A 285,272-nucleotide genomic window follows, 5' to 3' on the forward strand; every position below is an offset into this window, starting at 1 on the left:
GTCGTTGTTCATTCATTCATTCGAGAGTATTTACCGAGCGCTTCCCAGGTGCAGAGCACCGGACTAAGCGCTTGGAATGGACAAGTCGGCAACGGATAGAGACCGTCCCTGCCCGATGACGGGCTTACGGTCTGATCGGGTCATCGGGTCGTCCCACCTGAGGCCCCCGGTCTTCATCCCCATTTGACAGATGAGGGATCTGAGGCCCAGAGAAGTGACTTAGAGGGTGATCAGGTCGTCCCACGTGGGGCTCACGGTTAATCCCCATTTTACGGATGAGGGAACTGAGGTGCAGGGAAGTGAAGGGTCTCGTCCACAGTCACACAGCTCAGGAGGGGCAGAGCCAGGGTTTGAACTCGTGACCTCTGACTCCCAAGCCCGGGCTCTTTCCACTGAGCCACTATACAGGATAATGAGGTTGTCTCACGTGAGGCTCACAGTCTTCATCCCCATTTGACAGATGAGGGAACCGAGGCCCAGAGAAGTGAAGCGACTTGCTCCCGGTAATAATAATAATAATAATAATAACGTTGGTATCTGTTAAGCGCTTACTATGTGCGGAGCACCGTCCTAAGCGCTGGGGGAGATCCAGGGTCATCGGGTCGTCCCACGTGAGGCTCCCGGTCTTCATCCCCATTTGACAGACGAGGGAACCGAGGCACGGAGAATCGACTTAGGGGGTGATCAGGTTGTCCCACGTGGGGCTCACGGTTAATCCCCATTTTACGGATGACGGAACTGAGGCCCAGAGAAGCGAAGCCACCTGCCCACAGTAATAATAATAACGTTGATATTTGTTAAGCGCTTAGTACATGCAGAGCACTGTTCTAAGAGCTGGGGGGGGATTCAAGATGATCAGGTTTTCCCTCGTCGGGGCTCTCAGTCTTCATTAAAATGGGGATTAAGATTGTGAGCCCCACGTGGGACAACCTGATTCCCCCATGTCTACCTCAGCGCTTAGAACAGTGCTCGGCACAGAGTAAGCGCTTACCAAATACAAATACTAACAAATACAAATACCATCCCCATTTGACAGACGAGGGAACTGGGGCACGGAGAAGTGAAGCGACTTGCCCAAGGTCACACAGCTGACAAGTGGCAGAGGCGGCATTAGAACCCATGACCTCTGACTCCCAAACACGTGCTCTTTCCACTGAGCCACGCTGCTTCCCTATGGGGGCGTGGTCAAGGAGGGAGGGGACGGGGTCATGGGTGGGTGGACGGGGCCACGTGGAGATAAGAAGAAGAAGAATATTGGTATTTGTTAAGCGCTTAGTATGTGCCGAGCACTGTTCTAAGCGCTGGGGGAGATACAGGGTCATCGAGTTGTCCCCCGTGAGGCTCACAGTCTTCATCCCCATTTGACAGATGAGGGAACTGAGGCCCAGAGAAGTGTAGTGACTTAGAGGGCGATCAGGTTGTCCCACGTGAGGCTCACAGTTAATCCCCATTTTCCAGATGAGGGACCTGAGGCCCAGAGAAGGGAAGTGACTCGCCTACAGTCACACAGCTGCCGAGTGGCAGAGCCGGGATTCGAACCCATGACCTCTGGCTCCCCAGCCCGGGCTCTTTCCACTGAGCCACAAGTTATCATTCTCCACAGTCCCCCCCCCCCCCCTTAAGGACAGGGACGGTGTCCAACCCGGGTATCCTGCTTCTACCCCCCGAAATCAGTTTACTGCCTGGCACGTAGTAAGCGCTTAACAGATACCATTCAAATGATGAATAAATACCGTCGATGGACCGATCGATGGATGGACTGGAGTCCCCGGGGTCCTGCTCGATTGGACGCCGGCTTTTCTGTTCATCGTTTCTTCCAGAAGTAGCTTTGGATAGAGTTGGATTCGAAGTTGACACTTCCACGAGAGGATCTCTTGGAATGAAAGAACTGGTCACTTTCCAGCGTGGCTCGGTGGGAAGAGTCCGGGCTCGGGAGTCAGAGGTCACGAGTTCGAATCCCCCCCTCCGCCACTTGTCAGCTGTGTGATTGGGGGCAAGTCACTTCACATCTCTGGGCCTCAGTTCCCTCGTCTGTAAAATGGGGATTGAGACTGTGAGCCTCACGTGGGACAATCTGATTCCCCTGTATCTAGCCCAGCGCTTAGAACAGTGCTCAGCACAGAACAAGCGCTTAACCAATACCAACATTATTTCTTCCTCAATTACTCCAGTCCAGGACGGGACGAATGAAAGCATAAAGAACAGTTTCCTCTCCTTGCCCCTTGGGGTCAGTGTTAGAATACGGTAAAATTTCTTGGTAGTGACACCGGTTCTACTCAAAGAAATAGGGCTTCTTTAAATCTCTGTGTGTGTGTGTGTGTGTGTGTGTGTGTGTGTGCAGAAAAAAATCGAATCGACAGGAATCATAACTAATCGTTATTAGCCGTGTCCTCCCTTTCATTCCTTTTATGGGGAAATTGGGGAGCTGAGGTGGAATTTCGTGTTTCTCCAGAAATTAAAGGCATTCGCTTCCCCTCCTATTTTACCTTGCTGAGGGCCTTCTACAACCCGAACTGCACGCTTCGCTCGTCTGTCAGTCAATCAATCAATCAATCAATCATTCAATCAGTGGTATTTATGGAGCCCTGACTAAGTCCTGGGGAGAGCATAATATAGCGGAGTTGGTGGACAGGTTCCCTGCCCATAACCGGTTTGCAGTTTAGAGGAGGAGTGGGGCATTAACATAAATAATTTATAGTAGGTAATTTAAAGACGTGTACGTAAGAGCTGTGGGATTGAGGTTGGGGTGAATATCCAATTCATTCAATAGCATTTATTGAGCGCTTACTAGGCGCAGAGCACTGTACTAAGCGCTCGGAATGTACGATTCACCACGGAGAAAATCCCTGCCCAGTGACGGGCTCACAGTTGTCCGAAGGTCACAGATTCAAGGGCAGAGATGATGCAGAGATGATGCAGAAGGGGAAAAGGGGGCTTAATCAGGGAAGGCCTCTTGGAGGAGGTGTTGTCTTACGCCGTCGCGTCCTGGCCGACCCATAGCGACGCCGTAGACGCATCTCTCCCAGCACACCCCGCTTCCCTCTGCCATGGTGGATCCACAGAGTTTTCTTGGTCTAAATCTGGAAGCGATTGACCATCGCCTCTTTCCGCGTAGTCAACTCGAGTCTCCGCCCTCGATTCTCTCCCGGGCCGCCGCTGCCCGGCACGGGGGAGTTTTGACTTGTCGCCGATGAAATGCCACTGGCGAGCCACTGGCCAAGCTGGGAATGGACTGGACGGGACTCTCCCTCCTGTAGCCATAACAGTGTTGGTATTAAGCACTTCCTATGTGCAGAGCACTGTTCTAAGCGCTGGGGTAGATACAGGGTAACCAGGTTGTCCCACGTGAGACTCACCGTTAATCTCCATTTTACAGAAGAGGTAAATGAGGCACAGAGAAGTGAAGTGACTCGCCTACAGTCACACAGCTGACAAGTGGCAGAGCCGGGAGTCGAACCCATGACCGCGGGCTCCCAAGCCCGGGCTCTTTCCCCTGAGCCACGCTGCTTCTCTCGATGATGTTGGTGTTTGGTAAGCGCTTACTATGTGCCGAGCACTGTTCTAAGCGCTGGGGGAGATACAGGGTCACCAGGTTGTCTCACGTGAGGCTCACAGTTAATCCCCATTTTCCAGATGAGGTAAATGAGGCACAGAGAAGTGAAGTGACTCGCCCACAGTCACACAGCTGACGAGCGGCAGAGCCGGGAGTCGAACCCATGACCTCTGGCTCCGAAGCCCGGGCTCTTTCCACTGAGCCACGCTGCTGCCATGACTGGGTAGAGGACTGGAAACTCTCCAGGTGCCACCTTGAGAGGGTCTGAAGAGGAGAGACGCCCTTAATAATAATAATAATAATGTTGGTATTTGTTAAGCGCTCACTATGTGCCGAGCACCGTTCTAAGCGCTGGGGTAGACACGGGGGAATCGGGTTGTCCCACGTGGGGCTCCCGGTCTTAATCCCCATTTTACAGATGAGGTGACTGAGGCACCGAGAAGTGAAGTGACTCGCCCAAAGTCACACGGCCGACAAGTGGCCGAGCCGGGAGTCGAACTCACGACCTCTGACTCCGAAGCCCAGGCTCTTTTCCACTGAGCCACGCCTTAATAATTCTTTGAAGGTGGGGAGAGTGGTGGTCGGACATATAAGGAAAGAGAGGGAGGTCCAGCCTACGGGGAGACCGTGGGAAAGGTGTCGCAGTGAGACAGAAAAGATCGGGGCACAGTGAGTAAGCTGGAGGAGGAGCGGAGTGCGAGGGCTGGGCCCAAGTCGGAGATCGGTGAGGTGAGGTGGGCTGGAAGAGTTGACTGACTGCTTTAAAATTGGTGGTAATGATAATACTAATAATGTCGGTATTTGTTAAGCGCTTACTATGTGCGGAGCACCGTTCTAAGCGCCGGGGGAGGTACAGGGTCATCGGGGCGTCCCACCTGAGGCTCACGGTTAATCCCCATTTGACAGATGAGGCAGCTGAGGCACAGAGAAGTGAAGTGACCCGCCCACAGTCACCCAGCTGACAGGTGGCAGAGCTGGGATTTGAACTGATGACCGCTGACTGCCAAGCCCGGGCTCTTTCCACTAAGCCACGCTGCTTCTCTGATAAGGAGCGTCTGTTTGAGGTGGAGGCGGATGAGGCGGATGCAAGTAAACTGGAGGTTCTTGAGGAGTAGGGAGACGGGGACTGAACGTTTCTTTAGAAAAATGAGCCATATAACGGAAAAAAGAGTGGGGAGAGACGTGAGGCCGGGAGGGCAGCAATGAGGCTGATGTAGTCAGGGAAGCAGCGGGGCTCAGCGGAAAGAGCCCGGGCTTCGGAGTCAGAGGTCACGGGTTCCACTCCCGGCTCTGCCACTTGTCAGCTGTGTGACCGTGGGCGAGTCGCTTCACTTCTCTGGGCCTCGGTTCCCTCATCTGGAAAATGGGGATTAACCGTGAGCCTCACGTGGGACGACCCCATTACCCTGTATCTCCCCCAGGGCTTAGAACCGTGCTCTGCACATAGTAAGCGCTTAACAAACACCAACGTTATTAGTATTATTAGTCCTCTGCTCTTCCTCCCCTCCCCATCGCCCCTACTCCCTCCTTCTGCTCTATCCCCTTCCTCTCCCCACAGCACTTGTCTAAATTTGTATACGTTACTTATTACTCTATTAATTTTATTGATGCTGTGTATAGATCTATGATTCTATTTCTCTGTGTTGACGGTGATGCCGAATTGTTCATTCCAAGCGCTTAGTACAGTGCTCTGCACATAGTAAGCGCTCGATAAATACTATTGAATGAATGAATGAATGAATGAATGATAGCGATGTCTGACTACTTGTTCTGTTTTGTGTCTCCCCCTTCTAGACTGTGAGCCCGTTGTTGGGCGGGGATGGTCTCTCTCTGCAGCCGAATTGAACATTCCAAGTGCTTAGTACAGTGCTCTGTACACAGTAAGCGCTCAATAAATAAGATCGAATGAATGAATGGGGATTGAAAAAGTGCTTGGATCAGCAGGGTAGCGGGTTGGATGGAGAGGAAAGGATGGATTTTAGCAATGTTAGTACCGATCTGCTCCCTGTACCTCGATCTCATAGCCCAACAGTGCTTGGCACATAGTGAGTGCTTAAGAGATACCATTCTTAATATTAATATTAAATAGTCTGTGAGCCCCATGAGAGGCAAGGACCGTGTCTAATTCCCACCTGTGTATTCCCTCCTAGCGCTTAGTCTTGATGATGTTGTCTTGTTTTGTTCCGTTTTGCTTCACCGTCTCCCCTGTTTAGACTGGAAGCCCGTCATTGGGCGGAGATCGTCTCCCTTGCCAAACTGTCCATTCCAAGCGCTTAGTCCGGTGCTCTGCACCTAGTAAGCGCTCGATAAATACTATTGGGTGAGTGACTCCCAGTCCGTAAGCTCTTGGGGGCAGGGAATGTGTCCGTTAATTGTTCTACTGTACTCTCCCAAGCGCTTAGTAAAGTGCTTTGCATACAGTACGTGCCCAATATATACAACGAATATATTGTCTATGTCCTGTCCCGGAACCCCCTCCTCCTTCAAATACAACAGACCACCACTCTCCCCACCTCCAAAACCCTCCTCAAATCACAGCTCCTCGAGGGGCCTTCCCTGATGAAGCCCCCTCTTCATCTTCCTCTTTCCTATATAATAATAATAATGGTCTTCGTTAAGTGCTTACCAGATGCCAGACACTGTACTAAGCACGGGGACATGGGGGGGGCGGGGGAGAAGAAGAGATACTAAGCGTATCGGGCTTAGTCCCACATGGGCTCACAGTCTCAATTTCCATTCTACAGATGAGGCAACTGAGGCCCAGAGAAGTGAAGTGACTTGCCAGGGTCACACAGGAGACAGGTGGTGGAACGGGGATGAGAACCCGTGACCTTCTGACTCCCAGGCCCGGGCTCTACCCACTGCGCCATGCTGCTTCTCTATCTGCTTCTCTATTTGCCCTCTCCTTTCTGTGCCAGTTATGCACAGAAAGAGTCTGTACCCCTTGATATTGATATTCACCCCAACCCCACAGCACTTATGTCCACATCCTTAAACTCTGCCATCTCCCCTATGTGTAATTTATTTTAACGTCTGCCTCCGTGCCTAGGCCGTAAGCCCCTCGCGGGCAGAAATCGCTGTCTACCGTCTCTATCGTGCCGTACTCTCCCAAGCACGTACAGTGCTCCGCACGCAGAGGTAAGTGCTCGCCTGCCATTTTCTCCTGGTACCTCGCCAGTAGCCGCTTCTCCTTCACCATCCCGACTGGCACCGCCCCTGTCCGGAATGTAAGCTCGCTGTGGGCAGGGAACGTGTCCACCAACTCTGTACTACTGCACTCTCCCAAGCACGTAATAATCATGATAATAATAATGATGTTGGTATTTGTTAAGCGCTTACTACGTGCCGAGCACTGTTCTAAGCGCTGGGGGAGATACAGGGTAATGAGGTTGTCCCACATGAAGCTCACAGTCTCAATTCCCATTTTACAGATGAGATAACTGAGGCACCGAGAAGCGAAGTGACTTGCCCGAGGTCACACAGCTGACAAGCGGCGGAGCCGGGATTAGAACCCCTGACCTCTGACTCCTGAGCCCGTGCTCTTTCCCCTGAGCCTCGCTGCTTCTCTTGAGCAATCGCTTAACAAATACTACAGTTATTTTGCTCATTATTATTGTTAAGAACAATATTTGTATATATTATTTATTACCCTATTTTATTAATGATGTGTATAGATCTATGATTCTATTTATCTATTTTGATGGTATTGATGCCTGACTCCTTGTTTTGTTTGGCTGGCTGTCTCCCCCTTTTAGACCGTGAGCCCGTTGTGGGGCAGGGACGGTCTCTATCTGTCGCCGAATTGTCCATTCCAAGCGCTTTGTACAGTGCTCTGCACACAGTAAGCGCTCGATAAATGCGACTGAATGGATGAATGAACGAATGGGCCTCAGATAACCCATCTGTCAAATGGGGATTGAGACTGCGAGCCTCATGTGGGACAGGGACTGTGTCCAACCCGATTTATTTGTATCCACCCCGGAACTTAGTACAGCGCTCGGCACATAGTAAGGGCTTAACAAATACTACAGTTATTTGGATCGTTTTTATTATGAATAACAACAGGTGCTCAGTACCAACGAGTGATTGATATTCGGTGGGAGACATCAAAAATGAGAAGCCAAAGCCTGAGGATCATAGAATCAGGTTCAAGTTTCATGTTCCAGGGAGCGTGCAAGCAGTCACTTACGCTGGTGACACCGGGGGCATTTTTTGCTGCAACTTCTGAGAGAATCAGAATGTAATACAGTGGGAAAAACTGGTCATTCGTTCGTTCGGTCGTATTAATCGAGCGCTTACTGTGTGCAGAGCACTGTACTGAGCGCTCGGGAGAGGACAATACAACAATGCGTGGCTTAGTGGTCGTGGGTTCTAATCCCGCCTCTTCCACTTGTCAACTGTGTGATCTTGGGCAAGTGGCTTCACTTCTCTGGGCCTCAGTGACCTCATCTGGAAAATGGCGATTAAGACTGTGAGCCCCACGTGGGGCAACCTGATTACCCTGTATCTCCCCCAGCGCTTAGCACGGTGCTTGGCACATAATAAGTGCTTAACAAATACCACAATTATTATTATTATTATTATTATTAACAGTGTGCACTGTTAAAAAGTATTATTATCACTTGTGATAAAGTGATAATATCATTATTATTATCATTTGTGCCCTGGGGCTGGGTTCTCTTTAATCTGCGACAGCTCCTAAAACTTTCCCAGACCACAAGGGGGGCCTGATTTCAGCAGCCTCATCTACCTTCTGACCCACTTTCGGGAAGTTTTCCTTGATTTTAAGAAACCTAATGACAGGATGTATTTGTACGGCGAGTACTTTTGTACTTTTCCCTCTAGACCGTAAGCTGGCCCCTCTAGGCTGTAAACTCGTCATGGGCAGGGAATGTGTCTGCTAATTCTGCTTCAGTGTCCTCTCCCAAGCGCTTGGTACAGTGCTCTGCACATCGTAAGCGCTCAATAAATACCCTTGATTGATTTTGGATAAAAAAGAGCTTTTGGACCAGCTATCTTCTAGAGCCAGAGAGTAACAATAATAGTGATAACAACAAAAAGAGCGTTTACTAGCTCACTGTGGGCAGGGAATGTGGCTACCAACTCTGTGATATTCTACTCTCCCAAGTGCTTAGTGCAATGCTCTGCACACAATAAGTGCTCAATAAATATGACTGATTGGTTGATTCAGGCTGATTTTTAAACAAAAACCCATCCCTTCACTTAGTTTTTTCTCGCTTTGGTGTTTACTTTCCTCCTGAGCCTGTTAATACGTATTCCCCACTGGGTTTCTACTGGAAGCTTTTCACTTCCCCTTCTTTTTTCACAGTATATATTAAGCACTTACCGTGTGCCCAGCACTGGGGTAGATTCAAGTGAATCAGTTTGGACACGGTCCCTGTCCCTCATGGGGCTCACAGTCTAAAAAGGAGTAAGTAACAGTGCTTGGCACATAGTAAGCGTTTAACAGATACCTTCATCAGCGAATATATGGTCCCCATTTTACAGATGAGGTCACCGAGGCACCGAGAAGTGAAGTGACTTGCCCAAGATCACACAGCCGACAAGTGGCAGAACCCAGGTCCTCTGACTCCCAGGCCCGTAGGCTTTCCACTAGGCCGTGCCGTTTCCCCTTCCGAAATGGAATTCTCATTTCCTTGAGTTCTATCAGGAACAAAGCCCCAGGGAAAAAAGAGTTCTCAGGCTTGTCTAATTCGTGACGATTATGTCAGTGATGGTGAATTTTACCCATTTGGGTCAGAGGCGTTATAGGATCGGCACATAAATGGCACCAAAATTATTATAAGGATTCCAAATGGGCAGATGGGCACCGATTGCTAATTAGTCAATTATCTAAGATCATGTACACTGGGAGGTGGAAATCAAGAGTCGGAAAGCACGTTACAGGTGACCCAGTTTATTCCTCTATACATTGCCCAAGGATTCTCCTCATAAAAAATGAAAATGTTAGCCCTAACAGTTGTCAGTGTTTCAAGAAATAGGGCTTCCGCTCTGGTGCTAAGGAGACGATACTTTCAATTAGGGTATTTCATGTCGCCTTTTTCATCGGCTCATTAATACGGGTTCTGAAACTTCTACCTCTCCGCCGTCCGTTTTCGGTTCATATGGCGGGATCAATATCAAGCCCCGTTATAGCCAATTTTGCACACTAGAGTTCCAGGGATTCTAACAGATCCATTTCTCAGATGGCCCATCCTCCCTGTTACTGCCACCTTGCTTTAATGTTATAATTCTGTTGAAGCAAACCATCAAATTGGAATTGCCAAATGATATTTCTGAAGGCTCTACTGCTCAGAAAACATATGCAAAAAGCTGATCGTTCAATATCCCAATCAAACCGGTCGATGATCGTTTAGGATCACCCTTCCCCTTTTCGGGGTGGCTTGGTACCCATTTGCTTTTCTTCACTGCCTAAATATTAATCAGAAGAGGCATTTTTCGAGTGCCTAGAAGAGTTTTCCAAGTTTGCGGAACTGGGATAAAAATCTTTTTCAAAGCATACTGGACGCCTGACATGGAAATACTGCACTCTTCGGGTGGAGACATCTTTCTTTGGAAAAACTACAAAGTGCTCCTCGACAGTAGTCGCATTAAACACCATCCGCTGTCCTATGTCCTCAACTATTTCAGTCGCTCAGTACAGTGCTCTGCACGCCGTAAGCACTCCATAAATATGACTGGTTATGTCCTGGTTTTCCAGAGAACAAGTCTCAGAGATCATATTTCTTCTGAATTGGTTTCTTTGCTGCCTAGTTCTCCGGTATTAGCTCCGTGACACAATGATACATTAATATTTTCACGGGTGAAGTTTGATGTCACCTGGCAATTTCAATTAATTCCTCATAATGCTTTGCGTTTGACCGAGCCAGTCGTTCACTGGAACTGAGCATCCAAGTGTTGGTATCAAGTGTCTGGGAGAGTATAAGAGTCAGACACCCTTCTCCTGTCCTCAAGGAGCTTAAATTTAAAAGGAGAGAGGCAGGCAAAAGTGATTAACAGATAGAGACGCGGCGTGGCTCAGTGAAAAGAGCCCGGGCTTGGGAGTCAGAGGTCATGGGTTCTAATCCCGGCTCTGCCCCTTGTCAGCCGTGTGACTTTGTGTCGCTTCATTTCTCTGGGCCTCAGTTATCTCAACTGTAAAATGGGGATGAAGACGGTGAGCCCCACAGGGGACAACCTGATGACCTTGTATCTTCCCCCGCGCTAAGAACAGTGCTTGGCACATAGTAAACGCCTAACAAATGCCGACATTATTATTCTCTGGGCCTCAGTTCCCTCATCTGTTAAATGGGGATTAGGACTGTGAGCCCCACGTGAGACAAACTCATAACCTTGTATCTACCCCAGCGCTTAGCACAGTCCCTGGCTAAGTAAGTGCTTAACAAATATCATTATTATTATTAGAGCGAAAGCCAGGGGAAGCGCCAGGATCTAGCACAAACACCTAAGGATGCGTGGCCTAGTGGAAGGAGCCCGAGGCTGGGAATCAGAGGACCTGGGACCTAATCCCGGTTCCGCCAATCGTCTGCTGGGTGAGCTTGGGCAAGTCTCTTAACTTTTCTGTGCCTCAATTACCTCATTTGTAAAACAGGGATTGAGACTGTGAGTCCCGATTTGGGAAATGGACTGTGTCCAAACTGATTAGCTTATATTCATTCATTCATTCATTCATTCGTATTTATTGAGCGCTTACTATGTGCAGAGCACTGTACTAAGCGCTTGGAATGAACAAGTCGGCAACAGATAGAGACAGTCGCTGCCGTCCGACGGGCTCGCAGTCTAATCGGGGATTTGCGCTTACTAGGTGCCGAGCACTGTTCTAAGCGCTGGGGGAGATACAGGGTGATCAGGTTGTCCCGTGTGGGGCTCACACACTTTTAATCCCCATTTTACAGATGAGGGAACTGAGGCACAGAGAAGTGAAGTGACTCGCCCACAGTCACCCAGCTGACGAGTGGCAGAGCCGGGAGTCGAACTCGTGACCTCTGACTCCGAAGCCCAGGCTCTTTCCACTGAGCCACGCTGTGCTTCAATCTGTATCTACCCCAGCTTCATTCATTCATTCATTCATTCATTCGTTCATTCAATTGTATTTTTTGAGCGCTTTCTGTGTGCAAAGCACTGGACTAGGCGCTTGGGAGAATACTATATAACAACAGACACGTTCCAGCCCACAGTGAGCTCACAGTCCAGAGGGGGAGGCAGACATCAATATAAATAAATAGATACGTAAGTACGTTCCGGCGATATACAGATCTATACATAACGTGCTGTGGGGATGGGAGGGAGGAGGAATGAAGGAGCAAGGAAGAGCGGCGCGGAAGGGAGTGGGAGAAGAAGCGTACCCAGCTCTGAGAACAGTAGAGTTAAAACATATAAATAAAACTATATATACATGAATGCTGCGACATCAAAATTTACAAGTGCGAAAGCTTCACGTTGTGCGGATGTCACGAGGGTGTTGTGAATTAACTGGGGAACTTTTCCCGGATGAAGTGAGATTATTAAAAGGGCGCCGACCATGAGGAAATCGAGGGTGTGGCCGATGTGGGGAGGAGGGAGTTCTAGGTTAATAATAATAATAAGGTTGGTATCTGTTAAGCGCTTACTATGTGCCGAGCACTGTTCTAAGCGCTGGGGTTGACACAGGGGAATCAGATTGTCCCACGTGGGGCTCACGGTCTTAATCCCCATTTTCCAGATGAGGTAAGTGAGGCACCGAGAAGTTAAGTGACTCGCCCAAAGTCACCCAGCTGACAAGTGGCCGAGCCGGGATTCGAACCCATGACCTCTGACTCCAAAGCCCGTGCTCTTTCCACTGAGCCACGCTGCTTCTAGGTTGGGGGGAATGGAGTGAATGGGGGAGAGGGGAAGCTGCAGCTAAAAGATGGTAGCATTAATAATTCATTCAGTAGTACTTACTGAGCGTTGACTATGTGCAGAGCACTGTACTAAGCGCTTGGAATGGACAATTCGGCAACAGATAGAGACAATCCCTGCCCAGGGACGGGCTTCCCGTCTAATGATATTTATCGGGCGCCCAGGGGGTACAACGGAGGGTAATAATAATAGTAATAATAATGTTGGTATCTGTGAAGCGCTTACTATGTGCAGAGCACTGTTCTAAGCACTGGGGGAGATACAGGGTAATGGGGTCGTCCCACGTGAGGCTCACAGTCAATCCCCATGTTACAGATGAGGTAAGTGAGGCACAGAGAAGTGAAGTGACTTGCCCACAGCCACACAGCTGACAAGTGGCAGAGCCGGGAGTCGAACCCAGGGTACCGAGTGTTCGGGAGAGTACTCTCACTAAGCGCTCACTCAATCCAATTGGTTGATAAAGAGGCCCAATTCCTGTCCACGAGGAGCTTCCGCTCTAGTGAGGGAGCCATTGGAGGTTGCTGAGGAGTGGTGCGGGCCACGCGCTGTTGCAAGAAGATGATCCGTGCAGCAGGATGGATAGTACGGTGCTCTGCACATAGTAAGCGCTCAATCAATACTATTGAATGAATGTGGACTGAAGGAGAGAGAGGGTGGAGTTAGGGAGACCGGTGAGGAGGCTGATCGGGTAGTCTAACCAAGATCTATCGAGAGCGCGGACGAAGATCGTGGCTGTTTCGGTGACGAGGAAGGGGCGGATCTGGGAAGTGTTATGGCGGAAAAAAGATTTTCCAAATTTTCCAAATTGGATTTACACCTACGTATGCTATATATGCTACCTACATATGCTGTGGAGAAGCGGCGTGGCTCAGTGGAAAGAGCAGGGGCTGGGGAGTCAGAGGTCATGGGTTCTAATCCCGGCTCCGCCACTTGTCAGCTGGGTGACTTTGGGCTAATCGCTTCACTTCTCGGTGCCTCAGTTCCCTCCTCTGTAAAACGGGGATTAAGGCGGTGAGCCCCACGTGGGACCACCCGATTCCCTTGTATCCCCTCCCAGCGCTTAGAACAGTGCTTGTCACATAGTAAGCGCTTAACAACACCATTATCATTATGACATTTCCTCTCGCGTACTGGCCGTTCACTTCAGAGGGAGACTTGGTTGCAGGTGAGGGCGAAGCCAACTCTCCCGGCTCCTTTAAACGGGCATCGTGCGGGTTAGATTTTCTGGGCTATCCGGGTGCTGATTACCCAGTCTGCTACCTAAGAGCACGGTCCCAATCAGCGGAGTGGGAAAAGGCACTCCACATCCTCAATCGTACCCCCCCGAAAGGAAGCCACAACATTTGGGAAACACAGAGTTCCTTGTTAAGTGTGATCTGAGCTTTAACCAGTTGCAGCTGTTTGCAGTTCCAGAAAAAAGAATTACAGATGGGAATCCAAGCTGTGGAAAAAAGAAAATAGTAAGTTTACATGGGAGTACTAGGAAGCGAAAGAGTAGATGGGGGGAAGATGATCATCAGCTCTAACGTGCAGGGGATAAAGTCTGTTTAGCTTGGCTCAGCTCCTTTCAATGACACCTCTTTTAAACCCCAGGGCAGGGAGAGAGGGGCTGAGGAAATTCAATAGTATTTCATTCAAGAGTATTTACTGAGCGCTTACTATGTGCAGAGCACTGTACTAAGCGCTCGGAATGGACAGTTCGGCCACAGACGGAGACGATCCCTGCCCACTGACGGGCTTACGGTCAAGTCGGGGGAATACCGGGGGAGGGTTCAGGGAACTCCATAGTAGTAATTTTCAATTAAGGTGAGTCATAGGAAAAGATCTGAGGGAAAAATCCGTTTTCTTAGATTCCAGGCAGCATCTGGCCCGTGGCTTTACCCAAACAACCCAAAAGGCCGCGAGAGGAGGAAGAGACGGTCCTTTGGGAATCCAGATGGCCTACTTTATACGAGACCCGACCCCCGTTCAGTGATGCCTGAGGGAATTATTTCCAGATATCCAAACTCGCAGAGGTAGGATGTGGATGTCTAACCCAGATTTTCCAATTCAGGCCCGCCTGCCCCCCCGCAACCTGAGTTTTCTGCAGTTTCGGGCCACGGACGGGGGCCGAGCCTCAGTCCGCGGGGGCTCCGCGGGCCCAGAGTACGTTACGGCCCATCTCCCTCCGTCGGCAAACCCGGCGAGGGCCCCCCCGAGAACCTCCCCGCGCCCCTCGACGCCCTCCCTGGGCCGAAAGGTTGGCGAGAGCCGCGGGTAGCAGCGACGGACACGGCCTCCGTTCCCCGAAGATGGAGAGAACGCACCTACGGCGTTTGCCAACGCTTTCCCTTTCCCCTTTGCCCTTTTCCTCTCCAGTTCCAAAGCACTTCCCCGCCTCTCCACCGAGGTTCAGGGCACAGCCGTTCCAGGGAGGCGTGGGCATGACCTCGGGCGGGGGGGGGGGGGGTAGAGGTGTCCATCTCCTGGATTCTATTTATCTTGCGGATCCCGTCTTGTTTTGTTTTGTTCTGTTTTGCTTTTCCATCCGTCTCCCCCATTCAGACTGGGAACCCGTCATCGGGCGGGGATCGTCTCTCTCTCTGTTGCCGATTTGTCCGTTCGAAGCGCTTAGTCCAGTGCTCTGCACATAGTAAGAGCTCAATCAATACGATTGAATGAATGAATGAAAGAGGAGGTTTGGTCAGTTCAGGGGGGTGAGAGGAGGTTTGCTGGCAGGAAAAGGAAAAGGGAAGGAAGGAAACCCCCTCTTGACTCCGCTGCCATCCGGTCTTCTAAGGGCAGTCTGGGTGGAAAAGGGCCCGTAAGGGGTGGCTCGGGGGCTTTTTTTAGCCGAAGGAGAGGGCAAGGGCGGTTGGACCGAGGGAACGGGGTGCCGGGCGTCCGTTGGGCACGCTCTCCGGGCCTGTAATCCCTTCAAGGGGGCACCTCCCAAGCCCCGAGGGCCTAGGGCTGCCGTGGAAAAGCGGAAGGGGACGCCCCGGTGAGGCTAGCGAGCCCCCATCTCCGACAGCCCGTTGTCGGGCAGGGATCGTCTCTGTTGCCGAGTTGTCCATTCCAAGCCCTCAGTACAGTGCTCTAGAGGTACGCCGTAAGCGCTCGATAAATACCATCGAATGAGATCTCGGATCTCCCATCCTCCTGTCTCTCCCCACTCCGGTTTATACGTGAGGTATATGCTGCCCGGATGATCTTTCTACAGAAATGCCGTGGGCACGTCACTCGCCTCCTCAAAAACCTCCAGCGGTTGCCTATCGATCTTTGCGCAAAGCAGACACTCCTCCCTCTTGGCTTCCAGGCCGTCCATCCCCCGGCCCCCTCCTACCTCTCCTCCCTTCTCTCCTTCTCCAGCCCAGCCCGCACGCTCCGCTCCTCCGCCGCCCGCCTCCTCGCCGTCCCCCGTCCTCGCCCGTCCGGCCGTCGACCCCCGGCCCTCGTCCTCCCGCTGTCCCGGAACGCCCTCCCTCCTCACCTCCGCCCAACTCATTCTCTTCCCCGCTTCAAAGCCCTACTGAGAGCTCACCTCCTCCAGGAGGCCTTCCCACACTGCGCCCTCCCTCTCCCTCCACCCCTCCCCCTTCCCCTCCCCACAACACTTGTGCATATTTGTTTACATTATTCATCACTCTATTTATTCACAGGGAGAAGCAGCGTGGCTCAGTGGAAAGGGCCCGGGCTTGGGAGTCAGAGGTCATGGGTTCGAATGTGGCCTCTGCCGCTCGTCAGCCGTGTGACTCTGGGCAAGTCACTTCACTCCCCTGGGCCTCGGTTCCCTCATCTGTCAAATGGGGGATGAAGGCCGGAAGGCCCACGGGGGACAACCCGATCGCTCTGTATCCTCCCCAGCGCTTAGAACGGTGCTTTAAGCGCAGTAAGCGCTTAGCAAATTCCGTCATTATTATCATTATTAGTAATGACGTGCGTATATCTGTGATTATATCTGTGATTCTATTTATCTTGATGGGATTGACGCCTGACTACTTGTTCCGTTGTGTCTCCCTCATTTAGACGGTGAGCCCGTGGTTGGGCAGGGATGGGATCTCTCTGTTGCCCAACTGTCCATTCCAAGGGCTCAGCCCAGTGCTCTGCACAGAGTCAGCGCTCCATAATACGATTGAATGAATGACTGAATGATTGACTGAATGACTGAATGAGGTCCCCTCAGAGGGCAGGGAGGGAGGAGGGAGGAGGGAAGGAAGGAGGAGGGAAGGGGGAAGGAGGGAGGAGGGAGGGGGGAAGGAGGGAAGGAGGGAGGAGGAAGGAGGGAAGAGGGAGGAGGGAGGGGGGAAGGAGGGAGGGGGTGGGGGGAGGAGGGGGGGAAGGAGGGAGGAGGGAGGGGGAAAGGAGGGAGGAGGGAGAGGGGAAGGACGGAGGAGGGAGAGGGGAGGAGGGAGGGGGGAGGGGCAAGGAGGGAGGGGGGGGGAGGGAGGGAGGGGGGAAGGGGGGGAAAGGAGGGAGGAGCGCCCGCCCTCACACCTAAGGGAATAAGCGGGGGAGCGCGCGCGTCACTTCCGGTGGGCGGCCGGGCTGCTGGGGATTGGACCGCTGTCCGGACGGGCCGGCCAATCCGCAGAGCCCGGGGCAGTTGGCGCGCGCGCGTGTGTGTGTGTGTGTGTGTGTGTGTGTGTGTGTGTGGGAAGGGCGGGGCGGGGTCTCGCTCGCGCGCGCCGTCTTTTCTCTCCCCTCGCACTGGAGCGCGCTTGCGCTCGCGCCGGGGAGGCGGGAGGGGGCGGGGGGCGTCGGCCCCTCGCCGGCGACCCCCACGCGCCCCGCCCCGCCCTCTTCCCTCGTGCCCCGCCCCCTCCCCTCCCCCGCGGGAGTCCGGAGAGACGGAGACAGACGGAGGAGACGGAGGCGGGCGGGGGCGCGCGCGCGCGCACAGAGAGGAGCCTGAGGCGGGCGGGGGCGCGCACGCAGAGCGCGAGAGGGGGACGCCTGAGGCGGGCGGAGGCGCGCGCGCAGAGAGGCGCCGGACGCGGGAACGCGCACGCAGAGAGCGCGAGAGGGGCGTGTCTGGGGCGGGCGGGGGCGCGCCCGCACAGAGAGGCGTCCGAGGCGGGGGCGCGCACGCAGGGGGAGAGAGGGGACAGGCGGGCGGGGCCGCGCACGCAGGGAGAAAAGTGGAGCCGCCTGAGGCGGGGGGGGGGGTCGCGCCCGCACAGAGCGGCGCCTGAGGCGGGCGCGCGCACGCCGAGAGAAAGAGCAGCAGCCTGAGGCGGGCGGGAGCGCGCACGCAGGGGGAGAGCGGGAGGCGGGCGGGGCCGCGCACGCCGAGAGCGGCGCCTGAGGCGGGGGCGCGCACGCCGAGAGAGAGAGAGAGAGAGCGAGCGAGGGGCGCGGCCGAGGCGGGCGTGACGGAGGGCTAGAGTGGCGCGCCCCTCCTCCTCCTCCTCCTCCTCCTCCGGGTCATGTGACCCTTCTTCCCTCCCTCCGTCCCTCCCTCCGTCCCTCCCCCCATTCCCTCCGTCCCTCCGTCCCTCCGTCCGTCCGTCCGTCCCGCTGGTCCGAGGAGCCGGCGGGTCCCGGCGGGGCGGGGGCGGGCGGCATGGCGGACCGGGGCCGCCTCAGTTTCCCCGCTGGGGCCGGCGCCCTCAACACGCCGGTGCCCATGAACCTGTTCGCCACCTGGGAGATCGACGGCTCCAGCCCCAACTGCGTGCCCAGGTGAGGACCGTCCCGCCCGCCCTGCCGGCGCCCATCCACCCATCCATCGATCCATCGATCCATCGATCGCCCGCTCGGCCATCGGGGGGGGGGGGTGGGGGAGGGGGGGAAGAACTCCGGGGGCGGCGCCTTCGGGCTCCCGACGGTTTGTGGGGCGCAGCGCCTGGCGCAGAGTGAGCGCTTAAGTCAGTGGCGGTGATGGGGGGCGGAGGGGCTGGGCCGGCCCTTGGAGTCAGGGACCCTGCGAGGCTTTCAGGGTTGCAAAAAGAATAATAATGAGGAGAATGATGTTGCTTTTAAAAGCTTACTCCGTGCAGAGCGCTGCTCTAGACGCTGAGGTTGGTGGAAGGTGAGGAGGGAGCCCCCCCCCCCCCCCGGGGGCTCCCAGGCTTCATCCCCGTTTTACAGATGAGATCAGCGAGGCCCGGACTATTCATTCATTCATTCATTCGACAGTATTGATCGAGCGCCCACCAGGTGCAGAGCACTGGACTGAGCGCCTGGAACGAACGAGTCGGAAGCCACTCGCCCAAAGTCACCCAGCTGACGGGTGGCGGGATTCGAACCCGCGACCTCTGACTCGCCGGCCCGGGGTTCTCGCCCCGAGCCGCGTCGAGGTCGAAAGGTCGTCCGGGGAGGGGTGGGGGTTGGGAGGACGAGCCGGGGGGCCCTGGCAGGATGGATGGGGTAACGGGGTCCTAACAATAATAATAATGTTGGGATTTAAGCGCTCACTATGTGTCGAGCGCTGGGGGAGATACAGGGGCAGCGGGTTGTGCCACCTGGGGCTCACGGTCGTCTTCGTCCCCATTTTCCAGATGGGGTCACCGAGGCCCAGTGAAGTGACTTGCCCGCGGGAACCCAGCCGACAAGGGGCAGAGCCGGGATTCGAACCCACGGCCGCCGACTCCCACGCCCGGGCTCTCGCCGCCCGGTCCCTTGGTGCCCTGGCAGGGCTGCGAGCGGGGGCATCCTCTGCCTCCCTGGCAGGGCTGGGGAATAGGATCCTCTGCCACCCTGGGCAGGGCTGAGTAATGGGGGCATCCTCCGGTGCCCGGGCCGGGCCGGGGAGGGGCATCCTCCGGTGCCCTGGGCGGGGCTGGGTGTGGGGGGGGGAGTCCTCCACTGCCCTGGGCAAGAATAGTGGGTCCGACCCTCTGCTGCCCCGGGGAGGACCGGGGAGGGTGCGGGGGGGGGGAATCCTCTGGTGCCTTGGCCGGGCTGGGTAGTTTGGGGGGAAATTCTCTGGTGCCCTGGCAGCGCCGGGGAATGGGGAGATCCTCTGGTGCCCTGGCGGGGCTGGGGAGTGAGGGGATCCTCTGCCTCCCTGGCAGGGCTGGGGAATAGGGTCCTCTGGTGCCCTGGCAGGACGGGGGAGTGGGATCCTCTGCCGCCCTGGCGGGACTGGGGAATAGGGTCCTCTGGTGCCCTGGCAGGGCTGAGGAGTGGGATCCTCTGCCGCCCTGGTGGGACTGGGGAATAGGATCCTCTGGTGCCCTGGCAGAGCTGAGGAGTGGGATCCTCTGCCACCCTGGCGGGACTGGGGAATAGGATCCTCTGGTGCCCTGGCAGGGCTGGGGAGTGAGGGGATCCTCTGCTGCTCTGGCAGAGCCGGGGAGGGGCATCCTCCGGTGCCCTGGGCGGGGCTGGGTGTGTGGGGGGGGAATCCTTCACTGCCCTGGGCAAGAATAGGGGGTCCGACCCTCTGCTGCCCCGGGGAGGACCGGGGAGGGTGCGGGGGGGGATCCTCTGGTGCCTTGGCAGGGCTGGGCAGCTGGGGGGGAAATTCTCTGGTGCCCTGGCAGCGCCGGGGTGTGGGGGATCCTCTGGTGCCCCGGGCAAGATTGGGGAGGCCCACCCTCCGGTGCCCTGGGCGGGACTAGGGAGTGAGGGGAAAGGGGATGCCCTGCTGCCCTGGCGGGGCCGGGGAGTGGGGGAATGCTCCGGTGTCCTGGCAGGGTTGGCAAGTTGGGAATGCTCCGGTGCCCTGGCGGGGCTGGCGAGCGGCATCCTCCGGTGGCCCGGGCAGGGCTGGGTTGCCCTCCCCTCTGCTGCAGTTGCCCACCCGACGGTGGCGGCGAGGCTTGTCCGTGCCCCACGGTGGCCCCGGGGGGTTGTAGGGAGGAGCAGAGTGCTCCGCACACAGTAAGCGCTCAGTAAATCCGAACGAACGAAGGAGAATCGAGGTCCCTTTTTCGGAACGAAGGGACCACCGAGCCCAGCCCCTTCCCTTGGAGACGGAGGAACCGGGGCTTGGGAAAGCATCAGATTGAAGGCGTCCGGGGCCGCCCGTAATTATAAGGACGAGTTGCCGTTGGAAAGGTTAGGAAACAGACCCGGTAAAGGTAAATCACCTGTCGTGTCGCGCGCTTCTCCGGACGGGTCCCGGGAGGGCAGAAGGGGAAGTTTTTCTTTCGCCTCCCGCGACCCAGTCGAAGTAGATCTTCTCCCCCTCCCCCGACTTCCACGTCTGTTTTTAGATAAATATTTATATACGTATTTTAACCACTTCCACGTTCAGAGATTCTTCCGTTGTAACATACCACTCGGCCGTCGTACTACACCTCTGTCTTCTCGGCGGCTCCCGACAGACGTTACTTGAGAAAGGTCTCTCCAAGGCCTTTTCTTTTTTTTAAAAAAAAAATGGTATTTGTTAAGCACCTACTGTGTGCCGGGCGCTGTACGGAGCGCTGGGGTCGATTCAGGTTAATCAGTTGGATCCGGTCGCCGTCCCACGTAATCTCAATCCCCGTTGAGGCCCGGGGAAGTGAAGTGACCGGCCCAAGGTCAGCCAGCTGACAAGCGGGATTAGAACCCGGGTCCTTCGGACGCCTAGGCCCCCGGGCTCTCTCCCTCCGGCCGCGCTGCGACTGACGATCAGCTGTCGGGCACCCCGGGATCGGGTGTCCGTCTCCGGAGGGATTTGGAAGGGTCTTTGTCGAGGGTCTTCGGCGTATAAACCCCCGCCCACCCCTCCCCTCCAGCTGGCTACGACCACCGTGTGGCTGGCCGCCGTCACCCCTTGCTTGAACGCAACTGCATTCCTTGAGGGGATTTTCGAAATGCCCGTAGGACCCTGCAAAATCCCTCTTAGGTACAAAATACTATGACTGCCGATCGACGCATCCTTGAGGGGATTTTCGAAATACCCGTAGGACCCTGCAAAATCCGTCTTAGGTACAAAATATCATGACTGCCGATCGACGGCACAGACGTAAACGGGGATCCACTGATCACAACACCCGAGATTGAGACTTACTGTGATTTGATTTATCGAGGGCTCGTAGGGCAGCCTGATATCAAGTAAAAGAGACTCCGTGGGTCTTTGGAAAATGCTGGAAACGATGCCTGTCACGCCGGCAGCAGAGCTATCGATCTGTGCAGGTTTGGAATTGGAGATTTTTTTTAGGACAGCGTACTGTTCTTTAATCCACGTGTCCTGACTTTGGTTTCTGTGCACTACAGATATCATCCTTTCAGATATGTAGATGAAAGTATAAATCGTAAAAGTGTGCCATTTAGGAAAGTCGAATATCTTTAGAGTATCCTTTATGCATTTTTTAAAATGGCATTTAAGCGCTTCCTGTGTGCCGGGCGGTGCTGGGGTAGTTCATTCATTCGGTGGTATTTATCGAGGGCCTACTATGTGCAGAGCACTGGACTAAGCGCTCGGAAAGTACAGTTCGGCAACAGATAGAGACCGTCCCCGCCCAGTGACGGGCGCACAGTCTAAACGGGGGAAGGTAATCAGGTTGGACACAGTCCCTGTCCTGCATGGGGTTCGCAGTCTTGATCCCCATTTTACAGATGAGCTAACTGAGGCACAGAGAAGTCGCGCCTTGCCCAAGTTTGCCCAGCAGACAAAGTGGCGGAGCTGGGACCAGAACCCAGGTCCTTCTGACTCCCAGTCCCGGGCTCTTTCCACTAGGCCATGTTGGATTTCCTTTGGATTTTGCATGCGGGGCCTATAGTTCTGTCGGAAAGATTTTTTCCGGGTTTTTCCCTTACTGTTTTGTTGTAGGTGCCTCTAAATAATAACAACAGTAATGTTGGTATCTGTTAAGCGCTTACTATGAGCGCTTAGAACGGTGTTCGGCACACAGTAAGCGCTTAATAAATACCATCGTTATTATGTCTGTAGAGGTTCCCGAAGCCAGGGCAGTCTGACCAACCTCCACAGCGCTCAGTGAGAAGGCGTTACAAGCCAGGAGAGCTCCACCACTCTGAAGGCTTCACCTCTCCCCACATGCCTAGCTCTTGAGTCTCCTCTTCCTCTCACCTCTTTCCTCCTCCTCCTTTCATCTCTCTCCTCCTGTCTCTCTCTTCCTCCTCTCATCTCTCTCCTCCTCCTCCTCCTCTCGTCTCTCTCCTCCTCCTCCTCTCGTCTCTCTCCTCCTCCTCCTCTCGTCTCTCTCCTCCTCCTCCTCCTCTCGTCTCTCTCCTCCTCCTCCTCTCATCTCTCTCCTCCTTTCATTTTTCCCTCCACTTGTCTCTCTCTTCCTCCTTTTCCTGCCTCTCCCCTCCTCTTCCTCTTGCCTCTCTCCTCCTCTCGTCCTCCCTCTCCTCCTGCTCCTCCCGCCTCTCACCTCCTCTCACTTCTTGCCTCCCCTTCCTCCTCCTCTCGCCTCTCTTCTCCTCCCACCTCTCGCTTCCTCTCCCTTCTCTCCTCCCTTTCCTCCTCCCGTTTCTCTCCTCCCTTTCCTCCTCTTCTCGCCTCCCCGTGCCGCCTCCTCCTCTTGCCTCCTCCTCCTGTCGCCTCCCCTTCTTCCTCCTCTCGCCTCTCTCCTCCCCCCCCTCCTCTGTACTGAGCGCTTAGGTAGCTACAGCTGCTTAAGCAGCAGCGTGGCTCAGTGGAAAGAGCCCGGGCTTGGGAGTCAGAGCTCACGGGTTCTAATCCCGGCTCCGCCGCTTGTCAGCTGTGGGACTTTGAGCAAGACACGTCACTTCTTTGGGCCTCAGTTCCCTCATCTGTAAAATGGGGATTAAGACTGGGAGCCCCATGCGGGACAGGGACTGGGTCCAACCCGACTGGCATATATCTACCCCGGAGCGTCCAACGGTGCTCGGCCCGTAGTAAACGCCTAACGGATACCATTGACGTCTGTCTCCCCACCTCTAGACTGGAAGCTCATTGCGGGCAGAGGATGTCCGTTGGTGTATTGTACTCTCCCAAACGCTTAGTACAGTGCTCTGCGCAGAGTAAGCCCTCGATAATTATGAATGAACAAATGAATTCTCAATGGCCGAGCCAGGGTTAGAATTCGGATCCGCTGGCTGCCAGGCTCATGCTTTAATCCTCTGGGCCCCGCTGCTTCCAGTCGCTACCCAGTGCCCGCCACCTCCGAAAGCGAAGTTCCTGGCCGTTGGCGTCGAGGCTGGCCACCGGCTCTCACCCTTTTACCGATCGGCTCTCTTCTGCTGCTGCACTGCAGCTTGCCCTTCCCTCATTCACACCGAGAAGCAGCGTGGCCCAGTGGATAGAGCCCAGGCCAGGGAGTCAGAAGGTCACGGGTTCTAATCCCCACTCCTCCGCTTATCTGCTGTGGGACCGGGCACTTCACTTCTCAGGGCCTCAGTTACCTCATCCGTAAAATGGGGCTTAAGCCCGTGCGCCCTACGTGGGACAGGGACCACGTCCAACCCAATCGTCACGCATTTATCCCGGCGTTTAGGACCGGGCCTGGCACGGAGTAAGCCCTCAACAAATGCGCTGAAGATTATTGTCAATCACTGTGCCCGAGCTAACCTCCTTGCAGTCCCTCCCTCTTGGCTCACCTGTCTTCAACCTTTTGTGCGCATCCTTTCCCCTTTCCGGAATTCCCGCCCTTCAGATCCGCGAAGCCTCACCCTTTCCCTTCAAAACCACCCCGAAACCTCCTGGAGGAAATATCCCCCAACAGATCTACACCACCCTCAATTGTCACCCCAACGGCCACTCTTGGATAAACATAAATCTAGAGCTATCGTTATAAATCAGTGTCGTTTTATTGAGCCTTTACTGTGGGCAGAGCCCTGGTGCTAAGCCCTGCAGAGAAAAGACTAGAGTAAGTAAACATGATCCCTGCCCTCAAAGAGGGCACTATCCTCCCTATATCACAAGCCCGTAACTTTGGCCTCGTCCTCCACTTGAGCCCCTTATCCTGTCCCACCTCTGCCTCCTCGCTGACCCCCCCAGCCCCCTGTCTCCCGCCCCCCCAGTCCGTACTTCACGCCGCTTTCTAGCTCACTTTTCTAAAAAAGATTTCCGCCGATGTCTTTCCGCTCCTCCAGAACCTCCAGTGGTTGCCCATCCTCCTCCACATCAAACAGAAACTCCTTACCCTGCGCTTTAAAGCACTCAATCAACTTGCCCCCTCCTAATTCACCTTGCTGATTTCCTACTGCAGCCCAACGTACACATTCCGTTCCTCCAATGCCAGCTCGCTTACGGTGCCCCAGTCTTCTCTGTCTCGTCGCTGACCTCTCTTTTCCGTCGTCCTCCTGGCCTGGAACTCCCTCCCACTCCATGTATAATAATGTCGGTATTTGTTAAGCGCTTACTATGTGCCGAGCGCCGTTCTGAGCGCTGGGGGAGATACGGGGTCGTCGGGTCGTCCCACGCGAGGCTTCCAGTGAATCCCCGTTTTACAGATGAGGTCACTGAGGCCCAGAGAAGTGAAGTGACTTGCCCACAGTCACACAGCTGACGAGTGGCAGGGGCGGGATTCGAACCCACGACCTCTGACTCCCAAGCCCGGGGTCTTGCCACTGAGCCCACACCGGACCACCACTCTCCCCGCCTTCCAAGGTTTTATTAAGGTGACATCTCCTACAAGAGGTCTTCCCTGATTAATCCCTCTCTCCCCCGGCCCTCCCTCTCCCCTCTGCGTCACCTGCGCACTTGGATCTGAACTCTTTGGGCATTTGGTATTCACCCCACCCTCAGCCCCACAGCACCCATGCACATCTCTGTAAATTATTCATTTATATTAATCTCTATCTGCCCTTCTAGACTGTAAGCTCGTTGTGGGCGGGGAATGTGTCTACCAACTCTGTTGAATTAGTGATATCAATGATGATTATGGTATTTGTTAAGCGCTTACTATGTGCCAGGCACTGTTCTAAGCACCGGGCAGGATACGTAGGCTAATCGGGGTGGACGCGGTCCCTGTCCCAAGTTGGGCTCACAGTCACAATCCCCATTTTAGAGATGAGGTAACTGAGGCACAGAGAAGCGAAGTGACTTGTCCAAGGTCGCACAGCAGACAGGTGGCTCTCCCAAACGCTGAGTATGATGCCGTGTACGCAGTCAACACTCAATGAATGCAGCCGATAGGCGCCTACCCTGGCTCACATAATCCATTTTTTCTATATCTTGCTGTTGCTCTTTTATTTATGTATATTTGTGTCTACCTCCCTTTCTAGACTGTGAGTTAGTTGCGAGTAGGGAATGTGTCTGTTGGGGGTTGCGTCGTACTCTCCCGAGCACTTAGTACAGTGCTTCGCACACAGTGCTCAATGAATACGATGGAATGAGTGAATGCTCGGTGTATTTACTTTTCCTCCTGCTTCCACTGTAAGTGCGCAATTTATGCTCGCTTGTCAGTCGTTCAGTCGGTGGTATTTATTGAGCACTTTCAGGGTGCAGAGAACTGGACTAAAAGCTTTGAAGAGTTCAGTATAGCAGGATTGGTAATAACAATTGTGGGGTTTAAGCGCTCACCGTGGGCCGGGGCTCTGTACTAAGCACTAGAGTGGATACACGCAAATTGGGTTGGACACCGTCCCTGGAAGGGGCTCACAGGCTTAATCCCCATTTTACGGATGAGGGAACTGAGGCCCCAAGAAGTGAAGTTACTCGCCCAAGGCCGCAGAGAAGACGAGTGGTGGAGCTGGCGTTAGAACCCCTGACCTTCTGACTCCCAGGCCCGGGCTCTATCCGCTGTGCCATGGGCGACCGTGTTTCCTGCCACAAGAAGAAGCTGATCGCTTAGACGGGGCGACGAGACTTTAATATAAATAAGTTGCACGGTGCAGTGAGGCCGAGGGTGGGGTGAATATTAAGTTCCCAAAGGGGAGCGGGTGTCTCCTCTATCTACTGTAAATTCCTTCAGGGCAAGGGCCCTGTTTATTATTGTACTGTCTTCATGACCTGGTGTAGTTCTCTGCCCACAGATGATGATAATTGTGGTCCGTAAACACTACTGCAAAATGAGTGAATCTGTAGATTGTTTTCAAGTTTCTATACTAAATCAACAATCTCGGTGAGGGGGTGTTTCTTAGCTTTTCTATCTTTGTAGGTGTCTGTTTTTTTGGTGTTTTATTTTTTTTTTTAATTTCCCCAAACAGAAGCTAGCAAATTGGCCACCATCCAGGTGCTATCTAAACATTCCTTTGCTCACGCATTAAAGCCGTTCTGTGTTTTGTTTTTCCCCAGGGCACCAGTGTTTCATTCGTTCAGTTGTATTAAGCGCTTACCGTGTGCAGAGCACTGCACTAAGCGCTTGGGAAAGTACAGTACAACAATAAGAAGCGACATTCTCCGTCTGCAGTGGGCGCAGAGTCTAGAGGGACTGTTTAATAAAATAAAACCAAATATTAGTTAGCTGTGGCCAGGTAAATCCACAGATGACCAAAAATTGATCTTAGAAATGTAACAGCACAAACCTAGTAAGACAGTTGTGGGCAGGGATGGTCTCTTTATATTGCTGCATTGTACTCTCCAAGCGCTTAGTAGAGTGCTCTGCACACAGTAAACACTCACTAAATATAATTGAATGAATGAATTATGGTAGCGTGGCCCAGTGGAAAGAACCCGGGCTTGGAAGTCAGAGGTCAGGGGTTCGAATCCCGGCTCTGCCCCTTGTCAGCAGTGTGACTGTGGACAAGTCGCTTCACTTCTCTGAGTTTCCTCATCTGTAAAATGGGGATTAAAACTGTGAGTCCCACGTGGGACAATCTGATCACCCTGTATCTACCCCAGTGCTTAGAACGGTGCTCTGCACATAGTAAGCGCTTAACAAATACCAACATTGTTATTATTATTATTAGTATCCTGATTTTTTTTGCCTTTTAAATAGGCCTGTGAATGACCGAAAGAAGGCGGATGCTTCTAAATGTGTGTTTCTGGGAAGTCACCTGTAAAATCTACGTAGTACGGGCTGATGTAGACTCTGCCAAACAGGCACTTGTGCAGTAGAATCATGACGTTTGAATAGTATGAACTTCTGAAACTCCATTTCAGTCAGTTTTCCCAAAAAACACGCTTTCACTGTGAGCTACCGGGAAAGTAGGGCATGCTGAAAACATTTAGCACAGCATAACAAGGGACAACTCTTTGTGTGTCCCGTGCGACTGCAGATTCCACATTGGCCGATTCACCCACAAAGGCAGTCGTAGGTGAACTTTATCACTTCAAGTACAGAGGACAACCCGACATGGGGGGGGGGTTTGAGTTTGTTTTTTTTTTTAATGGTATTTGTTAAGCGCTTACTATATGTCAGGCACTGTACTGAGTGCTGGGGTAGATACAAGCTAGTCAGGATGGATCTGTCCACGATGAGGCTCACGGTCTTAATCCCCATTTTACGGATGAGGTAACGGAGGACAAGAGGAGTGAAGGGACTTGCTCAAGGTCAACCAGCAGGCGAGGGGCAGAGCCGGGATTAGAACCCAGGTCCTTCCGACTCCCAGGCCCGCGCTCTATCCACTAGGCTTTTTCGTTCAGGCAGCACGTGTCCCTCTGGATAGTACACAACGTGTCAGAAAAAAGTGGTGCGCGTCAGGTTTAATCAAGGCACGTGCATTAGATCGTGAGTTCTCTTCTCGAGGGATTCACCAAGAACAGAAGCCCCAGGTTACAGAAGGTCTGACTACTGTCTAACCATTTGTGAAATCATTAGAGAAGAAAGATAATTATCAGAATAAACTAGGACGGAGACAAGTCAGCCACTTGAAAAGTTGGCTTCCTTGGACGTAGAGGCGGCCAATTTTGTCAGGGTATCTTAAATCCTTTCTAGATGATCTGATCTCATCTCAGTTTGGCTAACCACAGTTCACTCAGATAACGGCTTTGCGCTGTAATGGTAGAGTGGGGTTAAATTTGTAATCCTGCTAGGTAATCGGCGACACCACACCGTGATAAAGTGAGTTTTTGCTCCCTTTTTTTTTGGTGAAATTCGACATTTAAAATTTCCAGTCCAGTAATATCGTCAGTGTGAACTGAGACTACGCACATGGGAATAAACAGAAATCCTAAGACGTTTGGATGGATTTACCCTGGAAAGGTGGAGCGTTGTCGGGGGAACTTCTCTGGGCCTCAATTCCCTCATCTGTAAAATGGGGATTAAGACCGTGAGCCCCATGTGGGGCGTGGGCCGTGTCCATTCTGCAGCGTAGTTCAGTGGAAAGAGCCCGGGTTTGGGAGTCAGAGGTCACGGGTTCGAATGCCGGCTCTGCCACTTGTCAGCCGTGTGACTGTGGGCGAGTCGCTTCACTTCTCTGTGCCTCAGTTCCCTCATCTGTAAAATGGGAATTAAGACCGTGAGCCCCATGTGGGACAACCTGATGACCCTGTATCTCCCCCAGAACAGTGCTCTGCACACAGTAAGCGCTTAACAAATACCAACATTATTATTATTATTAGCCTGTATCTACCCCAGCGCTTAGTGCCGTGCCTGGCATACAGTAGGCACATAACAAATATCGTGAATACAGTGAAAAAGGGAATGCCTTCTGGAGGAGATGAGTGTTTAGGAGGGGTTTGAAGGTGGGGAGAGCTGTGGTCTGGCAGATCGGAAGCTGGAAGGGAATTCCGATTAGGAAGTGGGAAGCAAGAATGAGAAGAAAGAAGATTATTCATTCATTCATTCAATAGTATTTATTGAGCGCTTACTATAATAATGTTGGTATTTGTTAAGCGCTTACTATGTGCAGAGCACTCTTCTAAGCGCTGGGGTAGACCCAGGGGAATCAGACTGTCCCACGTGGGGCCCACAGTCTTAATCCCCATTTTACAGATGAGGGAACTGAGGCACCGAGAAGTGAAGTGACTCGCCCACAGTCACCCGGCTGACAAGTGGCAGAGCCGGGATTCGAACCCATGACCTCTGACTCCAAAGCCCGTGCTCTTTCCTCCACCGAGCCACGCTGCTTACTATGTGCAGAGCACTGTACTAAGCGCTTGGAATGTACAAATCGGCAACAGATAGAGACGGTCCCTGCCCACTGACGGGCTTACGGTCTAATCGGGGGAGGCAGACAAGAACAGTAGCAATAAATAGAATCAAGGGGATGAACGTCTCATTAAAACAATAGCAAATAAATAGAATAGATTAGACTGTGAGCCCGTCAGTGGGCAGGGACTGTCTCTATCTGTTACCGAGTTGTCCATTCCAAGCGCTTAGTACAGTGCTCTGCACATAGTAAGCGCTCAGTAAATACAGTTGAATGAATGAATGAATGAATGAGGGCTCAGGGAGCGATTTGGGAGGAAGATTGTGAGCTGGGGTGTAGAGGAGGGAGAGCCCTAACGGAATGCTTTGAAGCCATTTGTCAGGAGCATCTGCTTGCTGCGGAGAGGAATGGGTAACCGGTGGAGGTTTTTAAAGAGTGGAGAGACATTTGCTAAATTTCGTTTTCGAAATATGATCCAGGCAGCAGAGGGAAGTTTGGAATGGAGAGGGGAGACGCTGGAGCCCGGGTGATCTGTGGGGAGGAGGAGGAGGAAGAGGACCAGTCAGGGTCTTTAGTCCTCTACACTGTAAGTCGTTCTGGGCGGGGAACGCATCTCGCAACTCTCTTGCAATAATAAGTCATAATTATGGCGTCTGTTAAGCGCTTACTACGTACCGAGCACTGTTCTAAGCGCTGGGGTGGATACAAGGGTGGGTACAGTCTTCATCCCCATTTTACAGATGAAGTCACCGAAGCACGGAGAAGTTAAGCGACTTGCCCAAGGTCACACAGCAGACAGGCGGCAGAGCCGGGATTAGAACCGGTGTCCTCCGACTCCCAAGCCCGGGCTCTTTCCACCGAGCCATGCTGCTTCTCCACTTGTACTCTCCCAAGGGTTTAGTACAGTGCTCTGCCCAAAATAAGCGCTCAGATGCCACCGACTGACTTAACGAGAGCCCACTGTTTGCAAGCGCAGAGAACGGATGCGCAAGATGCTTTCCCCGCCCGTCAGTGCTCACCCTCTAATGGAGGGGGAAAAAGACACAAAAAATATTTCTGAACAGTGAAGTCGGAATAAATTCTGTGTCTCACCTCTGTCCCCTTGCTCAAGCTGTCCCCCCTGAACTGTAATTCCCTCCCCCGTCGGATCTGTCGGACCAGAGTCCGCCTCATCCTCAGACCGTGGGTTCAGTGGACAATAGCACGGCTTAGTGGATAGAATCCGGGTCCGGCAGCCAGAAGGACCTGGGTTCTGATCCCGGCCCCCCCACTTGTCCGCTGTGTGATCTAGGGCAGGTCAGTTAATTTCTCTGGGCCTCAAGTTACCTCATCTGTAAAATGGGGGTTGAGACTGCCCCAGGCGGGACAGGGATTGTGTCCAACCTGATTGGCTAGTATCTACCCTGGTGCTTATTCATTCATTCAATAGTATTTATTGAGCGCTTACTATGTGCAGAGCACCGTACTGAGCGCTTGGAATGGACAAATGGGCAACAGATAGAGACGGTCCCTGCCCTCTGACGGGCTTACGGTCTGATCGGGGGGACTGACGGACGGACGAGAACAGTGGCAATAATACTTCTAATACTGCTTGACATGTAGTAAGCGCTGGAGAGAAAAGAAAGGCTCCACCTGAGGAATTAAACTGTAAGCCCGTCAGTGGGCGGGGATGGTCTCTATCTGTTGCCCAGTTGTCCATTCCAAGCGCTCAGTTCAGTGCCGTGCACATAGTAAGCGCTCACTAAATGCTATTGAATGAATGATTGCTGTGAAGAAGTCTGTCCCCGTCTTATCTAGCAGACCAGCACTCTCCCTGACTTCAACTTCCAGGAGGCCTGCCCCGATTCATCTTTTATCTCCCCGCTCTATTTCCCCAACTGTGACTTTAGCACTTGGATTTCCCCTGAGCAACTCCACATAGCTTTACATTTTATCGCTTCCTCCTACCGGTATCTTTTTTTTTCTTTTAGCGTCTGTGTCCCCTGTGAGGTGAAAAAATCCGCCAGGTCTCGTGTACTAAATCGGTGGTGTGCCCCCAAGTCCTTAGAACTGTGGTCTGTACCCATTTGGCTCTCCCGTGCTGTGAATTAACAACGACGGGAAGGCAGGCTTTTAACTAAAGATCATCTACACTACAAAGCCTCAGTTAAATTCAAAATACGAGACTTAGGTGGAGGCAGATGGAGACAGTCAGTACAGAATCAAAGGAATGCTAAGCCCTTTATTTAGCAAAAACACCCCCCCAGTAATAGTAACAGTAATACTGTTGGTATTTGTTAAGCGCTTCCTATGTGCAGAACACTGTTCTAAGCGCTGGGGGAGATACAGGGTCATCGGGTCGTCCCACGTGGGGCTCACGGTCTTCATCTCCATTTTCCAGATGAGGTCACTGAGGCCCAGAGAAGTGAAGTGACTCGCTCACAGTCACACAGCTGACGAGTGGCAGAGCCGGGATTAGAACCCACGACCTCTGGCTCCCAAGCCCGGCCTCCTTCCACTGAGCCGCGCTGCTTCTCATCAATCAATCGATATGGGGTATTTACTGAGCACTTCCTGAGTGCAGAGCACCGTATTAAGCACTTGCGAGAGTACAACACTGAAGAGTTCCCAGCCCACGTGGAGCTTAAAGTCTAGGAGACAGGCATTAAACTAAATTATGAATATGTACTTAAGTGCTGTGGGGCTTAGGGTGGGGTGAGTATGAGAAGCAGCACGGCACCTTGGTTCGAGCCCGGGCCTGGGAGTCAGAAGGTCCTGGGTTCTAGTCCCGGCTCCACCACCTGTCTGCTGTGTGGCCTTCGGCAAGTCACTTCACTTCTCTGGGCCTCGGTTCCCTCCTCTGTAAAATGGGGATTGAGACCGTGAGCCCCAAACGGGACAGGGGGACCGTCTAATCCGATTTGCTTGTATCCATCCCAGTGCTCAGAACAGCGCCTGGCACATAGGTACGTACTTAACAAATGCCACGATTATTATTATTATTAATTCTTATTGTATGATCATTATGCCACATCACTTATTCTTAATAAATTATTAATAAATAGATGAATAAATATAAATCAAATATTTCGAATAAATTAAAATTAGGGAATCAGCGTGGCTCGGTTTAAAGAGCCCGGGCTTGGGAGTCAGAGGTCATGGGTTCAAATCCTGGCTCAGCAGGGAGATCTTCCTTTCGTTCATTCATTCAGTAGTATTTATTGAGCGCTTCCTATGTGCAGAGCACTGTACTAAGTGTTTGGAATGGACAATTCGTCAACGGATCGAGACAGCCCTGCCCTTTGATGGGCTCACGGTCTAATCGGGGGAGACGGCCGGACAAAAACAAGACAACTTAATCGCAATAAATAGAATCAAGGGGATGGACACCTCATTAACAAAATAAATAGGGTAATAAAAATCTATACAAATGAGCCCGGTGCTGAGGGGAGGGGAAGAGAGAGGGGGAGGAGCAGAGGGAAAGGGGGGATGATACTGATCATCACTGATGATGATAATAATGTTGGTATTTCTTAAGCGCTTTCTGTGCGCCCAGCACTATTGTAAGCGCTGGGGTAGATACAGGGTCATCAGGTTGTCTCCTTCATCCCCGTTTTACAGATGAGGGAACCGAGGCCCAGAGAAGTGAAGGGACTTGCCCAGAGTCACCCAGCTGAGACGGGAGGGAGGCGGGATCAGAACTGATGCGGCAGGTTCTCGAAGCGAGAGGGGATACGTGCTTGGATCAGCGTCGCGGCAGTTCGGATGGAGAGGGAAGGGAGGATCTTCGCCAATTTTGGGGAGGTGACACTGGTAGGATTTGGCGATAGATTGGCTGTGCGGGTCAGATGAGTGAAGACAGTGCCCAGGTTAGGGGCTTGTAAGACAGGGAGGATGAGGCTGTTTTCTACTGTGATGAGGAAGGTGGGGAGAGGATATGAGGAAGATACCCACCACACTTTAATCGGTTTTTCTCTTATTAGAAGTAATAATAATTGTGGGAATAAAGGGCCTACTGTGTGCCAAGCAGTGTACTAAGGGTTGGGATAGATACAACATAGGCAGATTGGCCACAGCCGCTTTCCCAGCGGGGCTCCCAGGCAAAGTGAGAGAGACCACAGATATTTAATCCTCTTTTCACGGGCGAAGGAACCGTGAGGCCCAGTGAAATGACTTGCCCAAGGTTGCACGGGAAGTTTCACAGACACCACAGTCGTTATTATTGTTCTCATTATTAAGTGGCAGAGCAGCATTAGAACCCAAGTCCTCTGACCGCCAGGCCCTTGATCCTTCCCCCCTCACCCCGGCCCATATCGCTGATTATCCTGTAAAACCATTTATCCACACTTGGCTCCCTCCCCTTTAATCCGAGTTAGGTTTTACTCTTCAAAATATTAGTTTAAGAAGTAGGATTAATAGAAAATACCAAATATAAACACTACGGTACACTGACTCTTTTATGGTAATTGTATGTAAATCAGAGCTCTGCAGATAGTCTTCGTCGGAGAAAGCCCATCAGATTCTTGGACAAAAATTCTTACTCTTGGAAAAAAATTCTTCCGGGATCCTTGCTCCCTACTGATTCGGACTTCTCTAAGTGCCTAAATGACACCGTCGACTCCCGTTCTCTACTGGCCGGAATCGGAAGAAGACTGGCCGTGGCTTCAGAAACGAAACAGAGGAAAAAACCGTAAAGGATTTTCACGCTTACCCGCTTTTCTCGACCGGCTGTGGGAAAGTGCGGGGAATTAGATTGTCCTCCGTAGCACCGGCCCGGGCGGCTTGGAGCACTCGCAGATCACGGTCTTTAAAACTGGGGCATTGATCCATCAGTCGGTGGCATTCGAGCACTTAGTCTGTGCGGCGCGCCGTATTAGACGCTTTGGGAGAGTCCAGTACGGTTGGTGGACGCGATCCTGGCCCTCAGGGAGCTTAATATCCAGTGGGGCAGGTGGACGTTAAAATAAATTATAGATCGGGGAAACGTCAGGGTATATGGGGGTGTTCTTCAGTGCTGTGGGGTGGGGTGAGAATCTAAGTGCTCAAGGGGTACAGATTCAGGTGCCTAGGTGGCCCTGCAGCACTTATTCGATCATTTATTGAGCGCTTACTGTGTACTCAGTAAATACTGTACTGGCCGCTCGCTCGGAAGAGTACGGTATAACAGTGAGCGGACTATTCCAAGCACTTAGTTCAGTGCTCTGCCCTTAGTAAGCGCTCAGTAAATACTATCGAATGAATTCCCTGCCCACAGCGAGCTTACGTAGATCTCTGTGATTTATTTATATCAATATCCGTCTCCCCCTCTAGACTTTATTGAGCGCTTCCTATGTGCAGAGCACTGTACCGAGTGCTTGGAATGCACAGTTCGGCAGCAGACGGAGGCAATCCCCGCCCAATAACGGGCTCACAGTCTAAACGGGGGAGACGAAACAGAACGAAACAAGTAGTCGCTGCCGACATAATAATAATATGTGCTATTTAAGCGCCCACCAAGTACCGGGCACCGAATCAAGCTCTCGGATGGATACAAGGAAATCGGGTCACGTGGCTTCTCTGTGCCTCAGTTTCCTCATCTGCGAAATGGGGATTAAGACCGCCAGCCCCGTGTGGGCCGTGGGCCGTGTCCAACCGGATTGTCGCGCACCTTAGTACGGTGCCTGGCGCCTTAGTGAGCGCTTAACAAATATCATAAAAAGGTAAAATTTAATTCAGAGACTAAATTGCAAAGACTTCCCGGACCCTGGCAAGTAGCCCCTCATACGACGGAGGCTGTCGGAGTTAGAGGGACCGTGGTGTAGACAGTTGGGAAAGTAGCACGAGTCAGAGCAGGGGAGAAATAGGGATGGAGAATCATAATGATGATGATGATGATGATGATGAGGGTATTTGTTAAGCACCCACCTTGTGCTACCCACTGTACTAAGCTCTGGGGAGGCGGATACCAGAAAACGGAGTTGGACACAGTCCCTGTCCCACGGGGCACTCGTAATCTCAATCCCCATTTCACAGATGAGGCAACCGAGGCACAGAGAAGTCAAGCGCCCGGCCCGAGGTCACACAGCAGACGAGCGGCAGAGCTGGGCTTAGAACCCAAATATCCCAGCCTGCACGTTCTCCTCATTCATTCGGTACCATTTACTGAGCGCTTACCATGTGCAGAGCACTGTACTGAGCGCTTGGAACGGACAGTTCGGCAACAGATTCTTCTCCTTGGTCGCAAACGGATCGGTGGGTTTTGGAGAGGTCGTGGAGAAGAGTCGCGGCAAGCGGTGGTGGTAGAATAATGGTGATATTGGTTAAGCGCTTACTGTGTGCAAAGCACCGTTCTAAGCGCTGGGCGATACAAGGCGATCAGGTTGTCCCACGTGGGGCTCACGGTCTTCATCTTGGAGAAGCAGCGTGGCTCAGCGGAAAGAGCACGGGCTTTGGAGTCAGGGCTCATGAGTTCGAATCCCAGCTCTGCCACTTGTCGGCCGTGTGACTGTGGGCGAGTCACTTCACTTCTCTGTGCCTCAGTTCCCTCATCTGTAAAATGGGGATGAAGACCGTGAGCCCCACGTGGGACGACCTGATTCCCCTATGTCTACCCCAGCGCTTAGAACAGGGCTCGGCACATAGTAAGCGCTTAACAAATACCAACATTATTATTATTATTATTATTATTCATCCCCGTTTTCCAGACGAGGGAACTGAGGCACAGAGAAGGGAAGGGAATAAGTGCCCGGAGAAAGGCCGGGATGGGGGAGGCAGCGGGATTTGTCCGAGTGGCCGAGGGGAAGCGGGGGGGAGGCCCTTACCCCCTTTAACTTTCCTAGGGCAGGGAACGCGGCCACCAGCTCGGCTCTGTTGTAGTCTCCCAGGCGCTTAGTACGGTGCCTGGCACACAGTAAGCGCTCCCAAAATATGATCTATTGATGGATCGAGGCCAGCCCTTGCTACCGGTCCTTGGGAACGTGTGAGGATGCTGTTAGCTCTGGATCTCTGACGTTTGGATTTGGGATATCGGCCCCACCCTCAGCCCCGTAGCACTTACGCGTCCATCTGTGAATCATCCATTATCCAGCATATTAATGTCCGTCTCCCCCTCTCGACTGAAAGCTCTTTGTAGTCAGGAAGAGTGTCTACTACTCTGTTGTGTTGGACTCTCCCAAGGGCATAGTACAGTGCTCTGGTGGTATTCGTTAAGCACTTACTATGTGCAGAGCACTGTTCTGAGCGCCGGGGGGATACAGGGTGATCAGAACGTCCCACGTGGGGCTCACAGTTTTAATCCCCATTTTACAGATGAGGTCACCGAGGCCCAGAGAAGTTAAGTGACTCGCCCACGGTCACCCAGCTGACGAGTGGCAGAGCCGGGAGTCGAACCCGTGACCTCTGACTCCGAAGCCCAGGCTCTTTCCGCCGAGCCACGCTGCTTCTCTCTTGTAACCCCTCCGGCGCTGAGAACAGTGCTTCGCACGTAGTAATAATAATAATGTTGGTATCTGTTAAGCGCTTACTATGTGCAGAGCACCGTTCTAAGCGCTGGGGTAGACACGGGGGGATCGGGTTGTCCCACGTGAGGCAGGGACGCTTAACAGAGCGCTTAACAGATACCAACGTTACTGTTATTATTGTCACTTGACTCCTCTCTGCCTCTTACCTCATCTGTAAAATGGGGATTAAAACTGTGAGCCCTATGTGGGTCGGGGACCGTGGCCAACCCGATTAGCCTTAACTCACCCCAGCGCTTAGTAGAGTGTAAGCACGTAGCACGTGCTTAACAGATACCGCAATTATCCTCGTTATTACTGTGTACAGACCCCTGTACTAAGTGCTTGGGGGAGTACGGTAGGACAGAGTTGGTAGACGCGTTCCCCGTCTGCAAGAATCTTACACTCTAAAGACAAGCAGCGTGGCTCAGTGGAACGAGCCCGGGCTTGGGAGGCAGAGTTCACGGGTTCGAATCCCGGCTCCGCCCCTTGTCAGCTGTGTGACTGTGGGCGAGTCCCTTCACTTCTCTGGGCCTCAGTTCCCTCATCTGTAAACTGGGGATGAAGACTGTGAGCCTCACGTGGGACGACCCGATTATCCTGTATCTCCCCCAGCGCTTCGAACGGTGCCCTGCGCATAGTAAGCGCTTAACAGATACCAACGTTATTATTAAAGGGGGAGACAGCCCTTAATTTAGGCCGTTGAATTCCGGATATGGACAGAAATGCCGTGGGGCTGAGGGTGGGGTGAATAAAGGGTGCACAGCTAAGTGAATACTTCTGAAAAACTACAGGAGGGATGTCGGGAAGATTTATGCAACGATTTCCCACTGTGGATATTAAAAATAAAAACCTCATATCGGCTACCACACAGTCACTCAACAGTCTCGGGGTTACTTTGGGAGTTTCAGTCTAGAGTTATGTCTTTGATTATCTTACTGTGGCACAGAATCCGGATTTTTATTTTCCCCAAAGAGAAAACGCTATTTAAAAACGCCTTAATAATGTTTACTCGCTCTGACTCGCTCTGATTCTGTTTAGTGCGTTCTTGGTCAATAACACAACGATTTCTTATATTTCAACACTTCCACAGCGGGCACTGGGAAATTGCGGGCTATTTTTATACATCTCCAAAATTTTGGTCCCAGTGAAGTGATCTACGATATTTCCCACTATTCTCAAGTGAACCTGGGACTTGATGCAGGCTGATGAAGGTGTGAGATGTATCGATTCTCGTCTCTCCTGAACTTGTGGCCGGGGGCCAAGGAGATTCCTAGTCACGTGTGTTTCTCCTTCTGCTCCCTTCCCTCTTCCTTCTTTCTAATTCCCGAAATGTGTAAAATAATGAAGTTCCTTGGCTACTTTTTAAAATTTTCAGGGTGTATCGTTCTTTGTGGAGCACCGTGAGGTCTCGGATGGAAGTTTTATAGGAATACCGTGTAGTTACTGTCAGTCGGTGGTATTTATTGAGCACTTACTATGTGCAGCGCACTGTTCTAAGCACTTGGGAGAGTACGGGGCAAGAGAATTAGCAGATACGTTCCCTGCCCACAGTGAGTTTACGGTTTCGACCAAGATAGACCCCAATTTTCTTCCCTGGATTCTGGACAGCACTTCTAGCGTGGCTTAGTGGCAAAAGCCCGGGCTTGGGAGTCAGAGGTCGTGGGTTCTAATCCCGGCTCCACCACTTGTCTGCTCTGTGACCTTGGGCAAATCACTTCTCTGGGCCTCAGTGATCTCATCTGTAAAAATGGGAATTAAAAAAATGTGAGCCCCACGTGAGACAATCTGATTACCCTCTAACTACCCCAGCTCGTAGAACAGTGCTCAGCAAATAGTAAGCGCTTAACAAATACCGTGATGATGATGATTATTATTATTATTACTTCCACTACCTTAATCTTAGAATGGAGGTCTCTTAATGTAGGATACTGGTGAGACTGTCCCGTTCTCCTATGATTTCTTTAGAAAAACCGTCAGACACCTGGGTTCGCCAGGGAAGCAGAAGGGGTCTAACGGAAGGAACGCAGGCTTGGAAATCAGAAGACCTGGGCTCTAATCCTGGCTTCTCCTCTTGCCTGCTGTGTGGCCTCGGGCAAGTCACTTAATGTCTCTGTACCTCAGTTTCCTCCCCATCAGTCAATCAGTGGCATTTCTCGAGTGCTTACTGTGTGCAGAGCACCGCACTAAGCACTTGAGAGAATATGACAGTTAGCAGACACGTTCCCTGCCCATAATGAGCTTACAGTCTAGAGGGGGAGACGGACATTAATATGAATAAATAATTTATAATTTGTAGCCTATAATTTAAAGATAGAGAACCCAGAGGTCGTGGGTTCTAATCCCGGCTCCGCCACCTGTCAGCTGTGTGACTCTGGGCAAGTCGCTGAACTTCTCTGTGCCTCCGTTACCTCATCCGTAAAATGGGGATTAAGACTGTGAGCCCCTCGTGGGACAACCTGATCACCTTGTATCCCCCCCCCCCAGCGCTTAGAGCAGTGCTGTGCACTTAGTAAGCGCTTAACAGATGCCATCATCATTGTAAGTGCTGAAGTCTCCCACTCTGGGCCGGGACTGTCTCCGTTTGTTGCTGAATTGTACTTTTCAAGCGCTTAGTACAGTGCTCTGCACACCGTAAGCGCTCAGTAAGTACGATTCATTGAATGAGTGAATGCTGTGGGGTTGGGAGTGGGGAGAGTATAAAATGGGGATTCAATTCAGAACCCGTTCTCCATCCCTACTTAGACAGTGGGCCCGAAAGTGGGAAAGGGACCGGGTCCAACCTGATGAACTCGAATCTAACCCAGCGTTTAGAACGGCCCTTGACACGTAGGAAGCGCTTGGCTAATACCGTAATTATCAGGATTATTCGTTGCCGGAGTTGGTAGACATAATCCCTGCTCACTAGCAGCTTAGAGTCTAGAGCGGGGGACGGATATTAGTATCGATAAATGAGGGATTTGTAAGTAAGTGCTGTGGGGCTGAGGGTGGGATGATTTAGGGTTCAAGTCCCCAATTTGGGGGACTGAGCTTTGCAAGAGCTTCCCGTTTGAGTGATAATGGTGCCGACCGAGTTCTACTGACTTCTGTACATCTGGCCGAGGAAAGCCTAACATAAGCAAGCGTGACCGGTATTTGCTTTCTTTTTTATGACACGAGTTGAGCTCCGTCGACTCAAGTTTTCATGTAGTTCTAGCCGATAAAAAATGGCGTCAACTGTATAATTTGGCATTCCCAACAGTTGGAACGGTAGGTAGCGATGACGCGTGATGAGATTTTTTGCCCCAGCATCTGATGGGCTGTGACTAATTAGAGTCTATTTCCCAGCTCAGTTTAATGTCAATTTAGGGACAAGGGCCCCTGCCAAAGTTGGATACTTGTATTCAAGTTGTCAGCATGCAAAAGACTTGAAAATAGGCACCCAACAATGAGTTTGATCAACACAAATGTAGCTTATATTAGGGTGTCTTCCTATTTGCTCCTTTTAGTAGTCACGTTATAGAGAAGATACAAACTTGTGAATATTAACGGAGAAGTTAAGTGACTTGCCCACAGTCACACAGCTGACAAGTGGCGGAGCCGGGATTCGAAGAGAAACAGGGTGATCCAGTGGAAAGGAGCTGGGCCTGGAAGGTGGAGGATTTAGGTTCTAAATTCCGGTTCTGCCACTTGTCTGCTGGGTGACCTTGGGCGAGTCACTTAATTTCCCAGTGCCTCAGTTACCTCATCTGTAAAAATTTAGGCTGTAAGCTCTTTGTGGGCGGGGCACGTGTCTGTTATCGTTATAGTGCACCCTCCCAAGTGCTTAGTAGAATGCTCTGCACCCAGTAAGCGCTCAATAAATACGATTGAATGAACAGAGCAGGGATGAAGACCGTGAGCTCTGGGTGACCCAGGGACCGTGTCTATCTTGCATCTACCCCAGCGTTCAGTTCAGTGTCTGGCCCATAGTAAGTGCTTAACAAATACCATCATAAAAAAAGATGGCTTTTTTATTTTTAATTTGTTTCCAGTCGACAGGGAGGCACGTTGACCTTTCGATACGAGCCTGCATTGAACCAGAACTCACTTTGTGTGCGAGGCGTTGAACGGTTGATTCTTTTCTGTATTTCTAAGGGAAAAGGTTCCCGCCTACTGAGCGTTGTTTCCGTGTGTCCGTGTTGTGCGTAGGAGCCGTCCACCGGGAAAGATCAGGAGGGGCGCAAGCAAGAGGCAGCACAGCCCGTCCGATGATTTTGCTTCAGCTGACCCCTTCCTAATCCCCGCCGCCTCTGATGCCTACAGTAGCCTGTCATATTTCGGGCTGGTGGTGGCCAAATTGCTGATAGCTCATATTTTCCCTGCAAAAATGTCCCTCGTTGGGATCTTGGTATGTTTGCCCACAGTCAAAAAATGTTGAGTAGGTTGATTTTTATTTTTTTTTTTTGAAATATGTTTCCAGAAAATCTCTACCCGCTTCCTGAAGCTCTTTGTGTATTCGCTATTCTTGTCACGGCTCCTCCACCTCATTCTTTCGCCGAAGGCTTTAGGAGGCATAATTGAAATCTTGCAAGGGGGAAGAAAATATGTACAGTGGAATATCGTTCTAATACGGTTGCTATGTTATATCACTGCTTGTTTTGGATGAACTTTCAAAATTTTGCCAAGAGGAATACGTAGGAAGAGTTCGAAAATTCAACTGGGAATCTTTTTTTCTTTCATTCTAGGTGTAAGTGGAGAAGGCTGCTATTGGGAAAATTATGTCAAATACCCATTTCACCCCTTTCCAGAGCTCAGCTTAAGAATTCTGACAAAAAAGGGGAACAGATGCAGTCTTTTATCTATTAAATCCTTTCTCAGAGTTTGGCGATTTGTTCTGGGTCAATCAAATTACTCCTTTGCTCCTGCCCTTATTGGTAGATCTTTTCCCTTATTTGACACGTCACTCATCGACAGGATGGTGACTCTCTCATCTCCTTCTGGACTGTTCCCCTCTAGCCGAGATTGTTCTTTGTATTTTTAACCGTCTATTTTTAAGACCTTTAAAGTTTCATTCAAATTAATCTCGAGGCTCAAGTCTCTAGTCTTCACATTCACGTATCGGGAAATTTTGCGGAAGGAAGCGTATTTTGTCGGTCTCATCAGTTTAGCCCGAGAGCTCGTTTTTCCGGGAGTTAAAGATTTTAGGTGCCAGATTTCTCAGTTTACACACCCAGCTCCTTAAAAATAAGAGCAAGTACTACAGAATTTGAGGAAAAGTGTCGGTGATCTTTCTTGAGTTCTTACCATCGTAAATGTGCCATTTTGGAGTTCACCTAGGCCCCCGAGATTGGGGCAGGTAAGTGCTCGGAGGAATCGTATCTCCCGCGTATCCATCCTTATAATAATAATAATAATAATGTTGGTATTTGTTAAGCGCTTACTATGTGCCGAGCACCGTTCTAAGCGCTGGGGTAGACATAGGGGACTCAGGTTGTCCCACGTGGGGCTCACAGTCTTAATCCCCATTTTACAGATGAGGGAACTGAGGCACGGAGAAGTTAAGTGACTTGCCCACAGTCACACAGCCGACAAGTGGCAGAGCTGGGATTCGAACTCATGAGCCCTGACTCCAAAGCCCGTGCTCTTTCCACTGAGCCACGCTGCTTATTATAGTTAGGGATGGTCCGTTTAATCGTTACGGTATCTGTTAAGCGCTTACGATATGTTAAGCAATGTCGTCAGCGCTAGGGTCGATACAAGTCAGTCACGTTGGACACCCTCCCTGTCCCTTATGGGGCTCGCAGTCTGAATAGGAGGGAGTAGGATTTAATCGCCATTTTGCCATTAGGGAAACCGAGCCACGGAGAAGTGAGGTGCCTTGACCACGGTCACACAGCAAGCATTCGGCAGAGCCGGGATCGGAACCCAGGCCCGTGCTCTCTCCACTTCTTCCTGGTCCGTGCAGCCTCGCTCTTTCTTCCACTTAGGAAAGTTACTCCTCTTTTTTTCCCCAATGGTCTTTAAATGCTTTTTATGTGCCAGGCACTTTTCTAAGTGCTGGGGTAGATACAAATTGATCAGATTGGGCACGGTCCCCGTCTCACGTGGGGCTCCCAGTCAAAGGAAGCTCTTCCTCCTTCCATGACCCTCCGCCCCCCCCCCCCCATGCCAGTCAGTCCCTCCTGCCTCTTTCTCCGCTCTCTTGCCCCCTGATGACCTCTCCCACTAGGGGGGTGATAAAATTGAAACCACTGAGGCCCGAGCTACTCAATCTTGCTTACACCTCCCCCATCTACTCTCTTATGACCCCTAATTGTTTTTCAAGACCTCTCCCCACCGCTTTCAAAATCTCCCCCCCCCCCCCCCCGCGTCTCTGGCACCTTCTAAAAACCTTTGCAGCGGACCCTCTTCCCTCTCCACCCACCGTTTTTTGACTGCTCGTCCTACGGTGGCTTCTTGCCCCGTGCCTTCAAACGTAAATCGGTCGATCGGTGGTATTTATTGAGGGCTGACTGTGTGCAGAGCACTAGAGCACAGGCCTGGGAGTCAGAGGGTCCTAGGTTCTAGTCCCGGCTCTGCCGCTTGCCTGCTCTGTGACCGTGGACAAGTCATTTTAACTTCTCTCTGCCTCACCTACCTTATCTGTGAAATGGGGATTAAGACCGTGAGCCTCATGTGGGACATGGACTGTGTCCCGCCTGATAGCTTGTCCTAACCGCAGCGCTTAGACCAGTGCCTGCCGCCTAGTAAGCGCTAAACAGATACCACAGTTATTATTAGTGTTCCACGTGCTTGGGAAAGTACAATATAATAAGAGACGGTAGACTCGATCCCTGCCCACAAAGAGTTTTCAGTCCCCATGTCAGACCCCGTGCCCCCCCATGCTGAAATTCATTTCGGCCGTATTTATTGAGCGCTCCCTGTGTGGAGAGCGCTGGACTAAGCGCTTGGAAAGTCCAGTTCGGCAACAGATGGAGACCATCCCTACCCAGCGACGGGCTCACGGTCGAGAAGGGGGAGACAGACGAGGAAACAAAACGTGTAGACGGGCACCGGGACCGTCAAAATAGATAAATAGAAATGCATAGGCAAGTGAAGTGACTTGCCCAAGGCACCCAGCAGACAAGTGGCGGAACAGGGATCAGAACCCGGGTCCTCCTGCCTCGCAGGCCCCGGGCTCTTTCCATTAGGCCACGCAGATCATCTGTCAGCAGGATCAGATGTCGTACCGCCCGGCAGACCGCCTGCAAATTCTTGTGGGCAGCTGCATTCTTGCACACCCCACTCACTCACTGCCGGGAGCGGGACTGGCCTTTGTCTTCATTTTACTCCTTCTCCAGACCCTCGGCTTTCGGATTCTGCTCCCTTAAATAAAAAAATAACCTTTTGGGTATCTTCTTCTCTCTTTCACACCGGGAGCAGTTACAGGATCATCAGATTGCACACAGTTTCTGTCCCACGTGGACCTCCCAGCCCAAGTTGGTTCATTCAGTCGTATTTATCGAGCGCCCACCGTGTGCACAACACTGTTCTGAGCACTTGGGTTAGTACGATATAACAATAAACAGAAACATTCCCAGCCCACAATGAGCGTACAGTCTAGAGGGGGAGACGGACATTACCGTTGTGGGCGGGGTATGTCACTGTTTATTGTATTGTATTTTCCCAAGTGCTCTGCGCACGGTAAGCGCTTAATAAATACAATCGAATGAATAAATATAAATTACAGCTATGTAATTTATATGTAAGTGCTGTGGCTGAGGACTCCATACTGCCATTTCAGCACTTTTTGGTCACCTAAGCGTGAGGTTCATGTTTTCTCTCTCTCCCTCCCTCTCTTTCCGTCTCTCTTTTTCTCTTTCCGTCTCTCTTTTTCTCTTTCCGTCTCTCTCTTTCCCTCTCCCCCAGGAAGCCGAAGCAGCGTGGCTCAGTGGGAAGAGCCTGGGCTTGTGAGTCAGAGGTCGTGGGTTCTAATCCCGGCTCTGCCGCTTGCCAGCTGCGTGACTTTGGGCAAGTCACTTGACTGCTCTGTGCCTCAGTTACCTCATCTGTAAAATGGGGATTAAAACTGTGAGCCCCACGTGGGACAACCTGATCACCTTGTATCCCCCAGCGCTTAGAACAGTGCTCTGCCCATAGTAAGCGCTTAACAAATGCCACCCTTTATTTTCATTTCACTTGTGTCCGTATCTTTGAGCTCTGTCACTTCCTCCTGTCTGTAACTTCTTTTAGCGTCCGCCTCCCCAGCTAGATTGTAAACTCTTTGAGGGGAGGGATCAGGTCTCCTACGACTGTTGAACTCTCCTCTGAGCTTGGGGCTCTGCACAGAGCGAGCTCTCAGGGAATACTCTCGACTGATTGGATGGCACCCCATCTCCGTGTTCCTTCATTCGTGGTTCACTGTCGGGCTTAGAAAATGTTGCGGAATATAGCACTTGAGCGTAATAAGCCCTTGACAATTGCCACGATTTTGATCGTAAACAGGAGGAGGATACCCTGTCCTGCCCGTCTCTCTCTGGAGACACGCGTGCAGATTAATGGAGCATTTCACGCTTCAACAACCCCAACTCTTGTTGGATGTATTAGTTGCAAACAACCCCCTGCCAAGTTCCACCGGCACCGCGGGCTAAAGAGCCGCGTGACCTCGAGCGAGTCGCTTCACCTGTCGGAGCCCCAGTTCCCTCATCGATAAATTGGGGATTAAGACCGTGAGCTCCGTGTGGGACGTGGACTGGGTCCGACCTGACTAGCTTGGATCTGCCCCAGCGCTTAGTACGGTCCCTGGTAAATTTTAAGTGCTTAAAAACACCAAAAAAAAAAAAAAAAAGGGCCGGAGCACACACCTTCTCCAATTTGCTCTTTGACAGTCCCCGTAAACCTCTTCGTAGTCATTTTCCATCTCTGAAGCAAAAAGGATTTGGCTCTGTAATTGAAACTGGTACCTCAGCGTACACGCTTTTGTTGATGGCCGGGGTGATTTTTTATCTTTTGGGGGCTTCTGGTGGTTTCTGTTCTCCTTCCAGCTTCATGTTCTTCAGCTTCGGCCAGAAGAGAGAACTCGAACCAACGGCTCAGTTCCTACTCCGCTGTTTGTCTGCTGTGTGTGACCTTGGGGCAAGTCTCTTCACTTCTCCATGCCTCAGTTCCCTCATCCGTAAAATGGGGATTAAGACGGTGAACCCCATGTAGGACAGGGACTGCGTCCAACCGGATTAGCTTGTATCTACTCCAGGGTTTAGCACGGTGCCCGGCACGTCGTAAGCACGAGACAAATACCATTTAAGCACAAAGGAACAAACCAAAAGCACAGACTGTGCGTATTGCTCCCAGAGGCAAAGAGGTGGACAAGGCGGGATGATGATAGTAGTAATAATAATAGTGGTATTTGTTAAGCGCTTACTGTGTGCCAAGCACTGTTCTGAGCACTGGGATAGATCCGAGGTAATCCGGTTGTCCCACGTGGGGCTCACAGACCTAATCCTCATTTTCCAGATGAGGGAACTGAGGCCCAGAGAAGTGAAGTGACTTGCCCAAACTCACACAGCTGATAAGTGGCAGAGTCGGGATTAGAACCCGCGACCTCTGACTCCCAAGCTCGGGTTCTTTCCGTTAAACTAAGCTGCTTCTCGTAGGTTTGGGCTGGGACGGATGATCAGTCTCCATCCACTTGAGAGGTGAGTTCCCTTAGGTCCGGGTGGGCCGCTGAGCGACCAGCTGGGACTGCAAGCTCGTTGTGGGCAGGAAATGTCTGTTTATTGTTATATTGTGCTCTCCCAAGCGCTTAGTACAGCGCTCTGCACACAGTAAGCCCTCAGTAAATGTGATCGAATGACTGACTGCTTGTTCACGGCCAACTCTTCCTTCGCAGTGAAATTAGGCTGCCTTCGTGGCTCAGTGGAAAGAGCCCAGGCTTGGGAGTCGGAGGCCATGGGTTCTAATCCCGGCTCCGCCACTTGTCAGCTGTGTGACCTTGGGCAAGTCACTTCACTTCTCTGTGCCTCAGTTACCTCATCTGTAAAATGGGGATGAAGACTGGGAGCCCCACGTGGGACAACCTGATAATCTTGTGTCTACCCCAGCACCTAGGACAGTGCTTGGCACACAGTAAGTGCTAAATAAATACCGCTGTTATTATTATTATTGTTCCCATCTCAGGGCTCTGCTCATTTTGGCCATCCGAGGATTTAGAAAAGCTACCGATTCTCCATCCAAATGTTAACTTCTCAGGCTCGAGGTGAACCTCATTCCCAGTCAGGAGCCTTATCTCGAGATGGGAATTAGTGCTTTATTCATTCAGTTGTATTTATTAAGAGCTTAATGTGTGCAGAGCACTGTACCGGGCGCTTGGGAAAGTACAGTACAACCATAAACAGTGACATTCCCTGTCCACAACGAGTTCACAGTCTAGATGTGGGGAGACGGGCATCGATGCAAATAAATAAAATGACGGATTATATACGTAATCGTGATAATGATGATGTTGGTATTTGTTAAGCGCTTACGATGCGCAGAGCACCGTTCTGAGCCTTGGGTGTGGGGCTGGAGGGGCAGGGAAGGAGGCAAGTCAGGGCGACGTAGAAGGGAGTGCGAGATGAGAAAAAGCGGGGCTTAGTCTGGGAAGGCCTTTGGGAGGAGGTGGGCCTTCAGCAAGGCTTTGAAGCGGGGGAGAGATTAGAGGAGGGAGGGCGTTCCGGGGCGGGGGCGAGACGTGGACCAGGGGTCTGCGGCGAGACAGGGGAGATGGAGGCCCACTGAGAAGGTCGGCACCAGAGGAGCCAAGTACGAAGAATGGGTCGTAGAAGGAGAGAAGCCAGGTGAGGTAGGAGGGGGCAAGGGGATGGACTCCTTTAAAGCCAATGGTGAGGAGATCTGGTTTGATACGGAGGTGGAGAGGCAGCCCCTGGAGATTTTTGAGGAGCGGGGGTGACGTGTCCTGAACGTTTATGCCGATCCGTCGAGGGGAAACGGGAAGGCTCCTTGGGCTCTTCTGTACCGCACCCTCCCCAGCACTCAGTTCAGCGCCCGGGACACAGTAAGCGCCCGATTGCCGTCGATCGATTGCGATTTCTCTTTCCACTCAGACTCCGGCCTGACGGGATGACGGAGTCTGCCCGCCCGACGCCAAAACGAAAGCACTGTGTGGGTTTGTTTTTCACTATTTAATAGTTTCTGAATAGAGAAAGTATCAGCATTCGGCTTCTGCGAGGCGAAGTTCCCGATGTTCAAGCTCTCCTGTCTCCGCCTCCTTCCCACGTGCTCCTCGGCGCGGGTTTCTGGCTCTGGGGTCGAAAGAGACCGACGTGGGTAGAGAGTGCCCAGAACTGCCAGTTAAAGAGAGCTCATAAATGTACGGTGTCTTCAGCGTCGGGAGTCGGGAGAGAGGTTGGACACCGGGTCCGTTAGTCATCCTTGAACTACCGGCTCCTGTAAAGGAAATCGGGAGTCGGGGTGAAATGGTCTTTTACTTCAGCCTGGCCTGTGTGTGTTCGGGAAGAAATGCTGGGTTGCGGACGTAAGCTCCTTAAGCTACAACAAAATGTGCTTAAGCCCTGGGTCTTAATGAAAAAGGTTGTTTAGGAAAGCCGATCAGCAGCTGACCTGAGAATGGACTTGCTTTACACCAGATATTTTTGTCTATTAAAAGCACGGTTCCCGTTCAACACTGAGGAACAGCGTGGCCTAGTAGAAAGAGCCCTAGGAATGGGAATTGGAAGATCTGGTTCTCGTCCTAGCGCAGCCACGTGTCTGTTGTGTGACCTTGGGCAAGTCACTTCATAATAGTAATAATAATGTTGGTATTTGTTAGGCGCTGACTGTGTGCAGAGCACTGTTCTAAGCGCAGGGGTGGGTACAGGGTCATCACGTTGTCCCCATGAGGCTCACAGTTAATCCCCGTTTTACGGGTGAGGTAACGGAGGCCCGGAGAAGTGAAGTGACTCGCCCACAGTCACCCAGCTGACAAGTGGCAGAGCCGGCATTCGAACCCGTGACCTCTGACTCCCAAGCCTGGGCTTTTTCCGCTGAGCCACGGTGCTTCTCTGGGCCTCAGTTTCCTCATCTATTAAATGGGGATTAAGACTGGGAGCCCTATGCGGGGCGGGGACTGTGTCCCACTTTTTATCGCCCCCGGCACCCAGTACAGCGCCTGGCGCATAGTGAGCGCTTGACAAATGCCAGTTGTTATTATTATCCGGGTTCTCGTCTTGGCTCCGCCACATACCCGTGGTGTGACCTTGGACGCGTCACTGAACTTCTCTGGGCCTCAGTTGCTTCATTTGTAACTGAACCCCACATGGGACGTGGACGGTCTACGGTTAGCCTTTATCTTTCCCAGCGCTCGGTTCAGTGTCTGGCACACAGTAAGCCCCTAACAAATGCCACTGAAAGACAAAACACACCGAAATTTTCAGGAAACATTACCGTAAGCGGGTGGCTGATAACGGCGCCTTTTTATTTCTGATTTTGAAAAGGAATTTCAAAAAGTACTTGAAGCGTGAGGTTGGAAATAAAATCCACTGTTTTACAACCGTCTTTCCCAGCTGGCGATTCCAGGTGCAGTTTACGTAAAATTCAGAGTCAGATGGCGCGGTGACAAACGGTCCCCCGTGGCTGATCTGTGATCCGTGGAAGCCCGGGGGTCCGTCCTGGAGTTGATTCCGGTTAAGAGGGGGCTGGTTACGGAACTGAAGAGATTAGCAGGGTGGCCCCAGCTAGAGTCACAGTCAGTCAGTCGTATTTATTGAGCGCTTCCCGGGTGCGGGGCACTGTACTAGGCGCCGTGCGGAGCGCGGTGACAGACGCGTCCCCCGCCCGTGAGCTTACGGTCTAGAGGACGACTTTCCAGTCTCTAGGGGCTCCTCCCTCACTCCACACCTTCAAGGAAGCCCCGCCCCAGTCGTTCCCCGGCGGTTTATCCTGTTGTTCGGGGCCGCTGATACCCAGGAGCCACCTCGTCGTCATTTTTCCATCGGTGGCGGTTGCCACGACGCCACTCATTCTTTCTGGTCCCGGCCGATTCTCTCCCCGGGGAAGACCGCAGGCCCCAAACAGGTAGCCGGGCACACGGAGAAAATGTTCCTAATGGTTTTCAAGTACCCTGGCCCCCCTCGGGGCCGAAGCCACCGCGGCACGGCTTCGTAACCCAGGAGGCGGCTGCTGTGGCAGCCGCCGTGGTCTGTTTTTTAATGGCGTTTAAGCGCTTACTGTGTGCCAGGCGTCATACTGGGCACCGGGGTAGGTGCAGGATGATCGGTTGGGACACACAGGGCTTACGGTTCTCGTCCCCCTTTGACAGCTGAGGTAACCGAGGTCCAGAAAAGTCGTGACTTGCCTAAGGTCGCAAGGAGGACAGGCGGTGGAGCCGGGACCGGGGCCCTTTCCACCGGGCCGAGCCGCCTCCCTGGTCGGTCTCAGGTGCGCATCTGAGGCGGTACTTGGCGTCGTCCGTGTTGAGTTGGACACCGGGGAGGTGGGAGACCAGTGGACGAGGCCACGTGGAGAAAGGGCACGGGCCCGGGACTCACTGGGTTCTAATCTCGGCTCTGCCACTCGTCTACCGTCTGACCCCGGGCGGGCCTCTTGATTTCTCCGGGCCTGTTACCTCACCTGTAAAATGGGGATTCGGACTGTGAGCCCGATGTGGGACGGGGACTCTGTCCAGTCGGATTAGCTTATGTCTACACCGGTGCTCAGTACTGTGCCCGACGTAAGAAGTGCTTAACAGATGCCCTGAAAAGACAAAAACAAAACATGAGGTTAATACTTGAGCCCGTAAGAAATGCTCCTTTGGCTCAGATCAGTGGTCTGTTTGGGCAAGAAGAGGGGGAAGAGAAGGCGGGAGAAGGAGAAAGAAAGGAGGAGAAAGACTTTACTCATCTGTAAAATGGGGATTAAGACTGTGAGCCCCACGTGGGACGACCTGATTCCCCTCTGTCTACCCCAGCGCTTAGAACAGTGCTCTGCACATAGTAAGCGCTTAACAAATGCCAACTATTGCTATGGGAGGAGTCAGGTGGGAGCGGGAGAGAGCCAGCCAGGCGGGGCGAGCGGCAGCCGAAGAGGAGATGAGGGAAAGACACCGGGGAGGGACAAACGAGAATCCCACGAACGGTTCGCCGGTCTCAGCTCGGACGTATTTCCCGAGCCGCGTCTTTGCGTGGGGATTGCCGACGGGAGGAAGATGGTCGTTCCTCCACTTTGAAATTCTCATTGATCATGCAGAGAGGGCGGCCTAACCGTAGATCGTGTCACAGTGGTCTATTGAGCTGGGGAAGAGCGGGCTTATTGTGAATCTGTTTGGAAGCGATTTCATTGGCACAAGGAACGCACCACGTCAGGCACTTGTCTCCTGTTTTGCTTATTTTTTGCGCGACAGCTTGGAATGATCTCATATATACATAGATATATATAATATATGCTCTCAGGCGTATCTATCATATAGAGATATTCGCTTCACAGAGAAGCAGCGTGGCTCAGGGGAAAGAGCACGGGCTTAGGAGTCAGAGGTCACGGGTTCGACCCCCGGCCCCACCGCCTGTCAGCTGTGTGACTGTGGGCGAGTCACTTCACTTCTCGGCGCCTCAGTGACCTCATCTGGAAAATGGGGATCAAGACCGTGAGCCTCACGTGGGACGACCTGATTACCCTCTCTCTCCCCCCCAGCGCTCAGAACAGTGCTCGGCACATAGTAAGCGCTTAACAGAGGCCGAGAGTATGATGTGCATTTACTTTCGATTTCCCCCTCTCCCTTCTTACTTCCCTTCCGATTTTACCTCTCTTAAGTAGACGCTTTTCCCGGTTCAGCTCAATTTGCCTTTCCCAGGAAAATCAAGTCTTAAAGAAGTTTCCAGCCTGTTTGGCCCTGAGTATTCATTTGGACCTGTGCTTCCACAGGAGCAGTGAAATGAGAGAATACTCGAGTAAAATTCAGATCAGTTTTGAGGAAAAAGCGTTTGGTGAGAAGAACTCTTTGATGGTAGTGATGCCCGTCTACTTGTTGTGTTTCGTGTCCGTCTCCCCCTTCTAGACCGCGAGCCCGTCGTCGGGCGGGGGTCGTCTCTATCTGTTGCCGAATTGGGCTTTCCAAGCGCTCAGTACGGTGCTCTGCACACAGTAAGCGCTCAATAAGTACGAATAAAGGGATGCGTGAACTCCTTAAACGACCCCCGAGGCCCCGTAATATTGACGTTGGGCCGATTTATTTGTTGTAGCGTCTGTCTCCCCTGTGGCCTGAAAGTTCCTCGTGGGCGGGGAACGGGTTTGCCGACTCTTTCGCACTGTCCTCGCTCAAGCGTTTAGTACGGTGCTCTGGAGGCGATAGGCGCTCGGTCAATACCGTCGATTGGGTGATAGCCTCCACCTCGCAGTGCCTCTGGATTAATGTGGGGTGTTGGGGGAGAGCACGGAGGTAGACTGACCCAAGACTCTCAAAGTAATCTGCCTGGGTTTTAATTTTTATTCCTAATGGGATTTGTTAGGCGCTTACTACACGCCAGGCACCGTATTACGCTCCGGGGCAGATACCCGACGGTCAGGTCGGACACGGTCCACGTCCCGCACGGGGCTCACGGTCTTCACCCCCATTTTACGGACGAGGGAACCGAAGCCCGGGGGCGTGTCCCGCCCAGGGTCACACAGCAGGCGGGCGGCGGGGGTCGGGATCAGAACCCAGGTCCCCCCGACTCCCAGGCCCGCGCTCTGCCCACTAGCCCGCGCTGCCTCTCCGGGCCGTGCGACGCGATCTTCCGACGTGATCCGCCCGAGTCGGAGTACCGCCGGCGAGTGTTGGTGTAGGCGTGTGCGCGCCGAGGCCCCCCGCTGCCCCAGGGAGACCGTGGCCAAGGAGTTGCTAGGGGAGCCGCGGTCGCTGCTCAGGGAATGAAAGGTTTGGACCCAGCCGTCAAGGAGGGGTGGCTGCTTGGCACGCTTCTAGGGATTACGGGGAAAGGAAAAACCCAGCGGGCGAGTTTGCGGAGCCTCACTCGCCGGACGGGTAGGCCGGAGCGGAGCGGCGGCCGGCGCGGACGTCGGTCCGCCGCTGCGGGAACGCCGGCCGCCGACCCGGATCTGCCGCCGCCTGGGAGGGGGTGGGTCTCCTCCGCACCGAAGGAGCCCAGGGGCGGGGACGTGGCCGACGAATGGGGTCGGTCGGCGGGGCGGGACGGACGGCCCGTTTGGACTTCGGAGCTTTCGTCGCGTTGGCTTCGGAGTAGAAACTTCGAGTTGTTCCCCGGCTCCCTCCAGAGCGGGGCGGGAGGGCCCGTCCTCTGATTTGCAGTCAGGGCGGTGAGCTGAGGAAACTTAGCGGTCCCTGTGGGTTGGCCAGGCTTTGCTTCCCAACTCCCCTCTGTCGGAGGTCCATTTCGGGGGCTGGGGGAGGACCCCGACCCCACCCCCCCCCCCACCCCCCAGCCGATGAACCCAGGCAGCCGTTGGCGGGAGCGGGGGCCCGCAAGTGCTCAAGTGAAATCCCGGCTTCCTCTCCTCTCCTTCGGTCCCCAGCGCGGAGCATTTGTTCAGGTTTTATCTTAGCGCGAGTTTGGCAGCGGAGCGCCGGAGGGAAAGCGGATTCCAGAAATGGCGGAAGGTCGCCATCCGCTCGGACACCGAGTCGTTTCGGAAGGAAGAAAGCATTAGATGTGGAGGAAGAAATACCTCAGCCCCACACGGGATCACCCCCACCCCCGGGAGGCGAGCCCAACCTGCCGGGGCCCGCGCTCGTGATGGAAATGCTTGGCCGTCGATTAAAATCGGGAACCGGAGGAGACCCTCCCGCCTGTCGGCCGCCGACGGTCTCGGGGGCAGATGTCATTCTGCCGCTGGTTTGCGTGAACGGATATCTGTGAAGAATCAACGGTGCGTAGGAGACGACGCAGACAGAGTCGGGCGAGTTTCCCGACGGTCCCCGACGGCTCCTCGAGCGGAATGAGATGAGGGAGTGGAGGTCGGCGGGGAGGGCGGCGAGGCGTCACGGGGTACCCCGTCCCCTCTTCGGAAAGCTTTGTGCCGCTCCCCGTTAGAGCGAGGGATTCATTTGAAACTTTTCCCCCAGGTACGCCGCATTCATTCAGTCATTCAATCATGCATTCGTTCAGTCGTATTTATCGAGCGCTTACTTAGGGCCGAGCGCTAGGGAGAGTACAGGTAGATTCCCAACGGCGCATTCCAACTCCCGCCGCGGTTTTGTGAGGTGCCGTCCTTCCTCCCGACCTCCTGCGTGTCCGTCGAGGCTGAGAGGTGGGCGGACGGGCAGACGCCGAGGTCAGTTAGAGCTACGAGGAGAAGCGCAGCGCGGCTCGGTGGAAGGAGCCCGGGCTCGGGAGTCGGAGGTCAGGGGTTCGAATCCCGGCTCGGCCACTCGTCAGCCGTGTGACCTTGGGCAAGTCGCTTCACTTCTCTGGGCCTCAGTTACTTCATCTGTAAAATGGGGATGACGACTGTGAGCCTGATTGTCCCGGATCTCCCCCAGCGCTTAGAACGGTGCTCTGCACATAGTAAGCGCTTAACAAATACCAGCATTATTATCGTTATTAATAAGAGGTGAAGCCTAAAGATGTGCACCTCGGTGCCAGAGAGGAGGGGGCATGTACTCAAACGCCGAAGGGCTGGTGTCTGTCTCCCCTCCCCGGGCTGTAAGCTCGTCGTGGGCGGGGAAAGTGTCTGCTGATCGTTGTGTCGTACTCTCCCAAGCACTTAGTACAGAGCTCTGCACTCAATAAATACGAGCGAACGAACGAATGGAAAGGATGGCGGTCGGGGAGGAGAGGGGCGGAGATGATGCGATTTCAGGAGGGCCCCGAAGATAGAGAAGCGGCGTGGCTCGGTGGAAAGAGCCCGGGCTCGGGAGTCAGAGGTCGTGGGTTCCAAATCCCGGCTCTGCCCCTCGTCAGCTGTGCGACTGTGGACGAGTCACTTCGCTTCTCTGGGCCTCAGTTCCCTCATCTGGAAAAGGGGGATGAAGACCGTGAGCCCTACGTGGGACGACCCGATGACCCTGTATCCTCCCCGGCGCTTAGAAGGGTGCCCTGCACATAGTAAGCGCTTAAACAGATACCAACATTTTTATCGTCATTTCCAGGATCTTCCCCTTCTGGCCCATTCAAACGGCCACCAAGCCGGTCCAGGCGCTCGTAATATCCCGGCTTGACTACCGGTTCGACCTCCTCGGGGATCTCCCTGCCTCCAGTCCTTATTTGCTTCTGCCGCCGTGATCGTCTTTTCTCGGATGTCTTCCTACACTCGTCTCCTAAAGGACCTCCGGTGGTTTATCCATTCTTCTCCGTAACAAGCACAACCTCCTGACATTTAAGACGCTAACTCAGCTCTCTCACTTACCCGTGCTCTACTCCCCCTACCCTGCGTCTCGCACCCTTCCTTCCTCGGAAGGTTGTATTTATCGCGCGCTTACTGCGTGCAGAGCACTGTATTAAGTGCTTGGGAGAGGACAGTTTCTCCCCCCTTTCCCTCTGCTCCTCCCCCTCTCCCGTCCCATCCCCTCAGCACCGTACTCGTCCGCTCGACTGTATATATCTTCATTACCCTATTTATTTTGTTAATGAGATGCGCATCGCCCTGATTCTATTTATCTGCTATTGTTTTAATGAGACGTTCTTCCCCTCGATTCTATTTATCGCCATCGTTCTCGTCTGTCCGTCTCCCCCCCGACTAGACCGTGAGCCCGTCAAAGGGCAGGGACTGTCTCTATCTGTTAGCGATTTGTCCATTCCAAGCGCTCAGTGCAGTGCTCTGCACGTAGTAAGCGCTCAATAGATACTATTGAATGAATGAATGAATGACAGCAGAACGGTTGGTCGACACGTTCCCACCGCTGACCTTCTGCCCCCGCCCGGAACTCCCTCCCTTCCGTATCCGGCAGCCCACCGTCCTCCCCATTTCCAAACCTAGTGGAAAGAGCACGGGTGTGGGAGGCGGAGGACCCGGGTTCCGGTTCAGGTTCTGCCCCTCGTCTGCTGTGTGGCCTTGAGCGAGTCACTTCCCTGGACCTCAGATACCTCGTCTGCAAAATGGGGATTCGATGACTCTTCTATTTAGACCGTGAGCCCGTGTGGGACCTGCTTATCTTGAATCTACCACGGCGCTTACAGTGCTTGGCATGTAGCGAGTGCTTAAGAAATACCACTGTCATCGTTATTTTTACTTCTCCTGGACACCTTCCCTGGTAAATTTCTAATCTCCCCTGCTTGTGTCCTCTCCAACACTTCTGTACCTTCCCTGAGCCCTCCTTCCCTCTTCTCCCTCTCCTTTCTGTCACCTCGACTTCATCCTTTTATTCGTCCCCCGTCCCCCCCCCCCCGCCCCCCAGCACTTACGTACGTATCTGTCGTCTTATTTCTTTATATCAGTGTATTCGATAGTATTTAATGAGCGATTACCATGTGCAGAGCACCGGACTAAGCGCTTGGAACGGACAGTTCGGGAACAGATAGAGACGATCCCTGCCCATTGACGGGCTCGCAGTCTAATCGGAATTCATGGGCAGGGAACGTTTCTGTTTTTATTGTTATTTTGTGCTCTCCCGAGTGCTTAGTACAGTGCTCTGTACACAGTAAGCACACAATCAGGGAAGCAGCGTGGCTCAGTGGAGAGAGCCCGGGCTTGGGAGTCAGAGGTCGTGGGTTCGAATGCCGGCTCCGCCACTTGTCAGCTGTGGGACTTTGGACAAGTCGCTTAACTTCCCTGTGCCTCAGTCACCTCATCTGTAAAAGGGGGATTAAAACCGTGAGCCCCACGTGGGACAACCTGATCGCCTTGCATCCCCCAGCGCTTAGAACAGTGCTCTGCACATAGTAAGCGCTTAACCAAGGCCACCATCATCATTATTATTATTATTAATAAGTACTCAGTAAATACGATCGACTGAGCAAGCAAGTACTCACAACCTCCCGTAGCACTTTTGTCGGCAGTTTATGCACATCGATGTGCGTATCCTTTTCCGTCTTCCTCCCGTTAGAATTTATTTTAGTGTCGGTTTCCCCCACTACGTCTGAGAAGCCGCGTGGCCCGAGGGAAGGAGTACGGGCTTGAGAGTCAGAGGCCCCGGGTTCTAATCCGAGCTCCTCCGCCCACCTCCTGTGTGACCTCGGGCGAGTTACTGCACTGCTTGGTGCCTGTTTTCTCATCCTGCAAAATGGGGATTGAGTGCCTGTATTCATTCAATTGTATTTGAGTGCTTACTGTGTGTCGAACACTGTATTAAATGCTTGGAAAGCACTCAATTTGCACTAAACGAGTGCACCTAATACAGCGCCTGGCACTTAGTAAGCGCTTAGCAAATACCGGGGGAAAAAAAAGCGTGTTGACTATCAGTCGGCTTGGCCTTTCTCACAATGTCTATAGCTAAACTGGCATTTTCTGTCACCTCATCCCCATCCCGTCTCCCCGGCGCTTTTCCTCCTTCCCCTCCTCACGCGGCCGAAAACGGCCGGTACGCCTACGGCCCTTGGTCGGACGGAAGCTTTTGGCCACCCGGGTTCTCGTTTGACGTCGAGGACCCTTCAGCTCCTCCTTCGGCTTCTTCCCTTTCGTCATCCAGCCACCCCTACCCCCAGCTCCAAGCGCTTACGTACATATCCCTAGTTTTATTTGCGTACGTTAGTGTCAGTAAGCGCCCGAGAAGTACGACCCACCGACTGAGCCGTCGAGTACTCACAGCCTCCTCTAGCACCTTCGGTGTCTGGTGGGGTAGGAACTGAGTTTGAGGGAAATTCCTTGCTTGAACTTCCTCCTCTTCTGCGTCACCAGCATCCCGCTGCCGCCAGACTCGTCCCTCTCCGTCCACAGGGTTGCCGGGAAGTTCCCCCCGGCTGGCGCCGCCCGTCCTCTCGGGGATGATCGGAGATCAGCCGCCCTGCCGGGCGGTGGGGCCGCGGCTCCTTCTCGCTTTCCTTCCGGGCTTCTGCCCGCTTCCTGACTCGACTACCGTGGCGCCGTTTTTTCCGGGTGGATTTTGTAGAGTCATTTGAAGGAAGCCCACGCTCCCGGTGGCGATGGAAAAAGACCAGTACCTTCGTTGCGGGCAGGGAACGCGTCAACCTACCCTGGGGCGTATCGACGGGTCGTGTCTATTGAGCGCTTACTGGGGAGAATACAGTTCAGCCGAGTTCTCTCCCAAGCGCTTGGTGATCAATTGAGGGTATTCAGTGAGCGCTTGCTGTGTGCAGAGCGCCCTGTAGTAAGCACTTGGGAGAGTACGGTACGGGAGAGTTGGTGGACATGCTCCCTGCCCCCGGTGAGCGTACGGTCTAAAGCGGAAGCAAATCGAGCGCTTCCTAGCCAGTGGTCGGGAGCTTCTGCTCGATGAGGAGAGGGCGACTGTCGGAGATTTCTGAGGCCCGGAGGGCCAGGGACCGAGTAATGTTTTAGAAAAACGATCCCGACAGCGGAAGGAAGCGTGGGCTTGAAAGGGGAGAGGCCGGAGATAGGGAGGTCGAGGAGGAGGCAGGCGTCAAGCTGGGATAGACGGCAAGTGCCCGGTGACCGTTTTGATGCGGGGGGGGGCCGGATTTTAGAAACGGTGTCGGGGAAGAACCGATGGGATTCGAAGACAGCGAGACTCTGGAGGTTGAAAGAGAGGAAGGAGTCTTTGAAAGTGAGTGCCCTTTCTCCAGGCTTGAGGAGACACCGATGGGCGAGTTAAGTACAGTCCTCCGCACCCAGTGAGCGCTCACTAGATAACATTGATTAATTCTAGGTTGCCGTACGACCCCACCTAGGGTGCCTTAATACTTGTGCAACTCCGAGGAGATTGTTATTCGTCTTTTTTTTTCCTTTGGTTTTAAGCACTTACTACGCGTTAAGCGCCGGGGAGTGAATCGGGCCGGATGCAGGACTGTCTGCCATGGACCTGACGGTCAAGTAGGAGGGACAACAGGTATTGAATTCCCACGTTACAGTTGAGGAAATTGAGGCCCAGAGATACAAAGTGACTTGGCTAAGTTCACACAGCAGGCAGGCGGCAAAGGCGGAAGTAGAACCCGGATCTTCTAGCTGCCGGGCCCTCGCTTTATCTCTGAGGCCCTGCTGCTTCTCCATTGATGGTTTGTAGCCTGGGAATTTGGGGGACCAGAACGGTGACTGTGGAGGGTAGGAGAAGGGGGGCTTGATCCTGGTTCAATCAGCATTGCTCTGGCATCCCTGAAACATCCAATAATAATAATAATAATAATCGTGGTATTCAGGTGCTTACTATGCGTCGGGCACTGTACCGGGTTAATCGGGGTGGACCCAGTCCCCGTCCCACGTGGGGCTCGCCGTCTCAATCCCCATTTGACAGATGAGGGAACCGAGGCCCAGTGAAGTGACTCGCCCAAGGTCACAGAGTGGGTAAGTGGCGGAACTGGGATTGGAACCCAGGTCCTTCGGAGTCCCAGGCCCCTGCCCCATCCATTAGCCCGTGCTGCTTCTCATCTGAGGAGAAGGGAATTCCCCACGGAGCCTCAGGTGAATTCAGCCCCTGCCAAGATGGGGCTCTCTCTCCCTGGCCGTGCCAAGCAGCACAAATCCACGAGCGGAATGTGCGTCGAGGGCTCGGTCTTCGAGAGGCAGCACGGCCTAGTTGGATGAAGCAGGGGTCCGGCAGTTCTACTCATTTATTTTCACGTCTGTGTCTTCGTTTAGACCGTGAGCTCGTTATGAGCAGGGAGTCTCCTAACCCTGTTGTAGCGTACTCTCCCTAGCCCTTGATACGGTGCTCTGCACATAGGAAGCGCTCAATAGATACATCCCTTTGAGTGATTGATCGAGCCAGAGGACCTGGGCTAAAATCCCAGCTCTGTCACCTGGCTGCTCTGTGACTTCGGGCAAGTCATTTAACTTCTCTGTGTTAACCTATCTGTAAAATGGGGATAAAGACCGAGCACTCTGTGTGGGATATGGACTGGGTCCAACCCGATTAGCTCGTACCCGCCCCAGTGCTTAGTACGGTGCTGGGGCATAGTAACCACTTAGTGATCGCCATAAAAAAAACCAAAAGCCCACCACGACTCTTTTTCTCTCCTGCTCCGCTTTACCTTCCTCACTTGAAACTCTTATCTCCTTCGGTTGTGATTTGAAACAGTCGAAACGCCGAGGGCTTTCTCAAAGCACCCAGGAGGGCGTAATCTCCTGCCCTGGGAAAGAGGAAGAGAAAATACATGAGGTACACTCGGGATTTTTTTTTTTTAATGTCATCTGTTAAGCACCTACAGTGTGCTAGGTCCTGTACTGAGCACCGGGTAGATACCGACTAATCAAGTTAGACGCAGTCCATGTCCCACGTGAGGCTCACAGTCTTAATCCCCATTTTCCAGATGAGATAACTGAAGCGCAGAGAAGGGAAGTGACTTGCTCAAGATCACGCAGCAGACAAGGGGAAGAGCCGGGATTAAAACGCAGGTTCTTCCGACTCCCAGACCCTTGCTCGCCCTACTGGGCCGTGTCCCTTCTCGACTGATGATGATAATGTTGGTATCTGTTAAGCGCTTACTATGTGCAGAGCACCGTTCTAAGCGCTGGGGTAGATACAGGGTAATCCGGCTGTCCCACGTGAGACTCACGGTCTTCATCCCCATTTTACAGATGAGGGAACTGAGGCCCAGAGAAGCGAAGCGACTCGCCCACAGTCACGCAGCTGACAAGCGGCAGAGCCGGGATCCGAACCCGTGACCTCTGGCCCCCAAGCCGGTGCTCTTTCCGCTGAGCCGCGCTGCTTCTCTGATGAGCGAGGAATACGACTGACTGGTTGAGGAGGCGGGTCAGCCCGTCCCGGCCTGGCGGCGGTGAGGCCATCCAGAGGGCCGCTGGCCAGAGGCATCTAGCCCTCTGGTCTCTAGCGGAAGCGGTCAGCTGTGTTGATTGAGCGCTCACTGTGTGCAGGGCACTGTACCGAATGCTTGGGAGAGTACAGTGGAACAATATGAGAGACGCATTCCCTGCCCACAACGAGCCTACAGTCTAGAGGGGATTGGGGCGGGCCTGGAAGAAGCAGCGTGGCCTAGGAGAAGCAGCCCGGCGCTGGGCGTCGAGAAGCTTCGCCGTTCGCCGGCTCTCTGATCTTCGGCCAGTCCAACTTCTCCGTTTCCTCATCTGTAAAGTGGGGATGCAAGAACACGGATGGGACGACTAAGGCGCAGAGAAGCGAGGTGACTTACCCTAGGTCGCCGAGAGGACGGGCGGCAGAGCCGGGATTAAAACCCAGGTCCTTCCGACTCCCGGGTCCGTGCTCTATCCGCGAGGCCACGCTGATTGTCCGCAGCAGAAGGAAGGGATCGTAGACAACTATTTCAAGGGGGTCAGAGTAATAAGCCCCTCTCGGGATGGCTCCCGGAGAGTTTCCGGGCCTCTGCCGGTCTCGGCTACGGGAGGGAGGGTCAAGCGGAGGCCCGTCCGTCCCATCCCTAGCTTGGCCCCGTGGCTAGCGATGCCCTCCCTCCTCACCTCCGCCAAACTAACTCTCTTCCCCTCTTTAAAGCCCTACCGAGAGCTCGCCTCCTCCGGGAGGCCCTCCCACACTGAGCCTCCCCTCTTCCCTCCGCTCCCTCTCTGCTCCCCCTTCACCTCCCCTCAGCTAAGCCCCCTTTCCCTCTGCTCCTCCCCCTCTCCCTTCCCCTCAGCGCTGGGCTCATATTTTTATGACCCTATTTATTTTGTTAATGAGGTGTCCATCCCCTTGATTCTGTTTACTGCGATTAGGTTGTCTTGTTTTTGTCCGTCTCCCCCGACCAGACCGTGAGCCCGTCACTGGGCAGGGACGGTCTCCATCTGTTGCCGGAGTGCCCATTCCAAGCGCGTAGTACGGTGCCGCGCACACAGTAAGCGCTCAATAAATACTCTTGAATGGACGAATGACTAACCAGTGGCAGGCCATCTGCTACAAGTCGAAACACCCCCGTGCCGGGCAGCGGCGGCCCGGGAGAGAGTCGAGGGCGGAGACCCGAGTTGACTGCGCGGAAGGAGACGATGGTCAACCGCTTCCGGATTTTTACCGAGAAGACCCTCTGGAGCCACCACGAGAAGGATTGCAGATGGAGAGCGGGCCTCTCTGGGAGAGATGCGTCCTCGGTGTCGCTTCGGGTCGGACACGACTCGACGGCATAAGACGAGACAGAGAAGACACTCCCTTCCTGGGCCGGTTTTGAAAGGACCGAGGAAAACTGAGGCAGAATATAATAATAATATTTTGGTGATTACTGGCATCCAGTAAGCATGCACCTGTGCAAAAATAATTTAGCTGGGACCGTCAGAGAATCGAGCTGAAGAGAGCCAAAGCTTCTGCACGTTGTCGAGTCTCAAGAAAGGAAACTTTGCTCCTAGTGCATTGGGTAATACTAATACTGTTGGTATCTGCTAAGCGCTCACTATGTGCCGAGCGCTGTTCTAAGCGCTGGGGTAGACACAGGGGAATCAGGTGGTCCCACGTGGGGCTCACGGTCTTAATCCCCATTTTACAGCTGAGGTGACTGAGGCGGCGAGAAGCGACTTGCCCAAAGTCACACGGCTGACAGGTGGCCGAGCCGGGATTCGAACCCGTGACCTCCGACTCCCGAGCCCGTGCTCTTTCCACTGAGCCGCGGTAGATCCCCCTACCTTTGGGGAACTGCTGCGGTATAGTATCAGAACCTTTACCTCTGTGGAAACGGAAGCCATTTCTTTTCACTCTCCCGCTCTCTCTGTCTGCCTCCTTCCTTCCTCCGCCTGCAGCCAAAAAAGGCTCCCAACTTCCCACGCGATTTGTAAGTTCAAAAAACAGATCCACCGCACGTGTTTTTTTATTTATTCCCCCCGCAGTCTGTCCTTCCCTACAACAATAAACCAGTAGAATAATGTGTAACGGCATTCTTTTCCAGAAGCCTGGCACAGACTGCTGCGTGCCTTGGGCCTGAGGGTGTTTTTCCAGCAATGTGAGAAGTTGTATTCTCCTTTCATTTAGTTCACAGGGTTTCACATTCATAAGGACCCCGTCTGAGCGACCCGGAGAAAATCGGTCGATGATTATACGGTTATCGTTATTTTTGGGAACGGGTTTATGTTGGACTCCCCCGAGTGAAGCTTCACTGATGTCAGGGCGAGAGTTCACCTGTTTGGATTTGTTCATTTCAGTATTCAGAGTGGAAGTTGGGAGGATCTGGGAGTTCGTCAGATGATTCAGGTGGAGAATAGTAATAATTGTAATCGTCGTATGTGTTAAAGCGCTTATTGTGTGTCGGGCACTGTATTAGGCGCTGGGATAGATACGAGATAATGGGGTCGGACCCAGTCCCCGTCCCACACGGGGCTCGCGGTCTGAAGCCCCGTTTTATAGATGACGAAACTGAGGCGCAGAGAAATGACGGGACTTGCCCGAGGTCACCCAGCAGGCATGTGGCGGAGCCAGAATTAGAACCCGGGTCCTCTGACGCCCAGGCCCAGGCTCTGGCCACCGGGTCCCGTGCGTGCGCGTGGCATTTCGGTAGTGCTTCTTTCTCTTCCTTGCCTCGGCCGTAGTCCTGGTGCGGGGTACCTTTCGGCAGATGGTCTCTTTTATGTTTCTGCCACTTGGTAACAGGATGTCGTACGGTGAAATGCCGGAGATCGGCAAAGGCGAGGCCAGTGGTGGCGGGGATTTGGGAACTCGTAACAGAGATTTCCCTTTTATGGGTCCCTTTGAACCGCCTTCCTCCCGACCCATCGATTTCCGTTCAATCAATGGTTACTGAAGTCGTTCGGGAAGGTGCCATCCGTCCGGTGGGAGAACTAGGTGAATCTTGAAATTTAGAAGAGCTAAGATGATTCTGACCACATCAGAGTCCTCGCAGGTTCCCCGTCGCTCTTCACTCTCTCCCTTCTTGCAGTTTGCCAATGTAAAACAAAGCAATTGCATTGTTCCTTTTGAGAAACCGAACTTGGGTTCCGTGTATAAAAGAGGTATGATTTTTGTGCTTCTTTTTCACTACCTGAACCTCCTGGGAAAATGAATATTGACTCGGCACATTAATCGACAATCTACTGACCTTTTTTTTTTTTTTTGGTTTCCGAAATCGATCGTGACGGTGTTACATATCTCGACTGTGGGAATGTTACGGCCATTATCCTCTAAGAGCAAAGTGCCTGGTGAGGGTCCAGCGCGTTTCGTCACAGCCCGGTCCCGTCTTCGATTCAGTTGCGTGGGACGGAAGAAATAAGCTCAGGTTCAGGTTTCTATTCGTAGCTGTCGTTTGGTTTCTCGTGACGTCGTCCTTCCACAAGAAGGAAGAAGATACTGCTGCTTGTGTTTTGGTTTTTCTGTTTTCTCCTCGTGGAGTCGGGGGGGGGGGGGGGGCCGGAGGCTCCGCTAACTTCCGGATTCAAAGTGAGGTCACATAGTTAAAATGTTTTTCTAAGTCAGAATTGTGTTAGAAATCTGGAAGCACTTTGTCTCCCAGCATTTTTTCACCTTGTAGTAAAAAAAAAAACCTTTGGAGTAGCCCAAATTTATCTTAATAACAATGTATTTTACAAGATGCTCATGAAAGTGAATAAATTCCACGATAATAATAATAATAATAATGGTATTTGTTAAGCGCTTACTATGTGCCCAGCACTGTTCTAAGCACTGGCGGGGGAGGGGGAGAATCCAAGATGATCAGGTTGTCCCCTGTGGGGCTCCCAGTCTTAATCCCCATTTTCCAGACGAGGTAACTGAGGCCCAGAGGAGTGGAGTGACTTGCCCAGAGGCACACAGCCGACAGGCGGCGGAGCCGGGATTAGACCCCACGCCCTCTGACTCCCAAGCCCGGGCTCTTTCATATCCGTTGCCATTTCTTCCACCCCAGGTTTGTCCTCGGTTTGACTTCCGTTGAAGTTGGGAAGGAATGGCTGTGTGACTTGGGCGGGTACTTATTCCTTCAGTAGTATTTATTGAGCGCTTACTACGTGCAGAGCACTGGACTAAGCGCTTGGAATGGACAGTTCGGCAACGGATAGGGACGACCGCTGCCCGGTGACGGGCTCACAGTCTAAAGGGGGGAGACTCCAAGTACGCCGCCCCAGTCTAGGGGAGAAATGGTGGCCTGGGGTCTCACACCCTCCTTAATTTCTACCCCTGGCTAGAGCTCTAGCCAGAAGCAGCAGAGAAGCAGCGTGGCTCGGCGGAAAAGAGCCCGGGCTTCGGAGTCAGAGGTCATGGGTTCGAACCCCGGCTCTGCCGCTCGTCAGCTGTGTGACTTCGGGCGAGCCACTTCACTTCTCGGCGCCTCAGTTCCCTCATCTGTAAAAATGGGGATTAAGACCGTGAGCCCCACGCGGGACAACCCGATTCCCCCGTGTCTACCCCGGCGCTCGGAACAGTGCTCGGCACAGAGTAGGCGCTTAACGGATACCGGCATTGTTATTATCATTATTATTAGCTCTAGAGCCCCCGTCCCCGTTGGGAGCTGAGGGCTGATGGAAGTTTCTCGGTTGTAGACTGTAAACTCGTATAAGTGACTGCAATATGTAATCATCGTAACTGGGATATCTGTTAAGTGCCTACTATGTTCTAAGCACTGGGGGAGATATAATCACGTTGGACACAGTCCCTGTCCCACACGGGACTCACGGTCTTCGTGGCTCAGTGGAAAGAGCCGGGGCTCGGGAGTCAGAGGTCACGGGTTCCGGCTCGGCCGCTTGTCAGCTGTGGGACTTCGGGCAAGTCACCTTCTCTGTGCCTCGGTTCCCTCATCTGTAAAATGGGGAGGAAAACCGTGAGCCCCAGGTGGGACAACCTGATCGCCTTGTATCCCCCCAGCGCTTAGAACAGTGCTTTGCGCATAGTAAGCGCTTAACAGATACCACCATTATTATCCCCATTTTCCAGATGAGGGAACTGAGGCCCAGAGGAGCGAAGCGACTTGCCCAAGGCGATGCAGCAAGCACGTGGCGGAGCTGGGGTTAGAACCCACATCCTCCGACTCCCGGGCCCGCGCTCTTTCCACTAGACCAAACGTTAAGAAGGCCTGGCACCGAGCAGTTGCTCGGTCGATTCTCATTTATTTCTCTGAATGTCTGTCTCCCACTCCAGACCGTAAGCTCTCTGCGGGCAGGGGGGTCGTCTGCGTATCATTCCGTTCTCTCCCAGTCGCTCGGTACAGCGCTCTGCGCCCAGTAAGTGCTCAACAAATGTGACTGAATGAACGAGTCTGGGCGAGGGGGAGGAGGACGGGGACCGTGTCTAATTCCCATCTGGGCGTTTTTCCCAGCCCGTAGCTCAGTGCTCCCTGCAGGCACAGTAAGGGCCGGGAGGAGGAGGAGTACAGAACAATCTGGAACGGCCCACCGGGAAAAGAATTAGCGGCAGTGCCCCGATCTGGCTTGATGCTATTTTTTTTTTCCTTGCGGCTTCACCGTGACCAGGGCCGCCGATCCGAAGACCGTCGCCTCCCCAGAGGCCTTTCTGGTGCCGCCGTAGCCTCCTGTTCATCGGCGTCTGTTGAGCGCTTACTATGTGCGGAGCGCTGGACTAAGCTCTTGGAATGTACAGTTCGGCGACAGAGACAATCCCCGCCCAACGACGGGCTCTCGGTCTAAATGGGGAAGACGGACAGCAGAGCAAAACAGAAACAAGACATAATAATAATAATAATAGTGATAATGTTGGTATTTGTTAAGCGCTTACTATGTGCAGAGCACCGTTCTGAGCGCCGGGGGAGATCCGGGGTCATCGGGTCGTCCCACGTGAGGCCCGCGGTTAATCCCCGTTGTACAGATGAGGTCACTGAGGCCCAGAGAAGCGAAGTGACTCGCCCGCCGTCGCGCAGCTGCCGAGCGGCAGAGCCGGGAGTCGAACCCGTGACCTCCGAGTCCGAAGCCCGGGCTCTTTCCGCTGAGCCACGCTGCTTCCCCTAATCATCGAGATAAATAGAATCGGGGGGGGGGGGCGTACGCCTCATTAACAAAATAAACAGGGTAATAAATGATATATACAAATGAGCACAGTGCTGAGGGGAGGGGAAGGGAGGAGAGCAGGAGGGAGGGAGGGGAGGGGAGGAGGAGCGGAGGGAAAGGGGGGGATCTTGGATCCCCGGGGCAAGAGAAGGAGCGCGGCCCCGTGGATCGAGCACGGGCCTGGGGTCAGAAGGCCTGGATCCTGATTCCAGCTCCACCATTTGTCCTTCGGGTGATCTTGGCCGAGTCTCTTCACTTTGCCGGGCCTCGGTTCCCTCGTCTGTAAAATGGGAATTGAGATCTTGAGCCCCAAGCGGGACCTGAACTGTTTCCAAAGCGACGGGCTTGTGTAATAATAAAAATGGCATTTAAGTGCTTATGTGCCAAGCACTGCTCTAAGCGCTGGGGAGGGGATATAAGGTCATCAGCTCCCGCACGGGCTCACGGTCTCCATCCCCATTTGACAGATGAGGTCACCGAGGCACAGAGAAGTGAAGGGACTCGCCCAGAGTCACACGGCCGACAAGCGGCGGAGCCGGGATTGGAACCCACGACCTCTGACTCCCGAGCCCGGGCTCTTTCCGCTGAGCCACGCCGCTTCTCAAGGCGGCCGGCGGGTGTCTGTCCCTAGGAAGAGGGGAATGCAGAGAGTAAGCAGGCGGGAGCCCTAGAAGTACTAATTATCGCATTGTTTCAAACGCTTCCTACGTGCCAGGCACTGTACGAAGCGGCGGGATCGACAACAATCCAAGTAGATGGCAAGTAGGGTTCCCGTCCCACGTGGGGCTTAGAGCCTAAGTGGGGAGGGAGAGCCGCCCACAACCTGCCTCTGGCCTGGAACGCCCTCCCTCTTTATATAATAATAATAATATTCGTATCTGTTAAGCGCTTGCTACGTGCAGAGCACCGTTCTAAGCGCCGGGGGAGACGCGGGGGGATCAGGTCGTCCCACGTGAGGCTCGCGGTTAATCCCCATTTTCCACATGAGGGAACCGAGGCACAGAGAAGTGAAGCGACTCGCCCACGGCCACACACGGCCGACGAGCGGCAGAGCCGGGAGTCGAACCCGTGACCCCGACTCCGGAGCCCGGGCTCTCTCCGCTGAGCCACGCTGCCTCCTTCCCTATCCTACGGACTAGGATGTCCTATCCTATCCTATTTATATCCTACGGACGATCGCTCTGCCCAACTTCGAAGCCTTATCGAAGGCCCGTCTCCTCCAAGAGGCCTTCCCTGACTGCACCTTCCTTTCCTCTTCTCCCACACCCTTCTGCGTCGCCCTGACTTGCTTTGTTCATCCCCCCCCCCCCCCCCCGGCCCCGGCCCCGGCCCCACAGCATTTATGAACGTATCTGTGATTTTATTTATCTGTATTACTGCCCGTGTCCCCCTCTAGACCGTACGCTCGTCGCGGTCAGGGAATATAGCCGTTATATTGTTGTTTTGCACTCTCCGAGTGCTTCGTGCGGTGTTCGGCACCCGGCAGGTACTCAGTAAATCCAGTTGACCGACTGGTAGCGAATCCCCATTTTACAGGTGAGGAAACCTGGGCCCAGAGAAGTGAACCGGGTTGCCCGAGGTCCCTCGGCGGAGCCGGGATTAGAATCCGGCTCCTCTGACCCCCCCCCCCAGGCCCGACCTGTGTCCCCTAGACCCGCCGGGCACCACTGTCTTTTCAAATCAGGTGCTTCGGACAGTGCTCTGCACCCAGTAGGTACTCGATAAATGGGGATTCCCTACAATTGACGGACTGGTAGCGAATCCCCATTTTACAGGTGAGGAAACGTGGACCCAGAGAAGTGAACCGGGTTGCCCGAGGTCCCTCGGCGGAGCCGGGATTAGAATCCGGCTCCTCTGACCCCCCCCCCCAGGCCCGAGCTGTGTCCCCTAGACCCGCCGGGCACCACTGTCTTCTCAAAGCTAAACTGAGCATTCAGGCGTGCCCAGCGTTAGGGAAATACCCAAAGATTTTACAGCACGGCAAACTTACTTAAGTCCCACCAGGGCATATGCGCGAGATCATCCGGCTACGGAGAGAGAGAGAGGAGTAGCCTGTGGGGTTGGGGTCAGAATCGAGCCTGTAAATTGGTTATGGGCAGGGAATGCGGCCACTAATTCCCTGGTACCGTTCTCTCCCAAGTGCTTAGGACGGTGCTCCGTTCACAGTAAGCGCTCCGTTCATTCGGTCGTATTTACTGAGCGCTTATACTGTGTGCGGAGCACTCTACTAAGCGCTTGGAAAGTGCAGTTCGGCAGCAGATGGAGACAATCCCTGCCCCACCGTGGGCTCGCGGTCTAGAAGGGGGGAGACGGACCGCGAAGCAAGGGAACGGGCGTCGATACGGATACGTAGAGTTACAGAGAGATACGCGTCATCAAGAAAATAAATAGAATAATAAGTATGTCCACGTATGCACAGGTCCCGTGGGCTGGGGGGGAGGGTGGAGCGGAGGGAGGGAGTCGGGGCGACGGGGAGGGGAGGAGGAGCGGAGGAGAAGGGGGGCTCGGTCTGGGAAGGCCTCCTGGAGGAGGTGGGCCCTCAGCAGGGCTCTGAAGGGGGGAAGCGTGCTAGTTTGACGGATTTGAGGAGGGAGGGCGTTCCAGGCCAGAGGTCGACGGCGGGACGGGAGGGAACGAGGCCCATTGGGCGGCAGCGAGGGGCGGAGTGTGCGGGCTGGGCTGGAGGAGAGAAGTGGGGCGGGAGGGGGCAGTAAATACCATCGATCGATTGATTGAGAACGTGTGATCGGAGGGCGGAATGCAGGTTTGCTCAGGCTGGAGAGGTGGAACGGGGGAGAGGCCAAGCTCCAGCTGCGAGGTCCGTCGACTGGGGAGAGGGACCTCGAGTTTAGCTCTTTCCCGGCGTCGGGTCCGGTGCTTTGCACACCGTAAGTGCTTTTAAAAATATTATTATTAATAGTAATCATCGTACTTGTTAGGCGCTTATTATGCGCCGAGCACCGGGGGCGATCCAAGTTAATCGGGTTGGCACAGTCCCTGTCCCACAAGGGGCTCGCCGTCTTCATCCCCATTTTACAGATGAGGGAACTGTGGCCCAGAGAAGGGAAGCGACCTGTCCGGGGTCACACGGCGGACTCGTCGCGGAGCCGGGATCGGAACCCAGGTCCTCCTGACTCCCGGGCCCGGGCTTTATCCGCTGCGTAGGGCATTCTCCCTTCAAGTAGAGAAACGGCACGGCCTAGCGGAGAGAGCGTGGGCCCGGGATTCAGACGGACCTGTGTTCCGACCCCGGCCCTGCCGTTTGTCTGCCGCGTGACTTTTAAGCAAGTCATTTCATTTCTCTGGGCCTCAGTTCCCTCGTCTGTAAAATGGGGATTAAGAGCCTGAGCCCCATGTGCGACATGGACGGTGCCCAACCCGATTAAGCTTGTGTCTCCCTCAGAGCTTCGTGTGGTGCCTTTCAGTCAGTCGTATTTATTGAGCGCTTACTATGGGCAGGGCACTGTACCGAGCGCTTGGAATGGACAGTTTGGCAACAGATAGAGACGATCCCTGCCCAATGATGGGCTCGCGGTCTAATCGACTGTGACAGGTAATAAACAGATTCCATAAAAAAAAAAATTGCGCGCTCTACCTATTCCCATACCCATTCCCTCTCACTTTCGGAGTAAACCTGGCACCCCCTTCTTCCCTGTAAAATTGCCATCTTCTTACGCGTACCCGCCCTCTAAACCGTAAGCTGCTTGCGGACGGGTCCACCGACCCGACCGGATTGTAATAATAATGATGATGTCGGTATTTGTTAAGCGCTCACTGTGTGCCGAGCGCCGTTCTAAGCGTTGGGGGAGATCCAGGGTCATCGGGTCGCCCCACGTGAGGCTCACAGTTAATCCCCATTGGACAGATGAGGTCACTGAGGTCCGGAGACGTGAAGTGACTCGCCCACGGTCACCCAGCTGACAAGTGGCGGAGCCGGGATTCGAACCCGTGACCTCTGACTCCCAGGCCCGCGCTCTTTCCGCTGAGCCACGCTGCTTCTCTTGCTGTGAGGGTCGTACCCTCGCAGGCACCTAGTACAGTGCTCCGCGTGCAGTGAGCACTCAGTAAGTGCCGTTGATCGATCCACTGCGATCTGGCTGTACCTTCATTCCTTCCCAGCTCTACCTCCTCCTTGCCCTGGGAAACTCCTCTCCTTGCTGCCGTATTTGACCGCGGGCCTTCGAAGTCAAGTTTTTTGCAGCCGGATCCTCTAAAGCCGATGTCAGCGAATGCCTTTCCGCCCGAAACGACGCAAGCGCGTATGAATATTTACTTGACACGCGCCTAAGGCCCTTAGACGAACTTCATTTTGATTCCCCGTTTTGAACCTTCCGACGGATGTATCTTCCCTTCTGAGGTTTCGTACCGTCCGTGCTTGGCCACGTGCGGCGGGGGTGGAAAGTTGGGCCGAACGCTCGTTTTCGTCGACGCGAGGGAGAGAGGTCCCCATGGCGATTCGGGAATGGTCGGAAATCTGCTTGCACGCGGATACCTCGAAGGCAGATTTAAAAGATGGAAATTTCTCGTCGCTTAAGCGTCCCTCGGTTTACTGTCTGAGGGAATTTTTATGTCCAGAGGTTAAAATGCTGCAGTCAGAAGTAAGGGGGAAAATGGCATTTGCACACGGCGGATAAAATTACATAGAATCCGACTCACGCACGATCTGTTTCCATAACTCCAGTTTCACACCCACGCTGTCGTCGTGAAGGAAACGATCGGACTCTGCCATAGGGTGAGACGGTCTTGGAGGACGATTTCGGTGTTTTCCTTGTCGGTTGCTGGTTATTTCAGTTTCCCGAATTTTCGAATCGACCGCCTTGTCTGTCTTTGATTTCTAGTCACCCTGCGCCGGAACAGATGTGCCCCGAGGTTGTGTCGGGGCTCGGAGGCCAGAGGGTTAACGGTCGAGTAAAGCCGGGTAGAGCCCTAACGGGAACGGGAGGAGAACCGACCGAGCCGACGATGAAGGAGATTTTTTACATCGCGGCCGTTTCCCTCGAACGTTCCTTCGTCCTTTCTGCCCAGTCATGAACAGGGCCCGTTGTCGATTGTGTGACGTGTCTCTTTGTACCAGTAGATAGCAGATGGATCCTGACGTGAAGTTTTTTTCTGAAAAAAGACTATTGTCTTCCTGAACTGTAAAAAGGCCTTCTAGAGCAGCGCCGCGATTACACCGGTCGTGGCCGGAGCCTCTAAACGATGCATCTTTAGGAGAGTCTCCTCCTCGTTGTCCTATTCCGGACGTTTTTACAAAACACAGTGGTTGGTTCGGATACCTTTTCCTTCCCTGAGCGTGGCACGATAGCGCTTTGGGCGACCGACCGAAGAGCTCCTTTGTCCTTCTCGCTGTCAGTAGAGATAATAGCCTAGTTTGTGTCCTTCCGTCTCTGTTCGTCTCTCGACCGAGCACGTTCTGTGGATTTTAGCAGAAGCGACGTCCTTCGGGTTTTGAACGGCGCACAACAACTTCCTCCTCCCCCATCGCCTCCTCGCTCAGCGATCGATGGGATTTATCGAGCGCCCGACGCTGTGCGGGGCGCCTTGCTGAGCGCTGGGGAGACTACACCGTAGTCGATCGGTAGACGTGGTCCCTGCCCAGGAAGCGTTCACCGCTTCGGGGCCTTGAATGCGGTCCCCGGAATAATAGCTGTAATCGTGGTATTTCTTGATGATGACGTTGGCATCTAAGCGCTTGCTACGTGCCAGGCGCCGTTCTAAACGCTGGGGTTGATGCAGAATAATGTTGGGATTTCTTAAGGGCTTACTATGTGCCGAGCACCGTTCTAAGCGCCGGGGGAGATACGGGTCGTCATCAGGTTGTCCCACGTGAGGCTCACAGTCTTCCCATTTTCCAGATGAGGTCACTGGGGCCCAGAGAAGCGAAGCGACCCGCCCACGGTCGCGCAGCTGACAAGCGGCGGAGCCGGGATTAGAACCCACGACCTCTGACTCCCAAGCCCGGGCTCTTGCCCTTGGGCCACGCGATGCTGGGTGGGCAACCACTGGGGGTTGTCGAGTGGGGAAACAGGATCTGAACGTTTTACGCGGAGTCACGTCCTCCCGTCCTCGGCGCTCGGTTCATTCAGTCCGTCGCTGCCCGTGTCCGCAGTTTCTCTAGATTCGTGTCTGCCTCCCGCCCTAGACCGACCGTAAACTCACCGTGGACGGGGAACGTGTCAATCGTATCGTGTCGTACTCTCCCGAGCGCTTAGCACAGTGCCCTGCACACGGTAATAATAATAATAATAATAATGTTGGCATTTGTTAAGCGCTTACTATGTGCAGAGCACTGCTCTAAGCGCTGGGGGAGATCCAGCGTCATCGGGTTGTCCCACGTGAGGCTCCCAGTTAATCCCCATTTTTCAGATGCGGGAACTGGGGCCCGGAGAAGAGAAGTGACCCGCCCACGGTCCCACAGCTGCCAAGTGGCAGAGCCGGGATTCGGACCCGTGACCTCGGACTCCCAAGCCCGGGCTCCTTCCACTGAGCCACCCTGAGAAGCAGTGTGGTCCAGGGGATAGAGCCCGGGCCTGGGAGTCAGAAGGACCTGGATTCTAATTCGGGCTCCACTCTCGGCCTCGGCGAGTCACTTCTCGGTGCCTCAGTCCCCTCATCCGTAAAATGGGGATTAAGACCGTGAGCCCAGTGTGGGACGGGGACTCGGTCCAACCCGATTACCTTGTATCTACCCCGGCAGGTAGTAGAGTGGCTGGCGCATAGTGTGTGATAAGAGGGAACGTTTGCTCCTAAAAGTGCCGGTGTGGTTCGAGTCCCGGCTCTGCCACTCGTCAGCTGCGTGACTGTGGGCGAGTCGCTTCGCTTCTCTGGGCCTCAGTGACCTCATCTGCAAAATGGGGATGAAGACCGTGAGTCTCCCGTGGGACAACCCGATGACCCTGTGTCTACCCCAGCGCTTAGAACGGTGCTCTGCACCTAGTAAGCGCTTCACAGATACCATTATTGTTATTATTTAAATGGAAAGAGCCCGGGCCTGGGAGTCAGAAGGCCATGGGTTCTGATCCCGGCCCCGCCACTTGTCTGCTGCGTGACCTTGGCCCAGTCCCCTCGTTTTCTGGGCCTCGGTCCCCTCATCTGCAAAATGGGGACTGAGGCTGTCAGCTCCACGTTCGTTCATTCGTGCATTCGATAGTCTCTCTTGAGCACTCACTATGATAGTAATGTTGGTATCTGTTAAGCGCTTACTCTGTGCAGAGCACCGTTCTAAGCGCTGGCGGAGACACGAGGCCATCGGGTCGTCCCACGTGAGGCTCCCGGCCTTCGTCCCCATTTTACAGATGAGGGAACCGAGACACAGAGAAGTGAAGGGACTTGCCTACAGTCACGCAGACAGGCGGCGGGGCCGGGATGGGAACCCGTGACCTCCGACTCCCGAGCCCGGGCTCTTTCCACTGCTCCTCCGTGTGCGGGGCACTGGACTAAGCGCTTGGAATGTACAATTCGGCAACGGATAGAGACCATCCCCGCCCGGTGACGGGCTCGCGGTCTCGAGACGGGCGCCGGGTCCGACCTGATCTGCTTGGATCCACCCCCCTCGGTGCCTGGCACAGAGTAATTGCTGAACGGTTTCCACAGTTAGCGTCGTCGTCACCCTCCCGAGCACTTAGCGCAGCCCCCTGCCCGCAGCGAGCGCTCAGTAAATACCGGCGATCGATCGATCGGGAGCAGGATCCCCATCGCGAGTCCCCTGAGGGTCAATGCGCGAGGAAAACGCCGAAGGAAATTGGAGTGGGAGGAATGCGAAAAGCTCGACTTATTGATCGGAGGAGCGTCTCATTAAAAGGGGGATTGCCTGGCAGAACACGATTTGGATAACTTTTCCTGCTGAGCCAGCTCTCTGGCCTCCATTTGGAACTGCCCTTATCGTGGCCCGGGTGGGAAAGGATTCATGGGGCGAAGGTGCGGGGGCTGGGGCGCCGAGGCCGAGGAGGGCTTTGGAGAAATCCGTCCCGAATCCACCGGAACGTGAATGAAGAAGTCTTACGCTGCTGATGAGGGTGCTACTTGTCAAGCGCTCACCGTCTGCCCTGTGACCTCGGACGAGCCACTTCACTTCTCCGGGCCCCAGGGACCTCATCCGTAAAATGGGGATCAATAATAACGATGATGTCGGTATCCGTTAAGCGCTTACTCTGTGCAGAGCACCGTTCTAAGCGCTGGGGGAGATGCGGGGTCATCGGGTCGTCCCACGTGAGGCTCCCGGTCTTCATCCCCATTTACAGATGAGGGAACTGAGGCACGGACCGTGAGCCCCGCGGGGGACCGCCCGATTGCCTCGTCTCTACCCCAGCGCTTAGAAGGGTGCCTGATACGCAGTAAGCGCTGAACAGATACCGTAATGATTATATGTCAGGCACCGTTCTAAGCGCCGGGATGGATGCGGGGTGATCGTTGGACACAGTCCCCGTCTCTCGGGCTCACAGTCTTGATCCCCACTTTCCCCACTTTGCAGATGAGGGAACTGAGGCTCAGGGACTTGCCCAAGATCACACAGCTGACCGGTGGCTACTTTTTTTTTTAAAAAAAAAAAACAACCAAACGCTATTTAAGTGCTTACTATGTGCCAGGTACTGTTCTAAACTCTGGGGTAGATAGAAGCCATTCGGGTTGGACACGGTCCGTGTCCCACACGGGGCTCCCAGCCTTAATCCCCATTTTACCGATGAGGGAACTGAGGCACGGAGAAGGGAAATGACCGGCCCAAGGTCCCACAGCAGACCGGTGGCTGCCCTTTTTTTTTTTTAAATGGTATTTAAGTGCTTACTATGTGCCAGGTACTGTTCTAAACTCTGGGGTAGATAGAAGCCATTCGGGTTGGACACGGTCCGTGTCCCACACGGGGCTCCCAGCCTTAATCCCCATTTTACAGATGAGGGAACTGAGGCACGGAGAAGGGAAATGAGCGGCCCAAGGTCCCACAGCAGACCTAGTGGCTACCCCCTTTTTTTTTTTTAATGGTATTTAAGTGCTTACTATGTGCCAGGTACTGTTCTAAGCGCTGGGGTAGTTAGAAGCCAGTCGGGTTGGACACGGTCCGTGTCCCACACGGGGCTCCCAGCCTTAATCCCCATTTTACCGATGAGGGAACTGAGGCACGGAGAAGGGAATTGACCGGCCCAAGGTCCCACAGCAGACCGGTGGCTGCCCTTTTTTTTTTTAAATGGTATTTAAGTGCTTACTATGTGCCAGGTACTGTTCTAAACTCTGGGGTAGATAGAAGCCATTCGGGTTGGACACGGTCCGTGTCCCACACGGGGCTCCCAGCCTTAATCCCCATTTTACAGATGAGGGAACTGAGGCACGGAGAAGGGAAATGAGCGGCCCAAGGTCCCACAGCAGACCTAGTGGCTACCCCCTTTTTTTTTTTTAATGGTATTTAAGTGCTTACTATGTGCCAGGTACTGTTCTAAGCGCTGGGGTAGTTAGAAGCCAGTCGGGTTGGACACGGTCCGTGTCCCACACGGGGCTCCCAGCCTTAATCCCCATTTTACCGATGAGGGAACTGAGGCACGGAGAAGGGAATTGACCGGCCCAAGGTCCCACAGCAGACCGGGCGGCGGAGCTGGAATTAGAACCCAGGGCCTATCCACTCGGCCACGCTGCTGCGTGCTCCGGTGCGGCGCGGCTCGGTGGAAGAGGGCCTGGGCTTCGGAGTCGGAGGTCGTGAGTTCGACTCCCGGCTCTGCCACCTGTCAGCTGTGTGACCGCGGGCGAGTCGCTCCGCTTCTCTGTGCCTCAGTTACCTCATCTGTAAAATGGGGATTCACCGTGAGCCTCACGTGGGACGACCCGATCACCCCGTATCTACCCCAGCGCTCAGAACGGTGCTCTGCACATAGTAAGCGCTTAGCGAATACCAACATTATCATCTCCTTTGTTCAGGACGGGCTCCGAATGTTAGCGGAGTCTAGGTAGGATCCGGTCCGGTAGCTCGTGGGTGTCCAGAGTAGAAAAATTCAGGGGAATCCCTGAATTCCCGTAGGTGGTGAGTCCTGTGCGGGACAGGGACTCGCCCGCCCTGACGATCTTCTATCCACCCCAGCGCTTGGTACGCTGCCTAGCACATAGAAAGCGCCGAACAGATACCGCAGCGTTGATCATTCTTACGAATGACAAGTACGGCCCGGAGAACGAATACCGTTCTAGCCGGAGGAGACGGTTGTAATTTAAAAATGTGACCGGGTTTATCCGTGGCTAGAACGAGGGCTCTTTCAAGCGGCGATTTCCGAAAACCCCGACGTTCATTCGGTCGTCTTTATTGAGCGCTCACCGCGTGCAGAGCACCGGGCTGAGCGCTTGGAATGTACAGTTCGGCAACAGGTCGAGACAGTCCCCGCCCGACGACGGGCTCACGGTCCGAAGGTTGGGTTACAGAGTGAGTCGTTAAATCAAACGAGTCGATAAACCCATCGTAGCGAGCTTTCGCCTCTAATAGTAGTTTATGGTTTGGAGTCCTTCTCTTCCAACCACTGAAGAGCATCTTCGGGAAGCAGAGTGGCCCGGGTGTCAGTAGGCCCCGGGCTCTAATCCCGGCGCCGCCAGGTGTCTGCCGGGTGACCTCGGGCGAGTCGCTTCGCTTCCTCGTGCCTCAGTTCCCTCCTCCGTAAAGCGGGGATCAAGGGCGTGAGCCCCACGTCCGACCCGCTCAGCTCGACCTACCCCGGCGCTCAGAACAGCGCCTGGCGCGTAGTGAGCCCTCAACGAGTGCCGTAATCACTAAAGGGGCCGAGCCGGCCGACCGAACGGTGATTTTTAAGCCCCCGAAGATTCGAACCGGTCTCGTTGAAACTGAGCGGTTCCCCGCCTCCGGTTGTTCCCCGTTTTGCCATTCGGTATCCCTGACTGCATGAAGTGCCTCCTAAATGACGCTCGCTTCATAAGTGAGTCAGGCCGGGCCGGCCGCCCCTCCGGTCCTCATTTTCGGCAGGAGGACTCTCCTTGAGTTCCCGGAATGGAAAGCGGGGCAAGATACACGTTCCCCCCTGGCCTCTGGGAGCCTCCGTCGTTCTCCGTCCCCCGCACGGTGGGACGCAGGGGAGCAGACTGGGGAGCCAGAGCGTCGGTGCGGACGGCGTGAGGGCCGACTTTATAAAACCTAAGAGTCGGGACGGGGTTCCCGCGCCCATCCGGCTAAGTGAACGACGGAAACGTGAGCCTAGAGAGTGGAAGAGGGGAGACCGAACAAATCGACCGAGCAGCGGTGATTTTCAGCATCTACCGCGTGCGGAACGGAGTGAGCCGGGACCCAGAGAAGCGGCGTGGCTCAGTGGAAAGGGCCCGGGCTTCGGAGTCAGAGGTCACGGGTTCGAATCCCGGCTCGGCCACCTGTCAGCTGCGGGACTTTGGGCAAGTCACTTCGCTTCTCGGTGCCTCAGTGACCTCATCTGTCAAGTGGGGGTTAAAACCGGGAGCCCCAAGTGGGACGACCCGATTCCCCTGTGTCTACCCCGGCGCTTAGAACAGCGCTCGGCACGTAGTAGGCGCTTAACAGATACCAACGTTATTATTACTGTGATTACTACCCACAAGGAGCTGGCATTGGTTCGTTCATTCAGTAGTATCTATTGAGCGCTCACTATGTGCAGGGCGCCGTACTGAGCGCTTGGAACGGACAAGTCGGCAACGGATAGAGACGGTCCCTGCCCGCTGACGGGCTTACGGTCTAATCGGGGCAGACGGACCGAAACAGTAGCAATGAATAGAATAAATAGCCCTTGCGCTTGGTTGGATTTACCCCCTTTACTCTCCCCGCCCTCCGCCCCACGGCACTTCTGTCCGTATCCCGATTTTATCGCTGCGTGAATGTCCGTCCCCGCCGCGCCGCGGGCTCGTTGTGGGTGGAAGACGTGCCCGCCGACTCCGCCCTATTGAACTCCCCTAGTACGGGGCTCTGCCCAGAGCGAGCGCTCAAGAACCGTGCCGGATGGATCCACCGGAAGCAGCCTGGCTCGGTGGAAAGAGCACGGGCCTGAGAGTCAGAGGTCATGGGTCCGAATCCCCGCCCTGCCACCCGTAGGCTTTCGGGCAAGCCGCTCTCCTTCTCTGCGCCTCGAGGCCCTCATCTGGGAAATGATCCCCTCGCATCTCCCCCAGCGCTGAGAACAGTGCCTAAGGCACATAGTAAGCGCTTAAATACCGTCATCATTGTGTTTCTCCGGCGCTTAGAACAGTGCCTGGTACACAGTAAGCGCGTAGCAGATACCATTAAAAAATGCTGAATGGCCCTAATGCGAGAGAAAGCGTAGCATTCTGTAGTATTTTATGGGAAAGTGCTACATGATGCTAGGCCCTGTATTCTCCTAGGAAGAAGTTAAGTTTAATAAAATCAAGATTCCAGAGAGGAAGAAGCTTACCGGTGTATATTTAGAAGACGAGCTATGTGAAGAAAAAATTAGAAAAATCAGGACTAGACCGTCAGAAGCCACCCAGTTCAAGTGTTCCAGATGACGAATTTACAAAACCTGGATCCGCCCGTCATTTTTAGACTCATTTGCAGTGCGAGAACCGGGGGTCACTTGGAGATGGTGATGAGGGGAAAGACTCCGTCAACGGTGTCGCACAGTCATCTTAGGAAATCGGGTAGTGTAGGGAAGCAGCGTGGTTTAGGGGTCGGAGCGCGGGCCTGGGTGTCGGAAGGACCTGGGTTCTAATCCCGCCACTTGTTGGCCGGGCGACCTCGAGCAAGTCACTTCACTTCTCTGGGCCTCCGTTCCCTCGTCCGTAAAACGGGGATTCGAAGGGTGAGCCCCAGGTGGGACGGGGAGCGTGTCCAACCTGCTGAACTTGTCATTCATTCATTCAATAGTATTTATCGAGCGCTTACCACGTGCGGGGCACTGGACTAAGCGCTCGGAACGGACGGATCGGTTACAGATAGAGACGGTCCCCGCCCTCTGACGGGCTCACGGTCTGATCGGGGGAGACGGCCGAGGACGATGGCGATAAATAGAATCGAGGGGAAGAACATCTCGTTAAAACAATGACAAATAAATAGAATCAAGAATAAATAGAATCAGTCGCCCCCGCCCCAGCGGGTAGAACAGTGCTTGGCCCACGGTAGGCCCTTAAGTGCCACAATTATTATTATTAGCCCGGGAGGTCGGGGGAAACGTGGCGGAACCGGGAGGAGGAGTCGAATACCGTTTGCGGCCGGTTATCGTTCGTTTCAGTCGACAGAAAATGAAGTCGGCGCCGATCGCTGAAGGCGGGCGACGTGGCGGGAAAGGCCGGTCGCCCGTCGGCCTGACCGGCCGCGCCGACACGAGTAGATAGAATCGCGTCGTGGGAGGTTCCAAAGCGGAGAAGCGAAGGCCAGCTGCGGAGCCGTGCAGTTAAGCGGCTGAACTGCGTAATGGTCCCGTATCGAGTAACACCCGGAAGCTTAGAAAGAGATCCGCCTCCCTCGTGTGACCTGAACGCTCAGCGCTGTCCAGCTTTAAGGTGGATTTCTTTGGAGATTTTTCTGTGTATAATATATACATATGTAAGTCCATCTATTCATTCGTTCGTTAGTATTTACTGAGCGCTTACTATGTGCCGGGCACCGGACTAAACGCTCGGAACGTTTCGTATATCCCTCGGTGATTTTTATCGAGCGCTTACTGTCCCCAGAACACTGCACCGTTTGGGAAATAATGATAATGTTGGTATCTGTTGAGCGCTTACTAGGTGCCAAGCACCGGTCTAAGCGCCGGGGTGGATACGGGGCGATCGCGTCGTCCCCCGTGAGGCTCACGGTCTTCACCCCCATTTTGCGGACGTGCCAACTGAGGCGCCGAGAAGCGAAGTGAGTTGGCCAAAGTCACACGGCTGACAGGCGGCGGAGCCGGGATCAGAACCCGTGACCCCCGACTCCGGGCCCGGGCTCTTTCCACCGAGCCGCGCTGCTTCTCTAATAACTGTGGTCCTTGCCAGGCGCTGTACTGAGCCCCGGGGTGGATACGAGCAAATCAGGTTGGACACGGTCCCTGGGGCTCATAATAATGTTGGTGTCTGTTAAGCGCTCGCTGCGTGCAGAGCACTGTTCTAAGCGCTGGCGGGGGTGCGGGGTGATCGGGCTGTCCCACGTGAGGCTCACAGTCTTCATCCCCATTTTCCAGATGAGGGAACTGAGGCCCAGAGAAGTGAAGTGACTTGCCCACAGTCACACAACGTGGGGCGCACAGTCTCATTCCCCGTTTTACAGATGAGGGAACTGAGGCGCAGAGAAGTGAAATGACCGGCCCCGGGTCAGAGAGGGGCCAAGCGGCAGAGCCGGGATTGGAACCCGGGTCCTCCCGACTCCCGGGCCCGGGCTCTACCCACTGGGCCACGCTGCTTCTCACGGAGTACGGGACAGTGGAGTTAGCGGGCCTGATCCCCGCCCACGACGAGCTTGCGGTCTACAGAGGGAGACGGAAACGAGAATAGATTTGGGAGAGGGGAATTAGAACGGAAGAATGTTTGCCCAAGTACCGTGAAGGCGGGGTGAGTATTCAGGGCGCTTGAGGGGTGCGCGGCCGAGTTCGTAGTGGAGGCGGGCAGGAGGGGTGGACGGGGGAAATAAATGACTTAGTCGGGGAAGGCTCCTAGTAGGAGACGTGATTTTAGGAGAAGCGGCGTGGCTTAGTGGGAGGAGCCCGGCCTGGGGAGTCGGAGGTCGTGGGTTCCAGTCCCGGCTCGGCCGCTCGTCAGCTGTGTGACCTTGGGCGAGGCACTTGGCTTCTCTGGGCCTCGGTTCCCTCAACTGTCAAGTGGGGACGAAGACTGTGAGCCCCAAGCGGGGCAACCTGATCACCTCGAACCCCCCCCCCCCACCCCCCCCCCCCCGGCGCTTAGAACTAGCGCTTGGCACATAGTAAGCGCTTAACGAGTGCCTTTATTTATTTTGGGAGGATTTTGAAGGCGGGGAGGGCGGCGGACAGTCGGGTTCGAAGGAGGAGGGAGTTCCGGGTCCGAGGGAGGCTGCGGGCCCGGCGTCGGCGGCGAGAGAGATGAGGTCGAGGGCCAGGGAGCAGGTTGGCTTTGGAGGAGCGGAGTGTGCGGGGTGGGTTGTTCGTTCATTCGGTAGCATCTGTCGAGCGCTCACTCCGTGCAGAGCGCCGGACTGAGCGCTTGGAATGGACGGTTGGGCAACAGGTCGAGACCGTCCCCGCCCATCGACGGGCTCACGGTCTGAGCGGGGTCGTAGCGGGAGATCGGCGAGGTGAACGGGAGGGAGCGAGCCGACCGAGCGCCCGTGAGCCTGCGGCGAAGAGTTGAGACGTGCGTGTGCGTATCCGCGCCCGTTCTGAAATTCAGATTTTCCGGTTATTTGGCACCGTCTCTCCTCTGGCCAGTTTGCCGTGCGGCTTCTAGGGGCGGAAGCGCGAAGCCCCGAGGCCGCCGGGTGCGCCGAGCGCCTTCGCCCGCGACGTTGATGAGGTTGCCGTCTGCGGGGGCCGCGGGTCTCAGTTCCACGATTCCGAGCGCGTACCCCTGTACCCTGGAGGTTGAATAAACGCCGTGGGACCGCGTCTTTAGTTTACGGTTCTTCCCCGGAGACCTCGTCGTCGTCCGCCGCCAGAGGGGACGTCCGGAGGTAGTTCGGTCGGGCGGTCCGTGAGCGCCGGATTCATTCGGTAGTATTTATTGAGCGCTTACTACGCGCAGGGCACTGTACTAAGCGCTGGGGATGTCATTCCAGATTTCCAGGGGCAGGGCCCGGACAGCGTTTCGACCCACGGGGCTCTGGGGACCCCGACTCCTAGACTCCCACATCCCAAATTTCCAAAAGCCCTGAGAGCTTCTAAGCAGGGTTGGGAAGATACCCCTATATACCACCCACCTCTAGACTCTAAGCCCGCCGTGGGAAGGGGATGCGTCTGCTATACCGTCGTACTCTCCCGGGTGCGTCGTGATGATGACAGTGTCGGTTTTAAGCGCTTACTGTGCGCAGAGCACCGTTCTAGGCGCCGGGGCGGATGCAGGGTCGTCGGGTCGTCCCACCTGAGGCTCTCGGTCTTCGTCCCCATCTTCCGGATGGGGCGACCGAGGCACAGGGAAGCGACGTGACTCGCCCGCAGTCCCGCGGTGGCCAGGTGGCAGCCGGGATTCGCACCCGTGACCTCTGACTCCCGAGCCCGGGCTCCTCCCGCCGAGCCACGCCGCTCCTCTAGCGGCCAGAGCCCCGGCCCGGGCGTCGGAAGGGCCCGGGTTCTAATCCCGGCCCCGCCGCCCGCCTGCCGGGAGACCCGGGGCAAGTCGCCTCGCTTACTGTGGGCGGAGCAGTGGACTACGCGCTGGGAACGAGCGGACGGCGCGGCAACAGATGGAGACCGTCCCTGCCCGTCGACGGGCTCGCGGTCTAACCGGGGGAGACGGACGGAGGAGAGCGGGACGACATTCTCGCGATGAATAGAATCGAGGGGAGGGACGCCTAATTAACGAAAGAGATGGGGGAGTAGAAATCTATGTAAGTGAGCACAGTGCCGAGGGGAGGGGAAGGGGGAAGAGCGGAGGGGAAGGGAGGAACGGGGGGCTTGGCCGAGCGGAGGGGAGATATTAGTATCGTACTGTTATTATCGGTATCGTAATACTAATGACGGTGGTGTTGGTTACTAGTCTCTGCGGGCTAGCCGTCTAAGGATAAAACGGCGTGGCCTGGGAGTCGGAGGTCCTGGGTTCCGATCCCGGCTCCGCCGCTGACCTGCCGCGTGGCCTCGGACGAGTCCCTTCGCTCCTCTCCTCCGTGAAATGAGATTCGGTCCCCGTCCTCTCGGCTGCTTACACCCTAAGCCCCACGTGGGACCCGATGATCTCGTACGCGCCCCGGCGCTTAGTACGGTGGGTGGCACGTAGTAGGTGCTTTGAGAATGCCACGATCGGTATTATTATAAAGGGGGGGGGGGGAAGGGGAGCGCGGCGTAGTGGCTAGAACACGGGTCCGCCGCGTGGCCTTGGGCGGGCCACTTCACCTCTGCGGGCCTCAGCGACCTCGTCTGGAAAACGGGGTGGAGACTGGGAGCCCCGTGTAGGACGGGGACTGTGGCCGACCCAAACTGTCCGTAGCCACCTCGGCGCTCGGCACGGTGCCTGGCACGCAGTAAGCGCTTAACGGGAGGCGCTTAGGGAAGCCGCGTGGCTCAGTGGCCAGAGCCCGGGCTTGGGAGTCGGAGGCCATGGGTTCGGATCCCGGCTCTGCCACCCGGCGGCTGCGTGACCGGGGGCGAGTCGCTTCGCTTCTCTGGGCCTCGGTCCCCTCACCTGGAAAACGGGGGTGAGGACCGCGAGCCTCACGTGGGACGACCCGATGACCCCCGTATCTCCCCCGGCGCTTAGAACGGTGCCCTGCGCATAGTAGGCGCCTGATAAATACCAACATTACTGTCGTTGTTACATCCCAGCGGTGCTGTCGGACTGAAGCTCCCTGATTCCCGAGCGACGGTGTGACCGAAACCCATAGCGAAGGCACGTATCGTGGCGGAGCCGAGTAACCGGACAGATCAGCGTGGCTCAGCGGAGAGAGCCCGGGCTTGGGAGTCCGAGGTCACGGGTCCGAATCCCGGCTCCGCCGCCCGGCAGCTGCGGGACCGTGGGCGAGTCACTTCACTTCTCTGGGCCTCGGTTCCCTCATCTGTCAAATGGGGAGGAAGACCGTGAGCTCCGCGTGCGACAACCTGATCGCCTCGCGTCCGTCTCAGCGCTTAGAACGGGGCTCCACACGTAGTGAGCGCTTAACGAATCCCGACGTCATTGAGATCCGAGCTATTGTGACCTCGTAGCTCGGATTTTTCTCGTGGAGGATTTTCGTTGGGCCGAACGGTTACGGCGTCGGCCCGGGGAGGAGGGAGCGGAGGTCTGCGGGTCCGCGAGGGCCACCTTAAATCCGATTCTCGCTATTTATAGCCGGTTGGTTGCCCAACGTAGAATCGAACGCGTTATCCCTTACGTCTGACCCCCGTCTCTCCCGGAGCGGAGGGTGGCGGGCGATTTCTCACCCCTGGCTCCACCTCCAAAGGATCGGTGGAAGCTTAGTCGCCTTACAGCCAGCGGGCCCGCCGCCAGATGAGGTCACGCTTCTCTCTTCCGAGAGAGACTCGGCGACACCGTACATTTTAGCCGGAAAAGAAGGCGAAAACAGCGGCGAATAAAGACTGCTGCTTTTTAGGAACTTAGGAGTCCAAAGTCATGGGTTCGAACGCGGGCTCCGCCGCTTGGCGACTGTGGGGCAAGTCACTTCACTTCTCCGCGCCTCAGTTCCCTCATCTGTCAAACGGGGATGAGGACCGTGAGCCTCCCGTGGGACGACCCGATTAATTCGCCCCGGCGCTTAGAACGGTGCTCTGCGCATAATAAGCGCCTAACGGTCCCGATTAGACCGTGAGCCCATCGGTGGGTCGGGATGGTCCCCATCTGTGGCCGAGTTGTCCATTCCAAGCGCTTGGTACAGTGCTCTGCACGTAGTAAGCGCTCGATAAGTACTACTGAATATTAACAAATACCAACGGTATTACCACTACTAATAAATAGCGTGGATCGATCGAGGTCGTAGAGCTTCCCACGGGTCACGTCGGTCATCCATCGGTTGGGACCGGCCGAGATTTCCCCTTCGGGGCCTCAGTTCCCTCATCTGGAAAATGGGGATGAAGACCGTGAGCCTCACGTGGGACGACCCGAACGCCCCGTATCTCCCCCGGCGCTTAGAACGGTGCTCGGCACGTAGTAGGCGCTTAACAGATACCAACATTATTTGTTGTTGTTGTTATTATTATTAATGGGCACCGTTCTCCCCCGCAGGTTGTGCAGCCTGACCCTGAAGAAGCTGGTGGTCTTCAAAGAGTTGGATAAAGAGCTTATCTCTCTGGTGATCGCGGTCAAAATGCAGGTAATTTTGCGGCGCTCTGATCGGGAAGCAGCGGGGCTCAGTAGGAAAGGCCCGGGCTGGGGAGTCAGAGGTCCTGGGTTCGAATGCCGGCTCTGCCCCTCGGCGGCTGTGGGACTGCGGGCGAGTCGCTTCACTTCTCCGGGCCTCAGTGACCTCATCTGGAAAATGGGGATGAAGACCGTGAGCCTCACGGGGGGCGACCCGCTGACCCTGCATCTCCCCCAGCGCTTAGAACGGCGCTCGGCACGTGGTGAGCGCTTAACAAATACCAACTTGGGAGAGATGGCCCTTCCCCTCCAAGAGTGTGTCGGTGTGGTGCGAGGAACAGTAGTCGCTCAGTGGAAAGAGCCCGGGCTGGGGAGTCAGAGGTCATGGGTTCGAATCCCCGCCCTGCCCCTCGGCAGCTGCGTGACTGTGGGCGAGTCACTTCGCTTCTCTGGGCCTCAGTTCCTTCGTCTGGAAAATGGGGATGAAGACCGGGAGCCCCACGGGGGGGGGGGCGCGACCCGATGACCCTGTATCTCCCCCGGCGCTCAGAACCGTGCTCTGCACATAGTAAGCGCTTAACAGATGCCAACGTTATTATCATTTTTATTATTTTAGCCTCCCCTGGAGCCGGAGGGAGGGAGAACGGTGGGCGGGAGGGAGGGTCTAAATTAGGAGCGTCCCGGCATCCGTGAGTTGGCCCGTCGGGTTGGTATCTCGCTCGTGCCTCTCCCGGGATCTGGGGACGGGCGGGATGTCCTGGAAACCCTTTCAGACAATCCCCGTCCAGCCACGGTCGACGTCGGTGAAGCCGGGCCGGGCCAGGCCGGGGGAGGGATTTGCGGTAGAAGGAGCGGAGGAAGCAGCGCGGCCCGGGGGAGGGAGCCTGAGGCCCGGGAGGCCGGAGGACCCGGGTTCTAATCCCGGCTCTACCAGTTGCGTCACCTTATCTGGTCCGTGCCCGAGTTTCCTCAGCTGTAATGTTCCCCCCCCCGACGAGAAGCGGCGGGGCTCAGCGGAAGGAGCACGGGCTTGGGAGGCAGAGGTCGTGGGTTCCAGTCCCGGCTCGGCCGCTCGGCCGCCGGGTGACTTCGGGCGGGTCGCTTCGCTTCTCTGGGCCTCGGTTCCCTCATCTGGAAAATGGGGATTAAGACCGTCAGCCCCACGTGGGACGACCTGATCACCTTGTACCGCGGGCACCACCCCCCCCCCCCCAACCCCCGCCAGTGCTTAGAACAGCGCTTGGCACATAGTAAGCACTTAACAGAGACCAAGATTATTATTAGTAGTATTATCACCCCAGTGCTGAGAACAGTGCTCAGCACATCATAAACGCTTCACAAGTCCATCATTTATTTATTTACTTTTTTATTTTATTTAGATCACGGACCCTAGGCGGGACAGGGACTTAATTAACTTCCGTTCATTCATTCGGTCGTATTCATTCATTCGGTAGTATCTATTGAGCGCTTACCGTGTGCAGAGCGCTGTACTAAGCGCTTGGAAAGTCCAACCGGACGAAAGATAGAGACCATCCCCGCCCAGTCGAGGGCTCACCGTCTAAACGGGGGAGACAGACGGCGGAGCGAAACAGAACAGAACAAGACGACGTCATCGAGATAAATGGAATCGTAGAGATGCACACCTAATTATCAAAATAAACAGGGTGATAACGATGATGTCGGTATCTGTTAGGCACTTACTCCGTGCAGAGCACCGTTCTAAACGCTGGGGGGGGATACAGGGTGATCAGGTGGTCCCACGGGGGGCTCACAGTTGATCCCCATTTGACAGATGAGGTCACCGAGGCCCAGAGAGGTGAAGCGGCAGTCCCACGGCTGCCAAGTGGCAGAGCCGGGTTTCGAACCCATGACCCGTGACTCCCAAGCCCGGGCTCTTTCCACCGAACCACACTGCTTCTCAGCGTAATATACAAATAAGCGCAGTGCTGAGGGAGAGGGGGAAGAGCAGAGGGCGGGAGAGGGGGGAATGGGGAGGGGAGGAGGAGCAGAGGGAAAGGGGGAGCTGAGCGCTTTCTGTGTGCAGGGCACTGTACTGAGCACTCGGGAAGTACACTTCAGCAACAGATAGAGACAGTCCCTGCCCACGGCGGGCTCCACCCCGGCACAGATGGCCCTCGATGCGTAGTTAGCGCTTAAGAAATTCATTCATTCATCCGTTCATTCCATGGTATCTATTGAGCGCTTACTATGTGCAGAGCACCGGACCGAGCGCTCGGAGCGAACGAGTCGGCAGCAGATAGAGACGGTCCCCGCCGTCCGACGGGCTCACGGTCCGTGACGGACGGACGGGAACGGTGGCGATCGATAGAGTCGAGGGGAAGGACGGCTCTCTGACTCTGATTAAGACCGCGAGCCCCACGTGGGACGGGGACTGCGTCCGTCCCGCTCTACTCGTTTTTATCTGCCTCAGTGCTTAGAACACTGCTCGGAACACGTTAAACGCTTAAAAGGCACCGTTATTACTGTGTGGGAGTTTGACGGAATGCGTAAGTCCAAGTCCCCGGGCTCTTCGGAATTGCGGAAGGCTCCCAGTTCCGGTGTTATTTCAGATCCTCTCCGGTGGCCCGGACGACCTTATTTTGGGTTCCGGCGAGTGATGGGCCGTGTTCGGCGGCCTCGTTCCTCTCTGTCGCCCGCAAAGAGCCACCACCTTCCCGAAACGGCCCTCCCCTCCGTGCGATGCGGGCCTCGGAACGGTGCCGGCCGGTCATCTTAAGGGCTTTTTCTCCCCCCGAATGGAAATCTGGCAGAGGGCAAGACCTCAGAGAGGCGGCGCGGCTCAGCGGCAAGAGCCCGGGCTCGGGAGCCAGAGGTCGTGGGTTTGAATCCCGGCTCTGCCCCTTGTCAGCTGTGTGCCCGTGGGCGAGTCGCTTCACTTGTCGGTGCCTCGCTTCCCTCGTCTGTAAAATGGGGACGGAGACCGGGAGCCTCAGGCGGGACGACCCGGTGACCCCGTATCTCCCCCAGCGCTCAGAACGGTGCTCGGCACATAGTGAGCGCTTAACAGATACCGACGTCGTTATGGTTAATCCCGGCTCCCTCACGTGTCAGCTGTCTGACTTGGGTCAAGTCGCTTCACTTCTCTGGGCCTCAGTTCCCTCATCTGTAAAATGGGGATGAAGACTGAAAGCCCCACGGCAGGCAACCTGATCACCTTGTATCTGCCCCGGCGCTTAGAGCAGTGCTTGGAACATAGTAAGCGCTGAACAGATACCGACATCATCATCATCATTATTATTGTTATTATTACATCCTGTGACGTTTAATGTGGCTGCTTGTCCCACCTAATGCTACGCAGGCTCACTTTGGAATTGACTCGCCCTTTTCAAGTCAGCGGTAGAAAAATCGGTTGCTGCGCTGTGGAATTCCACCACTGGGCCTTTTTGCTAAAGGAATTGCCGTCGCATTTAGTGCTCAGTCCAGTGCTCTGCACTCAGTAACCGCTCGATAAATACGACGGAGATACGGTTGAATTTTTCTACTCCGAGGTCTTCCTTTTGAGGCCTTCCCCGACTGAAACCTCATCTCCTCTTTTCCCACTCCCTTCTACGTCTCCCTATCGCTTGGGTTTTCACCCTTTATTCATCCCTGATAATAATGTCGGTATTTGTTAAGCGCCGACTACGTGCAGAGCGCCGTTCTAAGCGCTGGGGGAGATCCAGGGCCATCGGGTCGTCCCGCGTGGGGCTCACGGTCTTCATCCCCATTTTCCAGATGAGGGAACCGAGGCCCGGAGAAGCGAAGCGACTCGCCCGCGGTCCCACAGCTGCCAAGGGGCAGAGCCGGGATTCCGAACCCATGGCCTCCGACTCCCAAGCCCGGGCTCTCTCCGCTGGGCCGCGCCGCTTCTCTAAGCCCTGCGGTAGATACAAGGCAATGAGGTTGTCCCACGTGGGGCTCACAGAAGCGGCATGGTTTAGTGGAAAGAGCCCGGGCTCGGGAGTCAGAGGTCGTGGGTTCTGATGCCGACTCGGCCTCCTGTCAGCTGTGTGGCTTTGGGCGGGTCACTTCACTTCTCTGTGCCTCAGTTACCTCATCTGGAAATCGGGGATCAAAACTTGGAGCCCCACGTGGGACAACCCGTTCACCTCGTACCTCCCCCAGCTCTTAGAACGCCGCTCGGCACATAGTAAGCGCCTAACAAATACCGGGTCATCACTCGAGGTCACTGAGGCCCAGAGAAGTGAAGCGACTCGCCCACGGTCACACGGCTGCCGAGGGGCAGAGCCGGGAGTCGGACCCGTGACCCCTGACCCCGAGACCCGGGCTCTTTCCACTGAGCCGCGCTGCCTCCCGATTCGAGAATACTGGACTAGAATCCGGGACCTTCTGACTCCTAGGCCGTGCCGCTTCTTCAGCTCCAACTCAGTGTGGCGATCATTTGGATCGCTTTTCCCCGAGGGCATCTTTGTTCCCCCGGGACTTGGGAGAGTGTGGGACAGGCTGGGGGGGGGGGGGGGGGGGGGGGGGGGGGGGGTGGTCAGGGAGGCCTAGGACTGGAGAGGGAATCCAGCGCCGTAGGTTCCCTACGGACCCGACCGGTCAATCGATCAGTGGTATTTATTGAGCGCTGACTAGGCGCAGAGCGCTGTACCAAGCGCGTGGGAGAGGACGCTACAACAGAGGCAGCGGACAGTCGCCTTCCCTGCCCATAAGCGTACGGCCCAGAGGGGGTTGGGAGAAGAGAAGCAGCGGGGCCCAGTGGTTGGATCCCGGGCCTGGGAGTCGGAAGGACCCGGCTTCTGATCCCGGCTCTGCCGCTCGTCCGCTGCGTGACTTGGGGCGAGTCACTCAACTCCTCTGGGCCTCAGGTCCCTCGTCTGTAAAATGGGGCTAGAGACTTGGACCGACCCGACGATCGTGTACGTGCCCCAGAGTCCGGCGCCTGGCAGATTGTAAGCACGGAACCAACGCCGTTTGAAAAAAGTGAGGCGAAGAAGAGAGGTTGAGTCGACCCCGGGCGTAACGTGGTGGGTCTAAAGAGAGCCGAGGAGACACATCCTCTGGGGCCTCTCCAAATGTCTTCGTCTCCTGTTGTCCCGTTACCGATCTTTCCCCTTCCGCATCTCCAAATCGTGCCAACGTTGAGCATTTTCCAGAATCTCTGCCACCTCTTAAAGGGGGAAAAAAAAAAATCTCCTTCCCAGGTAAGATTTTCTCCACAACATTGTCCTGGAAAGGTTGCCCGTTGTCAACCCTGAGCTGCTCCACCCCCCGACCCAAATCAGGTGAATTAATTTACTGAATGAATTCTAAACAGTTAATACGCATCCGCCCCAGCGCTCAGTACACTTCCCTCATCTGTAAAGTGGGGATGAAGACTGGGAGCCTCACGAGGGACAACCTCGTTCCCCTGCATCTACCCCGGCGCTTAGGACAGTGCTCTCTCCGCACGCAGTGAGCGCTCAACAAATACCGACATTATTATCGTTATTACGGTGCCCGGCACCTAGTAAGAACTTAACAGATACCATGAATATTCCCCTTCTAGACTGCGAGCTCGTCGTGGGCGGGGAACGTCACCGTCTGTCGTCCTATTGTCCTCTCCCGAGTGCTTAGTAAATAGTGCTCTGTACGCAGTAAGCGCTTAATAAACGGGAATGAATTAATGCGGTCGCAGAGGTGACTGGCGGGAAGAGAGGTGAAGAGATGGCGCTCTGGAAAAAAGGAGATTCAAGGTTGAGGATTTATGGCTCAGCTTCAACTTGCGTATGTGTGTCTAGGCACGGCCGTTCGTTCGTTCGGTCGTATTTATTCATTCGGTCGTATTTATTGAGCACTTACTGCGTGCAGACCACCGTACCGAGCGCTTGGAAAGTACAATTTGGCAACAGAGACGGTCCCTTCCCAACAACAGACTCCTTCCACTCAAAGAGTCTCCAGTATCTGATCGATCGATGATTAGTCAGCCTGCCCCGACTGTGCCCCCCCCCCCCCTTTTCCTCCGCTCCTCCTCCCCTCCCCGTCGCCCCGACTCCCTCCCTCTGCTCTACCCCCCTCCCCGGCCCCACGGCACTTGTGTAGAAATGTACATATCTATCATTCTATTCATTTTCTTCGTGATGTGTACATATATCTGCGATTCTGTTATTTACATTGACGCTATCGATACCCGTCCACTTGTTTTGTTTTGTTGCCCGTCTCCCCCCTTCTGGACTGCGAGCCCGTTGGGGAGGGATGGTCTCCATTCGTTGCCGAACTGGACTTTCCAAGTGCTTAGTACAGTGCTCCGCACACAGTAGGCGCTCAATAAATATTGAACGAATGAATGAGTGGCATTTTTTGTTGTCATAAGATCTCGTTAAGTGCTTCCTTTGTGCTAGGCACCGTACCAGGCGCTAGGGTAGAAACAGGTTGGACACGGTCCATTTCCCACGTGGGGCTCACGGTCTTAATCCCCATTTTACAGATGAAGTAACTGAGGCAAAGAGAAGTGAAGCGACTTGCCCGAGATCACACAGCAGACAGGCGGCGGAGCCCCGATTAGAACTCAGGTCCTTCCGACTCCCAGGCCGGGCTCCTCCTCTTCATCGAGTGCTTACTGTGTGCGGAGCGCTTGAAGGGCGCTCGGGACAGTTGATAATAACGATAATTGCGGTATCAGCTAAGTGCCTACTGCGTGTCAGGCACCGGACTAAGCGCCGGGGCGGTTACGAGCGAGTGGGGCTGGACACGGTCCCCGGCCCACGTGGGGCTCGCCGACCCGGTCCCCGTTTTACGGACGAGGTAACCGAGGCCCAGGGGAGTGAAGCGACTTGCCCGACCGAGGTCACCCGGGCGGGCGAGTGGCGGAGCCGGGGTGAGAACCCACGGCCTTCTGACGCCCGGGCCCGGGCTCCAACCACCAGGCCACGCTGCTCCTCCAGCGTTGGGCGCAGGAGGGTTGGCGGACGCCACCGCCGCCCACGAGGAGCTGCCCGTCCGTGGCGAGGGGAGACCGGGACGTAACTGCGGCCGGGTGCCTCCGCCAGGCGAAGCGCCTCGGCCCCCCGAGCGGAACCGGGCCCACGAGCCTCGGCGACGCCCGGCCGAGTCCTCGGCGGCCCGGGGGTAGATACAACTACGGCACGCTTCCCCTTGGAGGCGCCGCTCCGGCCCCTGACGGATCCGTCTGTTTCGCGGAGGGACCTTCCTCGTCTCCAGATTCATTCTATCATTCTTGATTCTGTGTACTGCTGTTGTTTTTGTCCGTCCGTCTCCCCCGATTAATGATAATAACAGTAACGATGTCGGTATTCGTTAAGCGCTTACTTTGTGCCGAGCACTGTTCTGAGCGCCGGGGGAGGGAGATACAGGGTCGTCGGGCCGTCCCACGGGGGGGCTCACAGTCGATTCCCCATCTGACAGATGAGGGAACCGAGGCACGGAGAAGCGGAGCGACTCGCCCACGGTCCCACGGCTGACAGGTGACGGGGCCGGGATTCGAACTCGCGACCTCCGACTCCCAAGCCCGGGCTCTTTGACTCTGATTGGACCGCGAGCCCGTCAGAGGGCAGGGACCGTCTCTAGCTGTTACCGACCTGTCCGTTCCCAGCGCCTAGTACAGTGCTCTGCACATAGTAAGCGCTCAGTAAATACTGACGAATGAATGAATGAGTCCCGTCGAGCGCTCGCCCCGTGCAGAGCGCCGTCCTGAGCGCTTGGAAGGTACGGGGCGGCAACAGGTAGAGGCAATCCCTGCCCGCCGACGGGCTCACGGTCGAAGGGCGGCGTGGCTCAGTGGAAGGAGCCCGGGCTTGGGAGCCGGAGGTCACGGGTTCGACTCCCGGCTCTGCCGCTCGTCGGCCGTGGGCGAGTCGCTTCGCTTCTCCGTGCCTCGGTTCCCCCGTCTGTCAGATGGGGATTAACCGGGAGCCTCACGTGGGACGACCTGATGACCCCGTGTTCGTTCGTTCGTTCGTGCGATAGTCTCTGTTGAGCGCTCGCTACGTGCAGAGCACCGTCCTAAGCGCTCGGAACGGACAGGTCGGCGTCGGACAGGGACGGTCCCCGCCGTCCGGCGGGCTCTCGGTCCGATCGGGGGAGACGGACGGACGAGAACGGTGGCGGTAGATAGAGTCGAGGGGAAGAACGGCCGTATCTCCCCCGGCGCTTAGAACGGCGCTCCGCACGTAGTAAGCGCGTAACGAAGACCAACGTTATCAGAGGCGATCCGGACGAGGTTCCGTAGAGACGGATCTCCCCAGATCAGGCCGGCTCCGTCATCGTCGGCGGAGGCAGAGCTACCGGCTTCAGATGCCGCGCGGGAACCGTTCAGTGGCCGCCTGGGGGGGGGTCCCCCTCCGGCGGTCGGGGGATTCTTCGGGGAGCGGGAGGTCGAACGTAATAACCGTCATCGTAACGATGGCGTTGGCTGAGCGCTTACCGTGAGCCTCACGTGGGACAACCTGATGGGCCTGTCTCGACCCCAGCGCTTAGAACGGTGCGTAGGAAGCGCTTAACGGATACCAACCTTATTGGCGTTACTGCCACTATGCGCCGAGCGCCGCTCTAAGCGCCGGAGGTCGGCGAGACCGGGTGAGGTGGTCCCCCGTGGGGCTCCCGGTCTGCACCCCCGTTTTCCAGATGAGGGAACCGAGGCCCGGAGAAGTGAAGTGACTCGCCCCCCCCCCCCCGTCGCACAGCCGGCGGGTGGGCGGGATTCGAACCCGAGGCCGGGCTCTTCTCCCCCGGCGCCGCCTCTCAGTCGCCGGGCGCTTTTTCTCTTCTCAGGGCTCCAAACGAATACTGAGATCTCATGAGATTGTGCTGCCCCCCAGTGGACAAGTGGAAACGGACCTTGCACTAACATTCTCGTTACAGGTAATAATGACGATAATAGCAATAATAACGGTGGTGATCGTAACGACGACGTCTGTTCATTCGCTGTCACGTTCATCGAGCCCTTACCGTGTACGGAACGCCGCCGCACCGACCGGGGCGAGAAGCGGCGTGGCTCGGTGGAGGGAGCCCGGGCCCGGGAGTCAGAGGTCCAGGGTTCGAATCCCAGCTCTGCCACTTGTCAGCTGGCTGACTGTGGGCCAGTCACTTCACTTCCCCGGGCCTCAGTTCCCTCATCTGGAAAATGGGGATGAAGACCGCGCGCCCCACGTGGGGCGACCCGATTCCCCCGTGTCTACCCCAGCGCTTAGAACGGTGCTCGGCACGTAGTGGGCGCTTAACAGACACCGGCGTTGTTGTCATTACGAGGTAATCGGGTCGTCCCGCACGGGGCTCACGGTCTTCATCCCCGTTTTCCGGACGAGGTCACCGAGGCCCGGAGGAGCGGAGTGACTCGCCCGGAGTCACACAGCAGACGAGTGCCGGAGCCGGGGTCAGACCCACGCCTTCTGACTCCCGAGCCCGGGCTCTTTCCGCTGACGGTCAGGAGTTCGGAGGTGATAACGACGGCGCCCGTTAAGTGCTTCCCGTGTGCCAGACGCTGTTCCGAGCCCTGGGGTAGATACAGGGTCGTCAGGTCGTCCCGCTCGAGGTTCACGGTCTTAATCCCCGTTTTACAGATGAGGTAACTGAGGCACGGAGGAGCGAGGCGGCCTGCCCGCGGTCACACAGCAGACGAGCGACAGAGTCGGGTTTAGAACCCACGACCTCTGACCCCCGAGCACGTGCTCTCTCCGCTGCCCGTCGGAAGTTCGGATGACGACGTCATTTGTTAAGCGCTCACTCTGTGCCAGGCCCTGTTCCGAGCCCTGGGATAGATGCAGTGTAATCGGGTCGCCCCCCACGAGGCTCACGGTCTTAACCCCCATTTTACAGATGAGGTAACTGAGGCCCAGAGAAGCGAAGTGGCTTGCCCCCCCCCCCCCCCCCGGTCACACAGCAGACGAGCGACAGAGTCGGGATTAGAACCCACGACCTCTGACCCCCCCCCCCCCCCCAAGCCCGGGCTCTTTCCACGGAGCCACGCCGCTTCTCTTCAGATTGGACGTCTAACTGTCACATCCCACACCGAAAGCGGGGTTTTACTCATGGTCTTAAGAATCCCTTTATACTTGCCGCATTCGCCATTTCTCATCGCTTTGCTTCATGCGAGAAGAATGAAATTATTGTTTTTTTTGTCCTCCACATACTTGGGGCCGAACGTGCGCGAGATCGGTGAGGAGAATGTACTGTTTTAATTAAGCGCAGTTAATGTGGGCAGTCACCTGAGGAAAATACGGAGCTGCGAGTTCAAGGGAATTTCAGGTGATTCAGGAGAATGTGTATTTCTGGTCTGGGGGTGGGGAGGATAGATATCCACATGCCTAAATATAAGGCGCATAAGTAAATAAGTATATTCCGGTCTGTGGGGTCCCGTGCGGAGATACGTATCCGCCTAGGCGCATTAGCTGAAGCCTGGAACGCGAACGCGAAAGCCGGGGCAAGGAAGAGATTTTTAAAAATTGCCAGAATGACCCGTAGACGTGGCCCTTTATTTCTTCGGACTTCAGCTGTTCGCTGAAGCGTTCGTTCCTGGCGCCTCCGCGGAGTGGAGAAGGATGGAAAGAGCCGGTTTCCACCAACTCCCGGGCTGGATTTATTCTCCGTTTTAGAGCGGTTGTTTATTCCCTGGGGCATATTTAGCTTGCCGCTCTGCTTCTCTCCCTCACAGATTCATTCATTCATTCAGTAGTACCTATCGAGCGCTTACCGTGTGCAGAGCACCGGACTAAGCGCTCGGAGCGGACAACCCGGCGACAGATAGAGACCGTCCCTACCCGTCGACGGGCCCACGGTCCGATCGGGGGAGACGGACCGACGGAAACGAGACAGCTTAATCACGATAAATAGAATCAAGGGGATGTATGGAAACCTGGACGGGACCCCAGAGTGGTTTTTTTTCCTACATATTAAACCACCGGGGCCTAATGATAACGTTGGCATTTGTTAAGCGCTCGCTATGTGCCGAGCACCGTTCTGAGCGCTGGGGGAGATACAGGGTCATCGGGTCGTCCCACGTGGGGCTCACGGTTAATCCCCATTTTACAGATGAGGGAGCTGAGGCCCAGTGAAGTGACGCGCCCACAGTCACGCAGCTGACGAGTGGCAGAGCCGGGATTCGAACCCGTGACCTGTGACTCCCAAGCCCGCGCTCTTTCCACCGAGCCACGCTGCTTCTCTAGAAGGGGACTTATTTCCAGTTATCGGTCATGAACCAAAAAAAAAAAAAAAATGTATATATAAGGAGTTATGAGAACAGTGACTAGATTTCACTTCTAGATGAAGCACGGATGCAACTCTTTTGTTCCTTTCCCTTCATTTCTTCAGTCTCCACAGGGGTTTAAAAAAGGCCGCTCTCGGGTTTTGTGAAATGCCTGAAAATATTCTCCTTTTTAATAGTGATAGATGTACTCGCTGAGGATAATTGGCAGATCAACCCTGATCCGTTTTAAAACCCTTCAATGGAGATCTTCTGGTTGTAAAGTCTGGGGTTCTCATCCTACCCGTAGATGACAAGCGGCAGTATCTAGTAACGATAATCAATAATCGTGGTATTCGGTGCTTTCCGTAATAATGGCGTCTGTTAAGCGCTTCCCGTGTGCCAAGCACTGTTCTAAGCGCCGGGGTGGTTACGAGGCGATCGGGTCGTCCCACGTGGGGCTCACAGGCTTGATCCCCATTTTGCAGATGAGGTGACAGAGGCACAGAGAAGTTAAGTGATTTGCCCAGAGTCACCCCAGCTGACACGTGGCGGGGTCGGGATTAGAACCCGTGGCCTCTGACTCCCAAGCCCGGCCTCTTTCTACTGAGCCGTGCTGCTTTTTATGTGCCGAGCACTCTTCTAAGTGCTGAGGTAGGTAGAAAATAATCAGGTTGGGCACAGTGTCTGTCCCACGCTGGGCTCCCAGGCTTAATCCCCATTTGACAGAAGAGGTAACTGAGGCCCAGGGAGGTGGAGTGACTTGCCCAGTGTCGCAGGCCGGACGTGCGGCGGGGCTGACGTTAGACAACCCCCGATTAGACTGTTGAGTCACCGGGCAGGGATCGTCTCTGTCTGTCGCCCAAGTGTCCATTCCAAGCGCTCAGTACAGTGCCCTGCACACGGTAAGCGCTCAATAGATGCCATTGAATGAACGAACGAATGAACCCATGTCCTCCGACTCCCAGACCTCAGCTCTTTCTACTGGGCCACACTGCTTCGGCGGCGTGTTGTCAACGTCCTGTCCAGGCCAGGACACTCCCTCTCGGCAGCTCCGCGTAGCGTTAAGAGCCCGGGCCTGGGAGTCGGAAGGTCCTGGGTTCTAGTGCCACGCCTGCCCCATATGATGATAACGTTGGTATCGGTTAAGCGCTTACTCCGCGCCGAGCACCGTTCTAAGCGCCGGGGGAGATGCGGGGTCATCAGGTCGTCCCACGTGAGGCTCACGGTTAATCCCCATTTTACAGATGAGGGAACTGAGGCCCGGAGAAGGGAAGCGACTGGCCCACGGTCACGCAGCCGACAGGCGGTAGAGGCGGGATTCGAACCCGTGACCTCTGGCTCCCAAGCCCGGGCTCTTTCCACCGAGCCACGCTGCTTCTCTGCTGTGTGACCTTGGGCGAGTCACTCCAGTTCTCTGGGCCTCAGTCACCTCATCTGTACAACGGGGAGCAAGACCGTGAGCCCCATCCGGGACAGGGACTGCGTCCAAGCCGATTTGCTTGCGTCCACCCTGGCGCGTAGTAAGTAGACGCTTAACAAATACCGTAATTACCATTCCGAAGCGTTGCGAGACAACTCGCTGGGGTAAAAAAAAAAAAAAAACCCAAAAAAACCCCATCTTCTCGACGTCCCCTCTCCCCGACTGATTTGTCGTAAACCTTACTTCCGTCAAATCTCAACGGGCGTCCCTCCGTTCATTCCGAATCGGGCCGGTTTCCACTTCCCGTCCGTATATCTTGGCCGGCATCCGACGCCCTGCCCTCTCGTAGGCCTTCTCCCTTTTCCCCCTTCTCTCTCCGAAAGTGCCACTCTCACCGCCCTCACGCGAAGCCGCTGCCTAAATCCTGAGATTGGCCCGACCGACGGTTTCCGGCGGCCGCGGTCCGGGAACAGAGGGCCGAGCCGAGCCCACGGGAAGCGATAATCCCCCCTCCGGGCTGTGCAGTGGTTCGGTTTCCTCTCGGGTTGGTCATCCCCTCCGAACAGTTTCGCCGCCCCAAATCCTGTTCATCGACTCTGGGAAGCTAATTTTAGAATTCCGCTTTTACGCCCAAACGCAGACTAGAAATTAGCAGGCGTCCAGAGCGAGACCCTTCTAATCCACGCATGAAAATCGCCGACGCCTGGGTGATAATGCGGATAGATCGGGGCCCTCCGATGAAGGGGAACGCCGACAGCTTGCATCCGAGGCGTTGGGAGAGACCCGTTTCCGGGGCGCACCGGCCAGAGCGCCGCCGCGAAACGACACTAGAATGGCGGGGTGGGACGTGACGAGTATGCTGATGGACGACGTCGGTCCCCAGAGCCGAATCGCCGAACACATTTTTGACCCGCTTTTACGGATGCGCCAGTTATCCGTGGCGAGTCGGAAATAGCTCTCTGCGGACGAGATGGAATTTGAAACGACCGGCCCCAGATTAAAGCCCGAAATTAAGGGACGGTCGTTGGTTCCCGGTGGCGAGGGGCCGGCGGAGAGGGCGGGAGAAACACGGCTCTTCCGATCCCGGAGCCGCTTCTTGAAATATCAGGCGGCGGCGGGGCGGAAGAGATCCAGATTCCGGATCGCTCCGGGTGATTGATCATGTTGGTATTTGTTAAGCGCTTGCTGTGTGCAGAGCGCCGTTCTAAGCGCTGGGGTAGACACAGGGGAATCAGGTCGTCCCGCGTGGGGCTCACGGTCCTCATCCCCATTCTCCAGATGAGGGAACTGAGGCCCAGAGAAGTGGAGCGACTCGCCCACGGTCACCCAGCTGACAGGTGGCGGAGCCGGGAGTCGAACCCGTGACCTCTGACTCCCAGGCCCGGGCTCTTTCCGCTGAGCCACGCTGCACGCCGATTGCCTTAGCTAGCCCCGTCTTCAGAGGCCTCACCGCTTTAAGTATTCAGTGTTGTAAGGAACCGTCTCGCTTCGTGGTGCCGTCCACTAGCGGGAGGGAGATTTAGAAGCAGCGTGGCTTAACGGAAAGAGCCCGGGCCTGGAAGTCAAAGGATGTGGGTTCTAATCCCGCCACTTGTCTGCCATGTGACCCTGGGCAACTCACTTCACTTCTCTGGGTCCCAGTTCCCTCGTCTGTAAAATGGGGATTAAAAGTGTGAGCCCCACGTGGGGCAGCCTCATCGCCCTGTATCTCTCCCAGCGCTTAGAACGGTGCTCGGCAGCGTGGCTCGGTGGAAGGAGCCCGGGCTCGGGAGTCACTTCCCTTCTCTGGGCCTCAGTTCCCTCATCTGTAGAACGGGGATTAAGACCGTGAGCCTCACGTGGGACGATCCGATGACCCTCTATCTCCCCCAGCGCTTAGAACCGTGCCCGGCACGTAGTAAGCGCTTAACGGATACCAACGTTATTACTATATAGTAAGTGCCTAACGAATACCATAATAATTATTATTGTTTGCATACATCGTATCTGACTCGGATGATTAGAATCAACGGGCATCCGGTCCTGTTCTCCAGCGCGGACGTCCTCGCTCGTTAACTTGATTCAGGATATCACAGCTACCGTGGGGTAATTGGTAATGGTGAGTTCGGGCTCAGATAGTAATGATAACTGTGGTATTTGTTAAGCGCTTACTGTGTGCCAGGCGCTGTACTGTGCGCTGCGATGGGTGCAAGCGCTTAGACCAGTGCCGGGTACAGAGTAAGCGCTTAACAAATGCCGTCATTATCGTAAGCGGGAAGCAGCGCGGCTCAGCGGAAAGAGCCCGGGCTTCGGAGTCAGGGGTCACGGGTTCGACTCCGGGCTCTGCCGCTCGGCAGCTCGGTGACGGTGGGCGAGTCACTTCACTTCTCTGGGCCTCGGTTACCTCACCTGTCAAAGGGGGATTAACCGTGAGCCTCCCGTGGGACGGCCTGATGACTCTGGCTCTCCCCCAGCGCTTAGAACGGCGCCCTGCACATAGTAAGCGCTCAACGAATACCCACATTATTACCATAAGTGAATCGGGTCGGCCGGAGCCCCCGTCCCCCAAGGGGCTTTCGGTCTCGATGGCCGTTTTACGGAGGAGGGGACCGAGGCCCAGAGAAGTGAGGCGACTCGCCGGGGGTCGCCCGGCAGCTGCCGAACGGACCGTCCTCCACGACGGACCGGCGGCGGCTCTGACTCTTCGATTGTATTCTAATCGCAGTACCCTCACTTCTTGAAAAGAGAAGGCAACAAACTCCAGATCATGCTCCAGAGGAGGAAGCGGTACAAGAACCGAACGATCCTGGGCTACAAAACCCTGGCGGTGGGCTCCGTCAACATGGCAGAGGTAAGAACCCGGGGTGCGAAAGAGGCACGAGTACCTATTGCCTCTCTTCCGAGCGGGCGGCATCGATTCGAGTCCGCCGTTCGCCCCTCGAAGACATTCTTACCACCCCGGGCGGTTTTTCCTCCCTCGCCGTCACTGAGTATTTGCTGAGAGCCCCGTGGGTGTTCTCGGCCTGAACGTGAGCCCGCGTTCCCCCGGAACCGTTCATTCCGGCGTGAAGAGCGGTTTGTTTTCTCAACCTTTCCCTTGCCGAGGCAGAAAAAAGGAAATAAATAAAAGCTTCCAAGCAGAGGGCCGAGGAATGCACCGCCGCCCCCTTCTGCGTCTCCAGATGAGAACTGTTGGAGGTTGGCTGGGCAGAATGAGGAGGAAGGATGGAGACGTGGCGCAAGGCACTGTTCTCAGCGCTGGGGGGGATACGGGGTGATCAGATCGTCCCACGTGGCGCTCGCAGTTTCAATCCCCATTTTACAGATGGGGGTATCTGAGGCACAGAGAAGTGAAGTGACTTGCCCGAAGTCACACAGCTGGCAAGCGGCCGAGCCGGGGATTAGAACCCGTGACCTCTGACTCCCAAGCCCGGGCCCTTTCCGCTGAGCCACGCCGCTTCTGAAACGCTGAACTGGGGGAGCCCCTAATCAGAAGCGTTGTGAAGAATGGAAGAAAGGAGCGGCGGGGGGAGGGAAGCAGCCAAGAATTCGTGCGTTCTTATCTGTTGAGCGCTTACTATGTGCAGAGCACTGCACTGAGCGCCTGGGAGAGTTCAACACACAATGAACAGACGCACTCCCTGCCCAGAACGAACCGCGGATCGATAGGAGCCGATGTCTACTCCGGGACCTGGGCTGCGCATTGTGCTAAGAGCTGTGGGGAATTAAAGAGGAAAGGTCTTTTCCTTAATGATGATGATAATAATGATGTTGGTATTTGTGAAGCGCTTCCTATGTGCAGAGCACCGTTCTAAGCGCCGGGGGAGATGCAGGGTCATCGGGTTGTCCCAGGTGAGGCTCACAGTTAATCCCCATTTTCCAGATGAGGGAACTGAGGCACAGAGAAGTGAAGTGACTCGCCCACGGTCACACAGCCGACGAGCGGTAGCGCCGGCATTCGAACCCACGACCTCTGACTCCCAAGCCCGGGCTCTCTCCACTGAGCCACGCTGCTTCTCAAGGGGCCCCTTCGAGGGGCTCCCAGTCCGATAGGAGACAGAGATCGGCACAGTCGTCTCAAGGAGCTTAAAATGCGAGAGACCGAAGCCCGTTTTTACAGTTAAAGCTTTAATAGGCTCGCCATTTCCCGGTTGGCGGGAGAAGGCGGCAAGCTGGGGAACGACGTGCCCTGTCGGAAGAAACACGGGCCCGGACGTCGGGGGGCTTGGGTTCTAATCCCGACTCTGCCGCTTGTCTGCTCCTTGTTCGGGGTAACTCACTTAACTTCCCCGTGCCTCGGCTGTCTCATCCGTAGACTGGGGGATTAAATCCTCTTCCCTCCGACTGGGAGCCCCACGTGGGACAGGGACGGCGTCCAGCCTGGTTATCTCACATCTGTCCCGGCGCTTAGTACGGCGCCTGCCAAGAAGTAATAATAGTAATAATGGCATCTGTTAAGCTCTTACTATGTGCCAAGCCTTGTTCCGAGCGCTAGGGTAGATGCAGGGTTATCAGGTCGTTCCACGTGGGGCTCACAGTCTTCGTCTGTGGCTTCTCTGTGCCTCGGTTCCCTCGTCTGTAAAATGGGGATGAAGACCGTGAGCCCCGCGAGGGACAACCCGATCACCTTGTATCTCCCCCCCCCCCGCCCCCCCGGCGCTTAGAACGGTGCTTCGCACAGAGTAAGCGCTTAACAAATGCCGTCATTATTATCATTCATCCCCCTTTTACAGAGGCGGTCACTGAGGCCCAGAGAAGTTACATGACTTGCCCGGAGTCACCCAGCTGACAAGCGGCGGAGCCGGGATTAGAACCCACGACCCCTGACTCCCAAGTCCAGGCTCTTTCCAGTGAGCCACGCTGTTTCCCCTCTGTGCTGGGCTTAAGCGATGTTAAGCAATTAGGTGCCATTAAACCCAAAAAAAAAAGACACGAGGAGTAAAAGGCGGAGTGTCCGTTTCAGAGCAGACAAAGACCAGAAAGAAAAACGGGTAGAGCGGTGCGCCTCCCGTGCCCGAGGAAGGGAATCCCCATCCTCGCGGTTGACGACGGAGGGAGCGGAAGCGGCGGCTGGAATGGCGGAGCGGCTAGAGCGCGGGCTCCGCCGCGTCTCTCTCTGCTCCGCGACCTCGGGCGAGTCCCGTCACTTCTCGGTGCCTCGGTCTCCTCGTCTCGACAGTGGGGATCGAGACCGTTGAGCCCCACGTGGGACGGGGACTGCGTCCGACTCCATCTGCTTGTCTCCACCCCGGCCCGCGGTGCAGGGCTGGGGACGGCGAAAGCGCTTCAGCAGTACCACAGTCGTCATCGCTGTTATTATGGGTCGTGCGCCGATTTTGACCGCTGATACCGTGGCGGCCGCTTCACACCTAACGAGGCTCCCGGAAGAGGCAGAAACTCGGGGAAAATAAATGAACTGTGACCTCTGTTCAGCACTGACCACGGGCCGGGCGCTCCTTGGGTAGCAATGGGCCGATCGCGTCGGACGCAGTCCCGCCCCCGTTTTCCAGGTGGAGGGAACCGAGGCCCAGAGAAGGGAAGTGACTTGCCCGAGGTGACCCAGCAGACGCGTGGCGGAGCCGGGACCAGAACCCGGGTCCTTCTGCCTCCGGGTCTCCAGGTTTGGGCTCTCTATCCACCGGGCCACGCCGTTTCTCAAGAGGCGGCCCAGGCGCGGCCTTGCGGGTAACGTTCAAAAAATGCCGCTCGTCGATCGACCGATCGATCGATCGACTGGTTCCGTCCCTGGCCCGTCAGACCCCAGCACCTCCCGACCCCGGCAGCGGACGGACACCGTGGCTTCTCGCCCCACGGGGACGTGGACCTGAGGGAGAATCCGGCCCCCGTCACGGGGTCTCCCTCCGGCCCCGGGCCCGGCCGCGCGAACCCGGGCCGCGTCACAAGCGCAAGCTTCAGAAAGCGGCGTAAGGACGCGGGGGAGAAGCAGGGCGGCCTAGTGGCTAGAGCCCGGGCCCGGGAGTCGGAAGGACCTGGGTTCTAATCCCGGCTCTGCCGTGGGAGCCTGGGCAAGTCGCTTCGCCGGCCTGGGCCTCCGTTCCCTCATCTGGAAAATGGGGATTGCGATTGTGAGGCCCCTCTAGACCGTAAGCTCGTTGCGGGCAGGGAATGCTTCTGTTGTATTGTTCTATCAGTAATGATACTGACGATGGTATTTGTTAGAGAAGCAGCGTGGCTCAGTGGCAAAGTCTGTAAAATGGGGATTAAGACCGTGCGCCTCACGTGGGACAACCTGATCGCCCTGTATCTACCCCAGCGCTTAGAACGGTGCACAGAGCAAGCGCTTAACAGATACCGACGTTATTAAGGTGGGTCTTTCCAGGCGCTCGGATGGAGGAGGGGGTTACGCCTCAGTTGTCCTCACCCAAGTGCTCAGTACGGTGCTCTGCACCCAGCACGCGCTCAATCGCTACCGTTGATCGAGGGACTGAGAGACGGGGCTCGCTGGAGAGGAAGCTAGAGAGCTCGGTCCTGAACTGGAAAGCTTCGTAAACCATAACCTTCAAAGTCTAAACTCTCCCCCGGTTCCTTCCCAGCTGGGTAGCAGAAATCCACCGCCCCGTCGCGTCTGCTCTCATCACCGGGCGGTTCAGTGGGAAATAGACGGCGTTAGTCCTCGCGTGGAGTTTGGATTTAGCCGTTCACCTCCTTCCTTTACGGTTTTCTTCCCCTCCCGTACCGAGCCGGTGCGACGTTTTCTCTTCCCTTTTGGGTCAGGCTGGGTGTGATCCTGATTCGAGCCCTCAGAATCCAAGGTGTCCCCCGGGGAGGCAGTCGGGATTCCTGGGAATTTCTCGTCATCACGGAGCTTTACCCCCGGCGTCCTTAGCCGGCCTCCCCGGGGCCCAGCCGAAAACCTCGGTCCCACTCGAAGCCGGCTTGTCTTTACGGGGCCTTCGGCCTCACGTGAAAACTTTAATTATTTGGGTCCGTTTCGAGGCGCGTTCCGGTCCCGCTCCGTTTTCCGTTGGGTCGGTGATCGTCTGTAATGGAGGCGAGAGGTGAGGCAGACGATTAAAAAAAGTCACGCGAAAAAATCTTCCACCGGACAGTATCGTCACCACTTCTCGATCGGGCAGGATGGGGAGGTTTGGTTGGAGACAGGTTTCGGGTGACCCAGGTGAAGAACCTCCCCGCCCCAAAGCCAAGTCGCTGCCACAGAAGAAGCATAGGACTTAAAATTCATCCGCTCATCCGTTCAGTCGTAGTTATCGAGCGCATACTGCGCGCGAAACACGGCGCCGAGCGCTTGGGAGAGTGCGACGGAGCCATAAACGGACACGGTCACCGCCCACAACGAGTTTACAGTCTAGAGGGGTGGGAATTGGACCCGGTCCCTGTCCCTCGGGGAGTTCACAGTCGTAAGAGAAACTCACAGTCACAGAGAAGCAGCGTGGTGCGGTGGGTGGAGCCCGGTCCTGGGAGTCAGGAGGTCCTGGGTTCTAATCTCGCTCTGCCACTTGTCTGCTGTGTGACTTCGGCAGGTCACTTCTCTGTGCCTCGGTTGCCTGCTCTGTCAAATGGAAATTGAGACCGTAGCCCCACGTGGGACGGGGACTGTGTCCGACCCAATTTGCTTGTATCCACCCCAGCGCTTAAGACAGTGCCTGGCATCTAGTAAGCACTTAACAAATACCATTATCATTATTATTATTATATTGTATACTCCCAAGTGCTCGGTACAGTGCTCTGCACACAGTAAACGCTCAATAGATGCAACTGAATGGATGGTTATATTGGACTCCCCCATGTGCTCGGTACAGTGCTCTGCACACAGTAAGCGCCCACTAAATAATAACAATAATGTTGGCGTTTGTTAAGCGCCTACCATGTGCCGAGCACCGTTCTAAGCGCCGGGGCAGATACAGGGTCATCGGGTCGTCCCACGTGAGGCTCACGGTTAATCCCCATTTTACGGGTGAGGGAACCGAGGCCCAGAGAAGTCAAGCGACTCGCCCAAAGTCACACAGCTGACAAGTGGCAGGGCCGGGATTCGAACTCACGACCTCCGACTCCCAAGCCCGTGCTCTTTCCACTGAGCCACGCTGCTTCTCTACGCATCTGTTACATAAATGCCCATCTGTTATTTGTTTAATATCTGTCTTCCCCCTCTAGACTGTTGTCTCGACGTCGGCGGGGAATACGGGTGTTTCTTGTTGCGCCGTCCTCTCCCGGGCACTCAGTCGAGTGCTCCGCACACAGCAAGCGCTCAAGAAATACGACCGAATGAAATACTGTTGACTGACCGACTGACTGAGGATGCCAGCAGAGCGATCCGGGACGGGATGGGCAGCACTTTAGATCCACGCGGGCAGCCTGTGGTGCCCGGCGTGATTTAGAGACTGCGACCATTTTCTATTTTTAATCCCTCACTGTTTGTTTCGGAGAGGAGCGTGCACAAGTGCGGCGGGAGACTTTTTGGAATAGGCCGGGCGTGCCTTTTTTCCTCCCTTCACTGAATATGGTTTGCAGACGGTCTCCAGAGCTTTTTTTTTTCCTAAACTGTAGCGGAGTGGATGCCGTATCAGGTTACAAACCTCATTCTGTTTTATTTAATTAAGCTCCGAGTCGGTTTTAGTGAGCGTTCAAGCCGCGAGAGCGCGTCGCCGAAGTTCCTTCGGCGACGCGTCGGTGTCTGGGTTGCCGTTGATTCGGACCCCCGGCTCTTAGTCGTATCGGAGTACGGAGAGCAGGTTTCAGACACGTTTAGGGTCTCCGAGGACTTTCGGTGATAGCTTAATGTGTTGGGTTTTTTTTTCCCACTAAATATCTCTTCCCCTCGCGCCGACTGTTCAAATCCTTTCATTTTGTTCGGCGCGCTTCTCCCGTGTCTGTCTGGAGCTGCCTCCCTTCACGCTTTATGGGTGCTCTCCGAGCACTCCCGGGAAATGAAGACGCGCAGAGGCGGAGTCGCGGCGGGCTGGGGTCTTCTTCGATCCGAAGCCGTCTAGATCTCTCACGTGTCTGCAGGCCGGTCATTTCTCGCGGCCCGTCTACCTCCCGGGCCCTGACGGGGGACGTCGGGACGCCCCGAACAGCAGGGCTTGGGTTCTTTGTTCCGCCTCGCCGCTGAGAGAGGCTCCTGGGTGACTGACAGCAGAGTCCTGCCCCGGACTGGAAATCCCTGCGGTCAGGCGGCAGAATCCTACCAGCATGAGGCGTAGCCCCGGTACTTCATTCAGTAGTATTTATTGAGCGCCTACTATGTGCAGAGCGCTGTACTGAGCGCTGGGAACGGACAGTTCGGCAACAGAGAGAGACCGTCCCTGCCCATTGACGGGCTCGCGGTCTAATCGGGGGAGACGGACGGACGGAAACGGGACGACTTAATCGCGGTAAATAGAAGGAAGGGGATGGACGCCTCATTCACAAAATAAATAGGGTAATAAAAATATCTACAAATGAGCACAGTGCTGAGGGGAGGGGGGAGGGGGAGGAGCAGAGGGAAAGGGGGGAAAGGGGCTTAGCTGAGGGGAGGTGAAGGGGGGGGGCAGAGAGGCAGCGGAGGGAGGAGGCGAAGCTCAGCGTGGGAAGGCCTCCCGGAGGAGGTGAGCTCTCGGTAGGGCTCTGAAGAGGGGAAGGGGGTTAGTTTGGCGGAGGTGAGGAGGGAGGGCCTTCCGGGACGGCGGGGGGACGCGGCCCGGGGGCCGACGGCGGGACGGGCGAGACCGGGGGACGGCGAGGAGGCGGGCGGCGGAGGAGCGGAGCGTGCGGGGCGGGCGGTGGAAAGAGAGGAGGGAGGAGAGGCAGGAGGGGCCGAGGAGGGGGCAAGGACCAAAATCTATTTTGCGGCAGGTGGAATGTTACCAGCCTGCAACTGTGGAATGTGTCCGTTTATTGTTGTGTTGTACTCTTCCCAGTGCTTCGTACAACGCTCTGCACGCTGTGAGTGCTCAGGGAGCTACGATTGGCTGATGGAGAAGCAGTGAGGCCTAGTGGATAGAGCCCGGGCCCGGGAGTCAGAAGACCCTGGCCTCTAATCCCAGCTACTTGTGACCTCGGGCAAGTCACCGTGAGCTTGTCGCAGGCGGGGATTGTGCCCGTTTGTCAGTGTAGCGCTTAGTGCGGTGCTTCGCGCGTTTGTCGGTAAGCGCTCAGTAAATGCCGTCGAATGATGAACTTTCCCGAGCCTCGGTTCCCTCGTCTGTCAAATGGGGGTGAAGCCTGGGAGCCCCGTGTGGGACGGGGACCGTGCGTAGCCTGATTGGCTTGTATCTGTCCCAGCACGTAGTGCGGAGCCTGGCGCGTGCAAGGGGCTTAACGGATACCCTTAAAAAAGGATACGACTCCTGGCCAAAGACCTTGGCTCTCTTCGAGGTGGGGTTACAGCGACGACGGTATTTGTTGAGCACTTACGATATGCCGAACGCCGGGGTGGATCCGAGCAAACCGAGTCGTTCACAGCCCCTGTCCCCTGTGGGGCTCGCGGTCTTCATCCCCATTTGACAGATGAGGGAACCGAGGGTCGGGAGGGGTCATCCGTTCGGTCGCATTTGTTGAGCGCTTGCTGTACGGATGAGGTAACCGAGGGGACTTGAAGTGAAGTGACCCGTCCGAGGTCACACGGGAGACGTGTAGCCGAACCGGGATTAGAACCCCCGTCCTCTGACTCCCGGGCCCGTGCTCCCTCCGCTGGGCCACACGGCTTAATAGAGAAGCAGCGTGGCTCAGCGGAAAGAGCGCGGGCTTGGGAGTCGGAGGTCACGGGTTCCGATCCGGGCTCTGCCGCTGATCAGCTGTGTGACCTTGGGCAAGTCACTTCATTTCTCTGTGCCTCGGTGACCTCATCTGTCAAATGGGGATTAAGACTGTGAGCCCCACGTGGGACAGTCTGATCACCTCGTATCCCCCAGCGCTTGGAACAGTACTTTGCACGTAGTGAGCACTTAACAGACGCCACAATTATTATTAATAACAACCACAATGATAATAATAATCGTAGTCTTTGTATGTGCCAAGCTAATAATTGTCTTTGTATGTGCCCAGCACCACGAGATAATCTGGTTGGATACGGTCCCTGGCCCAGCTGGGGCTCAGGAGGAGAGAAAATAGATATTTAATTACCACTTTAACAGGGAGGAACGTGAGGCCCAGAGAAGTGAAGTGAATCGCCCAAGGTCACGCAGCGGGCAGGTGGCGGAGCCGGGATCTGAACCCAGGTCCCCAGACCCCCGGGGCCCGTTCGCCGTCCACGGGCCTTGCCGCTGCTCAGGACCGGGGCCTTTGGTTCGAAGGACCGAGAAGCCAGATGTAGAGAAAGGGTCAGTTGGCTCAGAGACCTCGTTTCCCGGGACCGGCCGATGCCGGACTCCAGGTCGGTGGCGGGGAACTCTGCGTGCCCGCCCGCTTCAGATGCGCCCCGGGATTCCTTCAGCCGGTCCCACTCTCCTTCCCGTTTCAAAGCGAGGGGATCGAGAAGATGCTAGGAAGATATGAAAAGAAAATACTAGACGGCGCGGGGGGGGGGGGGTGGCTGTCGGTGATTTTTTTTTTTTTTCCCAAGCGTTTGATCTGGGTTTCAAAAGTGACCGGTTCTCGGAATTCCCCCCGAACAGGTGATGCAGCATCCCACGGAGGGAGGCCAGGTCCTGAGCCTCTGTAGCGACGTCAAGGAGGTGACCGCCAAAGTGGCCGAGATCTGGATCTTCTCGCTGTCCAGCCAGCCGATAGATCACGAAGAGAGCACGATGCAGGCCAGCCAGAAGAGCAAATCCACGGGTGATTGTTCGTCCGTTCGTTCATCCGGTCGCGTTTGTCGAGCGCTTCCCGTGCGCAGAGCACTGTGCTGAGCGCTTGGAGAGTCCGGTTCGGCAACAGACAGAGACCGTCCCTGCCCAGCGACGGGCTCACGGTCTAGAAGGGGGAGACGGACGACGAAGCGGAACAGGTAGACAGTAGACAGCGGGTGTTTCCTCGGCTAGCTAGCCGTCGTCATCGTAGCGCTTAGTGCAGTGCCCCGCGCGCAGTAAGCGCCCAAGCGATGCGACTGAATGAATGAATCGCAGCGGTACCCGTGACACACGGCGTCTTCCCTTTTTTCATGGCATTTGACAAGTGCTTATTTTGTGCTAGGCACCGAGGTGGAGACCAGGTGATCGGGTTGGACGCAGTCCGTGCCCCACGTGGGGTTTGTTTGTTCATTCGGTTGTATTTATTGAGCGCTTACCGAGCCCGGGCTTGGGAGTCAGAGGTCACGGGTTCGAATCCCAGCTCTGCCGCTTGGCAGCTGTGTGACTGCGGGCAAGTTACTTCACTTCTCTGTGCCTCAGTTACCTCATCTGGAAAACGGGGATTAACCGTGAGCCTCCCGTGGGACAACCTGATGACCCTGTCTCTACCCAGCGCTTAGAACAGTGCTGTGCACATAAGAAGCGCCTAACAGATATCAACATTATTATTATTATTATTACCCTGTACCTCCCCCAACACTTAGAACAGTGCTCGGCACATAATAAGCGCTTAACAAATACCAACGTAATTTTTATTATTATTACTGGGTGCAAAGCACTCTATTACGGGCTTGGGAGAGGCAGTTTAAGGCACATTCCCTGCCCACAATGAGTTCAGAAGGGGAGACGGACATTAATATAAATAAATAAATTCCAGATATATACATACGTGCCGTGGGGCCGGGAGGACGAGCGAAGGAGCAGGTCAGGGTGACGGAGAAGGGAGTGGGGGAAGAGGAGAGGAGGGCGCAGTCAGGGAAGGGTTCTCGGAGGAGGTGGGCCTTCGAGAAGGCTTTGAAGCGGGAGAGAGCAGTTATGTGTCCGATTTGAGGAGGGAGGGCGTTCCGGGCCGGAGGTAGGACGTCGGCGAGAGGTTGGCGGCGAGAGAGACCAGATGGAGGGACGGGGAGGAGGTTAGCATTAGAGGAACGAAGTGTGCGGGCCGGGACGTAGTAGGAGGACGGTAGGGTTCGCGGTCTTCGTCCCCCTTTGCACCGATGAAGTTACGGAGGCACGGAGAAGTTAAGCGACTTCTTTATGGCGTCGGTTGAGGGCTTGATAGGTGCCAGGCACTGTACTGAACGCTGGGGTCAGCCCAAGCTAATCGGGTCGAACACGGTCCCCGTCCCACTGGGACTCCCGGTCTTCGTCCCCGTTTTTACCGACCCGACGCGGTAACCCAGGCGCGGAGAAGTTGAGCGACTTGCCAAAGGCCGCACGGCGGACAAGCGGCAGAGCCGGGATTAGAACCCAGGTCCTTCTGACTCCTGGGCCCGTGCTCTACCCGCCAGGCCACGCTGCTCTCTCTCTAGGTCTGATTCAGCGTCGGGGCGGGTCCCGGCCTTTTTTAGCTTTTGAGCTCGCTGTTCTTTCTCACGTGGGACGAGCTCGATGAATTAGGAATTATTTTAAATAAATAAAATAGCAATTAAGAAGTAAAGTGCTTTCTGGGAGGCATATGCATCGGGTAGGGGAAGGAGGGGGCCGTTGGATGCCGATACTGATTTGCCCGCCAAAAAATCAATCGATCGATCAGTGGTATTTATCGAGCACTTAATGCGGGCAGAACACTGTACGGAACGCTCAGGAGAGTACAGCGCGACGGAGTCGGTGGACACATTCCCTGCCCACGGAGAGCTTACAGGGGATGATTCATTAATTCAGTCGGATTTATTGAGCGCTCACTGTGGGCCAAGCGCCGCACCGAGCGCTTGGGAGAGCACAGTATAACGATAAACGGAAACATTCCCTGCCCACAAGGGGCGTACGTCGCAGAGCGGGAGGGATAAATCACGGATATGTACGTAAGTGCCGTGGGGCTGACGGTGGGGTGAATATCGAGCACCGGAAGGGGACAGATACAGATGCCAACGCTGTGCAGTCATTTATTCGATCGTATTTATTAAGCGCTTACTGTGTGCGGAGCGCCGTACCGAGCCCTTGGGAAAGTGCGGTACAGAAATAGACGTTCCCGGCCCCCAGCGACCTACATCGTGCCTCTCTAGGATCTGGGGGGGGATTGTCCATTTTTTTGAGAGCTTTGACCTTCTCTGGTATCGAGAGTTTACGCCCGATAGAAAGCAGTCGGCCTCGTGATCGAAACCGGCGGCTGACCCCACGTCGGCGAGCAGGATTCCGAGCCAAGCTTTGTCCTCTGTTTCGATTTCACAGATAACTATTCCGAGGAAGAATACGAAAGTTTTTCTTCTGAACAGGAAGCGAGCGACGATGCCGTCCAGGGGCAGGTACTTCACACCGAGCGGCTTCTGGGAATGGCGGAGCCGGGTGACTGACCCCGGGCCGAAATGAGGAGTAGTAAGAAGTTGGGGAGGGAGGGCTGCGGCCCGGAGCGGGCTTTCGGGCAGACCCCTCTCACCACCGTGTGGGCTGCGCGAAAGGCAGTCGGGTTTCCCGTCGACGTGTTCCTGCGGCTCCACCGTCCCGCCGATCGGGACGGGGCTCCTCTTCCCCCTTCCCGACTGCTCCGCCTCTCCGACGGGACGACCGGGATTCCGGCCGGCGTCGCTTCCCGGCTCCTCTGGGGGCTGGGGAGGTGGTGGAGGTCAGAGGCCGGAAGGGAGGAAGAGCGGGAAGGGGGACATTGAATGGGTCAGTACTAGAGAGTAGCAGCGTGGCTCAGCGGAAGGAGCCCGGGCTTGGGAGTCAGAGGTCGTGGGTTCGGATCCCAGCTCCGCCACTCGTCAGCCGTGGGACTGGGGGCGAGTCACTTCACTTCTCTGGGCCTCAGTTACCTCGTCTGTAAAGTGGGAAGTAAGACTGTGAGCCTCACGCGGGACGACCAGATTACCCTGTATCTTCCCCAGCGCTTAGAACGGTGCCCCGCACACGGTAAGCGCTGAACAGATACCAACATTATTATCAGAGAGTCAGCGGTGTCTCTTTTATGGTATTTGTTAAGCGCTCACCGTGTGCCAGGCACTGTCCTGAGCGCTGGGGAAGATAGTAATAATAATGATATTTAAGTGCTTTCTATGTGCCAGGCACCGTGCTAAGCCCCGGGCTGGATACGAGCAAATCGGGTTGGGCTCGCTCTCTGTCCGACGTGGCTCGCCGTCTCAGTTCCCGTTTCGCAGATGGGGTAACCGAGGCACAGAGAGCCATGGGGACTGGCCCGAGGTCACACGGCAGACGCGTGGCGGAGGCGGGATTAGAACCCGCGACCCTCCTACTCCCGGGCCCTCGCTACATGCACCGGGCCAAAGCGGGTCGGACACAATCCGTGTCCCCCGAGGGGCTCACGCTCTTGATCCCCGTTTTCCGGATGGGGCAGCCGAGGCCCAGAGACGGTAAGTGACTTGCCCGAGACTTGTCGAAGGACCCCGGGGAATTCTTCTTCTCTCACGGCTGCGTATAGGTCAGTCCCGCCGGCTCGCCGGTCACGGTATTTATCAGGCACGCTCTACGTACCGAGCTGCGTGCCAAGCTGCGGAGGGGATGTAAAGCGGGCAGGTGCTACCCAAGTCACCGTCCCACGGGACTCACCGTCTAAGAAGTGAGCAGAGCGGGTACCTCAACCCCCGTTTCCAAGCGAGGAAGTTGAGTGACCTGCCCGGCGTCGCGCGAGAGGCCAGAAGGACTCGAGCCCAGGTGTCCCAGCTCCTAGTTCTCTGCTCTCCGTTCCATGAATTTGGGATTCCGGAGAGAATCGGAGGTCCCGTTCCGAGCTTCTGGGCGCGTGGCTGCTCAGGGAGGAGTAGTACTTTCCCACGGCGATTTTCTGCTCTCCACCTGGCCCTCAGAGAGAAGTCGAATCGCAGACTGTCCGAGTCGGGGGGGGATCGGCGCGATCCTGGGCGAGGGCGTTGCCCTATTTAGGCGAAAGGCGGCCGCTGAAGCAGAGTGAAGGCTTTAGAAGAGCTTGGGCGACCGGGGGCACCATTAGACAGGAGTGCGGACACACCCAGAGCTCTCATGAGGTCGCCCGCAGTTCCGAGGACACGGAAAGCCCTTCCTTAACAGCCCGCAAATCAGTCTACCTTAGGAATCGTGCGGAGCCCTCAGTAGTTCAACTCCACACCCCTCCTTTAGACCACTAATAATGAGTGGTCCGATGATGATGATGATGATAAGGCCACCTGCTGGAGAACAAAGTGCCACCACATGGACTATCCTTGCGGTCCGCCGGATCTCACACTGCCCATCTATCCGTCCGTCAACGAGCGACGTTTATCGAGTGCTCACCGTGAGCGGAATATTGAACGAAGCGCTTGGGAGAGTACAGGACAGCGGAGTCGATTCCCTGTTCGATCGCCTCCTCCCCTGTTTCCTGCCACCCCGGGGTTAGGCCGTTAAGAAACGAGGAGAGGACTTTGGGGTCCGGAGCCCTTTTTACATTATTATATGTTATTATTTAGTGCTGTCGGTTAAGCGCTACGTGTCGAGCGCTGTGGTGGTGGTGATGATGATGATGATGATGATGGTATTTGTGAAGTGCACCAGGGTAGATAACGAGGTCATCGGGTTGTCCCTGGTGGGCCTCACGGTCCTCATCCCCATTTTACAGATGAGGTCACTGAGGCACAGAGAAGAGGAATGACGATGTCGGCGTTCGCTACGCGCTTACTGTGTGCAAAGCACCGTTCTAAGCGCCGGGGAGGATACAAGGTGATCAGGTTGTCCCGCGTGGGGCTCACAGTCTTAACGCCCATCTTCCACGTGAGGTCACTGAGGCCCAGAGAAGTGAAGTGACTTGCCCAAAGTCCCACAGCTGACGAGCGGCGGAGCCGGGATTAGAACCCACGCCCCCTGACTCCCAGACCTGTGCTCTTTCCACTGAGCCACACTGTACTAAGCATTATGGTAGATAGAAGATCATCGGGTCCCGCTCGGGGCTCTCAAAGTAGGAAGGAGAACAGGTGTTGAATTCCCATTTTACGGACAAGGGAACCGAGGCCCACAGAAGTCAAGTGACTTGCCCAAAGTCCCGCGGCAGGTAAGTGACAAAGCCAGGATCAGAACCCAAGCCCTCCGACTCCCCGGCCCGCGACCTTCCCCTGGGGCCACACTGCCTTGCTTCCAGGTAAGTCTGTGCTCCCTCCGATAAGGACGGCGGGCCTAGAAGCGAGACATTGATCAAGGAGCTCGGTTTTCCCCTCGGGGACGGTGTAGAGACCCCCCCACCCCTAGCAGGCGGCAGGGGCTCCTAGTCCATCAGCCGAGGAGTCCGCGCTCTCGGAGGTTGCCGACGGCCAAGGAGTCGGGAGAGGATAAGGCGACTGACAGAGCAGAGGCAGAGCTTGGAGGCTAATCCCTCAGTCCGTCGTATTTACTGAGCGCTCACCGCGTTCGGAGCACCGTATTAAGCGCTCGACAGACTAGTCTTATATCGCCGAGTTGTTTCCGACCCGCAGCGACCCCCACGAACACGTCTCTCCCAGAACGCCCCGCTCTCCGTCTGATTATCGTAATCATAATAATCCTGGTATTTGTTCTGAGCACCGTTCTAAGCGCTGGGGTAGATACGAGGTCGTCAGGCTGTCCCACGTAGGGTTCACGGTTTTCATCCCCGTTTTACAGATGAGGGAGAAGGGGAGCGGCTTGCCCGAGGTCACACAGCAGACGAGCGGCAGAGCCGGGATTAGAACCCATGTCCTCTGACTCCCAAGCCCGGCCTCTGCCGCTAAGCCACTCCGCAGTCGTTCTGGTCGGGTGTCCGTAGAGTTTTCTGGGTAGAAATCTGGCGGCGGTCAGACCGTCGCCTCCTTCCGCTTACTATGACGATGAGTAAGCGGTAGTACTTACTGAGCGCTTACTATGTGCAGAGCGCTGTACTGAGCGCTTGGAACGGACGATTCGGCAACGGATGGAGACCGTCCCTGCCCATTGACGGGCTCGCGGTCTAATCGGGGGAGACGGACGGACGGAAACAGGACGACTTAATCGCGATAAATAGAATCGAGGGGATGGACGCCTCGTTAACAAAATAAATAGGGGAATAAAAATCTACACAGATGAGCACAGTGCTGAGGGGAAGGGAGAGGGGGAGGAGCAGAGGGAAAGCGGGGGGGGGGGGGAAGGGGGCCTAGCTGAGGGGAGGTGAAGAGGGGGGCAGAGAGGCAGCGGAGGGAAAAGGGGAAGCTTCGCCCTCGACTCTCTCCCGTGTCCAGCACGGGGGAGTTTTGACTTGTAGCCGAGGGCCTGCCGCTCGCTAGCCACCGGCCGAGCTAGGGACGGACCGCACGGGCCTCTGCTCGACTCTCCCTCCCGTAGCCGAGACCGGCAGAGGACTGGAAACCCTGAGAGGGACACTTGGGAGACTACAGTATAACAATATAACAGACACATTCCCTGCCCACAGCGAGCTTACAGTCTGGGGGCGGCGGGGGGGGCGGGGGAGGTGGATAAATGTAAATAAATACATTACAGTCGGCTGCCGCACCTCCCGTGTTGCCCCTCGGGAAAAGTGGGGCCACTCAACTGGCCACCGAGCAAATCTGGGGAGCGGGTCGTCCCTCCGGCTAGCGGAAGCTGACGCCTCGACGGCTTCTGTCTGGATCCCTCGTGCCGCCCCCAGAGCAGGGCGGATCGCGGCCCTTGCGGACGGCGCTCTGGTTGGTTGTCACTTTGAGTCGAAATAAGGTTTTGACATTCCCTCCGTCTCTCTGTCTCCTCCTCTCTGCCCAGGACTTGGATGATGATGAATACGACGTCGGGAAGCCAAAGAAGCAGCGGAGATCGATAGTAAGAACGACGTCCATAACCAGGGTCGGTGGAAATTAGTTTTACTAACACTGTGTGCGAGGGGTTTGGGCCAGGTCTATACTCGAGGCTGATGAGGTTTTTGAGGACGAAGGTGAAAGATCGGCCACCATCTGGGAGAGGAGGGAGGTCGTATCCAGGCGGAAGATGACGAATGGATCCGGGGGCTGATCCAGGGGATTAAAGGATACGGGGAAACCTGCCTTGTAGCTTTTGTCTTTTGTTAAAGTGAAATACGGAGGCGAGTGAACGGTCAACCCCGAGTTGGGCCCCGAGAAGCTTCCTGGGAAAAGCCAAGCTCCTCGGCTTCCTGGAAGCCAGAAGCCCACCTCTCCGAGACTGGTTTTACTCACGGGGAAAACTCCAGTCCGGAAGGCGGGAAACAAAAGTCGCAGGGCTGTCTGATCCTAGCCACTCTGCGACTTGGCTGGGAAAGTCAGTTAAGCCCCCCCCGCCCCCGGGCCTCATTTTACCATCCGTGAGCTGTTACCTGAGCCACACCCGTCTCGGGAGGGGGTCGTAAAAGAATGCGTGAGAAGACCTTTGAGTCTTTCCGATTTCTTATCTATAAAAATCTCACCCCGTTGCCCTGGTCCCTTCCTGCTCTCCTCTTTTTCCGAGCCTCTCCCCCCCCCCCCCCCCCCCGGGCCCAGCCTCCCGATTCCTCCTTGCAACCAGCGGGGTTTTTCTTTTTTTTCCAATTAGGGACACGTGCAGCACTACGGCCTGTGTGAATCTTTTGTAGCCGCTGCCAGCTGTTCCCTTGCCGTCATCCCCTTCCCTTTGGTAGTCCCGCTTCCTCTGGGGAGCGACCCAGGCCGGACCAGGAGGGGAGGCGGCGGTTGCCAGCGCCGGCACCGTTGACCCCCGGCCGCCGGGAACCGGCCGGAAGGGAAGGCGGCCTGGGGCGGCGGGAGCCTGCGGCTGACTCGCTCCTTTAAAAACAGAAAGTTTTGGAGCGTTTGAGGAGGAGAGAGAAGGGAGGGAGGGGCCCGGTTGGAGATGGGAAACTCCGAGCAGGGGAGAGGGGGCAGTGAGAGAAAGGAGGAGGGGACTTGATCTACCTGCGGTGACTGTAGGTCAAGCGGAGCCGAAAGGATTTCAGTCCCGAGGCTGGGGAAGTCGGGGGGTGGGAAGTGGGGCAGTTTTGCGGTACAGGGAGGCAGGAAAGTCATCAGGGGCACGGGGCGGGGAGGGAACCGGGGACTCGGGGGGACATTTCTACGTACCCGTAAGGCGCGGTCGTCGTCGTGGCTGGTTCCGGAACGGACTCTGATAGCGCGTAATGCCGTGGGAAAAGGTACCTCAGGTTGCGGCTACCTTTTCCGGGAGCCTAACCCAACCGTACTGGGGGGTATGCCATCCTGTGTGGCGTTCTCCGTACTGGCAAGTAGCATCCCTGGTGGAGAAGTTCACCTACGGGAAAGTTTGTGCCCGAGAAGGCCAGTGCCCCAGAAGGCCTACCGGGAAGAGCCCGGACGTGGGGGTCAGAGGACCCGGGTTCTAATCCCGGCTCCGTCACTTGTCCGCAGAGTAACCTTAGGCGAGTCACTTAAGTTTTCTGGGCCTCGGTTCCCTCCTCTGCAGAATGGGGATTCAATACCCTTTCTCCCTCCTACTTAGACTGCGAACCCCACGAGGGACGCGTCGTCCCGTGCTTATCCCAGTGCTCAGTTCAGCGCTTGGCACGTAGTAAACGCTTACCAAAAACCACAGTTATCGTTATTACTCCTCGGGCCTCAGGCCGGACACTCTGACGGACTCGGTTGGGCTTCGGTGTGCGCCGTTCTCACTTTGACCTTCCTTAAACCCTGATCCTTGAGAAACCTCTGCCCCCAAAGAGCCGGGAATTTCAGAATTGCCATGTGCCAAGCTTGTCCATCTGCTGCGCTCCTCAGCTGGGATGCCACACGGTCCGAGGCTGTGCTCTGTCGCGTCCTTAAAACAATCCCTCTTGTCCCTCTTGTCCCTCTTGTCCCCCTTGCTTTTTTTATTGCCCACTTTCAGCTCCCCACGCAGCTACTGCCGTCCGTTCTCTTCTCGTCCCACCAGCGAGGCTCCGTTGAGGCGAGCGCCTTTCCAGAGCCGAAGGGGGTCGTACGGACCCGAGCCGATGGTCGGCGGCGAAGGCCCGGGGCAGTGAACCTCGGGGCGATGGTCCGGATGAGGTCGCGCACGGGTCTCTCCGGACTCCCCCAGGAGGTTCTCTTATCCCTCGGGCGGCCTCCCGCTCCCTCTCCCCTCCGACGCTCCCCTTCCTTTTCCCTCGGCCCCCGGGGCCTTCGGTCCGTTCGTTCATTCGGTCGTATTCGCTGAGCGCTTACCGTGGGCAGAGCGCATTAAGCCTTTGGGAGAGTGCACCGTAACAGTAAACGGGCAGATTCCCTGCCCACGACGAACCTGTGGAGGGGGAGACAGACGTCAATACAAATGAATAAATGACAGATGTGGACCTAAGTGCTGGGGGGCTGGAAGGAGGGAAGAAGAAAAGGAGCAAGTCAGGGCGACGCAGAAGGGAGGGGGGGAAGAGGAAACGGGGGCGGGGGCTCAGTCAGGGAAGGCCTCCTGGAAGAGATGGGTCTTCAGTAAAGCTTTGAAGCGGGGCAGATTCATTTTCCTCCCGAGCGGCGTCACCCTTCCACCGATGCCCCGCCCCGGGACCCTTCCCCTCGGCTCCAGGAATCGGGAGCCTGTGTTTTCCTGCGTTCAACTCGTTACCTGCAGATGTGGCAGCGTGGCTTAGCGGGTAGAGCACGGGGCCTGGGAGTCAGCCTGCCTTCCAGTCCCGGCTCCGCCGCGTCCGCTGTGTGACCTGCAGGTCATTTCACTTCTCCGGACCTCGGTTACCTCATCTGTAAAATGGGGGTGGAGACTGTGAGCCCCTTGTGGGACGGGGACTGTCTCCGACCTGATTAACCTGTCTCCGGAACGGTGCTTGGCACATAGTAGGCGCTTATGTACCGTTATTCTGATTTTATTTTGAATAATGATGGTATTTGCTAAGCGCGTACTGTGTGCCAAACACTGTTCTAAGCGCTGAGGTAGATACAGGGTTCTCAGGCTGTCCCACGTGGGGCTCACGGTCTTCATCCCCGTTTGACAGATGAGGCGACTGAGGCAGAGAGAAGTGAAGTGACTTGCCCAAAGTCACAGCTGGCAAAGGGAGGAGCCGGGATTAGAACCCACGACCTCCGAGCCCGGGCCCTTGCCACGAAGTCACGCTGCTCTCTCCATTTTTTTCTTATTATCATTATCATCAACTCCTCACCGGGACTCGTTAAGTTCTCTCGGTTCCCTTTACAGTCCTACCAACCTGACAGCTCCATCTCTCCCAGACGGTCTTAACGGACCAGGGCTGGACTGCGAATGCGCTTCCGGCCCCACGTCTGAAGTGTCTTTGCTCAGTGACGTCGGGAAAAGACGTTCGCTGCCGGAAAAGCAATGGCAAGGGGTGGCGTGGCCTAATGGGTACAGCGCCGGTCTGGAAGTCAGAAGGGATCTGAGTTCTAATCCTGGTTCTGCCACTCGTCTGCCGGGTGACCTCGGGCGGGCCACTTCTTCGTTGTTGCTACCCGTTGTCGGGTAGGGATTGTCCCTCTCTGTTGCCGAACTGTTCATCCCAAGTGCTCAGTACAGTGCTCGGCACGCAGTAAGCGCTCAATAAATACTACTGGATGAATGAATGAATCCCGGCTCTGCCGCTTGTCAGCTGTGTGACTTTGGGCAAGTCACTTCACTTCTCGGTGCCTCAGTTCCCTCATCTGTAAAATGGGGATAAAGACCGTGAGCCTCACGTGGGACGACCCGATGACCCTGTGTCAACCCCAGCGCTGAGAACAGTGCTCGGCACATAGTAAGCGCTTAACAGATACCGACATTATTACTATTATGATTATAGCATTTGTCCATTGAAGAAACCAATTCACACCTTGTGGCTAAAATCAGAATTTTCTTCTAATGTGTTCTTGTCTATTGAGAAGCCACGTGGCTCAGTGGAAAGAGCCCGGGCTTGGGAGTCAGAGGTCATGGGTTCTAATCCCGGCTCCGCCACCTGGCAGCTGTGTGACTGCGCGGAGGCCGATCATTCTCGGTCTCCTTCGCCGGAGCCTCCTCCCCCTCCCATCCTTTAACTGTCGGAGTTCCTCAAGGGTCAGTTCTCGGCCCTCTTCCGTTCTCCATCTACACTCACTCCCTCGGCGAACTCGTCCGCTCTCACGGCTTTGACTACCGTCTCTACGCAGATGACACGCAGATCTCCATCTCCGCCCCCGTCCTCTCCCCCTCCCTTCGGGCTCGCGTCTCCTCCCGCCTCCGGGACGTCTCCACCTGGATGTCGGCCCGCCGCCTAAAACTCAACGTGAGCGAGACTGAGCTCCTCATCTTCCCTCCCAGACCCGGTCCTCTCCCAGACTTCTCCATCACCGTGGATGGCACGACCGTCCTTCCCGTCCCGCAGGCCCGCGATCTCGGTGTCGTCCTCGACTCGTCCCTCTCGTTCACCCCACGCATCCTATCCGTCACCGAGACCTGCCGGTTTCACCTCTACGATATCGCCGAGATCCGCCCTTTCCTCTCCACCCAGACGGCTACCTTACCGTTACGGGCTCTCGTTATATCCCGGCTAGACTACCGTGTCGGCCTTCTCTCTGACCTCCCTTCCTCCTCTCTCGCCCCGCTCCGGTCTATTCTTCACTCCGCCGCCCGGCTCATCTTCCCGCAGAAACGATCTGGGCCTGTCACTCCCCTTCTTAAACGACTCCAGCGGCTGCCTATCGACCTCCGCTCCAAACAAAAACTCCTCACTCTAGGCTTCGAGGCTCTCCGTCACCTTGCCCCTTCCTACCTCTCCTCCCTTCTCTCTTTCTACCGCCCACCCCGCACGCTCCGCTCCTCCGCCGCCCGCCTCCTCGCCGTCCCCCAGTCTCGTCCGTCCCGCCGTCGACCCCCGGGTCGCGTCCTCCCGCGGTCCCGGAACGCCCTCCCTCCTCGCCTCCGCCAAACTGATTCTCTTTCCCTCTTCAAAACCCTACTTAAAACTCACCTCCTCCGAGAGGCGTTCCCAGACCGAGCTCCTCTTCCCCCTCTACTCCCTCTGCCATCCCCCCTTTACCTCTCCGCAGCTAAAGCCTCATTTTCCCCTTTTCCCTCTGCTCCTCCACCTCTCCCTTCCCATCCCCACGGCACCGTAATCGTCCGCTCGACTGTATATATTTTCGTTACCCTATTTATTTTGTTAATGAATCGTACATCGCCTCGATTCTATTCAGTCGCCATCGGTTTTTACGAGATGTTCTTCCCCTCGACGCTGTTTATCGCCATCGTTCTCGTCTGTCCGTCTCCCCCGATCAGACCGTAAGCCCGTCAAACGGCAGGGACCGTCTCTATCCGTTGCCGACTTGTTCATCCCAAGCGCTTAGTACAGTGCTCTGCACATAGTAAGCGCTCAATAAATACTATTGAATGAATGAAAGTCACTTCACTTCTCGGTGCCTCGGTTCCCTCATCTGGCAAATGGGGATGAAGACCGCGAGCCTCACGTGGGACGACCCGATGACCCTGTATCTACCCCAGCGCTTAGAACGGTGCTCTGCACATAGTAAGCGCTTAACAGATACCGACGTTATTATTAATAAAATCATTATCGGTGGTATTTATTGAGCACTTACCATATTCAGAACACTGTCTTAAGCACTGAGGTGGATACAGGATCGTGTCAGACACCGTCCCTCTCGTCCACTCATTCGGTCGTGTTTATCGAGCGCTTACCGTGTGCTAAACGCTTGGAGAGTCCAGTTCGGCACCAGATAGAGACGATCCCTACCCAACAACGGGCTCACAGTCCAGAAGGGGAGACGGAAAACAGACAGACAGGCGTCAGACCCCCCCCCCCCCCGTGGGGTTCTCGATCCCAAGGAGAGGGAGAAAGGGGATTGAATCTTCATTTTGCAGATGAGGAGATGGGGGCCCAGAGGAGCCGGGACTCGCCCAGGGTCACGCGGCCGGCCAGTGGCCGAGACGGGTTTGGAACCCCGATCCTCTGCCTCCCGGGCCCCGAGCGCTTTCCGTTAAGCTGTGTTGTTTCCCGTTAAAGGAGCGGTAGAACGGGGTGATGGTGGGGCGGATGGGACAGGTTGGTGAAGCAAATGATTGCACGCCTCTAGGCCAGCTGAAAATGCGAAAGGGGAAGGTCGAGAGGGTCAGGCGAAGAGCAGAGCGGAATCTCATTCGCTTTGGAGAACCCTCTTGGGAATGTCTTTGTACTGGGAAGCCTCTTCGGTCGTAAGCAAGGGCTCCGCCCCGGCTCTCGCGCTCCGTCGACCCTTAGGGAGACCACCCGCGGCGCTCGGCGCCGGGTTTAGAGTGGTGAGAAGGCCTTCCTTATCCTCCGTTCCGGACTTGAGCGCGTTTCAAGACCGACGTCGAGAAGCCGCGAGAAACGGGGCCGCAGGGGAACTCCGGCCCCCGGGGGACTTTGGGTCCGAAGACGTAAAAGAGGGAAACGGGTGTTCTCTGGGGAAAGATGGATCGATCCCCTTCGTCGGCGTGGCGGCTTCCCCTCCGGAATCCCTCTCTGCCCAAGAGATGAGCACTGGGTCGCCGTAGAGGTCCAGGGAGAAGTCAGCGATTCAGGGTGTTTACGTGAGGTTAAGGGCACGGGGCGGAGGTAATTATAACGGTGGTATTCGTTAAGCGCTTACTATGGGCGAAACACTGTTCCGAGCGCTGGGGGATACCAGGTGATCAGGTTGCCCCACGTGCGGCTCGCGGTTTTAATCCCCAGTTTCCAGATGAGGGAACTGAGGCACGGAGAAGTTAAGTGATTCGCCCAGAGTCACGCGGCTGGCAAGCGGTGGAGGCGGGATTCAAACCCATGACCGCTGACTCCCAAGCCCGGGCTCTTTCCACCGAGCCGCGCCGCACAGCTTCGGCTGGATAAACCAGCCGGGGCGGATCACCAGAAATGCCTTATCTCCCGGGAGTCATTGACTTCCCCGGGGGTCAGTCGGCATCTCTCGAGTATTGGAATTGAGTGGTAGCCCCCTCGCCCCCCAAGCTGGCGAGTGAGGAGGGCAGAGGAACTGTAGCCCTGTCCCTCTGGCCGTGGTCATTTTGGGAACGATTCATTCAGTATTCATTCAATCGTATTTATTGAGCGCTTACTGTGGGCAGAGCACTGTACCGAGTGCTTGGAATGGACAGGCCGGCGACAGAGAGAGAGACCAGCAGCGTGGCTCAGTGGAAAGAGCCCGGGCCTGGGAGTCAGACGTCGTGGGTTCGAATCCCGGCTCTACCGCTTGTCAGCTGTGTGACTTTGGGCGAGTCACTTCACTTCTCTGGGCCTCAGTTCCCTCATCTGGAAAATGGGGATGAAGACCGTGAGCCCCACGTGGGACAACCTGATCACCTTGTATTCCCCAGCGCTCAGAACGGTGCTTGGCACATAGTAAGCGCTTAACAAACCAGCATTATTCTCCCTGCCCAATGACGGGCTCGGAGTCTAGATCCACATTACCCCTGAGATGGACTTAGTTCAGGAAGAGGGAGGTGGGGGAGAAGGATGAGCGGAGATGGGGGAAAGCCGACTGTGATGAGGAAGAGAGAACGGTGTGGCCTGGTGGAAAGATCCCGGGCCTGGGGGTCAGAGGACCTGGGTTCTAATCCCGGCTCCACCGCTTACCGGCTCTGTGACCCTGGGCCAGTCACTTCGCTTCTCTGGGCCTCAGTGACCTCATCTGTAAGATGGGGATTAGGACGGGGAGCCCCGTGTGAGACGGGGACTGCGTCCAACCCGATTTGCCCTTATCCACCCCAGCACTTAGTCCACCGCCTGGCACGTAGTCAGCACTTAAATACCATAACGATAATTATTACTAATTATTATTATTCCTTGTAGATTGAGTCCCGTGTGGGACCTGGTTAATACAGCGCTTGGCACGTAGTAAGTGCTTAACAATTACCACGAATGCCGCGTTTATTATTATCGGTGATAGCGGGATAAAATCCGTGCCAGACTGAAATTTTGAGGCCGGGAATAATTTTTAAGAGTGCCCTTGGGCGAGAAAAAACGTTCGTCCGCAAAGTGCCACCGTTGGACATTGAATCTTTTCCAGTAGAGTTAAGGTGATATTTTTCAATCGCCAAACACCACGAGCGGGGGAAAGCTCACCGATTTGGCCTCAGAGATCCTTAAGGACGACCCCGCCTGTGGAGAGGAAAGAGCTGCGGCGATGACCGCTGTTCGGTCGTCTCCTCTGAAGCGGCCAGAGCGACGCGCCTTTCGGATGAGACGGAGGGTATTCTGAGGTTTCGCGTGGCAAGTCGAGATACGACGTTACCCTTATTCCTTATTCCCTGCCGTTTCCCCCGTTTGTATTCATCTCCGCATCCCTCTCCCCCCGTCTAGACTATCAGCTCCTTGTGGGCACGGATTTTGCCCATCAACTGTAGCGCAGTTGACGCGTCTACTGTAGCGTAGCGTACTGGAGCGTATCGCACAGTCCCGATTGCTCAGTAACAGTGCTCCGCACCCAGTAGGTGCTCAACAGATGCCACTGATGGGTCGATGGCCTTGCGTCTCCCCTGAGGTTGGGCGAGGATCCTCCCGGCGGGGAGCGGCAAGGAGAGGAAGCCGGGAGGTCCCAGAAGCCTGGCGGGCTTCGACCACATCTGCCTCGGGTAGCTTCATTCAATAGTATCTATTGAGCGCTCACTATCATAATAATAGTAATGTTGGTATTTGTTGAGCGCTTACTATGTGCAGAGCACCGTTCTAAGCGCTGGGGGAGATAGAGGGGAATCGGGTCGCCCCACGTGAGACTCACGGTTAATCCCCATTTTACAGATGAGGGAACCGAGGCACAGAGAAGTGAAGCGACTCGCCCACGGTCACACGGCCGACGAGCGGTAGAGCCGGGAGTCGAACCCGTGACCCCTGACTCCGAAGCCCGGGCTCTCTCCACTGAGCCACGCCGTGCAGAGCACCGTACCGAGCGCTTGGAATGGACAATTGGGCAACAGATAGAGACCATCCCTGCCCAGTGACGGGCTTACGGTCTAGCCGGGGGAGACGGACGGACGAAAACGAGACAACTTAATAGAATCAAGGGGATGGACGCCTCATTAACACATAATAATAAAATAATCGTTCCCCCACCCTCCCCGTCCGCAGCCGGCCCCGTGCGGCGGGGGAGACGCGAGCCCCGAACCAGCTCGGTGCCGACGCGGAGCCGGAAGCCGAGGCCCGGGGGGGCCGCCCGCCTCGCTTTCCGCCTCAGCGCGGCCGGCCCGTTGCTTGTGTGCCGCGCCTCCCTACCCCCGTCGCTCACCTCCGTCTTCCTTTTTGTCTTACAGCAGCAGAACTTCAAGCAGAAAGTGGTCGCGCTCCTGCGGAGGTTTAAAGTGTCCGACGAGGTAAGGCCCGCCGACCTCCGGTCTGCCTCTTCCGCTTCGTCTGCTTGGGGCGCGTCTCTCCCGCCGACCGGGAGCCCGTGGCGGCCGGGGACCGCGTCTACCAGTCTGTCCTGTTGTAGACGCCCTGTACGGTGCTCGGCCCACAGTGGACGCTCAGTCAATACAACCGATCGGTCGACCGATTCATTCATTCGGTCGTATTTATCGGGCGCTTACTCCGTGCAAAGCACCGCACTAAACGCTTGCTCGATTCCAACTCGTTCGTTCATTCGTTCGTATTCATCGAGCGCCGACCACGTGCAGAGCGCTGGACTAAGCCCTTGGAATGTACAGTGGGGCAACAGATAGAGACAGTCCCTCCCCGGCAACGGGCTCGCAGTCTAAACGGGCAGACAGACAACAAAACAAGTAGTCTGGCGTCGATATAGTCAAGATCAGTAGAATCATAGAGATATAATAATGTCGGTATTTGTTAAGCGCTTACTATGTGCAGAGCGCTCTTCTAAGCGCTGGGGGGGATTTAGAGGAGTGAAATGACTCGCCCACAGTCACAGAGCTGACGAGTGCCAGAGCCGGGATTCGAACCCATGACCTCCGACTCCCGAGCCCACGCTCTTTCCACTGAGCCACGCTGCTTCTCTGGATAGGCACCGCGGTATATGTTAAGCGCTGACTCCGTGCCAGGCATTGTCCCAAGTGCTGGGGCGGGTACGAGATGATCAGGTGCCACATGGGGCTCCCCGACTAAGAAGGAAACTGCCTTTTGTACCTGGAAGAGCACTGTTTCTCGGGCTGGACCGATGCCCAGCACGGCGCGTGGCTGGCAAAAGCCAATGGAAATGCCCCCCCCACTTCCTCGTCATCTTTTACTTCCATTCATTCATTCATTCAATAGTATTCATGGAGCGCTTACTATGTGCAGAGCACCGGACCGAGCGCTCGGAACGAACGAGTCGGCGACGGATAGGGACGGTCCCCGCCCTCCGACGGGCTCACGGTCCGATCGGGGGAGACGGACGGACGGGAACGACGGCGACGGATAGAGTCGAGGGGAAGGACGTCTCGTAAGGACGATGGCGACTGAATAGAATCAGGGTGACGTACATCTCATTAAACAAAATAAAATAAATAGGGTGATGAAGATATATCCGGTCGAGCGGACGAGTACGGTGCCGAGGGGGTGGGACGGGAGAGGGGGAGGAGGAGAGGGAAAGGGGGGAGAAGAGGGTTTAGCTGCGGAGAGGTGAAGGGGGCGTAGAGGGAGCGGAGGGGAAAGGGGGGGAGCTCCGCCTGGGAAGGCCTCTCGGAGGAGGTGAGCTTTAAGTAGGGATTCGAAGAGGGGAAGAGAATCAGATCGTCGGAGGCGAGGAGGGAGGGCGTTCCGGGACCGCGGGAGGACGCGGCCCGGGGGTCGACGGCGGGACGGGCGGGACCGGGGGACGGCGAGGAGGCGGGCGGCGGAGGAGCGGAGCGTGCGGTGGAAAGAGAGAAGGGAGGAGAGGTAGGAGGGGGCGAGGTGACGGACGGCCTCGAAGCCCAGAGTGAGAAGTTTTTGTTTGGAGCGGAGGTCGACAGGCAACCGCTGGAGGCGTTTAAGAAAGGGAGTGACAGGCCCGGAGCGTTTCTGCGGGAAGACGAGCCGGGCGGCGGAGTGAAGGATAGACCGGAGCGGGGCGAGGGAGGAGGAAGGGAGATCGGAGAGAAGGCCGACGCGGCAGTCTGGCCGGGATATGACGAGAGCCTTTCCAGAGGGCCATCCAGGGCCCTGCAAAGATCCCAGCGTGGCCCAATAACAATAATAATAATAACGAGGGTGTTGGTTAAGCACCTACTATGGGCCGTGAACTTTTCTAATAGTAACGATAATGTTGGTATTTGTTAAGCGCTTACGACGTGCCGAGCGCTGTTCTAAGCGCTGGGGGAGATACAGGGTGATCAGGTGGTCCCACGTGAGGCTCACGGTTAATCCCCATTTTCCAGATGAGGGAACCGAGGCACAGAGAAGTGAAGCGACTCGCCCACAGTCCCACGGCTGCCGAGTGGCAGAGCCGGGAGTCGAACCCGTGACCTCTGACTCCCGAGCCCGGGCTCTTTCCACTGAAGCCACGCTGCTTCTCCAATAATGATGATAAGCTTCGTGATTATGCTATCTGTTACGCGCTTCCCGTGTGCCAGGGCCTGGGAGTCAGGAGGTCATAGGTTCTAGTTCCGGCCCTGCCGACTGTGTGCTGGGTGACGCTGGGCGAGTCACTTCCACTTCTCTGGGCCTCATTTACCTCGTCTGTAAAATGGGGATCGAGACTGTGAGCCCCACGTGGGACAGGGACTGTGTCCAACCCGATAGGAGCAGCATGGCCTGATGGCAAGAGCCCGGGCTCGGGAGTCAGGGGTCGTGAGTTCTAATCCCGGCTTCGCCACTCCTCTGTTGTGTGACCTTGGGCGAGTCCCTTCGTTACTCTGTGCCTCAGTTGCCTCATCGGTAAAATGGGAATTGAGACCGTGAGCCCCTCGTGGGACAATCCGACTACCTTGTATTTACCCCATTGCTTGGCGCATAGTAAGCACTCAACAAATACCATTATTATTATTAGTAAGTGTCGGGGCGGATACGAGCAAATCAGGTCGGACACAGTTCCCGTCCCACGTGGGGCTCGCAGTCTCAATCCCCGTTCTGTCGATGAGGTCACGGAGACACAGAGAAGTGAAGCGACTGGCCCGAGGTCCCACGGCAGACGAGCGACGGAGCTGGGATTAGAACCCGTGACCTCTGACGCCCGGGCCTGGGCTCTGTCCACTGTGTCCGGCTCCCAGATTAACGGATTCTGATGGTTGGACCGGGGACCTGGGAGGCAGAGGGAGACTGCTTTCTGGTCCCGGCTCCGCCACTCCTCTGCTGAGTGACCTTTGGCAAGTCACTACACTTCTCTGGGCCTCAGCTGCCTCATCTGCAGAATGGGGATTGAGACCGTGGGTCCCCCGTGGGACAGGGATTATGTCCACACTCGTATCTGCCCCAACGCTTAGTCCACTGCCTGGCACGTAGCACTTAACAAATATCATAAGAAAAAGGGCGGGAGGGAGAGAAAAAGGGCATTGAATTTTGCCGACGAGGAACCTCGGGCACAGAGAAGTGAAGTGAGTCGCCCGAGGTGACACGGCAAGAACACGGCAGGTCTTGATCTTGTCTGTCCGTCTCCCCCGATTAGACCGTAAGCCCGTCGAAGGGCAGGGACCCTCTCTATCTGTCGCCGATTTGTACATTCCAAGCGCTCAGTACGGTGCTCTGCACAGAGTAAGAGCTCAATAAATACGAATGAATGAATGAATGAATGAATGAATGATTAGGACAGATCTTTCGGCGTTTTCTCCCAACCTGTCCCTAACAGCCGGTGTGAGCGTACCGATTAACGAGTGCTCTGTTTTAACCGACTACCTACCGTGTGTCCTGAAAACCCCGGAAAGGCCGGCCGGAGGTAGCCGTGTCCCTTTTTGACCACGCACAGTCCTAGTGGTTTCTGAATACGATCTTCCCGAGGATCCTCTTTCATCTCGAATACAGAGAGCTGGTACAGAGGAGTTTTAGAAATAGCATTTTCGCACCTTCCCTCTGCTCTTCAAGTATTTTCCGAGTCGGAAGGCTGAGCTAATGAAGCGTGGAATCCACGAAAACAGAACCGTCCCTCGCTCTGGACTCGCCGGCCCGGGTAGAAAGAGCTCGGTCCTGGGAGGCCGGAGGTTTGGGTCCTTCATCCAGCTCCTCCACCTTCCCGCTGTGTGACCTTAGGCAAGTCAGTTCACTTCTCTGGGCCTCAGTTTCCTCATCTGTCAGAATGGGGATTAAATACCTGTTCTCCCTCCCCGTCAGACTGTGAGCCCCGTGTAGGACAGGGTCTGTGTCCGACTTGATTAACTTGTATCTAACCCCGGCGCTTAGAACAGTGCTTGACATGCAGTAAACCCTGGACAAAGAGAGGATTAATAGTAACATTAATAATAATAATAATAATAATAATAATCTCCTCCCAGTGAAGCTCGGGGACCCAGGCTGAAGGAGGAATCACTCCACTGGGGAACTGCTGATATGGATGATGACGATGATGATGATGTTGGTCTTTGTTAAGCTCTTACTATGTGCCGAGCACTGTTCCAAGCGCTGGGGTAGATAGAAGGTCATCAGGTCGTCCCACGTGGGGCTCACAGTCTTCACATTTTACAGATGAGGTGACCGAGGCACAGAGAAGTTAAGTGACTTGCCTAAGGTCACACAGCTGACGAGGGGCGGAGCCGGGATCAGAACCCACCACCTCTGACTCCCAAGCCCGGGCTCTTTGTGTCGTTCGCTCATTCAGTCGTATTTCCTGAGCGCTCGCTATGTGCAAAGCCCTGTACTAAGTGCTTGGGAGAGTCCGATACATTCCCTGATGATACTTGTTAAGCGCTCACTACGTGCCAGCCACCGTACTAAGCGCCAGGGTGGAAACGAGCAAATCGAGTGGAACACGGTCCCTGTCCCATGTGGGACTCACGGTCTCGGCCCCTATTTTACAGATGAGGTCACTGAGAAGTAAAGCGAGTTCATTCCGTCGTATTTACTGAGCGCTTATTGTGTGCGGAGCGCTGTACCGAGCGCTTGGTACGTACAATTCGGCAACAGATAGGGACAGTCCCTGCCCGACGACGGTCTCACGTCTAGAATGAACGGTGCTTGACACATAGTAATCACTTAACAAATGCCATAACGATAAATGGAAGGGAAGCAGCGTGGCTCAGTGGAAAAGAGCCTGGGCTTTGGAGTCAGAGGTCACGAGTTCGACTCCAGGCTCTGCCACTTGTCAGCTGTGTGACTGTGGGCGAGTCACTTAACTTCTCCGTGCCTCAGTTCCCTCATCTGGAAAACGGGGATGAAGACCGTGAGCCTCACGTGGGACAACCCGATTACCCTGTATCTCCCCCAGCGCTTAGAACGGTGCTCTGCACATAGTAAGCGCTTAACAAATACCAACATTATTATTATTATTATTATTATTATTATTATTATTATTATTAAATCAATCAGAGGTGTCAATTGAGCGCTTACCCTGTGCAGAGCGCTGTACTAAGCAGCGGTATGAGAAGCAGCGTGGCTCAGCGGAAAGAGCCCGGGCTTGGGAGTCAGAGTTTATAGGTTCGAATCCCGCCTCTGCCACTCGTCAGCTGGGTGACTCTGGGCAAGTCACTTCTCTGTGCCTCGGTTCCCTCATCTGTCAAATGGGGATTGAGACTGTGAGCCTCACGTGGGACGACCTGATGACTCTTTGTCTACCCCAGTGCTTAGAACAGTGCTCGGCGTATAGTAAGCGCTTAACAAATACCAACGTCATTATTATTATTATTATTAAGCACTTGGGAGAGTACGAGACAACAGATTTGGGAGACACGTTCCCTGCCCACAGCGAGCTAATAACGAGTGCAGCCTGAGGAGCAGCGTGGCCTACCCTGGGAGTCGGAAGACCTGAGTTCTACTCCAGGCTCTGCCAGTTAGCTGCTGTGTGATCTGGGGCAAGTCACTTCTCTGGGCCTCAGTTTTCTCATAATAATCATGGCATTTGTTAAGCACCTACTCTGTGCCTAGCGCTGTTCTGAGTGCCGGGGATAGCAATTATTAAGCACTTACTATTCGCCAGCCACTGTTCTAAGCGCTGGGGGAGATACGGGGTCACCGGGTTGTCCCGCGGGGGGCTCGCGGTCTCAACTCCCGTTTTACAGATGAGGTAGCTGAGGCACAGAGAACTTGCCCAAAGTCTAGCAGCTGACGAGTGTCAGAACCGGGATTAGAACCCACAACCTCCGACTCCCAAGCCTGGGCTCTTTCCACCGGGGTTTCAGTCGGCCCGTTCCGCTGCCCACGCGGACTGGGAGCCCCACGTGGGACGGGGACTGTCCCCCACCTGATTATCTCCCATTTACCCCGGAACCTTAATTATTTATGTGTATTGACGTCCGCCTCCCCCTCTAGACTGTGAGCTCCTCGCGGGCAGGGACTGTGTCTGGCGTCGCATCGGACTCTCCCAAGCACTTAGTACAAGGCTTTGCACATAGTGAGCGCTCAGTAAATACGACTGAATGAGTGAATGACACAAAGTAACTGCTTCACAAACATCCATTAGACCGTGAGCCCGTCAGGGAGCAGGGACTGTCTCTATCCGTTGCCGATTCGTAACAATAATAATAACGTCGGTATTTGTTAAGCGCTTACTATGTGCAGAGCACCGTTCTAAGCGCTGGGGGAGATACAAGGTCGTCGGGTCGTCCCACGTGGGGCTCACGGTCTTCATCCCCATTTTACAGATGAGAGAACCGAGGCACAGAGAAGTGAAGTGACTCGCCCACAGTCACACAGCTGATAAGGGGCAGGGCCGGGATTCGAACTCATGACCTCCGACTCCGAAGCCCGGGCTCTTTCCACCGAGCCACGCTGCTTCCCGTTCCAAGCGCTTAGTACAGTGCTGTGCACATAGTAAGCACTCCATAAATACTATTGAATGAATAAGAGTAATAATGATAAGGTTCTAATTGGGATATTAGAAAGCATTCATATTAATACCTGCCTCCCCTCCAACCTCCCCCCTTGTTATGGGCGGGGAATTACCGTATTGTGCTGCGGCAAGCGCTCAGTACAGTGCTCTGCACCCTGTAAGCGTTCAGTAAATACCCCTGATTGATCGACGGTAGGGGAGAGATGTCACGTTGCCAAGCTCCCTTCGCCTGCCCTCGAGTCCGTATCCCACGGTGCGCCGCCCCCAGCAGACGCCCCACCAGTCCGACCGACGGGTTGGTGTCTCGGACGTAGGTGCTGGATTCGGAACAGGACCCGGCCGAACACGTCCCAGAGGTGGAGGAGGACCTGGACCTTCTGTACGACACCTTGGATATCGAGAACCCCAGCGACAGCGGGCCCGAGATGGAAGACGACGACAGCGTCCTCAGCACTCCCAAACCAAAGTTGAAGTAAGGAAGGGATCGCGGCCTCTCCCCCCCGCCCCGCTCTGCCTGGGGCTGAGGCCCAGCCGGGGGACTCCCTCGAACTCGCAGCCAGGGTGCGGGTCCCCCCTTTCTCCCTGGGATGGTGATGATACATAATTACGGTATTTGTTAAGCGCTCGCTCTGTGCCAGGCACTGTATAAGCGCTAGGGTGGATACAAGCGGATGGGGTTGGACGCAGTCCCTGTCCCCCGTGGGGCTCGCACTCTCGATCCCATTTTACAGATGAGGTAACCGAGGCCCACAGAAATAACCGTGATAATGACGACGGCGTCGGTTAAGCGCTTGCTACGTGCCGAGCGCCGTTCTAAACACCAGGGTAGATTCAGGGTAGTCAGGTTGTCCCACGTGGGGCTCACAGTTTTAGTCCCCGTTTTACAGACGAGGTCACTGAAGGCCCAGAGAAGCGAAGCGACTTGCCCGAGGTTACGCGGCAGCCGCGTGGCGGCGTCAGGATTCGAACCCATGGCCGCCTGACTCCGGGGCCTGCAGTCTCGCCCGCTTGCCCGTGGTTCCGAAGAAGAGGCAAGAGGGCACCGGGGTTGTGTCCAGCGAGCAGAATTCTAAGCAGAATTCTGTCCCACGGGGACTGGGCTCCCTGGGCGGGGGCCTCCGTGGCAAGCGGCAGGTTGCCGGGGGGAATCGGAGGAGTGGCCAGTCACCGAAGAGGCCGGGCTTAGAGCCGCTGGGTAGGGTGAAATGGGCTGGGGCTGGGGCTGGGGCTGGGGCAGGGCCGACCAGCCCAGCCTTTCCCCGGCCCGCGTCTGCGGCGGCCCGGCACTCCCTCCCTGCCGCTCTTTCTAAATAATAATAACGTTGGCGTCTGGTAAGCGCTTACTATGTGCAGAGCACCGTCCTAAGCGCTGGGGGAGATACGGGGTCATCGGGTCGTCCCACGTGAGGCTCACGGTCTTCGTCTCCATTTTACAGATGAGGGAACTGAGGCCCAGGGAAGTGAAGTGACTGGCCCACGGTCCCACAGCTGCCAAGGGGCAGAGCCGGGATTCCGAACCCGTGACCTCTGACTCCCAAGCCCCGGCTCTTTCCGCTGAGCCACGCTGCTTCTCTGCTTCTAAAGCCAGATCGAAGCTCGGTCCAGTTCCGACTCAGTTCCTCCCTGCTTGGACGCTCCGCGGAGAGTTCAGTTGGCCAGAGGGATGTCTGGTTTCGAACCCGTCTTATCACGAAATTGTCGGGTCTCCCGAGACCCGCTCCCCCTCTTCCTGTCTCCCCCGTCTTTCAGCAGAATCGGGGAGAGATTTTTTTCAAAGAGCAGTGACCGCGCCGTCGCGGTCTTTGAGTCGGGGCGAAGAGACAACGCCCTGCCTGGCGACGGAGGCCGGGCGGCGGCGAGACGGGGGCCGGGCTCTCCGTCTCCCTCTCGCCTCCCCGTCGGCCCCTCCTCGTTAGAACAGACGGGGCGCTTCTCGCCCCGGGCCTCCGAAGAGGAGGAGAGGGGTCGTGCGGGACGCCCGGAAAAATCCCGGGAACTCCCCTCCCTCCTCGTGCGCCGGAGGCGTGGGTGGGGATCTCGGGGAGAGATGCCGAGGCGATAAAGCCGTCGCCTTCCCTTCTCTTCGCCGTCTAGACCTTATTTCGAAGGCTTATCACACTCCAGCTCTCAGACGGAAATCGGAAGCATCCACAGCGTCAGGAGTCAAAAGGAGCCCCCGAGTCCGGTGAGTGACCCTCCGCGGGGGAGCGTGGTTGGCGGGCGTTGCGTCTGGGTGCGCGCCCCAGCCGCCCTTTCTCTAGCTCGAGTCTGCCTAGGCTCCGCTGATTGAGCCCTGTTACTTCAGGTCATCGGTGATAATGATAACGATGATGGCATTTGTTAAGCGCCGACTGTGTGCAAAGCACTGTAAGCGCTGGGAAGGGTTCAAGGTGATCAGGCTGTCCCCCGTGGGGCTCACGGTCTTAATCCCCATTTTACAGATGGGGTAACTGAGGCCCAGAGAAGGGAAGTGACTCGCCCGAAGTCACAGGGCCGACGAGCGGCTGAGCCGGGGTTTGAACCCGTGACCTCTGACTCCCAAGCGCGGGCTCTTTCCGCTGAGCCGCGCTGCTTCTCCACCTCGTGGCCTCTTTCTTCTAACCTCACCGCGGCGGTCTCACCGACCCCCCCGGCCCCGAGGGTAGCGGTCTCGCTGTCCTAAGCGCCTCTGGGCAGAGCGGGTTTGTTGTCGTCGTTACGATTACTATCATTGATGATAATCATATTTATAGAGAGCTTCCTGATTGCGGAGCACTGTATTCTGGTATTGTGACCCCAGGACTCTTCACACGGGCTTCGCAGACCGCCGGCTGTAGCGGCTGGCTTCCCCGCCGCTTTCCTTAAGCCGGCGGATCCTTAAGCCCGTCCTGTGACCAGAGCCAGGCGGCCAAAGCGTGGAAGCGGCGGGGCCCGGTGGCTAGAGTCCGGGCCTGGGAGTCAGAAGGACCTGGGTTCTAATCCCGGCTCCACCGCTTGTCTGCTGGGTGGCTTTGGGCCGGTCACGTCACTTCTCTGGGCCTCAGTTCCATCAGCCCTGAAATGGGGATTAAGCACGCGAGCCCACGTGGGACGTGGACCGTGTCCGACCCGATTCGCTTGTATCCAAGCCAGTGCTTAGAACGGCGCCTGGCACACAATAAGCACTTGACAGATGCCACAGTAATAATAGTAATTCCCAGACCCACCCAGCCCACTCTTTCTTCTTTTCGCCACTTACTAGGCTGAGGCCCAGAACTCTCTGAAGCCTTTAGCCAGAGCGGGACTGGATCCTACCCAGCAGCGTGAAATCGTACGCATCTAGGCGTGTTGGGGATCTGGCAAAAAACGGATCTAGGGCCTCCGAAACTATCAACCTGATACTTCCTGGACGATACGGAGACTCCTCTGGAATGACTGTGTTCGTAGTGTCGTGCGTTCGATTCAAGTGCTCGTTCAGAGATCCATCCCCGGGAAAACTAAGCAGTGGTCTGGGATTCTCCGCCGCAGTTTCTGCTTTCCGTAGTTACGGATGCTGCTTTCCTCACGCTTACTGCAGCTAATCGGGAGGTGGATTTTAGTCCACCAAGAAAGTAGTCATGTAGATTCAGCGGGCCGGCGTGAGCGTCGCCTAATTCGACTGGCTTCTTGAGAGTCTAGCGTGCCCGGGGCTCAGGGGGCCGGGGCGGGGGTGGACGCGGGGGGCCGGCCTTACTCCCGAACCTCCTCGGTTGCTGGGTGGCCTTCTCTCTCCCTGTGTCTCATCATTCCTTTGGGTTCCACGCGCCCCATCTCTCTGCTCTGGAAAGGCGCAGACGCCCTCTCGGTACCGTGTTTCGGTTCTGGGTCCCCTCTTGACTTCCGTCTCGTCTCAAGCAGATGGAAGTGCCTGAAAAGACAAGGAGCCTGGGGATGAAACATCCGGGCGAAAGCGTCTCTGACACGGCGGCCTATGTAAGTATTCCTCTTCTCAGTTGCTTCCCGTGACGTGGGCGACGCAGCGCGGCTCAGCGGAGAGAGCCCGGGCTTCGGAGTCGGAGGTCACGGGTTCGACTCCCGGCTCTGCCGCTCGTCAGCCGCGTGGCCGTGGGCGAGTCACTTCACTTCTCCGGGCCTCGGTTCCCTCATCTGGAAAACGGGGATTCACCGCGAGCCTCACGTGGGACGACCCGATGACCCTGTCTCTCCCCCAGCGCTTAGAACGGTGCTCTGCACATAGTAAGCGCTTAACAGATACCGACATCATCATCATTATTATTATTTCTGCAGTGCTTACTCTGTGCCAAGCACTGAGATGAAAACAGGGTAGACCCAAGATCGTCGGACCGGGAACAATCCCGGGGCCACCTGTGGCTCACAGTCTAAGAGAGAGGGAGAACGGGTGTTTTCTCCCCGCTTTACAGACGAGAGAACCGAAGCCTAGAGGAGTGAAGTGATTTGCCCAAGGTCACACAGCAGGCAAGTGGCAGAGGCGGGACGAGAATCCGGGTCTTCGGACTCCCAAATCCCGTGCTCTGTCCACCAGACCGCGCCGCCCTCTCCGCCCCTCAGCAGGCGGGAGAGAAGTCGGGCTTCTGGTTCTCTTCCAATTTAGGGGCTTTTTCTTAACCAGCCTCTGCTCAGCCCGTCGGCTGGGCTCGCCAATAGTCGACCTCCCGTACCCGCGTGCCCTTCTGCCCACTCAAGACTCCGAGGAGGCCGAAATTAAAAACTTCGTAGAACTACCCAGAGCAAGCACCTGATATTGTCGTGCGCGACCCCGCATCTGAAAAGGCACCGGAACCTAAACCTCCCTTCTGTGTCGTCTACGCGCTGAGTCATTTAAGCACTTGCTATTCACCCCACGCCCGGCCCCACGGCACTTACGACCACTTAGAGGTCATGGGTTCGACTCCCGGCTCTGCCGCTTGTCAGCCGTGTGACCGTGGGCGGGTCGCTTCACTTCTCTGTGCCTCGGTTCCCTCATCTGGAAAATGGGGATTAAGACTGTGAACCTCACGTGGGATGACCTGTTTACCCTGTATCTCCCCCAGCGCTCGGAACAGCGCTCTGCAAATAGTAAGCGCTTAACAAATACCAACATTATTATTATTATTACTTACGTCCATATCCTTATACTCTCCGGTGTCCCCTGATTGTTATTTATTTTAATACCTGTCACCCTCCCTAGACCGGAAGCTCCTCTTATTCGTGTACTCTGTTGCATTCACCTAAGCATTTAGTACAATGCCCTGCACACGCTAAGCGCTCAATACATACCACTGACTGATTTCTGAAGCGCTTCAGCCGCACAGTTTACTTTCCCTTTATGGGACCCTGGATTCTGTTTGCTAACGGTAGGATTCGTCTAGTGGACAGAGCACGGGCCTGGGAAGCAGAGAGACCTGGTTCACCTGTCTGCTGTGTGACCTTGAGCAGGTCACCTCAGTTCTCTGTGCCTCAGGCATCTCGTCGGTAAAATGGAGATTAAGACCGGGAGCCCCGTGTGGGACGGGGACCGCGTCCAACCCGATTTGTGGTGGTAACCACCTCAGCACCCAGTACGGTGCCTGGCACATAGTAAGCGCTTAGCAGATACCACAGTTATTATTTGGGTCCAGCTGGGGTCTCGATCCTAAATGAGTCGTGGACCCCCGGAGGCTAGTGGATAGAGCCTGGGCCTGTAAGTCAGAAGGACCGGCTCTGCCGCTTCGCTGCTGTGTGACTTGGGCCAGTCACTTCACTTCTCTGGGCCCCCATCACTTCATCTGTAAAGCGGGACTTGAGACTGTGAGCTTCTTGTGGGACAGGGACCGATCTACTCGTATCCACCCCCGCGCTCGGAACAGCGCCGGCCACATAGTAAGCGCTTAACAAATGCCACGGTTATCATATCGCTATTATTCTGCCCAGCGGTGTTTAGGGCCGGGCTGGAAGATTGGTCCGTGCATTCTGGAAAGCGGGGGCCCCCACTCCTTTGAGGGATGGAGCTGGAGGTTTGGGAAATGGACCTCTCCCTCCTGACGCACCTTTTCCCTCGCCAGGAGCCCAGCCAGCAAGAAGACAGCCAGGAAGGCGAGCTTTCCACGCTGGATGTGTTCATTGAGAAACTTCCGCCGAGCGGGAAGATCACCAAGACGGAATCTTTAATTATCCCTTCCACCAGGTAAGGTGCATGAGGCCCAACAGTTGCACTGCCCACCTCTCCCTAGGGGCGCCCGGGTCTGACCGGGGCCGTGGGTGCACGGTCGTGCCGGGGTCGGTTGAGTTCCCCACCCCAGGTTGGCGTTAGGGTTATTTTTCTGGTAGTGGTATTTGTTAAGCGCTTACTACGTGCCAGGGACCGTACTGAGTGCCGGAGTAGTTACAGGCCAGTCGGGTGGGACGCGGTCTCTGTCCCACATGGGGCTCACCGTCTTAAGCCCCGTTTTACGGATGAGGTCACTGAGGCTCAGAGAAGTGTATTGACTCGCCCGAGGTCACACAGCAGACAAGTGCCGGAGCCCAGATTACCCTCACTCCCAGGCCTGTGCTCTTTCCACTAGGCCACGCTGCTTCTCATCTGGGAGAAAAGCATGGCGTAGTGGATAGAGGATGAGCCTGGGAGTCAGAAGGTCGTGGGTTCTAATTCTAATTCCGGGTCCGCCACTTGTCTGCCGTGTGACCTTGGGCAGTCATTTCACTTTTCTCTGCCGCAGTTACTTAATACATAAAATGGGGATCGTGACTGTGGGGCCTCTCTGTGACAGGGATCCTGTCCAACTTGTTTTGCTTCTCTCCACTTCTGCGCTTAGTAGAGTACCTAGCACATAGTAAGTGCATAACAAATACCGTAATTATTATTATTATTACCTGGACCACAGGCTCCTATGGTTGTCAGGTTGGCCTGAGGGCTTCCCGTGGGCCCGGAAGCCGGAGAGAAGAAGAGGCTTATGCGACCTCTGGCTGGATAATAATAATAAAAAAAAAAATAATAATGATAATGGCATTTATTAAGTGTTTACTATGTGCCAAGCACTGGGGTGGATACGAGCAAATTGGGTGGACACGGTCCCTGTCCCCCTTGGGGCTCACAGTCTCAATCCCCATTGTACAGATGAGGTTACTGCGGCACAGAGAAGTGAAATGACTTGCCCGAGGTCACACGGCAGACAGGTGACAGAGCCGGGATTAGAACCCATGACCTTCTGACTCCTAGGCCCGGGCTCTGTTCACTACGCCATGCTGCTTCTCACAGTTTATCACCACAAAAGGTAGTGGCCGTAAGGAGCCGTGACACTCGGGGATAGGCTGTGTATCCCCTTTGACCTGGGAGCTCGGTGGCTGGGGGCTTGAGGAGGAAGAAATGGGAAACCCCGGAGTCTGGAGGAGAGAAAATACTGCGAGTGAGCTAACCCAACTCCGTCCTGCTCTGTGTCTGGGGCCACTTGTGGGAGGAACTTTCAGGAACGCATCCTGAATAACCACACCTCCCTGGGGAAGCTTTTGAGGAACCGTCCTAATCAGTTCCTCATGAATTGCCTCTTCATTGATTGTGGGGATTTTACCGACCCGAGAAAAGAGAAATCTGAGGTAGACTCTGGTTCCCCGAAACCCCCCCCAGAACTCTAGGGAGAATCCGTCAGCGTCAGTTACTGGATTACCGACAGATTGGATTCGATTTTAACCTGGGAGAAATGAGTGAAACTCTTCTTCAGAGACAATTTTCTGAGAAGCTCATTTTTCCGAGACCGCTCCGTAGGGATTAAAATATGAGTAGGCTTTCCGGTAAACTTTCTGAGCCTCCGTTCTTCCGTCTCGCGACCCAGTCTTCTGGGAAATCGATCTCTGAGAGGGACAGGTTGAGAAGCCGTAGGTGGGGGGGAGGAGAACGAGAGTTTTCCCTGTAAACGGGAGCTTTGTGAGGGCTTGTTGCGAGCCTCGCCTTTTAATAATTAATAGTGATAGAAATCGGATTTATTAAGCGGTTACTGTGTGCTAAACAATGTACTGAGCTCCGGGATAGCTACAGGTGAATCAGGTGAGGCACAGTCCCTGTGCCACTTGGCACCCACGGTCTAAGTTGGAGGGAGAACAGACGAGGAGACTTTCCCGTTTTATCTTCCACACCCTCCTCACGGAATGCTTTTGTCAAAATATGATGGGCCTGCTCCTCTGCCCCCTCTAAACCCTAAGCCCCTTGTTACTTTTACCAACCCTGTTGTATTATACTCTCCCAAGCCCTCGTTAGAGCGCCCAGCACCCAGTAAGCCCTCAAGTGCTACTCTCCTACTCCAACCCAATAATAATAATAATAATAATAATGTTGGTATTCGTTAAGCGCTTACTGTGTGCCGAGCACTGTTCTAAGCGCTGGGGGAGATCCAGGGTCATCGGGTCGTCCCACGTGAGGCTCACGGCTAATCCCCATTTTACAGATGAAGTAACTGAGGCACAGAGAAGTGAAGTGACTCGCCCACGGTCACACAGCTGACAGATGGCAGAGCCGGGATTCAAACCCATGACCTCTGACTCCCAAACCCGGGCTCTTTCCACTGAGCCACGCTGCCTCTCCTAGCCCCGCACACTTTGTTCCTCTAATGCTAACCTTCTCACTGTACCTCCATCTCGTCTAGTTCACCGCCCACCTCTAGCCCAAATCCTGCCTCCGGCCTGGAACGCCCTCCCTCCCCATCGTCTGACGGACGATGACTCTCCCCGCCTTCGAAGGCTCATAGAAGGCGCGTCTCCTCCAGGACGCCTTCCCTGGCTGCGCCCTCCTTTCCTCTTCTCCCGCTCCCTTCTGCGTCACTCTGACTCGCTCCCTTTACTCGTCCCCCAGCCCCACAGCGCTTATGTCCGTATCTGTCATTTATCTATTTCTACTAGGGTCCCTTTCCCCCGCTCTAGACTCCGTGTGGGTAGGGAACGTGACTGTTTATTGTCACAGCGTACTGTCCCGAGCGCTTAGTCCAGAGCTCCGCGCGCAGCGGGCGCTCGGTAAACACGATCGACCGACGGACCGAAACGCCATCGATGGATCCTCCGGTCCCGGGAACGGCGTCCTCGATCCCGGCCGCTTCCCGGGGCTGGCGGGTTTGCCCGCGGTTCAGGCCGTTGTCGGTTCAGCAGGTCAGAGGGGAAGCAGACCGGCCGGCGGGGGCGGAGCACTTCGCTGAAGGAAAGGCAGCCGGTGAGGCCCCAGAACGAAAGAGCCAACAGCCTAGATAACGAACGCTCTCCAGACACCAGGAATCACCTGCAGGTAAAGTGGGGGAGTCGTCGCCCGGCCCCTTCCTCCCACCCTCGCCGAGGAGTCCGCCGTCACCGTTCCCCACCCCCCCTTCCGCTGTTCACGTCCCCAACCAGGGAAAGGAGGCGGTAAGGCGGGAGAGAAGAGCAGGGAACCGCTGTCACTGCCGCCACCGAGGATGTGACTGGACTCCGTTCTCAGTTCTCCAGCTGCCCAAGACCACCCACCCAAAAGGCCCGAACGTGGTCTCCCAGGCGGGGGAGACCCCGATCCCGGCCCACAGGAGGACTTGGAAGAGGGTAGAGCGGAGCATCCGGAGGCACACGCCCTAACCTCTCCCGCCCCGCCGACTAACCCGGGGCGGGAGGCGGGAAGAACCTCCGTGGACCTCACACACGGAGCCTCTTGAGGGAGGCCCCGATTCCCTCCCCCCACCCCCCGCCCCGCCCTCCCCCACGGCTTGCGACTGGAATGCTCACCGGAGTTTCAGTGTGGGAGCTGTGGCGGACTCTCCTGGGCTAGAAGAGCGAACCCCTCCAGCGTCCGTCTTGTGTGTGGTTTTCCTCCAGATTCCCAGGAAAACGGTGTACGATCAGCTGAACCACATCTTAATTTCCGACGACCAGCTCCCTGAGAATATTATTCTGGTCAACACTTCCGACTGGCAAGGCCAGGTAAGAAGAGGGCCACCGGCGTGCTCTTCCTCATCGCGGAAGTGAAGGACTCGTTCGTGGCGGGCAGGTCCAGGGAACCAGCGCCTAGTACAGTGCTCCGCACGCAGTAAACGCTCGAGAGATGCAATCGAGTGAACGAATGAACCTGTCTTTTTACTTCTGTATCGTACTCTCCCAAGCGCGTGGATGAACGTGTGTTTTTATTGCTGTATTGTATTCATTCATTCGTTCGATAATATTTATTGAGTGCTTACTGTGTGCAGAGCACTGTACTGAGCGCTTGGAATGTATAAATCGGTAACAGATGGAGACGGTCCCTGCCCTTTGATGGGCTTACAGTCTAATTGGGGGAGACGGACGGACAAGAACAGTGGCGATAAATAGAATCGAGGGGAAGAACGTCTCATTAAAACCAATAGCAAATAAATAGAATCAGGGCGATGTACATCTCCTTAACAAAATAAATAGGGTGATGAAGATATATACAGTGGAGCGGACGGGTTAGGGTGGCCGAGGGGGTGGGACGGGAGAGGGGGAGGAGCAGAGAGAAAGTGGGGAGAAGAGAGTTTAGCTGCGGAGAGGTGGCGGGGGTAGAGGGAGCAGAGGGAAAAGGAGAGCGTGGTACAGTGCCTTGTGTACGGTAAGCGCTCAGTAAATACTGTTGAATGAATGACCGGGTCCCAGCGTAGGCGTGAGCAGCCTCTGCCCGTAAGCTTTTTACCCGTAATCTTGATTTCAGGGCTGTTACGGGAATGGCCAGTCAACAGAGGCTGTAGAAATCACAGTTTTTTCATTTACGTTAGTTGCTATCTCGCCGTCTATATCGTCAGCTCCTTACGGGCTGGGAACGTGTCTTCCAACTCCTCTTTTTTTTAACGGTATATCTGTTGAGCACTCGCTATGCGTCAAACGCTATTCTAAGGATAAGCAGGTTGGGATTCAATCCCTGTCTCACCTAGCGCTCCCATTCTAAGCCAGGGAGGAGGATTTTAACCCAAACTCTCCCAAGCACTCAGTAGAGTGCTCTGTACACAGCAAGCGCTCAATGAATACAACTGAACGAATGGATCGATCCATCCGTCAATCGATGGTATTTATCGAGCGCTTTACTGTGTGCAGAGCACTGTACTACGTGCTTGGGAGAGTTCGATATAACAGTGTACAGACACATTCCCAGACCGCAGTGACTTAATTGATCGATTGGGAAAGTTTGGTGTCAGTTTGACCAAGTCTTTGGTAAAACCCTTTCCACTTATATCCGTGGTGAGATTTGCCTCTGTCTTTTGGTGGAGGTGGGGGGGGGGGGGTGGTTGGGAGTTTCCTCTTTGCACATTAAGAATAAGAATAGCAGTAATGTCTGGAGGGAAAAGACCTTTTAGAGCTGACTTGAATCCAGCCCCTGAGGGTAGTGAAGGAGGAGGCGGGGAAGTTCCCCAGTGAACTTGTCTTGTCTTGTCTAGCCTAATGGTTCACGCTTGTCGTTCTGTTAAATTTAGTTTCTTTCAGACATCTTGCAAAAACACACCCTCCCCGTGGTCTGCACTTGCTCTTCGGCCGATATTCAGGCAGCGTTCAGTACCATCGTCTCACGGATACAGAGATAGTAAGTCCTCGAACAACTCTTCTCGGGTCAGTCCCCGCCAATGATGATGATGGTGATGAAGGTATTTGTTAAGCGCATACTGTGCGTCAGGTGCCGTACTAAGCCCTGGGGAAGATAAGAGCAGATGGGGTTGGACCCAGTCCCTGTCCCATGTGAGGCTCACAGTCTCCATCCCCATTTTCCAGATGAGGGAACTGAGGCCTAGAGAAGTGAAGTGACTTGCCCAGGATCACACAGCAGACAAGTGGCGGAGCTGGGATTAGAACCCATGACCTTTTGACTCCCAGGCTCGTGCTCTGTCCCCTACGCCGCGCTGCGTCTCGTGAAACCTGAATCACTGGGTAGATGGGCGTTCATTTAACGTAGATTGCGGGCCCGGTTCTCGGAAGATCAAGTCCTCTTCCCCCCACCTCCCAGATTCCATGTTTTAATCAAAGGCTTTTCTGGGGAAGCATAACGAAGACATTCCAGACCGAAAATAAGGTCTTCTCTCCGAGTTAGTCTCTTTTTGGACATCGGAGAAAGACGGCTCGATCTTCAGGGTGGAGATGGAAAGAACCTGAAAGCGGCGCCTGGCATCTTTCGGAGCCTCATGTCATATTTCCCTTTCGATTCCTCCCTGACGCTGGTCAAGCCCTTAGGGAAGAGTAGTGAGAAGGCAGTGTTCCTAATGGATCGAACCCGGGCCTGAGAGTCAAAAGGACGTAGGTTCTAATCCCGGCTCCGCCACTTGTCTGCCGTGTGACCGGGGGCAAGTCAGTTCATTTCTCTGGGCCTCAGTTCCCTCTTCTGGAAAATGGAGCTTAAGATCGGGTGCCCCTGGGGAACATAATGTCCAACCAGATTATCTACCCCAGCGCTTAGTACGGTGCCTGGCACGTAGAAGGTGCTTAACAAGTGCCATTAAAATAAAAAATGCAATGATCCTCCCAAACCACCGGAGGACTGGTCGATGCAGTGCATGCTCAGTTGAGCTCTTGACGCTCTGTACAGTTCCCCAGTGCCTGAAAGAGAGGTCCATTTCCTAGCAGGAAGGAGGAACTTGAAGCCCTTTTTATTTTATTTTTTTAAATGGTATTTGTTAAGCACTTACTAAGTGCCAGGCATTGTACTGAGCACTGGGGTAGCTACAAGCCAGTCAGGTTGGACACAGTCTAGGTCCCACTTGGGGCTCACCGTCTTAAGCCCCGGTTTACTGTAACTGAGGCACCGAGAAGTGAAGCGACTTGCCCCAGGTCACACAGCAGACAAGCGGCAGAGCTGGGATTGGGAGAACTGTGTAATCAGGATAGCCGGCTCTGTATTAGGGGTCATAGGTCGGACACTTAAATATCGCACTTACTCCAAACCCAAGTAAACCATCTCCAAATATCAGCATCATCCCGTCAATACTGACGACGATAATAATAACGGTACGCGTTAAGTGCGTACTACGTGCCAGGCATTGTACTGAGCACCGGGATGGATCCAAGATCGTCCGGTTGGACACAGTCCCTGCCCTACGTAGGGCTCACAGTCTAAGTGGGAGGGAGAACGGGCATTGATTCTCCATCTTACCGATGATGAAACTGGGGTCCTGAGATGTGAAGTGACTTGCCCAAGGCCATAAGGCAGACCGGGGACTAGAGCCCAGGCCCTCTCTTCCCTTCTCTTTGTGTGTTACAGCTGTAATTGCAATTCTCAACCTCCAAATCCGGTGAAGATCGCGGTGGCGGGAGCTCAGAACTATCTCAGTGCCGTCCTCAGGCTCTTTGTGGACCAGCTGTCTCACAGGACTCCCGACTGGCTTGGCTACATGAGGTTTCTGATCATCCCATTAGGTAACAGAGAAACCAGGCTCCGAAGGAAGGGGCGTGTTCAGGGATGGGTGGCAGAGGGTGATTTGGAGGGGAAAACAGATTTGCCTTGGAGATTTTTAAAAAATTTGCCAGCCCATTAAATACGTTCCCGTAACGTTTCCTCCGTGACGAGAAAGATGGCCAGGAATGAATAAAAACAATATTCTTTCTCACCTACCAAGGCAGAAATCAGTCAATCACTCAAGCTAAATTATCGGGTGTCTTCTGTGTGCAGAGCACTGTACTAAAGGCCTGGGAGCGTGCAATATAAAGGATTTAGGTAAGACGTTCCCTGCCCATGAAAAGGTTGCAGTCTTGAGGGAGCTTACAGTCTAGAGGGAAACCAAATTGACTGAACTCTCAGTAACACCAGTCAGTCATATTTACTGAGCGCTTACTGTGTGAGGAGCACTGTACTAAGCACTTGGGAGAGGCCAGGAGAACAATAAACACATTCCCTGCCCGCAACGAGCTTACAGTCTAGGGGACTCTGCCTGGGGCAGAGGATGGAGGCGGCACCGTGCGGCTGACCACAGTGGAGGAGGCTCCTTCTTCTCTCCCTTCAGTGAGATGATGATGATGATGATGATGGTATTTGTTAAGCACTTACTATGTGCCAAGCACTGTTCTGAACACTGGGGTTGATACAAGGTAATCGGGTGGTCCCACGTGGGGCTCATAGTCTTAATCCCCGTTTTACAGATGAGGTCCCCGAGGCCCAGAGAAGTGAAGCGGCTCGCCCAGAGTCACCCAGCAGACAAGTGGCGGAGCCGGGATTAGAACCCACGACCTCTGACTCCCAAGCCCGGGCTCTTTCCACTGAGCCAAGCTGCTCTGGAGGCCACATCCAGTCCCATCTAATTCTCTGGCCCATTTTGTTGAACGGAGTGTTTGTCGGTAACTGTAATTTGGACGAAAATCTAGTCCTGGCAACATTTCTGTGCACAGTCATTGAAAGTGTGGTTTATCCCACCTATTCTCTGGCATTCCCCTCTAGACTGTAAACTCCCTTCTAGATTATAAGCTCACTGGGGGCGGGGAACATGTCTACTAAGTTATATTGTACTCTCCCAAATGTTTAATACAGTGCTCTGCACACAGTAAGCGCTCTATAAATACCATTGATCGGTCGACTGACTGACCGGGGCGCTGCATACCTCCTCCCCCAGAACCCCGAAAGGAACCCCTGGGTAGCCGGAAGAACTTTGAGAGTTCAGGAGCTTTCGGCTACCGCTGCTTCCTAAAACTCCCCCGGAGGTGAGTTCGACTCATGAACTCAGAAAGTCCCCCGCCTATCTAAAATGACTCGGTGGTGATCTCCCAGAGAAGAATACCATCTAGAATTGGAGCTGTGATGGCATTTTGTTTTTTGCAACCATCTGAAAGAGCAGTTTGATTTTGCATTTGTTAACTAGCCGGGACCCCACTCTCTTTCTTTCCTAGGTTCTCATCCAGTGGCCAAATATCTGGGCTCTGTTGATTATAGGTACAATAATTTCTTCCAAGACCTAGCCTGGAGAGATCTCTTCAACAAACTTGAAGCGCAGACCACTGGTAAGAAGAGATTTCCATGTCTTAAGATAGTCGAACAAAAATTTGAATGCTTTAAATTTGGTGGAATCCAAAGGAGCAAGAAATTTGATTTTTACAATGTTGGCTTAGTTTTGTGACTCCTCGAAGCTGTCTCACTTTTGCTTCGGGGACCCCAACTCAGAACCCCCTGGCATGGCTTTAACTCTTCTGTGAGCCCGTCATTGGGCATTCCGTGCCATTCCGTCCCATTCCGTGCCGGTGGATCACATCTATTAGTCACTGCTGGAGTGTGACATTAAGCTTTCTGAAGCTTAGAAATTTCATCTGCAGGCCCAGCTGGGCTGGTGTCCCACATTCCGTGCCATGCACCGGATCATCCCAGTGCAGCATAATCCTCGACATTATCTTATTGGCTCACTGATCAGAAATACCCTTTCGTGGTCCTTTTCTACTGAGAAAAGATCCTCATTCCGCTCCTCTATTTGTTTTCTTTCCCATGCAGTACAAGACAGTCCAGATATTGTGTCCAGAATAACCCAGTATATACAAGGGGCCAACTTTGCCCATCAGCTCCCGATCGCAGAAGCCATGCTGACCTACAAGCAGAAGAGGTAAAAGATGTCATTTCGCTCCCTCCGACTCTAGAAACGGGGCTCGGGGTAAAACGCGGCGAGGGGGGCCAAAGCCGTCTTGTCTTAAAACGCACAGACCGGCTTTAGTCCTGACAACACTGACTGACCGCATAAGGTTGGCAGGGACAAGCCCACGGCTTCTCCAAAGGAGTGTGCCCTGGTTTTGGCCGCCCCTCGGATGAGGATGAAAATCCTTGACGTTAATCAAGACAGCAGTCGTATTCTCTGCTCCCTGACTTCTGTCCTTAGGACGGCATTAGGATAGGCACGAATCCCTCACGGAGTCATGTGTGGGCCTGCGCTGACAGAGGCCGAGATGAAGGGGTTTTTTAGTGGCTGGGGAAAGTCCTGTGATTTTCAGCAGGACCCTTCTAGCTCCGGTCCACAGGCAGAATTCTTAGGTGAATGGCGGAAGATAGTCCTCCGCTAAGCATTCCCTCTTCTCGTGAGAGGTCATTTCTGGGAGCGAGTGAACCTCCTTTCTGGAATGGTTAGTTCTTCCCCGGATCGCTGGACGTGGGCCCGTCCCAGAGTTTTGGCTGTTTTCCCAAGTTGTGGAGAAAGGAGTTTTAGAGCAGTTCATTCAGTCAGTCGTATTTATTAAGCGCTCACGGTACAGTGCAGAGCACTGTACTAAGCACTTGGGAGAGTACAATACAACATAGAATAATGTCCCCCCCGGGTGACCCGATCCTCAGCAGACAGGGCACGTCACAGCACCTTCCCACTGCCTCCCCTCCAAGGAGAATCAAAGAGCTCCCGAGGAGGATTGCCGCTGAGTCCCAGTGCTGCCGTAGGTTTTCCCCCCTATCCAACTTCCCCCTGAACTCCTCGAGGCCTCATCTGATGGGTCTTCCCTTACGTTGCCCATTAGCTCTGCTTTGGCAGCGTTAGGAGTGGCTCAAGGGTGGCACAGAGAACCTACTTTTGTGTAGCTCTGCAACCTGCCTTCCTTTAAGAAGTGGCATCATCCCATGGGGATACCAGCTGGAGGGATGGATGGATGGATGGAGCTCTCGGGCCCATCTGGGGCCCCAAAGCCCCAGTAGTCAGTCCTTGTGTGTGTGCAGAGCACTGTACCGAGCCCTTGGGAGAGTAGACTCTAACAGTAAACAGACATATCCCCTGCCCACAACGAGCCGACGTCATGTGGCCGACTGGACTGGTTCATTGTTTGTTCCTTGAATTTTGGTACGAATCCTTAGCTTTAGAAAACAGAATTCCCTCCCACCCCATCCCTGCCACATCTTTTTGCTTAAATAACCTGGAAAGTCCCTGGTTGGGAAGACCTCCCCGTGCCCTGAAGCATCCTGCATTGCATTTGGGTTCCAGTTGCCCCGATTTGCAAGACTTGGGGGGGTGGGAGGGGGAGAATCTGAATCCCCAAGAAAGGGGAAAACCCCTCAACACATCCTGATTCCATTTTTGTTTGTTGGAGGGTTAACGAGCAGATAGACTCCCCTCCAGCTTTCTGCTTTCAGTGCCTCTTTCCTTTTTCTCTCATTTGCATTTGAGGAGAAAGGTAGCTTCACCCCAGCTCCCTCTCCACCTCTGGCCCACTTCCTAACTATTCTGAGGCCAGAGTAGCGGGTGGGGGAGGTGAGGGAACCACAAGAAACAGAGGCCCCTGTCCCTTCTCTCCTTTACACCACCTCCAAGCTCCCTGGTTAAGAAATCTCAGTTTTCTCTCTTTAAAAATGTGTTGCTTCTGGTCTCTGGAAACAGTAGCTTCAGACGTGTATCAACAGCTGATTGCAGATAAGGGCAGGGGAAATACCGTATCCCCCCAGAATGCTTTCAAGTGCCCCCACCCCAATTTAACATCCCTTGAGGAGTCTGCTACTGGTGGAGTGGGAGCAAGGAGACCAGAAAGCAGGGCCTTTTTAATGTTTCCTAATCGAATGAGTCACTCTCTTTCAAGTGTAATAACGTGCGTGTATTTTTTCTCTTGGTGGCTTTCTGAAAAGGAAAAAGAGCTTTCATTTTGATTTTACTTTAAGGTATCAGTCTCTCTAGGTTTCCGTTTCCCTCCCCACCCCCCGCCGTTCCTCGGTTTGTTTCCCCGGCTGGTCTTTTACGTCTTGTTTAACAGTTGGGGCAGGGGTGGGATGCCTGAACTGTGCTCCAAATTCCAGCTCTTCCTTGCTGCTTCTGACCTTTTTGTCCCAGGCGGCTCCATATTTTACCTGGCATTTTAGATTGTCGCTAACTGGGCACCCTGTGGTCTACTAAAGTAAGGCCCCCAATTCAGCTTTATTTAAAGAAAATAAAATACTACCTGCAAATCCTCTGAAAGGTTAATAGGAATTCGGAAGAGCGGTTATGTGGACGATATAACCTTTAGAGCGTGAAAAATGGAAAAAGAAATGGCTCGGTGAGGGCACCATCCCGGCCGTTGGAACTGGGAAGGGGAAGGTGTCCGTTCATTTGAGTCCCACGCCTGGTAACTCCAAGACCCTTTGGGAGTTGGAAATCGGATTTCCGTTCAAGGCGTTTCCGATCTTTTCTCCTCTGAACCACCAGGGAGGGCAAAACTCTCCTCCTCTCCATACCCGCCCCCATCCTCTACATGACCCCCTAGAGACTGTGGTTTTGAGCCACAGAGATTGGATTCCAGGAGCCGCAAGGTTCAGGGGTAAAGTCAAGGAGTCCCATCTTGAGGGTTAGTTCACTCAGGAAGGGACGCCGCTAAATGCGTGCCCCGGAAAAGGCTTAAATTAGACCGAATTTAGGGATCTTAGGTGATGCCAGTTCCTCCACCCCTCATCTAGCTTGGGTGCAAAGCGAAGAGACCCAGACCCATGTAATCTCTTATCTCCTCTGTGCCACCCCTTCAGGCTCCTTTCTGGCGACCTCGGAGAAATAACCCAGTTTTAGATTGGATCGGAAATGCACCCCAAATTCATTGTTTTGAAGACTGAATCCCATGCTCCAATTCCCAAGTCCATGCACCTGGGGACGGTTGAACCTAGCTTGAGGGGTCGGTCTGTTGCGTTACTGTCCTCTGACTTATAAATGCTGATGATTACTATTGTCCCCCAACGTGTCCAAATTTTTTCAGTTCCATCCTGTGGACATCTAGTTTTGTTTTTATGCTCTGAGAGAAGGGGATGTGGGATTTGCCATCCTGAGGACAGATATTTTTGCTTTTGTCCTCTGAGAGAAGGGGATGTGGGATTTGCCCTCGACCAAGGCTGACTTCACGGGACAGGTCAGTTCTCTTGCTTTCACTTTCCTTGGTGGTCTTCGAGGTCGCTGGCAAATTCTTCTCCAGATGGAAATCCGACTCCCAGAACGCCGCCCCAGGAGTTCAGATTTGGGTGGTCTTTTTTAAGCTGGACATTGCATTGATTATCATTTTTGATTTTTATTACAATGCTTTGTTAAGTGCTTGCTGTATGCCAAGCACTGTACTAAGCACTGGGTTAGATTCAAGCTAATCAGGTTGGGCCCAGTCCCACATGGGCCTCACAGTCGAAATAATTTTCATGTTTGCTAAAATGCTCTTCCCTTTTTGCCAAGAGTCCCTAAAAGCCCCTTCCCAGAACAAGCTGAAAATCTTCCGGTTCCCAAGTGACCGGCTCTCTTGTTTCTAAATCCTCTTAGGTCATTCCCCACGCTGACCTCTCTAGGTCCCCCACTGAGGAATCAGTCAATCAGTGGTATTTAATTGAGCGCTTACTGTGTGCAGAGCACTGTACCGAGCGCCGTCACCTTGTACGATGAAACGGAGTTGGAAGCCCTGCCCCTGAGGAGCATACAGTCTAGAGCGGGACACAGACATTAAAATAAATGGCAAAGATCCGCTTCCAAGAGCTTCTCTTCCATTCTCTCAGTTTGGAGCTTGTTCAAGGAGTCGAAGCCTCAGACATCCCTCCATTGCTCTGCTAAACAAGCCTTAGTGACTTTGAGGAAAAGACCAGTTGAGGGGTGCTCTTACCTCTGTGGTGGTTTGGTTTTTGGTTTTTTTGGTGTTTGGTTTTTTTTTCAATCCCTCTGGAATTTTATGCTGACAAGAACCATGTGTGATGAGCTGCTTCCCCATCTGTCCCCTTCCAGTGGTTCCCTCTGCCCAGTTGAAGGCTGGTACCCTCCTCCCCCCCAATCAGATCCCCGTCCCTCTTTGCTCCCCGTTTCTCGTTCTGTTTGTTATGACGACCGCCTGACGCATGTACTGCCTGCCAACATGCCATAGAACGTGTGACAGCTTTTCTTTGTTTCTCTCCTAGCACTTGCTAAATATTCTTAATAAGCGTTACAGTGGGGAGAGGATTGGGCCTGAGGAAGAAAGCCAAATGTGGTATTTTTCCCTCCCCCACCTGTGTTTCTCTTGTTTTACACTGGGTGACACGCTGGGTTCAGTCAAGGCTTCCACAGGGGCTGGGCTCATTTGATTCTCTTAATCCTGGCCTGCTGAGCCACTTAGGGAACGGAGGAGTCCAAACCCACAGAAAGCCTATTCGTTTACTGTAACAGGTTAGGCTCTTCTAAGGCCAAAGAGCCAGCGGCGCCTGCTTGCTCTGCCTGCCACCATTCCTAATAATTCTGCCTCCCATTCTCTAGCACAATAAAGCCTTCAGGGGAGAGTCCCTGCAGAAGAAAATAGACCCATTCTATTTTCAAAGATGTGGGAGGGAGAAGGGCAGCAAATACCCCCCCCCATCTCAATTAAAGTATCAGTGGGAGAGCGACAAGAAACGCTGGTTTGGAGGAGCGAGGAGGGCGTAGTCATCCTCTGAGCCCGAGGTATCAGCCAGCCTTTCCCTTTCTCATTCAAATCCTGGGTTAATAACCATGGTATTTTGTTAGATGCCTACTATGTGTCAAGCACTGCGTAGATGCGAGATCATCAGGTACCATAGAGGATTCACAGTCTAAGTAGGAGGGAGAACAAGTGTTTACTCCTCATTTGACAGATGAGGGAAATGAGGCTCAGAGAAGTGAAGTGACTTGCCCGTGGTCACACAGCAGGGAAGTGACGGAGCCAGGATTAGAACCCAGATCTTCTGCCTCGCAGGCCCGTGCCCTTTCCGCTAGGCCACACCGTTTCTCAAAATCAAAATCAACAACGCTAGGGAGTCGCATCGGGGATTCTGTTTCCACCTGTGGCCCCAGGACCCTCGGGGTACGCGTGTGAGGGTTTGGCCTCCTGGCCAACCCCCCACCCCGATTTGGGGATGAAGAACTCAAGCAGGAATAACAGCTGGGACAGTCCACGTCATTTGGGGGATGGGAAGCCCCGTTTCTAACCCCGGGATCCTGTATCCATGGCAGTGTGCAGCCAGGGTAGGGATTCTGTCTTGGGGCTTCATTCTGGAATATCCTGGGATCGCTCTCACCTTCCCCTGACTTAGATGTGGTTTCCTCTGGGAGGCGTGGGAAGCATTTAGAGTTCACCTATGTGGTCAATCCTGTACCCTAAGGGCCGGTTTCTGAGGTTTGGCAGGAAATGCCAAATTCCCATCCTTCCCTGGCAGGGCAGGCTCTTCAAATCTGCAGGTACCCCACACATAGTCTACTCAGGCACTCTGGTTATAAACAAATAACCGAGATTTAACTTAGTTAAAAGTTTCAGTAGCCCAGTAGGCGGACAACCAAATCCTAACCGAATCCGGGTATAAGCAACCATCCCAGGTCTGTGACTTGATAATGACTAGGGATAAGCATTTATTCCCATCAATCAAGCAGTGGTATTTATTGAGCACTTACTCTGTGCAGAGTACGGTACTAAGCGTGTGGGGGAGTACATCACGGAGTTGGTAGACACATTCTCTGCCCACAAGGAACTTATTACAGTCTAGAGGGGGAGACAGACATTAATAGTAAAAAAGAAAAATGCAGAGATATACATGAGTGTTGTGGGGTGAATAAAGGATGCAAATCTAAGGCCCTCCAAATCACTGCTGCACTTAGCAGCCCTTCTATAAATCATAATCCACAGGTCCTTCCTGGAGATTTTGGCTTTCCTGGCAAATCCCAGCTACACACTTCCTTCTCTACTGGAAGTCTGGCGGGGACTGCCTCTCTCCCCTTGCTCTGGGGTTTTCCCACTTTCCTACCTCACCTCCTTGGCCCAATACCTCCCCTTGCAGAGGTCCCCAGGTGAGGACCTGACATCCCGTGAAAAAAGCCCTCCCTCCGAAGGGGTCCTGATGAATGAGCAGGTGCCCTGTACGAGAAGTCTCTGGGCCTTTCCCTCTTAGCTAAGTGTGGAGTTAGCGTGCTGAACTCTCACAGCCTCAACCTTGACTTCTCCCTCGGAGCCACACGGTGGTCCTTCCCTGACCCCCCACCCCCGGAAACGTTTAAGGATGCCCTCCTCCTCTTCCAGATCCCAGGTTCTAAAGCTTCACAAAGTGAAAAAAGTCCTGACCCGCACCATGCTCGCGCCCTGCCTCATAGTGGCCGAGTTTTGACCCTTTGTAGACGAAAGTTGTTCACTGTTACTGGTCCGGCAGGGGATTCCATAAAGAATAGACGTGAAAGACATACCTGGCCCTGGTTAATCCCGGAGGTTATTCATTAATAGGTCCCCAAGCCCTGAAAGCTGCAAATGGACAATAGCAAAAGGCTCATGGTGCCTCACCTTTCATCTCCTTGGCTATCCCTCTGAAAGTGCAAATAGAGAAAATGGCCAATCTTCTTATTTTCAGCACCCTTTCCCGTCACATAAACTCTGCATATAAAAATCATCATTTATAGGAACACAGCCCTGCAGACGCTCCCTAAACTGAAATCAATCATATTTATTGAGTGCTTACTGTTACAGAGATCTGTACTAGGCGCTTGGGAGGGTATATTATGACAGAGCTGGTAGACACAATGAGCCGTTTAGAAGGGGAGGCAGACATCAATATAAATAATCAATCAACAGCTATGTCCATAAGTACTTTAGGGCTGAGGGAGAGGTGAATAAAGGGAACAGATCCAAAGTGCAAGAGTGACACAAAAGGGAGTGGAAGAAGAGGAAATGTGGGCTTAGTCAGGGAAGGCCTCCTGGAAGTGGTATTTCAGTAATCTATTAATTCTTCCGCTGAGGAAAAGCCGAATCGGACAAGAAAAAAGCAGTGCATTAACTAAGAATCCTTGTCTCCACTTGACCGAACTCTTGCCTTATTTCATATAGCCCGCAGGGCTTGGTTTTCCTCAGGCTGCTTTGCCCCACAGGCACCCGTCCTCCACCCCAAAAAGCCCCTGCGGTAAGTGCGGAGGAAGTGTGGGAAAGGCCCAATGTCCAAAGTCAGAGTTTGTCATCTCCAATCATTTTTCCTGCTTAGAAATACAACATCCAGGCAGCCTTGTTTGGCATAGCACGTCCAAATCACCACGGGAGGGTCCCGGGCAGCTGCAGGTCTTCTGAAACCAAACCAGTGTCACCCACTGTAATTCAGGGTATGTACTGCAGCTTCTGGGTGGTGTTTGCATGAACCTGGAGGTGCAGCCTGGCTTTTGAGACTCAAGCGCCATCCCTCGTATTGTGGCATTTGCTCCGTTTTATAGTTTGTCCTCGATACCGAAATATGCCGGTGCTCAGCTGCCTTCCATACCTGTCTCAAAAGGAAAGTATCGCCGAGAAAATGGGACTGTTTCGTAAGCTTTGGGAATGTAATTCAGCACAGAAAGCTTTCTCAACACGAGGGAAAGGGGAGAAGGGTGGAAGGGTGGGGGGGGATGGGGCTTTCTAAAAGTGCTGCCCTTGTCGGATTTTGCTTCCTGAAAAGGCTTTGGGACCCCCAAAACAGGGAGATGGGGGCCTGCCGTCTAGCCCAGGGAATTTCGGGAAGGGGCCAGTGGCATCCCTCTGAGTTTTCTAAAGCACAGCGGATTCCCAGGTGGAAAAAGGAATCTCGCTCACCTGTGAATCCCAGAATGTCCCTGGGGTCGGAAAGTATCTGAAGCTGAATGAGTGTGGAAACAGAGCAACCTGGGCGATTTTCTGTGCCACGAAAAAGAGCTCGTCTGCGGGAGAGGTGGTCCCAGACGCTGAATGGTCCCAAACACCGGCCCTGGCAAGATGAGAGGGGGTCGGTCAAAACCTTCTTAGGGGGTTCTGTCAGTGTATTTACGATCTTGTCCGTGATTGGGTTGTTAGTAGGGGTTGCAGATCAGTCGTATTTATTGAGCACTTGGAAGAGCACAGTACAAGAGAGTTGGTAGATACTCCCCCGGCCCATAAGAGGCATACGGTCTGGTCAGTCAACTGTATTTATTGAGCGCTTACTTTGTGCAGAGCACTGTATTAAGCACTTGGGAGAGTGCAATATAAGAATATAACAGGCACATTCCCTGCCCACAATAAGCTTACGATCTAGAGGGGGAGACAGACATTACAGTAAATTACGGATATGTATATAAGCGCTGTGGGGCAGAGGATTGGGGTGAATAAAGGCTACAAACCCGAGTGCAGGGGAGATGCAAAAGGGAGAGGGAGTAGGGGAAATGAGAGCTTAGACAGGGAAGGCCTCTTGGAGGAGATGGGATTCGAATAAGACTTTGAAGGTGGGGAGAGTGACGGTCCGTTGGATATGAAGAGGAAGGGTGTTCCAGGCCAGAGGCAGGACGTGGGCCAGGGGTCGGTGGTGAGACAGACGAGATCAAGGTACAATGAGTAGGTTGTTGTGAGAGGAACAAAGTGAGCGTGGTGGGTTGCAGTAGAAAATCAACGAGGTGACACCAAGTGGATCGCCGCCCCGATTCCAGGCGTTGCTTGCCTTGCTCGGTCTTGTGAGAACTTCTCGAGATTATTCAAGTGTCATCCCCCTTCTGGCATTCGTTCAATCGTATTTATTGAGCGCTTACTGTGTGCAGAGCACTGTACTAAGCGCTTGGAATGTACAGTTCGGCAACAGAGAGAGACAATCCCTGCCCGACAATGGGCTCGCAGTCTAAAAGGGGGAGACAGCCAGCAAAACAAAACAAGTAGTCAGGCATCAATAGCATCAAAATAGATAAATGGAATCATAGGTATATACACATCATTAATAAAATAGAGAAATAATATCTACAAATATACACAAGTGCTGTGGGGAGGGGAAGGGGGTAGAGCAGAGGGTGGGAATAGGGGGAATGGGGAGAGGAGGAAGGGCAGAGAGAAAGGGAGGGCTCAGTCTGGGGAGGCCTCCTGGAGGAGGTGAGCTCTCAGGAGGGCTTTGAAGGAGGGAAGAGAGTTAGTTTGGCAGACATGAGGAGGGGGGACATTCCAGGTCAGTGGTAGGACGTGGGCCAGGGGTCAACGGCGGGACAGGTGAGAGAGAGGCCCTGTGAGGAGGTGAGCGACGGCAGAGGAGCGGAGCGTGCGGGCTGGGCTGGAGAAGGAGAGAAGGGAGGGGAGGTAGGAGGGGGCGAGGGGATGGACGGCTTTGAAGCCAAGAGTGAGGAGTGGCACTGTTACTGGGGTGACTTTTGGGACAATCGATTCTAAGGCATCACATCTGAAATGACCCCTCTGAGCAGGACCGTGCCAAGAATGCTCATGAGTTTGATTCCTTTCACCTATTACGATTGGTGGGAAGTTATTTCCAGGAACACCTTCCTGACAGTGATATTCTTGTGCCTCAATGGGGACTTGAAAAACTAAGCAAAACAAAAAACCCACTCTGTGATGGATTCAACATCTTTAGACTGTCAGATCCTGAACTTCGGATCCACCTGGTGGGTATTGTAGCTCAGGCGTTTTCAACTTTGTTCTTGTTCCCTGCAGGGAGGAGATGAGGAGGAGGAATGTAAGGGTAGAGCCAAGAATGGCACCGGGGGTCTGAAAACCAAGGATCAGGAGGGGAGCGGCTATCGATCGGTCGTAGACCTGGTTGGGTCACCGGCATGTTGCCTAGTGGGTGAGGAGAAGGGGTGGCACCACCTCTAGACCGAAAAAACCTCCCCGAAGCCTCCTTGGGGAAAAATTTCTTAAGGCCGACTTTCGATTCTGGTTTTCGGCCGTGTTCCGCCCGAAAACTTGGGTCATCGCAGCCGGGTGTTGAGGCTGTCCGGGTCGTCGAGCCTGGGCCCGGGCGGCGAGCCCCGGGGCGGGGGGGGGGGGGGGGGCTTTGTGTCCAGCTCGCCGGTCCCTCGGTCCTGAGAGACGGGCTCTCCGGATTCCGCCTCACCTCCTGAATTCTCTGCCACCGAGAGCCCCCGGGGGATGAACCCTGGATAAGGCAGGGCACACAATTTGCCCAAAACACGGGTACTTTCCTGCTTTTCCTCTTGACCTTATCTCCCAAATGACCCAGCAAAAGGACCAGAACTCTGCCCTCCCAACCCGGAACGCAGTCCTGGTAGACTACCCCGCCTCCCGCTTCATTGATCTTGCCTCTGCTTCAGCCCTCGGGTAGACATTAGAAGACAATGAATATTTTCAAAAGCAACACCTTACTCTTTCCACGATGCCAGCGGTTTAACAAAGGCTGCGAGACCGTGGAGGGAAAAGGACATTGGATTTCTTGAAACCGATTTCAGAAAAGAAGAAAGCATCTTTCATTATATAGAAAGCCATTCTTTCATCAAGTAGATCGTGTTGCCTTTGTGTTTGAAAAGACAAGCGGAGGTGCTCTCCCTTGCTAGAAATTCAGCCCTGGCCTGGAGCTTTTTTATTCCTCTCACTCTACAGGATCTTCAGAAGTTGTTCCCGAGCCACTTCTCAAGCCCACATCACGTCACTGCAGTCAGCCAATCAGTGAATGGTTTTTTGTTGAGGGCTAACTGTGTGCAGAGCACTGTTCTGAGTGCTTGGGAGGGTAAATTATAGCAGAGTTGATAGACACGTTCCCTGCCCACAGGGAACTTAAGGTTTAGAGGGTCGTATAGTATTGGATAGCAGTTGGTTTCCCACAGTAGCGCTTAACAACTGTCACCGGCAGTAAGCCAACGGAGCTGCCGGGGCCCGGTGCCCTTGACCGACCCTCTCTGCTGCTCCTGCCCCATCTCAGCCAATCCCGAGCCCTGCCAACCCATGTCGGAAGAGACGAGCCTTGTCTGGTCGGGTTGCCAGGAGAGGGGACTCCTCTGGAAGCGGGGAAGCAGAAGTGGAAAACCCATCCAAAGGGTCTTCCTACAGTCTCCTGAAAGAGGAATAACCCTCACATCCTGGTGACACGGAAACCTTTTCCGGGGCTCATTCTTTTCTCTCTGGCCTGACTCATAGAGACATCCCTCTTCCCCCATTTTGCTCAGTACCAGACAGCTTTATCTCAGGGGTAAAACAGTCCCATCAGTGAATAGCTGTTCAGATGACTTCACTGACTCACTAAGGGAAGGATGACGGTATTTCTTCAGCCATCTTTTGGCTTATCACTAGGCAGAAGCCGTAAAAGACGGGACAGCTAAGTTCCTCTGCTTCCTGTTAAAGATTCCAGGAAACCAGCAGTGACTTTTTTTTTTTCTTGGTATTTGTTAAGCGCTTACTATGTGTCGGGTGCTTTACTAAGAGCTGGGGGTAGATACAACCTAACCGGGTTGGACACTGTCACGTCCTTCGTGGGGCTCACAGTGTTGATCCCCATTTTACAGATGAGGTAACTGAGGTACAAAGAAGTGAAGCGACTCGCCCAGGCCACCCAACAGACAAGTGGATGAGCCAGGATTAGAACCCAGGGCCTTCTGACGCCCAGGCCCTTACCCTTTCCACTAGGCCAAGTTGCTTCCCTGACTAAGTTAGTAATTAGGCATTCAAATTTTGCACCTGTCAAATAAACCTAGCTGTGAGGAATCTTCATTCATGGGACGAGTCCACCGGACCAGCCAACTGGTCTTGAAGTTTTACAGTTGTACAAAGAGGAGATCCCCATTGAAGTTTTCTTCTTAAATTTCTAAATGATGTCCTCAGGGCAGTATATTGGTTTTTTGTTTGTTTTTTTCCCAGCCTGTGCTGTGTTCATCATTATTATTATTATTATCAAGTGCCAAGTTGTTTGCGAATCATAGCGACTCTATGGATGTATTTTCTCCAGAACATCCTGTCTTCTGCGGTAATCTGTAACTTTCATTCATTCATTCAGTGGTATTTATTGAGCGCTTACCGTGTGCGGAGCGCTGTACTAAACACTTGGAAAGTCCAGTTCGGCAACAGATAGAGACAATCCCTACCCAACAATGGGCTCACAGTCTAGAAGGGGGAGGCAGACAGCAAAACAAAGCAAGTAGTCAGGCATCAATACCATCAAAATAGATAAATAGAATCATAGGTATGTATACATCATTAATAAAATAAATTGAATAATAAATATAATAATGTTGCTATTTGTTAAGCACTTACTATGTGCCAAGCACTGTTCTAAGTGCTGGGGGACATACCAGGTCATCAGGTTGTCCCATGTAGGGCTCACAGTCTTCATCCCCATTCTACAGATGAGGTAACTGAGACACAGAGAAGTTAAGTGACTTGCCCAAGGTCACAGAGCTGACAAGCGGCAGAGCCGGGATTAGAATCCATGACCTCTGACTCCCAAGCCCGGGCTCTTGCCACTAAGCCACGCTGCTTGTACATATATACGCAAGTGGGGTGGGGAGGGGGTAGAGCAGAGGAAGGGAGTAGGGGCGATGGGGAGGAGGAGCTGAGGAAAAGGGAGGCTCAGTCTGGGAAGGCCTCCTGGAGGAGGTGAGCTTTCAACCTCGCCTGAAAGAAGGTCATGGGTTCTAATCCTGTCTACTCCACTCGTCTGCTTTGTGACCTCGGTCCAGTCACTTCACTCCTCTGTGCCTCATCAGTTGCCTCACCTGTAAAATGGGGATTGGGACCAAGACCGTGTCCAACCGATTTGCTCATATCCCCCTCGGCGCTGAGTACGGTACCTGGCGCGTAGTAAGCTCTTAACGAATGCCACAGTTATTACTGTTAATTATTAGATGGAAACTCTTTTTTTCCCCTGAGCAACGAGGAATTGGTCTTCCCTTTAATCTTCCTTGAGAAATGAACCTCCTGAGAGCATCCAGAGCCTGGATGACATGTCTGCGATTTCCCCGGCTGCCCTATGGGCCAAGGTCGTTGCCCGAACCGACCCAGGCTTGAACTTCTCCCAGTTGTGGAAGCCAAGATCCCGCCCTCCGTATCTTCTTCTTCTCCAGAAGTCCAGAAACATGTGGGAGCCTTTCAAACTGGAGACTGGACGAGGAGTAGGGGGTCTTCCCTGTCTTCAAAGGGGCAGAACGGAGGGGTTTTCTGTTTCTGTTTTAGGTCTCCTCGCCTTTGGAAAGAACTGGTGGCTTCCAGCAGGACCATCTGGCTGGGTTGGGATCCCCGTTTGTCGTTTAAGTCGCTCCCTGCCACTGACTTGCTGTGGGAGAGAGGCAGACAAATCTCTGAAAGGGATTTCGGCTGCTGAGACTCAGTGGGGAGATACGGGGATGCTCTCAGAAGCCCTGAGCGAGGTGGAAACGGGAATGGCTCCCGGGCAGGGGAGTGCAGTGGAGAGCTCTCTCGGTCAGGGGACACCGTGGCTGAACGGCAGAAATGATCTGGGCCGGGTTGCTTTCCCCGCCTTGCTTTCGTGAGCTGTAGAGCTTTTGAAATAAAGGGGAGTGCGTACCATTTTCTTGTCTCTTAAGGCAGATGTCCGGGGTGGCGCCTGGGGGGAGTCGTTTTACATCAGAACCGAGTTAGATTCCTTTCACTAGATTTTGAAAAGAGTTCCGTATTGTCGCCCACACCTCCACCCTCCCTCTCAGGCCACTGCTAGTCTCCTCCTCCCCCTTTGGAAGGAGTCAGGATTTTGGCCGGGATGTCGATGGGAGGCCCGAAACCTCCCAAATCTTAGCTCAGAGATGTGGTGATCCGTGTCGGATTCTTGGTATTGCTCTGTGCAACAGAGTGGTCTCAAGTGCTTGTGTCTCCCCTGTTCAGGGGCGGTATCTTATTCGCTTTGGAAAAAGAGCTGGCTCTCTGGGGCGAGTAGGTTCCGTTTGGTGTCTGCTAGTTATTGTTCATGTGGAGACTGACATGTAGAGAGTCAAGGAGTCAGAATGGGGCTGATGACATTTCTGTTCAGTAAGTCAAGCAGTGCCTGGATTATTTGGAAGAGGTCTTCACCCCGCTCTGCGGGAAAGGCAGGAAACCTCTTCAGTTCAAAAAAAAAAAAAATTAAAAAAAATTGGCGACCGTTAGATACTTTCCAGCTTTGTGATTCTGCCGCCGATTGCAGGCAAGTCAGCGCTGAAAAAAGACAGAAGTCAATGCTTGCAAATTTTTAGTTCTGCTGCATGCCTGTAGATGACTTTTGCACCTGAACTTGTGAAGAAGTGTTAACTCTCTGTGTTTTCCTGTCTCTTAGCCCTGATGAAGAATCCTCCCAAAAGTTCATTCCCTTTGTTGGGGTGAGTATTTACTCTGACCTTCAAGTTTGATACTTTTTCTGACATTCCCCCCTCCCCTCCACCCTCACCTCCTCTCGATCCCCCAGTCTGCCGTCTTGTCGTCGCATCGGGCAGATGGGTCTTAAATCAGGATTTCATCTTCGGTGGCCCTTCTTTACCTTAATCCTATGAGTGTATTCTAGAAACTTCTTGAGATCGAGCTGAGATATTAGCAACTAAGAAAGCCCGGCACTGTTATTACCGTTTCGGCAAATGGCTCACTGTAGCCGCTCTCAACCCCTCCTCGGTTTCGCTTCAAGGAGCTATCTGCCAAATAAGCAGATGTCGGCCCTGCTATTTTTGAAGTAAAACCCCAAGTCAAAAATTCGGGTCTCGGCGAAGAACTGACTGCTCTCGGCAAGGTGGTGATTTCACCTGGGCGGAGGGTACCCGGGGACGATCGCGTGGCTCAGGTGTTCACGGAACTTCCCAGGAGGGGAACGTAACCCGGCCTTTGTGGGTCTCTCCCTGCACTCCAAGGCTCATCCCTATTGGCTTTTTTTCCGAGCTGGGAATGAGCAGGGAGGGCTGTGGGAAGTTCTAGTAGCGTCACTACTGGTTCTTCAGGGGGACGCCTAATTTAAAATTCAACTCTAGGTTAAGATGTAGGTGGATGGGAACGGTATCTGTCAGATTAGCCGATCGTGGAGATTTAACGAGTGCGGATTTTTAGAACCTTTAGCTTCTTCGGCCATTTTCAAGATCTTTCCCCTCCAGAATACATCAGTGTGCTGGGTCCAATTGTGGATTGTTACCTGAAAATGAGGATTTTTCAAGCAACTGTAAGACAGAGGGAGGATACAATAGTCATGGGAGGTCTTTGCCTCTGTGGTAGCGAGGTGCTCTTCTTGTCAACAAGAAGAAGAGGTTTAACACTCCCACGACGGGGCGGCTCAGCGGGAGGCTTACTGGACATGTGAGATGATTCTTCCCTGTGCCCAGATAGGGTTGATTTAGCTTCTTCATAAAGTGATTTAAGTCATTCCTACCACATTGATTTAGAAGCAGCATGGCCTAGTGGATAGGGCACCGGCTTGGGAGTCAGAAGGATCTGGGTCCTAATCCCAGCTCTGCCACATGTCCGGTCCGTGACGTGGGGCAAGTCACTTAACTTTTCTGTGCCTCAGTGACCTCATCTGTTGTAAAATGGGGATTAAGATTGTGAGCTCCAGGTGGGACAGGGACTGTGCCCAACCCGATTTCCTTGTATCTACCTCAGCACTTAGAGCAGTGCCTGGCACATAGCAACTAAGCAGGGGGGGAGAGGGGGAGCGGAAGCGCTGTTCAGAGGTGGTCACCAGTGAGGCTGGGAGGTGTGGTGGACACCGGCGTAAGCCCTGCTCTGTCAAATGTCCCCCTGAGCAAAGAAAACCCCCTCGTATTGGGCGGTCTGTAACACAGTCTCGGAGTACTAGGTGACAAGCTACGGATCCTTTGTCCGATCAGTTCCTTCGCACCCCCACCACTGCCTTGAGGAACGGAAGGGCCCCAAAGCCAGATTCCCCGGCCCAAGGGGACGCGCCTGCAGTGGCTGTCTAGGGGCAAAAGGCCAGCGTGGCACGGGGGCATCGAGAGAGTCTACCTCACTGCTCCCTCGTGCCCTTCGGGACGACGGCGGCCAGTCGGCCGCTCGCACCCGGAACGGGCTCCGCGGGCTCGCCGCCGCTGACGTGACCGCCTCAAGCGTCTCTCTTGTGCCGGCGCTTAAACTCTGCGGTGGGAATTAGGGAGGCTCGCGTATAACTGGGGAGGCCCGGGGCTTTCGGGGCGGCAGACTTCTCCACCCCCGGCCCAGTGCTCCCCCCGAGACTCAAGACGATTACGGATGAGAAAACTCACCCGCCGTTTCGTTGCCTTCTAGGTGGTGAAGGTGGGAATAGTAGAACAGTCCTCCGCAACGTCAGGTAAAGCGACGCCCCGTTATCAGACAGTCAGTGGAACTTATTGAGCGTTTACCGTACTAAGCGCTCCTTTCCCCCCGGGGTGAACGCGGTGTTCCCTAGTGGAGAGAGCTCAGGGCTGGAAGTCAGGAGCCTGGAGTTCTAATCCCAGTTCTGCCGCTTGCCTGCTGTGGGACTTAGGGAGGGTCACTTGGCTTGTCTGGCCTCCGTTTCCTCTTCTGTAAAATAGGGATTCGGTACCCGTTTGCCTTCCCCCTTGGTCTGTGAGCCCCATGTGGACCGTGACCAATCTGATTGGATTGTACCTTCCTCAGTGGTTAGCGTGCACGCCACATAGTAAACGCTCACTGTATACCATTATTATTATTAATATTTGCTGCTTAATATATTCAGAGTTTATATAAGAAGCAACAAGACCTAGTGAAAAGAGCACGGGCCTGGGGATCACAAGGACTAGCTTCTAATCCTGAATCCTCCACTTGTCTGCTGTGTGACCTTGGGCCAGTTACTTCACTGCTCTCGGCCTCAGTTCCCTCATCTGTTAAATGGGGATTAAGACTTTGAGCCCCGTGTGGGCAGGGACTGTGTCCAACCTGATTCGCTTATTTCTACTTCAGGAGTTAGAACAGTTCCTGGAACGTAGTAAGCACTTAACAAATGCCATTTAATACATACATAGATATAGATATATACTGATACTGTTTAATATATGTGTGTTTGTTAATATCAGTCAATCAATGGTATTTATTGAGCTCTTCCTATGTGCAGAGCACTGCACTAAGTGTTTGGGAGAGTAACAATAATAATAATGATGGTATTTGTTAAGCGCTTACTATTTGTGGCTCAGTGGAAAGAGCCCGGGTTTGGGAGTCAGAGGTCATGGGTTTGAATCCCAGTTCTGCCACTTGTCAGCTGTGTGACTGTGGGCAAGTCACTTCACTTCTCTGGGCCTCAGTTCCCTCATCTGTAAAATGGGGATTAAGACTGTAAGTCTCACATGGGACAACCTGATTACCCTGTATCTACCCCAGCGCTTAGAACAGTGCTCTGCACATAGTAAGTACCTAACAAATACCAACATTAGTATTATCATTATTATTTGCCAAGCACTGTTCCAAGCGCTGAGGTAGATACAGTGCTCTGCACACAGTAAGCGCTCAGTAAATACGATTGAATGAATACAAGGTAATCAGGTTGTCCCACATGGGTCTCACAGTCTTAATCCCCATCTTGCAGATGAGGTAACTGAGGCACAGAGAAGTGAAGTGACTCGCCCAAAGTCACATAGCTGAAAAATGGTGGAGCCGGGATTAAAACCCAAGACCTCTGACTCCCAAGCCCGAGCTCTTTCCACTAAGCCATGCTGCTTCTGGTAATACAATGCAACAGAATTAGCGGGCACATTCTCTGCCCATAACAAGCGTACAGTCTTGAGGCGGGGGAGACAGACATTAATATAAACAATTGGTCATGTATAGTTTAAAGAGATGTACAGAGTGCTGTGGGGTTGGAGGTGGGATGAAGATCGAACGCCCAAAGGTCACACAGCTCCAAATGCATTCATTCATTCATTCAATAGTAATTATTGAACGCTTACTATGTGCAGAGCACTGGGTAGACAGTGCAGAAGGGAGAGCGAGTTGGGGATGTGACCTTAAATATGACATCATATTTAAGAATATTAAGAATATTTGAGAAGCAGCGTGGCTAAGTGGAAAGAGCCCGGGCTTTGGAGTCCGAGGGCATGGGTTCGAATCCCGGCTCTGCCACCTGTCAGCTGTGTGACTGTGGGCAAGTCACTTCACTTCTCTGTGCCTCAGGGACCTCATCTGTAAAATGGGATTAAGACTGTGAGCCCCACGTGGGACAACCTGATTCCCCTGTGTCTACCCCAGGGCTTAGAACAGTGCTCTGCACATAGTAAGCGCTTAACAAATACCAATATCATAATATCGCATTGTACATTAATGTATAATGTGATATATACGGTTAATTGAGCAGTGCAAAGACGTGAGGCCTGAGACCTACTCCGTCTCTACTTGGAAAAATACACGCCATTTGTCGCTGCTTCGGTCTGTCGAAAGGATTTGCGATTCCTCTTGCGTTAACAGTCGCAATCCATTTTGCCCCTCCACCTGAAGGATTTTTTTTTTTGCATCACGCAGACCCTTCGGGACCAATTTCTTGTCCAGTTTCTCCCCATACCCCCTTGGGGTCAGCAGCCGGCAGCCTCCCTTTCCCAGAGGGGCTCTGAGACTGGTAGTCGGGACCCAATTCCGAGCCCAGGTCCGGCCCGTCCAAGTAGAAGCTAAGAAATGGGATTAGCGCTGCACCTCCGCCTGTCTGGCTAGTGGTCGTTGGCCTGCCCCGTCCCCCTGGATAATGATGATTATGATGGCATTTGTTAAGAGCTTACTATATGCCAAGCACTGTTCTAAGCGCTGATGATAATGGTATTTGTTAAGCACTTACTATGTGCCAAGCACCGCTCTAAGCGCGGAGGTAGATACAAGGTAATTAGGTGGTCCCATGTGGGGCTCACAATCTTAATCCCCATTTTACAGATGAGGTAACTGAGGCACAGAGAAGTGAAGTGATTTGCCCCAAGTCACACAGCTGACAAGCGGCAGAGCCGGGATTAGAACCCACGACCTCTGACTCCCAAGCCCGGGCTCTTTTCCCTAAGCCACGAGATTCCATCCTGGTTTCTGGGACCAATTCCCCTCCCCATCCCCCGGCTGTTGGGGCGAGGATGCGGTTTCACAGCGCTCCTCATCACGAGAAGCAGTGCTCCCTAGTGGATAGAGCACGGGCCTGGAAGTCAGAGGACCCGAGTTCTAATCCCAGCTCCATTACCTGTCTGCTGTGGCACCTTAGATAAGTCCCTTCGGCATGGCGTAGTGGATAGAACACGGGCCTGGGACTCAGAAGGTCATGGGTTCCAATTCCGGTTCTGCCACTTTTCTGCTGGGTGACCTTGGGCAAGTCGCTTCACTTCTCTGTGCCTCAGTTCCCTCATCTGGAAAATGGGGATTGAGACTCTGAGCCTCATGTGGGACAGGGATCGAGTCCAACCCGTTTTGCTCATATCTTCCCCAGCACTTAGTACAGTGCTTGGCACATAGTAAGCGCTTAACAAATACCACAGTTATTATCTTCTAGACTGTGAGCCCGTTGCTGGGGAGGAATTGTCTCTCTCTGTTGCCAAATTGGACTTTCCAAGCGCTTAGTTCAGTGCTCTGCACACAGTAAACGCTCAATAAATGCGATTGAATGAATGAATGAATTCCCTCATCTGCAAAGTGGGGATTCACTACCTGTTCTCCCTCCTACTTAGACCGTGAACCCGCTATGGGGACAGATGATCTTGTATCTTCTCCAGCGCTTAGTACAGTGCTTGGCACATAGTAAGCACTTAACGAATACCCCAGTTATTCTGATGACGACGAGTATTATCAGTGATTTGGCGTTTTCCGTCCAGGTGATTCGGATGATGCAGCACCCTCCAGCTCCACCGTTCTTTCCTCCACGCCCCCTTCGATGTCTCCTGCTGGAAAGGAAGCCTCACCCACCCCACCCTCTTCTCCATCTGTGACAGGCAGTTTCTCTTCTCCCAGGTAAACCCTCTCCCGCCGCCGGCTCTCGTCTAATCGGAATTCTTGCCCGGGTCCCTGGCTCTTCCTCCCAACTCCCAGGAGCGAGTCCGTGAGCTTCGATCAAGCAGCGGTATCTATCGAGCGCTTGCTGTGCTCCGAGCGCGCTACTGAGCGCTGGGGAGAGTACACGACAACAGAATTAGCAGCCACTTTTCCTGCCTAAAACGTGCTGACAGTCTAGAGGGGGAGATAGGCATTAATGGGAATAAATGAGTAATATATAGTACGTAATTTAAAGGTATAAATTGGCTCATCGGTCAAATGGGGATTGAGATGTGAGCCCCACGTGGGACAGGGACCGTGTCCAACCCGATTTGCTTGTGTCCACCCCAGCGTTTAGTACAGTGACTGGCACACAGTAAGCACTTAAATACCACAGTTACTAAGTGCTGTGGGGTTGAGGGCGGGGTGAAGATTATAAATCCGAAGGTCACAGATGGAAGCGCGGTTCAGCGTTCCTAGTCCCCTTCCCAGCCAGACTGAGCCGACCGTGGGCAGAGCCCCGCTCGGGTTGCTCCTGGGCAGACTCAGACCCACAGAAATCTCTGCAAGCAGTAGATTTCATCTCCTGTTCAAGCTTCTGTGCAGAAGTGGAAATTGCAGGTTGAAATAATCAAGCGGGGAGAATCTGGGTGGCCTAGTGGAAACAGCGCGGGGTCCGGGAGTCACAAGATCTGGGTTCTCATCCCGGCTCGGTCCCTGTCTACTCTGTTACCTTGAGCAAGTCATTTAACTGCTGTGTGGCTTTAGTGGATAGAACAAGGGCCTGGGAGTCAGAAGGAACTGGGTCTAACCCCGCCTCACCCTCTTAATCCCCATTTTACAGATGAGGGAACTGAGGCCCGGAGAAGTGAAGTGACTTGCCCAAGGTCACCCCGCAGACAAGTGGCGGAGCCGGGACTAGGACTCGGATCCTCTGACTCATCCGTCAGTCAGTCAATCGAATTTATCGAGCGCTTACTGTATGCAGAGCACTGTGTTAAGTGCTTGGGAGAGGAGAATATAACAGTATGACAGATACATTCCTTGCCCATGAGGAGCTTACCATCTAGAGGGGAGAGACAGGCATTAATACAAATAAATAAATTACAGATACGGACATAAATGTCTTGGGGCTCCAGCCTCGTGCCCTTTCCACTAGAGGCCACACCGATTCGGGGCAAGCTGCGACGGCAGAGACTTTAGTTTTACTCCGCGGAAGAAGGCGGTGGTGAACCACTTCCGTATTTTTTACCAAGAAAATCCTATGGATGAAAATCCATAAAGTCACTGTGAATCGGAAACACCCTGACGGCATTTGATGATAATGATGATGTGTGTGTGTGTGTGTGTTTTGTGGCGGGGGGAGGGGGCAATCCCTTAGCAATCAGGCGAGAGAAAAGGAAATAATGGAAAGTGAATTGACCCTTTTCCCCCTGTTCTCCCTTCCAGCCAGAGTGCTGGTGCTGAATTGATGGGCCTGCAGGTCGATTATTGGATCGCAGCGCAGCCCATGGAAAAGAAGAAAGACCCAGAGAAGAAAGATCTTCCCACTGCCAAAAACACACTGAAATGCACTTTCCGGTCTCTCCAGGTCAGCAGGCTGCCCTGTAGCGGGGAGACAACAGCCACTCCGACCATGTCCATGACGGTCGTAACAAAGGAAAAGAACAAAAAAGGTAAGGAGGGGAGAACTCGCCCAGGGAACGGCTGTCGGCCGTGAGACTTGGGCCAGGAGTCGAGCGGGATCGGTGGCAGGGCGGAATCGGACGGGATCCACGGAAGCAGTGAGTCCTAGTAGACAGAGCACGGGCCCGGGCCTCAGAGGACCGAGGTTCTAATCCCGGCTTTGCCACTTACCCGCTGTTGTGACCTTGGGCGAGTCACATCACTTCTCTGCCTCAGTTCCCTACTCTTCAAAATGGGGATTCAATATGTTGTTCTTCCTCCTACTTACCCTGTGAGCCCCACGTGGGACAGGGACTGCGTCCGACATGATTATCTTGAATCTTCCCCAGGGTTTAGAACAGTGCTTAGCAAATATCATCATCACCATTACTATTATTACTTCAGTGCTGGTGGACTTATCTGGGTTCTCGGAGCTTCATTGCACAATTTGATTGAGAAGCACAGAAAGAGCATGGGCCTGGAGATCTGAGGACCTGGGTTCTAATCTATTTGTTGCCAAATTGTACTTTCCAAGCGCGTGCTCTGCACACAGTAAGCGCTCAATAAATACGATTTAATGAATAATCCCAGCCCCGCCCCTTGTCTGCTGTGTGACCTTGGGCAAGTCACCTCACTTCTCTGGGCCTCAGTTCCCTCATCTGCAAAATGGGGGAGTAAGACTGATCCCATGTGGAACTGGGGCTGTGATTGACCCGATTATCTCGTGTCCGCCCGCCTTCGATCACTCCTCGATTCCCCTGACCTCCTGCTCCACCCCTCCTCACCCACTCACCAACTGGGACACACATCCGATCTCACCATCTAGCCACTGCACAATCTCTACCCTCACCAACTCTGAAATTCCTCTCTGACCACAACCTCCTCATGCTTTCTCTCCCACATGCCTCCTCCCCATAAATCTGTACTGTTCCCCCACAGAGACCTCCGGTCTTTTGACCCCATCCAATTTTCGTGACTCATCTCACCCTGTTTAGCCTCCATACCCAAACTACATTCCCTTGAGAATCAAACTGACGCTCTCAACACCACCCTCTCTACTGAACTCAACTCACTGGCCCCCCCCATCCCTTCGTCGATCTCATACCACTAACCCACAGCCCTGGATCTTCCTCTTCACTCCTGTGCTCCGGCTGCAGAGCGTGGCTGGCAGAAATCTAGATCTCAGGCCAATTTCATCCATTTTAAGTTTAGTCTTGCAACTTTTAACTCTGCCCCCTCCTCTGCCCGGCAATACTATTTCTCCATCCTTGTTGACACCCATGCCCGTCGCCCTCACCAGTCGTTCCAGATATTTAACTCCCTCTTCCTCAGGCCCCCAGCACTCCCTGCCTCCCCCATCCCTGGCCCCCAGTGACTTCGCCACCTACTACATCAGCAAAATTGACAGTAACAGTGACATCTCCCAAAAATCTCCCAGCCCCTCTCCAGTCTCTCCCCTCTCCTGCCCCTCCTTCAACTCTCCCATCTTTCTCAGCAGTATCTCTAGAGGAAGTCCCCTGCCTTCTCTCAAAATCCACCCCCTCCACCGGCGTATCCAATCCCATTCCTTCACACCTCATCAAAACACTCTCCCCCTCCCTAACTGCCATCTTCAACTGTTCACTCTCCAATGGCTTCTTCCCCACTGCTTTTAAACATGCCTAAATCTCCCCTATCCAAAAAAAACCCTCCCTCGACCCCTTGACCCCACAGCTCCCTCCGGTTATCGCCCCATCTCCCTCCTGTTTTGTTGTGTTGTCTGTCTCCCCCTTTTAGACTGTGATCCCGTTGTTGGGCAGGGATTGTCTCTCTCTGTTGCCGAATTGTACATTCCAAGCACTTAGTACAGTGCTCTGCATACAGTAAGCGCTCAGTAAATACGATTTAATGAATGAATGAATGAATGAATTCCTCTCCGAACTCCTTGAGCGAGCTGTCTGCACCTGCTGCCTCAAGTTCCTGTCCTCCAATTCTTCCTTTGGCCCCCTCCAATCTGGCTTCCGTGCCCTTCACTCCGTAAAATCCACCCTCTCAAAGGTCACCGATGATCTCCCTCTTGCCAAATCCAACAATCTCTACTCCATCCTAATCCTCTTTGACCCCTCTGCTGTCTTTGACGCTGTCGACCGCTCCCTTCTCCTGAAACGTTATCCAACCTAGGCTTCACTGACCTTGTCTGCTCCTGGTTCTCCTATCTTTCTGACCGCTCATTTTCAGACTCTTGCACAGGTTCCTCTTCTCCTTCCCATCCCCTAACTGTGAGTGTCCCTCAAGGTTCAGTTCTGGGTCACCTTCGTTTCTCCATCTACACCCACTGCCTTGGAAAACTTCTTCCCTCGCAGGGCTTCAACTATCACCTCTATGCTGATGACATCCAAATCTCCATCTCCAAGCCCTGATCTCTGTCCCTCTCTGCAGTTTCACATTTCCTCCTGGCTTCAAGGCATCTCTACTTGGATGTCCTCCCGTCACTTCAAACTTAATATGATTAAAACTGAACTTCTCATCTTCCCACCCAAACCCTGTTCTCCCGCTCATTTTTCCATGCCTGTTGATGGCACCATCATCCTTCCTGTATCACGAGCCCGTAACCTTGGCATTATCCTTGACTCCTCTCTCGTTCAACCCCCATATTCAAACCATCACTGAATTCTGTCAGTTCTACCTTCACAACATCGCTAAAATCCGCCCCATCCAAACTCCTCCCACATTAATACAAGCACTTATCCTATCCCTTCTCGATTATTGTATCAGCCTCCTTGCTGACCTCTCCGCCTCCTGTCTCTCTCCACTCCAGTCCATACTCCATTCTGCGGCCCGGATCATTTTCCTTCCACAATGTTCAGACCATTTTACTCCGCTCGTCAAGAAACTCCAGTGGTTGCCCATCCACCTCCGCATCAAACAAAAACTCCTCACCATTGGCTTTAAAGCACTTAATCCCCTTGCCTTCTCCTACCTCACCTCGCTTCTCTTCTACTACAACAAGCCAGCCCGCACACTTGGTTCCCCCAATAGTAACCTTCTCACTCTACCTCCATCTCGTCTATCTCGCCGCCAACCGTTCGCCCACATCCTACCTCTGGCCTGGACCGCCCTTCCTCCTCATATCAGACTAATAATTGCTTTCCCCCCACTTCAAAGCCTTATCGAAGACCCACCTCCTCCAAGAAGCTTTCCCTGACTAAGCCCTCCTCTCTTCTTCTCCCACTCCCTTCTGTGTCGCCCTGACTTGCTCCCCTCATTCATCCTCCCTCCCATCCCCATAGCACATATGTGTATATCTGTTATTTATTTATTCATTTATTTATTTTTGTGTATTAATGTCTGTCTCCCCCTCTAGACTGTGAGCTCATTGTGGGCGGGGAGTGCGTCTGTTTGTTGTTACATCGTACTCTCCCAAGCACATAGTGCGGTGCTTTGCACACAATCAATGCTCAGTAAATAGATGAATCTACCCCAGGGCTAATTATGATGCTTGGCACACAGTAAGCACTTAATAAATACCACAGTGATTATTATCATTATTATTGGATTAGCTGGATCCTACCTGCTGGTTATACCCTGACTTTAAGGCCTCCAAAATGCTGTAACTTGTCCTAGAAACTTCATCCCCCACCTTCCAGCCCCACAGCACTTATGTCCGTATCTGTCATTTATTTATTTATTTTTCTCCCTCCTAGGCCGTTTTCTCCTTTTGGGCAGGGAATGTGTCTGTTTCTTGTTATATTGTACTCTCCCAAGCACTTAGTACAGTGCTCTGCACACAGTAAGTGCTCAATTAATACGATTGACAGCTGGGAATCGCTGCCACAACCACTTGCCTACTATGTGACCTTGGGCAGGTCATCTCACTTCTCTTTGCCTCAGCTTCCTAGTCGGTAAAAATGGGGATTCAGTCCCTGTTCTCTCTCCTTCTTGGACCATGAGTCCTATGTGGAGCAGAGACCGTGTCTGAGATGATTGTATTGTATCTACCGCAGCACGTAGCACAGTGCTTGGCCCATAGTAAGTGCTTAACAAATACCACAATTATTCTTATTATTCCAGAGCGCCCCATCTCCTGGAAAAGAAGGGGTCAGCGGTAGTGGAATTCTTAGGTCACCACCTTTCGGCCTGAAACTTATGGATCAATCAATCTATGGCATTTATTGAGCACTTACTACTGCTACTAATAATAACTGTGTTATTTGTTAAGTGCTTACTATGTGCCAAGCACTGTTCTAAGCACAGGGATAGATACAAGGTAATCAGGTCGGGCACAGTCCCTGCCCCACACGGAGCTCACAATCTCAATCCCCATTTTACAGATGAAGTAACTGAGGCCAGGAACAGTGTTCAGCACTTAGAACAGTGCTTAGCACATAGCAAGCGCTTAACGAATACCATAATTCATTATTATTATTATTATGTGCCAGACATTGTACTAACCCCTGGAATGAATACAAGCAAATCGGGTTGGACACCGTCCTTGTCCCACGCTGGACTCACTGTCTCAATCCCCGTTTTACAGATGAGGGAACCGAGGCCCAGAAAAGTCAAGTGACTTTCCCAAGGTCCCACAGCAGACACGTGCCAGGATTAGAAGCCGGGTCCGTCTGACTCCCAGGCCCGCGCTCTATCCACTAGACCACGCTGCTTACTGGTCTTGGATGACCTGGACTCTGCTATCCGGGGGCCTGTCGTTTCGGCTGGGGCGGGGGGCCCCCCCGCGCAATCTTGGGCTGTGGCAGCTGAGAGTGAAAAAGTCTTTCTAAAGGCACAGCAGCAGTGGCTGGGGGAAGGTCACGGGGGGAGCGGAAGGCCCCCAGCTCTAAACTACCGGGCGGAGTCAGAGGGAAAGGGGCAACTGCTTTCTCTTGTATATTCTTCAAAAATTATGCGTAAGCACCCATGGGCCGCTTGCCTTCCTCTGACATGGCTTTCGGCCTGAGCAAAAATACAGCAGAACAAACCCAGCTCTTCGGGCTGTTTTGTACCACACAGCGTAGTCCCTAATATGTAATAATCATAATAATATTGGTATTTGTTAAGCGCTTACTATGTGCAGAGCACCGATGTACCAAATGCTGTGCTAAGCACGGGGGTTAGAAAAAGATAATCAGGTCTTTGTGTCACTGATACCGCCTACCTCAACAAGAAACACTACCCCAGCCGGCTGGGATGCCCTCTTTCCCCAGAGTCAATCAATCAATCGTATTTATTGAACGCTTACTGTGTGCCGAGCACCGTACTAAGCGCTTGGGAGAGTCCAATACAACGGAGTCGGTAGACACATTCCCTGCCCACAGCGAGCTCACAGTCTAGAGGGGGAGGCAGAGTATTCCCACCTCACTTTTCATTGCACACACAAATTTGTTTCAAGGCTGGAAGTCACCCGGATTCCCTGTTCAGTTGTGCTGTATACTGCCTGCCCCGATTTCATTTTCTAATGAGCTGAGGGAAAGTAGGGGGATAATTCTTTATCCCCCCCTTGCTAGTTTGCCTAGAAGGCTTTAATCCTGGAATTCAGCTCTCGATGGGTACGAAAGATGAATGGTCTTTGTTTCTCCTAGTGATGTTTTTGCCTAAAAAAACCAAGGACAAGGAATACGAGTCCAAGAGCCAATGCATCGAAGGAATCAGTAGATTGATTTGCACCGCTAAGCATCAGCAGAACATGCTACGAGGTAAGTGCCGAATCCTTGACTCCTTGCTAGGTCCCCTCTGTGGCGAGACTCTTCCATTGGCTCACTCAGAAATGGAAACGGCCCGAGAGCTACAACTCTCTGCTGGGAGCCTAAATTTCCCAGGGACACTTGCTTTCTAGGTTTACTCTCCCTGATTTTCATGGCTGCCCCGCTCATGTTAGAAAAGCAGCAGAGCCTAGGGGCCAGAGCACGGACCTGGGAGTCCGAGGACCTGGCTTCCAATCCCAGCCCCGCCGCTTGTCTGCTGTGTGACCTTGGGCAAGTCACTTCAGTCCTCAGTTACCCCATCTGTAAAATGGACAACCTGATGATCGCATCCCTACCCCTACATCGTTCCCTTTCCCCCACCCGTTTCTTGCGCTCAATCGACGGTACGTGTGAGCGCTTGCCGTGGGCAGAGCACTGTCCTAAACGCTTGGGAGAGTGCAAAACAGTCGGTAGACACTATCCCTCCCCTCAAGAAGCATCCAAGGAGCCAGACAAAGCCGGTGAGGCACTCGGGACTTTAAGTAGTAAAGTGAATTTCCTCAAGGCCCAAGGCGTATTCTCCCTAAGGGAGCCAACCCGAGTCTCCTTCCCGTCAGCCGTGTCGGAACCCAACGACCCAACCGGAACTTTCACGAAGCAACTGCCGCCTCTGAGAGAGCGCTGTCGTCGGAGTCCAGTGAGGCAGGGGACCCGTGCACTAACCCGTGGCCTTCTTCTTTCCTCCTCCCAGTTCTGATCGACGGAGTCGAGTGGAACGACGTCAAGTTTTTTCAGCTGGCGGCACAGTGGTCTTCCCACGTCAAACACTTCCCCATCTGCATCTTCGGACACTCCAAATCTACCTTCTAGGTTTCCGAGCAGACGGAGGGAGGGAGGGAGGGAGGGAGGGAGGGAGCCAGCGAGCCCCGACGAGTCCTTGGCCTCCCCGGAGCTTGCCGCTTGCCAAGCCTCTTGCTGACCGAAGCCACTCTGCTTTCTGTCCCGCAGATCCTTTGCAGCTGGGCTCGGATGATTTCTGAGTTACTTTTCTATTCTTGGTTAAGTTTACTTTGGCGGGGGGGGTGAACCCCGAAACCCACACAGAAAAAGCAGTCTTAAGCGTAAACGGGCCGATACCCCGAAAGCAACCGGGGAACAGTTCCCAGCCTGGAGAGCCGAGTAGCTTCACTGCATACTAATCTGGGACGCTTCCCGAGAGGAGTGGGGAGGGGGGTGGGGGGAGGCTGAATTGAACTTCTAGGATCTCACGTGGGATTTGATTTGGTGGGAGGAGGAGTACTGAGAAAAGTTCTCCAACTGGCCGTTTCCAAATGGTTCGTACCCAGAAACTTGACAAGCGGATGGGCGAGGCGGTCCACGAGGCAGTCCACTCCTCCCTTGGCGAAAACCGGGGCCCGGGTTCGTTCAGGAGCGAGGTCCGCCTCGCCTCAGTCGGTCCGGCCGACCGCCCGTCCGGGCCGCGGAGGCGAAGGCGAGCGAGTTTCCGAAAGACCGGAGATCGGCTCCCGGAATTGCCGGGGGCGGGAGACGCAGGAGGACGCAGGGTGGGATCGGGACGTCCGACTCAGATTCCCGTTTGGGAAGAAAACCTAGGCCGACAGCGCCCCAGAACCCAAACCGTCCTCTGGCCCCCCGCTGCCAGGAGCCTCCCGCTGGCATCCCGCCGGCTGGCACCCCACGGGGGCGCTTGCTGCTATCTCTTAGGTTTTCCATCAGGTCACGTTTTTCGGTCAGACCTCCGGCCTCGTAAAGAAACCGCTTTTTTACGGTAGCAAGTTTTTTTTTTTTTTAATGCTTTTAAATATAACTCTATTCTAATTTAGCTGCCAAAAAGAGATGTTGCCGTTTTGTTGTCAAGTCTCAGCATTACCCTGGTGGCTAGTAACTGAGCCAGCCGGACTCTGTCGTGTTTTACCCTTCTGCACCACCAGCGATGGAGTCTGAGCTCCGCCCACATCCTTACCTGTCGCCCTCTTCCGTCCGAGACCCGGTCTCCCACAAACCTCGCCCCTCCCCGATTGGTGGGTAAGCACGCTTTTCACTTTCGTGTGGGTTTCGTTAAACCTCCCGGCACATGAGCGTACTCACGCATACCTCCTCTAGGAACCCGCTACCCTCAGCGGCCTCCCCTGCCCCCCCGCCTCTCGGCCTACGTACCAGACCATTTTGTCTCCGCCCGCTGACCAACGGATCCGGTCACGGGTCCCGCCGGAGGCAAGAGGTGACCTGCAGAATGAGTGCACTAAGGCAGATAGGACACCTAAGATTGGCTTAACTTGAATACCTCTCAGCCTAGCCTGTGGATTTCACTCGGAGGGATTGTGGAACTCAAGGACATCCCAACCAGCATAGACCGAAGTGGCGCTTACGACCCCCGGTCCACCTTCCGAACCAGACTTTCAGTTCACTTAAGAGTCCGGCCATACTTTCACCCTGATTCCTAAGGGATGCGGCATAGTTCGGGGTGGAACTGCCTCACCCATGACGTGGTGTTGAAGGTCGTCCCTAAAGAGCCGGTGTTTTCCCCGCCGTACCAAAATCACTGTGACGTGGCGGTCACTTCCCGTGGCTCATTGAAGAGTAGGACCGCCCGGCTCTAATGCCTTCGGAAGCCTGTCGTTGGGGCCTACCTCCCTGAGGGTTCTGATCGGTGACGTGTCTAAGCTTTCGGCTCCAACGAGGTGTTCCCTAAGCTGGAGGGGCTGCTAACGTACCCCCCGTCTGAATCCCCGTGGGGACCTGTTAGTTCCAGAAGCTAAACAGGTAGAGCTGTGCATATCCTAGACCTTGAGAATTGAGTTCTGGAAACCCTAATTGATGCAGATGTTTTGGGTTTATTGGGCACGTTGATTTTGTTTGTTTGTTTGTTTGCCCAAAACTCTCCACCCTTCCCACCCCGCCCCCGACTCAAGTACAGCCAACTCGTCCAGGGAAGTGATTCTTGGTAGAGCTGGTGAGACCAGGGAGCAGAGACTGGAGACAGGAAGGCCGCAGTGGCCGCGGGGGAGCTCAGGGATTGACCACGCCTGCTTGGTCAGCAAAGACAGCACAGAGGTGACTTTTCGTCCCTCCGCTCCCCCTTGACCCTCCGGCTCCCTCTGCAAACCTCCCTCCCAAACCCCACCCCGTCATCACCTGGCTCACCTGGGTGGAGTTGGGGGAACTGTGGGACAGCAGAGGGAACACCAGAAAGTGGGCCGTGGGGTCTGGATCCTGAGTGAGAAGAGATGGCTCTAAATTCCCCTCACCCCGTCCTTTGGGAATCTCAGTCGGGCGGGAATGCCGTCCACGTTCCCCCGGAAGGTTGAAGGCAGAGTGCCGGGCCCGCCGACGTCCGGGATCGCATCCGTACACGGTGGGGAGCTGCACGTGGCGGGTGGAATTTAGCAGGTCGGAAATCCCACCCGAGGCAGGACGGCAGCCAGGCCGCACGGCCGGAGAACGGGCTTCCGGAAGTTAACGGGCCGACTGAGGCGTCGTCCGTGCTTTCTCCGCTCCTCGGCTGGGAGGCGAGAGGGCCCGGCCGAGCGGGGAGAGCCGGGCTAAGCAATAACATTTCCGCCCTTCCTTTGTTTTCCTGTCTGGCCCCAGTCCGAAAGTTTCCCTCGCGGGTTTGGGATGTGAGGACGCCTGCGTGTACGTCTCCGAACGGACATCTCGAGGGCCCTCTGGCTGGCCGAGGAGGGGGCGGGACAATTTTCCCCTTCTACTTTGGTTCAGGGTGGAGATCCCTCCTCTCAGAGGCCAGGGGCCGAATCCCACCGTGGGCTTGGGGCCCGCCCTCCCTCAGGAAGCAGGAGAAAGGCGTCCCACGTCTGGAAACTCTGGGGCGTTTTGTATTTATTTCTGTTAATTACAGTTAAAATGTTTACTTAGCACAGCCCCGGAGCGGGCATATGTTTCCCCTTTTGTTAAGAGTTTGTACAGGAAGAAAGAAAAATTATATAATTTTTTTTTAATATAAAAAGTTTCTATTCATTGCTCTTTTCAGAGGCATTTTGCACAGTCGCTGTGGGACAGAGTGTGGCCCTTACCCGGTGTGCAAGGTTAGGAAGGACCAGAGGAGTACACGGATCACTTCCATTGAATCAGTCGATCAATTATATTTATCGAGCGTTTACCGTGTGCAGAGCACTGTACCGTACGCTTGAGAGGGTACAGTAGAACAGAATTGGTAGACACGTTCCCTGCCCTCAACGAGCTTACAGGCTAGAGGGGGAGATGGACATTAATATAAATAAATTAATTGGACCTGGGCATCTCTTTTTAGTGAAAGACTCCGTGCTTCCTCCCTCCCTCCCCCCTTCTCCTCCCCACCGCTTTCAGTGAGTCAGTTATATTTACTGAGCACTTACTTTGTGCAGAGCACTGTACTAAGCACTTGGGAGAGTACAACAGAACAGTAAACAGACACATTCCCTGCCCACAGTGAGCTTACAGTCTTTCGCCTCCCCATCCTCCTGTTTGGAATGAGCAGTGCCCGTTTATGAACCTCCGGTTTGGGGCAGCACCCGGAGTCCTTACAGCACGGCGTAGTGGGTAGAGCCCGGGCCTGGGAGTCAGAAGGACCTGGATTCTAATCCCGGCTCTGCCACTTGTCTGCTGTGTGACCTTGGGCAAAGCACTTCACTGCTCTGGCCTCAGTTATCTCATCTGGAAAATGGGGGTGAAGATTGGGAGTCCCGTGTGGGCCAGGGGACTGTGTCCAACCTGCTTAGCTTGGATCTACCCCAGCACTTAGAATGGTGCTTGACACAGAGTAAGCTCTTAACAAATACCCTAATTATTATTATTATTTTCATTATTATTATTGCTATTGGGAGACAGGCGATGCTGAATCTGCTGCTGCTGCTGCTGCTGCTGCTGGTAGCATCCGTTGGGAATCTGGCGGGATGTTGTCACCGGCGCTGTCTTCCCTGCTGGCCCGCCCTGAGAACGGGAAAGACGAGCAGAACCTTTCCCTCTCCAGGACGGTCCTGGCGTTAGTCCACTCTTCGGTCGGTCGGTCAGTCAGTCGTATTTCTTGAGCGTGTACCGTGTGCAGAGCACTCACTGTACTAAGCGCTTGGGAGGGTACAACAGAACAATAGCCAGATACGTTCCCTGCCCACAACCAGCTTACAGTCTAGAGGTCCCGGGAGGCCGAGCGTTTCGACTGGCGGGATCCGACGGGCTCGTCCCCTCTGTGAAACTCCGGTACCTAAAGCGTGTTAGCCGATCGCCTCTGCTCTGCCTTCTCATCAGGGTGTCCGATTTCATCCAGATCCCGTGGAGAGAGCCCCCAAAGGGAAACACTGGAATCTCCCGAGAAGGGTCTGTCAGAATTACGATTGAAATCAGGGCTTTGTTTTTACATTTTGTTTAAAAACAGTCTTAATTCCCCAGGGAAACTTTCAGGACCCTTGGTATCCAAGAGCCTACGTACAGTCTTACCCCAATCAGCGTTTCAGCCACAGACCGCAGACGGTTCTCTGGGTGGTAGCTCTTCGGGGTGGCCGCGTTAAAGCCATGTCCTGGGGTAGTCCGTCATTGTGCTGGGCCGGGGCAGGTCTGAGGCCCAGGGCCTGTGGGGGCTTCCGCGGGGGTGGGCCGGGACGGGGATCCGGGAAGGTGGGCCAGGAGGGCAGCTCTAAGCGCTCTGCTCCTCCTCCTCCTCCTCCCCCAGCTGATGCTGCCATATCACATTCACGGCCTCAGGGCACAGGCAGGAGATTTCAGGTGTCCCGTGAGCGTGAGCGGTCTGAAATCTGGGCCCCGGCTCTGGCCCAACCCGCGTTGGAATAGGGGCGCCCAAATCCGCCACCTCTAATTCCTCTGCCCGAGATGTCCAGAACCGGGGACGTTCTGCCTCACGCACCTGGTTTCAGAGTTTGCGGGGAGTCGGATACGGTCGGTGGCAGAGTTTCTGGGCTGGGCCCAGAGCCCGACCTTGTCCACTTTGCTCTCTAAATTCAGATCCATCTCTGTGGGGACGGATATGCCTCTGGTGGGGACGAATGCAGAGCAGGGCCCGCCTGGGATACCCAACCCGCCGCGAGGCGGTGCCTCGAGGAGGAAGAGGCTGACGTTGGCCAGATGGGTTGGGGTGTTTCCATCAGTAACCCGATAACGCCCTACGAATTGGCTCATCTTGAAATGTTTCTTCCTGCCTTTTCCCTTTCTCAGTTCCCCATTTCCCTCGACGACCGGTCTCCCTGTCCGCTCCCGGCCACCCCTTCTGCTTCCGTTCAACGGGCTTCAATTTTCCTAGAGGTGTAGTGGGAGCAGGGTAAGGGTTCACCAAGCTGTCCACCCTGGACGGGGGTATGGAGACGGAGCAGAAAATGGTGAATTCTAGATAGTTTCCCCGTGGGCTTTCTTGACTGCAGCGTCCCGTTGAGGGGGCCAAGGTGAGGTTGGTCCTCTGAGCTCAGTTACCTCATCTGTAAAATGGGGATTGAGACTGTGAGCCCCACGTGGGACGGGGACTGTGTCTAACCCAAGTTGCTTGTATCCACCTGAGTGCTTAGTACAGTGCCTGGCACATAGTAAGCGCTTAAGTACCACAATTATTATTAATAACCAAAATGGACTGATGGCACAAAGCTCTTGGCTCCTGACACTCCCCTGCCACTGAGCTCATTCATTCATTCATTTCATCGTATTTATGAAGGGCTTACTGTGTGCAGAGCACTGTCCTAGGCGCTTGAGAAAGTACGATACAACAACGAGCAGTGACATTCCCTGCCCACAGCGAGCTCACAGTCTAGAGTCATGTCCCCCTAGTCCTGGGAGAACGATCCTGGGAACTCAGTGGAAATGATCCCGTTAGCCCGACGGGGACACCGAACGACTCCCCGTTCCAGGAAAGGGTCGACACCGACCTGGAAGTGGAGGAGGAACAAGAGCTAGAGAGACCTCCGAACGCCTCTTCTCTTTTCAGCCTGGCACTGGGTGCCTTCCTCCCTTTCAGGGAAGCAGAGGACCCCGCGTGGCTGGACCGGGCAAAGAGGCGGTAAACCTCGGCCCCTAGGCCCCTGCAGCCCGCCTGGGGCCCCGGGGGCAGCAAATCAGGAGAGTCTGGATAACCCCCCCCCCCGCCCCCGAGCTCATTCCCACGATTTCCACTCATTAAATCCACTTCCTGCGCTTTCTAGCCGATCCAGGCCGGCACCGCCGAGGAGGTGGGTGGGACCGAAGGTTGGGATAGGCCAGGCGGGGCCCCAGATTTCCAGGCACCCCACCAACCTCTCTCACCCCTGCAAGTTTTAGGCTCCCCCGAAAGCTGGCGGGGAAGGCCCCCACCTGAAAGGGCGTTGCTGGGCGTAGGGGTCAGAGGTTGCGGCACACTTGGCTTTGGCTGCTGGAATCTTTCTCGGAAGAACCTCTTAGGCCGTGCCCCCCGCCACATGCCTAAAAGATGGCCCGGGTGGGTGGGGGAGACCGGAGAGAGTACTCCCCGCTTCCCGTGGGCAGCGGACAGCGTGGCAGCGAAAACGGCTTTAGGGCAGAGCCGCCGAACGAGGGAGAGAGCGCTGTTGGTTCCAGGCAACTTTGAGCCACACTGCTCCCCTCGCTCTGCAGATCCCAGTTGGTATGGATTCAGCGATGGCTCTGGGGCCGAGCCCGCTTCTCTCCCTGAGAGGATTCCTTCCCTCTCATGGAATTCCTGGCCAACAACCCCCGACTCTCCCTCCCTCCTTCCATTCACTTCAGCCTCTCCTCTTTGCGTCCGGCCCCTCGATACCAAAATCGCCTTCTCTCTAACTATCCTGTGCCTGTTTCCACCCGGAAGGGCCCTCCTCGAGGTTGCTCGAGGTGACAGCTAGTTAGGAGGGGAATGGGCAGAAAGGCTCGAGCTTTCGTTTTAATTAGAGGTTCTCCGGCTCCAGAAGGAGAAGAGGGACCAGAGGGGTCTGCGGGAATGCAGGGTTTGCCTATCCTACCTGGCTCTTTTCCCTGACCTGGCCAGCAGTCAGAGGAACAGCAGCCCGGTAGGTTACTGGGTTGTTTCGGTGGTCTTTCTGTTGGTTTGAACACCCCAGAGCCTCTGGAGGTTTAGCCTCCGGAGCACGGGGGAAAGGAGTGAACCGAAGCAGGGTAGCCTAGTGGAAAGAGCACGGGCCTGAGAGTCAGGAGCCCCCTGAGTTCTAATTCCCAACTCCGCCGCTTGCCTGCCGGGTGACCGTGGGCGAGTGCCTTCACTTCTCGGGGGCTCAGTTGCCTCATCTGTAAAATGGGGATAAGATACGTGTTCTCCCTCACCCCGTAGAATGTGAGCCTCGTGGGACAGGGACTCTGTCCAAACTGATTTATCTCGCATCGACCCCAACACTTACTAGAATGCTTGGGCACGTGGTCAGCACTTAACGAAATACCACAATTATTAATCTTCCGTACGCGGGCGAGTGTGAGTAGGGCCTCCCGGCCTTTCGCGTGGGGGCCCCCCAAACTCGGACCGGCTCCTTGGCGGGTAATCCGTCTCGGGGAGGAAGCCTTGTTCTGAGCCCTGGGCGAGGTCAGTCCGGGCTCTTCCACGACATCCCCTGTCCCCTCCACACGGAGAGCCCTGGGCTTCAGCCATCTCTCCCCGACATCCTCAGCTCTGGAAGAGGAGCCGGCCTCTGACCCGGAGCCTCCCGGCCTCTGACCCGGAGCCTCCCGAACTCTGGAATCTCCTCTCCCCCGGATGCTTCCCCTCCTCTTGGAGCTGAAAGGGCTTCCCGAGAACCTGGCATCTCTGGATAACGGGGCAAGGACCCGAGGAGTTCTCCTTTCCCCAGTCTCTGCCTCTGCAGGATGGTTTTGTGCGGGGAGAGTAGCCGGGGTCAGCAACCCAGGGCTCCTCCCCTGGCAATGAAGGGATGTTACCACTCCATCTGTTTGTAGGTTGTTTTTCATCTGTTTCGTTATCGAATTGTTTTGGTTTCTAGGGGTTTTTTTATGAAAACAGGTTCAATGTAAATAGCCCTTTTTTGGAACAGACCCTAATCTGCAATGTGCACAACCATGTCAACTATTTTACGGTACTAATGCAACACTAATAAACTGGAAATGCAACCCACCGGGAGCCCCAGGTCTCCGTCCCTCCCCGGCCCGCGTGGTTCGGTTTGTCGCCGTGGCCGGTCGGCTGGCTTGCCGCCGTCCATTTCCAGAAGGGTCCCCCTGAGCTTCCTGGTCCTTTGGGCCTCCTCGTTCCAGATCCCAGAAGAGAGAAGGTCCTGGCCCTTACGCTCACCTCCCTCCCCTCTTCTTTGGTTTCTCCTTCATCCCTTACCCCCTACCTCCCCTTTCCTGTGGTTCCTCTCTCAGTCGCTTCCCTCTGGGGCTGTACAAGTCCCCAGCCCCCAACAAAGCAGCCCCATTCTTGGGTGAAATCGGCAAGCCTAGCAAACCTGTGTACACACGTGTACGCGCACACGTACGCACACGCAGACCCCACCCCCGCCCAGAAAGCATCACGGCTTTGGACACAGTCCTGTGACATAAGCCAACACCGTTTTGTCCTGGATCAGGCCACCTAGATCTACCCCCTCTAGCCTGTTAACTCGTGGACCGGGAACGGGACAGCCGACTCTGTTATACCATACCCTCCCGAGCGCTTAGTACAGTGTTCTGCACATAGTAAGCGCTAAGTAAATACCACTGATGATGATGATAGCCATCCCTCCTCACCCCAGTTTATCCCCTTCCCTCAGGGCCCGGCTCAGGGCAGGCAAGGCCGGCGGGGAATGGTCTCGGTGGGCCGGAGGCCCCAGCTGGGAAATATCCTGGTACGTCTCTCTATGGATCGAAAAGTCTCGGGAACTGGAGTGTGGCAGTGAAAACGGGTACGCCCCAAAAGTTCATTCATTCATTCATTCAATCGTATTTATTGAGTGCTTACTGTGTGCAGAGCACTGTACTAAGCGCTTGGGAAAGTGCAGTACAGCAATAGAGACAATCCTCGCCCACAACCAGCTCACAGTCTGGGCGGTGGAGACAACCATCAATACAAATCAACAGACATCAATGTATATAAATAAAATTACAGATGTATACCCGAGTGCTGTGGCATGGGGAGAGTTGAAGGCGTCCCTGGCCGGCATGGGTTTCTGAACGGGAACTTTGTGTTGGAGGCGGGAGGCAGCCTGCTTTTTGGGCCCACTTTGTACAGGTTCCTCCCCTTCCTGCTGACCAACTGCACCCTGGCCCCGTCACAAGCGTACGCACACTCGTGTGGGGAAGCTGGAACCGACCCTGGAGCAGCTCTAATGATGAAGTCTTGATCTGTCCCCCAACATCCACGCTGTCAGAACGAGCTCTAGTTGGGGCAGTCTGCTGGTGGGGCCTTTTCAGTCAATCAATCGATCAATTGCATTTATCGAGCACTTACTGTGAGCGCAGAGCACTGTTCCAACAACTGCTCCAAACTGCAAAATGAGCTGTACCGGGCCCATAGGTCACCTGTTGTAAGGTCAGTGAGGCACATTATGTTTGTCTTACGTTGTCGAGTCGTCTCCGACCCATAGCGACGCGTGGCTACATCTGTCCCGGAATGCCCCACCTCCATCTGCAGTCGTTCCTGGTAGTGGATCCGTAGAGTTTTCGTAGTAAAATCGGGAAGCGGTTGACCATCGCCTCCTTCCTCGCAGTCAACATGAATCTCAGCCCTCGACTCTCTCCCGGGCCGCCGCTGCCCGGCACGGGTGAGTTTTGACTCGTAGCCGATGGCCTGCCACTCGCTAGCCACTGCCCGAGTTAGGAATGGCCTGGACAGGCCTCTGCTTGACTCTCCCTCCCATCGCCGAGACTGGTAGAGGATTGGAAACTCTCTAGGTGCGACCCTGAGAGGGGGAGGTACATTTTAGGATAATGATAATAATTATGGTACTTATTAGGTGCTTGCTATGTGCCTAAGCACTGTTCTAAGCACTGGATATGAGGCAGTGATTTTCTAGGAAAGGTTTAATGTCATGGAATATGAAATTCTTATCTTAATCACCATTAGGGGCTGCCGGCTACTGAACTCGGCACTTAAGGAAGGCACAGACTCTGCCCTTGAAGATCTTCCACTTTAAAAGCGGACACGAAACACGTCTCCATTCTGCAGCTGCTCTTCAGCAAACCGGACGGGATCCTGAATGGGAAGAGCAGGACAATGTGAGGGGATGAACCTGGGGGCCGATCCCAAAGCCACATCCCAAGTCTCTTTACTTACGGAACAGACGTTTGAGATCGATGTTGCCCAAAAGGTGTGGAGGTCTAGCAGGCCACACCTGGCTTCTCTCTACTAAATGGTATTTATTGAACACTTACCGAGTGCAAAGCACTGTACTAAATACTTGGGAGAGTACAGTGCAATAGAGTTGTAGACACGACTGCGCCCCTCGAGAAGCTTATAGTCTAGTCTTCTAGCTGACAGAATTCACTCCTGTCCCCTGAATCAATCCGTGGCATTTACTGAGTGCTTCACTCTAATCATGGCTTGCAAGAGAACCACGATAACGAGACACATTATCTGTCCTTTAAGAGCTTACGGTCTGACGCGTAAGGCCGACAAAACTGATTAAAAGACGGGGTGAGCCCGAGGAAGAAGGAGGGTAAAGCAGGAAGCAGTCACAGACACAACCGAGAAGCGGCGTGGCTCAGTGGAAAGAGCCCGGGCTTGGGAGTCAGAGGTCGTGGGTTCTAATCCCGGCTCCGCCACGTATCGGCTGTGTGACTTTGGGCAAGTCACTTGATTTCTCGGTGCCTCAGTTACCTCAACTGGAAAATGGGGATTAAGACTGTGAACCCCACGTGGGACAATCTGATTACCTTGGATCTACTCCAGCACTTAGAACAGTGCTTGGCCCATAGTAAGCCCTTAACAAATACCATCATTATTATTATCTGGATGCAACAGCCAAACACATCTTCGGATACGTCACTATATCAAATCAAATGCCGCGTGGCCTTGGGCAAGACACTTAACTTCTCCGTGCCTCAGTTACCTCAGCTGTAAAATGGGGATTGAAACTGTGAGTCCCATGTGGGACCACCTGATTACCTTGTATCTACCCCAGCGCATAGAACATAGTAAGCGCTTCACAAATATCATTGTTATTATTCCCTTCCCTGGTGCCGACGGTGTCTAGAATTTGCTTGGCCTTTTTGGCTGCTGCTGATGTTGTCGCTGCCCTCTAGCCTGGATCGTCGATCTAAAAGAAGTCAGCAGCGACTCTGACATCCCTCCCCTGAGTTGTGACCATCTCCAGGAACCGTGTGAACTTGGGCAGATCACTTAATTACTCTGGGCCTCAGTTTCCTCATCTGTATAATGGTTATTAAGACCATGAGCTCCATGTGGGACAGGGACTGCGTCCAACCCGATTTGCTTGTATCGATCCCAGCGCTTAATACAGTGCTTGGCGTAGAGTAAGTGCTTACCAACCACAATTATTAATAGTAATAATAACTGGGAATGATTTCATCCAGCTTTCTTACCTCTTCCTGCAATTCATCCCCCAACCCCATGGCATCTCACCACCTGGAAGTGTTTCGTTCATTCAGTCGTATTTATTGAGCGCTTATTGTGTACAGAGCACTGTACTCAGCGCTTGGAATCTACGATTGGGCAACAGATAGAGACCATCCCTGCCCAACAATGGGCTCACAGTCTAAAAGGGGGAAACAGACAGCAAAACAAAACAAGTAGGCATCAATACCATCAAAATAGATAAATAGAATCATAGGTATATACACATCATTAATAGAGTAATAATATATGCAAATATACACAATTGCTGTAGGGAGAGGAAGGGGGTAGAGCAGAGGGAGGGAGTAGGGGCAATGGGGAGGGGAGGAGGGGCAGAGGGAAAGGGAGGGCTGAGTCTGGGAAGGCCTCCTGGAGGAGGTGAGCTCTCACTAGGGCTTTGAAGGGGGGAAGAGAGTTAGTTTGGCAGATGTGAGGAGGGAGGGCTTTCCAGGTCAGTGGAAGGACGTGGGCCAGGGGTCACTGGCGGGACAGACGAGAACGAAGGACTGAGGAGGTGAGCGGTGAAAGAGGAACGGAGTGTACGGGCTGGGCTGGAGAAGGAGAGAAGGGAGGTGAGGTAGGAGGGGGCAGGGGGATGGTCAGCTTTGATCATGATTCTAGCCCCAGGGCCTCCAGACAGTAAACTCAATGTAGGCAGAGAATATGTTGTACTATAATGTTGGTATTTGTTAAGTGCTTACTATGTGCAGAACACTGTTCTAAGCGCTGGGGTAGACACAGGGGAATCAGGTTGTCCCACGTGAGGCTCACAGTTAATCCCCATTTTCCAGATGAGGTCACTGAGGCACTGAGAAGTGAAGTGACTTGCCCACAGTCACACAGCTGACAAGTGGCAGAGCCGGAATTCGAACCCATGACCTTTGACTCCCAATCCCGGACTCTTTCCACTGAGCCACGCTGCTTCGAGTATTATACTCTTCCAAGCGCTTAGTACAGTACTCTGCACACAGTAAGCCCTCAATAAATATGAAAGATTGATAGGGGTTTTCTCTTTGGAGCCAGTCCAGTCCCTACAGGGGATAGAGCAGTTGCATTAAACTTTTTCTGACTCTGCTTCGCTCCGCCCAAGTTCTTTCCCTCTCCCCTCTCCCACCCGTCATGGCACACAGACCTCCCTGGCCCTTCTGCCCCAGGGACCTTGAGCACCCTCTTCCTTTGATTCCTTCAATCGTATTTATTGAGCGCTTTCTGTATGCAAAGCACTATACTAAGAGCCTGGGCGGGTACAATATAATGATAAACAGACACATTCCCTGCCCACAGGGAGCTTACAGTCTCCCCAGCCAGCCAAGCGGAGAGGGGCCAGGGAGGTCTTCACGGAATCTTAGGGCTAGAGGGGCCTTCGGCGCTCATCTTGCCAGTGATAATAATAATAATGATGGTATTTATTAAGTGCTTACTATGTGCCGAGCACTGTTCTAAGCGCTGGGGTAGACACAAGGTAATGAGGTTGTCCCACATGGGGCTCACAGTCTTCATCTCCAATTTACAGATGAGGGAACCGAGGCACAGAGAAGTCAAGCGACTTGCCCAAAGTCACACAGCTGATCAGTGGATTGTCTCTGTTGCCGAGTTGTACATTCCAAGCGCTTAGTACAGTGTTCTGCACATAGTAAGTGCTCAATAAATATGATTGAATGAATGAATGAAATGGTGGAGCTAGGATTAGAGCTCACAACCTCTGACTCCCAAGCCTGGGCTTTCTACTATGCCATGCTGCTTCTCCAATTCCCCTGCCTCCTAGTTCTCTCCGATTCTGACAGCCTTTTCTCGTGTCTTTGAGCCATCCGGTGTCTCCTGGGCTCCCCTTTCCCTGATCTCAGAGGAGTCTTTCCTGGGGTCGGGGGGTCCTGCCACTTGTCTGCTGTGTGACCTAGGGCAACTCACTTCACTTCTCTGGGCCTCAGTTCCCTCCTCTGCAAAATGGGGGATGCAATACCCGTGCTCCCTCCTGCTTAGACTGCGAACCTCATGTGGGACCTGCTTATCTTGTTTCTCTCTCAGCGCTTACTACAATGCTTGTCACATCCTGAGGCCTTAACAAAAACAACAATAACTGTGTCCTGCTAGGCCCTCTCACCTCATCTGGCTTCCTGACCTGATTCCACACCAACCCCGGGAAAGGGCACAGACTAAAATATCCAAATTTCCTAGTTTGTCAGTCAATCAATCATCTTTATTCAGTGCTTACTATGTACAGAGCACTGTACTTAGGGCTTGGGAGAGTACCAGGCAGCAATATTACAGACACCTTCCCTTCCTGGAGTGAGCTTACAGTCTAGAGTGGCTCTGCTCCCCCAATCTAATAATTGTGGTGTCTGTTAAACGCTTACTCTCTGCCCGGCGCTGTACTAAGCGCCGGGGGAGATTCAAGCAAATCAGATGGGACACAGTCCCTGTCCCAAATGGGGCTCACACTCTCAAACCCCATTTTACGGATGAGGGAACTAAGGCTTGGAGAAGTGAAGTGACTTATCCAAGGTCACACAGCAGACAAGTGGCGGAGCCGGAATTAGAACCCACAGCGTTCTGACTTCCAGGTCTGGGCTCCATCCATTAGTCCATGCTGCTTCTCCAGAGGTCTGACCTCTTCGACCTCCCGCTTCCTTCCAGTCGGGTCCAGCCCCTCTGGGGTTCAGCTGGGTTTCCTCCCCTGGGAAAATCCTGGGCTCCTCCTGGAAGGGACGGAACTCCCTCCCTGGGCAGGATGGGGAGAGGAATCCTGTAGGAGTAGGAGTTCTGCACGCCACAACCCAGATGCCCCTATCAAGCGCTCTTCCAAGTGTTCAGTACAGTGCTCTGCACACACGATAAACACCCAGTAAATACCATGAATCAATTACCCTGCCTGGGCCACTAGCATCTGCTGCTCTCTGACCCAGATTCTCCACTTGATAATAATGGTATTTGTTAAGTGCTTACTATGTGCCAAGCACTGTACTAAACCGCGGGGAGGAAAGAGGCAAATCAGTTTGGACACAGTCTTAATCCCCATTTGACAGATGAGGTAACTGAGGCACAGAGAAGTGAAGTGACTCACCCAAGACCACACAGCAGATAATTAATTTGTGGTATTTGTTAAGCACTTATTATGTGCCAGACACTGTACTAAGTGCTGGGGTGGATACAAGCAAGTTGGATTGGACACAATCCCTGTCCCTTATAGGGCTCCCAATCTTAATCCCCATTTTATAGATGAGGTAACTGAAGCCCAGAGAAGTGAAGTGATTTGCCCAAGGCCACAGAGCAGACAAGTGCGGGAGGCAGGATTAGAACCCATGACTTTCTGACTCCCAGGCCCGTGCTCTACCCACTACACCATGCTGCTTCCCTTTATATTCTTTGGCTTCCTCCTACTTTAGTGTCTGTCTCCCTTGCTTGACCGTGAGCTCCTTGCGGGGCGGGATCATGCCTATTAACCTTTTTGTACTGTCCTAAGCTCTCAGTACGGTATCTGCACACAGTAGAAGCTCAAACGATATTATAAATCGATGGATTGATTGAATCGGCCCACCTCCTCCCTTTTCTCCCTTGAGTCCTTTTTCCACGAGCTGTGGCAATCCTACCAGAGCCCGTCATCGGGCAGGGATTGTCTCTATCTGTTGCCGAACTGTACATTCCAAACGCTTAGTACAGTGGTCTGCACATAGTGAGCGCTCAATAAATACTACTGAATGAATGGTTTCCCTTCTGGGGCTGGGTAATTTACTCTGCCTTTTCACTTCCTGGAAGGGCCCTCCCTAGCAAGCAAAAAGGAATATTTTCTTTCCCTTTATCTCTCCCCTATCACCCTCCCAGCTCGCTTTTCTTTCTCCCAAAGGAGCGGCACTGTCCCTTCTTCACTGAGAACCCTCATTTAAGTGTTTATTAATAATAATAATAATAATGATGATGATGAGATCTGTTAAGCGCTTACTGTGTAAACACATGCTCCCTGCCCACAGTGAGCTTATAGTCTAATGGTGGATGATGATGATGGTATTTGTGAAGCGCTTACAATGTGCCAAGCGCTGGCATAGGTACAAGGTTATCAGGTTGTCCCAGGTGGGGCTCACAGTCTCAATCCCCATTTTCCAGATCAGGGAACTGAGGCCCAGAGAATTGAAGTGACTTGCCCACAGCAGTCAAGTGGTGGAGTCACATTAGAACTCTTGACCTTCTGACTCCCAGGCCCATGTTCTATCCACTACGCCGTGCTGCTTCCCGTAGGGAAGGATAGAATTGTTCTCCCTCATATATATACTGTCAGCCCCATGTGGGCCAGGGACTGTGTCTGATCTGATTAACCGACCTGTCGCGCACATCCTACCTCTGGCCTGAAACTCCCTCCCTCCTCATATCCCACTGACAATGGCTCTCCCCTACTTCAAAGCCTTCTTGAAGGCCCATCTCCTCCAAGAAGCCTTCCCTGACTACACCCTCCTCCCCTCTTCTCCCACTCCCTTCATCGCCCTGACTTGCTTCCTTCATTCATCCTCCCTCCCAGCCCCATGGCACCCGTGTATATATCCGCGATTTATTTATTTATTTATTTATGTTTATTAACGTCCTTCTCCCCCTCTAGACTGTGAGCTCATGTGGGCCAGGAATGTACCTGCTTATTGTTGTGTTGTCCTCTCCCAAGTGCTCAGTGCTCTGCACGCAGTAAGCGCTCAATAAATACGACTGAATAGCTCGCATCCAACCCCAGGTCTTAGAACAGCGCTTGACACGGTGTAAGCGCTTAACAGATAATAATTAATAATATAATAATAAAACAGACCATTTTATAAAAAGCCCAGAATATAAATATAATGGTAATGCAAGGATAATAAAAAATAATAAAAACACAGAAAGAATAGGAGGCCAAAGATAAAAACCAAAAGGGCACTAGGACACTGACTAGAGGAGAGGCGTTTCAGGGCTCCTCACGGCTCAGAGTTTAACAGTCACAACAGCCGCAGCCCCGGTCACCACCTGCCCATCATTTGCATCATTTACTCCTTCTGCTGCCGTCGCTAAGCGCTTAGTACAGTGCTCTGCGCACAGAAGCGGCAATAGCGGCACAGAAGAAGCAATAGAAGCAGCATGGTGGAGTGGATAGAGCATGGGCTTGGGAGCCAGAAGGTTATAGGTTCTAATCCTGGCTCTCCCATGTGTCTGCTGTGTGACTCCAGGCAAGTCACTTAACTTGTCTGTGCCTCGGTCACCCCATCTATAAAATGGGGATTAATGATAATAATAACAATAATAATAATGTCGGTATTTGATATGCGCTTCCTATGTGCAGAGCACTGTTCTAAGCGCTGGGGTAGATACAGGGTCATCAGGTTGTCCCATGTGAGGCTCCCAGTTAATCCCCATTTTATAGATGAGGTAACAGGCACAGAGAAGTTAAGTGACTAGCCCACACCACAGTCACACAGCTGACAAGCTGCAGAGCCGGGATTCAAACCCATGACCTCTGACTCCCAAGCCCGGGCTCTATTCATTGAGTCACGGGACTGTGAGCCCCATGCAGGACAGGGACTGTCCAACCCGATTTGCTTGTATCTACCCCAGTGCTTAGCACAGTGCCTGGTACACGGAAGGGCTTAACAAATACCATAATTATTATTATTATTGTACAGCGGCCGGCCCCGGCCCTCGGGGGCTGGGTGGCAGGGCCCCCGCAGGTCAGGCTTCCCCCGCCTGGATCCTCACGGCGGCACTCTCCACTGGCCCATGAGTTGTCCCTCCCCATCAGCCAGTTATTTACTGAGCGCTTACTGTGTGCAGAGCATCGTACCAAGCGCCTGGGTGAGTACAATAGAACAGTATAATAGACACATTCCCTGGCCACAAGGAGTTTACAGTCTAGAGGGCCAGGGGAGACAGGCATTAATATAAATGAATACGTGAAAAATATGGACTTTAGTGCTGTAAGGCTGGGAGGGGGGATGAATAAAGGGAGCAAGTCAGGGTGACACCCTCCTTCCTCAAATCCAACAGACAGTGAGTCCCCTTCAAAGCCTTATTCAAGGCCCATCTCCTCCAAGAGGCCTTCCCAGACTAAGCCCCACTTTTCCTCATCTCCCCCTCCCCTCTACATCGCCCTGACTCGCTGTCTTCCCCCCTCCCAGCCCCACAGCACTTATGGACATATCTGTCTTTTATTGATTGGTATTAATGTCTGTCTCCTCCCCCACCCCAGAATATAAGCTCGTTGTGGGCAGGGAATGTGTCTGTTTATTGTTATACTGTACTCTCCCAAGTGCTTAGACTAGTGCTCTGCACACAGTAAGCGCTCAATAAATACGAGTGAATGAATGAAAGGGAGAAGAGGAAAGGAGGGCTCAGTCAGGGAAGGCCTCTTGGAGGAGATGTCCCCGCCGGCTGCCTGGAAGGGTCTGGGGCAAGGGGAGCCCTGCCAGTTTACTGGCTGGAGAGCTGGGGTCTGCTGGCAGGACCCCAGTAAATCTTGACTCCCTTTGTGTCCCCTCTCAGTTCATTCATTCATTCAATTGTATTTATTAAGCCCCTACTGTGTGCCGAGCACTGTACTAAGCACTTGGGAAAGAACGGTACAACAATAAAGAGTGACAATCCCTGCCCACAGTGAGCTCACAGTCTAGAGGTGGGGAGCCAGACATCAGTACAAATATATAAAATGACAGCTAGAGAAGCAGTGTGGCTTGGTGGAAGGAGCCCGGGCTTGGGAGTCAGAGGTCGTGGGTTCTAATCCCGGCTCCGCCGCCTGTCAGCTGTGTGACTTTGGGCAAGTCACTTCTCTGTGCCTCAGCCACCTCATCTGTAAAATGGGAATTAAGACTGAGAGCCCCATGTGGAACAATCTGTTAACCTTGTATCTACCCCAGTGCTTAGAACAGTGCTCTGCACATAGTAAGCGCTCAATAAATACTATTGAATGAATGAATTATTATTATAAGTGCTGTGGGGCTTGGCGGTGGGCGAGGGAGGAACAAAGGGAGCGAGTCAGGACGACGCAGAAGGGAGTGGGAGATGAGGAAAAGTGGGCTTAGTCTGGAAAGGCCCCTGGGAGGAGCTGGGTCTTCAATAAGGCTTTGAAGGGGAGGAGAGTTATTGTGTGTCAGATTTGAGGAGGGAGGTGGGGGAGAGGACCCTGCCCTAAAAGCTAAGGGGGTAAAACTAATGATCTCTTCTCCAGACCCGTTCCTAGGTTGCACATAAACACAGCGGCGGACGTTCATCTGAACTTGGGCTCCAAAGGGGCTGGGATGTTCGGTGGGCAGCCTCTGCAGAGTTCGTGGGTCAGACCACCTGATTCTGGATCTTTCCAGCCCCGCTTGGGGTCTCCTGGGGCTTTGATCTGGGATCTGGCCGAGGCTCACGGCACAGTTGGAAGACCAGCGCGCATCGCCCTGCACAGAGTGGGCACCTCGGCCCTCAACGTTGCACCCCAACCCAGGGGCGCTCCCCAAAGACTCGGGGCACAGGCTGACACCACCCACACGGCACACATCCTGCTGTTCTGCTGGTGAACTGCGCTCACCACTGCACAAACCCCACACGGGCACTGCACTGCACTGCACAGACTCCTGCCTCTTTTCCCCCAGGTCCCGGGGCACCGCACACTCATCCTGCACAGACACCGGCCCCTCTCCCTCCGGGCACTAATAATAATAGTAATGATAGTATTTGTAAAGTGCTTACTATGTGCCAGGCACTAATAATAATAATATAGTATTCGTTAAGTGCTTCCAATGTGCCAGGCACTCTTCTAAGCGCTGAGGTGGATACGAGCTAATCAGGTTGGACGTAGTCCCAGTCCCACGTGGGGCTCACAGTCTTCATTCCCGTTTTACAGATGAGTCAAATGAGGGCGAGAGAAGTGAAGCGACTGGCCCAAAGTCACACAGCAGACTAGCGGTGGATCCGGGATTAGAACCCATGACCTTCTGACTCCCAGGCCTGTGCTCTATCTCCTACGCCATCCTACACCTTCTCCCTGCACAGACCCCTGCCCCTTGCCCCCAGGCCCTGTGCACGGCATGCTCACCCTGCACAGGCTCCGGGCAGTGCAAGTTCGCGTTGCCCAGGCCCCTCACCCCTCTGCCCATGGCCCTGCCCGGCCTTAGGGTCCCCCGGGTCGCTCCCGGGGGGGGGGGGGGGGGGGGAGTGGCTTGCGGCCGGGTGGCCGCAGGGAGGAAGAAGAAGAGGAGGAGGAGGGGGTGGCAAACCTGTCCTGGCCCCAGCTTGGCTCCCCCAGACTAGGCCGCTGCCCAGACCTCGGTCTGTCCGTCCTTCTGTCCGGGTGCAGCTCGACTCTCCCCACGTCGTCCACCACCCCCCATCTCCCATCCCCCACCTTCTGTGTCCCCCCCCACCCCTTTTTCTCTCTTCCTCCCCCAACTTCCCTCTTTTTCTCCTCTTCCCACCCTCTTCTTCTCCTCTTCCTCCTCCCCCCCTTCCTCCTCCTCCCACTTTCTTCTTCTCCCCTTCCTCCTCCTCCCCCTACTCCAGCCCTTCTCCTCCTGTTCCCCCTACGGTTCTCTTCTCCTCTTCCCCCTACCCTCTTCTCCTCCTCCTTCCCCCTCCTCCTCCCACCCTCTTCTTCTCCTCCTCTTCCCCTACCCTCTTCTTCTTCCTCCTCTTCCCCTACCCTCTTCTTCTCTTCCTTCTCCTCCCACCCTCTTCTTCTTCCTCCTCTTCTCCCTACTCTCTTCTTCTTCCTCCTTCCTCCTCCCACCCTCTTCTTCTTCCTCCTCTTCTCCCTACTCTCTTCTTCTTCCTCCTTCCTCCTCCCACCCTCTTCTTCTTCCTCCTCCTCCCACCCTCTTCTTCTCCTCTCCCCCCTACCCTCTCCTCCTCCTCCTCCTTCCCCCTTCTCCTCCCACCCTCTTCTTCTCTTCTCTTCCTCCTCTTCCACCTACCCTCTTCTTCTCCTCCTCCTCCTCCTCCCACCCTCTTCTTCTTCCTCTTCCCCCACCCTCTTCTTCTCCTCCTCTTTACTTCCTCCTCCTCCCACCCTCTTCCCCTTCCCCTCCTTTCTTCCACCCCCTTCTTCTCCTCTTCCTCCTCCTCCCTTCCCCCTCCCCCTCCCCCCCTTCCTCTCCTCTTCCCCCTCCCCTCCTTTTCTCCTCCTCCTTCCTTCCACCCCCTTCTTCTCTTCTTCCTCCTCCTTTCTTCCACCCCCTCCTTCTCCTCCCTCCTCCTCTTCCCTTACCCTCTTCTCCTCCTCCTCCCCCCTTCTTCTCTTCTACCTCCTCCTTCCTTCCACCCTCTTCCTCCTCCTCCTCTTCCCCCTACTCTCTTCTTCCTCCTCCTCCCTCCTTCCACCCTCTTACCTCCTCCTCCCCCCCTTCTTCTCTTCTTCCTCCTCCTTCCCCCCACCCCCTCCTTCTCCTCCCTCCTCCTCCCACCCTCTTCTTCTCCTCCTCCTCCTCCCCTTCCCCCGCCCCTCCCCTTCCTCCCCCTCCCCCCTCTGGGCCTCGGGAGGCGGCGGCGGCGGCGGCCGAGACAGCGCGGCCCCTTTAAACCGCTCTCCCTCCTCCCTCCTCCTCCCTCTTCCCTCCTCCTCCTCCTCCTCTTCCTCCCGGCTCCCTCCTCCCCCTCCTCCTCCTCCTCCTCCCGGCCCCCCCGGCCTCCCCGGCCTCCCCGGCCTCCCCGCCGACCCGACCCGGCCCGGCCCGGCCCGACCCGACCCCATCCCATCCCCATCCCGCTGCCAGCCGATCCTCCATTTTCCAGCCGGCCCGGGAGCAGGAGCAGGAGGAGCAGGAGCAGCAGGAGCAGGAGGAGCAGGAGGAGCAGGAGGAGGAGGAGCAGCCGGGCCCAGGCCCCAGGCCCCCGGCCCCCGGCCCCCGGCCCGAGCCTCCCCCCGCCCCCCGCCCCGGACATGGCGGCCAACATGTACAGGGTCGGAGGTAAGACCCCCCCCTCCCCAGCCCGACCCCCTCCCCGAATTCCCCACCCCCCACCGCGCTTCCCGCCCCGGCCTCCCCCTCCCCCGCCAGGCCTCTTCGCCCGCCCAACCCCCCCTACCCACCCCCAACCGCCGCCCACAACCCCTCCTCTTGCCCCTGATCCCACCCCTATCTCCCCCCGGCCTCCTGCCCCAAATCATCCCCCCGAACCCCTGCTCCTAAAACCCCCATGTTCCCCCCCCCCCCCCGATCATCTTCCTCCCAAACTCCTGCCCCAGTCCCCCATCTCCCCCAATCATCTCCCCCAATCATCTCCCCCAATCATCTCCCCCAATCATCTCCCCCAATCATCTCCCCCAATCATCTCCCTCCAACCTCCTGCCCCAATCCCCCACCTACCCCATTCAGATCCAATCATCTCCTCCCATCACCTCCCCCAATCGTCTCCCCCAAATCTCCTGCCCCTAATCCTCCATCTCCCCCCAATCACCTGCCCCTAATCCCCCATCTCCCCCCACTCATCTTCCCCCAATCTCCTGCCTCTGATCCCCCATCTCCCCCCCGATCATCTCCCCCCAGCCTCCTGCCCCTAATCCCCGATCTCCCCCTAATCATCTCCCCCCAGCCTCCTGCCCCTAATCCCCCATCTCCCCCTAATCATCTCCCCCCAACCTCCTGCCCCTAATCCCCATCTCCCCCCACTCATCTCCCCCCACTCTCCTTCTAATCCCCCATCTCCCCCTAATCATTTCCCCCCCAATCTCCTGTCCCTAATCCCCCATCTCCCCCCAATCACCTGCCCCTAATCCCCCATCTCCCCCCACTCATCTCCCCCCACTCTCCTTCTAATCCCCCATCTCCCCCCAATCATCTTCCCCCAACCTCCCACCCCAATCCCCCATCTCCCCAATCATCTCCCCCCAACCGCCTGCCCCAATCCCCCATCTCCCCAGTCATCTCCCCCCCAACCTCCTGCCCCTAACTCCAATCTCCCCCCAGCCTCCTGCCCCTAAAACCCCCATCACCCCCAGTCATTCCCCCAATCATCCCCCCCACCTCCCCCCAATCATCCTCCCCCATCTCCCCCAGCCTCCTGCCCCAAAGGCGCCCTCCCCCAGCCCCCCAATCTCCCTTCAGTCATCCCCCCGGCCGCTCGGCCTCCTGCCCATAATCCCCTACCTCTCCATGGCTTCCTAAGGGAAAGCAGCATGGTCTAGTGGCTAGAGCCCGGGCCTGGAAGTCAAAAGGACCCGGGTACCCCAGGATCTGCCACTTCTCTAGTATGTGACCTTGGGCAAGTCACTTCACTTCCCTGGGCCTCAGTAACCTCATCTGTAAAAATGGGGATTAAGACCGTGAGCCCCATGTGGGACAGGGCCTACGTCCAACCCGATTAGCTTGTATCTGCCCCAGTGCTTAGAATAGTACCTGGCACATAGTAAGTGCTTAACACATGCTATTAAAAAAAAAAATCCAGCCTTCTTCTCCTAGCCTCCCCCAACCCTCCCATTTCCCCCTAGGCCATCTCTTCCTCCCTAACACTCCTTTCCCCCAGCATCCAGCCTCTTTTCTCCCTCAACCCAATCCCCCACCACCTCTCGCCCCCCAGCTCTTGGTCTCTTCCACCCAACTACCCCCAATTTCCCCCTTTCCTTTCAGCCTCCCTCCTCCCCAATCCCCTCTCTCAGTTTCCCTCCCCACCGTCACCAGATTGTCCGGTGAGGGGTCGGGATCTCCGAACCACTGGACCACAGCATCCGGGCCTGTCCCGGCCTCCCTGGCTTGACCGTTTCTTCCCTCGGCCAGTCGGACCCTGCCCCCCTGGGGTTGGTGGGATGGGGATCTGCCGCCGGGAGTGGGGGGCGACTGGGCCGGAATCACGGGAAGAGGCTGGGCCTGTAAACCAAAGAGGGCATCGCTTGGGCTGGGTTGAACTTGGTGGGTGCCAGGCCCTGAGGACAACTGTCACGCTCACCCGTGGACAGAAGCCGTGCCCCTTGGGTTTGGGACCCGGACCCCCGTGCCCGGCTTTCCTCCTTCCCCATTGAATGGGGCGCACTGAGCTCCTCACAGGTCCGAGGTTACCTCATGGTCTGGAGATTCGCACCGAGGCGAAGGCACGTATGGAGGTGGGGAATGGCGCCAAGCAGCGTTGGGTAGGCTACCTCACGGCCCCACGGGGACGTTTGCCGCCTTGTCCGGCCCCGAGAAAGTCAGGGCCTCATGTTGGACCCTGAGGTGGCGGTGTCGGAGAGGAAGCCGGGGCAGCTTCCACTTTGCTCCCCAGGAAAAGGATTGTGTGGCAGTTCAGGAGCGAAGCGGGCTCAGAAAGGGGGTGTTTTGATGTATCTCTCCCCCTTCTAGACTGCGAGCCCATTGTGGGCAGGGGTTGTCTCTATTTGCTGCTGAATTGTACTTTCCAAGCGCTTAGTACAGTGCTCTACATGCTGTAAGCGCTCAATAAATACAACTGAATGAATGAAATCCCCACAAAAGGCAGAGGGTTGCCACGGTACAACCGCACCTTGAATGATGCGTACCAAGGGACACGTCCCATTTTTACGGAGCGTGTAGAGGCGCGTATTTTGTTGTCCTTGGGTTCAAAGAAGACACCCCTGGCACTGAAATTCACCTCAGTGCCAGTGTGGCTGAAAAGGCCAGTGCGAGATCCATGGACAACTCGAACCCCCAAATGAAAGGACGGAGCGCAGATAGGGGCCCGGGAGGAGAAGGGGAACCAAGATGGCTTCCACGTGAGGAAAGCCTGAAAAGTTTAGGCCTTGTTGGTCTGGAAAGGAACAGGCCCAAAGGGGGTGTAAGTGATGACTATAGACTTAAAGGGTTAGAAATAAGGCCAGTAGGGTTGGAGGGGGTGGGTTCTTCTCCCCCAAAGTGGGTGGGTTTAAAACAAAGCTAGAAAAACGATTTTTCACAGCAGGAAAAGAAGTATTTCTTCCTGAAGGTCTAGACTGTAAACTCCTCCAGGGCAGGGACTGTGCTTCCAAATCCTATTGTACTGTATCTCCCAGGAGCAGGTAGAAGGGCTAGTCTGTACACTCCTTGTGGGTAGGTAGGGATTGTGTCCAGCACCTGTAATATACTCTCCCAAGAGTTTAATACAGTGCTTTGCACCCAGGAAGTCCTCAGTAAATATCATGGATTGATTTGTCGACGAGAAGTCCATTTTGGTTTCTTTGAGGGAAAAATTTATTGAAGCAGCAAGGCCTTAGGAAGCCACGGGCCTGGGAGCTAGAGGACATGGCTTCATTTATTCATTCAGTCGTATCGAACGCTTACTGTGTGCAGAGCACTGTACTGAGCGTTTGGGAAAATACAACATGACAATAAATGGTAACATTCCCTGCCCTCAACTAGCTAACAGTCTGGAGGGGGGGAAAGACAGACAGTAATACAGTTTAAAAAAATGACAGATATGGACATAAGTGGAGCTGGAAGCGGGGGAAGAGCAAAGGGAGCAAGTCAGGGAGACGCGGAAGGGAGTGGGAGATGAGTGGCGCTTAGTCTGGGAAGGCCTCTTGGAGGAAACGTGCCTTCAGTAAGGCTTTGGAGGATTGGGGGGTGAGTGTCTGTGGGATTTGAGGAGGGAGGGCATTCCAGGCCAGAGGCAGGAGGGAGGCGAGGGGACGACAATGAGACGGGCGAGATGGAGGCCCAGTGAGAAAGTTGGCACTAGAGGAGCAGAGTGTGCAGGTTAGGTTGTAAAAGGAGAGAAGCGAGGTGAGGTAGGAAGGGGCAAGGGGATGGACGGCTTTCAAGCCAATGAGGAGGTGTTTTGGTTTTGATACGGAGGTGGATGGGCAACCACTGGAATTTTTTGAGGAGCAGAGTGGTGACCTGTCCTGAACAGTTTTGTAGAAAAACGATCCGGGCCTCAGAGTTAAGTGTGGACTGGAATGTGATTAGGGTTCTAATCCTGACTCCCCACCACTGGCCTAATGTGTGACCTTGGACAAGTCACCTACCTTGTCTGTGCTCCAGTTTCCTCGACTGCAAAATGGGGATTCACTTCGTGTTCTCCTGATTACCTAGACCGTGAGCCCCGCGTGGGACATGTACTATGTCCGACCTGACCAACTTGTATCTACCCCAGTGTTTAAAATAGTGCTTGACCCACATAAGCGCTTAACAAATAGCATATTTTTAAAAAACAGTTTGGGGTGTTGGATGATCCATCCCTAATTTGAGGGTGGTTGTTGAGGAAGGCAACCAACATCTGGTACTTTTTAAGTGTCCTCATATCACAGTCTGAGTCAGAGTTCTGGGCTGAGCTGGAGGGAAGGCTGTCTGATCAGTGGTATTTATTGAGCTCCTGCTGTTGGTGGAGCACTGTACTAAGCTCCTGGGAGACTACAGGACAACTGAGTTGGTAGACACATCGGTTGCCCACAAGGAGCTCCAGGCTATAGTGTCCGATCCAGAACGGTTTTGCTCAGCGACTGGTGAGGCAGGGGCCTGCTAGCCTTTTGTTGTGTTCAGTGGTGATGTAGTGGATGGAGCCCAGACTTGAGAGTCAGGAGATTGTGGGTTCTAATCCCGGTTCCGCCACGTGTCCATTGTGTGGCCTTGGGTAAGTCTCTTAACTTCTCTGTGCCTCAGTTCCCTCATCTGTAAAATGGGGATTAAGACTGTGAACCTCACCTGGGACAGGGACTGTGTCCAACTCAATTTGCTTGTATCCTCCTCAGCGGTTAGTACAGTGCCTGGTACATAGTAAGCACTTAAATGCCACAGTTATTAACTAATCAGACGGTGATATTTATTAAGGTCAAAACACTAGACAAAGTACGTGGGAGAGGACAAGAGAAGCCCTTAGAGTTTCTAATCGGAAGGAGGCGGGACAAAAACGATCCGCAGACAGGGGAGATGGAAGAGCAAGGATTCATTCATTCCATAGTATTTATTGAGCACTCGCTATGTGCAGAACACTGTACTAAACGCTTGGAATGTACAATTTGCCAACAGATAGAGAAAATCCCTGCCCAGTGACCTGCTCACAGTCTAAACAGGGGAGACAGACAGCGAAACAAAACAGAACAAGACAAAACAAGACAACATCATCAAGATAAACAGAATCAAGGAGATACACACCTCATTAACAAAATAAATAGGGTAATAAATAGCAAGGATCCTGAAGCAGCATGGCCTAGTGGATAGGACACTGGACCTGTGAGACAGGACTTGGGTTCTAATCCCGGCTCTGCCACTTGTCTGCTGTGTGACTTTGGGCAAGTCGTTTCACTTCCCTGCACCTCAGTTCCCTCATCCGCAAAATGGTTATTAGGACTGTGAGCTCCATGTGGGACAGGGACTGTGTCCAACCTGATTAATTTATATCTACCCCAGCGCTTAGAAGAGTCCTTGACACATAGTAAGCGCTTAATAAAAGCCATCATCATTATTATATTATTCTCATCAAGTTGTTGGGATGACGGGGACGTAGGGGAAGCAGCATCTTGTAGTCGACAGAGCACGGGCTTGGGAGTCATAAGGCCATGGGTTCTAATTCTGTAAGGCCGTCGATTAGACTGTAAGCCCGTCAAAGGGCAGGGACTGTCTCTATCTGTTACCGATTTGTACATTCCAAGCACTTAGTACAGTGCTCTGCACATAGTAGGCGCTCAATAAATACTATTGAATGAATGAATAATTCCAGCTCTGACACTTGTCTGCTGTGTGGCCTAGGGCAAGTCACTTCACTTCTTTTGGCCTCAGTTATCTCATCTGTAAAATGGGGATTAAGACTAAGAGCCCTTAGTGGCACAGGGAATGTGTCCAACACGATTTGCTTGTATTCACCCTTGTGTTTATTACAGTGCTTGGTATATAATCAGTAATTAGCAAATACCGAAATTATTATTATCATTATTATGCAATCAAAACATACATGTATATCAAGTGTATAGTACTGAAAATGGATTTTTAAACTGCCCAAGAATCAAGGGTGGCAGTTGTGGATAATAATAATAATGGTATTTGTTAAGTACTTAGGATGTGTCAATGTGCTAAGCATTGGGGTAGATTCATTCAGTTGTGTTTATTGAGCACTTACTGTGTGCAAGAGCACTGTACTAAGCACTTGGGAAAGTACAGTACAGTAACAGATATAAGCTAATAAGTTTGTACGCCGTCCCTGCCCCACATGGAGTCACAAATCCCCATTTGTACTGATGAGGTAATGGAAGCCCAGAGAAGTGAAGTGGCTTGCCCAGCGCCACACAGCAGGCAAGTGACGGAACCAGGATTAGAACCCAGGTCCTTTGACTCTGTCCTATGCTCTTTCCACTTGGCCACGCTGCTTCACATGGGATGCAACCAGTGTGCTGTGAACTCGTCAGGGAAACCTTCCTGGAGGAGGAGGGCTTTTAGTAGCATTGTCGATCAGTTCAAAGATGCTCGCCAGTCGCCAGTCTGCTTCCATGTAAATGTCTCTGCGAGGGAGACTTTGGCAGGCTAGGTCCATGGAGATCCAGTCGGAGCCCCTTTTGGGGCTCAGACCCCACTGGTGAGGACAGGACATGCGTTCACTTGTTTTTGGGGTTGCCCCGTCATCCCCAAAAACCATCCGCACTCTTGCGGCGTCACACTTAGCAAAACAGCCAGCCGGTAAGGGGAAAAGAGTGGGGTCTGGTCTCAGACCTGAGACCCCTCCCCACCACCATCATCGGATTCTTTTCCCCTATTTGGTAAGTCGTTGCGGAGTGGTTTAGTGAAGAAGCTGGGGGGTGGGGAGATTTTTTTTCCACTTTCTCATCAACCAGGGGAAAAGAGGCAGCGTGGCTCAGTGGAAAAGAACCTGGGCTTGGGAGTCAGAGGTCATGGGTTCGAATCCCTGCTCTGCCACTTGTCAGCTATGTGACTGTGGGCAAATCACTTCACTTCTCTGGGCCTCAGTTCCCTCATCTGTAAAATGGGGATGAAGATTGTGAGCCTCACGTGGGACAACCTGATTACTTTGTATCTACCCCAGGGTTTAGAACAGTGCTCTGCACTTAGTAAGCGCTCAACAAATACTAACTTTTTTTTTTTACCTTCTCTGTGTCCCAGTTTCTCCATCTGTAAAATGGGGATTAAATCCCCCTGATCTTAGAACAGCACATGGCCATAGTAAGCACTTCAAGTACCAGTATTATTAAAAGGGAAAAGCAAGAGATGGAAAACAGAAGAGAAAAATTAACAGCAACAACAAAAATAAGCCAGTCGTATTTATTGAGTGCTTACTGGGTGCAGGGCACAGTACTAAGTACTTGGCAGAGGACAGTAAAACAAAATAGCAGACGCATTCCCTACCCACAACAAGCTTGCAGACTAAACGGGGAGAAAGACATGGAATATAAATAAATAAATGACAGATATGTACATAAATGTTGGGAGGCTGGGAACAGGGTGAATAAAGGGAGCAAGTCAGGATGACATAGAAGGGAGTGGGAGAAGAGGAAAGGAGGGCTTAGTCAAGGAAGGCTTCTAGGCGGAGCCGGGCCTTCGATAAAGGTTTGAAGGAGGGAAGAATCACTGGCTGTGGATATGAAGAGGGAGGACAGTCCGGACCAGAAGCTGTTACCCCTCCGCTCAACAGGGCAGGCCAGAGCTGGGAAACGGGCACAGCCCGGAGGGCAGCTGGGCGAGTGCAGGGAGGCGGGTCATTTTAGGCAGCGGCACGGCTCCCCAAGCCCCGAGCTGGCTTGGAAGACAGGAGGCCTGGCAATCGTCCCTCTGCAAAACACCCCTCCGGTCGGCTGAGGAAAGAGCCCGTGGGCACTCTGCTTAGCGGACACGTGCCTGGGCTCGCCCACGACCGGGGCACCGGCTCTGGGAACTGCCGATCACCCCGGCCTTCTAAGGTGGAGAGGTGCTGAGCAGTTTCCCGGTGCCCCAAGCCGAGAGGAGCAGTGGGGAAGCGACATTCGTGGAGAATGAGGGAGTAGGGTGGAGAATCAATCAAGTGATGTCTTATTTATTGAGCGCTTACTGCATGCAGAGCACTGTACCACGTGCTTGGGCGAGTACAGTAGAACAGTACAGTATAATGCGCTTACAGTCTAGATGGGGAGATGGACATTAATATAAATGACAGATGTGGACATAAGAGCTGTGGGGCCGAGGGAGGGGTGAGGAAAGGGTGAAAATCCAAGGGCAGTGGCTGAACAGAAGGGAATGGGAGAAGAAGAAATCTCCAAGCCCACTCTCTGGATGTCACCAGCCAGGAGCCGGGGATCCAGGTGTCCCCCAAAACCCACTGCAAAAGGAAAATGGCTCATCCAGCAAACTGGGAGCCAGCTTGTGCAGTTTTGTCGAGGGAGAGTCTCAATAATAATTGTGGTATTGTGAATTCCCCTCTAGACTGTAAGCTAGCTGTGGGCAGGGAACGTGTCTACAGACTCTGTTATGTTTTATTCTCCCAAGCGCATAGTACAGTGCCCTGCACAAAGTAAACACTCTAATAAGATCGGTATTGAAGTGCTTACTTTGTGTCAAACACTGTACTAAGTATTGGGGCTGATTGAAGATAATCAGGTGGACACGGTCTTGGCTCCAGTAAGAAATCCTGCTTTACAGTTAAAGGAAGCCAAAGCCCAGAAAAGTGAAGCTGCATGGCCTTGTGAAAGAGCAGGAGCCTGAGAGTCAGAGGACCCGGGTTCTAACCCCGGCTCTGCCACTTGCTTGCTGTGTGACCTTGGGCTGATCATTTAACTTCTCTGCACCTCAGTTTCCTCAACTGTAAAATAGAGGTGAAATACCAGTTCTCCTACATAGTCACTCGTATTTATTAAGTACTACTGATCAGAGCACTGTACTAACACTTGGGAGAGTACAATATAACAATAAACAGACACATTCCCTGCCCACAAGGAGCTTATAGTCTAGACAATGAATTTAGAATGTGGGGCAGGGACTAAGTCCTACCTGATTACCTTGTATCTACACCAGGACTTAGAACAATGCTTGACAGTAAGCGCTTATCACACACCATAAAACAAGCCCAACACACACCATAAAACAAGCCCACCCCCAGATCACACTTCCAATGAACAGAATATTGGCCATTGGAAGTGGTTCTGAAAGGGAAGTGTGGATGTTTTAGGTAGACTTTGAAGATGGGGAGGAGAGCGGTGATCACACCAAGAGAGGAGTGCTGCGGTGGTTGGCGTAGATGCTGAACTTGCTGGTTTGGAAGGCAGACCAGGCTGGCTCTTATTTTCTTCATGGGAAATTCTCCCTGCAGGAAGTCCGGGGTGCATCTGGGGGAATTCCCAGGAGGCCATGGGGAAGTTGTTATTGGATAGAGAGCTGGGAAGTGTCAGGAAAAAGAAGGAGTGGTGTGCTCTGCTGGAGGCGGGGGGGGGGGGGGGGGGGGGGGCGTTGGTAGTTTCAGGGTGGGCATTTTTTAGCTCCGGGCAAAGGAGACAGACAGCAGAAAGCGGGGAGGTGGAGGAGAATGTCTGCCCGGGCCGAGAGTGGACGTGGCTGGAGAACGTGAGCTTCTGAGAGAGGAATCAAGGCCTGGGCTCTATATCGGAGGGTTTTTTGGGAAATGAGAATGTGAATGACGATGCTGGGAATCGGTCGGTATTCCATGTTGTGTCGGAGGGAGACAATGACTCTCTCCCCCTTCAAAACCTTATTGAAGGCATGTCTCCTTCAAGATGCTGTCCCTGACTAAGCCCTCCTTTCCTCTTCTCCCTCTCCCTTCTGCGTCACCCTGACTTGCTCCCTTCATTCATTCCTCCCTCCCAGACCCACAGCACTTATTTCCGTGTCTGCAATTCATTTCTATTAATGTCTGTCTCCCCCACTAGACTGTAAGTTCGTTGCGGGCAGGGAATGTCTGCTTATTTTTGTATTGTGCTCTCCCAAACGCTTAGTACTTTGAATGAAAGGGAGAAACAAATTATATGTGTGGTATTTGTTAGTCAGTGGTATTTATTGAGTGCCGACTGTGTGCCTAGCATCGTACCAAGTACTTGGTACTGTACTATGTGCTTTCTGTTTGTGGAGCGCTAGGATAAATGCAGGATAATCAGATCGGATGCACTCCCTGTCCCACTTGAGGCATACAGACTTCTTGTCTCACAAGCATTTAGTACAGTGCTCTGCAGACAGTAAACGCTCAATAAATCTGATTGTCTGACTGACAGACTAAGGAGGAGGAAGGACAGGCATTTCACCTCCATTTTAGGAATGAAGAAACTGAGGCCCAGCAAAGTGAAGTCACTTTCCCAAGGCAGCAGAGCAGACAACTGGCGGGGCTGGGATTAGAACCCAGGACTCCTGGCTCAAAGGCTAGAGCACGGGCCTGGGCTGTGATCCCGGGCTCCGCCACTTGTCTTCTCTGAGACCTTGGGCTTGTCACTTAATTTCTCTGTGCCTCAGTTCCCTCATCTAGAAAAGGAGGATTAAACCTGTGGGACATTGCGTCCAACCCGGTTAGCTTGTATCCACCCTAGCGCTTCGTTCAAGTGCCTGACACATAGTAAGTGTTGAACAAGTACTGTAAAAAAACCCAAAGCACCTACTGGAAGGTCGGTAGGGTCGGTAGGGGGTCTATTTAGTTGCCATTGTTTTTACGAGATGTTCTTCCCCTTGACGCTGTTTATTGCCATTGTTCTTGTCTGTCTGTCTCCCCCGATTAGACCGTAAGCCCGTCAAACGGCAGGGACTGTCTCTATCTGTTGCCGACTTGTTCATCCCAAGCACTTAGTACAGTGCTCTGCACATAGTAAGCGCTCAATAAATACTATTGAATGAATGAATGAATGAGTGAAAGGCAGAAACAGGCACTTCCGGGTCCCACCCCAAGCCGACTTCCACGAGTGGACCGTGTACCTGAAAAGAGGAGACCACCCCGCGCCTGCCTGGGAATCAAAGACCAGAGCTCACAGAGACCGTCTCGGTTCAAACACTTTGCTCCTCTAAGGCCAGCCTACTCCCTGTACCTTGATCTCGTCTATCTCACCGCCGACCCTTCGCCCACATCCTCCCTCTGGCCTGCAACTCCTTCCCGCTTCGTTTACAGCAAACCACCGCTCTCCCCAGCTTCAAAGCCCTATTAAAATCACATCTCCAAGACTAAGCCTTGGCAGCTCTGACTCCCTCTCCCTTCAGCGTCACCTCTGCACTTGGATCTCTGCCCTCTTGAAGCATCGGATGTTCACCCCACTCTCAGCCCCAGAGCACTCTACGTCCCTATCTGTAATTTATTTTCATGCTTGTCTTCCCCTTGAGATTTTAAGCTCCTGTGGGCATGTCCCGGGTCTAGAGGATCCAGCCACATCAGCCGGCCCCCGACGAGCTCCAGGGGTCCCGAGTCTGAGCCGTTCATTACCGGTTCGTCCTGGTTAAGAGGGTGGCCTACTAGATAGATCTCGGGCCTGGGAGTCAGAAGGGCTGGGTTCTAATCCCGGATCCACCACCTAATAATTGTGATATTTTTTAAGCTCTTACTATGTGCCAGGCACTGTACTAAGTGCTGGGGCAGATACAAGGTAGTCGGGTTGGTCACAGTCCCTGTCCCACACTGGGCTCACAGTCTCCATCCCCACTTTACAGGTGAGGTAACTGAAGCTCAGAGAGGTGAAGTGAGTTGCCTAAGATCAGCGTTTAGAACAGTGCTTTGCACATAGTAAGCGCTTAATATATGCCATCATTATTATTATTATCATCATCACACAGCAGGCAAGTGGCGGAGCCAGGATTATAATAATAATAATGTTAGTATTTCTTAAGCGCTTAGTATGTGCCGAGCACTGTTCTAAATGCTGGGTAGATACAGGGTAATAAGATTGTCCCATGTGAGGCTCACAGTCTTGGTCCCCATTTTCCAGATGAGGTAACTGAGGCACCGAGAGGTTAAGTGACTTGCCCAAAGTCACACATCTGACAGGTGGCGGAGTCGGGATTAGAACCCATGACCTCTGACTCCTAAGACCTTGCTCTTTCCACTGAGCCACGCTGTTCTTCTGACTCCCAGGCCTTTGCTCTGTCCACTAGGCCCCACTGCTGTGTGACCTTGGGGAAGTCACTTCACTTTTCTGGACCTTAGTTACCTCATCTAGAAAATGGGGATTAAGACTGTGAGCCCCATGGGGGACAGGGACAGTCTTTCCTGATTAGCTCGTATCTACCCGTAGCCTTAAGAATGGTGCTTGACACAATACACACTTAAATAAAAAAAAACTAAAAAAAAAGCCTGTGGCAACTCTTCCCTTCCCTGGAGATTATTTGTATTAATATCTGTCTGCACCTCTAAACTGTAAACTCATAGTGGGCAGGGAATGTGTTAGATTATGTTAATATGTTATGTGTTAATATATATATATCAGAGAAGCAGCGTGGCTCAGTGGAAAGAGCCCGGGCTTGGGCGTCAGAGGTCACGAGTTCGAATTCCGCCTCTGCCACTTGTCAGCTGTGTGACTGTGGGCAAGTCCCTTAACTTCTCTGTGCCTGTTACCTTATCTGTAAAATGGGGATTAACTGTGAGCCTCACGTGGGACAACCTGATTACCCTGTATCTACCCTAGAGCTTAGAACAGTGCTCGGCACATAGTAAGCGCTTAACAAATACCAACATTATTATTATTATATTCTCCCAAGCTCTTGGAACAGTGCTCTGCCTGCAGTAAGCGCTCAATAAATACCATCGATTGACTGGAATGTGTTGACCAACTCTGATGTATTACAGTTTCCCAAGTGCTCAGTGCAGTTTGCCTCTTTATTTGTTTTGATGTCTGTCTCCCCACTTCTAGATTGTGAGCCTGTTCTTGGTCAGGGATTGCCTCTCTTTATTGCTGAATTTCACTTTCCAAGCGCTCAGTACAGTGCTCTGCACACAGTAAGCGCTCAATAAATACCACTGAATGACTGAACCCAGTGCTTGGCACTGTTAGTAAGCGCTTAACAAATGCCATAGTTGTTAGGCAGACGGATGACCTTCGAAGCCGGGGAGTGAAATGTAGATGCCCGAGGAAGCTGTCCTTCCTCTTCCCTTAGCTTCCGCCTTGGATGCTCACTCATTTTCCCCGGGCCCGCGTCTCCCTCGGGTCAGAGTGATAATGCGCATCCCATCTGAAGCCACAGTGGCCCGTAAACACGGGCGACCGAATCCCCGAAAAGGCGAGCGGAGCACTTCATGAGCACCTCCAAATAATGAGGCAATGGAAGCCTCTCAAAATGGTAATGACCCAAGAAGGGGCAGACGGGTAGCGTAATAATTCACCAAGCCTACTTGAAGAGGAGGAGAAGGAGAATAAAACGAGGTTTCCCTCGCCATCTGTCATTTGATCAACAATGGTATTTGAGTGCTTACTATATGCAGAACACTGGACAAAGCGCTTGGAAGGGTATAATACGAAAGAGTTGGCGGCCATGATCCTTATCCACAACGGACGATATATAGTGGGAGTGGTAAGAGGAACGAGCATCACAGAACGAAGGTGCCAAATGGAAATATCAGAACAATTGATTGTATATGGATTGCCATATATTCTTGTGTAATCGTTCCCCCTTTTTGAGGAGGAAATCGATTTTTTTTTTTCATGGGGGGAAGTTATCACATAATTTTAAGTAGTGCTAGCCAAGCACGAGGGGGAGGAGAACCAAAACAAGGGGGTGGAGGGTGTGATTCATCAAGACTGCTGTGAGGCAGAGGAGGAGGAGGAAAAGTAATAATAATTATGGTATTTGTTTAGTGCTTACTATGTGCCAGGCACTGTACTAAGGGCTGGGGTGGAAGCAAGCAAACCGGATTGGACACAGTCGCTTGTCCCACGTGGGGCTCACAAGTCTCAATCCCCATTTCAAAGATGAGGTAACTGAGGCCCAGTGAAGTGTCTTGTCCAGGGTCACACAGACAAGTGGCAGAGCTGGGATTAGAACCCAGGACCTTCTGACTCCCAGGTCCGGGCTCTAGCCACTACGCCATGCTGGTGAGGGATAATTAATTCGTCGAGTGCCCGTTGTATGCCACCCTTCCGTGGGTGCATTGGACGTAAAAGATGCTGCCCCAAATGCCCTTACCTCCCTCCTCCTCCTTTTTTCTTCACTTTTTTCTCTCCCTTGCCTAACTGTGGCTATGTATTATTAATTAATTGAACAATTTAATATTAGCATCATCCAGTGCGACCAATTATTCCGATAGTCATTTCGAGGCATTTGTTATTGCTAGACACACCTCTTAATATGAATTATTTAACAGCTCCACCCCGGTTTTAATGTTACAGAAATTGGGTCAGAAAGTGAAGTAGTTCTTTGAGGAAAATATAGTAGATTCATAAACGCTATGGCCAGGTAAAAATGAGTACACAGGCATTGGGATATTATTAGGTTGCTGGGAATTAATGAGGGAATTAGGTGAGATTTATTTATTTATTTTTAAGGAGGGGGAAGAGTTGAGGTCTGGTAAATTTATTTATATTAATGTCTCCCCCTCTAGACTGTAAGCTCGTTCATTCATTCATTCAATAGTATTTATTGAGTGCTTGCTATGTGCAGAGCACTGTACTAAGCGCTTGGAATGTACAAATCGGTAACAGATAGAGATGGTCCCTGCCGTTTGATGGGCTTACAGTCTAATTGGGGGAGACGGACAGACAAGAACAATAGCAATAAGTAGAATCAAGGGAATGAACATCTCATTAAACAATAGCAAATAAATAGAATCAAGGCAATGTACATTTCATTAACAAAATAAATAGGGTAATGACAAAATAAATAGGGCAATGACAAAATAAATAGGGTAATGACAAAACAAATAGGGTAGCAGGGAATGTGTCTGTCTATTATTGTACTCTCCCAAGCGCTTAGTAGAATGCTTTGCACACAGTGAGCGCTCAGTAAGTATGATTGAATGAGGGAATGAATGAAAGTAAATTGCAGGTGTGGGGAAGGGGGAGGTTTTCAGGTGAGAGATCCGAGATTCCTTTGAATCTATGCTTGCTCTCCCTGGCTCCTGGATCCTAGCCCTGCTTTCTTCCCCCCGCCCCGCCCATTCCCTTGGATTTTCTTCTGAGCCAGGTCTAGGATAGGGAAGCCTGTCTGGTTTTTTACCCAGGTCTGACACGGTGTCACTTGGCCCTGGGATTCTCCTTCCGATAAAACACTTCGGAAAGTTTTGCGATCATAGTTATTGAGCGCTTACTGTACGCAGCGCACTGTCCTAAGTGGAGGGTGGGATAGAGTTTTTTTTGTTGTTGTTTTTTTTTTTAGGGGAGGTGGTATTTAAGTGCTTACTATGTGCCAGACACTGTACTGAGCGCTGGGGTTGACACAGGCTCATCACTTTGGTCACAATCCATGTCCCACATGGGGCTCACAGTCTTAATCCCCCTTCTGAGAAACAGTATAGTTTAGTGGAAAGAGCGCAGGCTTGGGAGATGGGGTCGTGGGTTCTAATCTTGGCTCCGCCACTTATCAGCTGTGTGACTTTGGGTAAGTCACTTGACTTCTCTGTGCCTCAGTTACCTCATCTGGAAAATAGGGATGAAGACTGTGAACCCCACGTGGGACAACCTGATTACCTTTATTATCTTCCCCAGCGCTTAGAACAGTGTACATAGTAAGTAACATGGTATTCGTTACCATCATTATTATTATTTGTATCAATGAGGTAACTGAGACCCAGAGAAGCGAAGTGACTTGCCCAAGTTCACACAGCAGACAAGTGGCGGAGCTGGAATTCTGACTCCTAAGCCCGTGCTCTGTATTCCCTAGGCCATGCTGCTTCGCATCTAGAACAGTTAGTAGACGCTATCCCTGCCCACAGAGAGTTTCCAATCTCTAGCGGGGAGGCAGCCATTATGCTTCCGAGTGATGAGTTAAAATGGAGAGCATGTCTTTCTCCAGTTTTTCAGGAGATTTTTTTTTTGTTGGGAAAAGCCGGGCGGACAAACTCTCCCTGGTCTGTGTTCATAGTCTTACTGAGCTCTGCTGGGAAGGAAATATATTTAGCCATCCATATTCAAAGAAGACACCATTGATGGTGAATTACACCTAGGAGCGCGTGGGTGAAGGAAGAGGCCAGTGTGGGTGGGATCCACAGTCCCGGCCCCGGCATGCACACCAAAAGGGTAAATGGAAAACGCTTACTTCTCTGTGCCTCAGTTACCTCATCTGTAAAATGGGGATTAAAAACTGTGAGCCCCACATGGGACAACCTGATCACCTTGTATCCCCCCAGCGCTTAGAACAGTGCTTTGCGCATAGTAAGCGCTTAACAAATACCACCATTATTAATTATGGTATTTGTTAGTGCTTACTAAGTGCCAAGCACTGTTTTAAGTTGATACAAGGTAATCAGGTTGTCCCATGAGGGGTTCACAGTCTTCTTCCCCATTTTACAGATGATGTAACTGGGGCACAGAGAAGTTAAGTTGCTTGCCCAAGGTCACACATAGACAAGTGGCAGAGCCAGGATTCTGTCTGACCTTGTTTCTCTGTGTGAAGCTTTTGCTCAAAGAGCTGTCGCCTTCTTCCTCATCATCAGAGCGCTGAGCAGAGCGCTGTATTAACGATTAGCGATGCACCAGAGATGGTAGACACGTTCCCTGCACGCAGCGAGCTTACGGTCTAGAGGGGTGGCAGGGAGCCATAAATTGTTGAGTGCTTACGGTGTGCAGGGCACTGAACCAAGTAGTCGGGAGAGTACGATAGAGTCGTTAGAGAAGAACCCGGCCCTCAAGGAGCTTACAGTCCGACGGGCCACGATCCGAGGCGTTCGAGGAATGTCTGGAGAAACGACCCGGGCGGCGGAGCCAAGGGGTGCCCTCCCCAAATGCCTCCCAGTTTTCAGCTGGGACGCTGCCACGTCTGAGGCCTTGTTTTACCGCGGTTCTAAGCCGCTTCCTCTGCCCTCCTTGCTTTCAGTTTCCCGATTTCAGCCCTCCACAAAGCAGCTGTTGGGTTGTCCTGTTATCACTCATTGTCTTCACACGTTCCACCCAGCCCAACTCTGTGAAGGTGAACAGACAAAACTCAGTAAATAGTTTGGGGTTCAAGGGGGGAAAACGTCACTATCCCTAAAGGGGAATTCCCTGGAAGGGGAATTCCCCGGAAGGCTTCCAGGATTCTGGGGGCTCTCCCTTCTCTGTCAATCAATCATTCTTATTTATTGTTTACTGTGTGCAGAGCACTGTACCAAGCATTTGGGGGAGTACAATATAACAGAGTTGATAAAAACGTTCCCTCTGCACAACGAACTTAAAATCAATCGATCGTATTTATTGAGCGCTTTCTGTGTGCAGAGCATTGTACCAAGTGCTTGGAAGACTACAATTTAAGAGTTGATAGCCATGTTTCTTGCCCATGACAAATTTAGCATCAATCAATTGTATTTATTGAGTGCTTACTGCATGCAGAGCAGCGTGGCTTCGTGGAAAGAGCCCGGGCTTGGGAGTCAGAGGTCGTGGGTTCTGATCATGGCTCTGCCTCTGTGTCAGCTGTGTGACTTTGGGCAAGTCACTTCACTTCTCTGTGCCTCAGTTACCTCATCTGTATAATGGTTATTAAAACTGTGAGCCCCATGTGGGACAACCTGATTGCCTTGTATCTACCCCAATGCTTAGAACAGTGCTCGGCACATAGTAAGCACCTAACAAATACCAACATTATTATTATTATTACTAAGCAATTGGGAGAGTACAGTACAATAGAGATGGTAGACACATTCTGTCTTCAGGATATAGTCTACAGACTAGAGGTTTATATTTGAATTTTTATCCCATTTTCACTCCACCCTCAATCCCACAGCCCTTATGTGCCTATTGATAATTTATTTGAATAAACAGACCGACATTAAAATTCTTATGGGCAGTGCTCCATACACATTCAGCCCTCAAAAAATACGCTTCCCTATCTTGCTCATCACCCACTACACCCAGTGCTCTGTCATTCATTCATTCAATCGTATTTCTTGAGCGCATACTGTGTGCAGAGCACTGTACTCAGCACTTGGAAAGTACAATTTGGCACCAGATGGAGACAATCCCTACCCAACAACAGCCTCAGTCTATCCACTAGGCCACGCTGCTTCTCTGGGCTCTGCTTGAAGAAACAAAATTGCAGTGGTCGGGTTCGCCGGCCCTACTTTAACAGAGATGCAGCATGGCGTAGTGGTTAGACCACGGGCCTGGGCGTCAGAAGGCCATGGGTTCTAATCCTGACTCCCCCACTTGTCTGCTGGGCGGCTTTGGGCAAGTCACATCACTTCTGTGAGCCCCACGTGGGACAAGGGACTGCGTCAACCCGATTTGCTTGCATTCACCACAGCATTTAGTATAGTGCCTGGCACACAGTAAGCGCTTCACAAAGGCCACAGTTACTAGTATTCATTATTATCATTTGATATAGTAGGAGCATCTTTTGGGACCTGAGTTTCTGTTGAGTCTTGGCTTTGGAAGCCTTGGCTAGGAAAAGGAAAGGGGAAATGTAGAGGTTTTAATTGTGCGGAATTGGCTATTCAGTGGTTCAGGAAATGGCGGAGTCGCAGAGAGGGAGAAGTAGTAACAGTAATAATAATTATGATTTTAAGTGATTACTATGTGCCAGACCCTGTTCTAAGAGCTGGGGTAGATACAAGATAATTGAATTGGAAACAGTCCCTGACCCAACTGGCGCTTAGAGTCTTAATTCCCATTTTGCAGATGAGGGAACTGAGGCACAGAGAAGTTAAATGACTTGCCCAAGGTCACACAGCAGACAAGTGGCAGAGTCAGGATTAGAACCCAGGACCTTCCGACTCCCAGGCCCATGCTCTAGTCACTAAGCCATGCTGCTTCTTCCTAATTTCCTAAGCTCTAAAGGTAGGTGCTCTTCTGGCCCTAAACATCAGCAACTCCCTGCACCTCAACTGGCTAGTGGACAGAGTACGGTTCTGGGAATCAGAAAGACCTAGGTTCTAATTCCTGTTCCACCGCTTGCCTGCTGTGTGACCTAGGGTAAGTCACCTCCCTTTCTGTGGACCTCAATTCCCTCATCTGTAAAATGGAGAATAAGATTGTGAGCTCCATGTGGGACGGGGGCTGTGGCCAATCCGATGAGCTTATATTTAACCCCAGGGCTTAGTACAGAGCCTGGCACATAGTAAGTGCTTAACAAATGCCATAAAGAAACAAAAAAAAAACCCCAAACCCAACAACAGAACTGGCTGTTATTCCTAACATGGGCCTCAGGGGTACTGCAGGCTTTGGGGTCATTCATACATTGTATTTATTGAGCGTTTATTGTGTGCAGAGCACTGTACTAAGTGCTCCGGAGAGTACAGTATAACAAACAGACACATTCCCTGCCCACAACAAGCTGGGTTTCCTAATTATGGTATCTGTTAAGCGCTAACTATGTGCCAGGCACTGTACTAAGTGCTGGGATGGATACAAGCAAATCAGGTTGGACACAGTCATTCATTCATTCAATAGTATTTATTGAGCGCTTACTATGTGCAGAGCACTATACTAAGCGCTTGGGATGAACAAGTCGGCAACAGATAGAGACGGTCCCTGCCGTTTGACGGGCTTACTGTCTAATCGGGGGAGACGGACAGACGAGAATGATGGCGATAGACAGAGTCGAGGGGAAGAACATCTCGTAAAAACAATGGCAACTAAATAGAATCGAGGCGATGTACAATTCATTAACAAAATAAATAGGGTAACGAAAATATATACAGTAGAGCGGATGAGTACAGTGCTATGGGGATGGGAAGGGAGAGGTGGAGGAGCAGAGGGAAAAGGGGAAAATGAGGGTTTAGCTGTGGAGAGGTAAAGGGGGGATGGCAGAGGGAGTAGAGGGAGAAGAGGAGCTCAGTCTGGGAACGCCTCTTGGAGGAGGTGAGTTTTAAGTAGGGTTTTGAAGAGGGAAAGAGAATCAGTTTGGCGGAGGTGAGGAGGGAGGGCCTTCCGGGACCGCGGGAGGACGTGACCCAGGGGTCGACGGCGGGACAGGCGAGACCGAGGGATGGTGAGGAGGTGGGCAGCGGAGGAGCGGAGCGTGCGGGGTGGGCGGTAGAAAGAGAAGGGAGGAGAGGTAGGAAGGGGCAAGGTGATGAAGAGCCTTGAAGCCTGTCCCACGCAGGGCTCAATCCTAATTTTAATGATGAGGGAACTGAGGCCCAGAGAAGTGAAGTGACTTGACCACAGTCACACAGCAGACATGTGGCAGAGCAGGGATTAGAACCCAGGTCCTTCTGACTCCCAGGCCTGTGCACGATCCACTATGCCATGCTGCTCCTAGTAGATCTCCAGGACCCTCTGCTGTGGCCCCAGTTACTTCCATTCTCCCCTTTTCAGCTTGGATGCCAAGGATATCTGGGAGGGAGGGTGGGTCTAGGAGGCAGTCAGATCAGTCAATCAGTTGGATTTATCGAACTCTTACTGTGTACAGAGCACTGTGCTAAGCCCTTGGGAAAGTTCAATACAAGAGATTTGGTGGACATGATCTTTTTCTACATGGGGAAACAGATGTTTAAATAAATTACAGGTAGAGGAAATAGAGTATAAGGATCAGCATATCAAGAGAGCATAAGAATATGTCCAGGTGGGATTGAGAGCCAAAGGCGTAATACTTTCATTCAATAGTATTTATTGAGCACTTACTATGTGCAGAGCACTGTACTAAGCGCTTGGAATGAACAAGTCGGCAACAGATAGAGACGGTCCCTGCCGTTTGACGGGTTTACAGTCTAATCGATCTAATCTAGTCTAATCTAATACTAATAATATTAAATAATAGTAGGGAGTCACAGTTACCTGGTGGGGATTGGAAGACTGGCTCTAACATGCCCCCTGCCCATGTCTCTCCCCAGATAGTAGAGAAACAGCATGGCCTAGTGGATAGAGCACAGGCCGGGAGTCGGAAGGACCTGGGTTCTAATCCTGGCTCTGCCACTTGTCTGCTGGCTGACTTTGGGAGAGTCACTTCACTTCTCTGGGCCTCAGTGACCTCATCTGTAAAATGGGGATGAAGAATGGGAGCCCCATATGTGCCCAACCTGATTCACTTGCATCTATCCTAGGGCTTAGCACAGTGCTTGACACATAGTAAACGCTTAACAACCATCACCATTATTATATCGTGGCAGTACCCACCCCCAGGGCTTCCTCTAGGAATACTTGAATTTGTTTCCAAAAGGCCTTACTTAGACTGTTCCTTCATTCATTTATTTCTTCATTCACTTGCATTTAATGAGCGCTTACTGTGTGCAGAGCACTGTACTAAGTACTTGGAAGAGTACAAGAGAACAATAAACAGATACATCCCGTGTCCACAACAAGCTTACAGTCTTGATGGGGGGTGGAGAGACACATCAATATAAATAAATTACAGATATGTATGTAAGTACTGTGAGCCCTATGTGGGACCTGATTATCTTGTCTATCTCGATTACTGTTAGAGAAGCAGCATGGTGTAGTGGACAGAGCATGGGCCTGGGAGTCAGATGGTCTTGGGTTCTAATCCTGTCTCCACCATGTTTCTGCTGTGTAACTTTGGGCAAGTTACTTCACTTCTCTACGCCTCAGTTACCTCATCTGTAAAAAAAAAAATAAAATGGAGATTGAGTGTGAGCCCAATGTGGGACAGGGACTGTCCATCTTGATTAACTTGTACCTATCCCAGTGCTGAGAACAGAGCTTGGCACAGAGTAAGCACTTAACAATTACCACAATTAGTATTATTAGGTAATCCCCTGGACCATTTCTATGCTATATGGTCTTAGTGTCTAACTTTATCACTGGACATCTTATCTTGGCTGCTTCCTCTGACCCCTCCTTCCTGCCCTGTGGTTAAAACTGAGCTTTTTTTTTCAATTTTCAAACCTCTACCCCTTCCCAGCCTGCTCACACCCTGTGCTGAGACCCTACATTCCTCTCATTGGCCAATGTGGAGATTCTCGGTCCTATTCCTTGGAATTGTCTCTTCCTCCCAATATCCCTTCAGCCACAGCTGGTATCCAAGTTCCCACCTTTTCATCCCCCAGTGCGTGCAAAACCTGTTTGCTCCATTCATTCATTCGTATTTATTGAGCGCTTACTTCGACCTTCTGCAAAGCACTGGACTAGCGTTAACCTCAGCCTCCAGCCTCTCCCTACCTCACCCTCTCCGGAGCAAGATGGATTTACGTTAATATCCGTCTTCCCTTTCTAGACTGTAAGCTCATTGTGGGCGGAGAATGTGCCTATCAACTCTGTTGTGTTGTACTATCCTAGGTGCTTAGTGCAGTGCTCTACACACAGTTAAGCGCTTAATAAATGCGACTGATTCCTCAAGCATCACTCAATTGAGGTCACCTTTGCAGAAAGCCTGTAGTGATTCCCATTTGTTCCCCTTGTTGAATTAAAACTAAGGACATCTTCATTCAAGCACTCAGTACAGTGCTCTGCACACAGTAAGCGCTCAATAAATACGATCGAATGAATGAATCTCTTGCTACGTTTCCTGCATGGGTACTTATTTCCTCCTAGCTCAATCTTCTTGATTCCCCCACAAAAACTCTGCCTCCTCCTAGGTACTGAAAGTGCTCCTGGCCACATCCTTCTCTCCCGGATGTCAGGAAATAACCCACCTGCTTCAGGAAGCCTTCCATGATTAACTCCGCCTGCTTCAATTCACTCCTATGACTTATCTGCCTTGGCTGGTTGTTTTGAATTGAACAGTTGTGGGTGTGTGGCTTTTGTCATCCGCTGTTGGATTGTAAATCCCCTGAAGACCAGGACCCTCTTTGAGCCTTTCTAGTTTAATGTCCGTGGTCCTAGAACTCAGAGCCCAAGAAATTCTGTCAAAGGGCTGACTGATCTCCACTGTGCTCTTTCCACTAGAGGACAAGAAGTAGCGTGGCCTAATGGAAAGAGCCACAGGCCTGGGATTCGGAGGACCTGGGTTCCACTCCTGGCTCTGTCACTGCTGTGCGACCTTGGGCAAGTCACTTCACTGCTCTGTGCCTCTGCTAGCTCCTCGGTAAAATGGGAATTTAAAATTGCCCTTTCTCCCTCCTGTTTAGACTGCGAGCCTCATGGGACAAGGACGGTGTCTGACCTGATAAGCTTGTATCTTTCCCAGTAAGATACAAGATAGTAAGAGCCTAACAAAAACTGTCATTATTACTTTTTTTTATGGTATTTGTTAAGTGCTTACTACGTGCCAGGCACTGTTCTAAGCACTGGGAAAGGTACAAGCTAATGGGGTCAGACACAGTTCCTGTCCCTCATACGGCTCACAGTCTTCATCCCTGCTTTATAGATGAGGTGACTGCTTACTGTGAGCAGAGCACTGCGCTAAGCACTTAATAATGTTGGTATTTGTTAAGCGCTTACTATGTGCAGAGCACTGTTCTAAGCGCTGGGGTAGACACAGGGGAATCAGGTTGTCCCACGTGGGGCTCACAGTCTTAATCCCCATTTTACAGATGAGGTAACTGAGGCACAGAGAAGTTAAGTGACTTGTCCACAGTCACACAGCTGACTAGTGGCAGAGCTGGGATTCAAACCCATGACCTCTGACTCCAAAGCCCGTGCTCTTTCCACTGAGCCACGCTGCTTCTCACTTGGGAGAGTTGGTAATGATTATAATATTGATGGTATTTAAGCGCTTACTGTGTGCCAAGCACTGTTTTAAGCGCTGGGGTAAATACAAGCTATTCATATTGTCCCATGTGGGGCTCGCAGTCTTGATCCCCATTTTACAGATGAGGTAATTGAGGCACAGGGAAGTGAAGTGGCTTGCCCAAGATCACACAACAGACAAGTGGCGGAGCCGGGATTAGAACCCATGTCCTCTGACGCCCCAGCCTGTGCTCTTTCCACCAAGCCACGCTGCTTTCCCTACAGAAAATGACTCCTCTTTCAGATGAGATAACCTAGGCACCAAGAAGTAAAGTGACTTGTCCAAGGTCACACATCAGGCAAGTGGCAGAGCTGGGATAGAACTCAGGTCTCCTGACTCTGAGCGTGGCTAACTGGAAAGAGCCCGGGCTTGGGAGTCAGAGGTCGTGGGTTCTAATCCCGGCTCCGCCGCTTGCCAGCTGTGTGACTTTGGGCAAGTCACTTAACTTCTCTGTGCCTCAGTGACCTCATCTGTAAAATGGGGATTAAAACTTTGAGCCCCAAGTGGGACAACCTGATCACCTTGTATCCCCCAGCGCTTAGAACAGTGCTTTGCACATAGTAAGCGCTTAACAAATACCACCATTTTTTACTCTGCAAAGAGCAGATGCTCAATAAACTCTGATTTTTTTTTTCTCATCCCCTTCTTGCAACTACCCCAGAGAGCTTCCTCACCATCTACACCATAGACTGTAAGATCGTCATCTAGACTGTAAGCTCGTTCGGGGCAGGGATCGCGTCTGCTAATTAATTCTGTTATATTCTGCTCTCCCGAACACTTAGTACAGTGCTCTGCAGAAAGTGCTCACTAAATACCATTGATTGATAGATGAGATCACAGAGACCACCTGACTTCCTGTCCTGAGCTGCTTCTGCTCTGTCCCGGGGCTTCTCTAGGAAGCAGGAGGCGGGCAGAGAGGATGAGGAGAGTGAAATTTTTTGTTTTGTTGTCTGTCTCCCTTTTTTCTAGACTGTGAGCCAGTTGTTGGGTAGGGATTGTCTCTGTTCGTTGCCGAATTGTACTTTCCAAGTGCGTAATACAGTGCTCTGCACACAGTAAGCACTCAATAAATATGACTGAATGAATGAATAAGCACCATTGATTGATTTATCTTTAGCGCACAGCAGTGCAGTGCTGTACTAAAGCACTGGGGCAGTTAGAAGAGGATCAGATCTAAGTAGGAGGGGAGAACAGGGATTTAATCCGCATTTTTCAGAAGAGGGACCCGAGGCCCAGCGAAGTGAAGTGACTTACCCAAGGTCACACAGCAGCTGAGTGTTGGAGTCAGGATTAGAACCCAGGTCCTCTAACTCCCAAGCCTGTCCTATTTCTAGTAGGTCCTGCTGCTTCTCAGCCTTCATCTCCCTCCGTCTTCAACATGGGGAGACCTTAATGATCAAGGGGCCCCCCCGATCTCAGCGCCTGGACCCGATCTGACCAATCCAGGGTGATGGGTTTTCATTTATTACTCTTTAAAATCACTGCTCAGGAAGCCATGATTTCTTCTCCTTTTGAACCAGGCATGGTCTTGTTTGATGCAACCTCATGCTAAGAAGTTAGAAAAGCAGTATGGTTCAGTGGAAAGAGCACGAGCTTGGGAGTCGGAGGTCATAGGTTCTAATTTCGGCTCCGTTACTTGTCAGCTGTGTGACTTTGGGCAAGTCACTTAACTTCTCTGTGCCTCAGTTACCTCATCTCTAAAATGGGGATTGAGACTCTGAGCCCCATGTGGGACGACCTGATTACCTTGTATCCCCCCAACACTTAGAACAGTGCTTGGCACATTGTAAGTGCTTAACAAATACCACTGTTGTTATTATTGTGACCAGGAAAACTGGGTGAACCAGAGGTGAAGCGGGGCTGAAGGCACAACTCTTCCAAGAGGGCTTCCCTGACTTAAGCCCCCTTTTCCTCTTCTCCCACTCCCTTCTGCATCGCCCTGATTTGCTCACTTTATTCATCCCCCCTCCAGCCCCCCAGTACTTACGTACATATCTGTCATTTATTTCTACTCACGTCTGTCTCCCCCACCACTAGACAGTAAGTTCGCTGTGGGCAGGGAAGGTGAATTTGTCTATTTATTGTTGTACTGTACTCTCCCAAGCACTTAGTACAGTGTTCTGAACACAGTAAGTGCTCAATAAATATGATTGGATAAATGAGTGGATTTGAAATCGCCAAAGGGGCTTGTTTAACTGGCCCAGGCAGGCCTCTTGGGCGCTGGGCATCACCATTTCCCTGAGGCAATCTCTCTCCTTCTGACCCTACTCTGCAGTGTGGCGTCAGAAGGCAAGGGGGGTAGAGTCAAAGTGTTCATTGAGCTCTCCATTCAGCTGTCAGGCTGGCACTGGGGCTGAAAGTACTGTCAAGTTGTCAGGAATCAATCATATTTATCTCTGTGAAGAGCACTGTACTAAGCGCTTGGGAAAATACAATATAGCAGAGTTGGTAAACACTTTCCCTGCTCACATGAGCTTACAGTCTAGAGGGTGAGTTTACAAGCAACGTAGAGAAGCAGAGTGGCCTAGCGGATAGAGCGTGGGCCTGGGAGTCAGTAGGACCTGGGTTCTAATGCCGGCTCCGCCAGTTGTCGGCTGTTTGACCTTGGGCAAGTCGCTTCTCTGGGCTTCAGTTGCCTTATCTGTAAAATGAAGATTAAGACTGTGGGACGGGCACTGTGTCAGTCGTACTTATTGAACACCTACTATATGTAAACCACTGTACTAAGCAGTTGGGAGAGTACAATATAAAATATAATGGACACGATCCCTGCCCACAACAAGCCTACATTCTAGAGGGGGAGACCGACATTAATAGAAATCAATAAATTACAGATAGGGACATAAATGCTATGGGGCTGGAAAGGGGGATGAATAAAGGGAGCAGGTCAGGGCAGTGCAGAGGGGAGAGGGAGAGGGAGAAAAGGACAGGAGGACTTAGTCAGGGAAGGCTTTCTGGGAGGAGTTGTGCCCAACCTGATCAGTTTCTATCCACCCCAGCTCTTAGTAAAGTACCTGGCATGTAGTAAGTGCTTAACAAATACCATTTAAAAAAAATGTTGTCTTGATCTGGTCTGGATCCAGATAATAATGAGAAAAATGGTAGTATTTGTTAAGCGCTTACTATGTGCCGGGCACTAAGGTGGATACAAGCGAATCAGGTTGGCACTTTTCCCCCCTGACCCCCTCCAATTGGGCACGAACATTTCCTGGCTCAGCCCTCTTCATTCATTCATTCAATAGTATTTATTGAGCGCTTACTATGTGCAGAGCACTGTACTAAGCGCTTGGAATGAACAAGTCAGCGACAGAGACGGTCCCTGCCGTTTGACGGGCTTACGGTCTAATCGGGGGAGACGGACAGACGAGAACGATGGCGATAAATAGAGTCAAGGGGAAGAACATCTCGTAAAAACAATAGCAACTAAATAGAATCGAGGCGATGTACAATTCATTAACAAAATAAATAGGGTAATGGAAATATATACAGTGGAGCGGACGAGTACAGTGCTGTGGGGAGGGGAAGGGAGAGGTGGAGGAGCAGAGGGAAAGGGGGAAAAAGAGGGTTTAGCTGCGGAGAGGTAAAGGGGGGTGGCAGAGGGAGTAGAGGGAGAAGAGGAGCTCAGTCTGGGAAGGCCTCTTGGAGGAGGTGAGTTTTAAGTAGGGTTTTGAAGAGGGGAAGAGAATCAGTTTGGCGGAGGTGAGGAGGGAGGGCGTTCCGGGACCGCGGGAGGACGCGGCCCGGGGGCCGACGGCGGGACGGGCGAGACCGGGGGACGGCGAGGAGGCGGGCGGCGGATGAGCGGAGCGTGCTGGGTGGGCGGTAGAAAGAGAGAAGGGAGGAGAGGTAGGAAGGGGCAAGGTGACGGAGAGCCTCGAAGCCTAGAGTGAGGAGTTTTTGTTTGGAGCGGAGGTCGATAGGCAACCACTGGAGTTGTTTAAGAAGGGGAGTGACATGCCCAGATCGTTTCTGCGGGAAGATGAGCCGGGCGGCGGAGTGAAGAATAGACCGGAGCGGGGCGAGAGAGGAGGAAGGGAGGTCAGAGAGAAGGCTGACACGATAGTCTAGCCGGGATATAACGAGAGCCCGTAGCAGTAAGTTAGCCATCTGGGTGGAGAGGAAAGGGCGGATCTTGGCGATATCGTAAAGGTGAAACCGGCAGGTCTCGGTAACGGGATAGGACGTGTGGGGTGAACGAGAGAGACGAGTCAAGGATGACACCGAGATCGCGGGCCCGAGAGACGGGAAGGACGGTCGTGCCATCCACGGTGATAGAGAAGTCGGGGAGAGGACCGGGTTTGGGAGGGAAGATGAGGAGCTCAGTCTCGCTCATGTCGAGTTTTAGGTGGCGGGCCAACATCCAGGTGGAGGCGTCCCGGAGGCGGGAGGAGATACGGAGCCCGAAGGGAGGGGGAGAGGACAGGGGCGGAGATGTAGATCTGCGTGTCATCTGCGTAGAGATGGTAGTCAAAGCCGTGAGAGCGAATGAGTTCACAGCTACACTATTCTCGGTCACAAGGTAGCATAGTAGTACCCTCGGTGTGAGCGGTCAGGACTGCGGATCCCACACAAGTGAACCAGCACTGATCATTCCACACGTGAGACCAGGATCAGACGCGGCTTAAATGTCCCGCTCGTGCTGTGGCCTAGGGATGAGTGGTGTGTACGTGGGGAATCACGTGGGAAGCAGTGGGGCGTACTGGATAGAGCACGGGCCTGGGAGTCATGGTTTCTAATCCCTGCTCTGCCACTTGTCTGCTGTGGGACGTTGGACAAGTCACTTCACTTCTCTGGGCCTGTTACCTCAACTGGAAAATGGGAATTGAGACTGTGAGCCCCACGTGGGACAGGGACTGTATCCAACCCGATTGGCTTGCATCCACCCCAGAGCTTAATACAACCTGGCACAGTAAGTGCTTAACAGATACCATAATTATTATTATAGTGGGTATTCTGCCAGAAAATGTTTTTAGTTTCTTCTGAGTGGGAGATAATATTGGTGGTGCTCGTTAGGCGCTATTAGGTGCTCGTTAGGTGCTCGTTAGGCGTTCGTTACTATGGGCCGAACACTGGTCTAAGCATGGAGGTAGATAAAAGGTAATCAAATTGGATACAGCCTCAGTCCTTCATGGAGCTCACACTCTAAAGGGGAGGAGACCATGAGAAGCAGCGTGGCCTAGTGGATAGAGCACTGGCCTGGGAGTTAGAAGGACCTGAGTTCTAATCCTGGTTCTGCCACTTGTCTGCTGTGTGACCTTGGGCAAGTCACTTCACTTCTCTTGGCCTCAGTTACCTTATTAGTAAAATGGGGATCAAGACTGTTAGCCTCCTGTAGGATATGGACTGATTAGCTTGTCTCTACCCCAGCACTTAGTACAGTGTTACAGTGTCTGGCACATTCATTCATTCAGTCATATTTATTGAGCACTTACTGTGTGCAGAGCACTGTACTAAGTGCCTGGGAGAGTACAGTACAATTGGCACATAGTAAGCGCTTAGCAAATACCATAAAAAATCAGGTATTGAATCCCCATTTTACAGATGAGGAAACCATCTCCTTTCTGGAATCATTGATGAGTTTCAGATCTGATGATCAAATCATTTGACTGCCTTTGGTTCTTTGCAAGTCGATGGGAAAGTACTGCAAGCAGTTCTCAAATAGCAGCTGCTGAAAATGTCGGCATTGAAGTGTAGGCGGGAAGAGAAACAAGATGATCACTATGGTGTTTTTTTTGAGGTCTGATAGCTCATCCTGCCAAAGCTTTAAAAAAAAAAAACCCCAAAAAACCCCACAAAATCATGAGTAATGCCAATCCTCCTGGTTCAGATGCTCAGCCCATTGTGCCTTGGGATCCTGGGCCCCGTAGAAGTATGAGGGTGCTTGATGGTGCCTGGGGAGGGCCCAAGTTTCTCCAAGACCTGACTAATAATGGACTGAGGCATTGTATTTATATTGGGTGACTCATGGACCATCCGAGATGGAGATGGAAAAAAAACCCCTCAGCTCCTGAAACACTCCTATCTCTCCATGGCCCTAAAACCTATTTTGTGGGAGAGGCTCCCATTTGCTTGGTTTCCTTGAGCAGAAGCCACCAGGGTCTCCTTCGTGTCTCTCCCTCCCACAGTCAGTTTACTACCACATCCTGCCCCTGGGGGCTGGGATCCTACGTCCACCCCTTTCTGTCCCAAAGCCACGTCCTCACCCTGATCTGGATCTTCTGCTAAAGAGCGTAGACGTCCCTTTGTGGGATGTCTGACAGTCTGACAGTCAGTCCTCTGCTGTGGGCTGGACTTCCTCTCCTGATACTTTGGAGTCAAGATCCCCGCTGCAGCCACACCCACCCAGAGAACCCAAGTTGGTTATTTTCAATTCCAAGGCCTGTCTCCTTTTGCCTTTTTCTCCCTTTTTCCCTTTTCCCTTTTGCCCTTTTTTCCCTTTTCACCTTTTTTCCTTTATTCCTTTTTTCCTTTTTCCCTCTTTTCCCCATTCCCTGCCTTCTGGGCCCCCCTTCCCCCCCTTTTCCTCCCCTCCTTCCCCTCCTCCTTCCTCCCTCTTTCCCCCTTCCTTCCTCCCCCTCTCCTTTTTCCTTCCCCCTTTCTCCCTCTCTCTTCTCCCCCCTTTTTCTCTCCCCCCGACCCTCCCCAGATTACCTACCCTCCTGTCTCTTCCTCATCCCCACATCTCCACTCGATGAATATCACTGATCGATTGCGCCTTCGGCAGCTCTGCCGTCTTTAACATCACGTCGAGTCCCAGAAAGCTCTCCCGTAGTGAATGAACTATTTAGAAGCCCTCCCTTGCGCGGGACTCGGCTGGTAGACCAGAAGGGAGAATACCAGTGTTCTGTCTAATGGAGGGCCCCTGCGTGCGGCTCGTCTCATTAATGTTAATGTTCCTCTCTCATTCATAAACGCCCAGGCTCGCCAAACCTGGAAGTCAGTATTCCTCTCTGTCGTCCTCAAAAGATGATGAAACCCTACCCGCTTCGAGTGGCTCCTCGACTGAGGGGGGAGGTGACAGTTTCAGTTGAAGATGGCTGAGTTCTCCAGCCCAACTAGATCCCCACCGTCAGACCTCACAGCCCCCTCCCCGTATCTCTTTGTTTGCTCGCTGCCTTCTGCCTCCACCTGGGTTTGTCAGTGGCACAAAGATTATGGGTCAGCTTTTGCAGCTATCCCTGTATTTGGGGAGCCCCGAGGGGAAGCGAGATGCCATTGACTCACTCCCCATCTCCTCCTGGGCACATTTCCCTGGACATAAAATAATAATAATTGTGGTATTTGTTATTCATTCAGTCGTATTTATGAAGCACTTACTGTGTGCACAGCACTCTACTAAGCACTTGGGAAAGTACATATACAGCAATAAAGAGGGACAATCCCTGCCCACAATGAGCTCACAGTCTGGGCGGGGAGGCAGACATCAGTACAAATAAACAGACATTAATATAAATAAATGAAATTACAGATATATGCATAAGTGCTGTGGGGTGGGGAAGAGGGGAAGAGCAAAGGGAGCAAATCAGGGCGACACAGAAGGGAGTGAGAAATGGGGAAAAGTGGGGCTTAGTCTGGGAAGGCCTCTAAAAGCACTTACTGTGTACCAGGCACTTGTATTAAGCAGCATGGCTCAGTGGCAAGAGCCCGGGCTTGGGGGTCAGAGGTCACAGGTTCTAATCCTGGCTCCATCGCTTGTCTGCTGTGTGACCTTGGGCAAGCCACTTCACTTCTCTGGGCCTCAGTTACCTCATCTGTAAAATGGGGATGAAGACTGTGAGTCCTACGTGGGACAACCTGATGACCTTATATCTACCCCAGGGCTTAGAACAGTGCTTGGCACATAGTAAGCACTTAAATGCCAACATTATTACTATTATTATTATTAAGCACTGGGGTAGGAGGTACAGGATAATAGGGTTGGACACAGACCCTATCCCATGTAGGGCTTCTTCCCCATTTTACAGATGAGGTAACTGAGAAGTGAAGTGACTTGCCAAAGGTCACACACAAGACAAGTGGCAGAGCTGGGATTAGAACCCAGATCCATCTGACTGCCAGGCCCGTGCTCTTTCCACTAGGCCACGCTGCGTCTCATAACCAACCACCCAGCTGAGGCTTGTGACGCCCCAACTCCTGCCCACCATGGGCTCCCCTGCCCACTCCCATTCCTCAGTTTGAGGTTGCAAGTCCCTGCTTGAGAGGCAAAGGGACTGAACCAGCCAACTGCTCGTCTCTGCTCTTAGGCTCAAGGAGCCAGGAAATGGAACTCCCCCAGCTCTCATCCGGAGGGTCTGGAAAGTTGTTGGGGGGAGGGGGTAGCCTGCCTGGTTCTTTCTCCCCTCACTCTCCGCTATCGCCCTATTCCCAGCCAATATCTCAGAGATTTTGCCTGTCTGGGAATGGGATCAGAGGATCCTTGGCAAAGAGGACTCTCGGCCTCGCCTCCATTTCCACCCACTAGATTGTGAAGGCTGGAAGCTTTGGTGACTGTGGTCCTTTGATTTCTCAGTTTGATGGAAACCATTTGAGAACACGAGCCTTGGGATTTGTGACAGCTTAGGGGGTGCCCTGCACCCCAGAACTCAAGAGAGTACCGGTTGCTTGTTTTGGTTAAAGCTGGTCCTAGCATTCCCTCGGCTGTGAGCAGGTCCTGCTTGTGACTCTTTGAGTGTAATCTCCTTGTGGGCAGAGAACGGGTCTGCCAGTTCTGAATGGTACTCTCCCAAGGGCTTAGTACAGTGCTCTGCACATGATAAGTGCTCAATAAATGCCATTGATTGATTTGTCCTCACATTGCCTCGGCTGTAAGCAGGCCTTGCTTTGTGCTCTTTGATTATTCGTTCATTCAACAGTAATTATTGAGCGCTTACTATGTGCAGAGCACTGTGCTAAGCGCTTGGAATGTACAATTCGGCAACAGATAGAGACAATCCCTGCCCAATGACAGGCTTACAGTCTAATCGATTAGATTAGAGTGATTAGAGTGTAAGCTCCTTGTGGGTGGGGGAAATAGCTATCAACTCTGTTGTATTCTTCCAAGTGTTTAGTACAGTGCTCTGCACACAGTAAGCACTCAGTAATTGCCACTAATTGATTTATTGAAGTGTGCTTATTTGTGGGCCTCTCCAAGTGTACTGAATAGTTTTAGAGTTTCTGGCTTGGGGTGGCTGGGGTTGATATTACCCAAGGTGACCTTTTTGGTTTGAAATCTGGACGTTTGCTTCTCTAGTGGTTAACTCCAATGTAATAGATTTTTGGAACAACAGAGAAATGAACTTTACCAGCAGGTTCTGTGGCTGAGAACCTGGGTTCTAATCCCGGTTCTGCCCTTGCCTGCTGGGTGACCTTGGGCAAGTTATTGAAAGTTAAATGACTTCTTGGGGACCTAGTTACCTCATCAATCAATTGTATTTATTGAGTGCTTACTTCATTCAATTCATTCAATAATATTTATTGAACGCTTACTATGTGCAGAGCACTGTACTAAGCTCTTGGAATGTACAAATTGGTAACAGATAGAGACAGTCCTTGCCCTTTGACAGGCTTACAGTCTAATGGGGGAGATGGACAGACAAGAACAGTAGCAATAAATAGAATCAAGAATCAATACCTTATGCAGAGCACTGCCCTAAGCACTTGGGAGAGTACAATATAACGGAGTTGGTAGTCTCATTCCCTGCCCACAACAAGCTTACAGTCTAGATGGGGAGAGAGACATTATATAAATAAAGAGATTATGGATATATACACAAGTGCTGTGTGGGACTGAGGGAGGAGTGAATAAGGGAACAAGTGTGAGGATGATGAAGAAGAGAGTGGGAGATAAGGAAATGAGTTGGGGAAGCCTTCTTGGATCAGATGTCTTCAGTAAGGCTTTGAGGGTGGTGAGAGTGACTGTCGGATATAAAAAGGGAGGGCGTTCCAGGCTAGAGGCAGGATGTAGGTGAAAGATTGGTGGCGAGGTAGATGAGATCGAGACACAGCGAATAGTTTGGCTTTAGAGGAGCAAAGTGTGCGGGCTGGGTTGTAGTAGGAGAGTAGCGAGGTGAGGAAGGAGGGGGTGAGGTGATGGGGTGCTTTAAAGCTGATGATAAGGAGTTTCTCTTTGATGCAGAGTGGAGGGGCAACCCCTGGAGGTTCTTGAGGAGTGAGAAACATGAACTGAATGGTTTTGTAGAAAAATGATCGTATTTTACCTCATCTGTAAAATAGGGATAAAATATCAGGTGGTTTTTTTTAATGATATTTGTTAAGCGCTTACTATGTGCCAGGCTTTCTACTAAGCACTGGGGTAGATACAAGCTAATCAGGTTAGGCACAGCCCCTGTCCTACATGGGCTCGCAGTCTTCATCCCCATTTTACAGATGAGGGAACTGAGACTCAGAGAAATGAAGTGACTCGCCCCAAGGCGCAAAACAGACAAGTGGCGGAGCCGGGACCCGGGTATTTCTGACTCCCAGGCCCGTGCTCTAGCCACTCGGCCACGCTGGTTTAAATCAGCCTATTACTACCATCAGGCCTTCCAAGCCAACCCAGAGATGTAATTAACCATCTGTTAAACGCCACGCTTGCCCCTGAAATGAAACTGCAGTGTAATGTAAATATCCTTATGCTCTACTATTTCTCCTATCCATAATTTATTTTCATGTCTGTCTTCGCCTGTAGACTTATACACTCCTTGTGGGCAGGGATGGAGTCTGCCGACTCTGTTGTCTTGTAGTTAGTACAGTGCTCTGCACACAGTAAGCACTCAATAAAGACCATCAATTGATTGGAAGAGTCCCAACTCCATCATAAGCTCAGATGCCCACCCCTGCCACAATGACGGACCGTATGCCAAAAATGAACGTTTCTACCGTCAATCGTCTTTACTGAGCGCTTACTGTGTGCAGAGTAATGTACTAAGTGCTTGGGGAAGTATGATGTCAATCAGTCATATTTATTGAGCACTTACTGTGTACAGAGGACTGTTCTAAGCTCTTGGGAAAAGTACAATACAACAGGATTAGCAGATGCGCTCCCTGCCCGTAACGAGTTTACAGTTTAGAGGGGGAGACAGACGTTATAGCAAAATAACAGAGATGGTAAGTCATGTTCAAAGACCTGAACCAGCTTGACAAGGGGACCGGCATCAGATCAGCTAATCGGAGAGGCAATTTTAATGCTAGAGTTGGAAGATGACCACACAGAGAGAAAGTCAGTCATATTTATTGAGCACTTACTGTGTGCAGAGCACTGTACTAAGTGCTTGGGAGAGTACAGTGCAATGATAAAGACACATTCCCTGCCCACAGTGGGCTTCCATTCAAGAGGAAAGTCGTGGGACCCTGTGGGATTGGCCAACTCAACACAATGGCTGCCTCCGAGTGGCCGCACCTTGTGTCCTTTCACGCTCATGAGCACTGTCTTCGATTTGCCGAGCCTGAGGAAAACCTCATGGATGCATCCATAATCCAGACTGTAGCTGCCATCTTACACTCTACATCAAGGAGAAACAGTGAGGCCTAGTCGATAGAGCAGTGGCCTGGGAGCCAGCGGATCTCGTTTCTAATCCTGGCTTCATCACTTGCCTGCTTTGTGACCTTTGGGCAAGTCACTTCACTTGTGGGCCTCAGTTCCCTCATGTGCAAAATGAGGATTCAATACCTGTTCTCCCTCTGATTTAGACTGTGAGTCCAATGTGGGACCTGATTATCTTCTGTCTGCTAAGCGCTCAGTAAAATGCAGTGCACACAGTAAGTTCTTAATAAATGCAATTGAATGAAAGAATGAAATATCACAATTATTATTATCAATAAGGGGGAGCAACATGGCCTAGTGTAAGCTCACTGTGGGCAGGGAATTTGTTGTTCTATTGTACTCTCCCAAGTGCTTAACACAGTGCTCTGCAAACAGTAAATGCTCAATAAATAATAATAATAATAGTATCTGTTAAGCGCTTACTTTGTACCAGGCACTGTACGAGGCTCTGGGGTGGATACAAGCAAATCGGGTTGGATACGGTCTCTGTCCCACGTGGGGCTCACAGTCTCCATCTCCCTTTTCCAGATGAGGTAACTGAGGGCCAGAGAAGTGGAGTAACTTGCCCAAGGTCACACAGCAGACAAGTGGCGGAGCGGGATTAGAACCCGTGACCTGACTCCTAGCCCCGTGCTCTAGCCACTAAGGCACACTGCTTCTCTGACTGACAAAAGTGGCACGACGCCGGCCACTATCACTAGAATCAATTCCTCAGCCCAGCCGACGTTCCTGACAGGAACATCCGTCCTCGTAAAGCTGCCGTCGTGTTTTTTCCATCACACCTTTCCGTGTTTTCCACAGTAGGACTCTCTTCCCCTCACGGTCTGTTGGCCTGAGGTTTTAGACTCAGGGCTGTCCCGATGGATTCTACAGAGCCAGCCATCGCTTCTGTCAGTCACAGTAATAAAAACTGGGATATATAAGCATTGGCTACATACCAAGTGCTGTACTGAGCAGCTATAAGCAGAGCTCTGCCACACATCTGCTGTGTGATCTTGGGTGAGTCACTTAACTTCTCTGTGCCCCAGTTACCTCATCGGTAAAATGCGGGGGTTAAGACCGTGAGCCTCGTGTTGGACACAGTCTAATTACCTCGTATCTGTCCCAGTGCTTAGAACAGTGCTTGGCACATAGTAAGTGCTTAACAGATACCACAATTATTATTATTTTTATCAGGCACTGTAATTCTTGTTGCCATATTTATTAGCATTCTTGTCCATTCCATGCATTTCCAAATGACTTCCTAGTAATTCTCCAGAGTTGCTCCAAGTTGCTCCCGTTGAGTTGCTGGGAATGAATGTTCCTCTTTTTTTTATTTATTTTTTTTAAATGGCATTTGTTAAAGGCTTGCTATTTTCCAGGAAGTGTCTTAAGTGCTGGGGTAGGCACAACCTAATCAGGTTGGACACAGTCCCTGTCCCTAATGGAACTCACAGTCTTAATCCCCATTTTAAAGATGAGGTAACTGGGTCACAGAGAAGTTAAATACCTTGCCCGAGGTCATACAGCAGACAAGTTGCAGAGTCGGGATTAGAACCCAGGTCCTTCTGACTCCCAGATCTGTGCTCTTGCCTGTACTTCTCTGAAAGGACTTCTGTGGGCAAGGTAGGCTCTGGTGCTCATCAGATCATCTTCATCAGGACCGTCGCTATGACTTATTGAGAAGCATTGTGATCCTGTGGAAAGAGCACGGGCCTGGGAGTCAGAGAATCTCGATTCTAATCTCAGTTTTCCCACTTAACAGCCTCATCACCTTGGGCCAGTCACTTCACTTCTCTGTGCCTCAGTTCCTTCATCTGAAAAACGGGCAATAAATACCTCTTCTCCCTGCTACTTAGACTGTGAACCCCATTGTTTCTACCCAGGCACTTAGCACAGTGCTTGGATTATAGTGTCATTATTATCATTAACAGTGGTATAGTTATTATATTTATTATTCAGCGTATTTTCCCCAGTTTGCTCACAGTCTGTCAGTAGAGTTATCTAGGTAATCTCTTCACATCTCAAATACTTATCCCCCCTCCGCAATTTCTCTGACATTGCCCCGTCCTGCCTTAGCTTGCATCAGTGCACTGTGGTCTAGACCTAATGGCTTTGAGGTGAATTATCCCTAATCTGTCCAGCCGCCATTTGAACCTTCTGGTTCATTTTCGGTTATTTCTGTTTTCATTAGCCTTGTTCCAGCCGAGGCAGGAGACCTTCTGCTTTGCCAGTTGGGAAAAGAACGGTAGATTCTGCCCGTTGGGAGGTGGTTTAGCCTAGTGGGGTGGGAGGACCAGCCCAGTTATTACCTCGCAGGGGCACAGGCCCTCCAGGCCCGAGTTGACCGTTTGCCCTGTCCAGTTGCTCCTAGAGGCCACAGTGCTTGATATCCAGTCAGCCTTGCCCGTGGTCTCCAGTCCAATCAGCTCCTTGTCCATCTCCCTTGACCTTTCCTGGCAAGTCTGGATTAAGACCTGCACCCGAGCCTTGTCCAGGCTGGAACCAGGAAGACCAGTGAGAAGCAGCATGGCCTAGTGGCTAGAGCACAGGCCTGGGAGTCGGAAGGGCCTAGGTTCTAATCCTGGCGCTGCTACTTGTGTGCTCTGTGACCTTGGGCCTGTCATTTAAATTCTCTGGGCCTCAGTTATCTCATCTGTAAAAGGGGGATTAAGATTGTGAGCCCAATGTGGGACCTGATGAGCTTGTATCTAACCCAGTGCTTAGAACAGTGCCTGGCACATCTTACGCACTCAACAAATACCATATAAACAAACAAACAAATGTAAATTGGGTTGGACCCAGTTCCTGTCTCACCTGGGGCTCACAATCTAAATTCTCAGCAAGGCCTATTCAGAGCACAGACCTTGGAGTCAGAAGGATCTGGGTTCTCATCCAGGCTCCCACACTTTTCTGCCGTGTAACCTTGGGCAAGTCACTTCACTTCTCTGGGCCTCAGTTTCCTCATCTGGAAAATGGGGGTTGAGACCATGAGCTCATGTGGAACAGGGACCGTGTCCAACCCAATTTGCTGGTGTCCACCCCAGCGCTTAGTACAGTGCCTGGCACATAGTAGGCGCTTAACAAATAGCATAATTATTATTATTATGTAGGTGTCATGAGATGAATATCATGCTTCAGCAGTACAAATTCAAGTATATAGGCTATGACTCAGAAGGGAGAGGGAGTAAGGGAAATAAGGGCTCAATCAGGGAACGTTTATTTTTTTGGGCAAAGCTCTTCAGAAATGATACTTGTCATTGTCTTTCTGTGGCCTCTGGTCTTTTTCTGTGGCCGCTTAATGGCCTCCGCGCTTAATGGCCTCCGCGTACACCAGAAGCTCTGCCACTGGGACTTAGAGGAAGGAAGGATGAAACTCTTTTCCGAAGCTGCCTGGGGCGCTTCCCATAGAATCCCCAAATGCATCACTTTACTCCCGCTGCCCCAGGCTATTCCTCTTATCCTGCCTAAAACCGGTAGGATTTGCCATCCCTTTGCTGTTCAGATGGCTCGCACGCTGCTTGTCCCAGCCAAGCAGCCCGAGCGCTGAGGGAAGGAAGCAGACTGTTGAACAAAGAAGGGAGGGGGCCCAAGGTTGGTGAGGCTGGAATCTGGAGACAATTAAAACAGTCAGAGAGAGGCAAACTCCTCTGAGCCGGGCAGCAGCGGCCGGGGAAGAGTCGAGGGCGGAGACTCAAGTTCACTGCGCGGAAGGAGGCGATGGTCAACCACTTCTGGATTTTGACCAAGAAAATTCTACGGATCCACTACCGGAACGATGGCAGATGGAGGTGGGGTGTTCCACCACTTAGCTGTGTGACTTTGGGCAAATCACTTAACTTCTCTGTTCCTCAGTGGCCTCATCTGGAAAATGGGGATTAAGACTGTGAGCCCCACGTGGGACAGCCTCGTTACCTTGTATCTATCCCAGTGCTTAGAACAGTGCTTGGCACATAGTAAGCGCTTAACAAACACCGTCATTATTATTATTATTATGTGTCCATGGGGTCGCAATGGGTCAGAGACAACTTGACAGCATAAAACAAGAAAAGAGAGAGACAAGGGATGAGCCGCTAGTAGAATGGCCTGATGACATCCTCATGGTTTATCCATCAACCGGGGTATTTATTGGGTGAATCAGTGTGGCGTAGTGGATAGAGCACGGGCCTGGGAATCAGAAGGTCATGGGTTCTAATTCCAGCTCCACCACTTGTCTGCTGTGTGACCTGGGGCGAGTCATTTCACTTCTCTGGTCCTGAGTTCCCTCACTTGTAAATTGGGGATTGAGACTGTGAGCCCCACATGGGACAGGGACCGTGTCCAACCCGATTTGCCTGTGTCCACTTTAGCACATAGTACAGTATCTGGCATATAGTAAGAGCTTAACAAATACCATAATTATAATTATTATTTGTTGAGCCCTTACTGGGTGCAGAGCACTGAACTAAGTGTCTATGAGAGTACAGTATAGCAGAGTTGGCAGATACGTTCCCTCCCCTTAATGAGCTCACAATCTAGAAGGAGAGACAGGCATTAATTATTAAGAAATACATGATGGATATGTACATAAATGCTTTGGCGTTGAGGGAGGGGTGAGTAGAGGGGGCAAATTCAAGGTCAAGAGTGATCCAGAAGGGAATGGAAGAAGAGCAAGTGAGGACTTACTTTAAAAGAGAGAAGCTGCGTGGCTCAGTGGAAAGAGCCCGGGCATGGGAGTCAGAGGTCATGGGTTCAAATCCCAGCTCTGCCACTTGTCAGCTGTGTGACTGTGGACAAGTCACTTCTCTGTGCCTCAGTTACCTCATCTGTAAAATGGGGATTAAAACTGTGGGCCTCATGTGGGACAACCTGATTCCCCTGTATCTATCCCAGCGCTTAGAACAGTGCACTGCACACAGTAAGCACTCAATAAATACGATTGAATGAATGAACTTGAAAAGTTCAGAATGACAGTTACACATTCCGTGATCACAAGGAGCTTATGTATCAGTGAGGGAGATGGATGTAAAAAAAAGTATTTCATAGTGAAATAAAGAATTAAAAAATGGTAAAAGAGGATGTAAACATGCTCCTAATTGCTAGAGCAGGCTGCATCAATCAACCAATCATATTTATTGAGCACTAATTGTGTGCAGAGCACTGTACTAAGCGCTTGGAAGAGTACAGTATAACACTATAAGAGAGACAGTCCCTGCCTACAACAAGTTTAGAGTCTAGAGGGGGAGTCAGACATTAATATAAATAAATTATGGATAAGGACATAAGTTCAGTGGAGCTGAAGGAGGGGTAAATAAAGGGAGCAAATCAGGGTGACACAGAAGGGAATGGGAAGCACTTAGTATAGTGCTCTGCACGTAGTAAGCGCTCAATAAATATGATTGAATGAATGGAAAGAGGAAATGAGGGCTTAGTCAGGAAAGGCCTCTTGGAGAAGGTATGCCTTCAATAAGGCTTTGAAGCAGGGTTGGGGAGGTCATTGTCTGTCGGTTATGAAGAGGGAAGATGGTCCAGACCAGAGGCAGGACATGGGTGAGACGTCAGCGGTGAGATAGATGATAGAGGTACAGTGAACAGGTTGGCATAGTAGGTTGGCCGAATGCATAACACGACTGCTCGTCTAGACTGTAAGCTCATGAGCATGGAACCAACTGTCCACCAACCGTGTTGTATTGTGTTCTCTACATCCAGTAAGTGCTCAGTAAATAGGATTGATCACTATGGCTCAGCCTGCTGGGAAATGAATGGGGCAAAATGTGTCGGAGGGGGATTTGGAGGAGGGAATTGAATATGGGGAGAGCTGGGATCTGTCTGATGTGGGGAGGGGGCCAGTCGGAAGCAGGGGAGTAGCGTGAGCGAGGGGACGAGAGGCAGGAGAGACCGGAGCTTGGAGTCAGAGCCCCCCGGGTGCTGGACGGCGAGCTCCCAGGCTCCCTATTGCGTTCCAGAGATGCTCAGCCTCAAACATCCTGGTTGCGAGGACCACCGTCTTGGGCCCCAGCGGCCGGCCCGGGAGCCAGAGGCTGTATTTGCTGTATTGTACTTTTGCAAGCACTTAGTACAGTGCTCTGCACACAGTAAACACTCAATAAATACCATTGAATGATTTGATTGAAGAGGCAGGCTCTCCTTTTCCCAGGAGAAACGGTGGGTGGCTGAGAGACCGCTCATTACCGCTTGTAGGCGGAAGTTTCCTGTAGGTGTCAGCTTCTCACTTTGAGGTGGAAACAGAAGGGAAGGAAGGATTTTATGGGGGTGGGAAGGGGCAAGTTTTAAATACTATTACTTCAACTAATAATAATAATTATAGTATTTGTTAAGCAGTTACTATGTGTCAAGCACTGGTCTAAGCCCTGGGGTAGATATAAGGTAATCAGGTTGTCTCATGCGGGGCTCACAGTCCTAATCCCCATTTTACAGATGAGGTAACCGAGGCACAGTGAAGTTAAGTGATTTGCCCAAGAACACACAGCAGACAAGTGGTGGAGTCAAGATTAGAACCCATGTCTTCTGGCCCCAAGCCTGGGCTCTTGCCACTAGGCCTTGCTGCTTCTCAATACTAGTAGTATTTATCAAGCACCACTGGAAACAGTACACTGTACTAAGAGCATGAGTATTAATGTCTGTCTCCCCCTCCCCTCTAGACTGTAACCTCATCGTGGCCAGGTAACGTGTCTATTTAGTGTTCTACACTCCCAAATGCCTAGTACAGTGCTCTGCACACAGTAAGCGCTCAATATATACTTAACACTTAACTTCTCTGGGCCTCAGTTACCTCATCTGTAAAATGGGGATTAAGACTGTGAGCCTCAGGTGGGATAACTTGATTACCCTGTATCTACCCCAGTGCTTAGAACAGTGCTCTGCACATAGCGCTTAACAAACACCAACATTATTAAATGCTCTTAAATTGAATTATCGTATAGCCATAGGTGTGGAGGATGAGTATAAGCAAATACGTGAGGACTAGGGGTGGCTGGAGGGTTTATTTGAGGCAGGATGCTGGAAGTTGTGGGGAAGATTTGTTGGGCAGTCGGAGTTTCAGGTTGGCTGTGGCTACGAGTATCCTGGTTCCACCACTTCTCTGCTGTGTGACCTTGGGCGAATCACTTAACTTCTGTGCCTCAGTTCCCTCATCTGTAAAATAGGGATTGAGACTGAGCCCTGTGTGGGACGGGGATTGGGTCCCACCCGATTATCTCATATAATAATGTTGGTATTTGTTAAGTGCTTACTATGTGCAGAGCACTGTTCTAAGGGCTGGGGTAGATACAGGGTAATCAGGTTGTCCCATGTGAGGCTCACAGTCTTAATCCCCATTTTACAGATGAGGTAACTGAGGCACAGAGAAGGTAAGTGAGTTGCCCACAGTCACACAGCTGAGAAGTGGCAGAGCTGGAATTTGAACCCATGACCTCTGACTCCCAAGCCCGTGCTTTTTCCACTGAGCCACGCTGCTTCTCTATCTACCCAGCACTTAGAACAGTGCCTGGAACGTAGTTAGCACTTAAAGAATGCCATATTTATTGTAATTATTATCTAGGCTCTACCCCGCCTTTCCCGGACTGTAAGCAGGGAAAGTGCCTGTTTATTTTTGTATTGTACTCTCCCAAGTGCTTAATATACACAGTAAGCTCTCCACACAATAAGCGCTCAGTAAATACGGTGGAGTGAATGAATGAATAATTATGATTATGATTGATTGAGAAGGGCTATAGCCTGGTGGATTTGGGTCCAGAAGCCACCATTTTGTGTGTGTCCCTCCCCCGCCGGGGAAAAACCCCCCGGTTTTGTCAGGGACTTGGGAGGAGGGAGTCCAGTTCTGACTGCTGTAGCCGAGGGCTGTCTCCTTTGTGTATCCTGAGTGGGCATCTGTGTAATCTGAGGGTAATCTGATCAGTGGGCAGGAACATGGCCTAATGGAAAGAGCCTGAGTCTGGGAGTCAGAAGACTTAAGTTTTAATCCCGGCTCTGCCACTAGCCCGCTCTGTGACCCTGGGCAAGTCATTCAGCTTCTCTGTGCCTCAGTTTCCTCACTTCTAAAATGGGGATTCAACACCCATCCTCTCTCATACTCAGACTGGGTCAGGGACTGTTTCCAACCTGATTATCTTGTGTCTATCCCAAAACTTTAGACCGGTGCTTGACGCATTGTAAGTGCTTAACAAACACCGATTAATTATTATCTAGTAGGCAGCAGTTTGAAGAGGTTCATTCATTCATTCATTCAATAGTATTTATTGAGCGCTTACTATGTGCAGAGCACTGTACTAAGCGCTTGGGATGAACAAGTAGGCAACAGATAGAGACGGTCCCTGCCGTTTGACGGGCTTACGGTCTAATCGGGGGAGACGGACAGACGAGAACAATGGCGATAAACAGCGTCGAGGGGAAGAACATCTCGTAAAAACCGATGGCAACTGAATAGAATCGAGGCGATGTACAATTCATTAACAAAATAAATAGGGTAACGAAAATATATACAGTTGAGCGGACGAGTACAGTGCTGTGGGGATGGGAAGGGAGAGGTGGAGGAGCAGAGGGAAAAGGGGAAAATGAGGCTTTAGCTGCGGAGAGGTAAAGGGGGGATGGCAGAGGGAGTAGAGGGGGAAGAGGAGCTCGGTCTGGGAACGCCTCTTGGAGGAGGTGATTTTTAAGTAGGGTTTTGAAGAGGGAAAGAGAATCAGTTTGGCGGAGGTGAGGAGGGAGGGCGTTCCGGGACCGCGGGAGGACGCGACCCGGGGGTCGACGGCGGGATAGGTGAGACCGAGGGACGGTGAGGAGGTGGGCGGCAGAGGAGCGGAGCGTGCGGGGTGGGCGGTAGAAAGAGAGAAGGGAGGAGAGGTAGGAAGGGGCGAGGTGACGGAGAGCCTCGAAGCCTAGAGTGAGGAGTTTCTGTTTGGAGCGGAGGTCGATAGGCAACCACTGGAGTTGTTTAAGAAGGGGAGTGACATGCCCAGATCGTTTCTGCGGGAAGATGAGCCGGGCGGCGGAGTGAAGAATAGACCGGAGCGGGGCGAGAGAGGAGGAAGGGAGGTCAGAGAGAAGGCCGACACGGTAGTCTAGCCGGGATATAACGAGAGCCCGTAACAGTAAGGTAGCCGTTTGGGTGGAGAGGAAAGGGCGGATCTTGGCGATATCGTAGAGGTGAAACCAGCAGGTCTTGGTAACGGATAGGATGTGTGGGGTGAACGAGAGGGATGAGTCAAGGATGACACCGAGATTGCGGTTCTGAGTTCGACAGTCTTTGGCTCAGTGGATGTTAGCTGAAGGGGAAATTCAAAGTGGTGCCTGGTGCTGGGATAATAATAATTATTTTTATGGTATTTGTTAAGCTCTTACTATGTGCCAAGCACTGTTCTAAATGGTGGAGTAGATACAAGGTAATCAGGTTGTCCTACTTGGGGCTTACAGTAATATTCCCCATTTCACAGATGAGGTAACTGAGGCCCAAAGAAGTGAAGCGGCTTGCCCAAGGTCACGCATTACACAATAGACAAGTGGCAGAGCCGGGATTAGAACCCATGTCCTCTGATTCCCAAGCCCGAGCTCTTTCTGCTAAGCCACGATAATGCAGTGCCAGGAGGAGAATGGGCAGAGGAAAAGGCCTGGCACCGTGGTATCGGTATTTATGTTTTTCTCTGTCAAGCATCGTGGGTTCTTTGCAATAAAGCTATCAGTATTTATGTTTTTCTCTGTCAATATTTCAGATTACGTCTACTTTGAAAATTCTTCAAGCAACCCCTACTTGATAAGAAGAATAGAGGAGCTCAATAAGGTAAATAGCTAACTTTTTCCGTTATCTTTTTTTATTATTATTACTTTATGGTATTTGTTAAGCGCTTACTGTGTGCTAGGCACTGTACTAAATAAGAGCTGGAGTAGATACAAGAGAATCAGGTTGGACACAGTCTGTGTTCTATATGGGGCTCACAGTCTTAATCCCCGTTTTACAGATGAGGTCACTGAGGCCTCATCAGACTTCAAATAGAGCAGGGAAGTGGTGGATTTGGGATTAGAACTCAGGTCCCCGACTTCCAGGCCCATGCTTTTTCGATTAGGCCATGCTGCTTGTCTTAAGGCTTATCTTATCTTGAGGCTTTGAGCTACATTCTGCCTTTTGCTAATTAAAATGAATTCCTAATCCATTCCCACAGCCTCCTGTAGACATTTCTTCTAAAAAATACTAGCAAACCCAAATGTCTTCATTATGTTTTCGTTCTATTTTTTGTGTGGCTGTTACCAGAAACAGCCAGGCAAATAGCAAGGTTTCAAGACCTCTTGGAGAAATGAGAGTAAATTTGAGATGTTTAAAAATCAGATCAGGAATTCTCCAGTTAGCCCAGTCAAGTTGAGAGTTTCATTTGAAGCCAGAGCCGTAGCAAAGAAGCCACAGTCAGCTGACAGGACTGTTGACTTAATAACAAGGAAATGGAGGGCTGCAGAATCAGCCTAACTGCACGGACACCAGAACCCTTAAAGCCGGGCTTGGTCCTGGGAACTGGACGATGGCCGATTCCAGCAGAAAGTCGATCTCTTCCACACCTTTTTTTTTGAAATGGTATTTGTTAAGTACTTACTGTGTGCCAGGCACTGTACTAAGCTCTAAGGTGGATACAAGATCATCAAGTTGGACATAGTCCATGTCCCACGTGGGACTCATCTGTGTTAATCCCCATTTTATAGATGAGGTAATGGAGGCTCAGAAGTGAAGTGACTTGCCCAAGGTCACACAGCAGACAAATGGCAGAGCTGAGATGAGAACTCAGGTGCTTCTGACTGCCAGGCCCACTTGTCTGCTGTGTGACCTTAGGTAAGTCATTTCACTTCCCTGGGCCTCAGTTACCTCATCTGTAAAATGGGGATTAAGACTGGTAGTTCTCTGTGGGACAGGGGCTGTGTCCAACCCAATTATCTTGTATCTACCCCAATGCTTAGTAAACAGTAACAAACACCATAAAAAATAATTACTAGGGGGCTAATTGACTATTATCCAGTCTAATTGAATCCCAACCCTTGGAGAGCCAACGACTTTGGTTGGTTCAGTTCATTCAGTTGTATTTATTGAGTGCCTACTGGGTGCAAAGCACTGTACTCAGCACTTGGAAGAGTATAGTAGAACAACAGACACATTCCCTGCCCACAACGAGCTCACAGTCTAGGGGGAGACTGACATCAATATACATAAATAAACGAATGACTATTTTCGGTTATTCTTGCACGTCTTCTTAACCACTTCTCCGTCTTTCCCCGTCGCAGACAGCCAATGGGAACGTGGAAGCCAAGGTGGTGTGTTTCTACCGGCGGCGGGACATATCGAGCACTCTCATTGCCCTGGCAGACAAACACGCAAGTACGTTTCCCTCTCCTCTTCCCACCTCCCTCCCCCTCATTCCGGCCTGTGATCGGGTCCAGCTTGTGGAGCAATCGGGCCGGTGACGCTGGGGGTTCAGGTTTCTCAGACCGGCGAGGGCTTGGGCGAGTGAGATCGAATCAACGGAATGGGCTAGAAAAAGGGGATTCTTGTTTTGTTTTTTAAGGGGAGCAGTGATTCGCCTGATGGCTTGGGACTGAGGGGGAGGAGCTGGGTGTCAGAAGGCCAGAAGGACCCAGCCCAGCAGGGGTTGCATCCATTTGGGGGGGGGGGGAAAGTTAGTCCTTGGGGTGTCTTGCGACTCGCATTATGAGTCCCACACCAACAGAAAAAGTGCACCTGGCCTTTTCGGGGGACGGCAGGGTCTTAACCCCAGCCCACCCCTGCCCAACCCCCGTTTGAGGTCTCCGTGGGGTCCGGAACAGCGGGAGGTTGTCCCTGTGGGGGCAGCTTTGGGAATGTGGTGAGTGGGGAGGAGTCTGTCCTCTCCGAGCCGGTGCCAGACCGATTCCAGGGCTCAGGTCAGGCGGGACCAGCCAGAAGGTTTGGGGGCCCAAACGGGGGGTCTAGGCTCCCAGTTGGCACCAATATCAACAGGCCTGGAAACCCTGGGCTGGATCGGTGCTTGGAAAACCTCAGTATATTAATAATAATATCAATAATAAGAATTATGGTATGTGCCAGGCACTATTCTAAGTGCTGGGGTAGATACAAGTTAATTGGGTTGGACACCGTCCCTGTCCTATATAGGGCTCACCGCCTTTATCCCCATTTTCCAGATGAGGAAACTGAGGCCCATAGAAGTGAAGTGATTTGCCCGAGGTCACAGAGCAGACAAGTGGCAGAGCCTGGATTAGAACCCAGGACCTTCCGACTCCCAGGCCCGGGCTCTATCCATTAGGCCATGCTGCTTCTTGAGTTGTGAGTGCTAGGCCACCGTCTTGGAAGCAAGCAGACTTTCAATCGTTCTGTTGCAGGTGGTAGAGAAGGGGCCCTTTCAGAACTTTAAAACCAGCCACAGTTTGCATCAAACTATTCTCAGCAGAGTGTTATAATAATAATAACTATGGTACTTGTTAAGCACTTACTATATGCCAAGCACTGTTCTAAGCACTGGGATAGATACAGGTTAATCAGGTTGGACACCATCACTGTCCCATATGGGGCTCACACTCTTAACCACATTTTACAGATGAGGTAAATGAGGTAATAATAATAATAGTATTAAGCTCTTACACAGTCTCTGTCCCATGTGAGGCTCACAGTCTCAATCCCAATTTTACAGATGAACTGAGGCCCAGAGAAGTGAAGTGACTTGCCCAGAAAAGCAGTGTGGCTCAGTGGAAAGAGCCCGGGCGTGGGAGTCAGAGGTTGTGGGTTCTAATCCCAGCTCCGCCGCTTGTCAGCTGTGTGACTTCGGGCAAGTCACTTCACTTCTCTGTGCCTCAGTTCCCTCATCTGTAAAATGAGGATTAAGGCTGTGCACCCCACGTGGGACAACCTGATGACCTTATATCTCCCCCAGCTCTTTTGGCACATAGTTCGATTGAATGAATAGTCAACTCTTAACATATACCATCATTATTATTATTATTATGTATTGGAGTTGGAATTAGAACCTAGGTCCTTCTGACTTCCAGGCCATGCTCTATTCACTAGGTCACACTGCTTTTCAGTGTGTTGAGGGCAACCCAGACCAGTGGCAGTAAGGGGAAAGCCCCTTCAAAGGCCCAGCTCTGCCTTCCTCTCCCACTGTTTAGGGCTGGACTTCTTGGGCAAAGTTCTTCCCCCAAGAGTGTTACAGGTCTCCATCTTTTACCCCTGAGAGCATGGAGAAAATCTCTACTAGTTCTGGCTCTGCCACTTGTCTGCGGTGTGATCTTGGGCAAGTCACTTAACTTCTTAGTTTCCTCATCTGTAAAATGGGGATTAAGACTGTAAACCCCATGTGGGACAGGGACTGGGTCCATCTATGAGCTGGTTGTGGTACGGAATGTGTTTGTTGTTATATTGTACTCTCCCAAGTGCTTAGTACAGTGCTTTGCACATAGTAAGCACTCAAGAAATACAATTGAATGAGTGAATTTACCCCAGCCCTTAGTACAGCCCTTATTAAGATTGTGAGTTCCATGTGGGACAGGGACTGTGTCCCACCTGATTACCTTGAATCTCGCCCAGCACTTAGAATAGTGCTTGGCACATAGTAAGCACTTAACTAGTACCGTAATTATGAATTATCATTACAGAGTCTGGCACATAGAAAGCGCTTAACAAATACCACCATCATCAGCAGTGTGGCTTAGCAGAAAGAGCCCAGGCTTGGGAGTCAGAGAACGTGGGTTCTAATCCCTGCTCCGCCATTTGTCTGCAGTGTGACCTTGGGCAAGCCACTTAACTTCTCTGTGCCTCAGTTACCTCATTTGGGAGAACCGGATTACCTTGTATCTACCCCCATGCTTAGAAGAGTGCTAGGCACATAGTAAGCGCTTAACAAATACCTTAATTATTTATTATTATCATCATCGTTATTATCATTTATATTATTACTACTATCCGGAATGGAGTTGCTTAGAAGAGTGCTAGGCACATAGTAAGTGCTTAACAAATACCTTAATTATTATCATCATCGTTATTATCATTTATATTACTACTATTATCCAGAATGGAGAACTAAAAGCTGCACTTAGTGACAAAGCAAACTTTAAACATGATTTTTCTCTTTATAATGGAAAGACCCAACTCTCCCTGAAGCAGACACATCTCTCTGATCTGCTCTCGAGAAAGTAAATACAGATTAGATGGCGGCCACCTGGTGTGTTTTGTACCTCCTCTAGTGGTTGGTATTAGTACCACTGCCTGAAAAGTGCAAAACTGTAGGGATAATAATAATAATAATAATGATAGTTATGGTATTTAAGTGCTTACTATGTGCCAAGCACTGTTCTAAAGCCCTGGGGTAGATACAAGGTAATCAGGCTGTCCCATGTGAGGCCCACAGTCTTAATCCCCATTTTACAGATAAGGTAACTGAGGCATAGAAAAGTTAAGTGACTTGCCCAAAGTCACGCAGAAGACAAGTGGCGGAGCTGGGACTAGACCCACGTCCTTTGATTCCCAAGCCCTTGCTCTTTCCACTAAGCAATGCTACTCTTGGTTTCCTGGATTCTCCTTTCTTCAGCTCCCCTAAAAAGCGCTTGGGCTTTCCGATGCCGGAACTTGAAAGTTGATAGCCTTTTTAAGATTTTTTTTGAATAGGGGGATTTTGGGTTTTTTTGGTTTTTAATGGTATTTGTTCAGCACTTACAATGCATCAAGCACTGTTCTAAGCGCTGGGGTAGGTTAAAGTTAATCAGGTCGGACATAGATCCTGTTCCTCATGGGGTTCAGAGTCTAATTAGGAGGGAGTAGGTTCTAATTCCGATTTTACAGTTGAGGAAACTGAGGTACAGAGAAGTGAATTGACTTGCCCAGAGTCACACAGCAGGCAAGTGGCGGCGCTGGGATGAGAACCCAGGTCCTCTGACTTCCAGATCTGAGCTTTTTCCACTAGGCCACGCTGCTTCCTATGTGAAGCTTCTGCATATTAATTACTGCATTTATTAAGCAGTATGTGCTACTCACTGGGTTAGATACACAACAGTCAGATCAGTGGTAGTTCCTGTCTCAGGGCTCACAACCTAAGAGGGAGAGAGGTGAGATACCTTATCCCCATTTCAAATAAGGAAACTGAGGGTCAGGAAAGTTGTGACTTTTTTTATGGTATTTGCTAAACTCTTACTATGTGTGCCAGACACCATACTAAACAGTGGGATAGATACAAGGGAATCAGGTTCGACACAGTCCCTGCTTCACCTGGGACTCACAGTCTTCATCCCCATTTTACAGACGAGAGAACTGAGTCTGGGTTCACCTGCCCAAGGTCACCCAGCAAACAGTGGCAGAGACGAGATTAGAACCCAAGTCCCTCTGACTCCTAGGCCGGTGCTCTATCCACTAGGCCACGCTGCTTCTCTCAGTCATGCCCATGTTTACCCCGCAGGCCAGTGGCAGAAGCTAGTGATGCCAAGCCCCTTTCTCTCTCCATTTGGTGCTTTCACTTGGCTCAAATTTAGAACATGCAATGGTGAAGAGGGTCCCGAGTGTTAATCCTATGCACTAACCACTCCCTTGCCCCTCTGAGACTTAGATTTCCCAGGAGGAATCTAATACCGTACCGTTCTAATTTGGCTTCTGCCACATCTGCTGTGTGGCCTTGAGCAAGTCACTTCACTTCTCTGGGCCTCAGTAACCTCATCTGTATAATGGGGATTAAGACTGTGAGCCCCACGTGGGACGACCTGATTCCCCTATGTCTACCCCAGCGCTTAGAACAGTGCTCGGCACATAGTAAGCGCTTAACAAATACCAACATTATTATAATAATAACTATGGTAATTGTTCAGTGCTTACAATGTGCTAAGCACTGTTCTAAGCACCGGGGTAGATACAAATTTATCAGGTGGGACATAGTCCCTGTCCCACATGGGGCTCACTCGCTTAACCCCCATTTTATAGATGAGGTAACTGACGCCAGAGAAGTGAAGCGACTTGCCCCAGGTCACACAGCAGACATGTGGCGGACCTGGGATTAGAACGCAGGACCTTCTGACCCCCAGGCCAGTGGCCTATTCAGATTTGGATACTCCCCCAACTCCCCGCCCTCCAGCTGTCGGGCCACATCAATCCATTTTCTGTCCCCAACGTGCAGCTCCATCAAATGTGGGGTTTTTTAGTGACCTTTCCCAGGAAAGTCTTAACAAATATCAGCACTGCAATCCCGGGACAAATCTGTTCCAGATTTTGTCTCTAGCAGGGACATCAGGATGCTTTATGGAACAGTGTAGTGGTTGCCCTCCTGCACCTCCATCCTCTTGCTTAGAGATGGGTCACCCAATTCCTTTAACTTTCCCTTCTCCATCCCATCCTTCACTCTAGTCTCCCCCACTATGGGTGCTCACTCATGAATCGATCCGAATCCCTTTTGGCTCCACTGACGTTTTTTGACCCGCAAAATTCCATAGTAGTTGCCATAATTGTTAAATGCTTACTATGTGCCATATGTAATAAGCGCTGGGGTAGAAACAAGATCATCATCTTGGACACAGCCCCTGTCCCATATGAGGCTCACAGTGTAGTAGGAGGGAGAACAGGTATCGAATCCCCATTTTCCAGATGAGGAAACAGAGGCCCAGAGAAGTGAAGTGACCGGCCCAAGGTCACATAGTAGGGGAGTGGCGGAGATGGGATTAGAACCCAGGTCCTCTGACTCCCAGACCCTGGTCTTGTTCCACTTCACCACGCTGCTTCTATTACCTGCTAGGTGAAGGAGTCTTAACTTTGTATTATCTTGTGTGGTGTTTTTTTTCCTGAGTGAACCGTCATCAAGATTCAGTTAGGGCTTCCCATGCTGATGAGCATTAGAACTAGAGAGGCAGCATGGCCTGGTGGATAGAGCACGGGCATGGGAGTCGGAAGGACCTGGGTTCTAATCCCGGCCCTGCAGCTTGCCTGTTGTGTGACCATGGGCAAGTCACTTCACTTCTCTGGGCCTTAGTTTAAGTTGTATCAACCCTAGTGCTTAGAACAGTGCTTGGCACAGAGTAAGCATTTAACAAGTACCATTATTATTATTATTGATGACTGGAAATAGGGTGAAGAGTGTGTCCTTCCCTTAGAGCCCCGGGGGTTTCCGGCATCAGCTGTCCTAGCTGAAAGTTGCTCTCTCTGCCTACCCCGCCCCCCGAGTCTTGGTTGCCCTTCTCTGCCCAAACTGAGTTGGGGAAAATGAGTTTCCATTGAGGTTTTTGGCAAGGAGGCCAAGAAACCCTTGTTTGGAAGAGTCTTGTTGCTCCCTCTCTCTACCTCTTTCTCAGTCCCGAGAAGGTGTGATCTGTTCTTTTTTAAGTGTCTCATGGTTAGGGAAATAACTTCCCGAGGAGGGGAATAATGCCCCATATTTCCAGAGAGCCTAAGTCGCTCCCACCTCAAACTAAGTGATTGCGTGTGAGGCAATTTACCCCCACCAGTATAAATACTAATAACCTACTAACATATAAAAATATGACTATGAACTCAAAGGGATTTTGAAGGGTAAGTGAAATACTGCAGGCTCTCTGTTTTCCCCTGACTGCAGTTGCTAGTTTTTAGAAGCAGGAGTAACGACCTCATTTATTCAAGAAAGTCTGACTCGATGGGGAATTGAACCAAAAAAATGCTCCCCGATTTGCGTTCCTCTCGAAGTGATAGAGATTCAGTTCCCTGACAAACTTTTCCTCCGGCCACTCCAGAAGGCCCAGTTGAGGGCTCAAGTCCACCTCTTACCTTGGGCATCGGTCCTAGCTGTTTAGGGGGCTGCCCTGAAATGAGATGAAATTAATGTGGACTGCTGCCAGGGCCTGAATGGTCCTATCCGACGAAAGTCCCAGCATGGTCTGGCCAATTCCGTTTCCGTTTCTGGGATTAGGGTAGTCTTGAGCTTCCTTCCCTTGTCCTGATCCATTCCAGATAAAAACAAGTCAGGGTAAAACAGTTGTTTCAGATGAAGCTTTCAGATGAAGCTATTCTGTCTGTGTGGACAAACCCAGAAGGATGTTTTATTGACCTCCAACTATTCCTCTACGGTTTTAGGCATCTGTCTGTCAAATCACCTTTGTGTTGTCTCCGAATGTGAAGAAAGGAGGGTGTTGGGTGAATAGATAATAATAAGGTTGGTATTTGTTAAGCGCTTATTATGTGCAGAGCACTGTTCTAAGCGCTGGGGTACATACAGGGTAATCAGGTTGTCCCACGTGAGGCTCACAGTCTTCATCCCCATTTTACAGATGAGGTAACTGAGGCCCAGAGAAGTCAAGTGACTTGCCCACAGTCACCCAGCTGACAAGTGGCAGAGCCAGAATTCGAACCCATGACCTCTGACTCCCAAGCCCGGGCTCTTTCCGCTGAGCCACGCTGCAAACGGTTATCTCATGGAGCAGTTTTGCTTGGTTGGGCCGGGAAAGGGGCATATTGGAGCCTATGGATTCCTCGAGGGAGGAAAGATGGGAAACAAGTGTTTTGGAGCCCTTAATGTACCCGAATCAGTAATTGCCTGGTTCTTAAACCACCTCAAAAGGGGTAAATCCACCCCTCTGGAGTTCCAAGCTGGCCCTCCCGCTGGGTGCGAGTTGAGAAATCGCAAGAGAGGTGTGCCGACCAGCCTGGGCCGGAATCAGGAGGAGGCAGCCGGAGAGCTGGTGGAGCTGGAGCTAAAGCAGTTGAGGGCAGGGCCACCTCTGACCCTGGGCTCTGGGGAGGACCTGGACTGGGGGAAGTGGATGCAGTAGCTAGTGGCAGGGAGGCTGTTGTTTTGGCTGCCCCTGGCAGGTCTGAATCATCTCTCTCTGGGAGAGCATCCTGCAAGCATCCATCTGTGGCTCCACCCTTTCCTCGTCCTCCCCTACTTATTTTCCTCAAAACCAGCTTCCAGGGCAGCTCCGTGAATGAGCTCCAGAGGTCCCCTCCCGGTGTCCTTACCAGCCCATCATCGCCTTGAGGCAAGAATCTCTAGTCTGCCCCACTGACCGTTGCATAAGAGGAATCGTGCTTTCCTTTTCGGCAGGATTGCGCAGCAGGTTTGCTGAGCTTTGAGATGCTATCTGTCAGCCACGTGGGGAGGTTTCCCTTCAACAACCCGCTGAGCCTCTTTGGTGTTCTCCCAATCCACTCTTGGGGGAACGTGGCATCAAGGTGGCATCCTTCCTCTTGATCGCCATCCTCCTTCCCACCCTTGGGTCTGCTTCTCCTTAGCCTAAGCACAGCCTAGGCCAAATGGCACCAAACTTTCAAGGACCCCCAGCCCACTGAAGAGGCCGGTCAGGGGATGTGGGTGTGGGTGTGTCCTCCAGTAGCAACCCACAGAGGGGAATGTCAAGAACAGACTGAAATGTGTAGTTTAATCCTTTCCCCTCCTTTGACTTCCTCTGACTGCTGTATTTCTAGAGTTGTCAACAAATTATTGGTATTCATTGAGCACTTCCTTTGTGCAGGGCACTTTACAAAGCGTTTAGTACTAAGTTGTTTGTTATATTCACAGAGGACACGGCCTAGACAGCAGGATGGGGCCTAGTGAATTCTTTGGAACCCAGCTGGTTTTGTCTGTGGTGAATAGGGCCCAGGCTTTCTATTTTGGGTTTTTGGGTTTTTTTGTTTGTATGTTTTATGGTATTTGTTTATGGTATATGTGACAAGCACTGTTCTTAATGCTGGGGAAGGTACAAGGTCATCAGAATGGACACAGTCCATGTCCACATGGGGCTCACGGTCTTAATCCCCATTTTACAGATGAGGTAGCTGAGGCACAGAAAAGTGAAGTGACTTGCCTGTGGTCACACAGCAAAGTGGCGGAGCCAGAATAAGAACCCTTGCTCTAACCACTAGGCTATGCTGCGCCTCACCTGTTTCTAAAGGCATGGATACCGGCCTCCATCCTGGGGGCTTGTTCCTTCCACCAGTCTTGTGTTCTGCTTTCCAGGAAGAGGGAACTGATTCCTGCCCTACCTTCCTACCTCCCACAAAAGTCACGCCATTCCTCTAGATTGGGACCAGCCACTGAAGCCATTTCCTATCTAGGCACCCCAGCCGAGAGCCAGGCCCATGCTGTTGCTTCCGGGCACCCCAGCTATCCCGTGCCTCTCTGGTCCTGGAGAACTAGAAGGTGGTGAAGAGATATTTTCTCGTTTTCTCAGCAAGCGGGGCTGGCACTATTAAACCTAGGAGATTTCTTCTTCCTGTCAGCCCTGCCCCCCTGCAAGTCAATCAATCAATCGTTGGTATTTATTGAGGACTCACTGTGTCAGAGCAGTCAATTGATTGTATTTATTGAGCATTTATTTTGTGCAGAGCACTGTACTAAGCGCTTGGGAGAGTGCAGTCTTCTAGACTGTGAGCCTGTTGTTGGGTAGGGATTGTCTCTATTTGTTGCCAAATTGTACTTTCCAAGTGCTTAGTACAGTGCTTTGCAAACCATAAGTGCTCAGTAAATACGATTGAATGAATACAATAGAACAAGCAACAGACACATTCGCGGGCCACAAGGAGTTTACAGTCTAGAGGGGGGGGTCTGTCTCCCCCTCTAGACTGTAATCTCCTTGTGGGCAGGGAACGTATCTGTTGCTTGTTCTATTATATTCTCCCAAGTGCTTAGTACAGTGGTTTGCACACGGTAAGCACTCAGTAAATACCATTGAATGAATAATCCCTGTTCAGGAATGGCTTTACCCTCCACTTAATGTTGGTATTTGTTAAGCGCTTACTATGTGCAGAGCACTGTTCTAAGCGCTGGGGGAGACACAGGGGAATCAGGTTGTCCCACGTGGGGCTCACAGTCTTCATCCCCATTTTACAGATGAGGGAACTGAGGCACAGAGAAGTTAAGTGACTCGCCCACAGTCACACAGCTGACAAGTGGCAGAGCTGGGAATCGAACTCATGACCTCTGACTCCAAAGCCCATGCTCTTTCCACTGAGCCACGCTGCTTCAAGTGGCCCTCAGCTTTCAAGGCACCCACATCCAATCCCCTTTCCTGGATGCTCCAGGTCTCGTGCTGGAATGAGAGGAAATCTCCATCGGATTGGAGGAGCGGCTTGGTGGAGGGGGGTGGTCTGAGGCCAGAGCCGGGCACTGCCTTCCGGAAACCTACATCCTTCAGCGTATAGGCTTAGAAGGGGTGAGGCCGGTAGGTGCCATAGCCCTGAGGCCATGGGGTGGGGTTCAGCTCCGATCCCTCCACGCCACCTCCACGCTACCGCTGGCATCACACTGTTGTCCAAGTTTGGACTTCATCGGGGCGGTTGGTTCCTTTGGTCCTGGCAGGCGGATCTCTGCTCTAGCTTTGGTGGTGGGGAGTAATAACAATAATGATGGTATTTGTTAAGCGCTTACTATGTGCCAGGCGCTTGATTCTATTTATTGCTAACTTGATTCTATTTATTGCTATTGTTTTTGTCTGTCTCTCTCCCCTGATTAGACTGTAAGCCCGTTAAAGGGCAGGGACTGTCTCTATCTGTTACCGATTTGTACGTTCCAAGCACTTAGTACAATGCTCTGCACATAGTAAGCTCTCAATAAATACTATTGGATGAATGTAATAACTGCTGGGGTGGTTATAGGCAAATCAAGTCCCTGTCCCTCATGAGGGTTCACAGTCCTTTTCCGCATTTTACAGATGAGGGAACTGAGGCCCAGAGGAGTGAAATGACTTGCCCAAAGTCACACAGCAGACAAATGGCAGAGCTGGGATTAGAACCCATGAACTTCTGACTACCAGGCCCATGCCCCATCCACTACGTCATGCTGCTTCTCTGTCGGCCAGCCCCTGGGCCAGACACCAGAGTGGAAGCAGTCACACCGTGGTGGCCCCGAGACGTGATGAGGATGAGAACTGGGCCTCAGTGATGGTAGAAGTCTTGGTCTTCCTGCTTGGAGCCTCTCTTTAGGTTGGCAGAGACGAACCTGGAAGGGTGTCTCTGTCTCTGTGCCCGTCTCTCTCTCCCTCTCTCTCTCATGCTGCCATTCTTAATACTATGGAGTCGGTTTGAATTTTGGTACCACGGATAGTCTAAGTGATCGCCGCTCTTCCAAAGATAAAGGATGCCGAATTTCCCTAAGGAGATGCAGGATGGTGCTCTTCTGAACCCCTCGAACCAGGTTTAGAAAACATTCCCCCCTTTTCCAGAGCCACCGGTCACCGGTCTTTAGGGGTGCAGAGCAGGGACGATTGAACCAGTGCACCCTGGGAGTTGGCAGTGCCTGCCCCGCTCTCTACCGCATTGGCCTAGATCTGCTGGTTTGGCCCGATTGTAGACTGCCCCCTGAAAGGAGTCTGCTTTATTTCAAACACGGTGATTTTGGTCCTCGAGAACAGACGTTCTCGTCAACTCTGCATAGTATTGATCGCATGCGGTTCTTTCTCTGTTGTGGCCTGCTGCCGGTTTTGATGTGTTTGCAGTGGGTGGCTTGGGTGTGTGTGTGTGTGAATGTGTGAATCACTGAGTCTGTAATCGCCTTTGTTCGGCTGATTAATGAAGCTATATGACCACAGTCACAAGGAAATCTCCTATTGATTCCTCCAGTCTTTTGAGCCTGCCGGTGTTTTCCAATAAAATAAAAGGCACAGACTCTTAGGGATGGACTCTCCTCCCCCATCTCCCTCCGTCCTCATGGTAGTTTGAGCAGAGGTCAGGGGAGATGGCCCTAAAGCATCAGGGAGTAACTTGGGGTCAGCCAGTCAGTCGTATTTATTGAGCGCTTACTGTGTGTAGAGCACTGTATTAAGGGCTTGGGAGAGTTCAGTAGAACAATAAACGGACGCGTTCCCTGCCCACCACAAGCAGGCTCTCTCAGGATAAGGTGGGAGCTGTCACAGGTCTGCTCCCTGGGATAGGCCCCTAGGCTCTGGGATGAGAGCCAGAAGCAGAGACATTTTACAAGAGGTAAATTTGTCGCGGTGTCCTTGAAGTGGGGTGTCCCATCCCCACCTTGCCCTCACTTCCACATCTTAAAAGCGTCTTACGCTCCTCCCTCACCTCTTGGGCTTTGCCATTTTTCCCTCCTGTCCCCCATATTCTTTCAGCTCTCACTCCCCTCTCCTCCCCTACCCTCATCCGGCCATGCTGCTTGGCCCAGGGCAACTAGCTGCTCTGGCAGCCCCGGGAGAGGGGCATCAAACAAATACGAGATGGAATCCGCTGCTCTAGTGTGGGGAGGGCGAGGGTGGGGGGACAGAAGAGGAAAATGGAGCTTTGGGAAAATAGGAAAACCAACTTCTGAAAGCCATCGTGGGCTAATGGGGAGGGCCAGGGAGGAAGGGGGTTGAGGGAGAAAAGGATCGGGGGTGAGGAGACGGAACTGAATTGCCTGAAACCCGGGTAGGACACCACACAGATTTCTGTGACGAAAACATAAAAATCAGCTTACTGACTTGCGTTCGTTCAGTCGTATTGATTGAGCACTTACTGTGTGCAGGGCACTGTACTAAGCACTTGGGAGAGTACAATATAACAATAAACAGACACATTTCCTGCCCACAGCTAGCTTACAGTATAGAGGGGGGAGGCAGACAGTATTATAAATAAATTACAGACCTATACATAAGTGTGGGACCAGGATGGGGGATGAATACAGGGAGCAAGTCAGGTTGACACAGAAGGGAGTAGGAGAGGGGGAAATGAGGGCTTAGTCAGGGAAGGCTTCTTGGAGGAGATGAGCTTACAATCTAGGGGGAGACTTACATTAATATAGTAAATTATGGACATGGACATGTGTGATGTGGGGCTGGGAGGGGGGATGAATAAAAGGAGCAAGTCAAGGTGATGCAGAAGGGAGAGGGAGAAGAGGTAAGGAGGGCTTAATCAGGGAAGACCTCTTGGAGGAGATGGGCCTTCAGTAAGGTTTCGAAGGGGGAGAAGATGATTGCCTGTCGGAATGAAGAGGGAGGACATTCCAGGTCATGGGACTGATACTCTCCAGAAGAGCGATGTAAACACAGGGAGACCAAGAGGACTCCACCTCCTCAATCAAGCCTGCCAGGTCAGGAAAGCTGGCAACAAAACGGAAAACGAGAACAAAAAGCAACCAAGGAAAACACGGAAAAAGGAGTTGGTCCGCACATCGGGATTGTGAGCGTGGGACAACTAGCAGCGGGGTTGGTCCTGCCCAGCCCTTGGCTGGTCTTAAGAGCTCAGAAATGGCGAATCTTCATCACCTCTTTTTTGCCATACTGCAGCCCAGGCCGCAGATGGAATTCATCATTGGCCTTGTCTCCCTCCTTCCCTCCTTTCCCACATCCATCCTGCTCCTCACAAGTGGGTGTCTCTGAGTTTGGGTTGTAATTTTTTTTTAATGGTATTTATTAACCACTTACTAGGTGCCTGGTATTGAATGCAAGGGTAGATGTGAGCTAATGAGGTTAGGCACAGTCCATGTCCCATGGGGGTCACTGTCTTAATCCCCATTTTACAGATGAGGTAAAGGAGGCACAGAGAAGTTAAGGAACCTTTTTTTTATGGTACTTGTTAAGCACTTACTGTGTCTCAAGGGTAAATACAGGCTAATGAGGTTAGACACAGTCCATGTCCCACATGGGGTTAGACACAGTCCATGTCCCACATGGGGCTTAATCCCCATTTTTCAGATGAGGGAACTGAGGCCCAGAGAAGTGAAGTAACTTGCCCAAGGTCACACAGCAGGCAAGTGGCAGAGCCAGAGTTAGAACCCAGGTCCTTCTGACTCCCAGGCCCGTGGTCTGTCCACTAGGCCGTGCTGCTTCACTAGTAATAATAATAATAATTGCGGTATTTATTAAGTGCTTACTATGTGTGCCCAGCACCGTTCTAATCACTAGAGTAGATACAAGGTAAGGAGGTTATGTGGGGCTCACTGTCTTAACCCCCATTTTCCAGATGAGATAACTGAGGCCCAGAGAAGTTAATGGTTTGCCCAAAGTCACACAGCAGTCAAGTGGCGGAGCCGGGATTAGAACCCACGACCTCTGACTCCCAAGCCCGTGCTCTTTCCACTAAGTACCAGTGTATGCCCACTGACCCCAACACACTGTCCTAGGCACTTGGAAAAGTGCAGCAGAAACAGAGACTCATTTCTTGCCCATAAAGTGCCTATACTGTCGAGCGCTTAGTACAGTGCTCTGCACACAGTAAGCGCTCAATAAATATGATTGAATGAATACTGTCTCAAATGCTTAGCACTATGCTTTGTACACTGCAGGCACCCAGTGAATACTACATAGTGACTGATTTAACAAGCCAGGAAAGTAACTTCTGAAACTGGGTGTCTCTAAGTGGGTTTGTCATGGAAAGCGATGCCGAGACACAACGTAAGCCACGTGAGCAGTTGAGCCAGCCCCACCACTGACCTCCTAGACCCTCCTCCCCACTTTCAACCTCCTTTGCATTATTAATAATAATAATAGTGGTATCTGTTAAACCCTTACTAGTTGTCAAGCACTGGATTAAACACTGGCATAGATGTAGGATAATTAGTCATTTAAAGAGCGCTTAATCTGAGCAGAGCACTGTACTAACTGCTTGGGAGACACATCCACCCCCCACAGTGAGCTTACACTTTAGAGGGGGAGACAAATGTTAGTAGAAATAAATAAAATTACATATAGAGACAAATACTGTGGGGCTGGGAGGGGAGATGAATAAAGGGAGTAAGGATGATGCAGAGGGGAGTGGGAGAAGAGGAAAGGGGGGCTTAGGGAAGGCCTTTTGGAGGAGATGGGCCTTCAATAAGTCTTTGAAGAGGGGAAGAGTCATCGTCTGTCAGATATGAAGAGGGAGAGCATTCTAGGCTGGAGGCAGGACGTGGGCAAGAGGTCATTGGCAGGATAGATGAGATCGAGGTACAGTGAGAAGGTTGGCATTAGAGGAGCAAAGTGTGCAGGCTGCGTTGTAGTAGGAGAATAGCAAGGTGAGGTAGAAGGGGGCAAAGTGATCGAGTGCTTTAAAGCCGATGGTAAGGAGTTTCCGTTTGATGCGGAGATGGAGGGGAAGCCACTGGAAGTTCTTGAGGAGTGGGGAAACTTTTTTGTTGGGCTTTTTTTGTTTTGCTGGGGAGCAGGCCATGTCGCCCAAACAACACTTCCCTTTCCCCTCCCTGCCCGCACCCACACATATCAGGATGTCTCTCTGGACAGGGCATTAGGACTCCCAACAGGAAAACCAAGTGCCAGGCAGGGACCCCCGCCCTCCTGGAATATGGCCCCCTGGGGCCCCGACAAATTATCGACCCAGCCGCCGCTCAGCTCACATTGGGATTGCACTGCTTCCACTTGGGCTCCGTATACCGGAACACCGACCGCTCAGACCTGCTCCCGCTGGGAGTCTGCTCACAAAAAGTAGGGAGAAGGCCGGCCAACAGCCTGGTGGAGGGGGTGGGCCCACCCAGATCCAGGGCAGGGGCCGGACCTCACCTTGCTCCCTGCTCCATGACTCCACAGCAGCTTCCTTCTCAGAAAACTTATTTTTGCGCCCATTTGGAATGGGGATTGTCGGCATGGGCATTATGCTGCAGAAAGAATAAATGCATCTGTGTTGGAGAACGTTCTTGGAGACAAATCGGAGATCAGTCCCGTCTTTGAGATTAGTTTGCTGGTGGGTGGTTTGGTTTCTGGGGGAGACTCGGTTGACACCTAGCAATTAATGTAGATGTATTAAAAAAAAGCCACAAGATTTCCAAACACACTATGGCAATGGGGAATTATTTTGAGCTCCAATGTGCTCCGCTCAGAGAGCCGAAGATGGGTTTATAATGTGATATTCAGAAATGCTGCCTCAAGGGACTTTTAAATAGTGCATATCTGCCTTGTCATGCCCCCACAAACGAAAGGGAGCACTCTATTTTTCCTTCCGCCTTTTCAAGCGTGGCATTTGTCACTTCGTAACTCGTTTTTCAGGGGTGGAATCCGCTCCTGGGGGATTTGGGAAGCATTTTGGGGGGGGAGGGGCTGGAGGCGGGGGGGTGGGGGGTGGCGAGAGTTGTTTCTACTCAAATCTGCCACCCACCCTGACTTTTGACTCAAACTGATATTATTGGGGGTTACCCAGATGGACAGATGCATGACACTGGGCAGTGGGACTTTCCCATTTCACTGGTCTTACCCACCTTGACCTCTTACTCCTGATCCAGGGAAACCTGAAGTAGAGTAGAGGGGGATTATTATTATTATCACTGTATTTGTTAAGCACTTTACTATATGCAACCACTGTTCTACGTGCTAAGATAGATACAAGTTAATCAGGTTGGACACAACCCCCGTCCCACTTGGAGCTCACAGTGCAGGAGGGAAAGAACAGATATTTTATCCCCATTTTATACTTGAGGAAACGGAGGCATGGGAAAGTTAAGTGACTTGCCCAAGGTCACACAGCATGCAGTTGCTACTCTGACTCCCAGACCCATGCTGTTTCTCCGAGGCCACGCGGCTTCTCAACTGCAGTCAGGTATTCAGCCTGGATGAGAGAGGGCAGGATGGGAAGGGAGGAGGTTGGGTTTGGCCAGAAATTTTTTTCTGAGGAAAGGAGTCCCAGCTCCAAGATGGGGGGAACCACCCTAGTGCTTTCACCACTCAGGAGAAGAGGCTACTTTGGAGCTATGACTCACTCTTTAAAATGGCTACATGCCAAACTCCACCATTTTTAAGCAAGTTATCCCCCCCCCTTCACGTGGATATGAGTTACAAAGCAGTTCCTCAGCCCAGTGGGGTCTGCATCTCCTCCCCACCCCCCAAACAAACCCCGCGGCACTCCGAACCCTAGTGATCAAAGCTGCTGGACAAAGAGGAATGGGACAGAAGAGTGTGGATGCCTCACCCTCTACTGGAGGAACAGCTCAAGGCCAGATTCCTCTGACAACGGGGGTGCTCCCTGGCGGAAACTAAAGTCTGATGCTGGAGGGTGGCAAAACAGCCTTCTTTACTTCACACTGCTACCCCTGAATAAGCTACTTTCCCCACATAAACACACAAATTGTGCACTTCATTCAGATCGGACTGTCCAAAGGACTCGACCGGTAGGCTGGGCCCTTGTGGTGTCGTAAACAACAGAATATCACCAAATAAAATTAGCAGATGGTGCTAGAAGCAGCAGATACTAAATATGACCCAACCAAGGGTTATCTAAGTGCTCAATCAATCTTTCAGTGGTTTTTATTGAGCATTTACTGTGTTGGGAGACATGTTCCCTGACCACCAGGAGCTTACATTGTAGAGCGGGAAACAGACATTAAAATAAATGATGGATATGTAAATAAATGCAGAGGGTAGGGGGCAATCAAGTGCATAAGTGAATCCACATTTGCCCACTTGGATAAAAAACTTAAACATCTTCTCTAGAAAGGACAGGACTTTCCCTTGACTAAATGGGTAGAGACATATCTTTTCCTTGGTGTGCCAAAGAAGGGTTACAGTGCGTTTTTTTCTTAATATTTGTGGTGTTAAATGCTTACTGTGTGCCAAGCACTGTACTAAACACTGGAGTAGGTACAGGATAATCAGGACCCACATGGGGCTCACATTCTAAGTTGGAGGGAGAACACGTATTGAATCCCCATTTTGCAGATGAGGAAATTAAGGCATAGAGGAAGTGAAGTGACTTGCCCAAGGCCACGGAGCAGGCAAGTGGGGGAGCCAAGATTAGAACTCAGGACCTCTGACTACCAGACCCGAGCTCTTTCCACCAGGCCATGCTGCTGCCAAGAGTCTTCCTGTTCTCACCAGGAGTTGAGGGAAAAAATTCCCTCAATCTCTAATCCTCAGCCAATAACAGCAAAGACAGCACCCCATTCATTCATTCAATCGTATTTATTGAGCGCTTACTATGTGCAGAGCACTGTACTAAGTGCTTGGGTAGTACAATTCAAGAAAATAGCAGTGTTACTTAGTGGAAAGAGCTAGGGCTTGGGAGTCAGAGGTCGTGGGTTCTAATCCCAGCTCCGCTACTTGTCAGCTGTGTGACTTTGGGCAAGTCACTTCAGTTCTCTGTGCCTCATTGACCTCATCTATAAAATGGGGATTATGACAGTGAGCCCCATGTGGGACAACCTGATAACCTTGTATCCATCCCAGCGCTTAGAACAGTGCTTGGCTCATAGCTTGATGCTTAACAAATACCATTATCATCATTATCATTACTGTTATAGCCATCCATGAAGCAGATGCCTCAGCCAAGGAGTCAATCAGAGGGTATTTATTGTGTGTGTAGAGCACTATATTCTGTCCTTGGAAGAATACACTACAGCAGAGAAGAAGCTTCTTTTTTCCTAATTGTGTTTGTTAGCACTTACTATGTGTCAAACACTACCCTGAGTGCTGGGGCAGATACAAGATAATCAAATTGGACAAAGTCCCTGACCCACATGGGGATCACAGGAGGGAGAACAGGAAAACTGAAGCATGGAGAAGTTAAACGACTTGCCCAAGGTCATTGAGCAAGCATTTGGCAGAGCCAGAATTATTAATAATAATAATGATTATGATGATGGTGATGATGGCACTTGTTGAGCGCTTACTATGTGCCAGGCACTGTTCTAAGTGCTGGTTTAGATACCATGTAATCAGGTTGTCCCAAGTGGGGCTCACAGTTTTATTCCCCATATTCCAGGTGAGGTAACTGAGGCACAGAGAAGTTAATGACTTACTCAAAGTCACACAGCTGACAAGTGACAGCTGGGATTAGAACCCATGACCTCTGACTCCCAACCTGACTCCCAGGCCCATGCTCTTTCCACTAGGCCACGCTGCTTCTTTGGGTACAATCCCAGAATTCAAGTAGAAACCTTTTCTTTTTGAGTCTCAGACTGGGAATTTCAGTCTTTCCTCACTTGCAACAAAATCCACTGGTTGCAAATCCCCCTTTGTTCAGTTGACTGGGAAGCAATAAGCATTTGTGCAGTTAGGAAATATGAATCTTTTTCCCCCCAACCGGTAGCTTGTTCGGCTTGCTAAGAATTTGGCCAGAGGGCTGTGAATGGTGCACTTGTAGCGTGGGCCAGCCCTGCTGACGTTGATTTCTACCGGGCGGAATTCACTGTGATGAATAATTTGTGAATTGACGGAGCTGGATCCAAACGTAAATTCTCTTTTTCTAGTTGCTAGGGGAGCACTGCTGTATAAGCAAAGGCTGTTTATGTCTCTCACAGCTTGAGCAGCGTGATATTAGTTTGGCTTTTTTTATGCTATTTGTTAAATGCTTACTATCTGCCAGGAACGGTACTAAGCTCTGGGGTAGATGCAATGTAATCAGGTTGGACACAGTCCATTTCCCACCTGGGGCTCATAATCTTAATCCCTATTTTTTACAGATGGGGTAACTGAGGCATAGAGAAGTGAAGTGACTTGCCAAGATCACAAAGCAGACAAGTGGCAGAGCCAGGATTAGAACCCAGGTCCTTCTGATTCCCAGCCCTGTGCTCTATCCACTAGGCCACCTTGCTTCTCAGCTACTAGTGTAGCTGACCCTTGGCTGAACTATGGAGGCTTTTTTTAGACTGTTAACTTCTTGTAGGCAAGCAGCATGTCTACCAATCGTGGTATATTGTATTCTCCTAAGTGTTTAATACTGTGCTCTGCACACAGTAAGCGCTCAGCAAATACGGTTGATTGATTGCTTCTCTAGCTCTGGGAGTGGGCAGCAATTCCTTTTGAACACCAGGTTTAGTTTGAAGCTGATGATGGGGTGAAGGTTCAACTGAGAAATACGGTGAGCCGTAGTGAAACCCGCCTGGGCTTTCAGACTTTCACTGGGGACCAGGTCTTGGGTGAGGAAAGGAAAATTAAAGAGGTCAAGGTGAGACCAAAAAATTTTAAGGGATCATGCAGTAAAATCCATCAGTCGATGGTATTTAGTGAGCACTCACTGTGTGCAGAACACCGTATGAAGCACTTGGAAGGGTACAGTAGAACAGTTGGTGAACAAGATACCTGCCCACAACGAGTTAAAACTGTGCAAGAAGAAACTGTAGATTGAAGGGTTCGAGGAAAGCAAGTGAGCTCTGTGGATTTAAAGTTTATGTGTCCAGACTGGCAGAGAGAAGAGGGATGCCAGATTTCAGGGCACAGAATAAGTGCTCAATAAATAATACCATGGATGACAATTCCAGTGTGCCTCTAAAGAAGGGGTGGAGGCCTCCTGGCTTAACTCCTGACCTTTCCAGGACCCTGCCAAAGTGGGGAGAGGCTGAAGAGGGTCTGAGCCAAGTGATGTTTTCCCATGCTTTTGGCAGATGAGCTTGTGATGATGATGTTGGTATTTGTTAAGCGCTTACTACGTGCCAAGCACTGTTCTAAGCACTGGGGTAGATACAGGGTAATCAGGTTGTCCCATGTGAGGCTCACAGTTAATCCCCATTTTACAGATGAGGTAACTGAGGCACAGAGAAGTTAAGTGACTTGCCCACAGTCACACAGCTGACAAGTGGCAGAGCTGGGAGTCGAACCCATGACCTCTGACTCCAAAGCCCAGGCTCTTTCAACTAAGCCACGCTGCTTCTGTGGTTGCCCTGACAGTCAATTGCATTTTTTAAGTGCCTACTATATGCACAGCAGTGTACCAATTGCCTGGGAGAATACAGTATAACAATATAGCAGGCAAGCAAGCAAGGAATGGTGTCTATTGAGTGATTACTATGTGCAGAGCACCTTGCTAAGCACTTGGAAGAGTACAAAATCAATCAACCGTATTTATTGAGCATTTACTCTGTGCAGGACACTGTACTAAGCTCTTGGGAGAGTACAATACAGCAATACAACAGACACATTGCCTGCCCACAGTAAGCTGATCCCTGCTCTCAAGGATCCATCCAGGCAAGGAATTTTAAGAGGAGCACTCTGCACACAGTAAATGCTCTTTTTTTAATTGGTCTTAGTTAAGCGCTTACTGTGTGTCAAACACTGTTCTAAACACTGGGGTAGATACAAGTGAATTAGGTTGGACACAGTCTCTGTCTGACATGGGGCTCACAGACCAAGTAGGAGGAAGGACAGGAGAACGGAGGCACAGAGAAATGAAGTGACTCACCCGAGGTCACAAAGCAAGCATTTGGCAGAGCTGGGATTAGAACCCAGGTCCTCTGTCTCCCAGGTCCATGCTCTTTCCACTAGGATATGCTCCTTCGCTCCCAAAATGTCATCAGTTTCTTGATTGTCTGATTGAGGCCTGGCCCAGCAGTTTGATAAATGTGCTAGAAGATTCCCACAGTCTGAGCCCACGGGGAGCTAACAGCGATATAAGGTAGTCTTGAAGCCAACAAAGAGATCTCTGTTTGGATAAATATAATCATTTCCAGAGTGTGTTGAAGCGGGGAAGGAGAGGATGCTGAATGGTGCCTGTATATAGGTGAGAATGTGAGAAGTTAATTGACTGCCCTAGAGGAAATGGGCGTAAAAGGGCCACATGACCACAGATCAGGGGAAGACTCCCAACCCCCGCTTGTCCAGATGATTAAAAATCTCCCCTTGTGGACAAAAGTTCTGTGCATCAGGCCCCTGACTGGCTGCAACACCAACTACAGTCCTGACTTTGAAGACCTTCCCCCAGCTGGACCAGGGAGCCAGTCAAAAGATGTCTCCCTCATCCCCCGGTAACTACACATCCATGTCCGTGACTACCAAAACCGCAATTTCCCCAGTACTGCTCAGCCTGGCTCGGGCTTGCCCAGGACCCCAAAAGGGGTGGGTGTCTAAGAAGGAGGAAAAAAAGAGGTTGGAGTGGGCCTGGGTGACATGGGAGAAATAATTGGGCCAGAAACAAAGCTCCCTCTCCCAATCCCCCGAATTTCCCAGCCTGATCCAGGCAGCCTAGCCAGACGGCTCCACGCTCTCCTCAGAGCCGAGAGTCAGGTCCGTCCAAAACGGTCCATCCTCAAGACTGTGACCGTGAGGCATTTCATCGCTCCTGCCCAACCCCGTTTTCTGGTCCCATTGTCCGATTCTGCCCCATAAAGGGGAAGAGAATACTTGGGCTTTCAGTGCTTCAGAAACAAGAACAACTTCTCCAAGTGATTGATAAAAAAGAGCGGCGATTTGTCTCTCCTCCACACGAGGTCAGTAAAGGCAGGCAAAGAAGGAGGCCTGGCATTCCGCCTTGGAGCCGGAATAATCTCGAGGCTGTGGGAGGGCATCTCGGGGTCCTTGATAGACTTTGGGGCTGGCTGGCCATCGTTGAGATGACCAAAGTCGAGTAAGAGGTGGCCCCGTGATTTGGCTCCTACGTGTGGTTTATCCAAAGTCACGTGCTTGGAAAGAGTTCTTTTGTGCTCTAAAACCATCTCTGCAAGTAGTTTCACCGCTCTCATTTCCTTGCTGATTTAAACTGGTACATTGGTTGCTGAAGAACTACTAAGTCGATATAGCCGGTTTGGTGAACCTGAAGCAAATTCCTTCAAACTTGCCTCAGGGTTGTTTCTCGGTAGGGGGGAGAGCCGTCCTGGACAGATCTGCCTACCTCTTGTTTTTGGACAAAATAAGCAAATGCCAGAGGGAGCTGGCTGGAGAAAACATGCATTTAGTAAGGATCACTGAGTTCTCCTCCCTGTGAGGGTTAGGAAATACAGCCGGCCTTGTCGTGAAGCTACTTCATTAGCCGGAATGGAGTGGCCTCCCCTCAGAAAGCCCCCTCGAATGGATGCGTCTACAGGAGACCTTATGCGGGTCCTGCCTGAGAAGGTCAAGGCTCTTGGTAATGTTATCCCCTCAGTCGTCTGTGCAGTGGACGGAGACCGAGCAGTGAGACGAGGAAGGTTCTGGTTTTCTTTCACCTGAGCAGCCCAGCTCCTGTCACCCCTCCCAGCTACCTTGGCTTTTGGTCTCTGTGAACCACACTGAAGAAGGAAGGTTTCTGTCAGAAAGAGTCTCTTTCCACACCCCTCTGCCTCGTCACAAAATCTTGTTGGTCTCACGTTCACAACATTGCTAAAATCTGCCCTTTCTTCTCCATCCAAACTGCTACCATGTTAGTACAATCACTCCTGACTGGATTACGGCATCAGCCTCCTTTCTGACCTCCCATCCTCCTCCCTCTCCCCACTCCAGTCCATACTTCATTCCACTGCCTGGATTATCTTTCTACAGAAATGTTTAGGACATGTCATTCTCCCTCCCCCCTCCAAAATCTCCAGTGATTGCCTCTCCACCTCCATATCAGACAGAAACTCCTCACCATTGACTTTAAAGCACTCCATCACCTTGCCCCTTCCTTCCTCACCTCGCTTCTCTCCTCCGACCCAGCCCACACACTTCACTCCTTTGGTGCCGCTAACCTTCTCACTGGGCCTCCACCTCCCCCGTCTCGCTGCTGTCCCCTGGCCCATGTTCTAACTGTGCCCTGGATGCCCTCCCTCCTCAGATTCTCCAGACAATGACTCTCCCCCTCTTCAAAGCCTTAGTGAAGGCACATCTCCTCCAAGAGGCCTTCCCAGACTAAGCCCCACTTTTCCTCATCTCCCCCTCCCTTCTGCATCACCCTGACTTGCTCCCTTTGCTCTTCGCCCCCTCCCCGCCCACAGCACTTATGTATATAGCTGTAATTTTATTTATATCGATGTCTGTTTATTTGTATTGATGCCTGTCTCCCCACCCCAGACTGTGAGCTCATTGTGGGCAGGGTTTGTCTCTCTTTATTGCTGTATTGTACTTTCCAAGCACTTAGTACAGTGCTCTGCACATAGTAAGTGCTCATTAAATACGATTGAATGAATGCCCCCTGAACTTCGACCAGGTGGTATATCTTAGCCCCATGTCCCGAGGCCCTGGGCAGACTTGAATTTATCCAGTGGGCTTGTTGAAAATCAAGGGACAGGGTGCTATCTTTTTAAAGAAAGAAAAATGGTATTTGTTAAGGGCTTATTATGTGCCAGGCAGTGTAGAGAGCACTGGAGTAGATATAAGCTAATACAAGCTCACAGTCTCAATTCCCATTTTGCAGATGAGGGAACTGAGGCCCAGAGAAGTGAAGTGACTTTACCACAGTCACACAGCAGACAAGTGGCAGAGCCTGGATTAGAACCTACATTTTTCTGACTCTCAAGTCCATGCTCTATCCACCAGACCATGCTGCTTCTAATGCTGCCTTCTCATAGACATGCTCTTTAGTCTGGTCACGCTAATTCATTCATTCAGTGGTATTTATTGAGTGCTTACTGTGTGCAGAAGACTGTACTAAGCGCTTGGGAAGTACAATTGGGCAACAGCTAGAGTCAATTCCTTCCCAATGGGCTCACAATCTAGAAGGGGAACGAAAAGGAACAAAGACTAACCGGAGAGTGACAGGCTAGTATTCCAGCACCGGCAGATAATTCTCCCTGAAATCTTACTATCAATTCAGTGAGGCTTCCTATTGACCAAATGTTCTATTATTCAAGGTACTCTCAAGGCTACTCCACCACAGATACCCACGTTATGACTGCATTTAAGACCCATTCCATAAGTTCAGAATATTTGAAATGAATGTACGTCGTACTTACCCTGAATAGTCCATATAATGAAATAATTGAAAAGAAAAGGACAACAAGTAAAGGGCCCCCAAAATCTGGATTGTCTCTCACCACTTGTCTATGGAAACCAAGTGACGGCATTGGCATCAGTACACGTCGGATCTTGTAGTAAATATCCTTCAGGTCAATGTTCAGTTCCTCCAAAAGAGGCTTGGGGTCTTCAGGCTAATTCCCATGTCCTCCCATGTCAGCCAACTGCTGCTCTCTTCTGAGGCCCTATGGAGACTACTGGAAAAGGAAAGAAAGAAAGATAGATAAAAGAAAATAGGTATTTAAAGGGGAACCTTGGCCCTTGTTGAACAGGCCAGCTTTCGAGTAACTAGAAAGGATTTCTGGAAATTGAAGAAAAGTTCTATAAAGTCACATTCCATTGTATTTATTGAGCGCTTACTGTGTGCAAAGCACTATACTAAGCACTTAGCACTGTAAATCTCTGCTGACGGAAGCCAGGCCCCTTTGTTAACGTCCTTTTTTCTGTTATTTTCTTCCCTACTAAGTCTTAAGCTGAAGAGAAAAATGGAGATTCTTATTTTTAAATAGCAGTCCTCTCCGCCCCCAGTTAACCGACTAGTGAGCTTTCAAATCTCTTTTGCCGTAACTTGGTGATTTGATTTGACCTCTGATCTCCGCCGATACACCTCCTTCCAAGCTCAGTAGTTCATTCATTCAATCGTATTTATTGAGCGCTTACTGTGTGCAGAGCACTGTACTAAGCGCTTGGAATGTACAATTTGGCAACAGAAGAACAGTAGTTCTTCTGCAGTAGCCCCAGCTGGAAGGGCTCTCCCCCGTGCCTGACCGAGCCGCAAGGGAAAAAAAAGGTTTAGCTGACCTACCGGCAGGGCACTTACCAATTATTTCAGTCAATTAATCAATTTGTAGTATTTGTTGTGCACCTACTGTGTGTAGAGCGCTGCACTACGCGCTTATCTTGTCTTCCACCTTTTTTTGTAATGGAATCTATTAAGCACTTACCCATTATTCCCCCCACCCTCAGCCCCACAACACTTATGTACATAACTGTAATTTATATATAATAATATCATTCTCCCCCTCTAGACTGTAAACTTCTTGTGGGTAGGGAACGTGTCTGCCAACCCTCTTACTTTGTACTCTCCCAAATGCTTAATACAGTGCTCTGCACACAGTAAGCGCTCAATAAATGCCATTGACTGACTGATGTGCTGAGCACTGTTCTAAGCACTGGGGTAGATAGAAGATGAATAGGTTAGAGACATTGTCTATCTTGCATGGTGTTCACAGTGTAGGTTGGTGGGGGGTAGAATTTTGTCCCCATTTTACAGATGAACCGACGCACATAGAAGCTAATTTAGCCACAGTCATACAACAGACAAATGGTGGAGCTGGGATTAGAATCCTGGTTTGGCTCCCGGGCCCGGGCTCTTTTCACTAGGCCACAAGGCTTTTAATAATAATAATAATAATAATAATAATGTTGGTTTGTTAAGCGCTTACTATGTGCCGAGCACTGTTCTAAGCGTTGGGGTAGACACAGGGGAATCAGGTTGTCCCACGTGGGGCTCACAGTCTTAATCCCCATTTTACAGATGAGGGAACTGAGGCACAGAGAAGTTAAGTGACTTGCCCACAATCACACAGCCGACAAGTGGCAGAGCTGGGATTCGAACTCATGAGCCCTGACTCCAAAGCCCATGATCTTTCCACTGAGCCATGCTGCTTTCTGCTCTCACCTTTACCAAGAGCAGGTGCAGGAGCCTTAGAATGTTCGACAATATCGTAATGAACTCGGTGGGTGAAAGTTACCCCACTCCTGAACCCAATTTCCATATGGGTTTGGAGACTTAAAAATTGTGAGTTCAGTTCAGAGAATGTAACTGAACTTTTTTAGGGGACTTGGCAGGGGGCTGTGGTTTTAATTCAGCCCACCCCAGGCCCAGCGGTTTATGAGATTGGAGTTCAGGGGCCCAGATGAACCAGTCGATCGCATTTATTGAGCGCAGAGTACTGTACTGATTCAATACAATGTAGAGTACAGTATAGAATAAATGTAATATAGAGTACAATATAAGAGTTGGTAGACACGTTCCCTGCCCACAGCGAGCTTACAGTCTGGGGGGCGGGGGGAGGTGGGGACAGACACTAATATAAATAAATAAATTCTGTGTTTGTACATAGGTGCTGTGGGCCTGAGGCAGGGGTGAATAAAGGGTACAAATCCAAGCGCAAGGGTGACACAGGAGGGAGTGGGAGAAGAAGGAAATGAGGGCCTAGTCGAGAAAGGCATCTAGAACCAAAGCTAGTGCTCCATTTCCGTATGCCTGAAGAGGTCGGAGGGGAGAAGTCTTTTGGGATGAAATGTACACAATGCCTTTCCCCCTGAAGCAGCTTCAGTGGCAAGATGGATCTCCCATGAGAGATTACCATGGTCAGGAAGCAAGGGTTAGGATTGTTATTCAGGGTCTTGGGTTTGTTTTTAGCCAGAGGAAGGAACAAAATAAACAGGGCCGGTGGCTCAGATCGTGGCGGTTTTGATTTTTGACCCAGATCAGACTGAAAGAACCCCCTCCTCCACTCCCCCTTTTCCTGAACAAATTCTCGATTCCTGCCTCAAGGATAATAAATTCCAAAAGGTAGTCAGCCCCCTTGGCATCCTGCTGCCGGATCCGGGGAGTGGACATAAATCTCTTCTCACATCGGTTGCCGGCTCAGCAAGGCAGGTTTTTCTCCAGCTGCCTGGGTACGGCGGGGCCTTGGATTTCAGTTTGAGCCGTGGGTTTCCTTCACAGATCCGGGGATGACTCTGTCGCCTCTGTGCCTCACTCCCTTCTAATCCATTCCATCGGTTACCTCTTGGGGATGCGATATTTCCTCTGTTTTGGTTTACCTTGATCCACAAAGCTGTGTAGCTCTTGAGGATCTTACATATCCCCCAACTTTCTGCGGGCAGAGAGGAGGCAGATGCCACTCTGACTTCAGTCTTGACACTCTGGCCACCCCTTACTTCCTCCTGTGAGTCATGAGGAGAGGCTTGGCTACTGAAGCCTTCACTCACTGGCCCCAGCTCTGTGCCAGCGATATCGGAAGCCAATCCGTTTGGTCGTTCCTCACCATTGCCCCCCATCTTGTGCCTTGATGAGTGATGGGAGGCAGGCATGGCCTTTCTTTGGAAGTGTGTCCTGTTGCTGGTTCCTGTTCCCTAACTACACCCAACTCAGACAAAGCCGTAACAGTGTTTGTGACAAGCTACATTGTTAACCTGTACCATAATGGGTGGTGTTTGTCTGTGTTATATAGCATTGTCAGTCTACTCTAAAACCGGACCAGGGGGAGAAAACGACGAGGAAGGTAAGAACAGATTTTCTCTGAAGGAAAATATCACCCCTTTCACATTGTTTTCTTCAGCGCGTCCCCCGCTGCCCTTGTCTGCGGGTGGGCTAGGGAGGGGGCATGAGGCGAGGTGGCTCAGGACCCCAGTGGGACAGCCAGCCCTGCATGCTGCTTCCCTCTCACCGACCAGGACAGACTGGCAGGAGGGAATGTGTTTTCCCGCTGATCTCTGGGAATGACCACCCGCTGTCGTGAGCTCCAGTGAGTGACTTCCTCCTGGCTCTCTCAGCTTGGACGGTTGTGGGGAGGGGGTGGTGGCGGGAGGGGTTATGGGATAACCGGATGGGAGGGCGCTTGTGTCAAAATGCGGTCAGGCCTGGGCTGTGGGAATGCAAGGGGGCCATGCTGCTTTGAGGTTCTGTTGAAGCGTGCTTGCGACTAGAAGCAGGAATATACGACTTGGAGGGTGTTCTGTTCTCCTGATGCCTGGGGCACTTGGAGCAAAGACAACTGAGGTCTTTTGCTGAGGATTAGGTAGTCTGTGGGTGAATCGCCTGATTCTTGGCTGCCACTCAGGGTGGGGGGTGGCGAGAGAGAAAGAGTGAGAGAGAGCCTGTAGCCTGTACTAACTCACAGTGGCAGCGATAAAATCCTGTCCATTTGCTCCCAGTGTCCCTGTGATGCGTCCCTTCGATCTCCACGAAATATCGTCCCAGTTTCCACATCCCATTTGTGCGATGAGCGTGTGGCTTTTGTCTCTGCTGTGGGCTCCTCCACACCATCCTTGCTCTACCCGCTGCTCCATGGGTGTGTTGTCACCCCACTCCGCCTCCAGGAATTTTAGGGTGGTGCTTCCTGGGGGGTGCCAAATTTGCCCTCAGCGCTCCATGCTATTCCCGGACATTCCTGCGCCGCGCGCTCAGTTCCAAAGGTTATTCTGACACTTGGGCACCAACGTTCATCGCCTCGCGGGGACTGGGCGGCTTTGCTTTCCGTTCTCCTCTTTGTTGTCCGTCTGTTTCGAGGCCAGCGTTTTGCTCTTTGTACCTTTTCCCGTCGGGATTGTCTCTCGCTTACGGTATTGGGGTTCCAGGACGAAACAGAAAAGGCAAACTTAGATTCTGGAGTCCCACAACGGACGCCATCCTAGTTGGTTTTCCGGGGAATGTCGCTGGGAGAACTGTCCGGTTCCTGCGTCCAGATGTCCAAGTCTGATGCGAGGAGGCCCTGGGGCTTGGCACATAATTTTTTGGGTGGTTTGGGCTTAGGGTCCAGCCAGTTGGGCTAGCGGCTCTGAGGAGCTGTGAATGACCACACATTGTCGTGACCGGCAGGCCCTGGGACCCTGCCCCAGGAAGGCAAAGTGAAGAGATGCCACCATCATCTTGAGCAAAGAGGATGGCGGATTGGTGTCTTCAACCCAAGGATGCTTTATAAGCTTCTGCCCTCTCTGTGGTTGTAATAGCAGCTTGGCTTGTTGCTGCTGCTGCTGCACTGCTTTTTTGTTTGTTTTGTTTTGTTTTTTATATAAATAAGTTGCTTTCCATTTCAGAGATCATTCTCATTTGCCTCAGCTGATCCGTGATGAGTTCTGCTTGTCATTAATCCCGTAACCTGAGAGCTTTGTCGCTCTGCCCCGTGGTTTGCGGCTAATGTCGGGCCATTTAGGCCCCGAACTTCGAGGGTGTCTGAGGGCTTTGTCTGAGGGCGTCTCACCAGAGCCAGCCGGTGACTATGAACCTTTGTCCTTCAGGGGAAATGGAGGAAGAGATGGAAAACCCGGAAATGGTAGATTTACCTGAGAAACTTAAGCATCAGCTAAGGCATCGAGAGCTGTTCCTCTCGCGGCAGCTGGAGTCCCTGCCAGCCACCCACATCAGGTATCGGTTTTTGTTTAGTAATCGCAGTAGTTGCTAAGTGTAATGCAATCACCTTCCCCTGGCCAGAAGGCAACCCGTCTCAAATCCTTCTTGGTCAGGTTAAAGTGGAAGTGTGTGACCCTCCCTGCCACGGTGTGCGTTGTGAGAGGCAAGTCCGTCTTAATTTTTCAGTGTCGTCTCTTTCTCTTTTAGAGGCAAATGCAGCGTTACTCTGTTAAATGAGACGGAATCCCTGAAATCTTACCTGGAACGGGAGGTAGGAGCCCATTTTACTAATGGCGAAGGCCTTTACTTTTTGGTGCCTCTGGGGTGCCCTTGGTAACACAATCTCTCAATCCAGCCTGTAGCGGGGAGGGAAGGGGAGAACCGGCCATTAATTCACACGATGACTGAGGAACTGCCAAGGTAGCAGATTTTCCCTTTGGCCTTAGGGACAAGGGAAGGGGAGGGCACAGAGAGCCATGTGATCAGCTCTGGCAGGTCTCCTCAAGTCTCACTTGACTTGCCCCAGCTTGGTTGCCTTGGTCCAAGGGGCAGAAACGGAGCCCTTTCGCCATGAGGGCTTGGGCCGAGTTTCCTTGGGGTGAAGGTTTTTTGGTTCATTTGCTTTTTACGGTGTTTACTAGGCACTTACTATATGTGTCAAACACTGTTCTAGGGGTAGACACAAGTTAATCAGGCAGGTCTTTGATGGCCTTCTAATGGTCCTTTGCTTGCTGTGAAGCTACAGCATTCACCGGCAGGCTCAGATATAGGAGAAGAAACTCCAGGGATCCTCTGACTTTTTTGCCAAGCCATGGGATTTTCCCAGCACACTCCATGCTTTCCAATATATATCGCACGGCAGTGGCTTTAAGTGAATTAATTATGGCATCTATTAAGCGTGTGCCAGAGCCCAGGGCTAAGCACTGGAGTAAATACCAGATCATCCCGTAACTATTTAAAGACGTTTAATTTCAAACAGGGATATTGCCTGATTTCTTTTGGTCCCAGTCATACTTCTTTCTGCCCCTGGGCTTGTAGCTTCCATATTCAGGCTGCTCACACCCCTGTTTCTGTCACCCATGTCCCAGGAGGGAGTTAAGGGAGATCATGACTCCTTTTCCTGTTTCTTTCCAATAAGTGAAGCAACGCGGCCTGGTGGATAGAGCCCGGGCCTGGGAGTCAGAAGGACCTGGATTCTAATTCTGGCTCTGCCACTCCTCTGCTGTGTGATCTTGGGCAAGTCACTTTGCTTCCCTATGCCTCAGTAAAATGAGGATTAAGACTGTGAGCCCCAATTGAGATGTGGATTGTGTCCAACCTGATGATCTTGTATGTACACCAGCACTTAGAATAGCGCCTGGCACAAAGCAAGCACTTAACAAATGCCATAAAATAGTGAAAATGAAAATGAAAAAATCCTGCTGCCCCTTGAGATGAACAGGAGGCCGGGGTTTTCAGAGTCGGACTGGGCTAGGGTGTGAACTCATTTTGGACCCCAAAGGTCACTTGTTGGCCTTCAGGCTTTGCTTAGCACACTGCTCTGACCATGGGATGCTTGAAAATGCTCCTTCCTCATTGACTAGAAGCAGCAGGCTTGATATACCCACAATTACAAGTGATCTGCAGCCAACTTCGAACTCAGAATATTAATAATGTTTTCTGTGTGTTTGTGTGTGTGCTTGTGTGTGTGTGATTTTTGTTTTTTTTTTAGGATTTCTTCTTTTATTCTCTAGTTTACGATCCCCAGCAAAAGACTCTGCTGGCTGATAAAGGAGAGATTCGAGTGGGGAACAGATACCAAGCCGACATAACAGATTTGCTGAAAGAGGGTAAACTCCTAGGCCGCCTTTGATGACTCATAAAGTGTTTCCTCTAAAAGAAAAAAAACCCCACCAGGCATGGCCACTCTTCAAAACCTTGTTCGCTGTTCACAGTAGGAGGAGGCTGGGGATGCCAAGTGGACTCTTACTGTGTGATGGCAGGCACCTCCCTGGCCTCCTGAGAGAATAAGCTGAAGGTGTTGATCCGGAGACCACCTTCTCTCAGGTTACCGGGAATTGGTCTGCAGGTTCCAGTAAAGGAAAAGGAACCCAGAGCCAGGTGCTCCTTGGAGGTAGAAGTCTGGAAGGAAATTCCCAAATAAGGAGCCTTCAGGCCCCAGGGGTTATCAGCCAGTGAAGAAAGGAAAGTGAAATTTTCATGCAACTGGCACACCGGCATGTGAGCAAAATTTGTGGTCACCTGTCAGTACAATAGCTGTCAGCCATAAGCGCCCTCCCTTGCTGACTCTCCAGTATCCAGGCTGGTTTGGGATTTTTGCATCCAAGTCCCAGCCCAGCCTTTGTTGCATTACATACATTATTTGGCATATCTGAGCGGAGCTATTTCATAAGGAACTCTTACCTCTGTGGAAATATTTGGGATTCATGTAAGGAAATGAATTTGAATAATATTGAAGCGTGTTTATTTACTAACCCTCGCCTTGGAAAGTTCTCAGAGAAACTTTAAACCGGAGAAGGGATGAAAGCCCAAGGGGGCTACACATTCAGCCCAAGCCTCCCCAGTAAACCCCAGCTTCTGTCACACCTGCCCCTAGCTCACCTGGAGGACTCGGGCCAAGGATAGGCCTAAAAACTCCAGACATCTCTCCCCCATGCTCACCCTCATAGTGATGGGAACTCTGGGACAGCAGGCTCAGTGACCTTCCAGGAGAAAGCAGCCCCATGCAAGGGAAAGATGTGTATATCACACGAAAGCCCACGTACACCCACCCAACTGGGCAGTCCTAGCTTCGAGGCAGACTGCCCAGGTCTGTTAGTGTGTCCCAGTGTAGCTCCTTGTTTGACGTAGAAGGTTTTACAAAATGGCATCTCAGGGCTCTGCTTCCACGATGCCAGCGCTTTCCCCAGAGTTCCCTAGGAAGCCTGCTTTCATCTCGCCCACTCTTCGCCTAGAGGGCTGTCCTCTAGGAAACCAGTGGTCCAATCTGGCTGCAGCTTCTGGCCAAAGGGATGAATGAGAAAGGGATGAGCAGCCCTCCCTGCCTTCCCAAACTGGAGGCAGCCCTGTGAGGGGCGGCCATCTGGCAGGGAGCCCTCCACCATCCCAACGCTGGCCTGTAGTCGAGCAGCGTGACCTCTGAGTGACCCCTGAGATGGTCACAGGAGCCCCCTGGGACCCCCGGCGAACCCGGGTATTAGGACAGTCGAATTTGGACAGAACAAGAATTAAATTTGCTGGGCGACCTGGTTTAAGCATGACTGAGGCGGGCAATCCCAGCTGCAAAATTGGACTCAGGGTCACCCAGTCAGAAGGAAAAGGGGGCTGGGGACCCTTACCCATCGAGCCATTGAACCAGTGGTAGTTTAGGCCCATTTCAGATGGTAGAGGAATGTGTGGCAGAAGAGTACCCGTAGTAGTAGTAATAATACAGAACACTGAACTGTATTCATTTATTCATTCAGTCGTATTTATTGAGTGCTTACTGTGTGCAGAATACTGTGGTAAGCGCTTGGGAGAGTTCAAAATAACAATAAACAGACACATTCCCTGCCCACAATGAACTTACAGTCTAGAGTCTATTACAACGTACGGTCTAAGTCTACAGTCTATTTAGTACACTGGGATCTAAACATCTGGGAAAATATAAAACATAGACATTGTTCCTACTCACAAGGTGCTTACAGTCTGTTAACAAAGGAGGCAGATGCCCCAGGTCCACAGTCATCCTTCCAGGAGTATGTTTAGTGTACTTATGAAACCCTTAGAAAATCCTGGGGAGGGTAGGTCAAAGGGCACACAGGGCTGATCTCCATCCCACCGTTGGGGGATGCTGGGGGTCCTGACCCAGGGTTTTATGGTGGGGCTTTGTCAGGAGAACACGGCTGCCTGCATCCATTTCCACCAATCCTAGCATATCAGCATCAATCTGAGCACACTTTGAAGTCCTCGTTAAATCTGTCCCGCTCCAACAGGAGTCTCCAAGCCCTAATGGTTGATTTCATTCTACCTTCTGCTCGGATGGGAATCCTAGACCCAAATAGGTCAATCAGTGGTTTTTATCGATTGTATATTCTGTGCAGAGCACTGTACTCAGTGCTTGGGAGAGAGCAATATAATCAACTTAGTATTCCCATCCCATATTTTCCTTCCTCCTCTCTAAACGTCAGCCTTGACTCTCACTGTTTCTATGTGCCTCCATATAGTCTGACAGAGTCCCTCGAGCTTTGCCGAAAACAGGTACCGAGACGCATTTACCACTTTTAGAGATGCAAATAGGTCTCTTGTGGGGAATCCAGGGACCCTCTTCCTGCCTTGGTGTGACTGTGCAGTCTCCCACCTGCAATCTTTCTCCCTGTAAGTCTCGCCTGACTCCACGAGCTCTGCCCATCAGAGATCCTTTGTTCTGCCAACGGCTTTCGTGTTTTCCATTTCTGTAGGGGAGGAAGATGGAAGAGACCAATCAAAGCTGGAAACGAAAGTCTGGGAAGCCTACAACCCGCTAATAGATAAGCAGATAGACCAGTTTCTGGTGGTGGCACGGTAAGAGTTGGGGAGACAGGGTGGGTGGCGTCTCTTTCCTCCCTTCTCCCCCCGGCCTCCTCCCCACCCCAGGGAGTGGTCTCTTCTGAACAGTGGCCCCCGGCAGCTTGTCAGCCGAGGCTCTGCTGCTGTTTTGGCGCTGTTAGCTGGACCTTTCCCTCTTCTTAACTCCCACAAGTACCCCCGCTGCCTCAGTGTGTTATGCCTTTCATTCGTTCGGTATTCCTTCCTTACCTCTCTAATTGGTCCTCTTTCCTAAACTGACTGAACCCTGGGAGAAGGGAATGGCTGATCCATCAATCAGTGGTATTTACTGAGCACTTACTGTGTGCAGAGCACTGTATTAAGTGCTTGGGAGAGTACAACACAGTGGAGTTGGCAGACTCAGTCCCTGCCCACAAGGAGCTTACAGTGTAAAGAGGGAGACAGACATTAAAATAAATTACAGATGGGAAAGCCACCGAGTATAAGGTTATGGACAAAAGTGCTGAGGAGCTGGGAATGGAAAATGAAAGTGGTTAGTGTGTACAGACCCAAGCACGTAGGCACCGCAGATGGGAGGAAAATCAATCCCCTGCGGAAGCAGTGTTGCCTAGTGGAAAGAACCCGGGTCTGGATGTCAGGAGACCTTGGTTCTAATCCCGACTCGACCACATGCCTACTGTGCAACACTGGGCAAGTTACTTCACTTCTCTGGGCCTCACTGTCCTCATCTATAAAATGGGGATCAGTGCCTTTTCTCCCTCGTCCTTAAACTGCAAGCCCCAAGTGGGATAGGGACTGTGTCCATCCTGATTAACTTGATTAACCCCAGCGCTTACAGCATTGCTTGATACAGTAAGAGCTTAACAAATACAATAATAATAATTCCCCAGAGCTGACCCGAGATATGTTGTCTACACTTTTCTTCAAAGAGAGAGTCCACACTTCCCTAAGCTGTTTGTTCCAAGGGCTCCTGGGAAGTTCTCCCTCAGAGCTCTCTTAAATCCCTTTCACCTGCATTTTCAGCCTTTCCTCTCTGGAAATAGAGGAAGTAACTCATCTCTCACCTTCTACCTGTCTGCTGTTCCCCTTAGTCTCCTCTCTCTTTTAGGCTGAGCCTCATGCCATTAGCCTTTCCAAACAAGGTATTTCCCAAGTTTTGAAACTGTTCCCCTCTAGCTCCTCATGGTCTCTGCCTATGGGCCCCAGCCTGTCAGAGCAGTGAAATGACAGCAGAGGAGTGTCTCTCCAGAACTCTTTCCTGCCAGATTCCTGTCGCTTTAAACCCTAGGGCAGGGCTTGGCATCTTTTTTGTTCAGAAGAGGCAAGAAAAATGCAAACTTTGAGCAGAGGGCATGCAAAGAGCCAATCTTAACATTTAAACACATCTTACTAAAGCTTACTTATTTTGAACCAAATGGCTTGCCACACGTCATCTCTATCTCCCTACATGGCAACAGCTGTTTTAAATGTCTTGTTCAATCAGTCGTATTTATTGAGAGCTTACTGTGTGCAAAGCATTGTACTAAGCGCTTGGGGCAATATAATGGATGCGTTAGACTCATTCCCTGTCCACCAGGAGCCTACAGTCTAGCCCCAGGGGGCCCAGGACTACTTGGTCTTATGGAACCCTCAAATGGCTTCCTTGTGTCACACTAACTGTGGCGTGGTGTGATGATGTCCTGAATCGGGACAGCTGCTTCATAGCCGCCTCTTTTGCTAGCAGTGCAAAATGAGAGGGGAGGGGAGAGGAAGAAAAGGGAAGGGTGACTTGAGGGACCAAATCTTTCAGAGGTTAGTCTCTTCCCCCTTCCCTGTCCTCCAGCTGCCCCAGGGATACCCAAGGGCAGCGCCCACATGACTAAGCCAAAGACACGGCAGCAGAGTAGCTCCTCTCTCCCTACCTGGACCCCCCAGCCCTCCCAGTCTAGGACAGGAGCTGGGGCCACCCCCAGAGGGGATGCATCGATATCCTCAGGGTCAGGTTGGCCCGACTCTTCCAGCTAGAAGTAGAACACCGCCCCTCCCCATCCCATGGCCAATGACAGGCCCAGGAAAGTGGCCATGGCCTAGTCCAGAATCTCTCACAGCCTGTGGCCCAGGTAGGCACCTGCTGGAGTGTTGGGGTTCATTGTCTGGTCTACACAGGCCCAATCTTTGAGACGTCCGCCCTCATAGACCCTCCTGGTGGCCCCCCCAGCCTTGTGAGATTCGCAGGGGTCGCCCCCATCCCTTTGATGGCAGGAATGTCTAGGGCCCAGGGTCTGCAGTTCTCCTAGTGGAAGAGTCAGTGAACACTCTGCCCTCCAGAGAAACACATTCTCAAGGGCAGAAGAGGCAACATCTCCTTTAGAACCCTGTGCCCTGCCCCCCAAATCACCATCCCCACTTCTCGATGCAGGGCGGCCTAATCCCACAGCACCATCACTGGTGTTGATCGAGTCCCTTCCGGACGATGCCCGGACCCCCAGAGTTCTTTATCCAGACTGCTTCCTCTGAGTCAGTTGTATTTATTGAGCACTTAGCTGTGTGCATACTAAGCTCTTGGACAAGAACAAAGTAACAGACACATTCCGTGCCCTCAGCAAGCTAGAGATTTTGCTCCTCCACTGACTGAGAGATTGAAAGGCCCGATGAGTTTGGAGATCCACCAAGGGTCCAGAGGAATGGGAATGGGAGAGAAGGGGAGAGAGATAGGAGAAAGAAGAAAGAAACGAAGGGAGAGAGAAAGAAAGAAAAGAAAGGAAAGACGGATGAGTGGAAGGAAGGACGAGGCTGCTAGGGATGTGCGGAAAAGGGGAGTCCATGAGTGGGGGTGGGGCAGTGGGAGGACAGGTCCCTCTGGGGAAGTAGGTGAAGGCAGTGGAGTTGGAAGACATGGGTGATTTAAGCTGGCTGGAGGCGTTGCTAGTCATCCCGGATTCCCACTATCCCCACTCTCCCCCCACTGGCTCTTTACCTCCATGAGACCGGCAAGCTTTGGCCCTGAAGCTTGTGGGGTGTTTGGATCCGATTTCCAGTTTTCTCCTGAGGCCGAACTGGTTAGACTTGGGCCCCATCCACAATGGCAGCAGTGGGAGGTGAGAAAAGAGGGCTTGCAGGAGGCCTCCTCAACCACAGCTTCACCTACTGGCCGGGGCCTCGGAGAAAGGGGCCCGTGGGGACTGTCCAGCTAGGGGCCGGAGAGCAGCCCGACCGTCTGGGGTGGGGGTCACCCAACCAGGATGGGCCAGAGTCTGACGTCTCTCTCCTCCTCTGATGCGTCTCAGCTCCGTAGGTACATTTGCCCGGGCTCTCGACTGCAGCAGCTCTGTCCGGCAGCCGAGTTTGCACATGAGCGCCGCCGCCGCCTCCAGGGATATCACGCTGGTAAGAGGGGGACCACCTCCCACAGTCCGTTCAGAAACCGGAAGTCGGGGGCGGGGGTGGCCACTGAAACTCTCAGGGTTGGGGTGGGAACTGGTTGGGGAGATCAGGAAAAGGTTAGGCCTGGAGGTTTCCTCTTCTTCTCTAAAGGGGGAGGCGGGCATTAAAATATATTACCGATATAATAATAATAATAATAATGTTGGTATTTGTTAAGCGCTTACTATGTGCCAAGCACTGTTCTAAGCACTGGGGTAGACATAGGGGAATCAGGTTGTCCCAGGTGGGGCTCACAGTTTTAATCCCCATTTTACAGATGAGGGAACTGAGGCACAGAGAAGTTAAGTGACTTGCCCACAGTCACACAGCCGACAAGTGGCAGAGCTGGAATTCGAACTCATGAGCCCTGACTCCAAAGCCCGTGCTCTTTCCACTGAGCCACGCTGGGCACCCACGCTGCCCCGATATGGGTTGGGGGGCCAAGGGTGGGATGATTATTAAATACTAAAAGGGAAGGATCCAAGGGCAAGACAGCACAGGAGGAGAGGGAGTCGGGGAAATGCGTTCCTCCAAGCACAAACTCGTGGTGTGCAGGGATCATGTCGACCAATTCTGTTGTACTGTACTCTCACAAGCACTTATGCCGTGCTCTGCACATGATAAATGCTCAATAAAAAGTCCTGGCCTGGGTGGACTCTGGGTTAAGAGTCAGGGTATTAGGGATGCCGGGGGGAGGAGTGTCACTCTGGGCAGTTTGGTCTCACGGCCCAACATTGGGCTTCTGATGACTTCCCCATCAGACTTCCCCATCAACATCCCTTGAACTGCTGCATTCCGGGTGCTCGTTTACTCCTTGAAATCAGTACCCAGTCTTCAGCTTTGTGTCGCCGAGTCGGGCTAAAGTCAGCACCCCGGAAATTACAGCCTTGTATTTCCTGATTTCTCTAAGTTAGAATGGCCAACGTAAATTCCATTGATGAGATTTATATGCTGAAAACCCCTTGTTTTTTCAACAACAAAAAAAAGGAAGCAGATCTCTGCGGGGTTGTTGGTGCAAAAATAAACACAGCTGGCTGCTTTCCCTCAGAGGAAGTTCTGCCTGCAGGCTGCCTAGAAGTCTTATGGCAAGTGCTCTCCTTTGCTTGTGATTTCAGAGCCCGGTGGTAAGCTTAGGTGTGGGATTCTAGAATTCCCTAATGCTACCTCTCGTTTCCAGTCTCCCCAGTTGTCAGTCCTCGTCATTTTCCCCTTCTCTCCTCTATTCCTTCCTTTCCTCCCCCTCTCTCACACACTCTCCCTCTGCCTACCCCTTCACTACTGCCCTGCTAGAAGAGCACTGGTTACACAAACCATTTCAGGGCCCTTCCGAGGTGGTATTCCAGGAAACTGCAGTTAAACACCACTTGGGGGCACAGAACTCGCTGCAGAAGAGACCGCGTCTCCAGTTTCAGTCTCAGGAGGGTGGAGCGAGATGGTGTTGTGTGGATGAAAAGAGGGCCCAGAGCAATGGGGGCTACAGGTGAGCCTGAAAGCTGACAGGAGACACTGCACATCTGGCTCCCCACAGACCCTGAATTGGGAGTTAGCTAATAGCTCGGGATCTCTCTGGCCTCACTGTGGGTCCGTCGGTGTGGTAAGCGGAGAAATTTCGGCCGTAAAACATTTCTTCCAGCAGCTTCTTGGAGGCGTTCCTGAGGGCTCAGCGCACTCTTCATGGGACTGATTGAGCGGAATGCGGCCTAGCCTCATTTGTCTACTGGAGCCTCTTTGTTCTCCTAACCAGAAATCAACACAGACCACAAGTAAAGGGCCGGGGTCCAGGCGCTGAAGGATCCATTGTTGAAAGTGGTTTCCCTGGCAGTGGGCATGTGGCTACTTCCTCAAAAACAAAGAGAGCTGGATTGTCCCAAATTTGGGAGTTAAGTCCAGCTCTATAAAATTGTGTGGGACAGGGGATTTGTTTATTCTGTATTTGCCCTGATAACATCCTTTAAATATGGGAACATCACGCTTCATGGGCTCTCCCCCATGCAGTTTGACAGGGGTGTCCCTGGGAAGTGTCATGTTTCTGGATCCTGAGGCGGGGGGAAATGGGTGAAATATATAGGTCTCAAAAGCTCCATTCCATTGAAACCCACCACCTCAGTGGTCCTTACAACGTGGTTTCATTCAGTCAATCAGTGGCATTTATCGAGCACTTACTGTGGGCTGAGCACTGTACAACAGAGTTGACCAACACTGGTTTCTCGCGGCTCTGATATTAAAGAAAATAGGCTGCCTCTCCCTCCAGAGCAGACATGCAGGAAATTCCAACCTGGGTTTTTTGGTTGGTGTTTTGTTTTATTTTAGTGGTATTTGTCAACGACTTACTATGTGCCAGGCACTACCAAGTAACTTGCCCAAGATCACACAGCAGGCAAGTGGCAAAGTCAGGATTAGAATCCAGGTCCTCTGACTCCCAGGCCCATGCTCCTTCTGCTAGGCCACTCTACTTCTCTAGCCAGGCTGAGTTCCCCGCCCAAGGGAGGGCTAGATTTCCCGATAAGAGTCTTGCCCTCAAGGACTTTACAGATTAACACAGGTCCAGTGCCCAATCATCAGTAGTGCCAGAGGGAGAGGGGAGGCTGTGACTTGCACATTTTTTTGGCAAAGTGAAATTTGCTTATTTGTGGATTTTCTCCTGGAGCGGCTTCCTGGGGTTATGGTCTACTTTCTTCACTTGTCCTTTTTTTTTTTTAATGGTATTTGTTAAGCACTTACTGTGAGTCAGGCACCGTTTTAATAGCCGGAGTAAATACAAGCTAATTGGGTTGGACACAGTCCATGTCCCTCATGAGGCTCACAGTCTTAATCCCCATTTTACAGATGAGATAAAGGAGGTTCAGAGAAGCAGAGTGACTTGCCCAAGGTCACACAGTAAATGTGGTGGAGCTGGGATTAGAACCCAAGTCCTTCTGACTCCTGGGCGCATGCCCTACCCACTAGGCCACAATGCTTCTTTGTCCATCAATAGCTTTTATTGGGCTCCTAATATATGCTCAATCAATGATCACAGGTGTACAGTAGAATTAATAACAGGGATGAACTCCCTAAGATCGGGAGGATCAGAAAGATCAAAATTTAGATGCTTGTCCAGGTAGGGATTCGTAGTAATCGGCAGTGGTGGTCCAGAAACGGCAACCAAGAGGTCGAGGAGGATTAGGACAGAATGTAGAGCTTGTTAGTTCAATCAAATAAGAGATCATTGGTAACCTCGGGGAGAGAGGTCTCGGTAGAGTGATGGGAGCAGAAGCTGGTTTGTGGAGGGTCGAGGAGAGGAAGTGGAGGCAGCCCGTTTCAGGAAGAATCTGGGTAGGAATGGGAGAAGGGATCTGGGATGAAAGCTAGATGACACAGTGGAGTCTAGAGGAGGGTTTGGGGTTTTTTTTTTAGGTTAGGGGAGAAGTGGACATGTTTGAAGGCAGAGGGGAAGCCATCAGAAAGCAAGTGGTTGAAGGTGATGGCCAGGGAGGGAAGAGTTGATGTCGTGAAGTGAGGAGGGATGGAAACGGAAGAGCAGGCCGCTGAGGATAGATTTCCTTGGAAGTATTTGTGGTATTTGCTAAGTGTTTACTGTGTGCCAAGCATTCTACCAAACACTAGGGTAGTTACAAGCTAATCAAGTTGGATAGAGTCCCTGTCCCACATGGGATTCACACTCTAAGGCTGAAGGAAGACAGGTATAGAATCCCAATTTTACAGATCAGCAAACTGTAGCACAGATAAGTGAAGTGACTTACCCAAAGTCACACCACAGGCAAGTGAAGGCCCATGCTTTTTCCAGTAGGCTCTGCTGCTTCTTGGGATTTCCTTTCACTTACTTGGAAAATCAAGTAGCAGGACAAAAATTAGTGAAGCCTCCCTGCCTCTCACGTGTCTTCTTCCACTCTTCTGGAAATGCTGAAATACTGTCTTCACCCCCAGATCCAAGAGCTAAGCTACCCGGGCCTTTCCATATCAGGGACTGGGGCTGGCAAGACGGCCCTGGCGGGGA

General features: G+C 52.7%; 2 protein-coding genes across 24 annotated transcripts in view; both read left to right on the forward strand.

The window, feature by feature from the left end:
* The first annotated feature begins 17,961 nt into the window (after positions 1-17,961).
* Positions 17,962-179,223, forward strand: PACS2 (phosphofurin acidic cluster sorting protein 2). Of its 14 annotated transcripts, XM_039910796.1 has the most exons (26): positions 17,962-18,118; positions 85,336-85,423; positions 94,144-94,233; positions 100,678-100,803; positions 109,526-109,688; positions 112,091-112,164; positions 116,564-116,644; positions 125,990-126,049; positions 132,879-133,036; positions 134,659-134,749; positions 136,420-136,494; positions 138,564-138,685; positions 141,631-141,763; positions 141,868-142,050; positions 142,321-142,425; positions 143,922-144,028; positions 145,694-145,848; positions 147,310-147,420; positions 147,902-148,010; positions 149,999-150,031; positions 162,293-162,335; positions 164,236-164,278; positions 167,757-167,892; positions 169,363-169,589; positions 175,134-175,247; positions 175,987-179,223. In XM_039910796.1, the coding sequence occupies exons 1-26, from the start codon at positions 18,000-18,002 to the stop codon at positions 176,103-176,105; spliced, it is 2,865 nt and encodes a 954-aa protein (XP_039766730.1). In that variant the 5' UTR covers positions 17,962-17,999; the 3' UTR covers positions 176,106-179,223. The 14 variants fall into 14 exon arrangements, with proteins under 14 accessions (XP_039766730.1, XP_028916762.1, XP_039766649.1 ...); XM_029060929.2 differs by lacking the exon at positions 149,999-150,031 and having other exon boundaries at positions 136,417-136,494; positions 141,628-141,763; XM_039910715.1 differs by lacking the exon at positions 149,999-150,031 and having other exon boundaries at positions 136,417-136,494.
* Positions 179,224-197,579: 18,356 nt separating this feature from the next.
* MTA1 (metastasis associated 1) overlaps positions 197,580-285,272 on the forward strand; it is a 127,853-nt gene continuing 40,160 nt past the window's right edge. For 6 of the 10 annotated variants that reach the window (XM_029063505.1, XM_029063515.1, XM_029063524.1 and 3 more), the window contains exons 1-9: positions 197,580-197,621; positions 242,430-242,497; positions 243,979-244,072; positions 271,452-271,502; positions 273,238-273,364; positions 273,557-273,620; positions 275,061-275,178; positions 277,789-277,891; positions 281,143-281,242. In XM_029063505.1, the coding sequence (XP_028919338.1) occupies positions 197,594-197,621; positions 242,430-242,497; positions 243,979-244,072; positions 271,452-271,502; positions 273,238-273,364; positions 273,557-273,620; positions 275,061-275,178; positions 277,789-277,891; positions 281,143-281,242 (753 nt within the window). In that variant the 5' untranslated portion in view covers positions 197,580-197,593. The remainder of the gene's footprint in view (positions 197,622-242,429; positions 242,498-243,978; positions 244,073-271,451; positions 271,503-273,237; positions 273,365-273,556; positions 273,621-275,060; positions 275,179-277,788; positions 277,892-281,142; positions 281,243-285,272) is intronic. The other 4 variants (XM_029063533.1, XM_029063540.1, XM_029063544.1 and 1 more) reach the window with 1 other exon arrangement.

This window comes from Ornithorhynchus anatinus, chromosome 1 (assembly GCF_004115215.2).
Source record: "Ornithorhynchus anatinus isolate Pmale09 chromosome 1, mOrnAna1.pri.v4, whole genome shotgun sequence".
In the NCBI taxonomy this organism is placed as follows: domain Eukaryota; kingdom Metazoa; phylum Chordata; class Mammalia; order Monotremata; family Ornithorhynchidae; genus Ornithorhynchus; species Ornithorhynchus anatinus.

Excerpts from the sequence above, each read along its gene's own strand:
- PACS2 (XM_039910796.1), top strand. The coding sequence starts at position 18,000 with ATGGCGGACCGGGGCCGCCTCAGTTTCCCCGCTGGGGCCGGCGCCCTC. Across the intron at positions 112,165-116,563 it reads ACGATGCCGTCCAGGGGCAG|GACTTGGATGATGATGAATA; the intron begins GTACTTCACACC and ends CTCTCTGCCCAG. Across the intron at positions 169,590-175,133 it reads AAAGGAAAAGAACAAAAAAG|TGATGTTTTTGCCTAAAAAA; the intron begins GTAAGGAGGGGA and ends TGTTTCTCCTAG.